Genomic DNA, 287017 nt, shown 5'->3' on the forward strand with positions numbered 1-287017 from the left:
CAGCCCCAGCTGGGGCATCAACCCTTCAATCCATTTGAGCTTCCCAAGACAACGAGGCTGGCAGTTCTCCGTGCAACACTGCGAATCCTAAAATGTCTGCAGCTGCATCCCCACGGGAAGCGGCTTTACCTGAACCTGCTCTGCCTGGCGTTCAGCCCGAGAGCAGCCGGTGGAGCTGGAGCAGAGACACCAGCCCCTGCCCACCTGCGGGAGCACGGGCAGCCGTGTGCCAGGGTGCTTTGCCCCTGCCCGTGGCGAGGGACAGGTCCGGGGAGCTGCGGTGCCGGGTAAGCAGCTCACCTGGGAGCAGCCCCGGTCACCGGGTTCCAGCAAAGCCTCCCACCACCCTGGGAGGGGACCCTGCGCGGGGGCAGCTGGGGCGGGAAGGAGCCCCGGGCACCGGAGACGGGCACGCTCTCCCTGCAAGACAGCTCCTCCAGTTGCTGAAACATTGAATAACTGAGGTGTGCCCGCTCATTGCTGGTCCCACTGCTGGTACCTCCAGTTTTCTGCACTCAAACATTTTCCTCTTAAATCTCGCAGGACTAGCCCAGCTCCCAGGTATCTCTGCCTTCAGGAAAGCTTTATAGCTCTCATATGTACAAAATAAAAACTCAACATCTAAAACGAATCAAGGCTCCAAGCCCAGACAACAAAGAAGCAAAACCACTTTTTTATTTTTAAATCCTGGGGAGGCTCATCAGTGCCTTGCAAATGTTTGAGGTTGGCGATCCTGACTCTTCTTAATGGCCTTTTTCTGCTTTAAAAAAAAAAACCAAACACCTAGTTTTTCCACAGTGGTCAAAGTTGGAACATTTTCTTCAGCGCAAAACTGTTTAACAAATGTTTTAATTAAGGAGATTCCTGTAGTTGTTTAGGCTAGGGTTAGGTTTTAAGAGACAAGGTTTATTTGCTTTTATTTTTAAGATACTTGAAGGAAATTAATTTTGTGCCTCTTTAAAACAGTGTAAGCTGCGAGCAGGGTTTGGTGATGTGGGTCTGAAAAAGCTGGTGCGACCGTACCCCGATGTCAGCTGTCTCCTCGGGAGCAAGGATGAGTGTCAGCCCCGCTGCGCCGGGGGCTTTGGCCACAGAGCAGCCCCCGGGCTGGGTACTGCAGGACCGAGCGGCCATGCGGCTGCGCAGGGGTGTGTGTCCCGTTAGCACTATGTTATATAAAACATAACTCAAAAAATTAATCATTTCAGAATAGATTAAGTCCATTCGGTATTCACTCCTACTGCTAGCAGCATGGCTAAATTTAAAAAGCCAAAGCTGGAAATACCTGGCAGCATCTCTCCCGTGCAGAGGAAAGCAAGTACAAACCTAAAGCACCGCACCATCACCTGGCGTTTCCCCTTTCCTTCTCTAAGTCAGCCCTGTTACCTCATTGACTCACCACGCGGCAGGAGGATTGGCAGATCTTTAAACTCAATTTCAGAGAAATCATTATAAATAATTTCCTGGTGACGTTCTTTTTTTTTTCCTGATCGGTTGGAAAAAAAAAAAAAAATGCTGGGACGGCCGTTTCCGCAGAGAGCCGACGGCTGCGGTTTGGGAGCTCCGGCCACGCAGGACCCACGGGTCGGCTCCTCGGGGCCCACGGCCGCATCCCATGGGAAGAGCCACATCTTGGCGGGAAGAGCCACATCTTGGCAGTCAGAGCGGTTTGTTCAGGGAGGAAGGGACCGGGAGGAGAGGGGTCAGGCTTTGGGAGGGAAGCAGCACGCTTCGCTGCAGTTAGGAAATTTCCATTATAGTTCAAGTAAACTGCATAGATGTAGCACTTGCTACGACAGCAATGAGCGGCATCACTGGTGCCTACGACAGTCATCTCCCACATTCGGGACATTTCTGGTCTCTGTGCTGTTTGCCCTGGGCGAGGCAGCGTTCAGCCGGGAAAGCCACTGCGGTAACCTGTGCACAGGTCCCCCATTCCCTGGCTGGCCTGAGGAGTGATTTCCATTTACTAGCTCCAGTTTCTCTCACCCCCCACGTCTTTCTCCTTTCAACTTTTTCTCCATCACCCTATCGCTGCACAGACGATTTTGTTTTGAGGCTGTTTGCCCCCACCTCACCAGCCGGTGCTGGCCACCACCTCCCGCAGCCGCCTCCATGTCCCTCCCTGCCCCGCTCCCTACATCGCTCCTCGGGCTCTTCTCTGTCCGTGAACTCGGCCAGTGTGACCGTGGAGATAAACCATGGAAAGTCGAGGAGCCTGCACGCAGCGGAGCTCACTGTGCTGTTGCTTCTGCGGGCAATTAGTCACCGTGTGCAGCAGCCACCGGAGCCCTCGCTCGTGTCCCGGCCCTGTGGCCATCCCCATGCCAGCCACCCTCAGAGGCACAAATGGCATCTCACAGTCTTACTCCCACTGAGAACTTAAAAAATAAAAGCACCTTGAATCACACCCAGAGCAGCAGGTAGGAATGAAAGTGCCACCCAAGCCTCTCCCATCACTAGTATTTAGGGCATCCGTAAAGCCAGGGCTCTGCATGCCACTCAGCTTCCACTCGTGAGGACCACACAGAAATCCCCACGGAAATGACCCACCGCACCCGGGCAGGGCTGACCCAGAACTACAAGAAGAGGAGAGGGCACACAAAGGCTTTACTAACATGATCAGCGTAGCGCCGGATTACATCCCTCCCACTTCTGGAATATCGGCTGTAAATATGCACAAGGTTATGCTGGCTGGTGTAATTAGGAGTTGATTGAGGAGTGATTTATTCCTACCATGAATAAATGAGGTCATTGCTTCGTAGAGAGCAACAGACAATTTCTTCTTCCTTTTCTGTGATCTTGGCTAACTGAATCACAGCTAGCAATCAGGCTGTCTGAGGGGTGAGGTCGTTAGATTAACTCGGCAGAGGAGATGAGGAGCTTAATTTGTCAGGTATCCTGCTGGGACCAATACTGGCCAAAGACACGGGCTCTCCCACAACAGCAGCTAAACGGGCACCCCATTAAAATCCCGGGTCCACAGCAGCTGGGGGGTTTGGTGCTCTGGGGCCCGGCCAGTCGATCCCCCGGCACTCGCAGGGTCTCCTGCATCGCCTGGGCTCGGTTTGCCCTTTCGCAGAAAGCTGTAGCTCCTGCAGCAAGGGGTTTGCCTCGGGGCACGGTGGCCGTGGCCTGCCGGAGGCGTCCCGCCGGGGCACTCGGCCCCTTGGCACATTGTAGGGTTTTGCTGTGAATACAGGCGTGGGACGACTCCCCACCTCCCCTGGAAGCCACACCGGGAGGCTTCCCGCTCCATCACGGATGGCACGGAGGATGCCTCGGAGCGTGTCGGCAAGGTACCGCCACCGAACGCCCCTGCGGCACAGGGGTGCTGACCCAGCACCGACGACAGCGGCGGGCAGGCTGGGCAGGAGCTCTGCCCACACCTCCCGAGCTCGGCTGGCGACAGGTCTTGGAGTCAGTGCTGCAAAGGAACCGGGAGCACGGCTGCAGGGCTTGGGGTGCCCGGGGGGCTTGGGGCGCTTTCATCCGCAGGCTTCGCTCTGCAGCACTGCCTGCGCTGCGAATCATAGCTGTACGTTGTTAAAGGTATGGAGGAACAGAACCCAAGCAATTTCTGGGTTTGGCCTCCATCTCTAATGGCTTTATGTTTATGCAAACTAGAAAAGCAAAGGCACCATCACCTGCCTCGTGAGCAAGGCAACTCTTCGCACGGCCGGCCTGGCTGACCCACCCATGGGAGGGTGAATTTCCATCGACTTCTGAAGGGCTCTTCTGAGAGGCTGGGCCTGAGAACTTGAAAGGTCGTCAGTATAATGCATCGATCTGCTGTTCTGCCTTCACGTCTGCTGTCTTTATTACGTAAGGAGCCTTGAACCTATTACAAATAGCTGCCCAATAAATATATATATATAATTATCAGCAGCTAAGGAACAACAAACCAGCGATAGTAGCATGGATCCTGGCCTGGGCTTGTATGTCAGACACAGCAAGGCGAAAGGCTCCCCATATCACACCGCTGTCACCCAGGCTGAGAAAAACACAGGGAAGATGCCTCCCGCCATCCCTGGGCTCCTGCATCTGCATTGCGTCAGGCACAGAAAAATCCATAAGCTCAATGAAAAGACAAAACAGAGCTTCTCCCCCGGCCGCACGCTGAATTTCGGTCCCACGGGGTCGGGAGCCGAACGTCGCCATGAAAAGCATGAACCCGGCCTCCTGCCAGCCTCTGCCCGAGGCCGCCGCGCGGTGCCACGTGCTGCCAGATCGCCTGCCGAGACCTGCCACCCTCCTCGTGCCGCTGCCTCCCACAACGCGCGAGCCAGGCTCCGCACTTGAGCAGCCCTAGGTGAGAACGGGAGCAGAGAGCACTTTTCTGTGGCGGCTTTGAGGACACCCCACTTTTTAGTCTCCTCCCCGCAGAAGCGCAGACTTTTTCCCTCGCCCTCCCCACCCCCTCCATCCCCCTTTTTCCTCCCCTTCGCCTGCCGGGATCTCCTCTCGGGATGCTCAGCACCCGCAGGGATGCACCGGGCAAAGCGACAACTGCTGCGAAGCCACCGGTCGTGCAAAGCCAGCCGGGCTGCTGCCGGCGCGGGGTCAGCTCTCGCTGCGCTCTTCCCCACAGCGGTGCCCAGGGGCACAGGTCTGATCTGCTCCTCCATCACCTCCCAAACCTCACCGCCATCAGACTTCTCGTGCTGAGGCTTCGGCAGCAAGCAAGCAAAGCCAGAAAAGGGCGGCTTTTCCTGGGCACAGTGAGACCGATTCCCGGTGTGTCGCCTGGGAAGGCGAGAGAGAACAGGGCACGTAGAAAAGCCCTGAGGGAAATCACCATGAGGCCAGCTCTGCCTTTGTGCTACAGGTGTCAAACTGAAAATGTCAAACCGAAAATGTCAAACGCCCCTGCAACACGGTGGTGCAGGGGCTTCCTCGGGGAGCGCCTGCCTGCAGCCCGGGGCTGTGCCGCCTCTGCAGCCAGACCCGGCTGGAGCGTTCGAGCCAGCCCTGTCTGGAATGCTCTGCCTCAGATAATGGCAAATAACAGCGATAAAGTTATTGCTGGTGCTTGCAATTAAGTTAGCAAGACCTAGTAAATGCAATTAAAAAGCCAAAACAAAATGCCTGAAATCCCAAATTTCTAGTAGATAAACAATCAATTTATCTCCTTTAAGTAGAAAATCTGAATTACTGGAATAACAGGCTCCCTATGTTTGTCTGGCTTTTAAGTTCTGCTGCAAAAAAATGTTTATTGGTGTAAGTGGCACTTTCTTCTTCTTTAAGCATTTCTGCAGCAGTGCATTAGTGATTTGATTACTCAGTGCTGTATTTTAAGTCAATTGAGTGAGATGAGTGGTAAGTTGCTACAGCAGACATTAATATAATTTTTGCAAGACTGCAGAATTGCTTTTGAATCTCACAGGGACAAGTAATTTCTTAAGAGACCCCTTACACAGTTTGGCAGCGCTTTGCCATAGGTGTGAGCACAACATAGCCCCGCCGAAGCTGCTTTGGACTCGCCGGTAACAGGAGCAGAGGCCTGGAGCCGAGCTCCCCAGCGCTCCCCGCAAGCGCCCTGCCAGCGCGGGCATGGAGGGCACGGCTGGGACCTTCGCTGGCACTGGAGACAACGCTCCTTCCAGCCCGCATAGCGGATGTGAGCATTAAGAACATATTTTCTAGACAGGAAAACAACACAATTGGACAGGAATGTGTTTCTTATTTTGTTGCCACTGCATGACCTCACTTCTCTTTATTTTCGGTTTCTCCAGACCATTCTGCACCTTCGGTTACCGTAGGTCAACAGCCCTTTCCTTTCTGGTACAGTTGGCTGCTTAACTTTTCAGCCCGTACTTTGTCCCTGCGAAGCTGCGTCCCTTCCTCGCTGGGCTCCCCTCCATCCATCAGCCATTACGGTTTTTCCCCAGAACACTGAATAGTGGGTGGCAGGGTTGGTAAGGTTTATCGGAGCTAGAGAAGGGGATATGGGCTTATGTCGACTGCCCTGGCAAGCCCTGCCCGGGAGCACTTCCCAGCAGCACCTTCCAGGTCCAGCTGCCATCGAGACCGTCAGGAACAGAAGTCTGGGTGACCTATTTCAGGGTGAAATGTGTCTGGATTTTTCTTCTGCAGCAGATGCAGAGTACTTCTAAAATGAATGACTATTGTACCCACAGATTCCCAAAGGATGGAAGTCCTGACTTCTGGCTGCGGCCACTCGTTCCCTCACGTAGAGAATTACAGGTCTCATTTTGCCGTGACAGATGATGTGTACGGGCAGCACTGGTAAACAACAATTTTGTTTGCTGACTTGTAGCAAAGGGAAAAACCCAAAGCCCTGCACAAAAAATGCTTTTCTAAACAGAATGCTTTTCCATGCTTCCCAGAGAGACATCAGTGGTTCATAATAAAGGAAACACTAGTGATACTACCCAAAAAAGAGCATCCATCACCGTTGTGCAAGCAACTGATCCTAACTGGCTGATCATAACTAATCCCCAGTATCTGTAACGGGAGGGGGGAAAAAACCCATTAATTACAGCTGATAATTAACATCTGTGACGGGAAGAACAGTTTAACCTTGAAATAAGCACAAATTAAATTTAGGCACAAAGCTGCCCCCAGTGAGAGCAGCAGCAGCAGCAGCAGGACCCCATCACAGACCCTTCCAAGAAGGTGGGGTTGGGACTGGGCATAGCAAACAGCAGAGAACAACATTATCGAACAGGTTTAATTAAGCCAAGCAAGCATTAGCTTTCCTCCAAAGCCTTCTGCAGTCTGTACAAAGGAGGAGATACCAATTTGCACGTCAGCGAGCTGCTGGTTTTCTCTGCTTTACGTGTTCAGCATCACGCGGGGCAGACGCCGTGCCACTAGTGCCGGCAGCTCCCGCAGCAGCTCTGCAGCCCGTGGCCCGAGCAGGCACGGACCTTGCACACGGCAGGACGGCTGTCCCCTCGCGGGGACTAGGGGCACGGGGGGGTTCCTGTGTCTCACTGCCCCTCTCTACTGTGCTACGCAGCCAAATTTAGCTCCTTTGGAAAATTCTGTGCTGATCCTGCCTGCCACAGCAGTCTGATGGAGAGTCAGCCGAAGTTTGCAGACAGAGCGGAGGAGGGTCTGAGTCAGGCCTTTCCCTCTGACAAACAGCCTTCTCTTGTGGGAAGCCGCGTTTTGTCAAGTCTCTGAACATAACAAAGCTTGTGCAGCCTGGCACCAAACCCAGACTTTTCCCGGCTGTGCGGTTCTCCCCCAGCGAGAGACCCCGTTCCCACCTGCGGCTCAGGTGGCCTGACGTTGGCTTGGCGTACCGCTCCCTTCCATCGCCCTTGGGGGACCGCACCCCCCTTCCTGCTCCCCAGGCTGTCAGGACACAAGCAGCTTCACCGCACAGCGCTCCACCCGATCGATAACCTGTTCTCCATCCCTTCCTGCATGCAAACGCCGCCCCCCCTTCTCCAGCCTCATCCAGCCCCCGAAGGCCAGTGGGCACAGCCCGCCCGCGGCTGTGCCATCACCCGCCAGCTCTAGATGTGCTCCCACACATCTGTGCATCCCACCGAAGCCCCATCTCACCGCCTCGGGGGGCTGCGGGAGCAGTCAGCACGCTCCCCCCATCACCTCCTGGCCGCCCCACGGCTGTGGCACCCGCACCCGGCAGGGACCACTCATGGGCCCAGCCAGATGTGGAGATGGACACGTCTCACACCATCGCAGCCACCGCTCTGAGGTGGCACCACCAAACAGGGGACAGTCAGTGGAGGGGCGATACCCGTGCCGGTCGCCGTCCATGCGGCGCTGCCGCAGGGTCTTCCCGCAGGCTGCCAACACGCCGACCGGCAGCGAGCAAACACCCTGCTTTTCCTGACAGCTTTTGTCCTGCCAGGATCATCCGCAACCAGACGTTTGCTGCAGAAGGGCTTTCACGTTAGTCTGGACCTCTGGGGCCACCCCAGCACCCGTCCTTGTCGTCCACAGCATCGCCCTGGTCTAAGGTGCAGAAGAGCCGCTGGCACATGGTGCTCGCCGCGTACCTCGACTTTGCTCGGCACGTGCCCGACCTGCAAACCCCCTCACACCCCCTGCAGCCGGTGCCCGGGGTACGTTACAGGGGGGACAAACCGAACCGGAGCGAAAGGCAACGTCAGAGAAGATGAAACTCGGAAAAACTGGTGTTACAAATTCGATTCTCTGTGAGGAGAGGCTTGCAGATGGAGGCTGTGGAGTTTTTTTCCCCACTGTGTATCATTTTGTAAGGGTGAAGTTGCATTAGTGTAGCTTTTACAGCCATTTGTAAGTCACTCCAGGGGCTGTATTATATTGAACAATCTTTTTTTTTTAATTTAAACGATTTTTTCAGAAAGAGGTCATAGATAGAAAGGTGAAACAGATGTTCCCAAAGGCAATTCCTGTCCAGACCCCTACTCCTATTTCTTGAAATTGCTGCAATTACCATACCAAGAAGTGTTTCATATGTCAGGGACAAACCACCGGAGCTGAGCCAGGCAGCATTTATTAGCAGCTGACAACGTCTAGCACCAGGAAGAAAAAATTACCTGTATATTACAATATACTTCATTAGTTCAAGACACAGTGGAAACTGCCGCTTGGGAAACCGCCGATACAATTTTTGGTGCACACGCAAGCTGTAGTAAAAAGAAAGATAAAAAGATAAAAAGCATTATACCAACAGGAACGCTTCTGCTCCCCCGGGAAATGCCTCCCACCCCCCAAAAAGCTCCCGCGGGGAGGAGACCCCGTGCCATGGCACAGCACCGGCTGCCGGTGGCCCTCGTCCCCCGCCGAGACAGCCGTGGGTCAGGACGGGGCCGTCGCCCTCCACGGCACGGCTGCTGCTGCTCCGGGCGCACGCGCAGGGAACCGGCAGGGCTGCAGGGGAGGGGGCGCGGGGGGAAACCCGGGAGGCCCCCGATACACCAGCGAAACCACGGACAAAGGAGGACCTGCCGACAGGATTTGTATGGCGGCAACAACAACTTACAAAGTCCCTCACATGAACCGATCGAGCAACAAAGATCAGAAACCAGCCAAGAGACAAGAAAGAATTAAAGAATTGTCCAATTTTGATGCAGAAAAAGGTTAATAATGGAAGTGCCATACTTATTTAAATACTGAAATCAGAGGAAACAAAGCCAATAAAACGATTCTCAAATCAGTTTAGTGTCATGGAACTCCAAATCACAAGGTATTATGTTGAAAAGTCCACTTTCAGAAAACAGAACAAACACTCCCATGGCTAAAACCAGCAATCATCACACAAAACACCTTACTGGTCCTTGCACTCCAGACTGTAAATCAGCCGTGAAGCGTTTGGGCAACCTCCTTGGTAGCCAAGGCCATCCTTAAGAACATTTTCTGCATTCTCCTTCAGCACCAGATGGATGCTGAGCCAAAAGCTCTTCAGTCCGACACGGGATGACTGTTGGCAGCACGGCCCCGGTAACGCGGTGTCCCGTGGCAGGGCACGCGGTGGCACGGCGCCTGGCGGGGCCCTTCACGGCGCGCTCCACGGGCGGCAGAGCACGAGGTCCTGCGGATCGGCAGCCGCCCAGAGGCATCGCCCCGTGGCAGCCGGAGCTGCGGCGATGGAACCCCGTTGGTGCTGCCGTGCTGCGCCGGGGACCCAGCAGGGACGCGTTCCGGGCCAGGGAGCTTTCAGGTGTTTGGGGCTCGCGATCCCTTCGCATCTTCCAGCGGGAACACAGACGTTTCACAGAGAACACGTGTGATCTCGCTTTCTCAGTCACCTTTTGAGGGAATTCAGAAGAAAACAACATCATCTGCGGAGTAAAAGCTGAAAACCACTGAATTCCCCAAAAAACCACTTTTGTGCTCCCCCATTAGACTTTAACACTTAATGTTGCTAATATAAACCCCGTTCCCCCCAACCCCCTCTCACTAGGGCCATTACCCCAATCACATAATCCATCTAATTCAATACATACTTACTTACACTGAGTTATTCCTGAATTTAAAAGCATCTTCACATAACTGACATTCACACGTGGATCTAACTCGAGAGAGTAGCACAGGCCCTTAAGTTTGTCTTTACATTTTAAGATACGCTCGGGAGAGCGGCACGCACCTACACAAGCGGCTCTGAACCCCCGCACGCTCGCACCCTCCTCTGCCAGGGAAGAGACCCAAATTCTAAAATTATCCACTCAAAATGAGCATTTTCTCAGCCCACTTTGTATCAGCAGTCACTGAGTAATTCACAGCAGTTCTAAGATTAGCTAATGAAGCGCAGTGACTCATCAGCCAAGCCTCTGCGCTGCTGGGAAAATTCAATTTTTCTTTAGCAACAGAGCTTCAGCTGTGGAAATTATAAATAAATACAGTTTGGAGAGGCTACAGTAACATGAGGGTTCTTATTTAAAACTCATTGATACAGATATTTGTGCCTATGATGCCCGTGTACTAACTGCATCACTGATCACTTGCAATAGTGCAGGATCGTGTCCGGGACTTTCTGCAGCAAAGCCGCGGCCCCAGAGCGGCAAACCCGCAGTGCCAAGTGGGAGAGGGTCTGGCCGAGCAGGAGCATGCGGTGACAACGCACCAACCAGCAAAGCCTGATTTCAAACCACTCATTAACTCACACCCATAAGCAAATTAAAACCATGCAGCATCATTACAGGCTTCTGCAAACGACGTTGTTGAGCAAAATGATGGGGTGGAGGAAAGTCATAAACAGAATCAAAGCAGAAACCATCCCCACCCCCACACCAGCAATAAGATGCAAAACAAGACCAAATTTCAATCCCGGATTGAAAAACATGTGCTCCGGACCCAGGTCCCGGGTGCTTGTGTGGGGCCGCAGGGCTGGGACCCCCACCACCCCTGGCTCCCCATGGGGCGGGCGTCCCCCTGCCCGGCCGCTCCGCTCTCCTCCCCACGAGCCTCCACTGCTGTCCAGCCCGAGCTTCTCCACCGGCACCAGAACCACCGTCACCTTCCTCGCAGCCCTTACACGTGGGCCGAGTGACCTGGTGTTACTGTCCCCACCCCGGGGTTTGCTGGCAACAGCTCGGCCCCATCCCACCCGTCACCCGTGGCGGGGGCCACCCGCACCACGTCCGTCGGTGCCCCGGGCAAGGCTGCTGCTGCCGGCGGCTGTGCCTGCTGCACCTCCCACACCGCTGGCCAGAGCCCCCGGCCCAGGGCACATCAGTGCCTTAGCGTCAATGAGCTCCCCCGCCTCGCCGGGGCCAGACTGCATCCGGCTCCTTACAACAGTTTGCTCTTACCAGCAGAACAGGGTGTACGGCTGCTTTCGGCGAGGGTGGCGGGAGCCCCTTGGGCACCCCCCCCCCGCCTCCACCGAATGGGTGGCATAAGCATGCAGGAAAGATGCTGCATTTCAGGGGATTTGGCCCCAAATTGTTTCCCCGCTCCAGGCTGGGCAGTGGGGAAACCTGCTGCCCGCAGCCCGGCACGGGGGGATCGGCGATGCGGGGCCGAGCCCCGAGCAGCAGCCCCAGCCCCCGGCACAGCAGGGCCCCGTGCCTCCTCCAAAACTGGACCCCCTGCACCCCTCGGGGCCAGCGCTTCATCCCCACGCACCTTTAGTAGTGCAACACCACTGACACCAAGGATTTTCAGCAAAGAAAAACAAACCCCCCTTTCCCTCCCCCCAAGCCCGTTAGTGGGGGTTGCTCCGTATTCAGTTCAGCTGCACTTAAGAGTCTCTATTTCAACTATATTCTGTTTCAAGCCACATTAGGCTTTGGTTATCAAAGCCAAATGCTTCAGGTTTTGGCGTCTAATGAAAAACAGCTTACAATTTATGTGTTTTTCCTGAGAAATTAGTTTTAAAAACAACTTGCCCAACTTTGTGTTTTGTAACATGCACTTCAAAAAAACAAAAAATTGAGTTTAGGGAAAAGAAAGTATGTTCCGTACAAGACAGACATTTGGTTGGATTAAAGCAAGCTTCCCTTTTAATCAGGCTTGCTGGAGCACTGCTGGAGATCCAGGCGCCCGTGTCTAATTCTCCGCGATGCCCGTCAGCTCGGACGATCCCCATTGCCTGCGCTCAGGCTGGTCCCTCCCGCACAAAGCGGAGCTCAGGTGGCAAGCACAGAAATTTGGAGTGACACCGAGCGAGGGCTGGGCCGCTCCCCGGCCGGGGATCGCGGCAGCCTTCGGTCACAACCTCCCTGCTGGGATGCAGGCAGGGACGGACATGCCGGGATACGAGGAGCGGTGGCACTCGGAGCGATGCTCCAGGCACCCCGGCCTCAGGGGTCCCTGCCAAGGGATGGGGCAGGAGTTGGGGGGTGGGAGCTCAGGTCTCACACAGCTACCGATGCTTGGGGTCTGCCCCCGGTCTCACAGCAGAGACATTAATCCCTAGACACAGAAAAAAACCACATCAAGGCTGCTTAGAAGTCCTCTGGTACAAGCAGTAATAAAAAATGGATAGCAGTAATAATCTTAGGATCTAGCAAAATAAGAAAATTACTACATACCAGAATAGCAGATACTTCTTTTGCCAGCATAAAGCTACTTTCATCTTTAAAAATTCAACTTCCCATTTTCTCCTACCTATTAAGGGATACTGTAGCCCCAGGAAGGATTACTGTTGTAAGGTTGCAGCCAAGCCAGGAGGATAGATCAACGTAAAACTATTGCTAAAACCCAGCACGTTCGGCTGAAAGGACGGTTTTTCCCAGAGGGGGTGATTGAAAACCCCGTGAAAACCAGACTGGTGCCAACAGTGACTCAAACGCATTAAGAGTGACAAACGGTGATGCTGCCGGCCTGGGCTACACCTGACTGGAGAAGGAGCTTTGATTGACTCTGGTTTTCTGGGACGACCCAACGGAGCTGTTCTGCCTTTTACTTCAGTCCCCCAGCACCGGGGCTGCCGTCCCGCCCAGCAAGGACTCGCTTTGCATCGTCCGTCCTTATACAACCAGTCCGTCCTTGCACCGGCAGCAAAGGATGCGCTTTGCGGTCCACAGTTTGAGGGTAGGTCCCTTCTCCCGGCTGAAGTCCTCTCGCGAAGCAGAGGCAGGGAACCCGCCGGCAAAGGCTGCAGCCCACGTGCCCACTCGTTGTGGGCTCCGAGCACAAGGGGACCAGTGGCCACGCTGGCCCAGCACAGCCCCTGCTGTGCCCACTGACTACTCCACAAGGCACGCACGTTCGCTGCAGCCCCTGAGGGATCCCACTTGGCTCCAAAGAATTGAGAGTCCAACAAAACACTCATTTCAAGGGGGGGGGGGGGGGGGGGAAGTAGCCGTGCTCCCTTTCATTAGGCTCTCAGCTTAATATTTCACCGACTTGTTCTGACACTGGGCAGCCAACACGCAGGGGCCGTAGGGCCCGGCTGGCTCTCCAGCCACTCGCTCCTGCACCTTCCATCTGGGCAAGCAGCTCTGCCGGTGCTTCGGGGCAGGTCTGGGTCCAGTTTTCTCCTCCCTCTGCATCCCCTGACAGCCATGCTTGCCAAGAGCTTGTTTATTCAGTCAGTGCTGCTGCTGCTCCAATTAACGTTATCACAGCCTCTAAAACGCACACCAGCATCAATATGGTTAAAAAGTTTTGAGATGTCAATATTCTTACTGGCCATAGCTTAATCAGGAAAGAAGTGAGGAGAAACAGTCAAAAATTATGAACTTAAAGACACTGCTACCAGTTGTTGAGAATCCTCTCCTTGAGTGCAGTCTCACCCGCCCATCACGAATGACAAAGGCAAAGTTGTTCGGGAAATGGATTTTTCATCCCATTCACTTTAAAATGCCTTTTCCCTTGTTCAACACTAGGTCAGGAAGAAAGCTGAAATTTCACGAAGTCAAATTATGAGAAACGTTTACTTCAGGTCCATGGAAAAGCTTGACACTACAAAAGCGAAGGTCAGCCGGAACTTTTCCTGCAGGCAGCTCTGCGCAGCCGGTGCCAGTCCCACCCGCAGTGCTGCCTGCACGGCTGGAGAACCAGAGCCCCTTCTTCCAAAGACCACTTTTCTTTAATTTTTAAGGCCGTTCTGCTGTATGAGGCGTTTTAGGGAGGCACAGGGACTTCCTGGGCTACAGCAAGAGGCACCTTGGTGGGTGAGAGGAGGGGTGTCGGGGCGCGGGCGGCCCCTCGCTGGGAGCTCCTCGGCAGAGCTCGGCTTTCCCTGCCCGGTCTGACAGCCCGGCAGAGAAGGGAGGACACCTGGGAAGTGCCCGAATGAAGAACGGAGTGCAGAAAAGCATGAAACTGGAAGAGAGACAAGAGGAGAAGCTTTAGGAAAACTTCACAGATGGTATTTAGACAGAAGCAGGTGCTGCGATGTTTTGCCACCATCATCCCAGGCTAGTCCCCTTTATCCCAGCTATCACCAGTACCAGCACAAGTGCTCAGCAGGGATTTGTGTTTACACAGGGCCACAGCAAGCGTGGCAGGACCCGCAGAGCACGGGTCCTGAGGTGAGTCCGGGCCGGGAGGGCAGCTCCACCACTCCTGCGCACCCAGGAAAAGTGGAAAAGAGAGTGGATGCATCCCTGCTCCCGCCATCCGCCGGCACGGCACAGCCCCGCGGGAGCAGCCTTCCCCGCTGCCCAGCGCGGGCAAAAGCCGTTCTGCTGCAGACGCCGCCAGAGCAGCCGGTACAACAGCTCCGGCAGCAATGCTAGCCCTTATCGGCGTGAAATAGGCAGTACGCTAACTATAAGCCACAATAAAGCAACTGGTAAAAATCTCATCTACGCCTTAGGAAGCCTGATGGAATCAAAACCATGTGGTTTTTTATTCTGTAAGTCACTTGGATGGCTTCATTAGCGTAGAACAAAAGGTTATTTAAATATAGTGCATCGTTAAGTGCCACAATTCCAACATTAGCTCAGCAAAATACCCTTCCCCTTAGCTAACCCAGCCTACAAGGGACCCTGCCCTTGGGGCAGCATGCTACGCACCACTGCTGCTCCGGAGCATGGCCGGGTCACATCTGTCTACGTGGTGCTTCTTGCAGGACGCCAGGCGCAGGGGCACCGGCCCCGACTGTACAGCTGTACCTACCAAAGGGGTTAGCGCAAACCAAGGCGATTAAGCACGCCAGCCACGGGGAGACTGCAGCTCGCTGCTCGCCCTCTCCCCGCTGCCGCCCGGCCCCCAGCCCCGAGGGAAACCACCGCTTTCAAAACGACGGCTGGGTCCCCAGATGGGCATTGTAGCACTGTCACCAGCCCTCACCGACAGCTCTTCTGAGCCAGCCTACAGCTCACGAAGCAACAGAAACTATTAAGTTAGGCCACCTACACAGCTAGCTCCTTTTAATAAATCTAGTAAATCAGAAAAGATAGGATACAAAAATTTGGTAAGAAATCATGTTTTCGAACAGAAATAACCAGACTCACTCTCCAGTTGCAGAAAATACTGTTTCCCTTGGGAGGGTATGAGTGCCAGCAGGCAGCGCCCACCCGGGGCAGGGGAGCCTGGGTGCAGCGGGGTGCTGAGGGGGCTTTCGGGACTTGAAAACCTGCTCAAGGCACGTCAGACATGAGGCCAAGTAAAAGGAATGTGGATTACGCACACAAAACTTAATCTATAGGTTCAGAATATTAGCAAAATGCCTTATTACAAAAAATACTGATAGGTTTAGTATCGGTTTGAATAATGTCAGACTAAAATTCTGACACCCCCGCCAAAAACCATACTCGGATTCTGCAGGGCTTGCATTTAGGAAATCAGCTGTGTGAGCTGAAGCACAGCTGTAGGGTTCAGGAGGAAACCTCCAAAACCACAGTGCGGAGCAGCGGAGACTGTAATAAGCCTTTAGTGTAGCAAGAATTGAAATGGACTGAAAAAGGCCCACCATTTCCTAAAGCCACGCATGAGTTTTAAGAGTATAAGGAGGGAAACCTTAAAAATTGAACAAAAAGTGAAATTTCACAGCCCATAGGAATCTGCTAACAACGTTCAATGGGCAGCACAGAACCTGTTACAGAGAATACTAAGACCACTTACTACTCCTGAACATTGCCATTTAGGTTTTAACCCAATGGAGCTTTTCCTCTGACAGAATAAAAGACTGAAGTAAGCCATTCAAACTTCACATTATTAAAAACGACATTTAGAAACTTCTACATTAGCTTTTCAAAATCAGTTAAGAAATGAAACATCACTGTGCTCTTGGTTTATGCTTTTGCATTTGCTGAGAAATTATTTTCATTTATCTGCATAATGGCCAAGGCAGAAAAAGCAATTTGCTACACAATTTTTGCTTTAAGCCTTGCCAAAACCAAAGAATCATCTTTTCACTGCGGTGAAGCAAGCCAGCTTCTTCAGCTCCCATATGCAGATCCAAAGTTGTGCTTTTTGTTGGGATAGTTTAAGGCTGGTGTTTAAACCCAACTCTGGCACTGAGCCACTGATTTAGAGGAGGACCCCAGTGTCAAATCCACTCACATGCCTCCTAAGCACTATTTTCTTCGTTACCATGTTTTTACTGAAACTCTCTGTAGCAGTTCTTAGCCAAGTCGCAAAAATCCGGTGACTCACCTGCAGTGTTTAAATTTCACTCGTCTGCTTCATTCTTTAAGCTGGTGTTAACACAGGCACACGCGTGTCAGGCCACCTGGCATCACAAGGGTAAAAGACCAAAAAAAAAAAAAAAAAAAGAGTCCCAGCACACACAACCTTCCAGTCCTCTTTGGAGGAGGGTCCCTCCCCAGCCCTCCCGGCAGAAAATGGCAGAAAACCAGTTCTTCTGACCTTCCCGCTGCTGACGCAGGACCTGGCGAGGGCGTAACACTGACATTTTTCCCTTCACCTCTGCCTTGGCAAGGAGTCTCAGGCAGCAGAAGCCCATTGTTTGCTTTCTAGAGGGCCCAGCAATGTCAGGAATGTCACACATCCAGGTGTAAGGACAGCAGGCGCTGCGCCCTCGGTGACAGGGGACTAGAAGGACACAGCAACCTGCAAGGGAAGACCGGGAAGGTTTCTCGCAGGGGATACCAGGTACTCCGCCGTCAGCACCGAGGAGCACAGCCGCTGCTCTGAGGGCACGAGACGACGGTGACCGTCAAGGCAGAAGCAGAAGGCAGACAGGTTTCCACTGTACGGTTAAGCATCTGGCAGAGCACGTTTATGCATACCAGGGGTTTTACTGCAGAGTGAAATTATCGTGGGAAACAACTCTTGGACATCCCCTCTTGAACAACTCCATCCTGGGGACCACATCCAGCGTTAGAGGACGGACGCTGGACTTGAGCTTACCTGCTCAATCCGTTTCATGTCCCAAGCCTAGAGAAAATCAGTGGCCCCAAGTGTGAGGTATCGTAATTCTCTCTCGCACCCAGCAGAGACTGAGCGCCTGGTCTTAAGGACGTTTCTGCCTGTTCACGGGACTTGAGTGACATCAGCTAGCCTTCGCAGGAAGGCGGCCAGGACTCACCTGTTGTTCTTGGCATCTCCTTCAACCACGGAGCAGCCTTTCCACGCGCAGGCAGGCGCAGCCCTTCACTAGAGATGGGAGTAGACAAGCGCTTTTCCTGAGAGCGTGGGGGAGTGGGGGTTTGGTTATTTTTGTTTTGCCTTTTTTTAATTTTTTAAATGAACAGAAGGCTGCTTGTAACCCCCTTCAGCTAACTGCTGTAATGCTACAGCCAAAAAGCTTGGCAACGCTTTTTGGCAGGGATTTTGTACAACAAAGAACTGTGTGAGCAGAAAACACAAAAACTACCTCACATAGCCATCAGCTCACCCTAGGCCTAGCTCGAGAAGATGCTAGAAAAAAAAAAACCACAAAGAAAGTCCTGAAGACAGACAGACAGGGGCTAAGAAAGGTAGAACTGTTTTCTCCATGAGTGGGAGTACTCACTGCACAAGAGCATCTTTGCCAGCCAAGTAGTCTGCTTTGGAGATGGGCAAAGCGGATGCCCAGGTAAACAACTGCTCCATAAAGGCTTTACACAAGGTGCAGGAACACATTCCTTCGCTATATACTGCTGTCCTTTCTACACTTATTTTTGGAAAACAGGAAGCTTATTGATTTGTTTGCAGAGGTGGCCAAAATCGGTCTTGGGAGACAGATGTCCTATTTCAGCACTGCATTTTAGTCTGCATGTTTTATACCACAGTCTTCCAACTGTTTTAAGGAAACTTATTTGACTCATTGTATGCTCTTACTGAGAGTCAGCAGAAGGGTTTTTTTGGTGTCAAACTCTTCTTGTTAAACTTTGTTGTTCTTAAACAGAAAAGGGAAGCTCTGACCTCTCTTGCTGACATTCAAAAGACCACAATATGAACGAGCATGAACCAGGAAAACACGAGCTTGTATGTTTTCTGATCCGCTCGTTCTTCTAATTCGACAATAGTTCATCACAGTGTTTGCTGCAACAGATTAAGAACAAACAGGAAGCAGAATCTGCGCAACAATCCTGTACCTCGAAGGCAATCTTCTACATGCAGACAACAATTTACCTAGCAGGGACAACGCTGAACTGTTTTCTCCAGCATCAGAAGGAACAGATTACCACAAATTAATGTTTCTAGACTGAGGGAATCCAAGAGAAAGCTAGACTAATGCAAAACCAAAAAAATTGACACAGTTTCAAAAGCTTGTCCATAGGTCACTTTAGTTTGTAAACCATTTGTACTCTAGATTTGGTACAAAAGCTGTAGGCTGTTTGTTTTCTGTTTTTTAAAAGACTGCTCATCATTTCTGGTCATGTGTAAGGATGAAGATCCTTTCTATCCAATAACATGTGTTCAAGGGGCCTTAAATTACACTCGCTGACTAGGTGCGAACACAAAAGTTAGTTCAAAATGTTAATTCACTCTCCAGTTGGAGCCATTAGGCTAACCACCCACCTCTACGCATGCAGCATGAGCAAGCCAAGGCTGGGCTGCCTGCTGTTTCAGGTGACTTAAGAAAGCACACACTTAGGACACAAACCCATGCAAGTTACCAGGTGACTGCTTGTTCACGTACCTGAAAACATTGATTCTCTCAGCTCTGCAGTAAATGACATGAAAAAGCTTTAACATATGCAATGACAGCCACATAGTTATGCGTTGCACATTTTCCAAGTTTTAATAGACACAAAAGTGAGTCCATTGTACTTAAGACACTACAATGACTTCATTCTATTGCATGTCCTGCTCCAATTACATTTCTCAGAGTACAGTATTGAGTAAAAGTTTGGTAGCTTTAAAATTAACAAGTGTGTGAAATCTGTAAGTAAAATAAGCAGCAGCAATAATTTTTGGGATTTTATCAAGAATAGCTAACTTTTAAGTAATAAATACATTCCAAGTTGTGGTTTTTGCTGTTCTCCTAGTTCATTGCCGTATGACTTGTCAAATTTTCATTCTAGGGTAAGATATCCTTAAGACTTTCCTGCCAGCCTCACACCAGAAGAGCCTCCTAACTCCAAGTCCCGGTGCCTGTCACCTGTCCCAGATGAAAAGCAGTGCAATCTGACAAGGAGACTTGTCCTCCTGCCACGCGCACGGCAACCTCCAGATTCTCCTGGGGAGCATGTCAGGATGTTTACAGACTTCGTGACCCTCTAGAAGAACAGCTGTGCTCTTATCTTCTGTTACCTTGAAGAAAGTGAAAGAGGGAGAGGTTACTGCAGGCGGCACAGACCGGACCGGCATTAGCGGCAAGGCACATGCTCCAGGTTTCCTCTAAATATAGCCAGGAATTCTCCTGCTCCCAGTTGGCCCGGCAGGCAAAAACAGCAGCAGCTACAGCTTTGGAAGAAACTCGTCAAATTAACAAACCCAAAGTAAGAGCGGGAATTTTCTCCAAGACAGACATGATATGAATTTCAGTGACAGTAATAAATCTTCAGTCTCTGGCTTAAAGACTTTTAAGTCCCCATTCAGGGTGGGTTACTGTAGGTTAATCTGCCACGAGTCCCTACAGAGAGTACCACGTGAAGAACATCTGCCTCCACTTTTCAAAAACGGTCTACAAAATAGGATTATTTTCCCCTTGACAGCAAGCCGTACAGAAGCTTTTCTAAGTACCTGCAACTACTCAAGACATGGACCGCTGCCGCAGCGCCCCAATCGCGTGTTAATGAAGAGGCAGAGCGACCATGACACCTTCTCACTCTGCCTCCGGAGGTAAAAGACATTCTGCTTCCCCTCGGACCCCCCACAGGCTCCCCTTCCCACCCTGGACCATTGCTCATTTCAGGCTGCAGAAGCAAGTGCATGCCACAGCAGCACTGCGGAGCCCTTGGCATGGCCAGTGTCTCTCGAAGGACCACACACTGCTCCCCTCCCACGCAGCCATCCGAAGACGGCTGCATCCGAGCGCGCCAGACAACGACTGACCAGCCTTCAGGCGAGAAGAGCACGCGAGATGCTCGTTCTGAATTCAGAAGTGCAAAACCACGTACTCCAAATCACAGCTACCAAAAGGTAATGAAGCTACCTGCGCTTGATGTGTTACGCTGCTGTCATCTGGCCTTCTCGCCAGATACCAGCCACCGAGACTAAGGGCAGATGACAGGCTTGAAAAGATACATCTACTGGAGAGGGATGTGCCCGTCAAAACAAAAAACTACAAAAGAGAGAAGTCCTCGTCTGTACCCCTGCATACAAGAGGTACTTGCACTGGCCCTGTAAGTCAGGTTACGGAGTGGCAGCCTTGAAAGAGTTCAAAGGGAGGATCCATTTGTCTTCAAGAGCAAGTGAAGAAACCAGAAGACACGTGAAACAACTCAGTGATACAGAAATGAATGAAAAAATGGCAAGGAGATCTACACTTACACTTTTCAACTGCAAAAGCATCACTGCACCACACTTCAAACGCAATTCACTTTGAGCCAGTTCAAAAGTCTGACCAGCCCTAACACACGTCTGTGCCAAATCAACTAACGTGGCCGAATCAGAACCACAGGACACGCAGGCTCAAATCCGTGTTCCTGACAAACAGGATTAATGCTATGAAGCAAAAGATCAAAGACTTTTAAAAACCCCTCACAGTTGAGGTTTGTGACTTAAAAATACAGAGCACAATAAACCAAGAACACCAACACCAAACACAGGAAGATAATCACATTCCCAACGCTGCTGAAAACGCAGCAGCACCTCTTCTGTGGGCATGGAACCAGAAGCGACACTGATTTGCCCAGACTCAGCATCCAGAATGATCTTCAGTATTGCCCACACAATTGAGACTTCAAAGCGCTGATTCATTACACCATGAACATCTGCCCTAAAACCTGTATTCCAGAGAAGGACTGCAATCAGGTTTCATAAACTCCTTCAGTATTTAGCAGAATCATCCCGCTCCTAAGAAACTGGGATGTCTCACAACAAGGCTCTACTACCTATAGCCGACAGAGTATAAATTTATACTTAATCTTGCAGGAGAATCTATTCATTTGCCTTCTGATGAATGGCGAGATTTTCAAGAGCACACAACAAACTCACTTGCAGGCTTATTATCTTACACCTACCAAAGCCTTAGTGAGGTCCACAGACTTGGCAGAATATCCCTCAAATGGTTTTTGCAAAAAGCTGACCCTACAGAGACAGATTACAGGTTGAGAATATTTGGCCTAAACAGGAAAAAATGCATTTCCTTGTTGAGGAGGTAACAGCAAGCCCTCAGACTGGTTTTATTCTTTGTGATTTTCACGCTTGGAGGAAGGAAGCATCACAACAGAAGCACAATGCCAAACAACCTCCCAGTGAAGGCTTCTGCCTACGCAAGGGCAGACGCTGCCCTGTTGTAGGGACAGGGAGGAGGCCAAACTGCAGCTGCTCGCTGAGATTACCTGGGGGCAAAGATCAGGGATTCTCTCCTCTGGGAGCAGAAAGTTGGTGCTACCGGCAAAACAGCAAACTGCTTTAAAACAGCTGATGCTCCACGTCTAGAAGTGTCGAAACCTCACCACCCTGCTCAGCTCTGCGTGCCTGCAGACGGACGGGCGCTTGTCCCCGGCCTGGAAACACAGAGCTCCGCAGCCCAGGCTCGGCAAGGGGGCAGAGGCCACCCCCTACAAGAGCTCAGGCGCCTGTTTTAAGCAACCTCCTGAGCAGACCCAGGAGCTTTCAACGTGCATTCAAGAGGAGCAATACAGCGACAGTCACTCACACGCTCTCACTTCATCGCTGGAAAACTTCAGAGATTTCTGTTTAAAAAAAAAAAAAACCTTCAAGATGGAACAGCAGCAGCTTAAACACTACATTCTGGACATTGCTGTAGCCTCGATACACGTATGAGTAATGAACACATAACAGACTGACTGACTCAGGACAATGGCATGATCTAGCAGCCTGTGTGCTAAGCTGTATGTCGAAAGGAAAGCCAAGAAAGTTCTCCTGAAGCCAAGTGCTTATTCATAATTTAAAAAAATGAAGTTTTGGATTAAATAAAGCCATTCACAAATTCAGATTTAACAGCTGCAGCAGAGTGCAGAAAGCTGATTTATCTTCCGAGATTACTGCATCCCGAGCGTGTTGATGGGTGGGGACCCTGCTCACCCCAGCTCTGCCCTGCTCAGGGGACTCGCACCTTCACCCTTCAGGTGAGACCTGAAGGTGCAGGACATCCCTAGCACCCCCTCCGCGGCACGGGGAGCACCTCGGGCCCCGCGACTTTTGCCTCTGTAAGAGTACCAAGTGCAGCACTGAAGGGGTTCCTGCGTGCACCGGTGTGCTGCCGGGCGTCCAGGGCTGCGCCGCCACCACCAGCAGATGCTCACAGACTAGCTCCAGGTGAAGACCAAGAGACATGCATGCTTGCCGGAGTTCAGAACCCATCTCCTTCAGATGGTTTCTCTGGAAAGCCCCGGAGGGCTGCAGTGCTGACACCCTCTCCCATTGTAGCCATGTGAGCGGCACAAGCCCCGGTTACCCTGCGCATCCTGGCAGGCTGGGAAGCAATGGCAGCAAGAAGTCTGCTCATTTTCTCCACCCAAGCAGCTTATTTGGAGGAGTATTTTCTAATCGTAACGCAATTAACAGCAGGCTGTAATTGAGCATCGCCAAATCAGTCTTCCTCCAGACATCTCCCCTTGGGAGGAGGGGAGCAAGGCAGTCCTGGCTCAAGCGGTCGTATCCGGGAAGGTCCTTCCTTCCCATGCTTTCCTCCTGCGGGAGGAGGGCTGGGGCGGGTGGGGGTTACTGGATCGCAGCCAGGACCCCCATCCCTGATGTGCTGGATGGGGTTTTGGAACCATCTCGAACTCCCAAGGCATCAGCATCCAGCTGACTTGAACAGGCTAGCAGCTATGTTCTCCAATACTAAACTCTATCATCCAAGCATCTCTATGAAAAATCCTATATCGGGTTTGAGGGTTTTCTGCTTTTAGAAAGGGTTGCTTTCTGCATGAAGAAAAGGCTCAAGTTATTGGCTCAAATCAAAATAGAGCAAGTCATCCTTCATAAGGGAAGTTAAACCAGTAATTTTGCTACAATTCATTTCTTCAACTGCAGAGAGCACACAGGAAATATGCTTTATAAAGAAAACAAGTCTGTCTGATCCTACAATAGCAAGAATCTAATACAGATTAAACAGGAACTGGTACGTCAGTTAAAAGCATTCACTCCTTCAGAAATTAATCAACTTAATGAAAAAAAGCCTTCATTAAAAAAATGCCCTGCTCCTCCCTTCCAGAGAGACATGCATACCCAGTGACCAAGAGACGACTATACGACTAAGGCAGAGCAGCTGACGGAGTCCATGTGGGAAAGGCTCAGGCACAAGATGCCGGAGAGCATTTGTGACCCTCTTGCTAAGGCGAGGTGAGCCATGTTCGCTTGCACAGGCGGAGGAGCCACACGTGGACCTTCGCTCCATGCTGCATCCATAGGAACAGGAGCACAAAGAGCCTTCTGCTACCCATGGGCACCGGGGCCAGCCCGGTGGCCTCGGGACCGGCAGGACACACAGCCCCGGCCCTCACGTACCAGACGGATGTCACCACCAGTGCGCACGGCAGGATCCCGCACCGCTCCTGCTCTGGGGCAGAGACGGCACCAGGAGAAGCGAGAGCACTTTCCAACTGATTGAAGAGCTGGAGATTTGGGGTGCAGGGACTGTAGGTATGAAGAGCACAAGCACTCCAGAAGTTGAGGTATTAAGCCCCATCTCTGTCATCGCTGCCGGACACAAGAAGCCTATTTCAGATGTACGTAATCTCAGGATGTGCGAGAGTTCATAAACTAGCTAATGCAAAGCCCATGTATTCTGTAAAGGTACATAGAGAGTAGAAAACAGATGCATCAAGCAGATTTAAAAAAAAAACAACAAAAAACAGGCACCAGCTCATCCTCATCTAGTTTGCAGGATACAGGCAAGCAGCTTCCTTAAGTCTTTTATTAGGCAGAAGTCAGAGTTTGTCACTCAGCCCACACACGCCCATTCACCTTGATCCCAGTGTCAGCAATGGGTACTTATGGAAAAAACAAAACGCATATCAAGGCTGAAAAACAAGCTTGCAAGTTCTTCTACATTTAAGAGTCTTCACATCGGTTTTTGGGTTCAAAGTCCTACCTTTCACACCTAAGCATCAAAATGGGAAATATCTGTGTCACCTCGTTGTGTCACCAGGCCTCACGAGCCAAGCAGCTTGCATGTGGCATTAACAACGCATAGCTATTGCATGAAGATCTTGTTCATTCCTCTCCTTCAGAGTAACAAGCACCCTTCTCTACACAGAGCTATCCCCAAGTTTCCAAAAATCCCCTATTCCTTGTTGGCCCAAAGTAGCCTTTCTGTACATGCAACTCAGAGGTGCTCAATACTTGGCAAATACCTGCTTAATCGCAACAGAAGTAGGATGAACTTTTGAGCCTTACCCAGAGAGGCAAGAGGACTCCCTCAGTAAGGGCTTTACCCCTTCGGCTGACCAGCACCGCTCACTCCAAACCGCACGCCAGCCAGCTCTCTGCCTGAGATCCCACCCTGCCAAACGTGCCATGCTCAGTGTGAAAAGGGGAATCGTAGCTGCAGTTTTGGACACCTCCATTTGAGTTTAAAAAACAAATGAGTCAATAAATCCAATTCAGGAAAAGCTACAGAAATTTCATTTTTACATTATTTGTAAAAGTTTCCAAAGAAACAAGTTTCCAGGCTCTTCGTCCAGATATCTCTCCTCACCACGCAGACGCAGCCCGTCTCTCCCACCCCGGTAAGCAGTGCTGCGGATGGGGCTGCTCTGCAGAGCCTGGCCCCCTGCACACTCCACTCAAAGCACCCACAGCCCCGAGCCCCCGGCACAGACCCTGCTCCTGCACAGATCCAACCAGCACCGAGCGCACACCAGGCGAGTGACACCGCAGAGGGACACCCACTCCCTCTGCTCAGCGCGGGCACGCTCGGCTAGCACAACTAGCAGATGCCTGCCTAAAGCTCCAGATGGGGCTTGGAGACCCTCAGTCCAGAGAGCAGCTTGCTGTGCTTCCAAGGGAGTTGTTAAGCCCTTCGGTTGATACAAATCTCCTTCGGCAGCTGAAGTTACAGCTCACGTAAGCAGATCGCATTCTTGGGCATCTGCGCAGCTCGTGTGCAGTTAGAAATAGCACAATGTATGGCCTGCTGGCATTTCCAAAAAATACGCTTGGGAGCGGAGAGCGGAGGGAAGGAAAGAGGGGCAACAGATGGCACAAACAGGGAGAAGCAGCACGGATCTAGATGTCTCCAAATGCAGTGGCAGTGGTCACAAGCCAAATGTGCAAGCGCTTTCGGGAACAGGGAAATCAGCAGGATGCCACCAGACGTGCAGCTCCAGACATCCAGTGCTGGGGCACACAAATATGCAATGCAGTCTATTTTAGACTTGTTCTCCTACTTTGTATTAGTATGCAGAGACGCTGACTCCAAGCTGTTTGGAGGAAGACTGAGAAACAGTAATTAAGTTGGAAGCTTGGTTTTAGTTGACTGAACCATCTAGAAACCAGGCCAAGAAAAATCTCAAGCATTCATCTTCTGGGCTGAAATATTGCACGTGACCAGGCAGGTGTTTTTAAAAATTTAGCTATCACAGCAATCACCGCCACAACTTTATATAAAGTTATATAACCTCTTTGTGCCACTGGTAGAGCAGAAGAGAAGAGGTAAAAGGAGAAAGAAGAGTGATTTATGTTGCTTCATAAACTGCTGGCAAGCAGGACTGGCTACATGCACATACAAAGCCCTGAACATCTTTGAAGGTGAAGTCATAACCCAATGTTCCAAATTTTACGTTAGAGCTTACTATATATAGCAAGTATGCAATAAGGTTTGATTTTGCTGTACATAGTAGCAGTGTGCTTTTTGTGATGAATGGCTAAATGTACTGATACTGAGGGTCTATTAAGCTAACAGCAGCAAAATTAAAGCCTTCAAAAGGCAGTATTTTCAAGTTTAATGGTTCCACAGCCACAGCTTGGGGGTAGAGGGGATAGAGAGGGAGGAAGAATAAAGGATTCTCCAGACTGAAAAAGCAAATGAATATACATCTTGTAAACTTGTTTCATGCACAGATGTGTATGAAAATCTACAAGCAGTTTTTTTATAAATTTTACTGCATTAAAGGGCTGTGGACAGGGAGGGGAGACCTGTCATAAGGAGCCATTCAGGAGGATCACAGAGCAGAACAAGAGCCTCGGCCTTGCGGCATGGCAGGATTTGCTCAGCTTGCCAAGGGCCCTGTACCTGCACGGACCAACACCCTCACCACGCAGCAGGGCCGGAGCAACGCACGCTCCTTGAAAAGCCCCTGATCCCACCACGCGATGCGTTCCCTGGAGCAGGGACAGGGTGGCCTTAGGGAACACGGGTCTCCTTCCCTCCTGCACCCCGGCCCATGGCAGAGCCGGAGCTGCGGTCCCATCCGCTGCTTGTCCCCAACACCACGTGTGTGACACCAGCCCCGAAGGGTCCGTCCCTGCCCTGTGCGGGGGTTCCCCTCCAGACCAGGAGGGTGCTCAGCACGCTGCATCGCACGCCCTTGGATCGCATCTCTCTGGTGGCTGAACACAATGCCCCGGGTATGCCGGCAAACCTGCTGTTATAAAACCAGAAATAAGCTGGGGTGCTCATCACTGTGAAAGACAACGGAAGAGCAGTTGTTTGGCTCAAGGAATTTGAAGTTTATGCAGCTGCAAGTTTAAATATGACGTTATCATGGAAGTGAACAGAAAGCAAAATGCAAAAGCACATGAGATTTTCTTATTCCCAAGAAAAAAGTCAAGGCCGGAGTACCAAAGCCCGCAGGTCCCGCACACAGGCCTACTGCCCCTGCCGAGACACACGTGCTTGGCACGCCACAGGCAACACCTCCATTTCTCAGAAGACTTTCTGACCGTCTGAAACTACTCTGGAGACAAGAGTCCTGCAGCCAAGATGGGTGACGGATGACGAGCATCCAACCAGGCCCGCAGCACAGCCTCGCAGGCAGTTACACCGGGAAGAGGGGCAGGAAGCCGCAGGGATGAGGGGGAAGCAAAGCCACCTCCATCAGCCTGGACTGGAAGGAGGGCTGCCCCTCGCACGTCAGGGGCTCAGCTGCGCGGGCAGCCAGCACTGCAGCCACTGCTTCCCACCGGGAGCTCGGTACCGCCCTGGGCAAACGGCTCGGAGATGTCCACCCCTGGTGACACCATCGTGACTCCCTGAACATCAGGCTCAGCTTCTTCTGGCCTTCTCCCGGCACGCGTGGCAGTGCGCCGAGCTGTGTCCCCTGCCCCTCCAGCCACGTCTTCGCGGCACCAGCACCCCCAGACGCCCCTCTTCAGCAGGCCGCCTCTTCAGCTCTCACGCCACGGGCAGCAGGGGAGGGAAGCGAGCAGCCGCAGCGATCCCAAGCAGCAGCAAACACAGCTAGCGTTGCCTGAGGTATCCCGCACCTGGAGGGGGAAGCGGCGCCACAAGGCCCAGGCCTTGCCAAGAGCAGCTGGGCCGCGGCCTCCCTCCGACTTCCCGGCCCTCGGACCGGCCTTCCTTAAGAGAAAGGCAAACATCCTTCGCTCTGGGCTAGGGGCAACCGCTTTCCTCGTGCTTTGTGCTCAAGGCAGCCGTGGCGAGGGATCAGGCCGCACCCCGGCTCCCACCCTGCGGGACAGGGCTGCTGACACGGTGCGGGGGCCCGGCACAGCAGCAGGTCAGGCTCGGCAGGGAAGTAACGCTGCCCATTATCCTGGCACTACCAGAGCCTTGGGTCTGGTCACAGCCACCTTCTGCTAACAACAGAGGCCTGCAGTCATGAAAGCATGACGAGCAGAGGTGAGCCAGTATCTGGTGCTTTAAAACCAGATAAGAATAACTCGCCAAGCATCCAGCTACAGCGCAGACATCTCTGCAGCACAGGCAGCGTGTACAGCGGCCATCTGTACGTAACACACAAGTAGAAGTGACAAAAGCGGCATGAGAAGATGCTGAGTGGGCATTTTTCTCCTGGCACTACTCTAAACCAAGAGTGTCTTACAAATCTGACTTCTACAGGTTGCTAGTCTGCCTGCCGTTTTTCCAGAAACCTTGTTTTACTAGTCAGTTAATGACAGGGTTTTAATAAAGTATTTTCTTTGCAAAAAAAGGATAAGGACAAAATAATAAAAACACAAAGTGATCATACCAGCTTTTCAAACCCAAACCAAGTTTAAAAAAAAAAATCCAATTGCTTCCAGTTTTATATGCATCCACAAATTATCCGAATTGTCTGTACGTTTTTTCCAGTAATTACCCTCCATGCTTTGCAGAACAGCATCACATGCCAGAAGACAGAAAGTTTCACAACAGAAAGTGTCAACAGTCACAAACTTCTGCTGTGCCCAGGATTAGCACAAGTGGCATTAGCAAAGTGCTGCCGCCGAAGGCACCTCCTGGACTCCTGTTCCTGTTCTGTGCTAACGATAACAAGCCCTCGTGCAGCTGCCAGTGAAGTCACAGCATGATGGATTTTTCAGCGGCAACGTGCAATATCACCAGTCAGATGTCTGCTCTTAGAAACTACTTTAACAGATGTAAGGCTGTACTGCCTTGAAAAGGCCTCAAAGCTTTTAGATATTTAACTGTAGCTCAAGTGTCATTGTGGTCCTAGGACTCAGGAATTGCAAACATTAGTGAAAACTTAAGTTACACCCCTCAGTAAAGAACAGTCGATGAGCAACTGATGGAAACATTTCAGTTCTACCTTAGGGAAATTCAAGGAAAGCAATAAAATTCAGTCCTCCTGAATGGAGAGAATTAGGTACAGGGCAAGTCTCTGAAGTAATAAGTTGTTTTATAAGTGATGTACCAAAACACGAGACATGCTGGTCTAATTTGGAACCTGAGTAAATGTGACATGTGGAACACAGGAAGTTGTTTTGTTCTGCTTTTCTGGTTTTGAGCAACTGGAGTTGTTTACCCAACTATCACATCATCTCCAGACAGGCAGACTGTGTTGGCAGCTCACCTTGGACACATGTAAGGCAGAAAATCATCTGTGGAAAGCCAGCTGAAGGAGGCCAATGAAATGGCGATATGTGTTAAATGTAGAGGTTTGGCCAAAGAGCACAGAGGGAAGGAAGGGTCTGGTCTAATCCAGGCCATCCCATCATTTTCTTCTTATCATTCTCAACATGTTCTTCTTTCCCCCAGTTTACAGACCCGCTTCACCCCTTCTACTCTGTACCTATAGCTCAGATACCCACTGTGCCTGCAATAACCCAGGTCTCCTCTGGAGCAAGTGCTTCTTTTCCTTCTTGAGTCCTTGCCCTACAGCCTTTCACCCCGCATCTCGTGGTCAGGTCTTACCATTAGCACCACATCTGCAGTGGTCCTACTGGTAAGAACAGGCAGCGTTTTCCTTAGGCTAACATGTGATTGGGCCAACATCCTCCCATTTTGACTTCCAGGTCTGGGCTTTGAGCTCCTCTTGGCCACACGCTTTCCTACTCCACATGGACCGACTGGCATGGCCAATCTGATCTGAAGCATCAGACGCTTCTTCACCCTGCCCCTTCTCCTGCCCAGAAGCCACCAGATGTGGCATACCAGCCCACCCAGAGCTCACAACAGCAAGGACAGCTGTCAGTAATGGTGACGACATCTGTTCGGTTAAAGCTGTCCCAAACGGCACATACAAACACAGTGAAGACAGTTCAGAAGAAGGATGAAGCTTTGCTGCTCCTTTAAATAGAGCACTGTTCGTACAGGAGTGATGGATTTTGACCATGATTCTTTCACTGGCGAGGACAGCGTATTCTGGGCATCAGGTTTATTTATACTCCAGATCTAGCTAATAGGAATTTGGGTCCAATCCAAACGCTCTTGATATAATAAAGTCTTTAGCCAGAGTTAAGCAGCATTTGAAGGCGCAAGATCAAGGATGAAGCTTAAATGCTGCTGCTGCAGTTATACATTTTTACTTGCTCGAGTGTCAAGTCGTCCAGACACCTTGAGTACAGAGGATGAATATGACATGCTCTGATTATTTACTCCAGCCAGGCTTGCTGAGATGGAATACCTCAAGCAAAGCAAGTCCTTCATCACACTCAAGCAAGTGGTGAAGTCCCATGACAGAGGGTACCAAAAAAAAAAAAAAAAAAAAAAGTCCTTTTTCCCCCTCAGGATTATATGAGCACTGACCATCGTAGTCCCACTGCATTACAATACCTCAGATAGAGAAGAACAGTCTACAGCAGGAGTAGTACCAGCTCATGTACACACAGCATGAAAAAGAGCAGAAAAGTTTAGGGGACAACATAATGAACCACACTGTATAAAGCAAGACCTTTGACAAGAAGACTCTTCCTAATGATTAGTTATGGTTTTCAGACAAAAAGTTAATGCCTCCCCTTGTTTAACAGTATCACAGATGAGGTCTTGTCTAGATAATGACGACTGGAAGGCTGTGAAATGATTCTAGACCTTATTCAAGTTGCTGGATTTTTCCCATGGACTTCACTGAGGGCAGTGTAGTAGGCAGCATCAACTGAAATTACAGAGCGTACTTCTATTCCCAGTCACACCACATCCTGTATTTTTAGGTACCAAATTTTCATCCTGGGCAAAGTTTTGACTGTTTGATGAGAAAGGGACCAGCCCCCTCCATGCTTGCAACCAGCAAAAGCAAAATGTGGAGGCATTACAAAGAACCAGCCCCCACATTTATGTTCCCACCTTATGTCCTCAAAGAGGTTGCAGGTGAAGCCCAAGAGAATTTGATTTGACGATCCAGGCCATTCCCCAGCAACGCACCGACATTTCAGACACAAGCCAAACCGCAAGTGCTGTGAGAAATACCGAAATACTGTTCCCCAGTTAAAGACAGTTTTTGGTACAATCTTTTTGAAGAGCCATAAAGAAAGTGCCTTCATAAGAAATCCATACCAGAGGGGTCAGAGAAACTGCAGGGGAGCAAAGGGCCTCCAGGGGCCCTTAACTGTTACGAGTAACTGCTGGGCAACAGTACCTAGATACGATAATCTCAATTCCAAGAAGAGTTGTAGTTTTTTGAACCAAAAGATATTTCAAAGAAACTTAAAGTCTAGGAGCTACTAGCCCTCCAGCCACACAGGATTTGTTTTGATGAAAATGAAGTATCCTCAGTACTCGCCACATCCTAGCTGTAAATGGCACCAATACATGACTACAATTTTACTAGCTCTTTGAACAAGCGATGCTTGCTTCCTCACGATGTCAGCTGCTTTGTACTCCCTTCTGGAAGTAGGGGCTCCAATTCCCATGGTCCCCCCAAAGGTTTGGAACTAAAGGTTCTTATCACCTCTGAAATTACCACCACCAACTAACAGCCAGGCATTTGCGTTTAACAATTGTCAACCTCAGTTTTTATGGAAAAACAAATGCAAACAAACAGTGGAACAGAGATTAAAAAACACAAGGTTTTTCATGGGAAGCATTCATCCAGCAAGCACTCACCTGATACTGGAGGCAAAGTTATGTCTCAAACTGTGTTAAGAGATCTCTTATTTCTGGAGTCAGATGCTCTACTGCCTTTGCAGCTTCTGTGATAGCTTTCCGATACATCCCTTTCTTCTTGCGATTAAATCTCAGTTTGAAAAATTCAGAGAAAGGAGAGAGTTTTGAAACAGATAAGAATGAAGTTGTTGGAGAACCAAACCATGATACTTTCGCTTCTCGCCACGAAGGCTCCCCGTTTTCCTTCTGGCTAAGGTTTATGTCAAGAACACGTGCTGGCCACCACGGAAAACCATGAATTTTACCCCAAACAATATCCCCCACTGAAACAGTTCTTCCATCTTCTGTGACACATTTAGACACACTTTGGGTATGCAGTCTAACTGTTAGTGGCGGCACAATTTTACGCTCATCTTTTGAAGATGAAGAGACGGATGCATCATCACCAGGCAAAAAGTCACACATTTCTGGTGATGTTACTTCTGAACTAGAAGACTTGGATTCGTCTAGACTGTCATTACTACACACCGATAAACTAGAAGAATCTGCTTTTCTTTTACGATAATTCATAAGGAAAGCCAAGTTATCATGTCCATCTTTACCTTGGGGAAATCTTTTAAAGTCATCATCTTCACCTGAACTCCCCGAAGATATCTCAGCTAAACTTCTGTCTGTGGATTCATCATTGTAAAATGTGCCAGGATTGGACTCCCTGCTGTTCTGAAGGACATTTATTTCGTCAATAAGTTCTGCCTTATAAATTGAAACACTCTGACCATCATTTATGCGATGGGGCTTCAGCCGTATCTTTGGGGGTGGGACATCAGCACTGGAATGCACCGGCCGCGTGAGCTTCAGTTTTGGAATGGAAGCAAGCTGGCTGCCTGCTGACTTGTCCAACAAACATTTGGTTTCTCGACACCGTTCAGAGTCTCCGGTCTCCTCTTGGTCCTCCCCTCCGTTCTGCAATATTCGCTCTGGACAAAACGGTTTGACTGAGCCGTGAACCCGGGAAGGGATTTTTACAACTTCGCCTTTGCCTTGTGGAGTACTGTAGGATATTTTTATAACTGGTGTTCGATGTACGAGTTCCCCAGAAAACTTGTCATCCTCTCTCTTTTCTCTTTTGTTCCTTTTCTCCATGTAGTCGGAGTCACTGTGCTTTTTCTGCTCTTTGTCCGGAATGCTCAGCTTCCTCCTGGTTTTAGCGTTCTGCCTAGATGTGTTCGCATCCTCGGGGTTCAGAGTGTTTTTACACTTCTCACAGAGCACCTGTCTTGGCCGTAGCCTGATAGTGCTCATGATAAGCCTTCCCGGGTCTCTGTTCCGCGACAAACGCCTCCTTGTCCTCTTTATAGTCCGTGGCGGCGGCTGAGGAACCCACTGGTTGTACGTGTGCCGTAGCCATAGCGGACGGGGAAAGGGAGCTCCCTCGAAGTAGGGGGGGTAAGGAGGAAGGCTGCCAGGCGGCGGGGGAGGCAGGAGGGGGGGTACTTGCTCATCGCCGTTTCCTTTGGGAGGCTTTTCACCAGCGGGCTGTGGCTCTGTCTCGCCCTGCACAGCATCTCTGCCGTCGGCAGCTCCGTTAGCGCAAGCGTCAGCAGGAGGGTCCTCGTGCTTGGGGAAGGAGGACGGGAGACAAAACAATCCGGACCTAAAATGGGACGAGAAGGACAGGGAGGGAAAGAGACAAAGAGTCAGGATGTTTGAAAGGTGCTTCTCTGGCAAGACTGCACTTAACAAACATGCTAGTTCCTTAAAAAAAAAAAAAACCAAACCCAAAACCAAACAAAAACCAAACAAAAAAACCCCTCCCACAAATTCAACATACTAAGAACGCAACATTTTCCCTTGACTTTTTAGACAAGGCAGCCAATTCTGCCACTGAAAAAAATAACGGCATTTCAAAATTTAGGAAAGGTGTCCTACTCCTCTGCCAGAAAAGGCATCGAGATCAAAATCTCTATTTCCATGAACTCTTTGCACAAAGTTTGGCTCTAAGAAGTTTTAAGTTTTATCACGCAAAGCAGTTTATGTTATCAGCAGGCTGGTAAATCCACGAGGAGGGCTGTGATACAGATTATGCAAGCCTTCTGGGAGCTATTAAACTTCCTTTCTTCACATTGTACTTGCACGGCTGATTTTTCAGCTTCTCATTCAAAATCTGAGCATCTTGACTTGGATGGATAACTTGCACTCTCAAGCCACAAGTTCACCAGTTCACATCTTTGCTCTTCTGCCCCCGGTCTCTCTATATATGACTTTTATTGGTTAAAATAAGGAATACACTACTACTTCAGAATAGCAAAATTAAGAACGATGATGTAGTATTGCTCAATGCCAAGTCTCACTACAGGCTACCAAAGTCTGGATACAGTACCTTGCACAGATATTGGCAAAAGCAAATCCTCTGAAACACCGAAACTCGCAACTGCGATTCATGCCTCTGGGTTTCTGCACCAGAATTTATGCCCTTGGCCTGACATTAGAAATATTATGCTAACACAGCACTTGGACAAATATTTGCCCTGAAACACTGACTCAGAATGGGCAATGCTCGCTGTCTCGGCTTTCCAGAGATACTTCTGTAGAGAGTACACCATCAGTGAAGCGTTTCAGCTTTTTTAATAACAACAAAAGGCTGTATAGGTGAGCCACAAAGAGATGGAGAACAATTACAGACCAAACACTAGTTTTAGTTTAGGATGCTACATTCCCATTCCCCTCCTCGCTAGCCATCGTCCTCCTTCCAAACACTAGCAAGGAGGGAGTTTCTTGGTGGCGTTACAGAGAGGACTTTGGCAACCGTTACGCAGAAGGGCACCGAAGAGAAGCTGAAGGCATCCACTCAGTCACACATCCCCTTATCAAGAGAAGCACAAAGTCACCGCCGTGCGTTCGCCGATGGAGAGGAGCCTCCTCCCTCCACCCACTCACCCGGGCTCCCAGCGCTTTCCCCAGCTCTGCCCTCAGGCTGCATTGCTTTGCTGCAGGGAGGACCCTCAAAACATCACGTCCCCTCCCCGGGCACAGGCGAGGAGGTGTCTCCTTCCCAGGAGCACCAGCAGAAAGCAGCGTTACTAAAGGTCACGAACCATCCGGGATCAGAGACGAAGAAGAGCAGGGCTTTTTAAGGAGATCACAGGCGAACGGGGAACATGGATCCCATTTAATATGGCTCTAATCCACGGGCTTCATTCTCCTTTTCTCACACAACTACAGACCGTACCTCTCCCACCTGATTTCCGTGAAGACTCCCACCAAGTTTAAAAATAAAGCTTGCATAAACTGAGCAAGCAGGAATTAGTCTGATTCTGGTACCAAGTCACTACCCTTCTCTGAAATAAAAAGAACCACTGAGTTATCTGGACTCTGAGAAGTCCTTTCCCGTTATTCAAAGAGTAAGAATGCAAGAACTTGCTGTTTAGATGACAGTTCAGTTTAACTGGGAAGCTCCTAGTTCGAACGCTAGTGAGTCAAGAGGAATAAGCTGTTGAAACCACATAATTTGGAACAAAATGTTTTTGCTCCAAGAGGTTTTTTTTTTTTAAACAGAGACAACGGAGAATGTAGGTGTCTTTCAAATGACAACCAAGAAAGCAAGTACAGTTTGTACAGCCAAAGAAAGATGTCAGCATCGTTCATAAAACAATTGAAAGTGATATCATTTCCGAAGCTCTGGCTATAAATTTTGGTTATTTTCTGCAATGAGATTGAATAATTCGGTCACACCAGAAAACTGTACAAGTCTTCTGTTCCTTGCATGGACGCAAGCCCAGATCCCTCTGCTCCTGCAGGCAAGCCTGGATCCTGTCTGCTCTCCACAGCCTGGCTCCGAGCAGGCGGGTCCATCAAATCCACTTCCTTCCCGAGGGTCCGGCGTGGCACGAAGCTTCTCGCTTGGCAGAAGCAAAGCACTCAAAGGTTAACTTCACGGGATGATTTACGCTTGTAAAGTTAACGTAGTAGCACGCTGTAACCCTGCTAGGTCTGAAACGGCCCACCCTGCCACAGGACCGCGCTCCCGCAGACCCCGGCCTCTCGGCAGTGTGCGGGTCAGTGCCCTCCCTAGGGAGCACAGCGGGGCAAGAAACGAGCGTGCCTGTGCTCAGGTACCTGTGCCCCGCTGCCATCGCACTGCCCCAGACTAAGGCTAACCTGAACTGCAGTGGGACTGGGAGCAGCCCTCCCGCTCTGCCTGGCGAGGGGCCGCAGGCCGGCGGGGACAGCAGGGTGCATGCCTGCACCATGCGGGCAGCTTGTGAGGAGTGCTTCGGGGAAGCGCAACGGCTGTTAAGCCGTTTTAACCAGAAGCCTTGTAGGCTGGGGTCCTGCCATTTTAGACTTGCTACAAAAATACAAGGAAAAAAAAACCCCAGATGACCAGGAAGAGCCTCCCGCAGCAGGGACTCCTCACCCAGACTCAATCGTCACCCTGTGCCAGGGCACCAGTTCAGCAGCTCTTCAGCCCAAAGATGCAGCAGCACCAGCGGTCTGAGAGAAAATACACCACCTGCCTTGTCCGAGGGATTACACAAACTGCCATGTTGAACAAAAAAGCAGCTTAAGATTCATTTTCGACGGCAGTGGCTTCCACACGGCCAGGTAGCAGCTCTGTCAGGGAGGGCCACGGCCGGGCAGGGGCAGGGACAGACGAGCTCCGCAAATCCTGCTGCGGCACAGTGCTGCGGCCGGACTGCTCCTATGCTGGCAGCCCACCACTGCATCCTGCCACGGCACCCAACAGCACTGGGGAGAGCCGTGCTCGGCACGGCCACAGCACAGGGTGCTGGGAATTGTAAGATATGCAGCCAGGCGTGCTGACTACGCGGTGAAGTCCTTCCTGCCCGGTTCTGGCCTTGGGAGCCCACGGCACAGAGGGGGTGCAGCGGGAGCTCACAGGCTCCCTCCTCTCCCTGCCAGCGCTCACAAGCGTCCCTGCCTCGGGGAGCTCCCAGTGGCCCCCCCCTCACCCAGCCTGAAGCCGCCTTCCACGCAGGCACAGCTCCTTGTAAGAGGATTTAGCTCCGGTGTCTTTCCACCCACTGCAGAACAAGAAATGTTTCATCTGACACACTTCGCTTTCCAGGAGAAGCTCACTTTTACCACAAGGAGAAATATCAATTTCACTAGCTTTCCCTACATCCCCCAGACTTTTTTGCACAAATCTGGATGTAGTTAATGTATTTCTTCTATCTACTTACTGTCACTATTGATTCTGCGTATCTAAATCCATCCAACTAAGATGAAGGTGTCTGAGTTTGTGGGTTAGGGGTGAGTGCATGCGCAGGTATTACAAGCAGCAGGAAATACTGCGGGATGTCATTTCACCCTGTTTGTAATCCCCCCTTCTGGGGCAGTTGTAGCCAAACGGACTGAGTTACCTCAATCCAACCTCTGCTTGGAACAGAGGATACCTTCCCCTGATTTATAATCATGCATAATTAAAAAAGAACTAATTAGAAGCTCAGTTGCAATAAAATTGCCAAATCTTGTTATCAAAAACACTGTAACTGCAGTCAAATCTCCTCATAAGCATGGATGCTATGTAGCTTACTGTCTAGAAGAGCGAATTTATTAGAAGCCAGTAACCGCCAGTCACGCGATAGTAAGTACTGGTGCTTGCTGCACACACTACCTAGGCTGCGGTCAAAAAGGGATGCCTGTTGGAAGGCAATAACCATTTTTTATTCAAATAATTCCACAGCTATTGGAAAAAAGTCAGGCACGCATTTTTACCTGCATCCCACTGTTCCTAAAGGCACAGGGGAGAAGGCAGGCTGGAGGCAGGCAGGCACACCGGTGCACGGGGGAGAAGGCAGGCTGCAGGCAGGCAGGAAGCAGGCAGGCTCCTGCCCGCAGCCACTCCTGCTTCCCACGCAAGCTGCCTGCAGGCCGAGCCCCCGCAAACCTGGGGCAGGCAGTTTCGGGTTCAAACCTGCGCCTGCTTCTTTGTGGCTAAAATAACGGGAGTCCGACAGCCGGGACCTGGACGGAAAGGGATTTCCTGGCTGCCTGGGCGCTTCGGGTCGCAGGCCTGCCTCCTGCTCAGCTCCCCATGTCACTTGCTACACTTTGGGAGAAATAAAACAGATTCATCCTCTATGTAATGCTAAAACCAGTTTAAAACACAAAAGAAAGCCGAACAGCCACCATACAGGCTTCCCCTCTCTTTTGGGGTTCTCCCCTCTTTTTGTACAGGTAAAACAACCCACTCTGGTTGCTCCTCTCCTGCCAGTCCCGTCCCACTGCCTGCACGGCCTCCCCTCTCCGGTGGGGCGGCACTGCCTGCACGGCATCGACTGCTGCCCAGGAGGTACAGGCAGAGCACGCGGTAACCCCTGCACAGGGCGCAGGCCACTGAGGGACACTGCTCCGTCAGCAGGGCAACGGGGAGGAGGAAGGAAAACATCTCTGCCACGTCTCCGTTTTGGACTAGTTTTGGGGCCTTCAAAGTTCAGCACCAAGCTGACAAATTCCTACTGCCTTTGGGACACATCTCGGCCTTTACCTTCCAACCACTAGCAGACCGACTCCTGTATTCTGCTGTTAATGTGATGAACAAGATCTCTTCTTCCCTCCACATCCCAAATTTAGGGTCGCCGCAGTGGAGAAGGTGCTTTCAGCCTGCTCCCCATGCTCACCTGAAGTCACTAAGGTCCGCCGGGAGCCAGGCACTTGCCTCACACACAACACTTCCTTCCTGTTGAGCAGCCATAACCAGAGGCCACGGCTCTCCAGCCACGTGTTGGCCACCACATGTCACACAGGCTTACTATGGTCGCCACAGGCCAGCCAGCACTCGGGACCACCACCGATGGGATGCAGCCCCAGCAGTTGCTCTCCTGTCAAGTTCTGCACAACACCCGAGGCGGGGAGTCCTCCCGGTGCACCGCCTGGCCCCACGGGGAGAGGCTCTCCTTCCCAGTGCTGCAAGAGACCCATGGAAGCTGAGAAGATCTCTACCCAGGGCTCCTGGAGAGACAGGCGGGATGTGCTCCTGCTCCATCGCAGCCCTAAAGCGATGATTAAAAAGCAGTGCCAGGCGGCACCCAGAAGCCGGACTGCTTTTCCTCCCATTTCTCCACCTGAAGCAGCACTACCGTACCAACGGGCCATGGAACTGGCCCGCTCAAAGATTTTAGCTTCTTTTAAGGCGACGAGAGGGAGCAGCAATCCCATCCCTGTGCAACCTCGGGGGCAGGTGGGCCCATCCAAAAGCTCACCTTTCGCCACACACAAGTCTGATCGTTAGAGATGATAATTACTGGGGCGGGTGGTAGGAGACGGGGGCAACTATCCTACTCGTGAGTTAAATCACATCAGCAAAACTCCTTCTTTCCGCCCTCCCCGTTCCACTTCAAGTCAGAAAGGAGGACGCTGCTCCAGCATCCCCACTGCAGGTCCAGGCAGCCCCCGGGTGAGCCGCAGGTCTCCCGGTCGGTGGGACGGCAGCAGAACGAGCACCAGCCCTCAGAGACAACTCCATTGCTCGGGGGACCACGGGCCATCTGCTGCCCTCCCACCCCAGCAGAGATCAGCGTCACCAGCGACAGGGCTGGGTCAGCGCCGGGCTCGGGAAGGGCCTTAAAACCTGGGAGGAAACACCCGTCTGGTCGTTTCTTGGATCCACCGGGGCGGGGGGGGAAGAAAGAAGGAAAAAAATAATGGAGAAAGGTTAGGGGGGAAAAGGCGCATGTTGTCACTAAGGAGGAAGACAACTGGAACGTGAAAAGATAGAAACAGCTAGCTTTTTGAACCGATTGAAGAGATGCCTGCTGCTCACTGTTCTGGCTGGAACTAGACACCAAGCAGGGTTTATAGACTCTTAATAGAGTTAGATGCCTGAATACTTTTGAAAAGCTGGCTCCAATTTTCCCGGATAGCCATGTGAAACTAAATAAACTATGAAAATTAAGTTCAGAAGTCTTGCTTCATACATCTTCTAAGAAGAATTACAGAGGTGAAGCTGGCTGTACTCCTACCCGGCTGTAACCTGACCATTCATTTATTGAGTGGACAGAAACCAAACCCCTCTTCCTAACTTCAACACAGCCCAGAGGAAAGCTGGCCAGCTTCGGTGCGTTAGTCCTTGGGAGAGCTGTACCTGCCACCAGCGCACTTGAAAATGCTTTAAAAGTTAGTATTGTTTTGGAATAAAGCACCCACTGCGTGAATGTTTCCCCATCCTTCAGAAGCACAGGCCTTTCGGGCCCCCCATTTAGAGGAATGCCCCTCTCTGTCCCAGAGGGGACCTCGACCTCTTCAGAGCCGGTGCCAACACATCCACGCGGCTGTGCCGCGGCAGAACACGGGGACATGGGGGTCTGCTGCTGCCACAGCACAACAAGAAACCGGAGGGAAGATACTCCCACGGGGAATTACTGCCAAGGCCGCCGGGTTACCGTGGCGCAGCTCTAACGGAGGGGACGAGGGGGGGGTCACAAGGCGACAGGGAGCTCCAGGGTGGGACGGACCCACGGTGCCGCTTCAGGGCCGCTGGCGACGTAGGGGAGAAAGGGGAAGGCAGCGACAAAAGCAGGCGGGCTGCAGCCCCCTCCAAGGGCGACCAGGCCCGGCGGGGGCTGTCGCAGCGCAAGGTCGGCGGGCTCTCGCAGCGGAGGGGAGCGGCAGCCCCGGTACCCGGCCGGGACGCGGCGCTGCAAGGGCGGCAGCGGGGCCGGGAGGGCGGCGTGGGGCAGGGACACGCTCGTCCAGGGCCGTGGGCGAGGGCAGCGGCCCGGATCCACCGCGTCCCCTCGAAGACCTGGCGGGGCGGGGCGGGGGGGGGGCTCCCGTAGCGAAGCGTCGCCGCTCACCACGGAAGGGCCCGCGGGCGGCCCAGCCTCCCACGCGGGGCGCCGGGCTCGGGGGCCGCCCGCACCGCGCCGTGCCGTCCCCGCCGTGGGCCCAGGCGGCAGCGGGACGGTACCGGTACCGCCACCCCCACCGGGCCGGGCTCCGCTCCCGCCCGCAGGCGGCCCCGGGCCGCTTTGTTCCCGCCGGGCCGGGCCGCCCCGGGCGAACAAAGGGCGAGCGCCGCCGGCGGCGGGGGCAGCGCGGGGCCTGCGACCCCGGCCGGGCAGCCGGGCCGGGCCGCGGCGCCCCGGGCCAGCCCCGCTCCCCCCTGCCGCGCTCCCCCCGGCCTGGCCCGGCGCAGGCCGCTCCGCGCCCCCCCCGCCGCGGTCCCAGTCCCGGTCCCCGTGCCCCCCCGTACTTCTTGGTGCAGTCGAGCAGGACGCCGGTGAAGCGGCGCTCCCCGCAGCTCAGCGTGACCACCAGCGTGTCGTTCACCATCTGCTCCACCAGCACCGGCAGCCACGCGCCCACCCGCGGCGACGGCGCCTCCGCCTCCGCCGCCTCGGCCATGCTGCCGCCGCCGCCGCCGCCGCCCCGCCGCCGCGCCCCTCCCCCGCCGGCGGCGGCCGCTGGGGCCGGGCCGGGCCGGGCCGCGCCGCGCGATGACCTCACGGTGCGGGCGCCCCGCGGCCGCCGCTGCCGTAGGTGCGTGACGTCAGGGCACCGCCCCCGCGGCTGCGGGCGGCCCAGCGCCCCCTGCTCCGCCGGACGGGCCCTGCCGCGCACGTGTGCCGGGCCGGGCGGGGCGGGGCGGGGCGGGGCCGGGCCGGGCCGGGGCGGGGCGGGCACGCCGGGCTGGCCCCGCCCGCCCCCTGGCGGCCGCGCCGCGCGCCGGCCCCAGCCTGGCGGGGAGGCAGAGGGAAGGCGGGGCGGGGCTACCCGGGGGCGGGGCCACCGGGGGGCGGGGCCTGTCCGCCCCCTCCCGCCCCCGCTCCCCCCGCCGGCCCCGGCGCGGAGCCCCGGCGGCGGCTCCCGGAGGAGCGGGGCTGTGGCCATACCCACCCCCCCCCCCCCCCGCCGGTGCTCCCGGCCGCCTTCACCCCCCCCCGCAGCCGCAGCAGCGCACGGCGGTCACCGCTCCCCGGTCCGGCACGCGGCGGGAAGGCACCTTGCCCTTTGGAGTCCGGCTGGGCTCGGTGCGGCGGGGGGGGGGGGCACCGGCGGGGGCTTTGCTGGCGGCGCGGAACGCGCAAGGGCACGTTTTTTGCCCTTGCCCGTTGCGTTCAGCCCCGGGTCTGCCCTTCGGTGGACCGGAGTCCCCTTGAGAAATAGATAACCCATGCTTTATCATCAGAGTGATGTAATCATGTACCGATGGGCTGCGTCATCACACAGGGCAGCGCGGGCTGGTGGGACCCGAAGCCGACGTGTCCTGGAGGGGACGAACGGAGGGCCGGGCTCAATAGGCCGGACCAAAGAGAAATTCGTTAATATTCAGCATCCGGAAAGCCACATTTGCAGCACGAAACAGCGCCGGGCCATGCAAAGTACACCTTGCGACCCGGCTGGTACGGCACCGCCGGCTGACGCCATGCATCATAAAGTAAAATTTCCGATGAAGGCGCAGCGATCGCCCCTGGAAGAGGGCCGCAGAGCACACGGCTGAAGAGGGGCGTTTTCAACCCAGGACGATCCTTAGCGGTGGTGTTTAAACTCCATCATAGCTTGTTTAGAATACACAAAATTGAGAAAATTTACTCGGGCTGTTAATATTTATACACATTAAGGATTATCAGTACAATTAGCAATAACTAAGAACACATACAAGCAAATACATTTTCCGAATATGGAGGATGACCCCAAACAGAGCATGGCAAAGAGACTTTGTGGGGAAGCAGAGGGGCTGAGATTTGGGGTCCGGAGGTGGCCTCCGCCATTCCCTTTGGAAACCTAAAATGGCTGGTCTGGATGACAAGGGTAGGTGTCACCAGCTGGGAAGGACAGGGTAATTCCAGGTGGGAGGGACCTCGGAAGGCCAGGAGCTCTGCCGCTTTTCACACCTCTAAGAAAACGCTTGTACGTGAATTTAAAAGCTTATACAAGTTTGAAAACTCTAAAATGTATGTATTGAGGCATCTCTTAGGTGGATTTTTATTGTTTTGTGGGTCTGACTGTAGGAGCCTTTTGCCGACGCTACAATTGGGAAAACAAGTGGCCTCTGTCAAAATGAAACGGACTGCGCGTCAAGCTACGTGCCATTGTATTTTCATGTTTGAGGAGAGTAATCAAAAAGCAATCACTCAAAATGCCCACTGTAACGACGTGTGTCTAGCAAAGCAAGCTACGGAAATCACGTTGGGTCTGAATCGGTTCCTGCTGCCCGCCGCTCCGGGGTCTCGCCGTCGCCACCCGCTCCGTGCAGGCCGTTCAGTCGTGGGCCTTACAGAGGCCAAAGGATCCCAGCGCTCAGCCACTGTTACCGATGGAAATCTGCCTCCTCTGCGGCCAGGCGTCCCAGAAGAGGAGCCTTCCTTCCCCAGCTCCCACGATCACCCCGTGGCTGGCTTCTCCTCAAAACGTCGGTTTATACGAGCACTAACCCAGTGCTGCACCAGAAGGGCCTCCTCTGCCAAACCCCTTCTAACACCAGATACATCCGAAACATCCTTTTTACTTTCTGAGTCATATTACAGTACGAACAAAAGCTGAAATCCTCGGGTCTGACTCAGCTGTGGTGCATTTGGGATCCAAATAATGTGGAGGCAACAACTGCTGTGAGCTACTTCCACGCTCTCATCTCGGAGATGGCTCAGAGTTGTTCCTCTGTCGGTATCTGCTCAGAGTTTCATCAGCAACAAACAGACCTCAGAAACTGGTCTGCAGACAGACTCACTGGAAATACCGTGCTGGCCTTTGTGTCAGCTGTGCCAGGAGTCCAAAGCCAGAAAGACGTGTATCACGAGTATGTCAGCAACATCCAAAATACTCTTTGGTGATCTTCCATGCCAACCCACGGTATTTTTCCCCATCTGCTTTGCACACATCAGAAACATAACAATGGCTCTAAGACACAATTACTCTGTGGAATATGGAAACATGGAGAGAAACTTTGGCCACTTAAAATCGTCGAGAAAACTTCAGGTGACTTCAGCAGAGTCAGATAACATCTGTAATATCACTTCTCCCAAGTTACTGAAACATACTTGAGATTTTAAGGTGAGATAGCAATTTAAATCTTGTTTACTTTACCTGTCTCCGATGTTTACTTCTGTCACTTCACCACTGTGAAGTAATACAATTAATTCCACTTTTGTTTCCGGGTGGATTTTCTGCTGCTTATTCACCGCAATGACCCTGCGACAAGCTTGCACATCCTCTGACAAATATTCAAAAGTCAAGCAGTGAAATGCCATTTCCATTGCTTTTGAAATGTGAGGGAGTTGAGAAAACATTTCTGCTAACACTTAAGTTCTGCATTTTTTTCCCCCCTTCATAAAGGAAATGTTATTAAGTGTGTTTCATGAGGCTGCATGGCAGGTTCAGATGATGTCTCTGTTCCTTTGTACACAAAATGTAGTAGCGTTTTCCTACCTTGTTTTGTGGCTTTGAAATCCTTGAAAATGAGGGTCAACCCAACACTTTCCGATGTAAGCCTTCTTGCTGTTAACTTTGCCAAACATAATGGTTTGCACTCAGTTTTTTTCTTTCCGGGTGTTTGCTTCAAGGACATTGGTCTTGGTTGCATTCGTTTGACATCCCCCAAAATAAACAATTTCTTTAGTTTTGGCTTAACCCCCTCTCTGCCTCAGTTAACCATTTGCCAAACGGGGATGATATTATCCCTTCCTAGCACAGACACATCTATCAAACCTCTCGATGATGTCTTGGTAGCACCACAGAAACTGGTTTCTTTGAAACCAAAACACCTGGTTTCCCGTGCGGACTTTGGAGAGTGAGCGTTAAATGAAAGCTTGAGCCGTTCACGGTATGGAAAAGACACAAAGAGCTCTGGACTAAGGGATCCAGAAGAAGTAACACTCCTGCGGGAGGTGCGGTGCAGTGAGGCTCGCTGTCCAGGGACGGTTTGTCTCGGTCGTAGATGAGCCGGGCCGGGGATGCAGCGTGGCGTGCCGGTGCAGGCGCGGTGCTGAGCCAGCCCTGCCGTGCTGCTTCCAGGCCCACGTCGTGTTTGGCAAGGGCCGAGCTCCTCGCGGGTGGCACGGAGCCCGAGCTGGAGCAGCCGCAAGCGTGTGCGCTGCGGTGCATGCACTGTGCTCCGGGGCTGCGTGCTCCCTGCGTTACCGACAGCGGGGGAGAAATGCCTCCCAGGGTGGGGGCTGCGCACCGCAGCCTGAACTCAGCCGGGCTGGTGCTGGGCTAACCAACGCGGGAGACCCCGGCTGTTCCCTGCCAGCCTGCCTGGGTACGTCTGCATTGCTCCCTGCAGAGCACGCGGTGCCAGGACCGCTCATCGGTGCGGCCGCAGCGCAGCAAAGGCAGGCGCAGCCAGCCACGACGCGGACCCGGGCACAGCCCCCCGGCACTCGCCCCTCTGTCAGCCCGCAGCCCCCGGAGCGACCAGCCAGGCCGGCTGTGCCCGGCCTCTGCCGCTCCTCGTGGGGCTCCGACGGAGCGACGGCAGCCAGGCCTCCCCCTGCCCCGGTGTCACCGCCACGCCAGGATCCTGGCGGCTGGCTGCACGCCACCCCCTCGCTGAAGGCAGCCACCACCCACGGTAAGCACACAAGAAGGCAGGGTAACTCTTAATTAGGAAAGCTTGACTTGGAAATTTTAACACTTTACACCTTTTCTTCTGCCCAGACACCCTGAGATTTTAACTGGTGAAAGCCCCAATAGCACCTGAGAACCGTGTAACAGTGACAGCGAGACCACAGAACCGAAACTGGTTGGGAAAAGCTCCAAGCCCTGAGCCTTAATAAACACCCAGGAGCAGCCGAATCACCTGCGGCCTCACAGTGACATTCAGTTGCCGATGTAGGTGTGATCTGGCCTGTTCAATACTCACCGATATCTGCACAAATTAGCCTTACTTCTGGAACTGAATCAAGAGCCAAAGGGGTTATTGGTGCAGTCATACTGCGCCGTGCTGGGCGCTGCCGCTGCCAGACCTGCTGTGCTCTGCCTGTAAAGCATGCCAAAAGAAAAGGATAAAGCAATCAATTTTTGTGTTTGGTGATCCTCCCTCTCTTCCTCTCCTCTCAGAGGTCTGGCATTCCTGAAAATGGAACAAACGAGCATGGATGAATTTCAGCCCTCCTGTTGGAGCAGAACTGTCCGTTCCCAATTTTCCATGAGCAAGTACTACTAAAACCAGCACAGAAATCAATCATCACATTTGTATTTGTATAAAATTAATTGAAATACTCTGTTCAGTCACTGCCTCTCATTAATCAGTTGTTGATCCAGACATATGCAAGACAAATCTCTCTGATCTATTTGCAAGGGTGTTCAGCGACACCTCACACAGAAAGCCAGAAAGGTGCTTTAGGAACGGCCACAAACCTACAAATGCAAGAAACAGATCCCCTGGGATCCACCAGCTCAGCCTGAACAGATGATTTCCACTTAGGACTTCAGAGACATGAAGGTCAAAGCCATGAAGAACGAAAGTCAAGTCCTTCTTAAATGTGACTTTTAGGAAAAAAAAAAGTAGAGAAAATCCTTTTTTTAACCTTGCACTTGCTAATTACTAAAACAACGTAGTTCTGTAACAACTGCTAGCAGTATTTCCTTCAGGGTTTCCTCAGGGTTTATACACAGGCTGAACAGGATTGCTGTACGTTAATCAATGCTTTTGCTGGTAACTACGGACAGCGTGAGCTAGAACCAAGAAGACGACAGGTTCTACACCCTCACCCTTACTGTTTCACGTGCCTGTGGACCCCCGCCTCTCCAGCTCTGCCCTTGGTGCAATTCTCAGAGAACTGTCACACTCATTTCCAGGTTTCTTTGAAATTCAACATTTTGGTAAGTTGCATCCACTAACTTATAACCATCCCTTACAAACAACATGTATATTTTTACTAATCTTTTATGGAAGGATCCCATTTTATCTGAATTGCTGAACACACCCAAGTACGCTAGATTCATATGGAATTAATAAACTGTCTCTGCTGTTGACTAAAGCCAAATTCTAATTGTACACAAAGGACCGAGACCCAAACGTGAACTGTTGAAGCTTGATGTAGGTTTCAAGTAGAGACTTGCCAAAAAGGGCTAATAAATGTTTACTCACATGAATAGTACTATGCATTATTTTCTCTGTTAATCCAAACAGCAAAATAAAAACAAAAAACCTCCACTGAATTGGTATTTGGTAGTATTATGGAAACTTTTTATTGTTGCAATTGCAGTATCTAGAGGACAGGACAAGCTGTAGTTCTGAGGCAGCCTTGACTTTCTGCAAAACCTTGAAAATACATTGAGAGCAACATGCAAGCATAGAGGAAAGTTCTAATGTCATCAAGGACAGAGATATCTGTAGTAATTTTCAGAAGGAAAGGGATTTTTTTGAAGCATCCTCCAAAACATGGTGATACACTTTTACAGAAAGTCTACCTCCAAAACTGCTCAGAAATTTTTAAGGCAGTTTCTGCCGTTCATATGCACTCATTAAATCCAGCGACTCTGAACCTGACTTGGGCCAGACATAGACCATTTTGGAATACACAGAATGAATCAACACACAATTACCAGTATGGCAACAGCGGACAGACTGCATCAACGCATGTATTACAGACATTCAAAGGAAACCTTGTCAAAAGTGGATCAAATTAACGTCACTAAATAGTATCCATTCAGACAGAGGAAGCGCACCAAACCTAAAGGAGCTGCTCTGCGCTTTCCATCTGTGTGGCAGCAGAACTGGCTGAGCGAGCCCCGTTAATAACCCGTATGAGACGAGGAAGCACAAAGACGTGTAATTCTGGGTGGCAGAGGCAGCGAGGTGGGCATGGAGCGGGGGAAGCCCTGGCACAGGTCCGGTGGCAGTGCCAGCCCGCCCTGCCAGCTCTGATGCAGCTTTACCATTAAGGAACCGCTGCTCCGCAGGATCAGGTGGGCTTGCTCCACGTTTTTCCTTAAGACACATCTCCCCCTTTTGTGCATTCACCTTTCCCTGCCAAACTCTGCCAGTTTTGTCCCCACAGAGCGGTTCGGTGGCGTTACTGTTTATTCCCGTGACTAAAATTTCCAACATTTTAAGGCATGTAGAGTTAGCGGAAAGTGGAGGCAAGACCCTCCTGAGGAGCCTCCGCTGTCCCAGGAGGACAAGCGACAGGACCATGGCAGGGGACGACAGAGACAGTGGGGACGGAGGGAGGACACAGAAAGTGCAGGAGGGAGGGAGGGAGGGAGGGAGGGAGGGAGGCAGGCCTCTGCTATTTGTGAACTTGAGTGACCCCCTTCCCGGGGCTCCTGCGGTACTGGAAGATCACTGGCACTGGTTCAGCCCCTGTAACGCTTTTCTGTAATAAAGCCCTCTCCAAAGTATTGCTGCTGTTTTGGGGCAGTGGAAGGTAAAAGCTCCTGATATCCCATCCTGGTAACTCCAGTCGTAGCGCTGCGTAGTTCCACATCTCTCAAGGGAGCGACTCTGCTGGGATTCGGGCTCGGCTGTTATCGCTTCTTGCTTGCCTGTGCTCTCCGATCCCCCGCTCTCCCTGCGGCCGGCATCCGAGGGGCCCCCCCAAAGGCTCCCAGGGGTCAGAGGGGCAGCTCTGCCGCTCCCAAACATCAGCAGGGCTCCCACCCAAAGTACAGGCACCCTGAGAAGGGCTCCCGCCTGCCTCCTCTTGTCCAGGAGAAGGACGCAGCCTCCATGACAGTAAAATGCAAATAAGGTTATTCTACATTTGAAGACTAGCTTTAAATCTAACGTTACAATTTAACATTAAACACTGCGTTTGTCACGAAAACCCAGACTGGTCTGATATGACTAGGACGTACAGTGCAAGGCCAGAGATGTGTTACTCATGAAATTAGTTAACTAAGAGTACACAATTCCTCATATTAGTAAAATTACAAACGGCTGCTCCAAACCTTAGGGATGATTTTTGAATTTTATTTTCATAGGATTCTCGTAGCCTATAGACGCGTGCTTGAGAAAATGTGCAGAGAGGCTGAAGAAAACACTTCACAACACTGTACCACAAATCTTCTAAAAGAGACAAATTTTACAGTCAGTTAAAGCAGATTGATCATCATTATAGGTTTAACATTGTCAAATGCAGTCGGGAAGACTAAGTGGGAAGAGGAGGCTTTTGTAATTCTCATTCTTATCAAATAAGCATTTCACGCTTTAACAATTCCAGGCAATCAAAATTTGCTACTGGAAAAGATCTTTTGAGTCTGCATCCTTGGTGAGTCAGGTGGGAACTCCCCCGTGAAGGCCGTGAGACGATACTCCCGGAGAAGGAGTCCTCTTTTTGTTTTTGCTAGCTTGGTCTGTAGATCTTCAACCTTGGATTTAAAACAAAATAAAAAAGAAAAAAAAGAGAATGGATATATATATAAGTATATATAATTAAGAACAGAAAGTAGTGCATATGCCTATTGGGCCAGATTTTTACCTGCTCCTTCTGCAGCCTCCATTTGTATACACGTGAAGCCGTGCACATACAATAACTAGAGTACACACTTAAATTGACTTGTCCATCTGTGTTAAAACTGTGCAAGCACAAGAATGTGCTGGGATTTACATCTCCAGTCCCATGCACATGCTAACATTTAAATACGTGCATGTTTTAAAATAGCTGAAATGAAAACAGGGGGGTTTCATCTCATTGGTGCAAATACATGCACAGGTCAGTTTGTAGGAATAAAGAAGCTATCGACTATAAAAGGGCTGGAAGCATTAAAGCTCAACACATTTTGAAAGTAATAAACAGTAACTACATGTGCTACTAAACTTATTACTAACAAACATATTTGTCAATAGTCTCAACTTAATATTGTTACGTAAATATACTTTTTACCAGAGTAAGGTTCATATTCATTCACTTAGATATTTCACAAAATTGTAACAAACTTGAAAGTTGATGGAAATGCAGTAAAGCTCTTGCAAGTCTTCATGGAAATATTCTGCTTTTTAGAAATACAACCAGAGATTTTAAAATATGATTTCTTTTGCTATTCAGTATGTTATGAATACTATGGAATACAATAGAGTCATATTAAAAATAGAATAACCTTGGGGGTGCCAAAATAACTTCAGATCATCATGCCAAGTTTACACACATTTCATACACAAAAGCTCACAGTGAAGTCCATGAGTAGATCTTTACAGGCTTTGGCTCCTGACAGTCCATTCCACGTATCTTTTTTAAAACAACTTTTAAAAAAATGAAGACAATGAAGCTAATAGAATTACATCTTTCCACTGTTTGAAGCGTGCGCTCTGCAAAATGCGCTCCTTTGTGCCAGCACGAGGCACCACGTATTAATGGCACATTGTGAACCTGGAGGTCACTCGGATTTGGTGAATGAACTCAAGCTCCTCAAATCCCACAGCTCCCCCATTGCCATCGTGATGCGTTCCTTTCTGGGTGGTAATTACCACTTTTAAAATACTAGCAGGCCATTACAGACAGAGCAGTTCCCCTGCTCTGCAAGGCTCGTAACTGAGTACGCAGCAGTTTGTGTAGACATACCTGACACCGCAGCTAACCAGAAGACGTTTCGCAAGCTGACCACCGCGCTACTGAGCGCCTGGGGATACGGATTAAGGAACGGGATCTCCTAAGTAGCACCAAGACTCTCAGATGTGTATTTGGGAAACCAAAGGGCAGATCGCTAATGGAAACAGTAAAGGCAGCCAAGCCCATCCTGAACTGCAGCCGCGTGCCGCCCCGTGAGAGCGGAGGGACCCCCCCGAGCGCCGGGAGCCCACGGCACGGGACACACGGAGCCCCTGCGGAGTCCGCTCCTAAACGCCAGGCTGATGTTGTCCTACGTGACTCTTATACCTGCCTCGAGGAACGAGTTCCGTTTTGGGAGCGTGCAGCTTGCGTGCGTGCGTGTGCTGTGCGTGACGTTGTGGAGCCTGAGGGTAATTTTAGCACAGTGTCACGATTTCCTGGCATAGGGACAGACGCTTCGCACTATGTATGACTTGTTTGCCCTGTTATGTATAGCAGGGAGGCTGTGCTTTCAGCGCATTAGATCACTTCGGGTTTGAGGCCAAAAGATGCTTTGAATAAAATCAGAATCTCTTTTTTCCAAAAGTACAGGTACTGTAAAGTGGTGCAAACACTGCAAAAATGAGGCTATGAAACCCATGGCCTTTACGTGAGCAGTTCACACAGCTACAGCCACGTGTGCATTTCCAGTATTTCTACTCAGCGACTGCTAGGACTCCCCAGGACCCCAGGATCTCCCCACTTTCACACGTAAGTGAAAGGTTCAAACGTAGGTGACTCCCAGCAGGCACAAGTTCTCACTACTGCGTGCGAAGGAGCTGCAATGGAGCGGTCTTTTGATGGACTGCTGCTCCTCTTTGGAGTAAGTAAACAGTTTTGGAGCAGTTTCATATTCCTTCTGCATTATAAAAGGGTTTTCTTTATTACTACAACGTAATTCTTTACTGGGAAAAGGCTTTGCCAAATTTAGTACCACCGATACTACCTCTACACATTAATGAAAGTGATTTCTTGCTTGATTAGAATGCACGATACGTACACAATGCGCCATGGCATTCAAAGAGCCATACAGAGCATTTGTATGTGCTCTGCCCTCAGGAAACGTATTTCTAAGACAGTTTGCTTTTTTGAATCTGACAAAATCATCAGTTGAGAGCATTACACAGAGGGAACGAGCCGGCAGGCAGAAGAGAAAGGAGACAGGACAGCGGAGTGAGAGGCCCCGCTGCCAGCTCGCTGGCCCCTGGGGAGAGTGCCCCGGCACGGCTGCCCAGCCATTGCCATCAGCCCTGCGGAAGCCAGTCACTATCAGTGGCAATCTCTTACCCCTGCGAATCAAAAATCAGTCCGGGGTCTTGAGGCAAAACTGATTTTGAGCTGAGTGTCTTGATTCTGCACAGCAAACAAACTAAATGCAAAGCACTGACTCATTTTATTGAAAGATATATAACTTCATTTTGACTAGCTATGCAGTTTGGAAAACTGAAGTAATACTTTCAGTCAAGACAAAACAGTTCCTAATAATGTTGCAATAAGCAAATAAATTTTACAGCTACACCAACTTTAAAGACAGCTCGCAATTTTCCCAATCAGGACACTTACTGATGTCTCTAGGTACAGATTTATGAGTCCTCTTCCCAATTGTAAATGGATAATTTTGAATTTCAACTTTTTGCTGTATTAACCACTTGCATTGAATGGCTTGTACAGCACGTGATAAAAATCAGCATTTTTGTCTGAGTTTTATAATAATCTTTGGCCATCTTTCATGCTTTTCTTGGTTTTTGTCTTTTATTTTATTCTTTTATCTCAGAATTTTGGCTTTGCTTTTGAAAGACTCAGAGCACTACAGATGTTTGTTACATTTGTGCATGTTGTGTCCATGTACACATACATACACACAATTTTAGCATGAGCAAAAATACAATGTTTGGTTTTTAGCAATTTTAATTTTAAAATATTTGGTACCTGAGATTTTTGTGAAATTAACTAAATGTCAGATTAACAACCATTCATCAGCACAGAGCACTGTGTTCACTGTACTTCCGGAAAGAGAGAAAATACTTACTGTCTCAATGTCTTGTTTTGCTTTCTTCATTTCTACTTGGGATGTTCCTTTTAATTTTTCTCCTCTTGCTTTCATCATTTGTGTGTGCTGTTTGACGCGCTGTTCCAGTTTCTTTTCTCTGAGGGATCTAAGTAGACATGGTAAAATTATTATTTCAGTTGCTTTATATTCATTGACCCTTCTGTTTCCAGTTTCAAGTACTTTAACACATTTCTGCCAAAAATATAAATACAGACTCAGGGAACAAAACGAGCAAATGCTGTGGCTTTGCCTTTGGTAATACACAGTTTGTGGTGCATGCACCATGTGGTGGTCTTGCATTGCTGTATCTGACATCGGCTCTTACACTTGCAGGGATCTAGTTAGTCAGTGAGTTGTGTAAATCAACGCCTTGCCTCGCTCAGCGCATAAGCTCGACGGTGCTCTGGGGATAGGTCAGAGTTTGGTGGTGCAACAGACTGGTTTTGGTGGGTCCTTTGCACGGCTGCTGTAGAAGCTGGAAGACTTTCAGTGAACAAGGCCGTGGAATGAAAAAGGAATGAAAAAGGAAAGAAGGAGAGGCATACGGTCAGGGAAGGTGAATGAGGTCCTGTAATTCAAGGGGGGGAAACACCAACGGGGAGTTCAGCACAAGCAGAAGGCAAAACTAAACGAAACGCTGCAGAAGGCACGCTAACAAAACAAGAATTTGAAGGGGTGCTGAGCTGTACCCAGTGCAAGCGGCTGAGCCATCTACAGCATATGCAAACGACTTTTTGACCGTCTTGCCTGTAAACTTAAAATCGTGTTGGGCAGCAGAAATACAAGAGAGTACTACGGAACAGCCCTTTCCAATGCACTAGGGGTATTCATGCAAGTATGAAAGCCAATACAAGAACAGGACTGAAATATCAATGACTGCTAAATAAACGTATTTACTGTACTTTACTTTTTGTGCTCATCAAACCTGTCTGGCCATAGCCGTGGTATCTGTAAATACCTCTCTTCCATATTACGAGATAGTATAATATAGTGTATTTTTCCCTAAAGCTGATTAAAATTTTCCTTGATTTACAGACATCTGTTTAGTAGTTACGTCCTGAGATTATCAACTAGAACATGCTTGTACAGTCAGTCAAGTTACAGCCTCATATAAAGATACGCTAATTTTTAGAAGTGCAAAATGGAGCAAACCAACAAATCTTGTAATCAGAAAAACAAACAGAACATTTCAAGCTTTCCCCGTATACGTTAAAACCAAATAGAACCCCCCCCTGAAAATTAATTTGAATACTTTCTAAAAAGAGCAAACATTTTACAGGCTCTTAAAAGTTTGGGACATCTTTATACTTCTCCCCTCTCTTTTTTTTTTTCTTAAACTCTCAAAAAGCAGAATGATTTCAAGTATTTTCCAGCCCAGCTGACAGACTAGAACTGAGACAAGTATGGAAATGTATACTCCAGGACCAGCCTGTCAAGGCGAGGCCATCAATCAGTTGAGATTTGTTTAGTTCATTTTGCAAAAAGGACCAGAGATACTGAATTTCTATTCAGCCCTCTGGCTCACACTCACTGTAGTAAGATGACATAGAGATACTATAAAATAGTTGGTTTATTATTAAAATAAATTATTACTATAATAAAATAAGAATTGGTTTAACAGCATGCTTCTTGTCTTGGTATTGCATTGTACATGAAGGAGCAAACGCATATAGCTCAGGTGCAAGTCTCGAAGCGCTAGTGATTACGTATTAAAATTTTTTTTTTTTTTTAAAGCGAGCCTAGAATTAACTTGATTTTTTATTTCTCTTTTAGTCACAATGTTTGTTGATTAGGGTGCAAGATTTTTTACTTCACAGGATAGCAAAAAAAAAAAAAAGAATACTTTCGTACTAACAACATTAAATGGAAGTCATCAATAGCATTACGTAGGAACAGTTTATAATCTTATCTTTTTAGCACTCACCTTGTAGCTTCATCTTTTACTTTCAACAACCTTTCTTCCGTTATTTCAGGTGTACGCTCCCGTTTCTCAGCTCCCTCTTCCACGGTGTAGTAACTGATGTTATCAGTAGCATGCGGTGCATTTTTTGGTATCTGCAGCAAAATACAGCGCTAACACATTATAGGGAAATGACAGCAATTAAAAACTGGTTCCATATTGAAATTAAAAATGTTACAACATTTTGTTGTTCTGCAGTTCTTTGAAGTCATGGTTAGTGCCCCGCGACTGCTGGGGAAACGCTGTGACTGGCGCTGGGTGACTGACCCTCCCAGCAGCTCAGGGCCGGGGGTCCGGGGCAGGCAGCAGCGACTCGCAGCGAGCACCACACGATGCTGTGAAACACTTCGGGGACACGCTCTTAGGAAGACCTTTCCCATGTGTTTTCCCACTTGTCACACGGCATGAACATGCTTCCATTTCTGTAAGAGGGCTTAAGACAGAGTCCAGTAAATCAAAAATCAAAGCTGCGAGAAGGCTTGGCTTGAACACATTTTTTCCCCCCCCCCTGTAAAATACTAATGACGCTGTGGAGGCCAATGGGAGTTGTATGGTGACTACGCTCATGAGTTCTGCTACGGCTACAACGGCTGAAGTCAGAGTCCTGTAACTGAATTCTGCATCTTGTACTCCTATGTTTTTATTGCCTTCAATTAAGTTGTAACATTCACAGATGAAATGCGATATTTATTTCATATTTACTTACCTATCGTAATGATACCTGAGCTTCAAGATCATGGCTCAGTGGCATAGAATTGTATCCTGAGTTATTAAAGAAGTTAAAAAGTAGCTTGCGGTGGTCAAGTTCATAAAACTGCCATCATCCCGTTTTGGGACTGCTAACCCAAAACCTTCACCAATGTGAAGCCCAGCCCTTGGGGATTACCTGAACTGGTAAGTAGAAACAACTGAAGATGTTGCGGCAATATTTTTTCCATTTAATTAAAATACGAGGTCAATTTTGTGGAAAAGTATCAGTCTTAAAAACGTGTTACTGAGAAAGCGTACTTAATGTATTTTCTCACGTACTGGCTGTGTACGCACAGTGGCAACACCCCGCAAGTCCAACCCTTGTCTGCAATGCAAGTAACACATCTCCAGAGCCTGGGAAAAGGGAGGCCAAGTGCGTGTTTTCTAATTACGTTAGCCAAATCTGGGGAGCAAAAGTAGGTAGGACAATAGGCCATTTGGCAAGAAAACAGTAGTTCCAGGAGAGAGGGTGGGAGGAGGCTCAGAAGAGCCGACACCTTGTATTCTGGTTACAGAAGAAGGGCAGCTCCCATGTCCTCCTCCGCCCCAGTGAAAAAGCAGCGGCACCCTGCCCTTACAGGCTTCTGCCAGATGTTCTGACCATGGGGCTGCAGTGTCTCTCTCTCTTTATATCAGAGGACATGCAGTTATTTATAGAAGACAGCTCTAATGGGAAATACTGACAGGTACTGACTCAGTAGCCTTGTGGAGTCACTTGTGGAACAGCTAAGCCAAAGCCCTACCTCCACATTCAACTTCTCACATTCCCAGACACCCGGTCCTTAGCACTTGGTTGTAAGGTTAGGCCCTCCCCTCCGCATTTTCCAAATAAAGCTACAAAAAAACTTTGGTTTTGTTCTGCCAGGTTGAACACCTTTAAAAACTCAAAACTATTCTGTGAAGCCAAGTTATTTTGCAGACAAACCACCTTACCTATACTTCAAGTTAATAAATTCCCAAGGTTTTGCACCGAGAGAAATTACTGCAGTAGATTTGAAGTATTTTATAGGCATTTCATTTTTCTCAGTGCAAAAGCTTACCTCCACACTGGCTTACAATAACACTGCCAATCATATTTTCATAGTATTGCCTATGACCATGCTTCTGTAATCACACTGCTGCAAAGAAAGTCAATCAACTAATAGAAGGAGAATGGTGTAGAAGAAATCCATTTCCAGAACTCTCCCTTAAGACATTATCAATTGAGGTGAAGTGACATGGCACGCTCACGTTGATCTGACACATACGCACAAAAAGAGTATTTACTTTTGGGAAAGTCAATGTATGCAATGGCAGCCACAAGCAACCATTACTCAGCTATGCATGCCTTTATCATAATTACTCAAAACTGGGATTCTAAATCCAAGACAATCCCATAATTTTAGAAGAAGTATTTTATTAAGTAAGCGTAGCTGCCTTGTGGTTTTTAACCCAATTCCAACAAGAACAATTTGAAAACTAAAATCTTTAAATAAAGGAATATGCTCTGTAACACTCAAGGAATAAAGAAAACTGCTTCTAACAAGATGATCAGAGAACAAAGAAATACACTAAACACGAGAGCAAAAATTAGAGATTGTTAATATAAAAATATGAGAACGTGTTGCAAAGCTCTTATTAATTTCAGTATTTATTAGGCATTAATGTAACCTATAGTAACAGAGGAGCGTACCAGCAGGTGCATCAGTTTATGTGTGGTCCTATGGTGCCATCCCGTGTTCAACACGTGCACACCCGGGTACCCACCTTCCGGAACACTTCAACTTGCAAAGCTGTACCGTTCATGCCATTTTAAACCATCGTTTGTTCTCACTGCGTATGTGTATCACACATATCATTGTAAGTACCTAAATAAGTTTGTTTTGGTTTTTTTTTTTGTTTTTTTGGGTTTTTTTTTTTTTTAAAGAAGAAAAAACTTTTACAGGAGAAATTCAAGAACTGTTTTCTGTGAGTGAACACATTATTCTCCCCATTTATTTATGTGGGAACATGGAAGAGAAAAATGAGGAATATTTAAATATATCACATAACAATATACTTATTCCTTCTCGTGTCATTCAAAATTCAATCCTATGCTAACTGAGTTTCTGTAGTCCTAAAAACAATCGTCAGGTTGGCCAAAACAAAGACCTTCGTACATAGAGAAAGCAGACCGCACGGCTTCAACAAGATATGCGGAACCCCCGGGAGCCGTTATCCATCAGGAAAGTTCTCAGGGCCTCAGCAGGAATTCAGCTAGTAAGTTTTCAGTACACAACGATCTGCGTGTTCAGATCTGACCCCTACTGTTCATAGCAGAAAGATGCATTTTCTCACACAACCTGCTTCTGGTCATGCTCCTGCTTTCAGTATTGTGAAATTACCCTTGATGTTGAATATTGCTACACAACAAACCAGTTTCCGGAACTGTCGCACTGACATCATCAGCTTACAGTGCAGAGAAAGCAGGAAATAAGTGACCCACGTTGGTTTGATCCATATTCACAAAAAAGGATAATTTTACACAGGAAAGTCTGTGTAAAATTACTTAAGCATAAGTAAATATTATTAATCCTACCCAGTAATCAGAATGAGCTACTGGTGCCAGTAAAGTTGTTGGTAAAGTACTGCTGTTTACATCATGACGACCCAGCTGCAAGCTGCCCCTTCAGAACATACGGCTGTACTTGCTCTGCAGCCCGCTTCGCCTGTGCGCCTCACAACTGTCCTGCAAACCTCTTCTGGCACCACAGCAAACCTGCTTGGCTTTTGCTTTATTTCTGTGGTAAGCCTGTCCAAAGACATTAGCATAGATAGAAGCATTACATTCACATATTTATTTAACTTCCAGGACAATAAAAGGCAGCAATGAATAATCACAGTCTAAGGAAATCGGGTTAAAAAGTCTGGTAACTGAAACTTAGGTAACAGCTCTGTTGAAGATGCATGAAGTGGAATAAAATCCTGCTCGTAACACTTTTCCAGCCATCGATTCCAAAATGTTTTAGTATTGTATTGTACACAGTATTGTATAGAAAAAAATCTGTTTAAATCAAAATTTCTATTTTGCTAAAGTAACCAAATACGATCTTTAGCACTGCCGCTTGGCATGAGAAGAGGGGACTGCCGGTACACCGCTGCCTTGCCAGCAGGTTGCCTCTGGTATATTCCCATGGCTCTGCAGGTTAAGCAAAGTTCTGCTGCCAGCATTAAGAAATAGTTTAATTGGTGGAAAACGTCACTCACACTATGGGTGAGCAGAAAGATGAAAAAGGGTTGTATTAACATGAATAAACTGCCCGAGTCAGAAGCCCAGGCTCCTGCATAGTCAGTGAAAATGGCAAGACGACTCAGATCGCTTGTGTTAGGTGCCTGCCTTCACCCATGCACTGGGCGCCGAGGCTCCTAACATGGGCACCTATGTTAGATGCCTGTTGTTAGATGGTAAACCTATGTAATCTCCTATTTGATAAAGTGCAGTTCAAAAAGACATTTCTCCAAGCACTGATGCATTTAGTGACATCATTTGGCTTAGCTTCAAAAATCTGAGTTTAAAAAAAAAAAACAAACAAAAACCAACAGTAAAAAACCTAGTAAGCTGGAAGTGTGGCTGCTTTGTTTTTACTTTTAAAGTATATACAAAAACTTGTCTGGTTGTGTCAGATGTTGAATTGCAAATTTTCCTACATTTCTAGAAAAGCTGTAATCTGTTATACAAGGGTCCTTTTTTATCATTTGAGTACCAGTTATTGCTAAGCAGGTATCAATAAAATGTAACACTAAACCTGTAAAAATCCCCTTTTTATCACTGAGGGATGTAATTCATTTTAATTTAAAACCTACTGACATTTCAAAGAAATTTGGGTATATTTCTACACTTCCAAGGTTAGAAGTAGTATGCCCAGCAATCATGAAACTGAGATGAAAGAATTCTTCACAGCAAGAGAAAAACTCTCACAGCATTTCAAGTTCCTTCAGTGATCATCTCTAACTGCCTTACTCAGTGTCTGTGTTACAGTTCATTTTCACACCAGAGCACTGGAAAAATCATGTGTATTCATTTTCAGCATCTCATCTTTTGCAATACTGTATTATAAGGAATGAGAATCTAATGGCAAAGCTAACGGGCTCATTTTTTTGAGATTTTTGTTTTAAAGTTTGTTACTTTGGGGAAGAAACTTCTCAGGCCTTTGATATACACTCAGAAAGAACCAGAAGTGAGGTCCCCTCCTTTCATACGCCAGCGTTTACAAATTCCTGGAGGAACCAGAAAATCCAGCCGACTTCAATTTCAGTTTGGCAGAGGCAACATCTCATATTGGAGGCGTTCAATAATTTAAAAAAAATCATATTTCAACATACGCACTTCTGTTTTAACGCCTCCAAGTAGCCTGATTATTGGAGCCACTACAGATTTTGAATAGCAGTTTGAAGGATCTGGCAACTCCTACACTGCACATGGGGCTGCAGCACTTCACGCAGGAGCCATAGTCCACATAGATATTTGACAAAGGGTCTGCAAAGCCATTGCCAAAGTGCTGGCATTTAAAGTCCTGGTTTTCTAAGCTTTAAATTTAAATATATGGGCTATAAAGAAAATAAATCAAAGGGTATCATTAATGGATTGTTTTTTTCCAGTGTCCTACCTTGCTATTTTCTGTTACATACCATATCTGCATTTATAGGTGAAAATCTAAACGTTTCTTTTTCTTCTTCCATCAACTTCACTTGGCTGTGCCATTCCTGAAGCATTTCTTTATTGCTGAAAAAGGTAATTTATATCAAACTCTTAAAGCCATAATTTAAGAGGTGAACATTACCACTCTTGTTCGCATGCTTAGCCATTTACAGCTGAACAATATATGATACTTATTAGACATACCGATTCCTAACAAAGGGAAACAAAGTACCAGGGGCCTCTTCATGAAACATTAACTTACCAAAGGAAGACGAGAACTGCAAAGACCCACCCTCACTTCCCACTTCAGTGGAGGAATATAGCAGCAAAGAGCAGGACACAGATTCAAACAAAAGCCAAGCAGAGTAGTGAAATTGCTCAGAGGACTGGTAACAAGCTACATGCTTCATCTCTGGACTACAGTTTAAACTTGGTAACTTTACATACTGAGTACATTTGAGTGAACATAAAGAAGAAGTAGACAGTTGTACCATAAAAAGTTCTACGGGCTAACATAATCTGACCCATCACATTTTTAAGGTTCATCAATAAAGGCCTCATTAATATGATATCTACTCTGGTTCCGAAAGTCCGCAGTGATTCTCCAGCTCTTCTTTGTTTCAGCCCTAAGTTTCAGGCTACTTCTCCTTGTACTGCCATTGTCTGGCACATAAACTGAGTAATCCTCTTCATTTCCACTGTCTCTTTAAAAATACTTGTCAACTATAATAATCCCTGATAAATTAATAGTTTAAAAAAGACAGCCACGATTCAAAGGTGGGGCAGGTCACGGCATGTGATAGCTCAGCCCTGTTCCCAGTGGTCGCTCTACCGCATTGCGCACAACTGGTTAAATAACTTGCAGTAGAAGCAGGCTCATTTTTACTAGCCCTGGCCCAAATGATTGCTCACTGCCCAGTCACGAGCACCTAGATACACGTTTCTTAGGAGCAGCGAATCCTGCTCAGCTGACAGCATTCCCTGCCTGATGGGAAGGGAAGGGGAGACAAGAATTCCCTGGCCCTGCTCCTCTCCTCCTGGTTTTTCCCTCTCTCCTGGTGCAGGGATGCCCAGGGAGCACCAAAGCACACCAGATGTTAACCCAAACCACTGGAACAGAGCTCCACCTTGTGCACCCCCAAATCCAGGGCACTGCCCTTTCATAACACAACCGTCTGGTGCTTCCAGGAGTGCCACGGAGATGCATTTGTTCTATAACAAGACTTTTGTAACTCCAGTTATAAAAGAAAAAAGGCATTAAGATGATACAAATCAGGACTAACGTTGTCTCATTTCTTGGGTCTAGTCTGCAATAAGTGGACTGAATTCTGAACAGCAGTCCAAATGTATGCATATAGTGGGAAAGTATGCTGAGATATAAACAAGTTCTTTTAGCAAAATTTGTTCAAACTTTTTATACCCTAGATATATCACATTTTTATGTCATACGCAGAGTTTGCCCTCTAGCTGTAGCCTTCTGTCAGCAAAGAAAGTTAAATTTAAGTTTACATGGAATGTAACATATGAATTAACTGAAATGGATTTATTTTCTGCTCAATTGGAATGGGAATTCCTGGAGTTCCATGGCCGAATTGGTAAGAAGCTTGGTAAATCACCTTTCTTGTTGCCTTGGAGCACCGTATTTTGTAAAGAAAAGCACTCTTTATATTTCCACTTGTAGTGCAAAACATTTGAAATTGCTTTTTTCCTTATAAATAGTCAACTAGGCAATCTATTAAGAAGCTAAGTAACAACTTTTAAAGACAATAACATTGTAATACTTGCTTTTTTGTTTGTTCAAATAAAGCTTGTTCCTCTTCCAGCTCCTTTTCTGCTACCGATCTGCACTTTTCAGCTCGCTTTGCCTGAACTGTCCTATCATAGGATAGAAACTCAATAAATTTATTTCTCTGCGTGGACATCCTCCTTTTAAAATGGACAGTTTGATATTGTTAATTAAATACTACACAGAAAACAAAGCACATTTAATGATGGTGATATACACACTCGAAATGCAGGTTTTTATCTACTAGTGAACCTGCATATGAGCAGTCTGTTTTATTTCAATATAACCATTAAAGTATTTAAAGTAAAAAATGTTTCAGTAATTTACCAAATGAGTTACTTGACAAAAACCACTGCAAGCCCAAGGTTGTATTGTGAGGGAAAAAAGTAAGCATAAACTGAATTCTGCAAGATTTTTTCCATGCTATTGATACCTCAAAAACAAAAACAACTCTGAAACGTGAGCGTATCAATATCAAACAGTATGTAAAATATACACCAGAAACCGCAGAGAATAGTGAGAAGCAGGGCAACGCAAGGTTTGAGAGCTGGCGTTGAGGCACACAGTAGGACAGACTGCCACCCCCGGGTTCTTGTCACGTAAGAAAAGCCGCAGGCCTAACAGCGAACACGGAATGCACGGGTAAGTCAGTGAATCTCCCAAATCAATAAATCGCCGATTACTGGAGATTTCCCCCTACCCCGTTCGTGCTCATTAAGCACACGGCTTTTTGCTACTGACTTACAGTATTTTATGTTTTCTGCGAGTGACATCAGAGAGACAGAGGGAGGCAAACGCGAAAGGGTGAGGAGTGAAAGAGAGAAGGCAAGAAAGAAAATTCACAGTAAATATAAAAACCCCTTTCCTATTTTTGTTTCAAATGTAAAACCTAATCAAATGGTCAGTATTTAAAAAAAAATCTGTCCGCTCTAGTTCATTAAAAACTAGTATTGAGAAATAATTTTTAAGTAATAATAAAAATGTTCATGAATATTGAGGGGAAAAAATCATTGATATCATGGTAAATATTGACCAAAAAAAAAAATTAAGGACATTTCCAGCGTGTCTATTCTCTCCTTTACACAAAAAGGTACTTCCCTCTTTCAGAAAGGATTCACCAACAAATTCTCCCAAATAGGGTTTGCATTATTTGCATATTGTGAAATATGACAAATAAAACATTTATTAAATGCTTTGTATGCGAATGTAAAGGAATTTAACGTATTATCTTGTATTTATACATAGTTATTTATCATATTGCATATACTAGAAATGAAAAATTAAGTTATCTGCAGGATTCTACAGTCCTTTGTTACTCTGTACTATAAAATTCTATTGTTTTTCAGTAGAATTAATCTGGACATTCAAGGGTACAATTATCAAAATAGGAATACAAAAGGAAGTAAATGAGAAAATATAAAAGATTGATAGTGTTTTTTAGTTTTGGAGAAAAAATATTTAAAATAATAGAAAATATAAAAGTTGTTTTGTATTTTATATACTTATGTCAGAAATACTATTTATTCATCAAATACATATTTGACAATGAGTATAATGATGCATATTAAACTGCTTTTATATTTTCCAGTAGACACGCAGAGTTTTCCAGGACTTGCAAGATCCTTATCATATACCATTGCGTGAAGCTTAGTCACCTGCAAAGGCTAGCTGACTCCAAGTAGAGCTGTTCTTTCTTTCTGTGGTTTTTCCCTGCTTCAATAAAATCATGGGTTGCACCTACACGTTCGTAAGTAAGAAATCCTTCTTTTTCATCTTTTATAATTTCTTCTTTCAGCTTCTGAAATCTTTGCTTTTCCTCTTCATTAGGCCACTCATCTGACAAATCCAAACTGGACTGTAACAGTTCACTTAAGTTCAGCTTTTCAACAGGTGGCATTTCTATTGGAATTAAAGGGAGATTATTGTAATCCTATGTATCAATTAAATTAATTGTTTTTTAAGCAAAACACAGCGTTTAGATAGTGTCAGTCAATCAATCTAGTAGAAGTGGGATTCATTGATCTTTTCTTCTTATAATACATATTATATTCTCAAAGATTTGTCACAAGTTTAAAGCAATCTGTATTCTGGAAGAAACCAACAGTCTATTGATGAATGGGAGCAGAATAGTGTCTTCCTTTTGATTGATAATTTACGTATCTCAATTTGGTAAACTCTTCGCCCAGCTTTTTATCAATTCCACCATGCAGGAGCTGACTAAACTTACAATCATTTTTGTTAAGTGCTTAATGCTTCTGACCTACACCAAGTTTAAGAGCCACGTGTCCTCGACACCCTGCAGAAATCAAGTTCTCAGAGTAGCATCCATAGTCTTACTCACTGGAGGTCCCTTGTTGCCTTTACCATGGACACGTGCGACCCACAGAGCATGGCTCCGTATCACCGCCGGAGCCCCTGCCTCCTTCAGGGCTGACCCAAGACCCGTGCAACTGAACGGAGAGCCTACCACAGATGTCAGCAAGGTTTAAATACGGCCGTGTCAAATACACTGTACAAACGACAGTGAATTCTGAAACAGAGTAGGACACGAAAGCGGAAAATCCCAGCTTTGTACTGGGATCTCTCCTTTGAGGAAAAAAATAGAGTTGGAAATTAAGACACACATAATGCATGTACATACAAGGATTGAGTTAAGGCTGTATATAACCCTAGCTTTTTCTCTCCCTTCATTTTTCTGCAGCATTTATAGCCTGCCAATGTAGATTTGGGTATAAATAAGTATTACATGAACTGTGTATGACTGAATTAGAGTTCTCTGCATGATGAAAAGAAGTTAAAAATATGTTCCATGTATCAGAGGAAGTAAAAAGGCAAAGCAAACAGACACAATAATCATTAACATACTACAAGTGCCCAAATGCAATCTGTGAGTCAAAACAGGAAAGATCTTTTAACATAATCAATTTAAATATGTAATGTAATGACGAAAACCAAAGTACTGATGAAAGATTTGGCACATCTTGCATTTTATCCCAGCTGGCATCTCAGGTTAAACAAATTTAGCAGTATCTCAAATTACACCTTTACAGGTATTAATCTTCACACACAACTGAACTTGCATATTTACATGACGATGATTAATTCTAGGGTATATCTACGCTGCACTCCAAAGTACACAAACCACAGTTACCAATAAGTTATTAGGGTACCCGCAGAAGTGCCAAGCTCAGCAACAGTTGACCACCACAGAATTTATCCACCTTTTTGGGTAGGTCTGTACCCTAGACCTTCTGCCACCCAAACAATAACCACAACAGCTAAAGATATCGCAGGCCACCTTTGACCGCAGTGTTGAGAGATCATAAGATACACAAAGGTTTGGCGCTGTATAGACTCAGGAGGTTCCCTGAATCCTACAGCAGAAACACGCTGGATTTTATCTCCCTCTTCTCACATTTTAGAGAAAAAGCATTATTCCAAGGTACATTCTGTTATCCTCTCTGCATGAAGTATGTATATACTACTTCTTACACACTGCTCTCATCCAACATGAACAGATGGGCCATGTGGGAGGGAGCAAAAAACTTGCATATTACAGAAGGTTCCCAAACTTCATGTGCATGCCCACAGATTCTAAATATTCAAGTCCATGCGATTATTTTCCTTTAAATATACCACTATCTAAACTAACACTAAACATAACATAATTAAGTTACAACACTGTTCCAGAGCATAATTTATAATTGTTTTGTCATTCTAATCTATTGTGTTTGAATTAAGTAAAACAGAATGCAATCCCACATTCTTATGCAGACAAAAAGCAGAAAAAATGCTTTTGATTTGCTATTTTGAAGAACACTACCCAAAATCCTCAAAATTTTCAAGATTATGTACCACTGAAGGGGAGTTAAAAACCAAAATAAATAACTAGTGTTTCAAGTATATTACATGTTTATTTTCAAAGGAAGCATACAACAAATGCGCAAGGAAACTTGGAAAAACAGCTGTAATAGTCCACTTTACAATACAAACAACACACGCTACTCTGCTAATTTCCAAACAAAACTCTCACTTCACATACTAACTTGAAGAGTGATCAGCTGTAATTATTTCTAAATTGCTACTGCTAAGTATAGAAAGTGGTCTCTGAAAAATACTGGTTCACCTCATACAGACAGATTAAAAATAAAAAGCGGACAGCCTATTTTCATAGTCTGCACATCTTTAAAAACAACATCAAGAAAACCTCTTTCAGCTCATGACTGAGCTCCTAACACTACACTAGTGTTAGGAGTACAGTACATAAATATACTTAGCCAGATGTCCCTAAGATGAATACTTTCTTCTGTTCAGGGGTTTTACTTCTTTAGTCTAACCTAAAAAAGACATGCTTTTGTGACTACCCTAAATTTTTTACTGCAGGTAACAATTAAAAATGCTCAAAGATAAATTAATTTCCTAATTGTAAAGGGGAGAATACATATCAATAAGTACAGTACAAATGTGTACTCTACTGCACAGAAGTTTTGCTTCAGTTTTGCATGATTTGCTTACTAAAACTCCACCTGAATGCTAGAGAAAGCTTAGTTTAATTGGACTGAAGCATTCCAATGTATTTCAACCATGATAAGGATTTGTTACCAAAACACTTTGAAAGTCTGTAAAAGGCATAATTTTGAATATCCAAGAGCCACATTAGTTGTCATTGAAAATTAATGGTAAACGTTTGGCATTTTATTCCCACTCCCAAGTGTTTTTCCTATTTTGATTCTAAACGTTATTCTGCTGTTGATGGAAATACCACGTAAACACCTACACTTGGCATTAGGCCCATGTCCAGAAAAACAAACATTAGCCTCAACGGCGTTAAGCACAAGTGAAACTAAGAGCTTTTTTCCCTTTCATTTTAGTACTCTTTGTAAACGAATGTAGCATGATGCACCAGTAAACATGACAGATTCTGCAGAAGGTACAGCAAAAATAAGTTAGATGACTAGTGTATGTTCCTATATTAAAATGCTAGTATTTAACAAAAAAACCCCAAAACACTTAATGAAGCTCACCTGCTTCACAGGCCACTAATTATCTTCCTAGGAAGGGGACAGCTCTGATTTTTTTTCATAATGTTTAGCAATGGCCTGTTCTGATTCCTGTAGCATGGGCAATTCAGTGAAATACAGAACTTTGGGGTTCTAGCTCTATCATTATGACTACATTAAAAATTAAACTAGGACTGGACTTCTGAAACAGTAAAATATATTTAAGAGACCAATCTTGCATCTTAGAAGGTCTATTTTAATATATCACCGGTTTCCTTCCTGGAAGACTCTGTAAATTTTTCCAGGTGATGAATTGACACTAATTCTGATATGATGTGGCTTGAGGCAGGTATCAGGAACCTTTCGTGCAGCCAGGTGCTGGGCTTGCTTCCTGGCGCACCTCTGCCAGTTACCTTCCTTCTTGACCGTCGTGGTTTAACCCCAGCCAGCAACTCAGCACCACGCAGCCGCTTCCCCCTCCCCTCTCCCAGTGGGGTGGGGAGGAGGATCGGGAAACAAAAAGTAAAACTCATGAGTTAAGAACAGTGTAATAAAGTAAAATAAAATATACTACTACTACTACTACAATAATAATTGCAATGAAAAGGAATATAACAACAAAAAAAAAAGAGAAATAACACCCAAGAAAAGGCAAGGGATGCACAATGCAGTTGCTCACCACCCGCTGACCGATGCCCCAGCAGCGATCCGCCCCTCCCGGCCAACTCCCCCCCATTTATATACTGGGCATGACGTTCCATGGTATGGAAGAGCCCTTTGGCTAGTTGGGGTCAGCTGCCCTGGCCATGCTCCCTCCCAGCTTCTTGCACACCTGCTTGCTGGCAGAGCATGGGAAACTGAAAAATCCTTGGTTTAAGATAAGCGCTACTTAGCAACAACTAAAACATCGGAGTGTTATCAACATTATTCTCACACTAAATCCAAAACACAGCACTGTACCAGCTACTAGGAAGAAAATTAACTCTGTCCCAGCCAAAACCAAGACATTGACCTATAATAGTTCTCATCTAGCATGATCCTTGCTTGAGGAGGTATCAAAATCAGTGGGAAGCTAACAGAATTTGTGGTCTGAAACAAACCTTGATTTAGGTCTTCTGAGAAAACAGTTTAACTTGCCAACCCACTGAGCTACTTAACTTCTCTAATATGTCATGGGAATCTGTCTGCAGATTGCACAGAAAGAAGTTCTCCTGCAAGTATAAAAGCCAAGCTAGGAGGATAACACAGATGGAATCTTAATCTGTAACTTCACTTGAGATCCTGACAACTTAAAATGTTAAGTAAGCAGATTTTTACATATTATGCATGCTAAAATAAATGTCCACTAATATGGTAAACACAATATAAACATTAAGCACTAGTAACGCAGATAAAACTTGTCTATATAAAAAAAATGCACTGCTCGCTCTCAAGTCATGCTAAAACATGGTGAAATTTGAAGATAAATAGGGGTAATTAAGCAACACTACTGGGATATAATTTGTCTCAAAACAAGAATTATAAACAAGGTCTTAAAACATGAAGACAATAATCATGTGAAGTTCTGGAAATGCACATGGTTCCCTTTATTGACACCATACATGGAATTTAGATTAATAAAAAAAATAGTCATTATCTTTACATCAGTATTTTGACTTCATTTTCAGTATCATGGTATTTTGAGCTGATATTTTTATATTTCACCATATTGCTTAGCATTTTAAGTGGCTCATTCATACTCTGAATTTACTGCGTTCCCTTTGAGGATATCACGTTTTAACACCCCTCAATCCAGTCTGATACTAATGGTATCCACAGTAATTAGACTTCATTACAGGAAAGCTTAAGTATGAGAAGAGGTCTTCTATGGGAATAAGCCCAGTATTTCTATTATTAATGACTTCTGGAATCTATCAGACCATAAATAATGCAAATTACGTTGCATCTTTTCCTCTCTGCTGACAACTTATAAATTTACATTAGGAGTGTAAAATTAAGAACTGCAATACTGTGGAAAAAAAAGAGAAAGTGTGATAAAGAGCAAATTGTTCTTGTCTTCAAAGAATGTGAGCTCAAACACAATATGAAAACACAGAAAACACTATCCGGCTTCTGGTATGTGGATGAACAATATCAAGCAGCTTGTAAAAATTAGTTACGGTGTACAGTGTATTTATAGTGCGCTAAATTTTTAAGAAGTAGGTCTGTGCTTCAGATTGTATACAAATTTGATAATTATGTCCCCACCTTCCTTATGACACACAGGCAGACAGAAGGAACTTCCTCCATACGTATTTTCATCTTCCTTTTGCCTTGTGCCCAAGGCCGAGCAGACTGGTGACAGAGTAAGCAGAACGCTGGTTCTGCAACCCGCCTGCAGCTGCCTGACCAGCCGTGCCTCGTCACCGCAGCCCTCCTTCCCGGAGGCTACGGGAGGACGCAGACTGGCACTGCACACGCTAAGAGGAGGCCATTATCCGCAGCCCTCGGCAGCCTCCAGCACCTGCACTGGCCCTCTGGGCCCCACTGCAGCAGCATCGCCTATTTCTCCTTTCCCACCAGGCCTCTGACCGTGTCACTGGAGGCACTTTGATTAGCATGACTTTTTGGGTTTGACATCCGTGGGAGGCTGTCACTCATCTCCTTAGTGTCTGCAGCAGTCTAAGTATCTGAACAAGACTTATGTCCTGAAATAGAAGCTACACTGATCCATCTGTAATTTTACTGGCTCCACCTTTTTTCTGTAAGCCAGGTACTATATTTCCATTTTTTCCCCACAGTCTTCTGCTAATTAAGTGTCCTCTTTCATTTCCCTAATATCTCAGTTTCCCCTATATCCCCTATAAAATGCCATCTACCTGTATGCTTATCCTCTACTCTTCTCATGAAGTGCCTAGCATGCACACTAGCCATTTTTCACCTTAATGAAACAGCCCAACCTTCTCTTCATGCTTCTTCTCTGCTGAAAACTTTGTCTTCTGTTTCTCTAACCACATCACACGTAATTAAGACTTCCTCTTATACAAATACAACCTCTTCTTCCCTTAGGGGTTTAAGGGTCACGGTTTGATTTCTTTATCACAATATTGAAGCATTTCTTTTTCCTCACTTATCCTAGCCGGCAATATCCCTTTCAGATGCAAAGCTGGATGACACCCATTAGTGAAACAGCCCACAAGGAAAGCATCCCTTGGTTCACATTTTTTTCAAAACAAATTACAGTAAATGCACACAAATACATCTCCAACATACCTGAAGCGGTTGGCTCCGTACAGAGCAGTTTTCCATTCCCAGAATCCCGGAGAAAGCACAGGATGGATTTTAATCCCTTTTGTATGACATCTTTAGGTGGAAATTCAAGGGGACAGTGTCTCAGATTCAAGGCTGTCAACGAAGTTAAGTTTCCTGTGAAAAAGATGTAATTTAGCAAACACAGAATCATAGAACAGCCCAGGCTAGGAGGGATCTTGAAAGATCATCGGGCTCAACCTTTCAACATCTTGAAAGATGGGCAAGTTTTCACATATATATAGCAGTTGAGTCAAAGTGTATTTACTATGTTTATGATTTCTATGATAATTACCATTATTACATATGCAGGTACTATATACTACCTTAAACTATTTATTTGGCCAAGTCCAGTGATTTTTAGTTTGCTGGTTTTAGAGCTACAAATAACTGATACTTTTACATATGCATAGTATCACTAATACTGTAATACCTAAGATTATTCCCGAATTCCTGATAGGCTATATTTCTCTTTCCACATCTCAGGCTATTCTGGACAGACTAGACTGAATTACATTGAAATGTTTGCTTTCTCCTTGAAGGTAACTCCTCAGAACGTTAAAGTTGTTGATTTGCTATGCTTAACTAAGGCCACCTTCAGACTGAGGCTTCTGTGAAAAAATAAGTCAGAGTTGAAACCCAGTTCCAGAGTTTGCACCAGATGTATACAGAACCAAACAAACATGTATTTTATCACTTCATATACTTTTTAATTGAAACTCAAAACTATCATCTCTTCTGTGAAGCACTTCTGCCTCTTCCCAGCATGGGAACACATCCCTGAGCTGAGCCAGGGATGCAGCATGCATGTACTCTGCCCCTCGATGACTTCAGACATTTTCTATTTTGGTTTCTGAGATGTTTCACATGAATTCGTATAAAAGAGACTCTGTCATTCTTGTTGTCATTGTTTGCATGCTCTTTCTTCTTTTATGTTTTTTTTCCCTTATATCCTCCTGTTGCTTAATAGCGTTGCAATATTTTCATGGTTTATTTGTTTTTTTAAATTTTTAACTATTTAATTTCTCTAAGCAAATTGTTCACCCCATTCAAAATTAGTCTAGACAAAATGAACTTTCTCACAACAGCTCAGCTAACCAGTACAATCCCCCAGCTGCTGTTCTTGTGCTTCTACTCATGAATGAATGGAATTTGGGGTGTTGATAAATCAGTTTTTTACCCTACATTAATTTTTTCATATGAAAGGAATTAAAGATTTTTAATTAAAAAGTTTTCCTTCTTTTCTTTCTAGTGCATTGTTCTGATTTTCTATTTCTGAAATCATTGGGTCTATATCACTTCTCACTCCCAGCCTCACCGTTAGCTATTCTTGCCCAAGAAAACAAAGGCCCACCATCTCTTGATGACAAACAAGAGAGGGACATAAATCTTTAGCCTCCCAAGGGCTAATGAGTTCATGCATCTCGCAGGCCTGCTGCAGCCTCCTACTCATCTCATAAGCAAAAGTACATGCAGCACAGGTTACACACGTAAAAAGATGACGACCAGCAGGGTAGAAGTCATCTGTCATGTTCTGCTTACTGTCTGGTGAAATGAGAACAAAGTGCAAAATATGCACAATCCATTTCAGAAATCAGATTTATACTGATTATTTATAAATATTTATAAATTATGTTTCATAGAAGTAAAATAAAATTAGCAATTTTCCCTTCCTAACTAGATTTGCAGAATTAAATAATACTTTTGGTCAGTTCTGATTCAAACAAAAGCACAACAGTTGAAATCTGTTAAATCTTTCAAAAAAAATAAATGTACCAAGTCTCTAAAAGAAAGGTAATACCGTATTTTGTCCTGACATTTATTTTATTTTGACATACGGTTTATAATAATGTATTTAGGAAGTGCAGCATTGAAAACCACATAGACAATCTCAATCTAGTCAATCAGAATATATTTTTCATATTGTATTACTGGAGTCACACTTTAAATCTCCATTCACAGCTTGACTGTACAGTCTAATCTGCCTCACTTTCTACAGGTTGACTGCTTAAAATTCTGACTGTGTCTATCTGCTTTACTCATTACAGTATAAAATAGTGTATTTGCTCTTTTAAAATGTTTTTGTAAAACCTTACTTGAAGAAATGACAAATACATTACTAATATCACAGCTATTTAACTTTAAATTACCAGTAATTAAAGCTGAAAGGAATGTTACAAAACAAATTTTACAATGTGATTAACAACTCCATTTGACATTACTTTTCTAGAAATGTCAACTACAGCAATATTGACAAAGAACGCTTAAAAAGAAAAAATAAAAACCAGTATGAGAGCAATGGAAGGCAATGAGCAGCTGAAGTACTAGGGTTCTCCGGGAAGCCGGGGAGTGCAAAGGAGTTTTTCCAAGCATCACGATGGGGACAACTGATGGATCCTTCTGGGTCCATTCTCTTGGAAGAGAGACTTGAGACCCAAGCGCAAATGGATTCTTCACATCAAGGAGATAGTACGTACAACCTGCTACATGTAAAACTATACCACAGCTACACCGAGAATTTACTGCGACATCCTATTACCGCCATGGAATGCAGATTTGTTCCAATTTCACTGAAATGGAGAAAAAATGCATCTAAAACTTATTCCTTTTCAATTACATTCTGATTTTTCATTTTTTATCTGGTTTTTTTTTTTTTGACCAGCCACAGGTCAGAGCTGTCTGATAACTTATCAGTAATTTAAGAAAAATTGAGTTTTGCCATCCCAACACTAACAAAGTTACTTAGTTGAGAGTTAAGGAAAATTCAGCTCAAATCTCAAAACCATTAAAAACTTATTTTTTTCTTCACAGACCATAGCTAGAACTCTCAAATTTTGATCAGAATTATTACTCTGAGGTCTGCTAAAGTTGAACTCAAACTGAGAACCAATGAAAACCAGAACTGTCTGAATCATTATTCTGAAATTGCACTCAAATTGCAACTGAGGTGATTTAGAGAAACTGAACAGGAACAGGACTGAAAAATTATTTGTTGAAATCCCTGGGGAAACATTTAGATGAAAATTTAACTGCACCGCATATGTACCACATGCTGGCTGCAAAACAGACATATTGTTGTTTTACTGTAAGTTAAGTTTATGAGGGAACAACGCGGAATCAGCCTGCCAGCGTCTCACAGAAGGACAAGAGTTCTGAGGAGAGTCAGAAAAGAGGAATTACCCGGTACCACAGATCAATGGAAATACCCCAGGCAGACAAACTGGGCCCCCCCCCAAGGCACAAAGGAAGAATTACTTGACTACAAACTAAAAATACAACAGACCAGCAGTGCTGTATACATAATTATGTTACAGAGTAACAGAAGTGCATAAAATTGGAAATCCATGTTTATTGCACAGAGACTAAATATGCTGTTGTGTCATTATTGCTGTTGGTTTTGTGAAGAAATATATCCACAGAGCTCCCACGCGACTATATCTGTCAAACAAGCAAGCATTCCCAATGCTCTAAACAATCATATTGATTGTTGTCAATATGGCATTGATGACAGGGAATGCTGACGTTTGGAGGTTTAGCAAATTGACTGTATTCTAACAATTTAAAACCAAAAGTTTGCTCAGTGAGCTACAGTTACCAGAATGCCTTTTTATACAGTCATGATTCATGAATTAGAAAATTACTTCAAATAATCATAAAATATAAATGCAGAAAGGAAGAGCTACATTATTAACAAGAAGAAATGGCTTTGAAAATGCACCTTGTAAAGAACTATTTGGGAATACAATTAGATTTTAAATAGTTTAGTATGAAGAAATTGAATCTATTTTTAAACAGAAATGATCAAAATGAATCACACAGATGACTTCAGTATTGGAAAAAATGAAATCTCTTTTTTTATCTTGCTGAAAACCACTCAGGTTTGAACATGATTTGAATGTAGTGGGGGAGTTACACAGGACATGCAGCTACAGCTCATGCTGCATGATGCGGCAGTGTGCACCGACTTCACTTGCACGCCTGGGAGGATGGCAAATTGGCACTTTACCTTTCAGCATCCTTTTCAAAATAATTTACTTAAATTCTAAACTGCATCACCTACTGAGATTCCTCATGTTTTAGAATTGCTCCTAAATGATTCTAAGGAACACTTAGGTAGATGCAGCAATAAAATTATCTAGCTCCTATGCAATGCTTTCTTCAGTAGGCTTGAAGCATTTTATAACAGTATTGTCATCCCCATTTTACAGCAGAGGAGACTGAGGCGTGGGCAGTCCAGTGACTTATCCGAAGCCAGGTATGTCTCCTGATTTCTCCAGCAAGCCACTGGCAGTCCTGGAAACAGAAGGCATATATCCCAAGTTCCCCACAACACAAGCATGCAGTACACTGGAGTTTGAGATCATTTTTTGAAACATGTTGGCTGGCAATGAATTTTTCATCTTTGATAATTAAATTCAGAACACATGATAATTCTACACAAATCACATGAACCAGTATAAACGCTCTAGGAACAGCCACAGGTGAATAACAAAACTGTTTTGTTACCATTCAGACTTCTACTCCCCTTCCAAAGATTTTTTATTCATTGAACAGGTAGCTTTAACAAAAACAAACAAACAAAAAAGTTCAATGAACGAAGGCAAACATGGCAAATTCATTCCAGACCTAGGTGAAAAACACCCCCAAGAAATGAAGACTAACAGCTGGGATAGAGTCATCATGGATCATCCTCCAAATTCATCTCAGTTTACATTACAAACTTTTTGTTGCTGTTGACAACACCAGCATCATACAACTGGTATTCTACATACTACAAAAAGAGAATACAAAGAATCACGGAACAGCCACTGCAGGACGGTAACTCAAATTTAAGTTAGTGCTGATGCTGTCAGCATTAGCTCCTACTCTGTTTCTTGATATCGGTGGTTATGACGGCAAGTGTACAGACAAGAGAGCAATAGGGAAGGGTAGGAGGAAGAGCGGGCTGGGAATTAGCTCATGAAACATGATTTTGTCAGAAAAAGCTGTCTTGTCAAAACATGAGTGTTTTGTAAAAATATACTAGATTTTGCGAACCCCACACAACGTCAAAGCACAATTCCCAGGTTTTCTCCCAGCTTACCAGCTGGACTGCCTGGTAATCTCCTCAGGTTCCCGTGACCAGAGAAGCCTGCGAAGCACGCTGCCTGGGACATGCAGGGGACTTGGAAGTCCTGACAAGCACAGCTCCACCGCAGGGAAATGAAAAGCCTTTAGTAACCCGGATTAAGGCAATCCTTACATTACATCTACCATCCTCTAGCTAAGGTTCAAATCACTGTGCCGGTCCAAGCCTCACATTGTCCACTACATAAGAAGTCAAGTCTGAAGCAGCTCAGCTGCTGTGGGGCAGAGGGAGGCACGGTTCTGCAAATCCTGTGTGTATATATATACACACATACACACACATATCTGTATTATTACACAGTGGCAACTGTGGTATATACGACTACTAGGTGGCAATGCCACGGACATACAGGCTCTGTCAAGGAAACAGGTCATCCAAAGTAAGGCATACAGTAGGACAGCATCACCCTAGCACAACAATCCTGCCAGCCTTATCCAGGATCCTTGCGACTGTTAAAAATACTGAAGCGGATGTGTGCAAGTGATTAAGGCAAACACTGCTGAAAGTCCTGCTAGCAGAGCTGGCAGAGCAGACCAGCCTGGCTTGGGCCACCCCTCCTCAGTCAGGGTATCACTGCACCACTCGCTAATGAGCACATACACGGCTTTGGGAAGCCTGGCCTCTACAAATGCCTCCAGCCATCTGTCATCACTGCGCTGCTGCCCAACAAAACCTGCCCTGAAAAGCCTGCAGCGCTCTTTACCAATTGCTGTGGCTTGAACAAAACCTCCAACACAGCAGGAATGCTGGCATTCTTTTTTTGGTACCTATCATCCACAGAGCCAGGAGGAATGGATAAATGTCACATATGGTAGGAATTCCCTCATCTCAATACCAATCTGGGAAACCTTTAACTATCAAAGTACTACAGTAGAAGAGAGTCCTGATCTAGGATCTGTCCAGAAAACGGCATCGCATGAAACAAGTTTTACTGCAGAAAGGCCAGCACACCAGTGTCCCATTCTACTTGAGAGACACAAGGATGTTTAAATCAGCAAATAGTACTTTTTTTACTCAGTCACTGCTCAGCTCAGGGTAGAAAGAGCAGAGTTATTCCAGGAACAGGCTGCCTCGAGTGAAGCAGGAATGGAACAACGGGTGCCCTCTGTCCTTCCCCTGCCTGGGCTACCAGCCATTCCTCTCCAGCAGCCGGACGGGCAACAGCAGGGCTGCAGAGGTCACCAAGTCCAGCTCCAGTTTGAGGCAACTTCCCTGTGCTCTTATATGCTTTGATCCCCTGTTCAAAACTGTCCCTCAAATAATTCTGTGGAGTCTAGATACGACTCCACAGGAATAAGCCCTGCTTCAGGATGCAGCTAAAAGCTAACTAGTACAGCAGAGTTGGGACCGCGTGTGAATTGTGTCTGAGTAAACAGCAGCTGATCTGCAGCGGTCAGTTGGTTTTTTCTTCCCTACGCAGGTATGAAGACACCATCAGGTCAACCGGCGCACAGCATGCCTGCACCCTCCGGCACGTTGGCTGGGAATGATTTCAGCACAGAGCCGAGAAAGGCCAGAGGGGATTCTGGCCTGACCGGGGAGGATGAGCTGGCCCGAAGCCCGTGGGTAGCAGGCCTGAAGAAAGCAGGGTCCTAGAGAGCTGAAGGGTGCCAGGTCTGCGTGGAAGACCCTGGTGCTGGAAGCCTCAAAAAGGGACCAGTTCAGACTGCCCCAGAATAACTGATAGGTGTAAAGCAAGAGGGTCAGTATCGCATGGTACAGGAATGCTGCGAGGTAAGGGCATTTACTGCTCTGCCTGGTTGCTTTCTTAGTGCACTGCCCAAGGAGCAGGAGGGACCACACTTGCACAGCATTAAGTATGAATAGCAAAGCTTTGTTAAAACAACAGAAAACGTAGTAGTGCTTAGGAACATTCTTGGGCCTTAGACTACAACTGCATCACTAAACAGTCGGCTCGGTCCTCGAGATGCACGTCTGCCTGTACCAGCCAGGCCTCTCCAGGGAATTCCTGCGCGTGGCCTGGAAACTACCACGCTCCAGATCCGCTCCCAGGGGAGTTCTGCATGCTACCACACCCTGCTTGGGACAAAAACAGTGTAATTGTACAGGAACGGGTCATTTTGTGCCAGCTGGCCTCAGCACCTGGGGACATTGCTGGGCACATTTTATTTGCTAGCAGAGACATCATCTCAGGGACAGAGACAGGTAAAATACTTTATATAGAGAGTACTGGAAGGCAAAAACGAATAAAATGGAGTCCAACGGAGCACGGTCCATCATAAGCAGCTGCAAAAATGCATACCAAAGTGCTGTCTGAACATCAGCTATGTAAGCAGAAGGAAGCTAGGCCTAACTGAAAATCTCCAACTGAAATATTCTATTCTATTCTAACTGTGTGGCCATCCCCAGGTCAAGCCATTTTCGGTGACACAAGTCCAGACTCTAGATGTAGCTTTGGAGGTTAGTCTCCCAGTACTACAGCAAGACACCTTACAGCTCAGACATCAAGTACGGATAAAAAACCCCCAACACTTATGCTGTGAGGACTCCGAGAGCCCAAGGAGTCCCGACTGGACCATCCCAGGAATCCATGCAACCTGTTCTGTTTTCCTTAGGAACACTGGATTTGGAAATATTTGGTATTCCAAAGTAGTAACTGCTACTGCAAAAACAGTCAGTAAAATGAAGTGACAAACTGCAAAGACATCCTTAAGTGTAAGAAACTGCTGTAGAAGTTCTCAGCTCTAATCACGTTTACTTATTTATGTCTTACTATGCAGATGCCTGAGATGTCTGACATCCGAGACATGTTTTTTACTTCAGCCTTACTCAGAGAAACAATATTGAACATTTCTGACCAGAACACTACAGACATTTTAATAAAATTTGCCCCTCTCATCAATTAAGGCAATCATTATAAATAACGCAAGTAATTTTTTCCTCTCTCATAGCAGATGTCTGTTGTAAATTAAAACCATTCTTTAGATAAATACCGAAGTATTTTAAAGTCTAACCTCAGAATTAAACATTAAGAGCCAAAAAATGTCTATGATATCTTCATAAAAGAAGTGAGTACTTACCAAGCTCTGTGGGTAGCTCTTTTATAGGATTCCTTTCTAAAAGCAGAGTTTTCAATTGCCTTTACAATAAAACAGAAAATAGTAGCAACTGTAAGAGCAAAGTTCATTTAATTAAATAGAAACACAAGAATATTTTTCCTTCTTAATTTTTTTCTTCCTTTTCTTTCCTACTACAGAAAGGACCCCACAAGGCAAATCCACACTTCTCCATTGCTAACATCAGTGCTGGAAAATAGCACACCCCAAAGCTTTCTGGTATGACAATCTGAAGTTCGCATTTATGCCCATTTATTATATACTACTTAAATATTTAGTATTTGATCTTTCTTTGCAAAGCCTGCTTGTCACTTTAAAGTCTGATACTGACTGTTCCAATTATAAACACATCATTTTCAGTTGTTGTTTATAATTTTGCTGAGCTTCAACTGTCTGGGTTAACTGCGTTCCTCAGGCTAAATTTGAGCCAAAACTGCTCAGCCATTTTTGATAATGAGATTAGAAAGAATTATGCCCTAATTGTATTTAATTTCGTCAACTTTTTTTGAAAAGCTCTAGTGTTCCTATTCTTGGAAGCAGCCTAGAAGCTTGGCATGGGTCACATATGACATTTACGGCATTTATGTCACATATAAGATAATATTTTTTTCATATATCAAAAAATCTGTTAATATTTAGACAAATCCTAAGCTTCTGAAAAAAATACCATTACGCCCATGCTCAGAAAACAATTGATATTGCTTAGCAAGTAAAATGCCCAGAGTTGCTGTATATACTGTTGTTTGGAGCATCTCTGATGGGAACCCGTGGGGTTTCTGTGCGTTTAGGATACAGGGACACTTCATCCAAATGCAGGGCGATTGTCTCTTTTTCCCCTTGTAACACACAGCCGGTGACCCCCAGGCAGCTGTGGAATGGAGACTATACAGAAACCATACTTTACCTATATCCTAATTTTTGACTGCTTCATTCTGCCATTTTAATAGCATTCTTTTAAATAGTTTTTAATATCCAGCAACATATCAGATCAAATGATATTCTATAGACAAGGTGCTGTCCATACCATAAATGAAAACTCATCCTAACGGAAGAGTTAATGGGCTTTTATTTACTAGCGTTGCAATTTGACTTGTTTACTGTTAAAATTCAACAAAACAAACAAGAAGAAAGCTTGGTAGTTTCTGTCATAATATTTCTTTACCTCCAGGAAAGAAAAACAAACCAAACATTTTGGCAGCTGCTCAACACCGGATTAACATTTGTGGCAATATTTTAAGACATTTCAATTTAGTCAAAAAATGAAAGCACCGTATTCAGGTTCGCATTTTTGAAGCTGAGTATTCAATTGCATTTAAAGCACAAAACTAAGTGAAAGCCACAGGAGATTCCAGACTCCGAAACCCCAATTCCCCTGCGGTTTGACGCACCACGGTATGCCGGGGCAACCCCACTGCCTCGGAACCCCTCGGCATTTATGGCCCTGCGCACGGAGAGCCGAGGCCCTGTGCCACGGCAAATGCTCGTTCTTGCCAGCTCTTGCCTGAATGCAAGCTTTGCAGCACCGATGATGTGGAACATGCCCTTGGGCTGATCCCTGCCCAGCCATACATCCAGATCTCGCAGAGATTTCTAGAGAGAGAAGTGTCAGAGTGGTACTTTCCCTCCCTGCACACCAGGCTAGACACCGTTTCCACAACTGAGGCGATGTTTTTGTTTGACGTGGAGAAACTCTAATCTTGACTTGACCTGGAGAAACTCTAATCAGAATATCTATTGAAATCAGTGAAAAGATTCATGAACAACTTGAATGGTCAATGGATCGGGCCCCAAACTAACACAATGTTTCAATGAGTCTCTGCTTTTGATGAAAACTATACTTTCGGCTGTTTCCAGAAAAGGATACCCAAAGAATTTCCAAACATCTCAAAATACAGCTTACGCTCCAACATGTAATAAGGATAAAATGAAACTAAGTAATATTCAGTGAATATTTCTGATGGGCATTTTCTAAAAGCTGAGCTGCTGTTTGAAGTCAGTGGAAAAATACAAACAAGATAAAGCACAACTGCCACAGTATTTTTGAGGAAAATGCACAAAGAGAATGTCTTAATCTCAAAGGATTTCAACCAGTCATACAATAACAATCACATAATTCACAAACCATATTAAAATACTATCAGTCCTGTCCAATTTAAAAATAATTTATGAAAGCTGTATTTAAAAGATTTGAAAACATCATTAAACTTGACAGCTTTCAGCTATTTTTAGAGGCATAACCTTCATTTACTGTATTTTTCTAATCACAATTTGAATATATAATGATTCACAAACAAGTGATCTTAATATACCTTTAAGCACCTTATTTCAATCACAAGATGCCACAAAGTTGGGTTTTTTTGGTTGGGTTTTTTTTTTTTTTAAATTCTGTAGCATTTATCATTCAAGGGTTGCCTCCTTTTCCTCCTTACTCACTCTTCACAGAAAGGCTTCTTTTAGAACCACAACAGCAAGCAAACTGCCCTGTGTTGGTCTTTTTTTTCTTTGCAGTAACAAAATAATTTCTTTGTTCCTGTTTATTACCATATATTGTCATTTGTGGTCTTCCGCTTCTAGAGGGAGAAGTGAGGAATTGTCCAAGGACAATGAAAAAACTGGTGAGAAGTTAAGTTTTGGCGATCACGGCAACGTGACAGCAAGCGCACTTTTCAGGGTCACAGCAACATGGCGTACTTTCTTCCTCGCACACTCCATCTGAATCAGTGACAGCCAATTAATCCTTCCAACAGTTAATACTGTGTCAGACAACCATCAAAACCAGATTAATGGGTAACATTCTTTGACTAAACCGTCCTTGATTGTCACTCAGGAGTGACACAAGGTTTGTAACTGCGGGTCCCTGTTTTCACCTCACCTACCACACTGTAAGAATAGTTACCTACAGTCAGTAAAATGGAAATGGTGCAGAACTTAGATGAAAAGACTAACAGGTCTTACATTTCTAAAGTTTAAAGAGTTTAGAAATTCACTATGTAACATTAATTGGACCTTTCAGTTCATCTGAGTTTTAGTAAACAAAATTAAGCTTATTTACCGCTCTCCTGCACTGAGGTCAACGCCAAACAAAAGCATATAAAAGTCTGACTGGTACAATGAAATTACAGAAAGGCAAATAGAAGACAAATACAATTGTTATTAAATTATCTGTATGACCAATGATCTTACCTGTGGTAACCGATTCCAGGGGGAAGAGCTTTAATCTTGTTATACCGGAGATCCAGCCAAACAAGATGTGGCAGCTTTTGAAATAAATCCTCAGGAATCATTGATATGACATTTCCTTCCAGATGAAAGTACTACCAGAGAAAAACATAAACATGTTTTAAATCCAGAAAGAGAGGGGCTGTTCCTTAGCATGCAAAATGTCGAATGTGAAAACTGTAAACTGCTCTACGCTTTTATGGAAAGAACACTGTTAAAGAGGATTAAAGGATACACAACTCTATAAATTATACAGGGAAGTGATTTATTTAAGGACTTTTTCCTTAAAAAATCCAGGGATTAAAGATCATACCTAAGAATCTGTAGCTTTCCCACTCATCTGACAAAGCAACGAGCCCTTACCTGCTCTGTGCTATACTCAAGCCAAAGGTATCAGAACTACTCATAACAAAGTTACTCACCTTTATGCTGGGCAGTCTATGTATTTCCTTAGTAAGATGCTTAATATTTTTTCTGCTGATATCAAGAGTACTTGAAGATGACGACAGACACTGTTCAACAGCTCTCCTGATCTCTTTTGATGAATTAGAACCAGACAAATTTCTCTTTTTGAGATGTTCAGCTCCAAAATTATCGCCGCTGCCATTAAACTCTTTAGAGTCGCTGTCATCCATTTGTCAGCGAGCCTGGAATACCGACTGAGTAACTCAAACCAATGGGCTGAAGGCAAGTCATGAGCTGATAAAAACAACAATGTATTTTGGAAAGAGAACATACACAAAGCAAGTTTCTTTTTTATATTATTAATTTGCAGATTATCCCCAGTGCTATGTATTCTTTGTACGCTACAAAACAGTCAAATTGTTCTTTATATAGCTTATAACTTATAACAATGATACAATTTATCATAACACGTATTTGAAGGCATAGAAAACAAGAAAAATTGCTGGTTGGCCCTTGTGGGTACGTTGCCTGCTGCACGATGTCATTTGTAGGCTTGCCAGAAACACTGACATACATATATGCATTAAATAATCTCCCTTCTGACAGCGTAGTGTCCTGCCAACTCTCCTGGCTGCCCCCTTGGACTCGTCCCATCAATATCTCCTTCCCCCCTTTCTACTAGCTCTTATACGGGCACTCGCACCTCACCGCGGTACCCCGTTGGACGTATGGCGCGTAGCGAGGCCTTGGGCGGCTTTCCCAGCTCATCCCGAAGGACGCGGGTGCCGTAAGGGCCTCGGCTGCTTCGCCCGCTCTGGAGCGCAGGCCTCCCCGGCGCCGCGGCGTTCCCTGCCCTCCTCTCCCCGGAGCTGGGCGCGGGGCCGCGGTACGGCACTTGCTCGTGGGGAACGAGGGCTGCCCTGTTCTCCAGCGAACAGCAAACCCACAGCTCCTCGACCCGCACCCTCCGCTGCTCCCGGCAGGGCCTCCCTGGCCCTCGCGACCCGACAGCCGGCGTTTGGCTCTGCCCGCGCTACGAACCAACGCAAAGAAAAAACCCGTTCTTCGTTGCGGTCTTTCCAATTTCTACTGATTTTAGCGGGTGCTAGGGTCCTAACAAGGTGCTTAGCTGCACGCCTTTTTACCTCCAGGCCCGGGATCCCCGTACTTCGGGTCTCCAGACGGGAGGCGGGAGCGGCCGCGGGCCCGCGCCCCGAACGCTGGGGTGCCCCGGCGGCGGCTCCGGCTCCAGCTCCTCCTCCTCCTCCTCCTCCAGGCGAGGGCGGCCGCCGCGCTGCCTCCGGGTTTCCCACGTCCCCGCGATGCCCCGTACCGCAGGCAGGCCCGGCCCCGGCCCCCCGCCGCCGCCCACCTCCAGAAGGGCCGCGATCGGCTCCTCAGGCCGGGCCGGGCCGGGCCGCCGCGGGCGGTTGGAGGCGCCGCTCGGCCGCCGTCTCGCCGGGCCCGCGTCTCCGCGGCAACGGGCAGGGCCGCCGCCGCCCGCCCCGGCAAGGCCGCCTGCCCGCGGCCGCCCCCCGCTCCCGGTGTCTGTGGAGAGTGAGCGGGGCAGGGACGGGCTGTGCGGGGCCGGCGCGCCTGCGGCCGCTGAACATGGAGGAACGCAGGGCAGCTGCTGGTCTGGAGAGGGCCTTCGCTTCCACTCCCTCGAGTGGAAGCTCTCACAGTACCTGAAAGGGCAGCGAAGTATCTCTGGCCCAAACGATTAAATACACGCTCGGTCATTTTTCAGTCGCTGAACAGAAATACCTGCATTCTTCAAGCATCTGCTCAAGCCTTCCAGGGTCCTCGCACCGCGCTCCCCAGCTCCCGTGCACGTCGTTAGCTGGGCTTGGTGTTGGGGCTCATCTCCTCGCTGCTAGAAAGTGCCTGTGCCTGGGTCTGCCTCACAAGTACGGCATTCCTCTGCTTCTCTCATGGACTGCTTCTAAAACACTTTTTTCCTCTGTTTCCCATTATTACTATTTTACTTGTTTGTCTTCCAGGGCCCATGTCCACCATATCCCTGTCGTGGTTTAACCCCAGCTGGCAACTAGGCACCACGCAGCCGCTCGCTCGCTTCCCCCACCCAGTGGGATGGGGGAAAGAATCCGAAACAGGTAAAACTTGTGGGTTCAGATAAAGACAGTTTAATAGGACAGAAAGGAAGGAAAATAATGATGATAATAATGACAATAATAATACTAATAGAATTAGACTACACAAGGTAAGTGATGCACAATGCAATTGCTCACCACTCACCCACCGATGCCCAGTCAGTTCCTGAGCAGCGATCCGCCCCTCTTGGCCAACTCCCCCCAGTCGGTATACTGGGCATGACGTCATATGGTATGGAATATTCCTTTGGCCAGTTAGGGTCAGCTGTCCTGGCTGTGTCCCCTCCCAGCTTCTTGTGCCCCTCCAGCCTTCTCGCTGGCTGGGCATGAGAGGCTGAAAAATCCTTGACTTAGTATAAACACTACTTAGCAACAACTAAAAACATCAGCATGTTACCAACATTATTTTCCTACTAAATCCAAAACACACCACTGCACCAGCTGCTAGGAAGAAAATTAACTCTATCCCAGCCAAAACCAGGACATCCCTCACCCCAATTCAGCAGTTTGCCCTGCTTGGGGAAGTCACAGGGTGGGTGCATCCAGAGTAAAAGGCATGAGCCTTGGAAAGACCCCCAGCCCCCCCAGGAAAACCTTCCTGGCAGCGCAGCCCCGTCAGGGGTGGTCACTGGCTGCTGTCGAAGTGGTAGTATCCCCGCAGAGCCTCTGCACAGTGGGGCGAATAACATCAAGATTAGCCAGGGGTTGTATTGGTCTGAAATAAAGTACGTTCTTAATCAGCATGATGGTAGAAATCCATTACTGGGACATGAAGAGTACTTAATCTTACAAATCCAGATAATTATGTTCCCAGTGACTTAACCAAGTTTGATCAGTAGCACTAGTAGGGTTTAAAATACATGAAATTAATTTCAGAGTTTAGATACATGATTTTTTTTTTCTGATTTATACCATGCTAATTAAACTAAATGAGAAAGCAAAGCTATTTTAATGGGATTCCTTTAGAAGCTATTTCCTCACAGAAGCTTTTTTTTTTTTAATTTGTAGAAGAGAAAAATGACACATTTTATTACAGTCTGTAACCTCAAATGCATATTGCACTCCATAGGAAAGAGTATCTCACTAACTGTAGGAACTATCACATGGCAAAATACACAGCCTTGGCAAGAACATTTTGAGGCAAACAGGTAAACTTCTTGTTAGATCCCATGCATACACAGTGTCTTTTGTAGCGAGTACAGCTGCAGACTGGAATGCCTCGAACTGCCAGAGACACTGCATTAGTGCAAAGCTTTGATTCCATTACATTTAGAATTGTCTTACTTGGCTCACTTGAACAATCCCCTCGTTTAGGAACTTCTGACCTCCAAAGACTACCTGGACAGGAGCCTGTTTTGTAGTAGAGCATGCTGAACCCTGAAAACTTCCATTTTATAGGAAATCTCCAAATTCTGAAAAAAAACCCCTGTTGTCCTGCAGTGACCCGCAATACTGCTGTGTCCATGGGCACAGTTGGCTTAAATGCATAACTAAATAGGCCTAAATCTTCGTGTTTGTTTTGTTACAGGGCCACAAGCTTCTGAAAAATACACCATCACCAGGGCTGAATAAGACAAAGCACCTATTCCTCAGCTTGAATGCATCCCCACTTTGAAAATACAGATTCTACTAATTAGGCTCTTACTGCTGATTTTAAGAAAAAGCAAATATGACTAGTAATTTTATTATGCTTTTCCGGGAACAGATTTTCTTTGAGGCTACTTAGGTGATTAAATCCTAATTATGAGTGATATTTATAAACCAGAAGGCAAAATCTATGAAAATTAAAAATGGATCAATGGCAAAGCTGTACTGAAAGAAGTGTCGCTTTGCATTTGTTTCTGCAAAACCAAAAATATTTTAAGATAATTTTATTAAAGGTTACAGAAGAAAATACAGTAGGATTGAGACCAATGACATCATTCCACTAATTAAAGAGGGGATTATTTCAGCTAATTTTGATCTCAGCATTCTGTTTAGAGTTCTGTAACACAATAGTAATGGAGAAACATTTTCATGGGCAGTTCAGGGAGAGAAAGTGAATCTGGAAAGATACCAACTTAGGTAAATCATCTTAAAACAGGACTTTCAATGTTCCTTTTTCAAATCTAGTTATCCAGTTCGGCCTCCTCACTGAAGCTTGAGCTCTCTGTGCAGCATCAGCACAGTAACATAGTACCATTCCTTTAACATGACAGTATCTAGGAAGATTTTATCCTAATGAGAAGGCAAAAAGAAACAATAGATCAAAAGTCAATAAATATATCCCTCAATAGGTTCATTTTACTTTTAGCAAGCCAGAGTTACAAGCTTCAGTCACAAAGCAACAGCCAGTATGCATATTTCACTGCACAAATCACTGTCAGGTTGGTCACCGCATTTTCAGGTTGCTGCGCTGCTTGCAAGTTTTACATTAAAGGCTTACCCTCCCAAGTCTTTGAGCTCTTTGGGCCATCTGGTTTCAATACCCAAAGAACTCCTTTACAAATACAATCACAACAACAAAAGTATGGCAAATGAGCAATACTCTGTACAGATTATTTCTGATCTTGGGGGATAACTGAGGGCTTCAGCTTTTTGTATTGGGAGTTCCCTCCTAGAAGCAAAATCCGCACAGGGACTGAACGTACAGAGGGAAAACCACGCCATTGCTGTGCAGACAGAAATATCCCAAGGGCCGGCTGCAGTAACTGCCTTCTCCAGACCTGGGGGCATCTTGACCCAGCATGTTGAAATGCAGTCAGGCCTCCATCTGAAACAGTCATCCTAGCGATGGCATTTCACAGAGAAGGGAGGTCAGAACAAGGAGGAACAGTGGCGGCCAAGAGCTTGCATGGGTTTGCTGAAGGCTTGCATTTGTATCTTTCGACAAACATAGAACCTGTCTGGACACTGAAAGAAGAATCTCCCATAGGTGTTAGGGGGTGTTTTTTAATCCTTCAGCTGCAGTGACACTAACGTAATTTATGATGGACCAAAGTGATTGCCAGATTATCTCCAAAGATGTATCCGTCTCTACTTTTCGACTCAGATGTTTTGCTGGGCGAGAAAGGAAGCACCACGTGTTTCATTTGACTGAATGACAAGATTTTTTTTTTCTTCTTTTAAAGGATGCCAATCTCTGAGAAGACCAAGCTTGGGCACTGATCTCTTGTCAGGACCTAAGCTGTTGAGCCTTCATACAGAGGGCTCAGAACCAAATATTCCAGGGTGGATACTGAACCACAGCCCTCCTTCCTCCCTAGTCCTGGTTTCAAAGATGCTGCACTTCAAATGCACCAGTACACATGGAACAGAGGGAAGCTGCCCCAGCACATCATCGTGCATTACCCTGGCACTAAAGCATAGCAGCCAGTTGTCTCCTACGACTCAGCGATGGCCTGAGTGGGCTCCTCTTCACGTGTGTTAGAGCCTCCCCAGCGCACCGTGAAGCAAAACTGAGGTCTTTACAGTGCTGTTGCGTATGTCAATACCACCAACACTTCTCTACAGAATCGTAGATTGATGTGGGTGACAACGAACAGTACCAGAGAGACCCTCATGCAGAGAAGCTGTTTGGCTATGGACTTCAAGGGTACTGCATCACCTTACAAAGTTGGAAGTGATAACCAAGCTTCAGAGAGAAGCGGTCAGCTTTTCTGCCCAGCTACGTCTTCAGATTGGCAGACACCTATGTTACACAAGTTTTACTTGCATTTGACTTCAGATAAGTTAGGAAGCAAAGTTTTTTTCTCATGTTTCTAAAGTAAGGGACATTGAATAATACAAGAAAAGCCATTGCTTTCTATATAAAACTACTCTCTATAGCTTTATATAGATTTTTTTTTAATACTCCCATTAGTGAAAGAACTAGATGGGTGAATTCTAAGAACAAGTCTTATTAAAATACAGTAACATATGTTCTTGATTTCTTAGTGAAACATTTGGTTAACCTAAATAAATAGATAACATAAGCAGAAAAGTGAACAGACACACAAGTGAAAGGAAACACAAGAAAACGACAGGAGGCAAAAGTCACTGAAAATTTAAAGGGCTGAATTGCTCAAATAGTACCAGAAATAAAATCACTCTTTCACAGGAGTAAGCAAGAGAAAGCATTACAGCATACAGAAAATTAAGCAGGATCTATATTTTACACTGTAAAAGGCTAAACCAAAACAAGCAACTGAACTAACATACACTTACCTCAACAGCTTGAGAGGAAGAAGTTTGGCAGGGAGGGAGGCAGGCACTTTTATCACTCTATGGGTTCGAGCACCGGCTGGTGAAAGGCGTCTAATCCCTCTGCGCTGCAGCTGGCACCTGTGGAGTCAGCGGGAGCTGAGCTGAGCTGAGCTGAGCTGAGCCCTGCCCTGCCCTGCCCTGCCCTGCCCTGCCCTGCCCTGCCCTGCCCTGCCCCGCCCCGCCCCGCCCCGCCCTGCCCTGCAATGAAAGGTGTAACCCTTTTTCTACCAGCCTAGACAAGCTTTGAGTTTTAAGGTTGCATGGCAGCTGTTGCCTGCTCACGCTTACCGCGGGCCGCTGCAGGCGATCCTAACAGGAGAAGGTTATGAGTTAACTGTGGTGGTCGTGGCGTTAAAAGACTTTGAAACAGCCGGATCAGAGTGATTACTATTAGCATCTTTAAAAATAGAATTGGCGCTATTTGCAGAAACACTAATGATAGGAAAATATGTGAAATTTCCCCCTTATGTAATGTTTATTGAAAGAATTATGTGTTCTTTTAGAGGAACTTTGTAAAATAAACATAGGCTTTTCTCTGTAGGCTTTCTTCGTGATGAAGAAGGCATGTGAATTTTAAGAATCACAGTAATATTCCTTTCACCATCTCAAACATGTTGCAATTATAGCCGTTATATTCAGTAAAGGGCTTTTAGCAGGAATGTAATATCATGGTATATTGCCCCCCTTGTTTCTATGCCTAAATTAGGAATGTCTTACAATATTTGCCTCCTTCGCAGTTTAATGATAATTGGTAGCATTTTTGTTTAGAAACCATTTTCATCAGCTCACTGAGAACAGATAACCATAAAGAACGTAATGCTACTTCTGTTTTTATTTACACTGGTTTTACTCAGGATAACTTCACTGATACCATGGAACTTGATCCTGATTTACAGTGATGAAAAAAGAAAATGATCACCACTCCATGCAACCAGTAAAAAGACAGGAAGGGAACCGTAAGTAATAGCTACCAGTAGAGTAAAGCATAAAGAGGTAAACTGCAGGATCCATACTGCTTAATTGAAGTGTGAGATTAACAAACAAAAGCTGAAATATTATCTTCAGTTTCCCTCATACTAATTTTGACACGATATAAAATATACAGCTCATGATGCTTGGGAATGAGAATGATCAGTCATTCCTCGAAGGATACTCATTCACGTGCAGAACTGAGGTGTTGGAGAACAATTGGATGAAATAATCCCTGATACAAATCTTTTGATTAAAAGAATAATCCTGGAATTTCATAAAGAATTTGTTTGGCCTGTCCTAGATTGGAACAGGTATCACCTCTCCCAGTTAAATGAATGTTGGCTTTGCCTGTTGAATGTCAGTGAGATTTTGATGAGACACAACATAGGTGGTACTGACTATACGAAAACCTGATGAGTTTGGTTCAGCATATGTAATTCTGTAAAGTTAGAGATGATTTCACGGCTGGTGAAATGAAAGAAAACTCCAAGCTCTTGGAATCAGTGAGAAAAGAGAGAATATGCAAAAGTAAACACAGATGGGAAAAGACAAACTCTTCCAAACATGAGTGGTTGCTCTGCCTTTTGCAAGTCTCCCCTTGCCTTTCGCAAGTCTCTGCTTACACCCAGGTGAAACATAGTCATGCAAGCCTCATCTTTCCAAGGCTACAATAGGGCTATTACATAGCATCTTCTCTATAGTCTAGTCAGTAGTCACATATGCTTTGATCAGCTGATTTTCCGCCATCATATGCCTTGAAGTGCAATATATATGGATGTGCTTCAGGTTTGAATCCATTTCCACAATAAGAGAGCAGGATGACGCCCAGTTTGGAGTGCAGATTACTGTACCTCTGCCTACTTTGCAGGTGTTGTACCATCCCCTCCCCGCAATACCTGGCATTAGCTAGCTATCATCAGGCAGGATGGTGGACTAGATGGACTTGGTACACACTACTGACCACAACAGTTCTAGTTTGCCTAAGGTTTTTCTCCTGCTTTCCCTAGAAAGAATAGAACCTTCTTGCAGCTTTTCTTTCTTTTCTGATTTAAGAAAATCATCGGATCTGTTGTATAGTAACAGTTTCCAGGACAAACAGACATGCACATAGTATGCCCAAGACTTTCACTAGTAAAATGCCTAATGGTCTCTTGGTAAAACATAAAACACAAAAAGAAGAATGGAAAATGGAAGAGGAAAAAATGAAAAAAGGATTAATGAATTCTTAGTGGTTTCAAGAACGGTCTGTTCCTAAAAACCCCTTTGGTCACCCAGCTTGCAGATTTCCCCCTTAGAGGTGTAGTTAGAGTTGCATCCAAAGATGTCTTGAAGAAATTACCGTAAAAGTCAACTTTTAATTAAACTTCCTCATTTGAAAAACCAAGTGGATCTCTGTTTCCCTGGAGAGCAGGATATGTAAGAAGGCAGAATTTTCTCTCCATTTCCCTTTCCGTTATTGGACCACTACAGAGCAGTTTTTGTATTTTACTTTTTTCCTCCTGCAGGATTAGTATCCATTACTGAATGGACATTTTCATAAGATGACTGTCACTGTGTCACTATGGTGGGTAATCTGCGTTGATACTCTTGACGTGCAGTTCTGCACTGAGGGGACTGACATCTTTCACTGCACGTTACGACACTGGTTTTGGATAGTGGTATCGGACACGAGTGCCCACTGAACAGAAAGGAACCCTGTTTCAAGTTTTAGAAGTAGAAAACGAATACGATTCTGCTACAGAAATAACGAAGACGTGTCTGAACCTCCAGCACACTTGCACTGGGGTGAGAGCAAATACTGTTCTCTGAGAGAAAACAGGAGGGCTACGTTTAGCATTCTTGGCACTGATTTTGCACCATTGTAAATGACTGTGCACGGGCAATTGTGACCCAGCATTCTCTGGTTCCCAAACTGATCTAAGACGGTGAGCATTTCATCCTTCTCTCAATTTCTGTTGGTATAGAGGAGGAGACAACAACAGAGCTCCGTCTGAATTACTCGAGAGTAGACAGAGAGTTAGAATTCTAAATAAATCGGAATTTATTTGCAATGGTGTTAAAATATTGAAAATGAAAAAGCTTATCGAACACCATTTGTGCTAAATATTTGCAAATTAAATACAAACTTCACTTTTCCTAATGAAGTGAGCAGCTGTGGCAGTTTTGCCCAAAGGAAAGACCACCACTACATGATTTAGAGCCTGTATAACAAACACCATGTTTAATGACAGTGTTGTTTTTCTCCCCTTTTCCTTCCATGCATCCTCCAAAGTCAATGTTCATAAGTCTCTCATTTCCCCTCCAACATACTCTCCTTTTCATCATTCAGATGTTGTCAGATCAGATATGACTTAAGATCACAAGCAAAAATACTGACTGGAACATCACGAACAATTTAGGTAATAAAAAAATAATTTCCGAGGAGAAAATCCAGCCAAACACCGTTGTTAGTGGCCCAGATTCTTTGCAGTGCCACAGAAGTCTGGAGGAACTTTTCTAAACTCTTTTTCTCTTATCTCTTGGGTCTATCATCTTTGTTGGTGGCAGTTCAAAAGGCGCCAGCACGGCACAACAGTCTCCAAATACCAGGTTTGGTATTTTGAGTAAGAATATTCTCTCCCAAATCAAAGCAGAGGGCAAAAATCAGATGAATTTACACCTGACAAGAACTGTCCGATTCAATTAATGATAAACCTCACCCAGTTCGAGGTAACATTCTCCCTGACAATTTCAGTATTATAATTTAGATCGAAACGGGGCTTAGGTTTCAAACATGGGCACCTTCTTCCCGTAGAACCCCAAGGAGAAGTTGGTGGCTCTGATGTTGACTAACGAGCACAGGACCAAACTCCTGGTAGCAGTCAGGGCAGCTCCTGCTGTTTCATTCCGAGTAGAGAAAAGCCTCTGTAATTATGGATGGGTTTAGATACCTGATAGTTCTTCCCTTAAAAAACAAGACTAAAATTCTGATTGTTTTGGCTATGCAATAGATGGGCCTCATGAACGGGCAGACCTTATCATGAGGATGACAGCAAGATGGTAATTTTCTTGGGATTTGTTAGATGTTTGTTAGGACATGTATGTATGCCTAAGGTTGACTTCCTAGAAAGCAGGAGTAAACGAGAGGACCTAGTTTTACTTAGCCTGTGTTACTGTCAAGAATTTTGAGCAGCACTTACTCAGTAGTGCTCTGAATAGCACTAAAAAACCCCCCAAACCAACTTACAAGGTCTTTTATTTATCTCCTGTTCAACTCACCTTTGTGAAGGTGAACCTACCTACTACATTTCTAATGAAGCAAAAATTAAACAAAGCCCCATGCTGCCCCTTCTTCCATTTCGCAGGTAAAGGAATCAAGAAATGTGGTGGAATGAAACCCTCCTCTGGTATTAGGACAATCACATCCTTATTTCCCACTCTTTTTTCCTACACTACATCTTGCAGACTTCTCGGAAGAAGACTATGATTCTGTGATATGGATTTGATTGTCCAAATATTAGTGGAGAATGAGAGAGAAATGACAACTGAATGGCAGACAGACTGAAGCCGTTTAATGGTGTCTTTCATACTTTTCCTACAGAATGTAAAGGCAAGGGAAAGGAAGGAGTGAAAGCTGATAGCTCTGAGATTTGCAGTACATTTAAAAACAAACCTATCCCTAAACAAAGCAAAAATTACTGTCTTGTATGAAAGTGTTCTATCTTTTTATTTGAGAACGATTCTTTCTGATTTCTCAAAGAAATACTCTTGAAGAGCTATTCTTTGCCTTTGGAAAACTGTTCTTAAATTACACCCTTCAACTGTAATCCTTTTACAACTTTCAGGCTCTTTTAAATAATGACTAACTCCTAGCAAATTTTCTGTAAAGAGTACAATAACTAACATATCCATTTCAAAACATGCTATGAAAGAAAACAGCATAAATTTTAAATTAAAACTTAGGAAGCAGCATCTCAGAAATTATGAAAGTACTTACTGACGGTGTAACAGATACAATCGAATGGCTAAAGAGCTGTCACTCGCCTTGACATTTCTGATGTGGTCTGCTAACGTTATTTCTGAGAAATGCATTTAGTTAGACATTCCATGAGACATTTCAATTCAACAATCCATAAAAAACAGCGTCACAAGCATGTTACAGCTCAGCATCCTGCAAAGTCTGTAGCGACTTGGGATGAATTCTTTTACTGAGGAGCTCTGCAGCAATCCTGGGTTTTATCACCGACCAAAGAGCAGGAACTCTCTAGAGCTAGTGAGATACAAACACTGATTATTTAGGCAATGCGGCTTTTCCATTACGTAGTGCCGCACAGAACAAAAATGCAGCATAAGGCTCCTCATCAGAGCTCGCCCTCCGTGTGCGTTAACAGTTCATGCAGCAGAACGGAACAGTTGCATGCTTTGCTGCTTGTGTGTTGGCAGACTGCTTGCTATAGTGGCTGTGGGACACGCTTTTCTCCTGACTCCTTGAAAGTAAAGTCACAGGCCCAGTAGTTTATGGAGGAAAATAGAGATCTTCTGGACATGCTTCTGGGAAGATGAGACATTTGAGTTACTGTCAGTTTTAAAGCCCTGAAGCAAGTCTTGGAGGCTTCACCCAGTCGAGCGAGGGACTCGGCAGCGCGGCAGGGAGGTGCAGTTTTTGAGAGGCGGTGGAAGGCCTGGTTCTGGGCCTCTGCTCCTCCTCGGGGCGCACGTTCTGCCTGGGGAGAAGTTGGAGGTTCGGGCACTAATGAGTTTTTTAACTTTTGTTTGGTTCCCTGTATTGTACCCGTTGTGGTGATCAGTGAGAACCATCATTTCAGGCCTAAACTACCAACCTCGGGGCTCTTCTTCTCTGTATCGAAACTTCCCGTATAACATCTTCAGACACAGTGCAGTAAAGATCTCCACAGCGAGGAAGCTTCTGAAACGCTGTGGAATCTCTAGACAAGGAAAACATTGACTTTCCAAGCTACCCACTAATTTAAATCAAGTCCTTATTTTGTTACAATAGTTGAATAAAAATCAATGCGGCTGTCTTCACATTAATAAGGTTAAAAATCAGTAGCGAGTACTAGTGACTAATTTAAGATGAGCTATTTGCGCTTCAATGCTGGTAAAAGGCTTGGCCATAATATAATCTGATTGCCTTTCATATCGGTTGTGATGTTTATGTATGAGTTTAAAAATAACTCAACCGTGTGAGATGATAGCTGCTGGCGGGGAAGATGCCCCTGAGGGAGCGGGAGCGGGAGCAGCAGGTGCCGGGGCAGGACCGGTCCCCCCGGGGCCGGGCTGGGCGGCGGCGCTCGCTGCGGGGCCGGGCCGGCCGCAGGCAACCGGGCAGCTCGGGAGGAGCTGCCGTGCCGTGATCGCACCCCGCGGCCCCGTCCTGGGGCACCGTCGCCGGCACGGCCCCTGCGAGAGACCCGTGCCCGGTGAGCGGAGCGGAGGGGAGCCGGGGCCGGCCCTCTCCCGGGGGAACGCCCCGCTCCGCAGCCCCTCCGCCGGGCGTCAGGGCGGGCTGGGCAGGGGGGGAGCATGGGGAGCAGGAAGAGCCGGGCCCCGAGCCCCGGGCCCCGGGCCGGCCGCACCTGCGGGCGGCGCCGCTGCCCTCCCGCCGCCGCCGGGGGCGCTGCGCTGGGGGCGGCGCGGCCCGGCCCGCCCCGCCGCCGCTCCCGCTCCCGCCTCCCGGCGCTGCGGCCGCCCGGCTCCCCGCCGCTCCGCCCGGATCGGATCGGATCGGATCGGATCGGATCGGATCGCCTCAGCTCCGCTCCGCTCCCCTCCGCCCCGCTCCGCCCCGCCGCGCTGCGGCAGCCGCCGCGGGCAGGAGGACGGGAGGCGGCGGCGCCGGGCGCTGCCATGCGGGCGGGCGGCGCCGGGGCGCGGGGCGGGTGAGGGCGGCGGCGGCGGCGGCGGCGGCGGCGGGGGCTGGCGGCGGCTCGTAGCGCCTGGTCCCGCCCGCGGGTAGCCGGCGCGCCGGCGGGGAGCGGCGCGCAGGGCATGCCATCCGCCTCGCCCCGATGTTTCACTGGGGCAAGTGGAAGAAGAGGATGGGAGCGAGCGCCTCCTCCTCCAAGAGACCCGTCTTCGACGAGCGGGAGGACGGTGAGTGCGGGCCGGGATGCCCTGCCCTGCCCCGGGATGCCCTGCCCCGGGATGCCCTGCCCCGGGATGCCCGGCCCCGGGATGCCCTGCCCCGCACCTGTTGAGCCCCGCTCCGCCCGGCCCGCCGGGTCCCGTCCCGTCGCGTCCCGCCCCGGCGGGGCTGCCCACCCGATGGCTGCGCGATGCGAAGCCCGGGGGAGCGGGCGGCGGCTGGGGCGCGCTGCGGGAAGCGGAACCGTGCCCCGGGTGCGGGTTTGCCGGCCGGGTCTTGCCTCCCCGGGGGGAGCAGGGAGCGCGGAGCCCCCGGCAGCGCGCTGCGCGGCAGGCAGCCCCGCAGAAACGGGGCGGCCGTCGTTAAAATAGCGGGTGATTGAGAAGCGGGCAGTGAGGGGACGGTTTAGCAATGAAGTTTCAATCTGTGCAAGGAAATCTCTGGCTTTAGCAAGGAGAGATGAAGTGCAGCTGGCCGTCAAACTTCTAAAAACTACTTGCCATTGGAAAATGCTGCTTTGGGTTTTTTATCCCAAAATACGAGTTTTTTGTAGAAATACGCCGTGAAATACCCCAGTTGCATTAGACTTCTCAGATGCAGGGTGAAATTTCAGAGGACCAAAGGAAGGAAACTTTGACTGTGGGTGGGGAAAGACTCGGGAGAGGCGTCAGGCCAGCAGACGGGGTGCTGGATGCCTGGGAGCAATCCCGATGTACAAAGAACGTTGTGTTGGCCCTGGGACACCAACCGAGCACTGGCAGAAATCCCCGGGTGCTCGGGGTGCTGGAATTTTGCACTAGATAAACTTGGAGTTAGATATATATGTTAATTTGGGTCTTCAAGGCATGGTGATGTTCTAGTTTATGTGAGCACTGGGTCTGCTGGCATCCCCTCAGCGAGGATGATCAAACCTGAGACTGACTGTGCTGCTTCTGACAGCTGAAGGGGTGTTAAATCGGATAAACTTTTACTGGAGAAGTAGCTAGTTGATATCACCAACAAGTATTTATTAGCAATTCAGAGTATAACATTGAATTGTTAACCCTTGCATCTCTTATTACAGAAGTGTGGAGAAAACATCTCTGCCCATCACAACCTCACTGCCCAAGGGGTGTGCTGTGGTGTGATTGAAATGCACAACAAAATTGCTGTTGGAAGGAACTGCAAAATCCGTCCAAACCCCCCCTGTCCCTTTATCCTAACGGTGTGCGTGAGATTGGGTCGATGTGGCTGCTAGGTGTGTGCAGCTCCAGTGGGCTTTACCAGAATTTTGTGCTCAAAGTGGAAAATGTGTTTCATCTTGGATGTGGTGGGTCAGCAGGAACAGTAAGCGAGCCAAGTAAAAACGCTTAAATTGGAGGCATTGGTACATAATTCAGAAAGCGTTTCATTCTGAACTGAGCCTGTATACAGCCAATACAGGGAAATTGAGCTTTGCGGGTGAATGAGCATTGACAAAAACCTGATAACATCTCCTAAGGTATTTTCAAGCAGCGCTTTTGCAATAGCAGAGACTCATTAGGACATTACTTTCTTAATATTGCCTGCTTTTTCATCATTACTTGTTAGTGTGTGCTCAGAGCAATTACAGTGTTGTTCTGGTGAACTCATATTTACTGGCACGGCATGGTTGCTATGGAGATCTCTTAAGACATTGCAATAACTTCCTTACATGAAGAAGCCAGTTAATACTTTGGTTTTGTGTGTGACATAATGTGGAAGAATTACTAGTGATGACAGTTAAAAGTGAAATAAATTTAAAAAAAAAAGGAAAAAGATAGGTCAGTACATGAAATTTTACCCATAGGTGGTTCCCAGTGATGGATATAGAAGAATGAGCCTGACTGTCTAAATCCAGTGGTTACTCCCTTTTAATTATGACAGGGTGTATGTAAATAGAAGGTTAACATTTATTCTAGTGAGTAGTAACACAAGGCCCAGTATTTACCCTCAGATAAATCAAACTCCAAATGTGTATATTTTTGAGGCAAGAAAACCCTTACAGTCCTCTTGCCTGACTTCCTTGGGACCGGTTTCAAGACTTTACTGAATTACTGCCTCAAGTCAAACCCGTGTGGCTAAGCCAGAGCGTGCTGGAGTTTCCTGGGGGTGGGCAGTAATGTGTTTGCTCTCGGTGTGAAAACGCCTGTCCCTGGAGGATTATCCGCTGTTAACCTCACAGCTAGAAATCGTCCTTTCTCTCCAGTCTGCGTCTGTCCACCCCCACCTTCCTGCTGTTGGATCTCACCTTGATAAACCGGAGGAGTTTCTGTTGTCATGCCCCTGTCTCGGTGTAGCGGCAGGCTGGGACTGCGGCCGCCCGGCATCCTCGTCGGTGGGGTGCATGGATCGAGCTCTCTGAGTCCATGACTCCGAGGGTAAACTTCATATTCCTGAGTCTGTCCTGTGGATCTTCTCTCCACCCTCTCTGTTTTTTTCAGCATCGTTTTTGTTAATGCTGGGACTGAACTCGCTGCTTCGGCAGGGATCGAGCCCAGGGCAGGTCGGTGCTGATGCGCTGGCTCGTCGTCCATCCAGGGACAGGGCGGTGCGGAGCTGTGCTATGGAGAGTCGCGCCCAAACGGCAACTACCCTGCTCCCTCCTCGCTTCCCTTCCTGGGTGCTGTGTTGTCCCCTGCCCCCCAGTTTTCTCCCGATTCAGGTAACTTCTCTTGACTGTGAAGCCGGGCACAGGCCAAGTGTGACCGGTCCTTTGCGTTTCATCTGAGCTGCGGTGGGGGGGACAGTGCATCTTTCTGACACCTTTTTGGTACTGTGCGTGGCTGCAGCGTGCCCATCGTGCTGTTTCATGTTTGTGCATACAACCTTTGAAATATTTCTGAGCATTTCAGAGTTGGGATTCAACTAATAGAAAAGCTGACTTTGAAAGGAAGGAGAGTGTCTGCGTCTTTTGTGTGTGCTTCCAGAAAGCACTGGTACGTGAGAGATCGGTTCCCCTCGCTTTGTGAGCATCAGCTTCAGCTGGTTGCATTTACACAGAAAGCTTGGCATGTTCAGTAGCTGCTGCATACACATCGGTTGGGTGCAAGCTCCAGCCTGTCCAACTAGAGATGCTGCCTAGTGATGCCTTTTTGACAGCTAGTTTTTGGCGAGGTACGTTGCACCCTGTTTCTGAACAGAGAAAGTTAATGAATGAGGAGGGGGAAGAAAAAAAGAAAAAGGGAAAAAGGATATAAAAAGGATGGGAAGAAGAATATAAGGCAAAAGAATAGAAGGGCTGCAAGGTTGAGCACGCTCAGAGTTATGGCGTACTGGAGTAAGGTGGCCTCAGTAAGCTGAAGTGAATCGTAGTGGGCTTGTAGATTTATCGTTATCTCCATGTGCTGTTTTCCATGAGGAAAAATAGGCTTTTTAGGGTTTCTCATTTCTACCTGTGAGAACCTTTTAAAAGCTGCTTACTTGGTCAGTGAATTTGTCCGCTGGAACCGAAGCAGGCCCGGTCCAGGTGCCAGCTGCCCCTCTGCCTGTTGTGAACCATCGGCTCGCTGCGGCAGGGCGCGGGGCACTGGGATGTCTCAGCACGGCAGTCGCAAGGCTTGGTTGTCCTGTGGGCAGAAAGTGTTTTCTGTTGTCATTCTGGGAAATCGCCAAGCAAGTTTTATTGACATCCCCCCCCCCTTTTTTTTTAATTTTATTTTTTATACTAAGTGGGGAAAACCCGTCATTGTGAAGCCAACGGGAATGTTGCAGCCCAAATATTTAAAAAAAATGTTTAGCGGAGTTGCTAGGACTTGGGAAACAGGGCTGAGTAATAGGAAATACAAGGCACGCTTACGCTTAGTGCTATTAGCGTTGCCCACAGTTGTGTTATGTGAGAGAGGGGGAAAAACACAGCATGATGTATCTTTATATGCAGTTATATCTAAAGAGGCATTTCAAGAGAGCGTTTTGGTTGTAGCTTCTCCTGAATCAAAGTGGCTTACTAAAAAAGTGTATGTAAATATACATGAGAATATGTAAAGCCATCTGCTGCTTTCTGCTGAGCTGTTCCTTCCTTCGCTTACGCCGAGGTGAGTGGTCGGAGGGCTTCCTGCCTGTTTCCTGACAGTGAATTAGATTTCCAGCTGATTTCCAAGTTTTTAACGCTGCAGCCGAGTTATTTTCATCGTGATTTTGTCTCGATCACTTCTTTACCCATCCCTTATTGACTCTCTCTGCCAGAGTGCAGATGGCTTTTTGAAAGGGGGTCAAGTGCGGTCTCCTGGGTGTATCCTACTTGTGTCAAAATCAACTTTTTAAAATAAGTTCCCAGTTTTACAGCCCACAGGTACAGCTCTTCCAGTAAACCGGTGTGACTCAAAGAAGTGTGTCCTTGGGGTTAGTCTTTGGGTCAGGTGAAATGACTGTGGGTGGTTTTGTTTCCCCTCTCAGGGAACAATCTCTGTTTGAAATTCTCTGGCTCAGGTAATACCGGGAGGAGGCACCAGACTGGAGTGTGGGGGAGCAAAAAAAACCCAATGGCGAGGGCAGCCGGCAGCGTTCAGGAGGACGTGCAGGGCGAGGGGCTCCGGGGAGGAGGGGAAGCCCTGTCCTGGGAGGGCGTGGGGTTCTGGGGCCGTGGAGTGGGTGCATGCCCCCTCCTCGCGTGGGGCCGGGCTGCCTCGGCAGCTCTGGCTTGGCTCTGTCGGCCGTGGGGCACCATCCTGGGCGCAGGCCAGCGACGCCCCGCGTCTGTGGTGGCTGTCTCCCCCGTGGCCTGCGCGTGTTGCTAGGCGTGGGCCTAAAACTTATAAAAGAGCCGCTCTGCGAATGCCCGCTGCGAGCTTCCAAGCTGAGAAATACTATTCTGTAAAAACGCATTTCTGTGGTAGACCAAGAAAGCTGTTACATGTCTTGATGATGCTTTCCTAGCCGTGCGGTTTGCTGAAGTGCTCCTGCTTTAGGGACGGGCTGGGCCCAGGGGGCTTCTGAAGCCTGAGCAGCGCTGGAGGGACGGTCCCCGCTCTGCCTCCCCACCGGCCTCATCCTCACAGGGACAGCGGGAGGCTGGAGAGCCTCGGCAGCTGCGTGGCACGGCGCCTGTCCCCATGGAAACGGGCGAGAAGCTGCAAAACCTGGGGGAACGTGCTTAAAATAATCCCCATTTTAATTTCAAACCATGTGTTGGCAGGCTGTAGGGTTGCACACACACCAGAGTATGCATCCCTCCTGCCTCACCCGGGTCATCTGGTGAGCGAAAACTGGAGTGCTTCATTCGTGGAGCTGTTTGGTGTACAGAGAATGAACTGTGCATGCTGGTGCCAAACCTGCCTCTTGCTCCGACCTGTCGTCCTGCAGCCACCTTCTGCTGAGCCTGCACCGGCTGGGTGCTGGGTGCTGGCTGCTGCTGGGTGCTGGGTGCCTCCAGCTGTAGCTTCGGGGAGGACTCTCAGACCCACATGTCATCGTCAACTTACATCACTTTGAAGTCAAGAGTTCAGTCGTTGCAGATCGGCAAGCTGTTCACATTCCTCCTTTTACTTGCTATTTTCCGATCCAATGGGAGCAAGATGTCCAGCATTCTCCACAGCACTAGGCGTTAGTTTTTCAGATCGGGATTCTCCCCCATAATTGTTTGTTCCAGGGGTTGGGACCTTCAGGGAAACAAGGGCATGCCGCCAGACTGTCGGAGGTGTCGGAGCGACAGAGACGTGAAGAGGACGGGGAGCAAAGCCTGACCTCGTCACGCGTCCCTTACCTCTGTGGCAACCCAAACCCCTCCCGCCAGGTTTGCCCCAGGTCTGGGGGCATCCCACTGTGCTGCCAGGAGAGGGACCCTGGGAGAGGGGACAGTCCCGGCCCTGACCCAGGGACCAGGAAAACTTTCTCTCCCTCTCCTAAGGTGATAAGTGTCATAAACCACGTGCTGCTCTTTCGCGGGGTGGCCAGCATGGCCTGGCTGGGTCCCCTGGTCCCTGGGGGCTGGGGCTGCCCTGCAGCATCGTCCCTGCTCCGACTGCTGCTGACCGCGCTCCTCCTGCCATGGCTGGCTCCTCGCACGGCTGGGCGCCCGGCACCGGTTCTCCCGCCCGGCTTCATCATCTCAGCTGGGCAGGGATTTCAAGCCCTGGGGCAGGAAGCATTGCCCTTCTGATTGGAAAACTATGGACTAATGCCCAGTAAGGTGGCTATAAAATCCCAAATCCTATTTAGTTAGGGTCAGATACAGATATGTTAAGCTTCCATGCTCTGCAAATTACTTACTAAAGTAATTACTGATCAGATTGCAAGGCAAACTTTTTTCATAGCCTGACTCTTATGTGGCTGTGGGTTGGGAGCACAGATGCCTTTCCCTGTTATTTAAAAACAAGAGAAAAAAGCCTTTATGTATTATCAAAGTGGTAGCTAAGTAAGTAAGTGGGGGGAGGAGGGAGTGGGAATTACAAGGAGGTGTCAGAAAAGCTGTGTTTAGTATTGTCAGCGGTGCTTTGTTTTTGCTTTAAGTCTTGCCTCCCCCGGATCTGTGGCTTTTTGTGTGTGCTTTGCCCAGAGACAAGCTCTTGCCACACACTCGCTGTCCCCCAGCCTCCCCAGCAGAGCCGATGCTCCTTGTTCAGTCTGAGGATTGAAAACTTTTCCACACGTGAAGCTTTTCAGTGTGTCGTGTAACGCAGAAATAGGTTGAATCCAGAGAACTCAGCAATTGCAAGTCATGAAAGCATGTGGTAATATGTACAACATTTGGGTTACTGGCTCTCTTTCTCCTTCAGAAATAATTAATAACTTTGCTGTCACTCTCCACACCGAAGGCCGTGGTCCGTTCTCAATAGTGCTGAAAGAAATCTGAAGGAAAACCATTCTGCATTGTGCTGATGAAGGAGGACAAAATGTCTCCCTTTGAATGCTGAAAATTGCAGTTACGGAAAACTGTTGCTATTGCTCACCTAAGACCATGCTTTATCTTTCACTTGTGTTGGCTTGAGAACATATATTTAAATCTTCTCGTTTACAACTATTTACAAAACTAAACTGCCTTTCACGGAGAGAATACAGTATGCACAAATACTGGAAATTTCATGTTTCCATCATTTTGTTATGTATTGTGTTCTTTCAAGTCCTTGCGGTGTTTTCACGTTTCCTTTGCTGTTTCCCGTTTTACAAGTTCACCGCTAACAGCGGTGCAGATGGGGTCTGTGGCTGAATCGCCGCCTGGGCAATTCTCTTCCCGCCCGAGGAAGCTCCCGTGCCTTTGCCCGGTGTGCACGTTGAGGTGGTGCCTGCTGGCCAGCGCAGCGATAGGGTAAGCAAGGTGCAAAATTTTCCTACTTTTGCATTTTGTGGAGATCCAGCACACACGACAGACCTGGCCAAGACAGCCGCAAGCGTCGTTCCTCTGAATCCGAGTGCAGCATCTACGCGGGTGTTCCGCTTTGGGGAGCGGGGCTGCGGTGTCCTCTGGCGCAGCAGGCGCTGGCGACGGTGATGCTCTCAGGTGGGGGGTTCCCAAGGGGTGGGTGTTTGAGCACCATTGGTGTCACTGCACCCTTCAGGTGGTGCCCGTGAGGGACCGATCCACGCAGTGTGCCTGTGCTGAGCTTGCCAGCTTTCTGCCGGCTCTCTGCCTGCAGAGGTACCGGCTCTCAGCCTACCCACCCCAGTCCTGGCAGCGTGCGGCAGCGCTGCCGGGAGGCAGAAGGGAGGCAAGGGCCACGGCAGCTCAGCGCCGAGCCGGCTCCCTTTGGGTGCTCGTTTGCTCTCAGGCAAACGCAGGCTCTCAACACCAGGTCGGTGGGACCCTCCTCCTCCTCCCCGGCTGCCAGACTCTGAACGCTTGAGCCTGGCTCACCTGGCATGCAGCCGGAGAGGGACACCCCGTCCCGCAGGACCCGCACAGCACGGCCTGCCCCTCGGTGCCGAGCAGCGCTGGATGGGGATTTCACGTCCTTCCTGCTGTCCCATCATCCCAGGCATCTTCTGGAGGTGAGGGAGGACAGATCCTGCGAGGCCTTGAGGGGCTCATGCACCTATGGGAGATCTAAAGGGAAGATCGGGGCAAAACAAACCCTGAGGCTGTTTGCGTGAAGCTAAGTAAGAAAAAATTAACAAACCCAACTGCAATTCATGGGACACTTGACTGATAGGGAGGGAAACAGGCAATCAAGAAAAACTTATCGGAAGTACAGTTAAAGTAAAATGTTAGACCAAATTAGCACTTGGCCTGTTCTGTAAAGGCCACAGTCCTCACAGTCGGCTTGAAATGGGCTTCCTATGAATTCAGAATAACATGCAGGAGCACGCTGCTAGGGATCTAAACACCTTACTGACCATGTTCCTGGTGCTGGCGTGGTGACCTTCCCAGCTCTGCTGGCATTGCCACCGATGCCAGCCCCTGTGCAGGGGTGCAAGTCCAAGGAAATGGAGGTGATGGTGCCAGGTCACTCGTAGACACCAGCACCGGCAGCTGCCGGCCAGGAGAGCCTGCACCGTCAGTGCCCGGCTGCGAAGGCACTCACAAGATCATCTCATGCTGTGGCTGGCAGAACGTCAGCGTGTGTCACTTGACAAGTAAAACCTTCCTGGAAATGAAAAAAGTTGCTCTTTTTGCCATTTGGTACTTTTATCGTATGAAACTCAGGTTCCGAAGTGGTAAGCAGGTTAAAATGCCTGCGGCTGGTTCAGTGCTCGCCTGATGGGGGGCCACGTGTAGTGCCTCGGCGGGAGGAGAGCTGCGTAGCGTGGTGCATGCTCACGAGTCCACGCAGGTAGGGGGATAACGTGTGTTTCCTTTTAAATATCACTTTATTTCTGGTGGGAATGCCTGAAATTGAGAGTGGTGGGTAACATTTGCACAGAACAAAGATGCTCGCTTGCAGCGGTGTTCCTCTGCCCCCGCGTCAGGACTTGGGCTTTCCGCTCACCGTGGAGACTCACACTGAGTCTCCGTGAGCGTGGCCCGTCTGGACGTACTCGGGCAGGGGACGTTGCTGAGCCTGTCGTTCACGGTCAGCCTGAGAGACGTAAAAGCAGGTACTTTTCCCATTCTTTTCCGTGGACCTGCTCTCCAGCTGCGGTTTCAAACGCTTTGTCATTCAGCAGTCTGTGAAGCGTTTCATAGCTGCGGTTGTTATTAATGTGCGGTTTCTGCCACCTTGTCCTAGGATCCTGTAACGAGGCACCTACATTAATCATGAATAATAACTTCCTGTTGTGTGACGTGGCTACAAGTTACAGAGAAGTAAGGCAGGGTGCGGTGGCAGTGACAGTGGGACGGCGGGTGCTGTGTAAATCCGAGATGCTGTGTGTGCCAGGGTATAGATAGGTGTGCAGCAGGGAGAAGAACAACGATGGCTAATCTCTGGTCTGGCATTTATCTGCCGAAGTAAAGAGAGGCGGGATAGCTCGCGAGCGGCTTAGCTTCTCCTAACAAGAGAAGATAAATGTCAGTGTCCTCTTTCCCTCTCCCACTGTTCTTCAGGAATTAAATTGCTTTAGGTGACGGTTACGGAAAATTAAAAGTGCTTAGGATGTGTGGGAACAGACGGCTCTGAACACTGCTAAGCACTATGACAGTGTGTGAATGTTGATGTGCTAATTTACATCTAGTCTGTTGTTCAGGGTCTTTTCCAATACCTGGGACTAGTAAAGAGAGGCAGGCACTGAATGGTGCTCTGAATTCGGTGGCTTGCTGATTTGACTGTGTACACCGAATCCTTATAGGCTGATGGTTAGCCATGCTGTGTAATTAAATTAAACAGCAATGTAATGTATTTACAGCTCAGCTGACAGTTCTGGAAGCTGATAATTTTCATTTATTATTCCAAAAAATACACTTAATTGGTTCTAGTGGCACCAGTAGAGAGCTGGTGGGCTTCTGAGGCTGACGGTGCTCCAAGTAGGTTTCAGGTTAACCTGCAAAAGGCTGTTCCAACATAGAAAGTTACCTTGTTGTCCAAGGTTTTTGTTTCGTTACAGTCTAGCTGTCTAAAGATATAAGTGATCTTTTATATTTATATGGGTAATATGCTGGTTACAGCGTATTGGAGCACTGGAGAAAGTGCACTGAGTGGCTCTGAAGCAAAGCGGTGAGGATAAGAGTAAAAATGTAAAAGCATGACACTGTAGATACTGGCGCGTTGCTTTGGGTCTCCCATTTCTGCATGGTCCGTACAAGGGAAAATACAGCTGTCTTTGCTCAGAAAAGAATATTTCTTTCTTCCTTTCTTCATTTCAGGTTAACTCCCTGACCAAAAAACCACCCCCCACCCTCCAACAAACAAACAAACAACCCAAGCAAAATCCACAACTAAACAAAAGTTGGCGTCACTGGTTAAAATACTGGTGTATGATTTATGTCCTGTGAATTTAGAGGGATTACCTGATGGCAACAAAAGGCCATCATATATATATTTCAGATACCCGGGGGGGAAAGAGGAAGGGAACAGGGAAACTCAGTAGTAACTGGGAAGAAACTTATACTGAAAGGAAACTATTGCAGTATTTAGGAACTTAACAGCCAAGACACTTCCTAGCATTGGCATTTAATGTTATTGGTGTATAGGCAGGATATTCAGTATAAGGGCATGTGGAGAAATTCTTACTTAGGTCCCCTTTTATGGTCACTTGAAGAATTCCCATGTGTTTTTAATTCTAGTGCCTGAGTATACTGACAGAGGTCACAAGGACGGGCCTTGGAAGGGCTTGGACTGAAGCTCGGGTTCCTCCTCTGAGCAAGCAGTTCTCCATGAGGATTAGGTAAAACACTTACGGAGGTGCGGGCTGCAATGAATGCTAATTACAATTATCCAAAAAATGGAGTAAATTACATAGTTGGAAAGTCCCCTGCATTAGATGGCAGTTAATCATCCAGGACCATCAGGGTCAGTCAAGATCCTTCCAAATCTGTTTTCCACCGACCGCACGAGTAGCGCGGTACATGTACACAGCTCAGGAGTCTCTGGATGTTGGGTGAAGCACGTTTTTCTTTTCCTCTCAAATAGCTTTTTATTGCTCCTACCATTTCTGCGCTAGTTCAGGTATAGAAAAAACACTTTCGAAGCACTGGATGGCAAGCGTGCTGCCGAGGTGTGACGCTCCCCGTCAGTGCATGCTGCAGACACCCGCAAGCCACTGCCATGAGAAATTAAACCTGCCCGAGTGCACCCGTGGCTGCGGTGCGGCTGGGCTGTGCCGGCTGTGGCGTGGCTGGGCTGTGCACCCGTGGCTGCGGTGCGGCTGGGCTGTGCCGGCTGTGGCGTGGCTGGGCTGTGCCGACTGCGGCGTGGCTGGGCTGTGCACCCGTGGCTGCGGTGCGGCTGGGCTGTGCCGGCTGTAGCCCTCCCTCCTACTAGGAGTGGAGGCACAGCCACCTCCCAAGTCACACCGTCGGCAGGTAAATCTCCTCTTGCCGTCACTGCCACTGATGTTGGCTGGACACAACGTTACCTCTATGACTCAGTGCGTTTTTGCTGTCAGAAGGATATTACATCTCTTCTGAAAGACCTTTTCTTAATCTGTGGTATGTAGCATGCTAAACTACCTTGTAAAACAAATGTCATATAATCCACTAGAAAGCTATATACTGCACATTTGCTTTATATTTTACTGGTTTCCCAGTCTTAATGGAAACTGGCAGGCAAGACCAGAAAGTAGGAAACACAGAAAATGATATACATTAGACTCGAATTGTTTGCACTGTAGGAAAACGTGCTTTATGTTTTATAGAAAATAAGGCTAAAGCCTGGTCCCAAATAATTTGCACTTTAAAGGCTTGATGCCGTATGTTGTAATCACATGAATAATTCATACACATTCAAGCAGTCCCCATAATTTCATATTCAAGCCTGGTTCTAGATTTGCTCAAAACTCTGGAGTGCCATCGATTAGCGGCTCCTCCAGCACAGAAAATGGCTTGGCAGGACCTTCAGCGCAGGGATGAAACAGTAACCTCTCCAGCTGGTGCCGGTCGCGCGTCTCCGTAAGGGCTGGGAGCCTTCCCCATCGTCCCCGCTCGGGTGGACTGGCCACTCGCTCTGACAGCGTCCGGAGCTCGGCAACTCGAGTACCTCCTGGGTCTGACCTTGACATGTTTTAATTTCCTTTCATAGATTGTTGCACCTTTAACCAGTAATAAACACTACCAGGAAAGTCAGCGTGGGTTTGAGTGGTTGCTATGAGCTCAGCACAATGCTTTGAGTTCCCCAAATGGCAAATGATGCCTGTTCAAGAAATGAACCCTTGTTGTGGGAAGAGATGCAGATAAAGCAGCACGCGGTGGGCACTAGCAGAGGGCTGGTGAGCAGGCGTTGACTTGGGTTTTCTCCCCCAGTGTGCGGGTGTGCATGGCTTGGCTTACCCCTCCAACACAAGTCCTGCCTGTCAGCTTAATACTGGCATTTTTGGAGTAACTCAGGAGTCCTGAGGTTTAGGCACAGCTCCGCAGGTGACACAGGCAGCCGTTCGGGGTGGAGCTGATGGGCAAAGAGATGCTCACGTCGGGGTGCTGACGGCGGTGCCGCGCTGCTCTGCTCAGACATCCCGCCTGGCCACAGCTCTCCATCTTCTGCCTGCGGCTAATTCATGAGTTAGACCCGCTGGCAATCTGGAAGCTGCCCTAAGTTGTCGGTTAGTGCTAGGACACCAACATAGCGGGGATTTGGGATAGTCCCTCGGTAACTCCTTAAAAACCAGTGACAGCAAAAAAGCTCTGTCGTCAGCCCTGCGATGGCATGTGCAGTACGGGGCGAGTGCAGGGTGCTGGGGGCACCTGCAATCACTGTTCATTTTGTTCAGCTGGTTTTTATTGCACGTTAAATGCCACAGCAGGAAAATTGCAAGCAGGTGTCAAAGCAAGCACAGTTGTGACAAGGTGAACCTAGGGATTGATTAATGAATATTTTCAGTGTGTTGTATATTTTTCTACATGGCTTTCTGATATAAAGATCAATGCATGAAATTATTTAAAAAATAACAGGTTTCCTTTAACTAGAACAAATTGCTTCTGTTTATCAAAATGTTGACTAACATCAACAAACGATTCAATTGCTGATTGCCCCTCAGTAATACTTTGGAAATAATTTTAGTTAGTGTTTCCTCTGGCCTTGGTTTGGATTTTTCTATGCGCTTAGTTCGGCATCTCCAAAGGTACCCCCGCCTCACCCCCTCCTCTCCCCAGGAGGCCTCTGTCCTCCTCCTCCCTGCAGTGAAGTGGGAATTTTCCATCGCCGGCTCTGCTCTTACTCTCTCACCGAGGCTGCATGGGGGTTTATTCCCAGGGGTGAACCAGCGCGGGTGGAAAGCAGGCAGATGGGCAGCCCCGGCACCCGGTGGTGTCGGGCGTTGGCGGTAGGGATGCTGAGCGAATGCTGAGCCCTGGGGGCTGTGCTCAGGCCCCGCAAGCCGTCCGTGCTTGGGTACCAGCGCCCTGAGCTGCCGTGCCGTGCTGTGCCGTGCCGTGCCGTGCCGTGCCATGTGAGGAGGGGGGCTCTCCCGAGGCTCGTCTCTGCTCCCCACGCATGCACCCCTGCAGTTTGTAACGGGGTGAGGGCTGCACCCCACAGTGGTACCTGCTGCAGCCGGAGGGGAGGGCGATGCCCTCCGCTCTGCGTGCCGCTGCAAGAGACAAGGCTTCCCTCTTTCTTGTGTTTAAAGTCTTTTTCAGGAGATGTTGTCTTTCCAGGGTGAGTTGGTACATAACTGTGTTCAAGAGAATTTCGTATCACAGAAATAGGATGGCTGCTTTCCCCAGAGAAGTTAAACTTAGTGAATGATTCTGTTTGACATCCCCACTGTCTGTGAATTTGGATCTGCTCTCTTGTTGTTGAGTTGAAATGAATCCTGAGCGGTTATGGTCATCCATCCTGAGCTCCCACAGGTACCGGGTGGGCAGGCTCAGTCCCTGCGACGTTCGGCACGCTCGGATGCGTCAGTGTGGTCTGTCCACTGAGTAAATCTGTTCTGACACCTCCAAAATAAAGAACAGATTTGTTGTTGACTTCAGGGAGCACCGAAGGGGATCACTGCTCCGGGGTCAAGCCTACCCCGGCAAAAATATCTTCAAGTATTCATGAATCTCTTGTGGCTCTTTTTTTCATTTCCAGATTTATCTACATCGCAAGCATGTATGACTACCAGCCACTCATTTATACTGTCTTGGTCCTAATTTTTCCTTCTTTGCAAAAAAGAGCCCCTTCCATCGCCAGACCTCTGTGAAATGCCTTGCCCAACTTGGTGTGTGGCAGAACATGGAATGTGTGCGGGAACACCGGCAGTCGCAGGGAGGCTGACCCTCCCCAGCCTCAGGAGTGTGCTTTGTCCTGCCCCGGTGTTGGTGTTCGCCAGCCCCGGAGCTGACGGCTCCCGGTGCCACGTGCTGCTGCCGGGCTCATCGCGGCGTTGGTGCAGCAGCCTGCTCGGGATGGTTTGGTTTCCTTCCAAAGCCTGGGTGAGCCACCGGCGCTGCTGGCCCAGGGGTGCGTATCCCCTCTTCAGCTGTATTTGTCAAAAAAAGTGCGGGTCAGTTGAGTAGCAGTGTTTTCCACAGGCATTAAAATGCGTCGGCAGCTCTGTCGAGCAGCACGTCCATTGATCCCCGTGGAAGGTATTTCGGGAGCGCGTCTGCTGCTCACGAGGCTCCGGGACAAAGATAGGACCGTGCGCCTAAAATAGCGCCCTGGAGCCACGTGCGCGGTGCAAACCCCACCGGTGGCTACTCTTGGGAGGAAAATCCAGAGTTTGTTTTCAAGTCATCATCGCTGTGTTGACAGGGCTGTCGCGGGGAAAGCTATCTCAACTGGGAATGTATAAATTAACTCCAAGTACGATGTACACACATGCAGATATCGCACACTGCTCACATCGCGATGTAAGTAAATAAAGGACTTGCTAGCTTTTAAAATATAGATGTTATTGCCTGCCTGCTGAAGAAGAAAAGACTTTCTGTTGTTGTAGTTCAGTGCATACTCTCTTTTACAGCTGTCTGTTGAGGGAGCTCCTTTGGACCCTCATGCCCTGAGGGCATCGTACCTGCGTGTGCTGGGAACGGCAGCAGGCATCGCTCAGGGCTGCGCTGCGCCCACTGCTGCGGCAGCGAGTGGTGCCGTGCCGAGTTGACCCTTCCTGCGAAGCAGAGCACCACTGGTCTGCTCCTGAGCCGTGGAGAAATTCATGGTTGATGCCAGTGCATTCATTAATATGCATATGTTAAAAAAAAAAAAAGCACAACCCCAAACCAGACATCAACTGTATTTCCATGGTGCTAATCCATCCAGTTGCCAAGAAATGAATATAGCTGACAACTCCAGCCCTTTTTCATGAGATTTTTTTTTTTTCCTTTTCAATTTTCGTTGTGGTGCTCAAGTGGAATGAAGTGCTGTAGCAGAGACCACCCTTAAATGCTGTAATTGTGGTATATGCAGCAGTACCAGAGTTACAGTATATATGTGTTAAAAAGCAAGAAAGCTGCACTTCATTTTTAAGTGTATCCTCCGTTGCAGCTCTTGCAGATGAAATGCTTCTTAGACACCCACAGATGATAAGCAATGATAGAAGTGTATCTGTTAACTGAGCTACTGCTGAGTTAGTGTCTGCTTACCTTCATGTAAAAGCCAAATGGTTTGTGCTCTTAACCCTGTAGATTCACTACTGTGATAGAAAAGTAGACAGACTGATCTGGCCGGTGCATAAACAACTCTTTTTCGTTTATTTTCACAGTGTTCTGATAGTCGTTACCAGCCACAGTGAAATAGCAGGAGGAACAAGACTGTCTTTCATCTCCCACAATGAATTTGCTGGTGTGGCAAGTAGTAAAAGCCTCTTTTGATTAAAAACCAGAAGCAGCTGATTGTAGAAAAGACTCTTGGAGACTCGTTGTTACAAAGAGTTCTTGTCTCAGGGCTGTTACACAGGAAACTCTAACGTTTCTGGATTTATTTGGAAAAAGCAATGATAATCAGGAAACATAAAATAAATGATAGAATGTATGCTACTGAATAGAATAATGAATTGTTCCCCCAAAGACCTATTTTTTCAGTCTCAGACCTCTTAAAGGCTCTCTTGTAATTAAAAAAAAAATGGTAATGCCAAATTCTGTCTTGTTCTCAGCCGTTTTTAAGTTCTCGCTTGAAACCCGAATGCTCCGTGCCCTCATCAGGAGTGTAATAAAGGATGGGAAAATGAGGGAGTGTTGGATGAAAGACCCGAAGGGTGACTGAAGAGTCACCAATACAACTTTACTAATGTAGTTGTGTTATGCCATGGAAGCCTACAGTGAAATTGGAGAGAATTGTGCAAAGCGAGACAGTTGCTGCAGGAAAGAAGTTACTAGGTGAGTTAAATACAGTTAATAGTGAGGGAGCAGAAGAAATAGATGCTGTCTTGGTGAAGTTGGTGGAAAGAAAGCATGCCAACAGGGGAGTGGAGAGAGCGCCCTTGGGCTCGTGGTCTGCGGTGCTCCGGTGTCGCTGCGGCCCAGCAGCACGGGGAAGGCTCGGCAGGCACTGGCCGGGGGCACGGGAGGCGAGCAGAGACTCCTGGCCGGCTAGCAGCTGGGGAGCAGGGGCTAACCGCCTGTTTGGTGGGAGGGCGGACGCCAGCTGGGGGAGCACGGGATGCTCCATGCGGAGCGGGATGCTCCGAGAGCGGTGCTCGAGCCGCCAGGCCGGGGTGCAGATCCGTGTGCCCGAGCGCGGGGCCGGAGGCTTGGCCAGCACTCGGTTGGAGTGTGAAGCCCTGGGGTGCTCTGCGGGGAGCCGGAGATTTTTCGCCTCTTTGCCTGGCCCTGTGTGCGCGTAGCACAGGACCTTCAGGGAGGATCAACTCCCACGGTACAAACAGCTGTAGGGCTATTTACCCTAAAAATACAGGGGACTTTTCCTGCTCGCGTATGATCAATCACACACCAGTTGCTGCTGTGAGCCTAATAATTTTTTCACAATACCTCAGCGTTTGTTTCTGCATAAAACATGAAGTTAAACAAGAAGTAGGTAGCTCCTTTTCTTTTCTGCTTTGAGCAGCCTTTGTTGCTTTCTTTAGGTACACAGAAAAAATATGCCGAGTCTGAGGACTTCAATTACCTACGGTTACGGGATTTAATGTGGCTCGCTCTTTCTTGGAAAAGCATTGCTAATTATTAATATTGCTAATTTTCCCATTAATTAATGTTTAAAATCTTCCAAATACAGTGTCAGGGCCTTTCCAAGTGATACGGTACTAAGATTAGCGATGGTCTGTCTACTTTGAATATTCTTGTAAGCCATTTCCCTGATCTTTTGATACAAAGCATTGGGTTTTTTTCCTTCTCCAAAATGGCTCCATCTCTCTAAGATGCATTTGTGCGATTGCACATCGGGAGTTGGGATATTGTTGCAGCATGAGAAAGTGCATTGGATTTCACGTGAGCAGCTGGTGCGTCTCTACAATTACTCTTGCTGCTCATTGTCATCTGCATTTCCATAGCAACTCGAAGGTCTGGTCATGGACCCACCGCCGCTCTGCCTGGTGCTGGAGAAGCGCAGGAGCTGAAGGCAGGATCCCCTGTGCCCTTTCAGCCCGTGCTCCTCGCTGGTCGCGTGTCGGCGCCGCTCAGCGCTGTAAGCAGGGCTTTGTCTCTCCATTCAGCAGAGCTCCATCAGAACTCTTCCCACCTTGTAAAAAGCTACTGAAACATTTTTTTCTCCTTTGTCTTAACCAGATAGCAGCACTCCTTAACTTTCCGTACTGTTCCTACTCGGAATCAGACCTCTGAGCCGTCCAAACCCCCCGTCTCCGCACGTGGTCGTACCAGCAGCTAACGAGGGGAGCCAGGCAGCCCGATGTGGCTGGGCAGGAATATCTTCTGCCCTTGAGTGTACACCTTGACAAAGAAGTGTTAGCGTCCCTATTGCTCTCTTAGCTTGTCAGCCTGTTAGTGGTAATACGACCTGACAACCCTTAAAAAAAATACGACTGGAGAATCTGTTCTCCTGCAGTCTCAGGGCACTGCCTTCCACAGGTTGGCTGTTGCTATATAAAGAAGTAGTCTGTTGTTTCTAAATTTACTCTGGTAATGTCACAGAGCATAAAGAAAAATAGCAAGAATAAATTGACATTTACGGCAGGGAGTGATCCAAGGAACAGGCCAGTTGCGGCCGTACCCGTCTGGCTGGGCGCTCTTTGGATGTTTGTACCTCTTTCTGTTCAATTACTCAAGCCTGGAAAGTCATCTGCATGTGTGGCTTTCTGCACTTCAGACATTACTCCTCTGTGCGCTGTGCAGTTGACTCTGATTTTAAGCGAAATCCAGACATTGTCAAAATTTTTAAAGAAACCAAAAGGGGAGCGAAGCGGCACACTCGAGTTTGCAGTCGGTTACGGGACGGCCGTCGGGCTGTTGCCTTTCCACGGGCAGAAGGGAGCAGAGCCGCACGCCCACGGCAGTGCCGGCACGTTCCGAGGGGAGGGCGTGCGGGGGACGGGAGCCAGGGTGGGAGCTGAAAGCACCTTCCAGGCTTTGGGGAGGCCACCCCAGGGGTTTCATTAGCGTCCAGGCCGTTGTCAATCTCATGTAAGCGGTTTGCAAGCCTCAGCAGTATCTGGATACAGGCGTCGTACCGCCCGGAGTCGTCTGTCTGACCAGCACTGTCAGGGTGCTCTTGCCTCTTCTGTGCCGCCAGCAATAACCTTCTCATTGGACAGGGAAAAGGTCAGATCTGTAACTGCAGTCAAGAATAATCATTAAACGTAAGAAATTACTTATGTTGCCATAAATAGAGCACATTTGGAAAAAAAAAGTAATTCTTCTCACTAGGATATGGATGTAACCTATCTGGACATCTCCTTCTGGCCCTCAGACATCCCTCAGCTTGTCTTACTCTGGTGTTCCTCATACGGACCTGCCGTCGGGAATGCAGTTGGGGTTGTTCCGATAGAGCCAAGATCAGATTTCCCATGTCTAACATAAGTGGCAGCTCCATTCCCCAAGTTTGTTTTTTAAGCCTTTTTGGGAAGCCCTGGTGCTTGCAAGTTCTTTGTGTACTAACACACAATGTTGCAAATTTTGCATAAGGTTTATTGCAAAAGTAGGTCTTGATACAACAGCATTCAGTAGGCTTTGAGCTCAAGTAGAGCCTTTACAGTAATGTCAGATACATGTCCCACATACATAAATTCCTTCCTACAAGTGCTTCAGAGGCTGGTGTTTGGTACATCAGGATGTGGGGATGCCCCTACCTGCAGATGAACTCTCCATTATTTTTGTTGGCTCTGACCACACAGAAATGTTTGCCCAGGTGGTACCAGGACCAGGACAGCGATGCTCTGCAGGATGAGCCCCTTGGTTAGCCCGTGTGGGTTTGTCCTTGGCCGTGAGTGCCCCTTTGGGTCACAAAGTTTCCCTCTCCATAGGTGTGCGAGTGTCTGGGTGTCACAGTCGGCCAGTTTGACTGATGAGATGGGGTCCAAGAAGAAACGACCCGTTAGACCACGCAGGAAGCGCCTGCTGAATTGGGCTTGGACCTCCCAGGCCGGGCTTTGCCCCCGTGTTGGACTTGTGCTCTTGGCACCGGGAACACGAAGGGGCGTCATCGTGGACGCACAGCAGGACCGTGCAGCCAGTGTACCGGGAAATAAACGGGGGAAGAAATAGATGGAACGGGAAAATGATACCTAATTCTTCTGCTGTCTGGAGCTCCTGTTTCTTTTAGACTTATCACTTAATGTTATTTTAAACTCATTCCTCTCTGTTAGTCCCTCTGACACCGAGGCTCCTTCCCCAGTGCAGTGCGGTGGCTGTCCACCAGACATCAAACCCGCAGCCGGTTTGTGCCCAGCCTTTGTGGTTTGAGTTGCCTTCAGTGGCATTTCAGGGATCGGTGTGCCCCGAGCAGGGCGACACACACACAAATCCTCCTTTTTTTGCCTTTCTGGGTGTGTCCGGTGGGTGCCGTGTCTCACCAGCGGGTCAGCGCCGTGGAGCTGGGTTTGGCGGCGGGGACGCGCAGATCTGCCGGCCTGGCCAGGATCAGCCTGTAATTAAAACACACTGCATTTGGAGGGTAGCGAGAAACCATTAAGAGGCACTCTGCTGAGGGTGCTTGGGTGATGCTAATTACTGGCAGTTAATTAAAAAGCAAGTAAGAGGAAAGCTCTTTCAGGGACTGGAGCGAGGGCATGGGGTGGCTCGCTCTGTTGTTCTCCCTGCGTTTTCTGGTTGTAACCGCACATGGCTCCGTGCCGGGGCTCTTCCATCTCAGCCGTAACTCGTCTCTTGCAAGAGGCGCTTCCTTCGGCGAGTGGGCAGCCCGCTCCCCTGCCCACACCACTGCCGACGGCTGCCTGCATCCCGACGTCCGGCTGTCGCTCATCGCCCAACCTCGCCGCCCCCGGCCACGATTCTCCCATTCACTTCCATCCACCACCCAACACGTTCGTTTTTCTGTTTCCGCTGCGGATCTATATCAGCAAATGAGCAAAATAAATGTTGCTTGTTTGTTTTGACAATTACAGTACAGATTTAATTACGATCCTTCTTCCTCTTATACTGCTGAATGTTATGTGGTATGTTTGGCGTAAACAAAGATGTTCTGCTAATGTGAGATACGGTTATTAAAGATACACTGTCACGCTGAAGCCTAGTCACTGCAACCAGAGTCAGCTGGAGCCGAACTTCCAGCGTGTATATTTTCGTGTTCATTTTTTGCAGCCTGTGTGCAAGGAAGAAGCAGATGCTGTGCAGAGACGTCACTGAGAGCGACTGGGTGAACCTTTGGGAAGTGAGCTAAGGAAACTGAAAAATAAGAAAAGAAAGAGAGAAAACCACTTCTGTGTCTTCATTTATTTTGAGTTGGTCTTGGAGTGAGTTCTCTGTTCAAAACAGTGGGTATCTTCAGTTGTCACTTACCATGAAAAGAGCCCGATTTTCCTGCTAATCACTTACTGCCTTTGAAGGATCTGTTTTAAAGTCTGAGCCTATTGTGTCGATATGCAAGCAGCTGTAACATTGTCTTGCGATGGTAAATTGGCAATGACTTTGCATTTCATAATTAGTTAACAAGGAATCGCTTACAATGTACACGTCTTTCAAAATATCATTGAAATGTGCAGCACACGTTTGACACACTACTAATTAAGAATAGGATTTTCAAAAGCTCTCGGGTGACAGTTTCCATTTCTCCTCGCTTGGTCGGGCCATTGACAGAGATGAGGATGAATTAAGCCAAGGGTTTGCATTTCTTTCTGAAAAATGCTTTGGGACTCCAGGGTGATTAAGGGGGGCTTAATAGCCCACCGACCGCATTTCAGATACGCCCCGGGTGGCACCGAGGTGAGCAGCCCTTATCCCCTGGGGCTCCTGGCTGGGGCTCTGCGAACTCCCCCCGTTCCCAGTGAAGGTCGCTCTCTCAATTACATCTTGTCAGAAAAGCTCTCAAGGAGGTAATTCGAGGGAGAAATTATTTCTAGAGATTCTTGTCAAAGTACAGAGAGTCTTTAATTAAATGAGTGTCCATTACTTAATGGCAATTATGGAGAGAAAAGCCTTACTTCTGAAAGAGGCAAATCTCCAGTTTCCTAACAAAAATTTGCTTTTTAAAATAATAAGATAAAAATAGCTTATTCTGCTCCAGAACTGAAGCCTAAAAGAAATTAATGTCTATCCTTGGAGGGATTTAATTTGGAAAGTGAAAAACATCTGCGTTTTAGCTTTCTGCACACATTTGCTGAGGAAGAAGTCACAGCCGCAGAGCGAGCCGTAGCGGCTCGTTCCCAGCTTGGTACGAAGCTGATTAATCGGTCTGTGCTCTCTGGGGGTACCAGCGCACCGGACCTTCCCCTGAGTTTGCTGTTCTTCCCCTGCCATTCACAAAATTTCCCAACGTTTTCCAGTCAGCCCTGGAACAAGCTGTGTCACCGAAGGTGTGAGAGGAGGGTGATGGTGGGAGGATGCAGAGCCGAAGAAACGCCGTGGTGCCGTCCCTTCGTCCTCCCGCGGTGTTGCGGCTGTCCCTCGCGTGGGGGGGGCTGACACGAAGAGCCCCCCCTGAGCTTGGGGAGCTGTGCAGGTTTGTGTCCCTGCCAGCCGCTCCACGGCTCGCCCCGACCTTATTCATGTCTCGCTGCAGAGTGTGGTTAGGCAACAAGCGAGAAAAAATGGCCCAGCCTTGCTGGTTTAGAACCAAATGGGTGTTTTTAAGATTTGCCTTACGTCTTTTGGGTATTTTTATCGTCTGCCTCATTCTAACGGTCTTGTCTGAGTCATCTCATCCCTAGTTTAGATTTATACTCCTTTCTGCGCCTACTCCCAACAGGACCTGAATCCACTAAGTACAGCCTGCTGCTGACCTCGCTGAAGTCATGCAAGACTGTTATTAAATGATGTGGGCATTGGACTTACGAATATTGATATATTTTATGTAGCAGCCTTCTGAATTTAATGAGTGTCTGTAATACAGTAATTAATAATTTATCATAAATAAAGACAACAGATTAGGTTGCAATTTAATTATTGCTTATTTTGGTAGCTGTTGTGGGGTTTATGTAGCAAAATACATACAGAAAAAAACAACCTTTCCTAAATTACGGCCTTTTGTTTGAGCAGTGAATTAGGTGAACAGTCTTACTTCTTCCAGTGGCACTGCTCCCAGGAGAAAATATCTTTGCTCTGGAGGGTTTGCAGGACCGTGTTTTGATTTCCATGTGCATGAATGGCGTGAGGCCCTTGCAGAGCTGTTATCAGAGTTGCCCCGTTGTTGAAGATGATGTGCTGTCATCTTCTGCTCTCCTTCCACAGCCACTTGGTTTCTGCTTGTTTAATGGACAAAAAACCCCTCCAAGTGGGGACAATGGACAGCTGCACTGCTCGTTTTATTCCCAATGGTAAATATTATATTTATTATAGAGAGATCCAAATATGGCCCATCTGTTATGTGTTATTAAGCTGTTCACTTCATAGAGAAGAGAACGTTTCCGTATCTCTCCTGTGATGTTCACATGAAGAGCTGAGTTTTTTAAAGCTGTTTAGTGTTTTTCTTTACGGAGTGGATGCTAGCTCATGAGAAATTCCACGAAGTCACGCACTTCGTGTTCCCAAAACACCAGGGCTGCCAAGGCATGTCGGTGGTAACGAGGTCTGGCCTGGTCTCACGCGTAGCTGCGTGTGCCGTCCGTTCTGCGCATCGTCGCGGCGCACGGTGACCTCTCCGGCGTGCTCGCGGATCAGCCGGCTCTGGCGGGAGTCACCAGCTCTACACCGCTCTGCTCCAGGTGCCGCTGCTGTTGTGCGAAGTTGCCAGCTGCGTTGGAATCGGGCGAAATCGGGCAGAGCCGTCCTGTTGCGAGGGCGCCTGGGCTCAGGGCGGGTGTTGCGGGAGGCAGCTGCTCATGGGTGCCGGCTCTGCTCCCAGCGGCCGCCCGGGAAGGCGATGGCTGATCCCAGCGGGTGTCGGGGAAACGGGCGCTTGTTTGCCCTGGCGTCTCCTCGGCTGACCATGCCGCGCTCTGAACCGCCTTCCAGCTGCTGTCGGCTGGGCTGAAGTTCGGATGCTGCACGGAGGTTTCTGGCTTGCGACACGGTTAGAGAGATGGATGGTACAAAAAGCTTTAAGAAGTGGAGGAGGAGTTTGTTGCCAGAGGACTTTAATTTTGCATTGAGCGTAAGGGGAGCGGAGTCGGATGTAATCAAGAGAAAGCTAGAGACAGTCCAGAGATAACGTCCCGTCTTTTCTTTTGAAAGTATTAAGGGTTTTATGATTGATTTCAGGGGAAGCAGCACTGGAGACTAAAATGCAAGTGAGTTGTGGAAGATGGAATAGGTCAAAGATGATTTAAAGGATCAGTGAGCTGTGAGTTGCTAAGAATAGAGCACGCCAGAGACAAAGTGAGGTGTCAGGTAGTCTGATGGGATGCTCATGCAGATGTGGTGTCTCCGGTGATGACAGCAGTGGCAGAGTGATGAGTGATTTGGAAGAAATTGGTTAGAGAGCAGCTCTGCAAGAAAAGAAGTTGTGCCTGGAACTGAAGGGGGCTTGATCAATAGTGAAGCCTTGACATTGCGGCTGCTTGGGGAGGGACTGGAGGGGACCGCTGCCAGTGACCAGGACCTCCAGCCCATGAAGATGGGGTGAGGGACTTGGCCTTTGGTCTAGGATGGGAGGCCAGTGCCAGAGGGAGGGAGGGGATGCCTTTTTCTCCATCTCCATCGGCAGCAGAACAAGTGATAGCTGATTTAATAAACAGGAAGGAAATAGTGGTTGGACATTGTGGAAGACTTCCCAATGGCATGGACAGCCGGCTCCGTGGGCCAGGCTTCCCGGGACGCTGTGGTTTCTGTGGGTGTAGGGAGCAGTGGTGCCGAGGGCGCTTCAGGCCCAGCACCGCTCCGGGAGCCTGGGACAGCAGCTGGCTTCTGGACAATGTTCTGTTGTCCTAGGAAATCTCCTGTGTGGAAAACTCGTCCATGCAGCTGGAAACCTGCTCAAAGCCCGGCTTCTCCTTCTGTAGAGCTTCCCAGGATCACCAGCTAAGAAAGTGGATTTCTTGGTGGCATTAATTAATCTCACAGTACTCCGGTAAAGTCTCGTTTTTCATCTGGGGGACTAGGGTGGTCTCTCTGGAGAGCGCGGTGCCGACCCGCCGGAGCGGGGAAGCGGCGCAGCACTGTGCCAGGCCTGCCGAGCCGAGGAAGATGTGGTGGAACGGCTGCTCCAGTGTTGGGTCCGGACTTGTTCCGTAGCCTTGGCCGCTTTCATCTCCGTTTCACTTTGTCTTGACTTGGCATGTTTTTCTACCCTGCCTAACCAGAAACCCAGCTATTTCACTGCGAGGGTCGTCCCTTACTGTATTTGCAAAACTCTTAGCTTAGTAGAAACCTTGTCTGAGTTTGAAACTCCAATAATCATTATTTTGATAGGCCGGTAATAGAGTCGGTGACTCACTGACACAGATCTATGGCATTTTTTGTGCTTGCATTGACTGGTAATCCATTAATATTTTTTCAATTATTTAGTGGTTAATGCATACCACATTCTTTCCATACAAACATTATTTTTCTTTACTGTTTTTGAGGTGATGCTGGCCAAAGCCGTTGGATTAAGTTGATGGTGAGACGTATGTTGCTTCACGTCTCCAGGTCTTCTGTAGTGTTGGATTACAGACTCACCGTGTCAGCGTGTTTCCCTTCAGGCTCGGGAGGCCGCGTGACCAGCAGCCCCTAACGACTCCTGCTTTGCAATTAATAGTGTTGCTGGACATGGTCCCCCCTCCCTACAGGGTCTCCTGGTGGCAGGCGTGCCCAGGTGGGAAAACAAACCACTCTACAAGTATATCTGCCAACTTAATGCTTTTCCCTGAAATAATTATTATTGTGTTTTAGAAACTAATTTTCACTGAAAATTGTTTCTTAAGAATTCTTGATCACCTCAGTTAAAAAAAAGAAAAATAATTCCAGCACGCTTCAGAAATGCATTGGCACAATTATTAATTTAGCAAAGCCTTTGATTTCCTCCACGTGTAATGCAGGCTGCCTGGCAGTCAGGGTGTTCTGTGAGCAACTTCTGCATTTTCCATTTTCATAACACACACATTACATTAGATTTTGATTCACATCTCTGACATCTAGAAAATTGCTCCTTAAAAGGAGCGTAATAGTTGTGCTATGAAATTTAGGCATGGTCTGGCCACATTTTGGATAACTCTACCCTATGCTTTAGAAAATTGGTTTTATTACTGGTAATTGGGCTAAAAGGAAGACTATTTAATCCTGGCCAACCCAACTTTCTGGGACATTAAGTTCTAATAGGCAGATATAAACTGGTCTTAGTAGATGAGACTGACATCATCTGGCTGCTTATTAACTATTAAACCTTGCTTCAGCAATTCTCTTGGCAACTGTGTGTGTGTTGCCATAGTTTCTTGGTTAATAGAGCTAGACATTAATGCATTTTGACTACTTCTTGCCCAAAAGATGTGAAAAAACACCTTATGTTTAAAGATACAAACTTGAACCCGTTACAAGAAGTAGGCAGAGCTAGCTTGCCATCTGCGGACAACATCACATCCCCACGGCTCTGCGTTTGTGAGCAGGCAGGACGTAGGTTTGCACAGCTAGAGAAGTGTTGAAAGTCCCCCGATGTAGTCTACGCTTTGCAAACCTTGTTGGACAGTAATCTTGAAAAATGTATATGGCATATTTAGACAGACGTTGACTGGACCACCAAAGCGGAGATTCCCCAACACGGTAAGGCGTGTGTGGCTGAGGACCCTGGAGGACCCTGGAGGACCCTGGAGGACAGGCTCCCCAGGGGCTGGGCAGGAGGGGGCTCCACGGGCGTCCCGGGGGGCTTGGGCAGGAGGGGGCCGGGCAGCGCTGGGGGCTCGTGCCTGGCTCGGGTACCATTCCCCATTTTTCACTGCTCTGCAGGGAGAAGAGCCCAAATGAGCCGTACCCTTTCCATGCCCTCCTCCTTCGTTAGCCTCCGGCATCTCCTCCAGAGTGTGTTGCTGGAGGGGACCGCACATGTCGGTGAGGCATCGGTGAGCAGCATGGAGCTGAGACCTGCACAGCCACGCAGAGTCTTGTTGTGAACTTTTTGAGGACTTTGAGTAAGCATAAGTAGTGTATATTTCTTTTCTTCTCCTCATCCTTGGGATAGATCAAACTGGAGGGATAAATAGGTTGAAATAAATTCACGTCTTCTCAGATGACAGTCTTCAGATTCAGCCTGAACTTACTTAGGGAGAAATCTGTGGGAGATCTGTACAGTAGTAAAAGGCTTTTGTAAGTAATTACAGGCTTAAGGGAAGTTGTAGCATTGGATAGTGACAAGTGGTATTTATTCCATATTTTGTTCAATATTGTGAATTACATACTTATTAAAAAAAATAAAATGGGCAGATACAGAGCTGCGTGAAGCTTTTAAACCTCAGTCCCTGGGAACTTGGAGAGCGCTTGGGTCTTTGGATGCACAGGTGGGTACAGAGTCTGCCGAGAACCCTTCTCTAAGGGGAAGTTCAAAGTGAGCAGGTCTGCACTGGATCCGCGGACGGGGCACGCCGAGGACAGTCGGCCGGTGGGTGTTAGCTGGGTGCTGCCCCCGCCCCGGGGCACCGGCCGGACCCCACCGCCTCCTCCCGTCTGAGGAGGAGCTGCGTCTCAGCTCCCCCCTCTTACCGGAGCTCAGTGAAGTCAGCCAGCAATTAACAGGGCAGTTTTAAAAAGAAAAAAAAAAAAATGCCTACATACATGCAAAGTTAGCCTTCGTTTACTTGACGTGCCTGGGAGCTGCCTTTTTGGGGAGAGTTTCCTGTCTGGAGATGATTCAGTGTCAGCACTTGGTTCTGTTACCCTTAGAGATGCGTTATATAAATTCCAAGCAGGTAGCTAAGACATCCCTATTGTTTAAATAAAAGGCTTAAATGTTGCTTTGCTTTGCTGGGATGGTGGACGACATTTGTACTTCTCTGGTCTGGATGGGACAGGCTCTTTTTCTGGGCAGATGTGCATTCAAGAGCAAACGCCTCCTGTTTCAACCAAATAGGCTGCACATTTATACGCAGTGTTTTGTCTTATCGTAAAAGGGGAGAAAACATTCACGGCAATAACTTTCTCTTATGTTCGGAGGAGTGCTGAGACCAAAATCGGATTTAATATAATGTTCCTGTTTCTTTTAGAATTTCTTCTCACTTTTTTGGAATTTTTAATTATGCAGATGGATCGTGAATGGTAAAGCGTAGTGAGTGATGAAGAGAAGGGGAAAAGCACGATTCATTCAGACTTCCGTGGTTTGTTGTGATTACCAGTGCAAGTCGCATGACAGGTTTCATTCTGTGCTTGGATAAGTGCAGTACTAGCTCTACATCTTAAAATACCTCATGGAAAAGCAGCACACTAAGAGGAGGTAAAAGGCAAGAAAAAATATGGGATTTTTGGAAATGCAGAACTTTTTTTTCCCCCACTTTTTTTTTCCCCATGGCCCCACGGGTCTCTTTTGTCCTGAGTGAGGCTGTGTTAAGACGATTTTAAAGCTGGAAGGGACAAACCAGGTTGTGTTCTCGCAGCCTTTGCAGTAAGGGTATATATATGTGGGCTCTGTCAGACAGTGACACTCCATTCATACCATGAGCAGGAGACTTGGCCCCTCCTCTGGCAACGAATTCTTTTCTCCCAGTGATCAATTACAGTGTGAATATATATATTCTCCATTGTATGGATATATATATCTCCATTATAATGGCTTTTTGAATATTTCTGGATACTATTAAGCTAATTTAGGAAACATTTAGTCTTTCTCTCTCTCTTTCTTCATTGAAAGGAAGCAGATTTTGAGCAGTCTTTTTCCCCAGGAGGTAGGAAAGTAGTATTTGCCTTTAGGGAATAAGGAGAGAACACTTTCTGTTCATTAAATGTAACTGGAAAGTGCTCAAGATGTCAGGTATGAAAACGGAGGCTGAGAGAAGGGAAAGATTTTGATTTTATTCAATTGACTGTATCGTTTATCAGAATTTTTTTGAATTTGATAATTAAGGAAAAATCTAAATAATCTATTCTCAATGCTGTTCGTAGTGCAGTGGTTGCATGAGATGCACAACAGAAGACATGGTCCAGCCATAGGGAAACAAGGTGGAGTACAAGGAGATGGAGGAGGGATTTGTGGCAGCGTTACAAGCAGGTGAGAGGACTAGACAGTGCGTCACCTTCCCTCGGTGGAGAAGATTTTAATGGTAGAAGTTGCCCCCACCTGCTTGTTCAGATTGTCTTTTTTAGGGATGAAACCCACCCCCTTTTTCTTGGGGGGAGTTTGCACTAGTTTGAGTGAAGGCAGGACTTCATTGGCACTTTGACTGTATATTTCAAGGTTATATTTGTGACACTTCATAGGGGACTATTCCTTCATATATTTACTTGGGTGCTTTTGGCATCAGTTGGATGCTGGGTTTGGGTTTTTTTTATATTTTCGGGTGTGAGTCTCGGCGTGGCTGTGCTGTGCGCTCTCCTGGCAGGCGAGCAGGGTTCCTGCCCCCCGTGACAAGGGCTAAAGAGGCTGCTGGGGTGGCGGTGAAAATCCGTGAATTTACAGTGGTGTTGTGTTTAATCAGTCTGACTTGCTTATAATGAGAGTCGGACAGCCTGCTCCAGCACAGGGACTTCAGCCACTGAAGCACAGCCCTGAGCAATCTGCAGTTGTAAGGCTTACCTTTCCCATGCTTGCTTGTTTTTTGTGAATGTTGTTAAATTAAAACGTACAGGTTGTTAGTGTGTAGCTGCTACACAGGGACATCGTAATTTAAGGAGCTGCTTTAAATTGAGTGCAGCAGCAGATAGATTATCTGGAAGATAAGTCGCGGTGCCATAGAACCGGGAAGCCCATCAGCTCCAGACGGCACGATTCCCTCGTGTGTCATCGTTACGCTGATCGTGGTTTTCTCCTAATAGGTCTTCATTTCAGCTTGCTGTTCCCTCTCTGCCGTGCGGGCTCCCAGGGCTCTGCGGGAGGGCTGGGCTGAGGCGGGGGAGCGGGGGTCCCGGTGGGCGACAGCCTCCCCGCCGCGCTCTGCCGGCACCGAGCCCCACGGTGCTGGGGCGGCTCCTCGTCCCCGTGGACACAGCGGCCGGCGGCAGCGCTCCCACCCGGCCGTGGCGATCCTGGGCATCTCCTCCTTCACACGCAGCCCCGGGGCTGTTGAGGCAGCGTACGTGGCTTTGCGGTTGGCAGTGTTCTGCTGCGCTCCGGGATGCCGACAGCCACAATCTCCGCGTTACTTGTCCCCTCATCCGGCACCCTGGTAGATAAGCATCCCCTCTGCCGCCCCAGCCCCAGCCCGCTGCACGGGGGTCATCGCGGGTTTCACCACCTGGGGAAGGAGCTTGTTTTCAGCTCCTGAACAGAGAGGTGTGCTCCCCTTTTGTTGGCCTCCTGTTGCTGGTGGTGGTCTCTCATGAGCAGGGGTCTTACCTCTGCCTGGCACACGGGGCAGCATTTTTCTGGACACTGAGGATTTTTCGGTTTCCCCCTGCCGTGGATGGTAAGGAGACCCGCTGGTTTGAGTCGCGTTCTGAATGGGGAGCGGAGAGGGTTGGCTGAAAATCTCTCAGTTAAGTGGAGAAAATGTGAGGAGAGGGCAGGGAGGGGATGGGAACATCTCGATGTGAGTGCATTTCTGTCGAGGAGCTGCTGAAGTAAAGTGCAGGCAGCGAGGACAGGAGTGGGATGTCTTGTCTGAACTGTCCTGCGCAGGACAGCACTTCCCAAGGGCTGAAAATGACCTGACGAGACCCCGTCTGTGCTTCCATCTTCCATTTAGAGATGCTCCTGGGACCAGGGGCTGTGGGTACCTGGAGATCAGGACTCGGCCGTCCCCGTACAGGCCGTGCAGGGGACAGACACGTCCCAGTTCCCATTCCCAGCCTCACAGGAAGGCAGAGCCGTTGCAGAGGCACAGGGGCACTCCGTGACACTTTGCGTTAATGATGTCTTCCACCTCTAAGCAATTGTGCTGCCATATTGAAGAGTGAAAGTAGAGAAAAATCGTCAAATGCTAGCCATGTGGTGGAGAATTAATTACACTTGGAAGAGTCTTTCTGGTGTTCTCCAATTATTAAGAGTTCATATGAAACGTATGAGTGAGATGGCCTCTCCTGGAAACTTGCAGCCAGAAACCCTGTCGATACCATCTGAAAGAAGTGTGTTGTTGCAGGGCGTCATCTGTATGGGCAGAGCCCTCCTTACTGTGCCCTCAAAGACGAGCGTGAAGTGGCCCAGGAACCCTCTGCAGTTCATGATCTCTCCTGTGTAAGGCCGTCGTTAGACAGAAGAGTTACAAAGCTGTTGCCTTTCTGCACTCATACACAAAGCTGCAGTATGTACACCTCGTGTTCTTTACTAAAAGGTCACTTTGGTCTGCAATAGAAGTAGTTCCTTTTTTTTTTTCCCCTGGAAATTTTTTTTTTTTCCCCCTGGAAAAAAAATTGCAAAACTCTGTTTACTTTATTTTGTTGGATCAGTTTTAATTAAGAATATACAGATGTCCACTGGTGGGCCAGTACGTTTCCTTAGACCTCAGAAATGGTCCAGCATTATTGCGCCAGTATTTATTTGGCTGAAAAGCTGTATTGAATACTGGGATTTTTTGTTCTGCTATGTGAGGTATGTCAGATATAGAATCTATAGAATATAGTGGGTATCCTTATGTTTACTGGAGTCACAGTTTCAGAATAGCCAATGATACTTTAATGTTAATATTCGTATCTGTATTAAGTAATACTATATATTCACATATGCATTGTGAGCATTAAGAGCATCCTTATTTTCCAGTTGATTGGTATTCACAGGACATTTCATTATACCAGACTTGTTCCGAGATGCTCGAACACCCCCGACTTGGTTTTGTCTGTCACAGAGAGCGGTGGTGGCTCTGCTGCTCTCGCTAGCAGGCGCTGCACGGGGGAGCAGACATGCCATGGCCTTTGTGTCTGCCCGAGTCTGGCCCAGAGGGAGAGTCGAGGCTGGTCAGCACTGCTGTAGCTCTGCACTGCTCTGGTAGGTGTAAAATGTGTGGGCTGGCTCCTGGGTCGGTGTGCTGTAATGAGATGGAGTAGTACCTGCCCTGCGGAGCAGGTCTCCGTCGTGAAGTGCCCACGCCGAGACTTTGTTCTCCAGGAAGAAGATGTTCTTCCACTGTCCGAGGTCTGCTTTTGTCTCCTGCAACTCACCGAGCTTTGCTCGCGGCAGCTCTGGCCGTGTTCAGTACCAGACCGGCCATCGCTAGCAGCGCGAATACCTTTGTGGTAAGCAGGAGTGAGTCTTAAATAATTATTAGACAAGAAAGGGGCTAATTTAATAATGAATAGTTTGACCAGTTCTCTTTGCAGTAATGTTGGAAATAAGTGTCACCTACTGTGACAGAGAGACATTTCTGTAAGAACACCATAGTTGCTTATCTCAAACTTCAAAATGATCTTTTCCAACTTTTTCTTGCTGGTGTGGAAAGGTGGAGAGGATTTTACATGAATTAATACATCTTGATCAGTGTGTTTCCAGCAGGAGCTGAGTACCAGTTTGTTACAGTATTTGAGTGGGAGGAAAGAAATGTGCATTTGTAAGTGAAATAAAACAGGAGAGGGGGAATAAAGTACAGGGAGGGGGATGGGGAAAGCGAGAGAGCACAGTTTAACGTCGGGATCTGGCTAAACCTGTATCTTCCTTTTGTGTATGATTCTGTGGTCACGTCATCTGATGATTTCACGACGCGAATTCTCTGCTTCAAGAAATGACAGAAACACAGAATTTAGGTTTTCTTAACAGGCATGAATTTTTGCAGTCTGAAGTCATGTTCTGGGCAATACCTAATGAGACTGACCTGGAGGATTTTCAGTCAGACCTTTAACAATAATGTAGAAATCATTACAAATGAGTCGCTTGTTAAAAGGATTTGGTTTTGAAGCTCTTTTTGTGCCTGCGTGGGAGATGATGGAACTGCCTCTGTACTGGCAGGAGGCACCATCTTTTGGGGAACCTGATTCACGTTTGCCACTCGCTGGCAGGCTCGCCGTTGTCCCGGCAGCAAAGGCTTTAGCTGGAGCAGAAGGCAGCCAGGAGACTCGGGGCCGGTGGCAGGGCAGAAGAAGGTCTGTAGTGACCTACTTCTGGGGAGATGCCGGGTGTCCCCGGCACTCATCCCGGGCACCGGGGCTTGCGGAGCCTCTGCGCAAGTTAAAACCATGCCATTAGCAGTCTGCTAGCTGAGTGCTGCAGTGAGTAAGCACAATTTCCTTCCCAGCTGCCCAGAACACTCGATGCGTGCGAGGGAAAGAGTGGATGTATTTTTGAGATGTGGATTTGCTGACATGTGAAGTGGGAGTCTGGAGATCCAAAAATAGCGGCTGTGTTTTCTGAACGGAGAGGAACCTCCATTGGACGTGAGCGGGGTAGTGCTGTCGTCCCTCCCGGGGTTTCCAACCCCACAGGTCCCCATCTTTCCTGCAGTGTTGGGGCCATGGGGATGCTCGTGCCCTGCCATGGGGAGGGAGAGGCGTGCGAAGGGAAGGAGGTGGCCAGGCTGGTGGGCAGCACCACGCTTTCTGCTGGTGGGAGCTTTCTGCCGTTCCTATCTGCCTGCTCTTTCGGAAATAGCTCTGTGGTGGGGAGGAGCAGGAGAGAACCTGACAGACCGATTCAGAAGGTACAGGACCTCTGCAAGAGCGTTCCTCTGTGCTGGGCAGAGCTGCCAGCTGGAGCTGTTCTGTTGTGTTTCCAAAATGATACCCGTCCACAATTCCTGAACCTTTCCTGAAGAAATGACCAGCCAAGATCTTAAAAAATTGGAATTTCCATGAGGACGGGCATGCATACATGCATGCGCACATGCGTGTGCGCGCGTGCACACACACACACATCTGCGCTTGGGGAGGTAGACTCTATGGGCACCCTGGCGTTGAACAGCTATGTGTGATCTCACCAAGGTCTGGGCATCACATAGGATGGCACTGCTGAGATGTTCAAATCAGCTGTGAGGAGGGCTTCTGGGATTTATACTTCAGGGTTAGAGGCCATGTTAACAGGACATTTTTTTTTTCTTAAGTGCTATGAAAAGAGATTTTTTCGTAGGCGATAAGATTTTGGGGAAAAAAATCAAATCCTGTTGGCACAAGTGCTAGAAAGCAGGTCAGCTGCCAGGAGGAGAAGCAGGCATGGCTGGCTGAAGAACGGCACAGAAGTCTGCTGCTGCTCTTCTCACCCCCCGCACAAGAAGGAGGGCGTTGGAGCCGTGGCCGGGATCACGCTGACACTGTGCAGCCGCTGGAGCGGTCCCTGCGCGCTCCGCTGCCTGTGCCGAAGCTCTCATCCCCTTCAGTGGGAGCAGGGCAGGAGAGGGGTCCCTCCTCTGCTCCTCCTCTGCATCCGTCTCATCGCGCCCTCGATTCGGCAGCGCTGCTCAACCCGCGCAGGCGTCCCCGCGGGCTCCTCGGGCCGTGCAGCTGCCGCCGGAGCCTCCTCGCCTGCGCCATTTGCCCGCGAGTCGTCGCTGGGCTTTGTCCCGGTGGTGGGTCAGTCCATGCACGTCCACCTGCGCTGCGTGCAGCAAAGCTCATTAGAAACAGAGCTGCAGTTTCCTGCTGGAAAATGCGTTTCTGGTTCTGCCCCCCGCTCCCCGTCACCGTTGTGCTGCAGCGATGGGCCTTACACACAACATCGCTCACGGTGTGCGTGCAGCAGTTCTTCTGTAAACGGTGGGCCCTCTCCCCCAGAGCTGCCCGGGTGCCAGCTTTCGTAAGGCTTGCAGTTGTTTATACAAGCTTGGAAAATGGCACTCTAATTCAGGACCAGATGACTGGTCCGTGTATGGCTCTTTACCAAGCCTCTCTGAGTGGATGATAGTAGTTTAAAAACGTTACTCTCTTCAAAGAAAAATACTCTGAAACTTGGGCTTTTCTGATACTAGCAATTCTCTTCCAGTTTCTTTTTTGCTCTGACAAGTCAGATAGTACTAAAATACCAGTAATGAGCAGACTGAACAAAGATGTTGTTAAATGAGTTGATGTGATTTAAAAAAACATTATAGAAAAGCATTTGTAATGTATTGCTGAATATTGTCACTCTTTTTGGAAATGACAGAAGGAAACCATGAGTTTGGATTCATACCTTTAATCAGTAATATCTTGATACAAATTTGATGGTTCGAAGCATTTCTTTTTGCAGACTCTTAAAACAGGTCAGCAGTTTCTCAGAAAGCAGGATTTCCTAACATCGTTCCCAAACGTGTGTTTTTAGTACCGTAATCGTGCAGCCCAATGTTGTAACAAACCTTCATCAGCTCTTGAGAATATGCAAATTCCGCCTTGCTTTTCTTAGTGGCTTCAGTCTTGCAGAGGTTTGTTCACATGAGCTGTAGTTCCTTGGTCAGGCCCATCAGCTTCTGCAGAAGCGGCTGGTGAGCTTTCAGGAGTAACGTCGGCTCTGCAGCTCCTGCCCGCAGGCAGCACGGCCAGCGTGTGCGTGCCCTCTGCTCATCTGCTGTCCCGCTGCCTGGGTGGGACCACGCCGTCAGTGCATCAGCAGCGTGTCCCTGCAGACCTGCGCAGGGTGCTCGGGGCACCAGAGCTGCTGCCTGCTGGTACCTGCAGGCGGGTCCCAGCCCTGCCTGCTCCGGAGGGCAGCTGCTGGCGGTGCTCCCGCAGCCGCTGGGTGGGCAGAAGAGCCCAGAGAAGGTCTAGGAGCACCCATGGAAACACTGCGTGGAGCATTAACATCAGTATAGAGATGAGCAGCACTTTTCTGGATGGGGGTCTTAAGCAGTTGGTACAGGAGCGTGCTGGGACACCGGGGAGTAATTGCCTAGGGACGTGGTGGAAGCAGGAGCTGGTCAGTCATTTCAGTCTCTGTTTCCTTAAACCCAGAGGCCACATCCAATGACTTCATCTGTGTGGTGATTCCCACTGTACTTTCCCGTTAGCTTTCTGTGTTGGTGACCACAGAATCACAGACTGGTTGAGGTTGGAAGGGACCTCCAGAGGTCATCTGGTCCAACCCCCTGCTCAAGCAAGGTCGCCTAGAGCCAGTTGCCCAGGATGTGTCCAGATGACTTTTGAATATCCCCAAGGATGGAGACTTCACCTCCCTGGGCAAGCTGTGATATCTGTGGGAAAGCTGTCTGAACTGGTTCAGGGAACTGATCTGGGTTAAAAATATCTGCCTGCAAAGAAGTGGAGGGAAAAAAGCAGGCAGCAACTTGACACCCACGGTGCCGCTGAGAAAAGGGTATGTAGGACCACAGCCTCCAGAGTGAGATGTGGTCCAGCCTTTCCCCCGTGTCCCCTCTCCCACCTTGAGGGCACGGACAGGAGTGGGACAGAAGTTTCATCCCTGTCATCCCACCTCTGTGCCAGCAAAGGCACAAACTGGAGTTTTCCCTTCCACGTGTCAGTGCACGGACCAGCATCGCGGAGCTTGCCCCAGGTCAGCAGCCCGACAGCACCGTCTGGGAGAAGATGATTAAATCCTCCTGCCTTCCTGACAGGCAGTTCCCCGGCTGTGGCCAGGAGCCAGCGTGGCTGCTGGCCACCCTGTACGTGGGGCTGCTGGTAGATGCCGTGGATGGATGGCCCTGGAGAGATCACAGGCAAATGGCTGAGATGAGCAGGCACGCCTCGGCAAGGTCCTTATCTTTGGTGCTGGCCTGACGTTCTTCCTTGGCTCTCTTCTGTTCCCTTGGCTTATATTAGAAATCTTACACCATAGCACGGCCAGCTAACATGCACCAAAATTTGCCTTCTTGGGTTTAAACAGCGTGATAAGATATGGTACGATTAGGTTAATGCTAGATCAGCTAACGTTTAACCTGATTGAGCAGTGTGCCCTTCTCACGTTCGATACCAAGTCATGGATGGAGGAATTAATTTTGTTTATTTCTTGTATTTTTAAATTAAGCTTTTATTTTATTTACCCTTTGGCATAATCCATTTAAAGTGTACAGGCGAGGTTTCGATTTGGTTCCCGGTTTGATCCTCTTGAAACTGGAGTCAATGGTGAAACACTTTGAAAGCCCAGGAAATGGAGTGTTCAGTATTTATCTTTTGACATATTTTCATTTTTCCCAGCAAACATCGTTGGGTTGTTGTACATTCACAGGAGCAAGTTGTCTGCACGGAGTCTGTGCTGCGCAGTATGGCTTCTAGAACATTTTGTTTTCAGTTTAGACAACACTGAAAAAGTTGAGCTCAGCCCTACAGGAGTCCTAATTAGCTCCGTCAGCGTATGTGCACCGAAATCATTAAACGTGTGTTGTTGGGTTTAGCTAAGGAAGGAGGAATATCAAGTGGCACCTGACTGCACATAATTAAGTATAAAGCATGAAGAGTTAATCCTGCTGTGTATTAGAAATTTGTGCCATTTCTCAATATACGAGTATTAAAAGTTAGTAGGAATGAGTGTAAGCTGTTTGCTATTGAGCTGAACAATTGGTTTGAATTGAATGCTGGAATAAGTTTGTGAGCAATACTATTATTAGCACTCATTTTCCTGAGTTGGTAATGATCGCTTCGACCTGCTACGGGAACAAAATGATGCGGTAATTAATCCACTGCGTAGGGCAGGGCAGGTTTTATTCCGTGATCAGCATCTCTTTTACTTGGTGTGAATCACAAAGAGGATCCCATTACAAAGTGTTGCGCCTGAAGGACCTGGTTTTGCCGTGGATTCTCTGCCAGCCGTGCGTCTGTGGACCCTGCTGGAAGCAGCCAATGTTGAGTTGTGGAACTGTGAGTCTGGCTTAAGGCAGATCCCTGGTGCTTAACAAAACTGAACACACGGCTTGTGCTTTTTGATGCAGTGAGATGGGCACCTTCCAGAGCTTTACCAGGAAAATCATTGTCTCATTAAAGTCAGTCGGAAAGCCTCCTGTTGATTCTGCTGGGCCAAAATATCCCAGAGCTCTGCCACTGCCGTTGTGAATAGAGTTGAATTTGGACCTTAGAATTCCCCAACAACGGTTCATGGACCTCTTCTCATTATTTCTGCTCTTTATCCACCTGGGAGCTGCAAGCACTGACCTGCAGGCAGCAAGCTGTCCAGTCTGTGTATAATTCTGCTCCGACATCTTTGCACAATTTCTGCTGAGAATAAGACCCCACTGCGCTAGCTCCTGCGTGTATGACACACAGTGCAAGGCATGCTTTGCACTGCAGAATAGGCTTTTCAACAAGCAACACAAAGAGAGAGTCAGTTCAATTCACTTTGGATCAGAGACGGAGCCAGGAATAGAGCACAGGGCTGGTGGCTGTCCATGTCCTCAGTAACATCTCCATGGTGCTGTGGCCCCCCTCCATCCTTCTTTGCACCTCCCAAACTAGGCTTCCTTCACTCCCCTGGCTGCACGCTGCGCTTAGATCTCGATTTTGCTCTTTATCATCAATTCCAGTGATGGTATGTTGAAGATTCCTTGCTTTGTACTTTGGTTTCATGTGCCGTTTGTTTCCTCTTAGTTGAATCCCGTTTCCTGGAGGCTGGAGATACCAGTATGATTTCCATGTAATCAAATGCTGGCAAGTGCCACCTCCGCCTGTGCAAAGCATAGCAGGAACAGAAAGCTTGAACAGGGCCCTTGTTCTGTGGTTCCCAGCGAGGAAAAATTGATGTGGGCCCAATAGACGGCAGCCTGGGCATATTATGGCTAACAGCTTGCTGGGGAACAGTCCTTAGCAAATTGCATTTAATTTGGAAATGTGTAAAAACAGAAAATTAAATGTGCCAGAAAAAAAATTCTTTTTTTTTTTTTTAAATGTCATGTTAAAATCTGTTTATTTTGGAGGTATGTAGGTAAAGAAAAAGAAAAGAAAGAAGACCACAACCTGCTCCCCCTCCATGGCAGATGAAAAAACCTCGTGGCCGAGGGTGGTGATGGATCCTGGGCTCCAGGCGGGAGGGAGTTTTCTCAAGCTGAGGTAGCGGCTTTGGAAGACTCGGGTCATATCCTTTGCAATGATCATTAAAGCTTTGCTCACAGTCTGTGGGAATACCAGGCAAAAGTTGGTCTATTAATTTGGTTGCTGAGTGCGGTTTATTAAAAATGTAAAGTCAGGGCACATTGTGAAGACTGTGGGTTTAGTGTGATGGAGTAGCATGAAAAATGCAGACGGTTTAAATTTGGCCCATCCTCACGTGGAGCAGAGCTTAAAAATGGAAACTGGGGGGGGGGGGGGAAGCATATGAAGTGTATGTTAATTCTTCTATGGGATGAGGATGACCTATTTCTGTAAGTCATTCTCAATTGCCAACTCTAGGCAATGAAAATGTATTTTCTGAACGGTGAATAATTTAGCAACTTTAAAGTGATTAACATAGAGAAGAAGCTATAACGTGAAAGGTAGCGTGGTTTCGGAGCAAAATACGTTCCTGTGCAGGAGGGCAGCATGAATCCTTTGCATCCTTTAAATTCTGCGAATTCACTCAAAGAAGGTTCCTGTTGAAAGAGGGTACGAGGTTTAGGCTTGTGCTTATCCTCGGGACAAAGGTGAATTAAAGACCTGAGGATCTGAAGCAGTTTGTAGTATCAGACCCTCAAAGGTGGCTTTGTCGCTGTTCAACGTTTGTTTAAATTGTGGATTGAAATGATTTAAAGAATTAGCTTCTCATTTCATGGTTTCCCTTGCACAGTCAGAACCACAGGGTGAGCTAAGTTCATGAAAATAAGCAGACTTTATTTCTGATATAAAACATGTATTTATTACACTGCAAGTTCGGGACACTAAATGAACTATTACTGTGGCATAAATGTGAAAAAAATCTATCCTTGTTATATTAGACAGGACTGAAAAATGGTTGATGCTTTAAAAACTGTGTCAGAAAGCCACAGCTCATCCTGCTCTTAATCCATTTAATGTATGTTTTATTGGCATATACAGTGCAAAGCTTTAACTGCACTCATGCAACACTGAGCCTAACAGTTCAGTGCAGACGAAGGGGCCTGCACCGCTGTCTTTGATTGCCGTGCTTGCTAGAAATTTCAAATAAAGCAATTAAGTTTGGTTGACAGAATTGCTTCCCCACAGAGCAGTAAAAACTGGCATTAATTATTTTCCCAGTTGTCTTTGTAAGAGAACCCCAGAAAAGCTTCCTGCTATATATACCCAGGAGTAAGGTAAAACACACTAGCTTGCAGGTCCCTATGGTAGTTTTTGCCCATGGGCCTCGAGCTACGTGACGTTGGTCTTTCCCCTTCTCTCTTGGAGCCTTATCCATCCCAAGTCATGCTGGAGTTGCTGCTCAGCAAAAAAACCAAAACAAGAACGTTGCTGTCGAAGAGGCTGCCGTAAGAACAACTGGTTCTGTGATCCTCCTGGTTGGCAGGACCTCTCGCGTGTCAGCAGGAGACAGGCATCGGTGGTGTGCTCAGGACAGAAATCACAGAAGCGCCTGCTCTCTGGCAGGTCTTAAGACACATCCTCCTTCCACTTGAGTATGGTTTTGCATAAGCTCAGCTGCAAACCCTACTGGCATGCCCATGTCTTCGGAATTCATCAAGCATCGCTGGATGGGCTTAAATATTTTACAGTTCAGATACAGCTCGAGGGTGCAGTGCAGGTTTTCTTCACAAGCATGGAGGCTGAGGAATGCTGCAATATCCATTTTTTATGAAGTGGCAGCTCCGATGAGGAAGGTTGTAATGAAGCAGCAAGCCACTGTGCTGTTTCAACATCTGCAGCGGGTAACAGGTTCTGTGGAGCATGGCCAGCCCCGCTGCACCGCTGCTGCCTCCTGCGGAGAGCCGGCCCTCCTCTGCCTGGCTCAGCACCCCGTCCCTTTCGGGGAGGGACAAGGCTGAGGACTTGGGCATTTTTCATTTCCACGTGTCACGTGTTCCTGGTGTTATGGCTAATATTAAAATACAAAGATGTCCTTGCATAACAAAACTTGGATTAGTGTATTTTTGATTCTTAGTTTCCTTTCTCTAATAATCGTAACGAGGACTCTGTACCCGAGAGAGAAGTTCAGGTAAATTGCCGCGCGTGCGATGCTTTGTACGGAGCGCTGCGGCCAGGCTCTGGGGGCTGCCCTCGCCCCGGGTGCATGCCTGCTGCGGCCAGCAGCGCTCCCGGCAGCGGGGAGCCCCGGCTCGCGGCCCCAGCCCCCGGGGGTTTAATTTTCTGTTGGTGGCGGCCAGTCTGAGAGCAGAGAGATGGTGTCCCGGGCAGCAGCATCCTGGCACGCTGGTATAAAATTTAAGATGGGCGGCTGGCGTGGCTGCCGGACTAAGGTGACAGGATTTCTCTGAACAGGCTGCGGTAACATAAAAACTCTCTTGCTGGCTGCGTAAAAAGCATTTATCTGGAGTTATGTTTAAGGACATGAAATGATGAACTGGGGTCCCATGAGGCTAGGCACGCAACCCCATAAAGGGGTAAAAAAATCCTGCATCAAAGGAATTCCTAATTAAATTACTTTCTTAGACTTTTAAAAGATCCATCTCTTTCATACATCTTTTAATTTAATTTTGGAGATCTTGAACTTCTACATCCCCGATTTTATTACAAACTTTTAAAATATTTCCTTCTTTTCTTCTTCCTCGTGCTATCATCTGCTTCATCACAAGAGTCCCTCGTTGACTTCTGGTTCATCTGAAGTTAGTAGCTGCCTTCTCATAAAACTTGGAGGATTGGAGCTGGCTTACTATAGCAGTAATAAGTTTCTTCCTGGAAAGAGTGTATTTCTTTACTGACTGGATTTTATTTCTGATTACTAAAGGTTTCTGCATCCTCCTATGAGAATTCCTTAATTGTATTTAAACTGGCATTGCTCAGCAAACCTTACCACTGCAGAGCCAAAACATATGGTACGTACATAAAACATTAACGTTCTTCCCGTGGATGGAAGTGAACTGAGGCTCACAAACCCCTAACTTTTCTGTTGTGCTGAGCAAAATAGATCATCAGCTTTCAGTTTGAAATGGAAATGGCAAAGATGCCCCAAACTTTGTTTTCAGCCTAGTTTTCGAGAAAACTTGAAACATTTTTTAAGATTTTTTTTTTTTTTCTGAGAGTGTGTTCTATCAAAACCAGTTTCGACAGAAGGCTGTCTCTGAGCCGTAGTGAAAAGCAAAGCGTTGCCTCTGCAGCGCTGCGAGGGCTCTGGCATGGCTCGCTTTGCTGATAGACCCAGTAAAGCACGCATCAAATACGCCTTCGTTGTAAGCAGGGTTGGAGAAGTGCTGAGAAGGAGTCGTCGTCCAGTCTGAAGTACCGAAGGAGAAACCGCCAGGCCGCCTGGCGGAGGTGGCTGTGGTTTGGGGTGGGTTGTGTCCCGGCGACTGACGGCAGATCCGCTTCGCACGGGCGGTCGCTGAGGCTGGGTGCTCTGGCACTCGGAGGGGTTGCAGGCCGGCGTGCCGCGCTGAGCGGGGCCGAGGGTTCCAGCTCTCGGGCGGTCGGTGCGCGGAGCTGTGCGAGGAGTGGAGGCAGCGGGGCTGGAGCTTCAGCAGCGTTTCGGAGAAGTTGTGAAAAATACCTGTTTTGGGTATTTTACCTGAAATTCAGATTTTTTCAGAGGAGAAATGAAAACTTCATTTTGGGTCAAACATTTCATTTTGTGTAACTATTTATTCTTTTTACCTTTTAAAATTAAGATGCAAAGGAGGTCTGATGGTACAGAAAAGTACTGTCAAGGTCAGTTTTGAAAACATTCCAGAAGAAGAGAGACTTTCCCACCTCCCTACGCACTGTGAAAAAATGAAATTAAACGGAGGAAATGAATTCAATGTTTTGGCACAGCCAGCTTTACAATTTTTGTTGGAATAAATTTGTCTAAAACTGTTTAGCTTTACTAAGGTGCTTTCTGTTCACTTCAGGGTTTTTAGCAGTCGCAGCCTAGCTCTGAACACAATACAACCTCAATATTTTATACGGCACCTAACGTCATCCATTTATCATATGTAATGTATGTTGCAAAAACATTAAGTAACATTTAGCAGATGTTCATTGCTAATGTTATGCTACTATAAACATGTGCTATAAAGATGTTATTTTTTTTTGGTAAATCAATTTTAGTTACTTGAAATAAAATTTTCTAAGCTGTAGAAGTGGGGGGAAAAAAGCAGCAAAACAGCTAGAGGCTAGAGTACACATCCAATCTGTCAGCTTGATAAAAGATGAAAGCTGAATTTGGTATTTAATTAGATTTATTTTCTAATGCAAAATGCCATGCCTTCAAGGAAGGAACGTCGTAGTACATTTTACTGGTAATTTTTGCCATCTGGCTAATATGTTTACCTGCTTGGCCCATTAGAAACTGGTTGTCTGGTTTTGGATTCCTCGAGAAGAGGACTGACACTGAAAAGCAGGATGCCTTACCTGGGCTTTCTGCCTGTGCCGCTGGCACCTCGGCTGTCCCTGGGGCCACCCACACCTCGGCCACACTTGCCGGCCAGCCCCACTTTCCTTCTGGTGGCTTGAACCTGGGCTCTGCCGTCTCCTCCTCTCCCCGGTGCACCATGCGTGGAAGCCCTTGGCCTGGTGCTGGGACGGTGGTGTGGGGAAGGAGAGCGTGGTCCGTGGGCGCTCCTCAGGGACGAAGCGTGGGGCTGCCTGCGGCACGGTCCGTTGGCATCGCTCACCCCCCAGTGCTGTGCGTGGCGTGTGCTGCTGCAGAGCCCTGGGTTTCCTTCAGAGCAGCATCTCCTCCTCCAGCACCGGCTTATTTTGCAGGTCGCTTGTGCCCCTAGACGTGGCCCTGCCTGTGTTCAGTGGCGAGCTCACGCTCCGTTCTCAGTTAAACAGAAGAAAGGGGAAAGATGAACTGTGAGGAGTCTTTCTGTCTACTGCCTGATCAGTCCTTTCACGTCCACACATGTGTATGTGGGGTGTGTGTATTTATATGTATATACACACTTCTATAGAAGCCTTTTCTGCAAGCATTTTATGTTGAAAATATAAAGCCCATCAGTTAATGCGAGCGAGCATGGCAGTGGCTGCACCGTTCTGAAGGCGTGATCTTGCTCTGATCTGGACTACAACCGAAAAGCGCTCTGTCCTTGATTTTTACCAACTGAGTGGATGTCCCCAGCTCCTGGCATTGAAAGCCCACTGGGTAAGCCCAGCTTGGCAGCTAGCCTGGGCTCAGGAGGAAGGCTGGCGGCGGGCGGTCCAGAGGGGATCTGGCCTTGAGAAGCAAGGAGGTGACTGGGGGGAGGTTTGGTTCCCTCTTTTTTCCCCCGTGCCACTGGAAAAATCAAACTTTGTAATTATGATGGAACTGTCCCAGAATTAAATGGCTCAAATGACCTTCTTGATCCTCTTGTTCTATTCTGGGATAAAGAGCAGAGAGAGATGAAGAAAAATAATTACTAGTGCTGCGGCGGGAGAAGTGGTGATTATCCTGTAAAGCCAGCCGGGCAGCCGCGCGCCTGAGCTGGCAGAGGCGATGAAGGAAGAAGTGCTGCAGAGCTGCAGCTCGGACTGGTCTAGTCCAGTCCTCCTCCTGTTTTTCCTCTTTCACCACCAGCATGCCTTCTGTTTATTTCCATGGCGTGCAGTGGCGCTGGTGGGGGGCCCCAGTGGGATGCCTCCGAGCGGGGTCCTGTCCCTGCAAATCCTGTTTGCTCCATCCCGCGTATCCCCAGAGACTGGGCAAGTCGGGGGGCATGTCATAGAAGAGCTTACCTTTGTGTAGCACTGGCGCGTGTGATCACAGGGACTTTAGGCTAAGCTTAAATTATTTGGCATGGAAAATTAGCTCAGGGCCTTTTGCTGTGCCCGTGAAGCCTTCTCTGCCGGTACCTGGAGAGGTGGAGCTGGGAGTCAGGCTGGCCCGGGAGACTGGGCTGGGGTGAAGTTGGGGGGTGCTGGGGAGGTGGCTGAGGACACCCTGCTGCTCCTGTCCAGAGGGGCAGTGCTCGGATCATCATGGCCTCATGGATTTAATGTCATATTTAGCACTCAATTACTTTATATGCCGTTCCTGAAGAGTTTGTATATCAGCTTTACTCTTCCTCCACCCAAGGTTGCTTTTTTCCTCATTTTTTTTTCTATCCATAGTTGAAAATACTAAGAGAAGATATGAAAATTGGAACAATCCTGGCTTGCCTTCACTATATAATCAGCAAAGCTAATCTAGACTCTCAGTAATGCTCCAATACCTACCAGAGCTCTCAGCTGTCTGCTTCTAGGGCCTCGGTCCGAGGCCGGGCAGCGAGGAGTCCCTCGAAGAGCACCAGTCCTTCCTCACTCTTCCTCACAGGAGGAATTTTTTGCCTGGTAGGTGGGAGAGGCACCGGGATTGCTGCTGTGAGGGCACAGACTTATTTTCTCTGCCACATCAGCCTTTCCTTGCAGGGTCCTCCTGCGCAAAACCTGCACCTCAGCGTTAGCTTCTGAAATGTGGGTCTGCCCCAGGAAACAGGTCTCGAGTTCGTATGACAACAGATCCAAGGAACCGGGATAAAAATGGTGTGTTCCTGTCATTCCTGGTCGTGCTCTAATTAGCATTCCTTTCAGCCCAGATAAGATGATACTGTGATCAAACGGCTTCAGCTCTGCTCTACTTTAGACCCGGTGCGCTGGAAGAGTTTGATTATTTGCCAAGGATATTTTATTCCAGCTGCATATAAAGTTTTCTACTGCAAATCTAACGTGATGGTTCTGCCCTGGAAAGCCTGCAATTGCTGTTCACAGGAACAGATGAACTTGTGTCCAAGGTGGAGTATGGCTGCTTGTATTCCGGGCAGTGGCTCCTCGAGCTTTTCTGCAGGCAGAGCCTCCTGGTGCAGGAAGGTTTGCTTTTGGTGGGTGTCTCTGCCACCTGCCAGCATGGCACCCGCCTCCTCCCCTCGTCCGAGCGGCTGTGGGAGGGGGACGTGGTGGTCCATGAGCTTTGGCCTCGGCAGAACCGCACGGCCACCTCCCGCAGAGACCCCGCGCTGGGCTGTTGGCGCCCACCCCCAGCCTTGCTGGCGTTCGGTGGCCGAGGTTCCCAGACCTGGGAGCCATGAGATGCTCTGTCTGCCGTGGGCTGATGAACGATGAGCCTTGGCTTTGCTGCCGAGGAACGAAACCTTTACCTCAGCATGCAGCCTCCCCACGCTGCCGAGCGGATTGCTTGGGAATGCTGTGGGAAGGCCTCGGGCTGGGGAGCAGTGACCCCGCTGGGGCCCAGCAAGCCCCCGGGGACGAGGGAGCGAGCCGCTGCCAGCCCGGAGCCTCCCGCTCCCGTGCTGCCCCACGTGGGGACGGCTCCGAGGCTGGCCGAGCCCCAGTGCTCTGCCTGAAGCGTTTACGTGGGTAGCGGGGTGAATCCCTATGTAACGTTTGCTTTTTCAATACCACCACTCTGTAATTTGCTTGGAAGCTGTTTAACAAGCGATACCACCATAAAACGGACCATTTACCAGAGAGTTTTGCTGAGAGGCAGTACCCTTCTAGAAATACTAGCCGGACATGTGGGAGCACGGAGAAGCAAAACCGTCTTTGGTATTGGCCTCCGGCATCAGTTACTCGTTTCGGGTGGTTAGAGGGGCTCTGGCGAGCGTTACATGTGGGCTGCCCTCCTGCAGCCAGCCTCCGAAAGCACGTCCCACCCCGGAGCTAAGGGAGGCTAATTGCAGTGAAAGCTGTGTGGCCTGTGTAAACAGCCTTATTTGCCCATCAGCCTGCGTACGTAAAGCACATTCTTGTCTCCTGTGCTTTTGGCCAAGACCACCGTGAACTCATTTAGTGCTCGCTAATCTGCACCAACAGAGAGCTCAGCTGGGTGGTTAATGAATAACCCGTTTGCCTCCCTGGGTTGTTATTGTGAAGGAGCATAGTTTTTTTCTAACAGAAATAGCATTTGTAAAGCATACAGAACACAAGGGAACAAGGTGCTGTGTTTTTCTCTGCGATCTCTTGTGCCTCCTGAGCTCGTTGATGGAGAAGCAGATGAATGTAGTAGCTTGCACTTGTTTGGAAGGGTTCCTGGCCAATGCAAGCAGTATTTTTGCACTAATTAGGAATGATTTCTGGCCAATGCAAACATTTTTGTACCCAATGTCAATAACCCAGTCTTCCTAAAATGACTTTGCAGTTGCTTTGTATGGTATATTTGATTCCTCAGGGAGTCACAGAGATTAATTTTTAATCATATAGTAACTTACTGTTTTTACACGACTTCAGAGTTGCTTCCTAATAGCATGTTTGAATCCTTAGTTTCTAAAGAGGTTCATTTATAGCATTGGGCTTATATTATACCTTTAATTTCTTTCATTAATTACCAGCACTCCCTGAATTCCTGGGTAGTTAATGCTGACTTGAGTTTCCTGTCAGTCATATTATACTGTATTTCTATTTTTCTCACCCATGTAATCTTCTCTGTGGATATGAATAGGCAAAACAGATCAGCCTGAGATGTTGGCGACCGAACATATTGCTTGTGCTTTTTCCAGGGATAGAAAGGAAAGCAGTGGTTTCTTGCGCCGTATGGAGCCTTCCAGTTAGAGGAAAATGGATGCCTTGTGTTCAAAGGGTTTCAGGCTTGGGGAGGACTGCTGATATCGTTCCCCATTGCGCTTTGCTCCCTCTCTCCATCAAATACCTCTGCATTTCCCCCCAGGTTGCTTTACCTCATCTCTAATCACAAATCTCGCTTTCAATCTCCCCAATCTTCCCGATCTTCCCAATTTACTCAGGTTCATCCTCCAGTTTGAAAGCTTTTCATGCCGAGCCCTCCCTGTCCCTCCTGTTGTCCTGCCTCTCTCTCCCCCCCGCTGTTTTTAGCAGGCTCACTGCTTCTCTGGAAGTTTCCTGAGGTTTCCGTTTGCAGCGATGCCTGTGCTTCCCTTACAGGCTCTCTGCAGTGCTTCCCTGGTCTGCCCGATCCCCTTGCTCAGGCCCTCCCCGTCGCTCTAAAAGCTGCTCCTAATCCCGACCTCTGTTAATCCTGCTGCGGTTCCTTTTCGTCGTCCTCTGACTTTCTCCACCATTTTCCCCCGTTGCAGTGCCCCGTGCCCCGTGTTCCCCGCCGGCTGTCTGCCCCCCGGCACGGCCTGGCTGGCTGCCCGCTCTGTCCACCCACTGCCTCGTGGTTTGCAGAAGCGGCCTTTCCTTTCTGGCTGGAATCGATGTGTGCGATGACTTTTAAGTCTAAGCTGTAACTCTCTGTTCTGTGAGATGAAACTCTTGGCATTTTGTGGCAGCAAACTTGTGGTTACTGTGGGCACGTATTAATGTTTCTACATCAATTACCGTGGTGCTTTCTTCCAAAGCTAGATTGCAGTAATATAATAGGTAGACAAATGCTATTAATTATGCCGACATATAGAAATACATTGATAGAAAGAGCAAGTTGATCATGCCATACTAGCCCTACAAATTTGCTGTTACAAGACTCAAAAAAGAATTTCTTAGGTCTTTATTGTTGTAGAGAGTCACTCTTGGAGTTAAAACTTCCCTGTTTTTATTGATGAAGCTGGCAAACATGCAGATAAATAGTGAAAGGCTGACTCGATCTTTCAAATGTGATTTTTAATTTTCTGTTTTCCCCAGATTTGAGGATATTGGATATGGGGTTTACTAACTGCATCCGTTGTTTTACTACTATTGGACATTAATACCAGGTCCTGATGTTGAGCCATCACTGGGTGTCCACTGTGTATCTGAAGTTTTATGGTAGTTTTATCTTGCCATACTTTTAGATATCTTGTAAATAAATGCAGAATAAACAGCAAAAATAATGAAAACATTCATAATTTTAACATAGTAAAGACAAAAACCTCATTTTTTTGCATCTCACATTGAGGCATACTCATCCTTCTGTATAAAGAATTTTTGCAGAGAGACATATTCTTCATTCTCTTCATTTCAGTGGAAAATAGAAGCTGTGCATCCAGTCTGCTGTATCACACAGTACATTTTGTGACTACAATGAGATCTTAATTATAGAGATGTCAGTGCAGCACCTGGCACTCTCTTGCAAAGTGGGCTGGACTGGGCTGCGTGAGGTTTGGTGAGGTCCAACAGGCACGTGAAACCCTGCCATCCTGCTTTTCATGCGTTCCTGGGGATGGAGAACAAAAACACGCCGAACTAAGCAAATCCAGGTCACAGTATTTATCTTTATTTGTGATTCATGGTTTGTCACTTGGTGCCAGGGAGAGTCAGGAAGAGGCACGTCTCTCTCGTAGCAAATACCAGCGTCTTAAAGTCCAGCAGTTCCACTTACCTGCGAAGGTGCTACATTGATAACGAGCTGTCAGAGGAGTCAATAGGAATAATTAGCGTAGTTTTTTCACGAGGAGCTAACGAAACACCCATTGGGGCATTTCAGCGCAGCAGATGGCATTGGGTTGCGGCGCGACCAACAAGTCAGGGTCCTTGCGCCGCGGTGCCGCGCTCCCTTGCGTTTGTACATTGCAGACGGTTTTCAGGTCCCTCTCCCCCTCTCGCGGGTTCCTCCGGTCCAACCTCAAGCCGAAACCGTTTCTGTACTTACAGATTGTGACTGTCAAAACTGTGCCGCGCTGAAGTCACAGCGGTGGGGGAGTGTGGTCCTGTGAATCGGCAACAGCTGTCATCTCCCGCTCGCTGGGAGCGTGTGTCATGAAATCCTCCACTGGCGTCTATGACTCAGGCTCGTACCAGTCACCCCCAAATAATCAGCTCTTCTAGTTGTGGGTGAAAGACAGCTTTCTCTTGTCAGCTCACAGAAAGTGGAGCCTCTGGAGCATACGTAATTGTTCCAGGCAGGTTCAGGATTTCTATTTTAGGGATAATCACATATTCTGTAGTGATACGTTGTCATTTTTAGAAATCCAGTGTGTTGTGCACAAAAAGCAACATGCTGCTACTATGATTTTCTTCCTCAGATGTTGAGATTTGCTTTTTCTTTAACGGGATTGCTTACTAATTCCTGAAGAAAATAATGAAACTGAAATAAACAGCCAGTGCCTGTTCATGTAACATCATCTGAACTTCAAACCAGCAGAACTGTGTATTTAATTTATTACAAGTGACATCTTTGCTGATAGGTTCAAGGGCCTGGTGAATATTCACATCTAGATTTGTTTCTTGAGTGCTGACTAGAGCATGCTTCCTAGATCAGTTGTAGTCATGGATACATGGAAATGACACTTTTGGTTTTGTTTTCTCAGTGGCAATGCTTTTTTACACACTATTCCAAACATTATAATAAAGAATTGTCAAAAACTGCCCTCCTGGAGTGATCGCAGATCATGAGCACTTGCACGTGGTTTAATTGCCAAGAAAATGCTGTGCTTTAAAAGTGCTCGCTATAGCTGGGTTTCCTCTTTGAGTATTTCTTAGTGACAGAAGTTCAATTAATAGATTTGCTTGCATGTCAAAAAAACTGGATCTGTTGCCCCAAATGCTTCAGCATTGTGTGTGCTAACATTTTGGATTTCAGAAAGAATATTTGTGAACAAGATGTAGCTGCGGTTACACATTGCTCACCACAGTCTCTCTAATAGACGTGGTAGGAAAAACCTCAATAAAATGCTGCCTGTGGCTGCAGATTGCTCCTTCCAGGGCTGGGTTTTGTCAGATGGGAGGGAGCAGGCGACCAGTTTGCAGCTCCTACAGCATCTCGGATGAGCCGGCCACTGGCTCCAGGTGTTACCTGCGTCCTTGCCGGCATCTTATGGCTTCTTAGCCCAAGACCCATCAAGTCCTGCTGAAAGCAAGCTGTTCACCCATGGAGAAGGGGAGCGATGAGGAGATGACATACCACTCGTGTAGCTGAGGCTCGAGAGGCTGTCAGAAGGACGGGGCAGCACTGGTTTCCGCACGTGGTCTTTCATGGAGTCTCCTGGAGCATCCAGGGGGAGGAGACGGTGCATCCGCCGTTCAGCGTCGCTTACGGAGTGGACTGGGAGTGCGGGGAGATACGTGGTAGGAGCTGGCCCAGACTCTGTTTTCAATTTCATTTGGCAAAGTTTTCCGAGTTCTCCTGCAGAAAATGTCCCACAGAAGTGACAATAACAATATTTTGGATATAAGCCTAGCACAAAAGGGTAATAGGAACTCCATGGGCATGCGTGGGCTTTTGATTCATCCTCAGAGATGACAGATGTGCATTTATTTAAGATCTGGGAGTGGGACTCAATATTTATAGTGAATTCTTTGCTCCCACTCTTCCTGTGTGATTTTGGTCTCCACTGTCAGTCAAACGCGGGTTCAGTGCTCTCTGCTGACCATCTCATGCATCATTCACGCTGCAAATCCCCAAGCCCGTGCCAAGCATTCCTCTTCGCCCAACCTTCAGAGCTTTCTGCGGGGGGAAATGCTGAGGGTCCCCTTGCACGGTCAGGGTCTCATGGTAGAAATGTCAAGGGCTGACAGTGGAGCTGAGCAGGGTGCAGCTCAGTCCACCAGCGAGCTCCTCTGACACACATCTGGCCACTTCGAGAGCACACTGGGCTTAGAGTAGAATAGAATAGTTCAGTTGGAAGGGACCTACAAAGATCATCTAGTCCAGCTGCCTGACCACTTCGGGGCTGACCAAAAGTTACAGCATGTGCTTGTGCAGCAGCCAGCACTGATGTGCAGCGTGTGCGTGCACCATGGGCTTCGTTTGCAGCTGTGCAGCTTACTGAGCTGTGAGGACATTAAGGAACTGGGGTATAAAGAGGCAATTTGTGAAATGGGAGTAATGCTGTGTCCTTTACATTGGCTTTTGTGACAGTATTTATTTGTTTGTCTGTGAGGCACTCCAACTATATGGCAACGGGGATTATCTCATTATTGGTATAAATAGACCTATCTTTTTTATTTATCTAAGACTGATATTAGATTAGATCACAGCAATGGTTTGGTAAAAATAGTTCTGTTAGCAGTGGTTGCTGATCAAGGCAGTAGCTGAAGTGTTACAGCTGCACTGTCCTTTCCTGTCATTACTCCTCACCGTGGCTCTGGAAAAAATAACAGATCTGGTACAGATGGGTTTGCACACGAGGAGAGTGGAAGTCAGTCCCCGTCCTCTAAATGTTGTCCTTTGGAAAGCACAAATACCAGACCACCTGGCTGTTGAATGTGCACAAGCCGTACGGAGCCAGGCGCGTGGAGAGCAGCGGCCGTCCGCGGCGCGGGGCGTGCAGCTTGCCGGCGTTCTCCGCTCTGCCGCGCTCTGAGTTTGCTCACACGCTTACGGCGTCTCTGTGAGACTCCTCCTGTATCGACACAGGTCGAAGCTGTATTTTAACTTGTGCTAAACCACTTATTTAGTAACCTAATTCAACCTGTTTGCTAGCTACTTCAGGCAGGTAAAAAGAGACTGTTGTAAGAAAAACAACTGCTGTCCTGCATCTTCCCCGGGAGGCGGTGACTTCTAATAAAAGCTTGGCCAATGCTGTTTAGTTGTCTCCTTATCTTCTTTTTAAATATAAGATCTTTGCAATAAAACATTTATAAATTTCAATTCTTTTTTTTTACCTTGTAGTGAACTTTGACCACTTCCAGATTCTCCGGGCGATTGGGAAGGGAAGCTTTGGCAAGGTAGGCTTGAACGCTCGGTCTTGATTTTGCTTGTATGTTTTATCAGGTGCCTGCTGTTATGTACTTACGGTTTATTGAAACAGTAACGGTGCTGAAATAGGCTATTTTTATTGTCGGATGATGGCTGCTAAGTAAACACAGGAAAAATGTGTTCAGGAAAATACCTTGTTGCCATTTGGCATTGCTTTAATTCTTGGCATCTTGGTGAAACAGGTGTATTTTACCAGCACAACTGTGACCATTTCATGGCAAATATTCATTATGTTTTCTGTTTCCTGAGAGGGTTTATAGGTTGTGAGGGGGGACAGTAAGTCAGGGTGTTGGAAGTTGTTCTGGGTGATTGACTGAGCTGGCACGATGTGGTCAAGAGGGTTCTCTGAAGCCCTGGGCTGTTTTCTCACTCAGAAATGAGTTATGCTGAAGAGTTTTTGTTGTTTATTTTTAACAATTTTTTTTTGCCAAGCATGTGGGAGAAGGTGGGAGGTGATGATCAAAAAGCTGGATAGCTCTGGAAATCTGGTTGATTTCCTAGTTTTATTCCTTTTTCATTCCCTTTTTCACTGACTCTCACTCAATCCCTGCGTAGATAACTATTTGCTGCTTCTGTCATGGTGTTTTACGCCATTTGTTTGCACTGCAAGCATGAAGTTCGGTGTGTATGTGTGTGTGCGCGTGTGTATGTCCTTGCATGCACGTGAGACTTCATTGCATTGGTACTGTTCTGTAGTCATTTTGTCACCTGCATTTTACTGTGCCCCAACAGTAGTTGTGCCCCTCTGTTTAGCCGAGACGTCTGCGCCCGATGGACAGGAGCTGTAGGAGCGATAACCCTGGTGATGCTTCATGAGAACTGCTGAATTTGGTTGTCGTAATCTTCTCACGTGATGGTTGTGTGGTGTGGGGCTTTGTGCCAGGGCTGGGTTTTAGGTCGGGCAGGGAAATGGCCTTTGAAATGGTGCAAAACATGCGATATCGAATTTGTGAAATAGCGCAGACCAGTTCAGGGGACAGCGCAAGTGCCTCCGTGTCTCCACACGCTGCTAAGATAAACTGAAGACAAGCGATCAGAGGAAAGCCGTATCCTGTCTCGTTTCTTTCTGGTCTGGTCATCTTGGCTGGTTTCTGTTCATCTTGCTTTGATTGGCAGCTCATACCATGAGGGTAAGAAAATCTGAATCTGGCCCAGGAGATGAACCGTACTGTCCTTTGCTTTTTCACTCTGCCCCTTACAGCCCTAACGAGGCAGTGTCACACTGGGCAACGGCCACGTGAGCAGCATGACCTGCTGCATTCAATGATCAGAAACTTTGTGCAGATGCTTGGAAACTTTGCAAAAGTAGAAATTTCTCAGGAGATCTGAGACCTGTTTGGCCAGAAAAGCCCACATTTTTGCCGATTAATGAAAATCTCTTTTTAAGTACTTAAAATGTATTAAGTAGCTTCAGTCTTGAGAAACAGCAGTACAAAATCCAGCCGCAGTCTCGATGAGGTAGAGTCCAGCTCTTCTTACAGTCAAGAGAATGGACACTATTAGTCATAGTGCTGTCATTAGCACTGCTTGCTAACGAAGATGTTTCGTCGCAGCCTCAGTTAACTAATGAACACCGAGGTATCTATTACACTGTTCTGGTGTGCTCGGGGCACAATCTACCCACATGAATTCCCTCCTGGCTTTGTTGTAAGTCCGCATGGGATCAGGGCTAATGAAAATGTAATGCCGAGTAGTGTGCAAGTCAGAGAGAGGATGGTTTTAAATAGTAACCCATATTTGCAGCCGTGTCTCTTGAGCAAGAAGAGGCAAAAGCTGGCAGCAGAGCTCTGTCAGATTTCTGAGGTTATGTTAGATGATGGAGAATGATTAAATACAAGCTCAGGTCCTTCCTTAGGGTAGCGCTGTAAAGATAAGGCAAACAGCAGAGGAAAGTATCCCCAGACACTCCTGGCGAGAATGGGAACTCTCAGGGTCTTGTGACTTCTGCTCATCATCAAAGACCAAAACCTAACTCGAAATCTTACTAAAAAATAGCAGCTAACATTTTTTTCAAGCTCATATGAGAAGACTTATACTTCCAAATGTAAACTTTGGAAGAAAAGAGGTTTTATTCTGTTGAGCAGCAGCACTTGGTGCTGGAAAATTAATTCTGCTCAGAACATGAAAAGGAGAAAAAAAAAATTCTTGTCCCAGGGCAAGACCTTTTTGGCTTTGAAGACAGCTGCTTCTCATGGCTGCTTCCTTTTCTGTTTATGTTAAAGAAAGGTTAAGTCTAGCACGTAGCAGTCTATCAGGCATCAGAATTGTATATACACTTTCAACAAAATGCTGAAATGATTCATCTGTCATCTTTCTGGATAATTATGTCAATATGCTAAATTTCCTTTGATACTGAGAAAAGCTTTTTACATTTACAAAGTCATTTACAGCTTGCATTTAATTACAGAAAATGTAGAACTACGTACCTGAAAACTGTTATTTGAAATTTATGAGTAATTTAGTTGCTTTGGTTGATTTAAGCACTATCTGCCCACATTCAGAAAAGTATTTAGAAGCCAGTGTCCCGTCTACCTCAAAATGGGGCTATAGACCCTCAGTGTGCAATGCGTGACCTGTGAAATCTGTGACGCCGTGTGATCCCCTAGTGACAGGACCTAGGAGACGGCAACCCGCTGGGTAGCTTTGGGCAAGGCATTTGCTGTCCACTCTCGTTTTGTGCACCTCTCAGGACAGACTGTGTCGTTCGTGGTACAGGAACCGTACCAAATGAAGGAAAAAGGAACTCAGAAATCACTTTTGAAGAGACTGGAGAGCCCCTGAGCTGTGGCTCTGGCATATCTACAAAACCCAGCCAATTTCTGTTTCCTAGAGATGGGTTTAATCATCTTTAAGATACTGTTAATCAAATGAAGGTCACGCTCAAGTCCATGTTTACTCAAATTAGCAAATGTGTAATATTTTCCATACGTGTTAGAGGTAATATTATTTGATTTTCAGTATTTTAGTAGGAGCGTTGTGTTTCTCCTGTAGCACAGGCTCCTTTCTCAAGCAGCAGCAGTTGCTCAGGTTTTAGCTCGACCGTTGCCATTACCCAAGGAGCCATAGCCAGCAGAGGATTTCCAGAATGTGATGCAATTTGTGACCCCCCTGTTTTAATGGGAAACACGCTGCGAGTTTCATTATGCTTCATGAGACATGATGAGACCTGGAAATCTCAGAAGGCATTGGTTGCATTGCAGGTATCCTGACATCTCCCTTCTTAAAAATTGACCTCTCCTGGTTTAAGTCTTTGTCCATTTGAACCAGGAGGCAGCCGAGGGAGTGTTCGCCCCCGTATTCCTCCTCCCACCTGGGCTTCCTTCTCGATTCTCCCTCAAATCAGCCGCCGCCGCCTTTTCCACAGGATAAGGAACTGGATAGGGTTATGGGAAGTCATTATTTTCACTTCACTGCTGTGAAGAAATAAAAACATATCTGAAGTTCTTCAGCACGGATCTATGTCTTTGTCTGCTGTTGGAAATAGGGGCTGTTGGAAAATTAACTGCTGTTGGAAATTAAACCAGGGGATGGGGGCTGGAATGAGCAGCAACGTGAAATGAAATTTTCCAGAGAGAACAAATATGTCTCGGGGCAGGTGGGCCCGTGCAGGCAGCCCGTAGGGGCCTGGGGGGTGTTGCTGTCATTCTTCTTTTTCTTTTTCTTCTTTATTTTGAGTAACTTGTGAAGTTTTAATGGGACCTGGCTGCGCAGTGAGGGCCTGGAGAACAGGGAACCCAGGCAATCCCCCGGCCTACCGGTGCCCGCGGCGTGGAGGCGGGAGGCCTGCGCGGCTGCGGGTGGGCATCGGGCAGGAACCCCGGAGGGAGACGGGGTGAGAGGCAGCCGTGAGGGACGGCCGTCCTCAGCACGGCGGGGCAGGTGTGGAGCACGGCGGCCGTGGGCGGAGGTGTCCGCCTCCGCGGCTGGCCGCCTCCTCGGGCCGGGGCGCGGGCGGCCCTCCCTGCTCGGGAGGGTGCTGGGGAGGCCCTGCTCCCTGAGGGCGGCTTCTCAGTGACCCTTCCAAAGCAAGCTCGCTTGCAACGTGGTTCGCTTTGCTGAAGTCCTTTAGCTTCATGATTTTGTTCCTTTAATAATTCACACAGCCTGAAGCTGGGTATAGAAAAGATTTAGTCCATTTTCTAAAGGTCATAAATGCCCACCCAGTAGATACACCGTAAATAAAATTCCCTTAAAGTCTATTCTCAACTGAATCCCTCTTTGATATCAAGACAAGCTTAATCCTTTGTCTTTTTTTCCAGCTTTATAAATGTTGGATTTTTCCCCTAAAAGAAAGGCTAGAAACGTAACCCTTTGATATTAAAATACCACGGATATTTTTTGCCCTTGTTTTTTCCTTTGCTGTGCTGGAGCTCATGTGAGGCCAAGGGTTTGTCAGAGCTGCAGACAGGGTCTCAAGACGCATGTCCCTGCCGGACATTGACCCTGTCACTCGTTCGCACACTGGTGATGGCCCCGACCCTGGCATCGGAGGGCAGCAGGAGGACCTGCCGTGTTGTCAGGAGGCTCCGGAGGTGAAAATGTGTTTGCTTTTTAAAAGGGCAGTGTGGTTAGCTGAGAGGGGACAGCCAGGCGAGGGGTGTCCATGAGTCCCGGGGTGCCAAGAGCCTCTGGTGTTTAACCACCCAGCCCTGCCTGGGTGAGGTTTCACTGGGCGGCCCCAGCCCTGGAGGAGGGAGAGGCCTTGCTTGCTGCACTGGTGCTGTTCAGGCACTGTCCTGCTTGGCCCCCAAAGGTACACAGGGTGTCGGGCGGGATGTAGGAGGTCCTCCAGGCAGGAGATAGGCAATTGCAGGAGTAGTGATGTGAAGGACGTGCTTCACCATAGCGCCCAGCACAGGAGCGGCTCCCCTGGCTGCGAGGGGCACATCTGCCCAAATCCCTTGCCTGGCAGTGACCACAAGTGGGTGCGTGAGAAAGCACGGGGCACACGGAGGGTTATCCTCCCTCTGATCCAATGTCCTAGGTAGTATTTAGTGATTTTTTTTTCTTTCTTGGGTGTTGCTAAGCTGTAAGTGTGTCATCGGTAAAAGCCACGGGAGAGGGAATGGCAAAGAATGAAAAGCTGAAGTCACGATGTGGTCCAGCACTACCTTACTGTCCAGATATCGGGTTGTGGGGGCAGCAGCAGTAAAATTACAGAGCAGAAAATGCTGCTGAATGATCTCGAGTGACCGAGTGAGCGGTGACTTCAGCTGGAAGGAGGCCTGGGACATGATACTGCGCGTCCCCGCCGGGGACCTGCTTGGGGTTTCTGAAGGATGAGACTTCATAAGACAGTGATTTATAGTAAAAGCTGCTCACTTTTGTTATTATTATTATATACCCAGTGCCTTAGTAACATTTGCATTAGAAACTGCCTGGGGTTTATTTCAGCCCCTGTAATTCCCTGTGGATGAGTCATGCCAGCGTGGGACGGGAGGTGGGACCGACACTCGCACCAGCAGCCGGGAGGCTGTGGACAGGAAAGCAGCGTAAGAGAGTGGAGGGTGGAAGCACCCTCCTCCACCCAAAAACCCACTGATGGCCCCTGGGCCACCCCTGCAGGTTTCCACGCGCGGGTGGGGACTTGCCCCAGAGCAGAGCGCCGTGGTGGGCCGGCATCGTCTGCCCTGGGGCTGCATGGCTGCTGCATCGCCCTTCTTGGGCAGTCCCTTTGCACGAGTGTGCAGGGAGGGGTACAGTCCACTGCAGAGGGGCACGCACGAGCGGCAGCTCCCGGTAGCTGGCTGTTGAGCGGGATGGCTTCGCTTTGTGTGCCAGGCTCGCCCCTCACTCATACAGTTTCTCATTGTACGGCTCAGATGGCCTCTGTCCCTCCCGAGTCCTGAAACCAGCTGGTTCCTTGTCATCAGGAGGCTTGGAGGAAAACAGGATGCTGGTTGCAAATCGCGGCATTTCAATGTGACACTCTCAAACAGGCACTAACCCTGAGCTCGCTGTAGTCTGTCCACTGATTCATTGCATCTTGTGTCAGGGGAAGTCTCCTGTGTATTTTGCTGAAGGCTCTTCACGGGGTAAGGATGGCTTTTCTGGTGCAGTATGTGACACTCCCTCTTGAGTCACAAACACACGTCCCTGCTCATACAGCTCCTTCCTCTTACGCTTCCCTTCCTGGGCTGTGGGGGACAGGCAGAGCACGCGAGCTGTGCTAGCTGCACGTTGGGAGTTGAGAAATGCACTGCAGGTCTTATCCACAACCAAGAATAAAATTTGTGTGTGAGCCAATCTCTCTCGTTTATCCACTACAAAACAACCCAGAAGATGTTTTCATTTGGTTTGCTCCCCCACACTTTGTAGACGTGCTCCACCTCGTGCTTGCGGAGCTGTTGGGAAAAGTGCCTCAAGTTTTGTCATTTTCTCTTGTCGTCTTTTGCTATCCAAGTGCACCAACACCGAGAGGATCTAGTGCCTTGTTGCCAGAACAAAGCTTGTCTCTACTAACTCATGCGTAGCAGCGAAGCCTGATTTGGTGTGATGAATTCATGAGTATTCCCTCGTGTCTAATAATACAGTTTAATTAATGATGGAGCCTTTCCCTCCTTCTGGATCTCTGTCTTTTGTGTTGTCTGATTGGTTTTCACAAAGCTGAGAGGAACTTTTACACCCTTGAGACGTCCATCCATCTGTAAAATCTGGCTGAAACTGGCTAACAGTCCTAGAAGTCAGTAGGGGTGAGTGTGAAAAAAATAATCCCATAACCTCATTTTCTTAGGAAAGCAGACACACATGTTTAATTCATGAAGCCGTAAGCAAGTCCAGCAGACTGGATCCCTCCTGGCGTGAGCCTGCATTATAATGCAGCGGAGCTCCTCTTCGGGAAAACCAGAGCCCTGGGCTGCCAGGAGGAGCGGGTCCGGGTGTAATGCCACGGTGGCGTCCCCCTTCCACCCCCACTGGGGCTGGCACCGTGTGCGGACGTGGCGCTCGGGGCAGGCTGCTGCCGCCGGGAGCACCGGTCCCGACTTCCCCATAGGATGCGCTGATTCAAAATGTCACAGCGCTAGTGGTGATGCCTTGGGATGTGCCAGCACTATTTGTGTGTCATATGTTGGCGGCGTGATAAACTGTCACTAGCGATTGTAAGGGTGGTGAGTGATGGAAAAGAGAAGAACACAGGGTGCTGAATGGTCCTGTCCCCCGTTTCCTCATTCTTGCCTCGCTCTCATTCTTTAATGTTGTTGGCCCCAGGGACGTCACTAGTGCCTGCCTCTGGTATCCACCTCCAAGCTGGTTCCGCCTCCCCCCCCACCCCCCCGCTGTGTTTTGTCCTTCCCCTACCGCCTCTGAACTGTACAAAATGAAGAAAAAAGGAAACATGAAATATAAAATGTTTTTAAGTTTTATATAATGTTATATAAATGGTTTTTGTAATTTTTAAAAAAGCTAGCATGAAATGAAAATGAAAAAGGATGTTTGTGTTTGTAAGTAAGTGCAACATTAAACCCGACCTCTGCAGACTAGAAGGTGGCAGCCAGGCAGTCCTGGTGAGGCGTGGTGCGGCGATGGCCGGCTGGGTTTCATGGGCCCGGTGGACGTGGCCCTGCACCGCTGGCCACGTGCACCCCTCTGCCCACCGACGCCTGCTCCGCGCCAGCGTCGTCCCTCTCCAAAAAAGTGTGTAACCCCGGGCGATGCATCCATATGGCGAGAGCCTCCCCACAGCAACAAACGCCGTTCCCTGGCACAAACCAGCCTATTTAATTGGGATGTAGTTAATCGAGTCTGTAAGGCACAGGGGGGTGGGAAGGCGGCACAACTGTGTCCGGGGCAGCCCTGCGATGCAGCAGGGCGGGTGTACGCACCCGCAGCTTGCACGCCTGCCTGAGCGCAGCGAGATAAACCACCCTCATTTCCATGGCAGCGGGGTTATACAATCTCCGATGGCGGAGCCGGCTGGATGGCCCTGCGGTGACATCCCAGCTCCACGCGCCGCTCTGGCTGGGGCAGCAGAGGTGCAAAGAGGCGCAGCTAGCGAGGGGAGGCTGCAGCCGCCACGGGCTCTGCCGGCTGCGTGGCCGTGCCACCGCGCGCCTGGGGACGTGCCTGCTGGCAGCTGTGGCTGGTGCCTTTGTAGACTTCAGGGTTGCCTTGTGCCAGAGGAGGTGCGTTGCACTCGTAATCGCATTGCCATTTGAAGAATCTACTTTTCACTTGCTCTGCTCTGCAAAGCAAGGATCTGTGGATCAGGTAATTCCCAAAAATAGTAAAGGAGATGAAGAAGCTGCTGCTTCTGAAGCAGCCCAGCCTTCCTCAGGCCCTGTACCCTTTCTCAGGGCTTTCACAGCCCTGAAGTCACCCAGCAATAGGCATATATTCTGCTTTCCTACTGCAGTTTGAAAAAAGGTCATTAGTGGGAGGAAGCCGAGACAGCAAATCCATATTACATCTTCCACATGACATGTTTGTGTAAAGACTATGAAGTTCTTGTTTGCTATAAAGAGTAAAATGCTGCAGTGCTGTTACAGTGTAGGCAAAAGAAACAACTCCCAAGAGGGTACAGCTCAGTCCTGTAAGCTGGAGGCACGAAGCCAAGCTTTCTTAGGGGCATTTTCTCTTTCCACCGCAAAATCCCCTATCAGAGTTCCACAGTTGTCTCCAGCCACCCAAAACGAGAGTGGCAGTGAAGTCCCTATGGACGGGGATGTCCAGCATGTTCTCATGTGCCCTTTTAAAAACAAGGTGTTTTTCCAATTACTTGTGACTATTGCAAACGTATGTTTAGTTATTGTTGTTATTAACCCAAGCTAGCTCTCTGACAATTGAGGTCTGCAGGCTGGGCCCTCTAGGACATCTCTCTGCCATATTCCTCGCCTGGTTTTCCTTTACCACATTATCTGGGGCTGGACTTGGTTGGACCTTTAGCTCTTGTTTGTGGTCTCCTTCTGCCAGACAAGACCCTTGCTGTGTGTCCTGGGTCTGAAGGTAGCGCAGCTTTCGTTTTTCATTCCCTGCTATCACTGCTGTTTCACTGTTTGTACAACAACTTGTAAATACCAGAGGAGGCATTGCAAGGGGTGCTGCACGAGAAGCCTCGGAGGCTGACAAATCCTCTGTTAGTGCTCGGAGCACTCAGAACGGAGAAGCAGGTGGTGCCTGTGGCAGATGTGATCGATAGACGCGCGGTGGCTGGCTTTGCAGGGCGCGTGTTCTCAGCATCGCTGCAGGGGCTCCTCTTAGTCTGGAAGCAGAAGCAACGTCCCGAGGTGAACCACAAGACTGCTTCTGCCCATCGATGCAATGAAAGCTTGCTGTGGCTTGTGTCACCAGAAATTTTTTCTCACATATATTACTGTGTATACATCGAGGCTAAATAGCTGTTTCCTGCTCAAATTCTTCCTAGCTCTTACAGGTGAGTTTTTTCAATACTAAATTCTAACAACGAAATCTGCACACACCACCCCCACCCCCCCACCCTCCTGCCTCAGCCACAAATGCAATCTCATTTCTAGGTCTTTGATTGAGGAGACCTTTGTATGGATTAACATATGCTGTCTGTTGAGTGGCCGATGTCTCTGAATCAAACACTGACACTTGTGTTCAGAAGGGCCAACCTAATTATGGGGTGAGGAGACGGACAGCTAGAGGTCTTTGAGGGGAGGAGGAGATGTTGCAGCATGGCAGATCTCCAGATTCTGCAGGAGTCTCACAGATTCTCACAAGAAAAACAGTGGGAGTAGGAGAGGGCAGAGCTGGGTTAGGTGGCATGGCTACGAAAAAGCCCGACCTAAATGCATTACTGAATTTCATAAACTATCATCCATCTGTGAGGACCAAGACCAGAATATTTTGGCACTTGATCAGTCTAGTAATTGGAAATCTGATTATTGTTCTTCTAGCATTACCCGTAAGAGACTTAACTCCAGTTCAGCTGTGCTCAGCTGTGAGCTACCCAAGAGGCTGCGCCTTGTCTTTGGCAGCGGCCGTGTCTTTACCTGCCCTCTGTGCCAGCCGTGCAGCCAACACCAGGCTGCTGGTCTAACATGGCCGACATAAAAAAGGCTTATTTTTAAAGTAAAAAAAAAATGTGCCCTGCTTTGCTAATGTTAATTATAAATTTCTCAGTGGCTTAAATATGACCAGCATTTGGATCTTCTTTTTGTTCTGACAAGCCATCATACGGCACACCCCCACAAGCTAGTTAATTGAATCAAGAGCATGGGGTGTTTCAGCATCAGATGCAGGATTTGGCAACAATAAAATTGAAGCTACATTGGACATCAAAGTCATCTACAGGTCCTTAGAGGCTGCAGCTTATGAGTTTGGGATGTTCTGTTAATGCTCATGGCTGGACAATCCAATTTGAAACCACTTAATGTCATAAATGATAAGGAACAATGTCCTCTGTTCTTATGAATATATCAGCATGATACAGCAAATATTCCCTAAGCGCTTTTATAATAGTTTATTAAAGTAAATATTGTCTGGGTTTACCCAGAGCATTATGGGGTGTACCCGTCTTGTTAGTCTAGGCAGCACCATAATTCAGTGATGTTTGCAGAAGCAGACTTTCTCCTTTTCTTCACATGATGTATTTCTTCTTGTGGGTTGGATCAGCATTCAAAGAAGTCTGAAGTTCATGACTTCCTATTGAAGTGTCTGTGCACTGCTTAAAAACAAATCTGAATCTCACGGTAATTGTACAGACACAAATCCATAAAGCTGTACTGGGTACAGTTCTGCTCTGGTTTTTCTGTGGTGAATACAGGAGCTGCCCACAAGCCAGTAAAAGGCAATTGAGATTTGCTGTGTCTCAGCAATGAAGAAAAAATGGAACATGAGAGATATAAACAGAAACTGATGCAACTGGTATACAATTAACAATAGAAACTATTGTTGTAATGATAGACTTGACATAATTCTGCCACAGTCAGAGAGACTCGCTGCCTGTGTTGTGCACCAGAAGTCAGCTAGGTTAGGTTGAATCTAGCCAGGTTAGCCTCAGTCATGGTTATTTATGGTGTTGCTTAAAATCGTTATGTCTGACCATATTCCTTACAAAATCTAGGGATCCTGGAGTCATTTGGTGTAAGTACAGGTAAAAGCATTTCTGATACACCTTTCCTTTTTATGCTGATGTCCGAGCGTGCTACCGCGTCCTTTAGTGGGCACGGTGCTGCTGTTTGTTCAGCTGGACAGTGCCTGAACACCGTGACATCTGAGGCCCACGCGCTGTGGTCAGAAAATAGCCAGAATTGTCAAAGAAGTGCAACATATTGGATATTTTCATGAGTATTTTCATTCTCTGCCTGGAAAAAGCTTCCTGAAAAATTGACCTACATTGTATAGAATACCTCCTTCATTAGGAGACATGTAAGGAAACCAACAATGCGTATTTGTTGCACAAAGAGTGACATTTTGCCCATAACGAGTGGCCAAGAGCTGCTGCTCTCTCCAGTTTCTCAGAAGCTTGATGTTTGTCTGGCTGCTCTCCGACAATTGATTAATTCAGCCAAGTGTGGTACAAATGTTTGTACAGACACAGGAAACCTCACTCCGTTGCAGCGGATGAGCTGGCCGAGTCCCTCGCACGGAGCACCCAGCGTGCACGACTGTGGGGCTCGGCCACGCGTGTGAACGTGCCTTGTTTCGGAGCGGAGCAGGGCATGTGCTGCCCAGCGTCCTGGAGACCCCGCTGCTCTACTGAAACAGAAAAACTTCTTCCTAACATGTCCAAGCACACTATCAGAAGTTGTGCACTGGGACTTCTCCGCTTCTCATTTCATTCTCTGCCCAAGATTGATGGATTTAGGGGGGAAGAGACAGAAATGACTAATGCTCGTGCCTCAGCTGTATTCTGTTCTGTCATTTAAGTACCTGCTCTTTTTTTCCTCTCTATTGCTGTATCTTTCTGCTAAATACTGCTGTCGGCATTGGGGAAACAGGGAAGCGAAGAACGGGCAGAGGGAAAGGTCAAGCTGCTCAGCCTGTCACGAGCGAAGAGCTTCTGAGAAAATGGCCATGAAATAAAGAAGTTTTGTGAGCTGCATAAGTAATAGGATGTGATTTTTGGTGGATTTGAGTCTCTGAATGGCGTTTTCCTCTGTCTGTCTTTCCATTAATAACACTGTTGGCCAGCCCCAGGGTGCGATATGACCGCTCTGCGGCAGTGCAGGTGCTGCCGGGGCAGCGAGGGGCCGTGAGATACAACCCAGCAAGGGTCACCTGCTGAAAAGTTCTAGACATGTTTCTATAATGTGGATAGCAAAAATACTAGCTGTTTCAGTAGTCTCATAAAATTAAAAATTAGGAATGAAAACACTGATGAATTCTAAATTTAGTGCTTTCCATTTTCATACAAACTGGAGATTTTGTTCTCTGAAATAAAACCTTAACTATAGTATCGCTTTGACAATGCAAATATGCTTTTCTAATGTTTTATACTTTTTTTATTCTTATTGACCCGTCACAGTTGCGATAAACTGTATTTTTTCTGTATGATCAGGAATTCTGCCTCCCTCAGGAAAACACTCTGGACTGTAAACACATGAGATTTTTTTAAAGAAAGAAAAGAAAGAAAAGAAAGGACAGTAACAGTATTTATTGAACAGAAGTCTTTTGTGTCTCTGCTTTTCACTCTCACCTCCCGTTTAGTTACTATTTATGTACAAAATCCATCAAGAATCCTTCTGTTAATGTTGTTCACTCGCAGAGTTGCAGTAAGATTGTTGTGCTATATTATTACTTTTGATCTAAAAATTCTTTTTAAAAGTAAGTGCTAAAAATTCCTCTAAATAAAGGGCAATGCAGTATAAAATAAGTATCTGTTCATATTCAGCAAATGGTGCCGTTAAACCAAACCATACTGAAGATTAAATAACAACCAACCCATTCTTCACAGCTGCCATTTTGACAAGTGCCATTTAGCAAGGATGTAGGAGCTTTGTTTGGCCGCCACTCATCTTGTTATGAAATAATGCCCTACGTGTGCTCGTTGCAGAGGTCCATGCGTCGTGCTGCATCCCGAGGCTCTCAGCTCTGCTCTGCTCTGCCTTATTTCCTCAGCAGGGAAATACATTCAAATGCAAACTTAAAGGAGAACACTTGCATAAGATGAGAAAACTAGATTTTAGCCCCCTTCTATTATCTTTTGGCTTATCAGAGAGAATAAGATACGCAGGGTTGTTGCTGGGCAGAGTACTCCAATTGGAGACCTTTCTTGGCAGCAGCTCCTCTTCTGGGCGATGATGCCTCCAGGATCGAGGCAGAATTTAAGCTGTGGTCAAGCACTGCTGCTCGGTGGCAGCGATGAGCTCAGGTATTGACCTGCCCCTTCCTGATGCCCCGTGCCATTAATCCAGCGAGCGCCGTTTGCTATGAGATCGATCTGCTTGCCATTGGTCACGCAGGGCTGGGCTGGGCTGGGTAGCTGCTGGCTCCTCTGGGCGGCCAGGCTGAAGTCACAGCGATGACTCAGCTCAGTAAGTGCTGTCTGATGTTCATGGAGACATGCATGATGATGGGCCACTTGAGGGATGGTGAATAACGTAGCAGCATTAATCAGTGGAAGCGTAAAAGCTCCGTAGATGCCTAATAGGAGCGGCGCAGTAGGAAGATCCTCTTCTCTGCTGTTGAATGCTTGAAGCATGTTTCTATATTTTGGTAATACGATATAATTAAGTACTGTTTGGTAGGTTTGACAGAAGGACTTGTGAAGCAATGCTGTGGCTCCTTGGGAACAGGGTGGAGGCAGCCCCTTGTCTGCTGGTGACCCATCTGCTCGGGCTCAGCCGGTGGGGTGGCCGCAGTGACGGAGGAAGGAGACCAGCCAGGAGGAGCAGGGGGTTTGTCCGCGCCCAGGCTCGTGCACAGCCCCTGTGCCCCCGATCTGGAAGGGACCTCCATCTCCCCAGCCTCTACAGCTGTCTCTTCCAGGAGACACGGCTCTCTCCAGCCAGCCGTGACAGAAATCGATCATTAGAATTGCAAGATTCCTTGTGGAGGAGGGACTTGGTATGTTTTGTATATTGAGTTCCTGCATGTGTCGAAGTCGATGCTGGAGTTGGAGGAGACATCTCCGTGAGGAACTGCCGTAACCTTCACTTTCTTGCTTTTTCTAAAGGAAGGGTCAACAACGGTCACAATGAAATTCATCAGTAGTTAATAGAGTTGTGCTGGGCATGCTAAGTTGGTCTTAACCGCAAATTATCATGAATCCTCTCCCTTCCAAGATGATATTTTCTCACTGACTTTTGCTATTTATATACTGTGATAGTTCCTTAGTATGGTCTCTGTTGGTGGCCTTCCAAATGCTTTGTGTTGAGTGTTGGGTGTGTAGGACAAAGGGAAAATAAAGCTGTTTGGTCAGGTCCTACAAGGTCTAGGTTTGAACTGTCCTTTTTCCCAAGGGAAAGATACTAGGGATTTTATTGCAATATTGAAAACCAAATGTGAACAGATGCGACTATGATCTGGCCAAACTTCCATCCAGCCAAGTTACTGGCTTTAAACCTGCAGAGTGGTGCTGCGGTTGATGGAGAAGTTAATGCTGTGTGCAACATGCACAGTATGTGCACAAAGGTATTTGCTGTCAAGTAACAATTGTTTGTAGTTATTCTGATTTCTGACTGCCAGCTGGCAGACCCAACAGCTGATATTAAAGTCTGGGAGGTTTTCATAGCTCTGGCATATTTTATGATGTTTTTAATGAACTGAAGTGAGCTTTGCTCACCTTTATGCTGGGAGTCACTTTACAGTTTGCTGGCATCTTAGGCGCAGGTGTCTGCGGTGTGATAGCTCTTACGGTTTCTTTGCAATACCTTGGGCCTGGTGCTGAAAAACAAGGTCTTTCAGTACAGAGGACCTTCACTAGAGGAGATGCCTACCAGGGCAGATCCCTTTGTAGCAATTTGGTGGTAAACACATCAGCGCAATGAAGCAAGCTTCTGTCAATGAAAAATGAAGCATTCGGCCGCAAGTGGCATTAATTCCTCCTGAAGGTTTTGCACTGTGAAACATGAATATCCCCTTCGTTCTTAGTTGAAAAGTTATACCTATATTTATTTACTTCAGCACGGAATGGAAACTTTGGTGCCTGGGAGGCACGTTGCGGCAGCAGCACAAATGAAGACGTTAGGCCACATCGCTCTCAATGCCATTGCCTGGCAGCGCCGTTTCAAGATGAGTGATGAGGTTTTTTGAAATAGCACAGTGAGTGTTCTTGCCTTGGGATCAGGAAAAGCTTCAACATTAATTTACGTTCAGAGATTAAATAAAGCCCTCCATTCTTCATTGGAAATAATTAGATTTCTCTCTGTTCCCCAGTTTTATCAAATATGTAACTAAAAAAATGATTTTGTCTGCCTCTTCGACCAGCGTATAAAACATCACAGGATGTAATCATGGCCGTAAGGAAAGATAACTCCAAATACAAGACTTAACTCAAAATATATGTCAGCCATAGGAAGATGTACTTTCCACATTTTATTCAGAAAAGACTTGTTAACTGTAGTTGTATACAGGAGTCCAGATCCTCATGTAAATCTGTGGAGTGCTGCTGAGCTGGAGTAAATGGTGGATCCAGGTTTGGATCCATCCAAAAGGCAGAAAGAAGATGATGGGTCATGGTGTCTTCGGGGATTTCTGCAGGTTGGTCTGATCTTTCATCATTCTTCTTTAAATGATATTAAAGCCAGAAAAGCCCAGGAGAGATGTGAGCATGTGATTAGAGCTACACAAAAATTTAGATGCCTAACAGCCTTTCCGTAGGAAGCGTGACAGCTCCAGAACATATCTCCCTGTTTGTCCTCCTCCCCGCTCTCGGCAGAGCCGTCCGTACAGTGGGAAACACAGTTCCTGTCCACTTTGAAACCTCCCCAGTGAGGGTCTGCTACTCTGTGTCCTTCAGGTCAGCAAATCTGGGCCATGCCACATTGAAGACATGTGCTCAAGACTATGACCAAAGGGTGATCCAAAATGCCTACCTTTTTTTGTTTTAAAATTTAGTAAAGACATCAGATTTTGAGGTATCTGACTGACTATAATGTCTATCAAACGATGAAACTATATAGCTGGCATGCAAGAGGGGAGAGGGTGGAGAACAAGGACAAACAAAAGTAAAGAAAAATGCTCCTTTTTCTTTTTTGTTTCTTAGGTTTGTATGCTGTCACTTCTTCAGTTTTTCCTTGTTTATTTCGATTAATGTCTCTCATGAGGTAAAGAGGTCTACACGTTTTTTGGGGCTGCAAGTCAAATAATCACCCATATCCAAAACTCGATTATAGAAACATCTGCTTAATGTCTGACAAGACGTTATTTTCTCAGCGTGACATTAAAAGGAAGTGCTTAATCTGAACCACCTAAAATTGCTTTAAATCATAGGATTCAGAGCATGTAGATAACATTCTGCATCCCCCTCTCATGAATTCTTGCAGGAAAATTGGGAAATATTCCATGATAGACACCAACTAGAAGAACTCGGCTCCCCGTTTGGTGTGTACAGGTGCCAATAAGGAGAGCTTTTCCTGACATAGTTTCAGTATGCTGCTTGTGTGCCGTTTATGTCAACAGCAAGACAGAAACAATGTTCATTCTGGGGAAAAAAAAATAAAAATGAGCAAGCCTAGTTTTGCATGTGTTTTGAGCATGCTCCCAGCTATACCTATGAGATGTGTTTTACTTTCGCGGTACACAGAGGGCTGGCCACGTTCGTAGATGATGTAAATCCATATGGGTCTGTTGAGCTTCAAGGAGGTCTGCAGATTTGCACAAGATGAGAACATGAACACGTTCTTAAGACTACGGAGTTGAAGTTACTGATGTATGGCACGCTGAGGTGTGATCTTGAACAGCAGGTTTTATTTTGGGTCAGAAGAGGTTTTTGTCTCTAGCATAAGCAACTGAGAAAGGGATTTTTAATGGAAGTGTTGACACGACCTGAAAACACCAACAGGCTTGCTATGAATAAAAGTTTTATCAGCTAGTCTTATAACTTGGCTGTAGCAAACAGAAGTACTGAATTAAAGAGATTTTAATGATTTATGGTGTTCTGACAAACCAGTCCTTCATCAATCTTGTGATAAAACACAACTTTTCAGCAGGGAAAAAGTAAAGTCATAAGACTCCATGAAAAATATCTTAAGGAGTGAAACGTGGCAAGGTGTTTGGAATAGAAAACAAAATCAGCTCTTGAATATGTGAAGGCAGACTTTTTGAGCTGGTAGCCTTGTACTTAGAGCATGGCTCCTGAGGAGCGCATTTTCCATTCACTGCAACTTTACACCTTTTAATTTGCTTTATACCTGAGTAGGTAGGGTCTGGTTTTGACCTTTGCGTCTGAAGGGGAGACTGCGTTATTAAAATACTTGTTGTCATTCTTAGAGGTGTAGCTATGAAGTGGTCCCAACTGGCTGAAACCGTTAATTGCGGAAAAGCTGCTACGGCACCAGGCGTCTCTGGGGGCCAGGTGCCCGTGCCTGGGTGCAGCCCTGCAGATGCGCACAGCACGGAGCCCTCCGTGAAGGCTGGAGATCGGCCGTACGGGGTTGGTGTGCCCGCTGCTGTGCCCGTCAGGAGCCCAGAGATGTGGGGGTATTTGCAGAGAAGAGCAGAGTAGCAGCAGTAGGTGCCTGTTTGCACCATGTGCCCCCAGCCAGTCTGTGGGCATTGGCATCTCACCTGGGCCGGTTGTGGAAGCAGGTAGGAGCAGTGATGTGAGCGTTACACCTGGAAGTGTCCGTTGTTTTGAGGACCGCAACTGCATAGGTGAGCATCCAAACGCAGGGAGGCTCCACCGCGCAGGCCTGGACCCGAGCAGTGCCTTCGGCCCGATCCAGTCCAGAGGCACGTCCGAAAGCGGGAGAGATGTGGAAAGGCAGAGGAGCACTGTTGTCATGGCCAGCAGCCGCCTGCATGTTTGTGTCACCGAGCCTGGTTCGTCAACATGGCATAATACGGAAGATTGCTGTGCAGATTGGCGCTGGGACCAGAGCTGCAGATGTCCCATTCTTTTAAATGGGTCTTTGTGTGCTGGAGATAATAGTTGGGAAAAACACTGCCAGAGACACTGCTGTCAAAACTGTTCCCAGGACAAAGTTCTGGTTAAATAAGCTGCATAATCAAGCAATGAAGGTTTTTGATTGTTTCAAAGTATGTTTTTATTCAGGATCAGACAGTATTATAATAATGTGTCCCCGCTCGGTGTGGGGTAAGCATAACGGGTAAGTTGTGTGCAACTGCAGTCCTGCTCCCAGGACTTTGCCTCCAGCCATGGTGGTGCAGCCTCCCCGGGGCGACTCGGCTGCTGGGGCTGCGGGGCTCTCACCCCAGCCGCGGGCTCACAGCAAGATGCTGCGAGGTCTCTCTGAATTGCACCAGACCCATTGCCCACTGGGCAACGACATCGTCAGAGGAGCTCTTCTAGGAACAGGTCTGAAATTTTCCATCTTGCCCAGAGCGCCCTCCACCAGGAGCAGCCCTGAAGGGATGGTGAGGGGCTGCACAGGCTCCTGCGGTGCCAGCTGCCTTTAGCATTTCCAGCCTCTTGCACTCATTGAGCCAAGCTCTGGGTCAGCAGCTGCGGAGCGGGAACACTTTCAAGGGACCAGCATCCTTGAGATGTTGGGTGCCTCTTCTGGGCCTGTTCTTGTAGGGGAGCTGCTCCTGGGTGGGGATACCTGTGGTCTTCAGCCCCAGCCCTTTCCCCTTAGATCAGCTGATGTTACTGTCCTGTGTATCAGGTAATTATCAATTTACTTTTTGTTCATGATTCATCCTGCCCAAGGCACACAGCTTCATGCTGCCTGTAGCTGCACTTCCAGCCGTGCTCGAGAGAGCACATCTGTCTGTCTGTCTGTCCTTCCTGGTTTGCTCATTTCTGGGTGTTGGGAGAGGAGAACGTCTGCAGAGCTGGGCAGTGTTGTCAGATGCCCAGGACCCAGCTGTGAGGTCATTGCTTTTGTCAGAGTCAACACGACTGTTGCCTTTTTGAGAATGCTTTTGATTAGATAAATCTGATTTGATAAATGTGAGGTGATTTTCAGTGGAGGTTGTCAGCAGTTCACACCTGATACTGCCCGTAACTCACGTGCTTTTGTGGCTTTGGAGGAGGTGCTGTTTTCTGTGGGTTGTCACAAGGCAGTAGCTGGGAACCAGCACGGTAATTACAGGGATCAAAGGAGTTTTTGACCAAGGGAGTGTCCCCAAGGGAAGGCAGGGAATGCTTTTGGCACAGGCCACTTCCAGTCGTTGGTGGCCCTCAGGGGACCATGCCCCTGGCTGGACAGGGAGGACTTGGGAACAGACCCTTCCTGGTTCCAGGTGGAGCCCATCGTTTGCAGACCGAGTCGGGCCCCCTTCACCACGCTGGCGGCTGGCAGCCGGTACCCGCCAGCAACGGATGCGCAGCTGGGGCGGCCCGAGCCAGGGAGCGTCGGGCCGTGCTGGTGGTTCACGGCCATGGCCCTGGCAGAGTCGCCATCCCCTTCGTGTCCACCCACGCCTGGGCTTGTGTGGAGTGCTGCAGGGGATGACCTTGGTCCTGGGGTCTGTCCCGGTCGGACACGGAAGTCATGGACAGTCCCATGGAAGGCAGGTAGATGCTTCCAGCAGAGCTTCATCCAGCTGCTCACCATAGTTCCTGTGCTTAATGAATCCCTGATGTTTTAATTATATCCCTGCACCTAGGAGGCAGCTTTAAGCTTTGCTGTCTTGGCTATGCATAAAAAAAAAAAATTGATTAGCTGGTTTTATCCTTGATGTTTATAAGAACTGTAGAACAAGTTAATATTATATTTTTAATTACAAGTGTTACACAGATGTTAATTACCAGGCAAAGATTGTATTTCAATTACCATCAGTGCCATCATAATACAAAATGGATACGAAGATTGCTTTTAAATGACAGGGTAACTGATACTGCGTCCTGTGCAACTGTGATACCATGGCCGTGTCAAATGCCTTCGGTTTCTCTTCAGAATAGCACGTTCCCTGTTTGTTACTTTCCTGACAGCAGCTGAGAATTGGTTTTAATTTTTTTTATAGAATTGGCAAGGTTCTGTCTGCAGCTCTTGGTACAGAACCGCTTTCAAACGGCGAAGCAGAGGGGTCCTGGAGGCCCCGGGGCAGCCCCGTGGGGGCCGTGGGAGCACAGCCCTTTCTTACCTGCTTTACTGTCTCTATTTGCTCAACAAACTCACCCTGGTTTGCAAGAAACCAGTAATCACAATCTTCTTGCTCTTCTCTGCAAGGAAGAACTGACTGTCCCTGGTTTTGCAGTCTGTCTTCAAAGTCTCAAACCCTCACTGAGCACCTGCAGGTGGTTTCCAGCCATACTGGAGTGACTGGTATTTAACCCAGATGTTCCCTGTGAGCCCAGCGGTCGGGGTGGTCTCAGCGGAGGTGCAGTAAGCACGTGCTCACATGGCTCTATCACAAATTACCAGTTAGTTCTCTTTTCTCCCCGTTTCTGCTGTAACATTTAGTGATCAAATCTGAACTCCATTCTCCAAAAAAGCTCGAGCTGTTTATACATCATGTTAAGTGCCTCGTTACTGCTTCTGGTCCTTCAGAATGGTTGGTTCTTCCTGCTCCAGAGGCTGCAAATCTCCCATTTCCTTGACATCCTTCCTGAGGCTACTGCCATGCTGTCCCCGGTGGCGGAGACTCTTTTCCCCAGGCAGTCCCAAAGCCTACTGATGCTTTTGGGTGCCACGGGCAATTTTATGTTTATGCTGCACATTTCAAGTTTCAACCTTGCAAGTAAAATGGCAGCTATATAGATATTGGGGAAAATGGGGAGGGATTTGGCCCCAGCAGCCCGAGAGGGGAGAATGAGCCCTGCCGGTGGTCCAGCCAGGGTCCTCCCCTGCTCCAGCCTGCGTCTTGGTGGGAGCTGGTGCTGGGACATCGTGCTGGTGGCCCTGGCAGGCCTGGCGACTGCTAGGTCTCGCTGAGCTTGCACAGCAGAAGCGCTGCAGGTTGGACCGGGTTTTTGCCCAGTACTTCGTGTCTTCCGCGCTGCCGTTCTCAGGCAGAGGCAGTGCCTGGTCCTAGGCCACCGGTGCGAGAGATGGTTGGTGTCGGAGGTGACTGATATTTCCTTTGCTGGGTAAAAGCTTAGGGCCAGATTCTGGTTCTGCTTTTGCTCGTGATGATTCCTCATGACTTCATCGGGGTTGGCTTCTTTTTTAGAGCTGAAAACTGCTGCTCTGGGTGATTAACGGTTGGAGAGCGCTGCTAGGATCCAATAAGGTCTGCCAGAGGGATCGATGCATCATCCCAGAGTCACAGCCATTTCCAGAAGGACCATTTACAACTGCAGTGCTTTTCTTCTCTGGAGAAAGGGAAATATGGAGACTTTTTTTAACCATTTCAGTATCTAACTGGAGTTTTGCAGGTTTTCCACATTGGGAGTCCAGACATAAATACCCAAGGGAAGTCAGCAGAAGCTGGAGGAGAAATGAACATATGTGGGCAAGGTGCAACCACTCCAAATAAGCATTTTTATAAGCTAGAACAGTGTTCAGCTGTGGTTCACTATCGTGTAGGATTAAGGTGTTTGATGTTGGTGCGTAGTGCTTGCTAATGCTAAGCCTTGACTCTACTCGAACACCAAAATAAGCAAAATCTAGCTTTGTACGCTGAAACTTCCTGATGGCTCTCAGCCAAAGTCAATGAAGTGTCTATGTATGTAAGGATTACGGCACATTTGTCTCGTCTTTCAAAGGCAGAAGCCACGGAGAGATCCAAGAAGAAAACCTACTGCTCACGGTTCGGAAGCAAAAGGAAGATCTCTTGAACCCAGCTGTGGGTATTTGTGTCAGATGTGATGGTAACGTCCTGCAGAGGACAGGATCGCGGGTGCCTTAATTTCAGATGACATCTGCATTTGCAGAAGGAAAAAATAATCTTTGTGCAGCCGAGATCAAGCAATCTCAAGTATTTATCAGCTCCACAGATCCTGCCCAGAATGCAAACTACTTGCTTTTGTTGGAGCCCAGACAAATTGTGCTGCCCCTTTATAATTAGTTTGAGATAAGTCAGGACATGCTATTAAATGATTAGATGACCTTTCATCTGAGTGGGGATTTCAGCCCGTTGGATTCCTTCAGAATCAGCAGGAAAAAAGTTACTGGATTTCTAAAGGAGAAAAGGCAAAGCCTGCCTAAGAGAGATCAAGTTGGACTGAAAAATGTACAGAGCAGCAAAAATTCAGGCGATTGGGGAAAGTATCCTAAATTAACAAGAACAAAAAAAACTTCCAAAAAGGACATAATGGCTGAGTCCCCTGAACACCAGAAAACACCCAAATCCCAGCTCTCTATTTCCATGCCAGTTTACACCACGGTTGGGTGGAAAATAGAAATAACTCTTATAAGCAACAGCTCAGTGAGTGATGCAGGGGAGTAAGAACCCAAATAATCCCTAGCAGGTTATGGACTTTGTTTCTGCTTTTGGTGCTTAGTCCATGGTGTGACGGAGAGTGCTTTGATCCTACAGAATAAGGTTTATCCTGAGGCTTTATCGTAAAGTCGGGTTGGTGTGAGAGTGTAAATGGTGCGTATGCTTCCTACTGAAAGAGCAAGCTTCATCCCTGCAAATTACAGTCGTGGCGTGGGTGGTAGTAGAAGACAAACTGGCTAGAAGTGTAAGTCAGTCCCTCAGATATATTCTACTTATTTAGTCCCAGTATTAATTTTTTTGTTTGTTTTGGTCTCTAAACCTTAAATTGTAGTCTGATATTTGAAATTGTTAATGTTTTCCCTGGATCAGTTGGAAGCTGGTGAAAACAGCCACCAAGCTGACTCCAGGCCAGCGGTTCAGAGCCGTGCCAGCTGTTCCCGCTCCAGAGGCTGCTGTGTGTTTGTTCTTCTCAGATTAAAGCTGGTCCCCTTGTCCCCCTCTTTGATTTTCAGACACTACGGGAAAATCAGGTGAGCTTTGGGTGCTGTGCCGTGTTTCCGTGCGGTGTCCGTTTGCCCCGTGGGAGCATTGCTGGAGCTCGGCACGGCTCGGCACGGCACGGAGGGGTCCTCCAGGCGCCCGGCGCTGCCGCGGCGGAGGGATGCAGCCCTGCCGCCCTGTGCCCAGAGCCCCGTGGGGTGCCCGGCTCCTGCCGCGGGGGTTCCTCTTGGCTTCCCATCGCTTGACTTTTTGGCTGTTCTCACACCTCTCTCTCTCATCGATTATTGGGACAGTTGAAACAGACTGATTTACTGTCAGCTCAACAGAGGGTGAAATGTTTTGGCAATGGGAAGCCGCAGGGATGGCTTTGTAGCAAACGAGGTTGGGGACATTTCTCCGGGCGGTGCGGCCTGACAGCAGGGGTGGCAGGGAGCAGCACCGCGCGTCTGCCCTTGGGAGAGGCAGCGACGAACATCTGGGTGCTCATGAAGTCGAACAAAGTCGGGCTAACTCCTTGACTGCTTTTGCTGATAAAAACAAACTTTGTGCACAAAGCGGAGAGGCAGCTCTGAACACTTCTGTTCGTGTACTGCATTTTTTAATGATAGCTCTTACCTTAAAGAAAGGTGAGTATTTCAAAACCAAGAGTCAGTTTTCCCCGCCTGTTACCTTTTTGATATCACCTAGGTCAATGGTCCTCGTTAGTCGCCTCTAAATTAATGAGATAGCCGGGGCTGTTGAGTGAAGACCGAGATTGTCCCACATTCAGGTGAGAAGAAGCTGCCAGCTATGGTGACAGTACAGGCGTTGTCATTGTCTGGGGCCCCATAAAGTGAGATCGAACTAGGAGATGTTAAATGCACATCTCATGTCCTGAATCACAAATGCAAGCTCCAAACCCTTTATGCCTTTAATGCAATAAAAGCAAAGGCAGCTGTATACAAACCATTTGGCAGCAGCTGAATGTTCAGGGTATCTGGGACTCTATTAAATCTTTTATGTGCCATGTCTTGAGCAATATACTACCAGCTGATGCCTGCCTTCTGCTTCACAAATCTGGCAGCATTACATACAATTTTTTCTAATGGCTGTATTTAACCACTGAAAATTTCCTTTGTGCAGCGAGGGACCACATTATGCAGAATGAGGACAAAGTAGTCTCTTCTTTCTGCTTTCTTGCCTTGCTTCGCATTGTAGATCTGCTTGAAAATGGATTGAGATTAATTTAAAAAACCACTCTGACTTGTTACCAAGTAGATGTTATTCCTTCCCCAGGAACAGATGCACGAATGGAGAAGCACAAAAAAGAAAAGATACGTGTTGGGGCACTGACATTTCAGGGAGGGGCTGCATTTCTGTAACCAGGGGCATTTTGCGACGGGTTCCTGCCTGTGGCAGAGGGCCTAAGTGGCCGAGCCTGGCCGGAGCAGCACCGACACCGGTCCTGACGTTGGATCCCCGCCAAGAGCTGTAGTAACGTGATCATTAACTATTAACGGCTGCGGTAACTATAGCGCTACAAACAGAGCATAGCTGGGGCACCGGAGAAGTACCCCCCTCGCCCCGGCTGTCCATCGGCCGCGGGGTGCGCTGCCCCGGGAGCCGTGCCGTCGGGCAGCACCGCAGCGGGAACCGCGCACCACCCGCGGGCACGCGCCCCGGGCGGCCCTGCACGGGTCAGCCACCTCCCGCACGTCCCGCGTGGCTGCCCCCGCCACCCCGGCGTTTTGGGAGGCTCGGCTGGAAGAAGGACGTTTCCATCGATGCCCACGTTGGTGTTCTTCTCCAGAAAACAGAGAACAAAAATTTCCGGAGCGCCTGAAACTGGCATTGCTTTGTGTGTAGGTGATGCTGTTCCATTTCGGAAAACTATTTATTATGATTACAGAGTACAAGAAGTTTTCATCATTTTCTCATTTATTGTACTAGGTTTCCATTTTCCCTGCAGAGAAAAAAGAAGCAAATGACATAAATACAAAACACAATGCCTGTTAAGATATTGCAAGTCACAATCTAAAAAAAAAAAAAATTTTTTTTAGAAATTAATGAGCTTCTAGCCATAATGTGAAATAAACGGAAATCAGGAAAGAATGTTGTTCCGTGCCTGGATGGCTGTTATTCAGAGGTTTGTTTTTAGAGAAGTTATATAGCAATGACCATGTTTTAAAGGGATATTGTTAGGTCTTTTCTGCTTGAAGAATTTATGAAACGTGAAGTTATTTTTGCCTAGTTTATTAAATGTACAACCAGTTTAGTCTGCTTTAGGCAGGGGTTGGATCCTGCTGGTGCTTTGCGTTGCGCTAGGCACTTCATTATTATTATTAAGTTTGCACAAAGCAGGGGGTTTTACCTTACGTTTTTGTATTGTGAACAGTCCCTGGCAGCTGTAGCCGATGAGCTGTCGCACGCCCACAGGCGCCGGAGGGGACCGTGCCAGCCGGGGGACGGGGCTGGGGACGCCCGTTCTCGCCCGGTAGCCCCGAGGCGTGCGGGGTCCGGGCTGCCCTGCCTCGGCCTGGCTGCCCGCGCAGGGCACGGCTCTCAGGAGTGAGCACCGCTGGCGGGCGTCGGGCTTGCTGGTGCCGCCGCAGGCAAGCCTGAGTTCGACCCGGGGAAAATTGCTCGGGTCAAGCCGCCCGAGAAGTGAGCCTTTAATGTGAGGTCTGAGGTGTGCGTGGAGTTACTTCAATACATAATTTTCCGTTCTTACCGTAATTGTAATGACGACTGCAAAATAATCCCTGTAATTTCAGTGTGCATCGCTAATTGGGATGGTTTTATCAGGCTAACGATAACCACCTATTATTTTGTCACCTTCTTGCTGCAGTGTGTCCTTGATGATATTATATTGTGCGCCATTAGCACTTGCAAATGGTTATTAATGGCAGTATTTTAGAAGTGCAGAAGAGTTCGGCGGCTCCCGTCTGTCTGCAATGTTTTCTGCCGTCCACAGAAAGTCCCTGTACTTGCTCCCATGCTGTGTAAATGTGACCTGCTCTCTAACGCGCTGCCTGAAGCCACCCCCAGGTCAGCCTCCCTGCCCGCTCCAGATGAAGGCTGTATGACCAAAATGCCAAATTACTTATTTTTCAAAGAAAATATACCCAGCACGTTGTAATCATGAGCATGTCTGATGATAATTAAAAGAAGACAGATGTAATTATACCAGATGTAGCAATTTCATTAGTTCATTTAAAAACAGTTACCTGGATAACTAATTAGCTCTTTTAAAAATAGTTACCTTGGTAATTAAGGTGTCGTTAGTATCAGAAGAACCGAGGGAGGCACGCCAAAGGCAGTGCTGGCTGGGAAACCCGTGCCAGCCCGGCGGGCTTTGTGTCTGTCGGCAGAGCGGGTGCCGGGGCCGGGTGCCGGGTTCTCCCTCTGGGCCAGGGGCTGCCGGGCGGCCTGGCTCTGTGTGCCGGGAGCGGGATGGCTGCGAGCAGCCGGCGGGAAGCTGACATTTCGCGGTGGGGACCCACCGTGGCCTCCTGCTTGCCCGGCCGTGAGAACAGGCCGTCCCGTGCGACGGGGAGCAGACCGGGCAGGGGTGGGAGGCGGGAGGGACCCGGCCAGCGGCAAGCAGCTTGGTCCATGGCGTGGCCCGTGCTGGGGGAAGGACATGTCCCCGTTCACGATGGCTTGGTACTCCCGGAGGCTGGGAGCCTGGGCTGGGTGTGCAGGAGGGGCTCTGGGGTTACAAAACCCCGTGCAGGGAGGGTCTGTGTCTTGCAAGGACAGAGTACCGCTGCATTTCTAGGGGCACGGTGTTTGGTGGTGTTGTTAGCAAATTTACATTTTAATTGCTTTCTGCTAAAACAAACGGGATTATTTTGACCTTTCAGAGCGCAGCTATGTACGCAATAGATTAAAACCAATCTGCTGGAGGTTGGCAGCCAGCGGATGTGAGCAGAATGGAATCAAGGCTGGGAGAGAAGCCCTGCGATTGCCTGAAACTGGTCTCCATTCGGAGGCAGCGAGCACAAAGCTCTCTCCCACAGCTCCCAGACACCACTCCCTGCTGGAAAGCTCTCCACAGAGCCGGCCGTCGCATCCTAGAGGAAGCTCTTGTGTGGCTGCGCAGTTACAGACAGCCCGGGTGGGGTGGTGCAGTGCCCAAACCGGGAGTGCATGGGCACTGCACTTGGAGCAGGGATGCTTATATCTGTAGATCCCAAGTCACAGCCCGGGGATCAGGAATATTTGATAGCGGGGTGGGCCCGGCAAAGCAGCAAATGAGGATATGGAACACTTTACTAAACCTCTTTTTTCCTTCCCGTTCTGCGGTACTTTAGGTGTGTATTGTGCAGAAGAGAGACACTGAGAAGATGTATGCCATGAAGTACATGAACAAACAGCAGTGCATCGAAAGAGATGAGGTTCGCAATGTGTTCAGAGAGCTGGAAATCCTGCAGGAGATCGAGCATGTGTTCCTGGTGAATCTCTGGTGAGCAGCTCCTTTCCCTCTGCCTTCTGGGGCCGCCTGCCCTCGGGTGCTCGCAGAGCCGCATTCTCCCCGTCCTCCTGGGGTCATGGACGTCCGTGGGAGCATCCCAGTGAGCTGCTACAATGGAAGTCCGTGATAACATGAAATGTGTTCAGGAAACATAGCAGGGAAGATATCCAAATGTTATGGCATCAAACATTTTAAAACAGCTTAACTTCTCTTTTTCGATCAAAAACCTTTGTGTGTTTGTTGGGAGTTTTTCACAGCCTTGTTGCAAGTACCACTATCAGGTCCCTCCTAAGGGACCCCCTGCCAATTCAACCGTAACATATTTTTGTAGGGTGGTGTGTTGGTGTGCAGTTTGACTAAGGTGTCTTGGGGCAGTACGATGCTCCCGGTGATTGCTGTTAAAGAAATAGTCCATCTCATGTGCATGGAGATACTGAGAACTGTGACAGTCTGTGGTGAATCGGATACTGCGTGGGGCCAATTTTTGTAGAAAATAACAGCTTGAAAAGTCAAAGAAACTAGCGTTTTTAGAGATGATGATTTGTAACTTTTATTAATACAAAAATTATACAAAATATATAGTGTTTTACACAGTATTTGGTCCCTCTAAAGGACTCGATCTTGCAGAGATTTGCTAATAGTTTAAATAAACAGAACGGCTCTCAGCCGTAGCCAGCGTGTTCAGTAAAGTGTTACTGAGATAGGTCCTAACTCAAGAGGTTTTAGCGGGTGATTTAAAGCTGTCCTGGCCGTGTTTGAGTCTGTGCAGGCACTGCAAAGGCGACTCCATAGATACACATGGAGGGGTGCTGGTGGGGTGGGGGGATTAACATGGTTGTAGGGAAGCCAAGCATGTCATTTTTTACTGTGACTCTCTAGGCAGGATGCGTTTCAAAAGCATTACCAACTAAAGCTATTGGTTACATTTCAGCCTGATTTGAGGAGTTTTTTTAAAATTAGACCCTAAAATGTTACTCAGTAATGAGGATAGTTGTTGCCAGTGCACACGCAATCAAGTTAGTATTGAGCAATTTGAAATGTAACTATTTTTAGTGATCTGTTGCTGAAAAAAAGTTATGAGATCTCTTCAAACTATCAGGTGCATGGTCTTTTGCTGGAGAGCGAGTAAGGGCAAAAAGTGCTTTGCAACACATTCACTGGCCAAATAAAATATATTCCTTTAGAGCTCAGATATATCATTATCAAATTTTGCACAAAAAATTAATTGACAAGTTTTAGAATATAGTGCATTACAGCCTAAGGTCGTTGGTTAGTTTGGGATGAGTCCTTAGCAGTCAGCCTTGTGACCCTCTCCTGGATGCTGCTGCCGGCTGGTCCGTCCCCTCTCTGCCTTCCCTGCCCTGTGAAGGAGCGCCCGACGTGGGGCAGGGATCAGAAAATCCATCGTCTTCACCCACAGTCAACCAGCACGCCACAGGCTGATCCTGCGCCCACAGGCATCTCTGGTCACTGCTGGGATGGAGCTGGTGCAAGAGCAAACACAGGACGTGTTGCAGGGTGATAGAAATAAGGAGTTCACGGCTTGTATTCCCAGAGCGCAGGAAAAGTGACATTTATGAGAGGTGATGGAAAGCCTTTGATATCCCATTGAGTGGAGGATCACAGACTGAGAAGGGGAAAGAAGAGTCGTCCCTTCTCGTACTGTATATGTGACCTGGGTTGCTCAAAATTTTGACTAGGATTTGTTCCGCAAGTGTCTTGCACACCCTTGGCATGGTTTGAAATGCATTCTTTCAGGTGATGGCATGGCTTTTGGTAAAGGCCGGCTTCTGCAGCTGTGGCTTAGAGAGTGCCATCAAGGCAGGTAGGCACTATTTCCAACCTAGTGGGTTTTGAGATTGCCTAAAAATTTGTGCAGCCACAACCACAAGGAGAAGACAGTAAATGTAAAATAAAGGCCATGCTTGCTTACTTGGAAAATAATGGGTAAGCAAAAATGATGTATTATGTGAAAAATGCAAGGAAGTGCATCTGCAATGCACGGTGCACAGTAATCTCCTTCAGCGATTGCAAGGCTTATGTTACTATTGAAATGTGTTTTTAAGGCTAGAATCAGTGCCTCGTGAACGGCTCCCTGATTTCACAGAGACAGAAGAGGGGCAGAAGCAGCAGTTTTTCCTGGGGAAGCTGCGTACCTCAGGTGGCTGGACAGGCTGAGCCTTGGGCAGCCAGCTGGCCACGGGCATCCCCTCCCTCTCCGGTGATGTCGGATGCGCGGCAGGCTGGTGGGCGGGAAGATTTTCAAAAATTCAGAAAGTTTTATACCCAAAGTGATGCCAGTTGATAATACTTCACATTCTTTTTGTTGATCCATTACTCCAGAATAGCCAAATAAGTTAATATTTATTTTTTTTCAGCATTTTAGCAATTGCAAACATTTTTTTCCAACAAGGAATGAAATTCTTGAGAAAACTTGCTCTCTTAGCAAATTTTTCCCTTTCAACTCGTACTTTTAGAATAAACCTACGTTTAAGATGAGAGCAGAAGTGTGTGATTCATAAGCATTATACAATCCCACATACTCTTTCCTTAGAAATACTGTCGCCAAATATAACAATTGAACTTTGTTTTGTAGTGTATCCTCACTGCTGTCAGTCTCCTGTGGGATCCACTGCAGATTTAGAGAGGCGTTTTACTCTACAGTAAATATAAATCTCTTTTTCTGGTTTTTATGGTTAAATTAGCAGTTGTGTTTTCCAATTCATTTTCAGGATAGGCAGAGATATTTTAAGTGGGTTTATCAGATTGTTCACAATTGAAAATGCGAAGTCTCTCTGAAGTGACTGGCTAGCAAAGCCCCGAGCTCTGCCTGCAACTCTGCCTGCAGCTCTGCCTGCTGCTGGGGTTACACGGCAGCGCTTGGGAGGTGGCGGTGGCAGGGCGAGCAGGGGGAAGTTAATTGGGATACTTACCTCTTCAAAGGAAGCGTTGCTTAGTGTAGCAATGGGTTAAAAAACAAGACAGCAGCTTGAGTTGCGCTTGCTTAATTAGAAAGGTGTAAACACCGAAGCTGGCATATGCTCGTAGTGGGACTGTCTGCAGTTTTCACAGGAGCTGTGTAATTAGGAGAGGGACGAAGCCTGACCTGGTTTTGACAAAAGCCTTGTGACTCCTGTGAGACTCACTGCTCGCTCACACACCGCCGGTCCCGCAGGTACTCCTTCCAGGACGAGGAAGACATGTTCATGGTGGTGGACTTGCTTCTCGGTGGCGACCTGCGCTATCATCTGCAGCAAAACGTTCAGTTTACGGAAGAAACGGTCAAACTCTACATCTGTGAGATGGCGCTGGCTCTCGACTACCTGCGAAGTCAGCATATTATCCACAGGTAACCACGCAGTCTCTTACTCGCAGTCGGTAGCTGGCGGGAGCTGCCCGTGCACCGCGCTGCCCGTGGCTGGTTTGAGGTGGGTGATGCTGTCTTTGCTTAATGCTGCTGGTGCCCCGGAGTCAGGGAACGGCTGGCACTAAGCCGCACTGGCAGTGCCGGTCCTGGGCACCCTCCGGCTGCTGGTCCTGCTCCCCCATCACTCGGAGGAAGCCTGGCACTTTGCTGGGGGCTGAAGGCACCTTCCAGGGCGAGTTTCAAAGCCATCAAGGGCTTCACAGAAATAGGCCCGGTATGGTGTTATTAATTTTCCTTGGAAATGATGCCTGGAGAAGTCTGATGCTCCCACTTTTTTGCCCAGTTGCCCGGGAAAAGCAATATTTCTAGTCCATCATAAAGGGACTTGTCTCATGTTAGGGTATTTTTGTTTTGTTTGTTCCTAATTTTTGATAGATAAAAAAGTTGCAGGTTTTTTTTGTTGACTTGCATCCTTGATCTGACTGAGATTTCATCTTGCTGTAACCTTGCTTCTTTTCCCAGAGACGTAAAACCAGACAACATCCTCCTCGATGAGCAAGGTAGGATCTCTCTGCCTCGCTTTGCCTGTCTGCTTCATTCGAGGGACACATTCTTTACAGTCTTGAATACTGTGCGTCTTTTTATTTGGGAAGAGTGTGGAAAAAGCATCGCTCCTTCTAATTGACCGGTGTTTGGTTGAACGTACCTGTGCATTGTAATGCCAGGGAAGATCCACCCAGGGCAGCCCCTCTCCTCATTACCCCCACCTCGTTTGCCCACACACTCTGCCTCCTTTCGCTAGTGCCCCCGTGCACAGGTCACCCATGCCAGAACTGCGGGACCTGGCATCGTGGGGGGCACAAAGCACAAGAACTGACTTTGCTGAGGTTTAGAGCGAGTGATCTGCGCATATACTTTCAGGACAGTTTTGATGTCTTCCTGGGGGGATGGATCTGGGCTGAGCCAGGTGGAGTGAGTTGAGGAACCTTTATGAGAGCATCCGTTGGTAATACTGTCTCAGTGGCCTACATAGGAGACCATAGGAATTCTATAACGACCTCTGTTCCAGTAGTAGATCTTACAAAAAGAAGACACAATCTCTCAGGACAGCAGGCTCCAAACCATCCGAGTTTTACCATAAAACCTCATCAAAACCAAAGCTTGCACTTGCATGGAAGTTAATTAGAAAATAGCGCAAGGTATAAAGCCCAAACATAAATGGGAGAAAGGAGATGTAAGGGAAGGCCTTCACAGGAGAAGGCAGTCTGTGATTTACACACTGCTTTCATAACTGCCTTCTAGATAGAGAGCAGAAAGTAGCCTCCAGAAGGACAAGTGGGTGGGTTTTCTGTATACCAGGCTGGCTTGAAAATAATGACCTATTCTGAATTTTAACTTTCAGTCCTGATGACAGAGAAATTAGAAACAGAGAGAATGTGTTCCAGCACTTTTTGAAATATCTTAATGATTTCTTCATACAGCCTTAGGGTTTGGGAAATACTGTTATGGTTTCATTCAGCTGGCATGTCCAAATTTGCTGTGGTCTGTACAGAGTGCAGCACTGTTTTAGCTCTGGGACTTTGGGGTAGTCGTGGTTCAATGGCTTTCATCAAAAACAGTTCTAGGGTTTTAATCAATGCGACCAAGGCAATATCTTAGTATAGTGTTTCCCTGTTGTCATCTTCACTGACTGTAGGTTCTGGCTAGAGCAATTTGACCAAGTGCTGGAGCTGGTGTAGGTTACTAGTTTGCTCCGAGTGTGATTTAAAATCAAGACCCAAAGCTAGCTACCATTTAATCCCCTAGCCAGCCTGAGATCCTGGGAAAGCTTCAGGATCTGTTAATGGCCATTCGGTGGGGTCTGACCCTGACCTGCCTGTGCCCATGCTACACTGTCCGAGGGCAGAAGCTTATGAAACAAATGTATTCTGATTCTGCCTTGCCACTGTTCTGCGCTGCGATTAATTCCTTCTTAAAATGTGTCTTTATTTAAGGTCATGCACATTTAACAGATTTTAATATTGCAACAATAATTAGGGACGGTGAAAGAGCAACTGCGTTAGCTGGAACAAAGCCATACATGGGTAAGAAATAATAGTTGTTCCTTACGTCTGTATTTTACATTTCAAGAGCGCTCACCGCATGCCGCCTGACAGTCCCTGTCTGTGACAAAGGCATGGAATTAATTTAGCACATTAATGCACGCACCCAAGTCATTCAGCGGAGCCTGATCATTTGAAAAGTGAAACTCCCAGAGTGAATGAGTCGCTGTCAGCACACCCTCCCCATCCCACCCTGCCCTCCCCCCTGGCCCCGGGCTGGGACTTGGTGCGTCCCGGCAGGCGCCGGGTTTCTGCCATCCCTTGCTCGCTCGGTTGGGAGAGCTCTCCCCGCATGTGCCCGATAACCCGGCTGCCCAGTGAGGGCAGGCATACTGCTGCTGCTGCTGCCGCTGCTGCTGCTGCCGCTGCTGCTGCTGCTGCTGCTCCTGCTCGGCCTGGCTTGCAAAGCCTCCCCTCGGGCAGTAGTGCATAAAAATAACCATAAGGTTTACATACTGACTTACATGAAATACTGAAATAATAGAAACAATATGAAGTCAACGGATAACCTGTTGCATTTTGCCCTTTCTGTTCAGCCCCGGAGATTTTCCATTCCTTCCTGAACGGCGGGACGGGCTACTCCTTCGAGGTTGATTGGTGGTCGCTGGGAATCATGGCTTACGAACTGCTGCGGGGCTGGGTAGGCTCCTGGACGGTCCGAGGCCTAAGAACATGCTTTCTGATTGACTCCAGAGAGGAGAGGGAATTTCTTCTCATCTTTCTGCTTTTTTCCCCCAGAGACCGTATGACATCCACTCCAACAACCCCGTGGAGTCTTTAATTCAGCTCTTCAGTACTGTGAGCATTCAGTACTCGTCTGCGTGGTCAAAAGAAATGGTTGCTCTATTAAGAAAGGTAAATAGTCCTGCTGGCGTGGTTTACATTGTACATTAGCCGCAGTGTGTGCGGGACTAGCTGCAAAATTTGCAGCATATTAATAACTAATGTAAAATTGAAATAGGACTAATTTTTATGACTTTGTTCAGGCTTAAGCACAGATTAGTCTTGTGTTTTGTTTGTTTATTATCCCTGTAATAAGATGCATTATGTTTGATAGCAAGGGAAGGAAAAAGGCTGGTTTTGGTGTGACAATCAAATTCCTACCTGGGCTAGACCTGTGCCCTTCCAGCATCCCCCTCTGTGATCGTCGTAACCTAGAACGGCAGCAACTGTGCCTGAGAGCGCCGTGTGAGCTGGAAGAGCCTGTGCTGCCCCTGCTGCGTTAGCCGCTCCCTCTCGCCAGTTCTGCCGGGCCGAAGGGTCTGGTTCGGTGTGTTCGGTTGTGAGAACTGTCGGGGGGGGTGTCCATATCTGTCGGACGGTCTGCTGCTTTCCTTGTACTGCTGCACGAGAAAGTTGTTGATTTGGTGTGGAGGCTGCGTTTTAGCTTCTGCTTACTTGAGAACTCAGAAAAGTAGCTGATGAGTGTGCTATAAAAAAGATATACACCGTGCTGACAGCAAATAAGTGACTCTGATGTAAGTTAATGTTGGGTGGACAATTTACATAATTAGATCTTATTTTAATGAGAAGCAGCGCTGTTAGTTCTGACTGCCGCGGAGCACTCAGCAGGTTCACATTGCCATCTGCCGGCAGTCGGGCTTCTAGAGACCGGGCGGGAATTAAAGGTCTCACCAGGAAAATGCCAGCAGCCACCCCAGCCTGGAAGGACCCCCCATGTCCCCCCAAAGCGCTGGGGTTTCTGTGCTCGGGGTGCCCCAGCCCTGCACCCTGCCCGCTGGGGCAGCCCGGGGGGCTCTGCTAGTGCCCACCCGCCCGCCGGGGCCAGCTCCCTGCTCCCCGCTCCCCGCTCCGGCACTGCGGCTGGGCCGGCATCAACGCCCCGTGTCTCCTTGGGAATTGGGAATTACTCCCTTTTCGTTTTAAAGATGAAGATAATTTTATGCCGTGAACAAGTGCCTGAAAAGTTCGCCAGGCGGCAGTTGCTGGTCGAGGTGGTCTTTTACCCCACGCCCTTCACAAGCATCCCTGTGCTGGGGCGCTTGGCGGGCTGTAAGCACAGTCACCATTACCTGCTTCTTGCATAGTTACCTTTGGCATTGGAAAAATACTCAGTGCTGACTTTATTTTCTGCAAAAAGGTTGTAACCACCTATAATTAGCGTGCCTAGAATTATGCCACAGTTTTTTAAAGAAAACAGTCCTAGATGGGCATTTTGTGGAGGTCCTGCCGTAGGTGTCCATCAGTCGGGAGACCGTACACACTCAGTTTGTGGATGCCCAACAACCGAGCTGGGGCAGCCAGAGGTCAGGACTCCAGTTCTAGGTGCTCTGGAAAAATGGCAAGAACTGGTCCAGAGGTGGGGTGCGGCGCCGGCACCGGTGGCAGCGGCACGGGCAGGCAGGGGGGCCGGCTCCTGGAGAGGGGCAAGGGCACGCGCAAATCGCCCACCGCAAGCATCCCGCACTTGGGAGAGGAGGGACATGCACGGGGCTCTGAGGATGCGCTGCAAAGGTGGCATCAACCGAGCTTCAGTGAAGATTTTCACAGGGGAAGACTAGGCACAGAATTTTCTGCAAGTCCTACCCAGACCCTGTGTTAGACATGCATACCTCCACGTTAGGCATACCTCCACGTTAGGCGTACCTCCACGTTAGGTGTACCTCCACATTAGGCATACCTCCACGTTAGGCATACCTCCACGTTAGGCGTACCTCCACGTTAGGCATACCTCCAGCAGTCCTGGAAGCTGTAACTCAAGTCAGCTGAGCGTACAGCGTGGTACACGGTGCTGAATTCTTTGAAAAATCAGGTCTGCCCTCAGACTGGTGTCTCAGTGGATCAAGTGATCATTTTGAATTTTTTTCTCTGTGCTTAGTAATCCATGTGTGTGATAAACGGAGTAGTGTCCCCTGGTGTCACACAAGTGGTGTGAAAGTAGGACTTGTGGAGGTTGAAACTGAAATGGTGAGCCTCTGGAGGAATCAACGTCTTTACAAGGGAGCAAGGTCTGTCCCGGCATGGGGAGGAGTGCGCTGGGGCAGCAGCACCTGGGTGCTGCGGTGAAGGGTCGTGCATCGTAGGTAGGCATGGGAGAAGCAAACCCACGCTGGTCCAAGAGCTCACGGTACCGGGTTTTTGGCCGTCTGATTTCACAACCTCCAGAACATTTTTCTAATGTTTTTTTCCCCTGTAGTAAGTTACGTATTTCCCATGACAGAAAGCTTGCTGCATGGCTGAACCATCTGAGTCGTCCTAAAGGCAGGGTGCTGCTGGGCTCCTTTTCTTTCTCCGCTGATGGAAATGCTTTTCTCTCCCCAGCTGCTGACGGTGAACCCCGAGCATCGCTTTTCCTGCCTGGCCGATGTTCAGGCCTCGGCGTACTTGTCCGGTGTGGTCTGGAGCGACGTCTGTGAGAAGCGAGTGGAGCCGGGCTTCGTCCCCAATGTGAGTAGGAGCGATCTGTGTCCCGGCCCCGAGCAGGGGCCGCTTCTCGTCGTTAGAGGAACCGCTGCGTTCAGCAAAGGCTTTCTGACGGAGAAGTGGTTTCTGAGTGTATTTGCTGCAAGAGAGAGTCTCTGCTGTGCCTAACGCGCACGGTGTCGTGTCGTGTGTCCTGGCAGAAGGGCCGCCTGCACTGCGACCCCACCTTCGAGCTGGAGGAGATGATTCTGGAGTCGAGGCCCTTGCACAAGAAGAAGAAGAGGCTTGCGAAGAACAAGTCGAGGGATAACAGCAAAGACAGCTCACAGTCTGTAAGTGCTTTCTGGCGTGACGGAAAAAAGGCTGAGCTGCTGAATTTGGGGGTGTATAGCAGTAGTTACTACGACAATGAAGTAACTGCAGATTTATTGTGATAAAAACATTTGCCCAGTGGAGTATTCCTGACAACCAAATGTTCCCCTTACGTTAAGTTTGATAAAACTCTTTCACAGTAATCTGTACTTTGGAAAACAAAATCAGAAACAGAGGTCTGGGCACACCAGTCAGGAGAAAAACTGAAAAAAAATACACATCCATTATGATCTTCATCTTTCCGAGAGGCGCTGCCCAGTGTCTGCGACAGATGTCAGTGGGGTTACATGGTAGCAGTTTATCCAAGCACTGATGATGTCCACGCAGAAACATCCAGCCAGTCAGTCCCGGTTTTGGGTAATTGTCCCGTGTTTTCTGTCACCGCGTGAGCTGTGCAGCTGGGTAAGCCCCGCGGCTCTGCCATACTCCCGCGCTGGGATGAGCTCTGGCTGCGCTCGCTGGGGAGGCCGGCACATGAGCATGGGAGAAGTGTGCCCGCGAGCACTTTCTGCAGAGAGGGATCCATTAGCTGGGAAATTAAGCTAGAGATGAGATGCATTTGTTTCTTCTTTTCACTGTGGGAGTCATGGTGCTTTTATATCACTGGGGTGATAAATACAAGAATCTCGGTTTTACAGAGCAGTCACGTCCCAGGAGTAAAACCATCTCCTTACGCAGCAGAGCAGGTCCTCGGTGCTGCAGAAAACAGGGTTTTGTAAGGGGTGTTTGCAGGTAGGGTGGTGTGCCGGGGAGGCCTGTGAGAGCAAACGCGCGTTACCCAGCGTCCCTGCTTCCCCTGTGCAGTGCCTCTGAGCTGCGCAAATCCCAGACTAAGGGAACACACATTGTTCCCCCACAGCGAGGTCAGGACCATCCCCTGTCTGAGAGCAGCAGGGAACGCCGGGCAGGATTTCGCCTGTCTCGTTGTCTGCGCCAATTAATTGCAATGGATCCTTTCCCTCTTCGGCGGGAGTTAATGCTGCGATCAATGAGACTTACTGTAAAAGGACGAAGAATAAATCGGGAAGCGAGGGAGGAAAAAAACAGCGTAAGCAAATTTGCAAATACCTCTCCGAGGTTTTGCTGCCAGGAGAGTTAAGGGCACTTTGCCTGCCAGGACCCACGGCTGATTGCCAGCCGCCTGCGCAGGCGCCAGGCAGGAGCCCGTCCCTCGCCGTGGCCGTGGCTGTGGCCCGTGGCTGGGGGTGCACGGGTGGGCGGTGTGAGGGCTGGGCGAGACTGCCTGGGCAGGAGACGGGCATCCTTGCTTTGGTTGGAGGTGGAGTGCAGCGGCAGCAGCAGCGTCTGGCTTCAGAGGAGGTCTCTGCACCTCGACAGAGGTGATGCAGGAGGTAAAATAAAGGCAGGAATTGGGAAGCGTGGGCTGTCCACACACCCGTGCTTCCCTCCTGCCCCACGGGTGCTGCCAGCTTCCCCGGTGTGCGTGCAGCCAGCGTGCCTGCACAGCCCTGGGCACCGCGCGCAGCCGTCCGTGGGACAAGGCAGCAGCTTTGTGCCTTGCTCTTGCAAGGACTCACGCGGGCTTTGTGCTGGTCTCTCCCTCGTGCTGGCTTTCCTTCCCGTGGGCAGATAGCACTCCCAAGAGCAGACTACACAGATAAATGTGTTGCGTTTATCTGGAAAACGGTGTGCTATCTGTGTTCTATGGAAAACTGCTCGCTGCAGATGAAACAAGCCGCTGGTGAAAGCCATGAAGGCAATGAGCTGTGCTGTTTCCGTCATCTGTTTCTGCTGAAGTTTCTGGTGGCTGGGAGGCTCTGTGCATACAGCTGGAAGCGCTGTGATGCTGTAGGCAGCAATGATGAGATGCAAATGGAACTGCTTATACTTGTATTGTTTTTCTTCAACAGGAAAACGACTATCTCCAAGAATGCCTTGAAGCTATCCAGCAAGACTTTGTCATCTTTAACAGAGAGAAGTGAGTGTGCGGGGTATTTTTTTTTAAGGAAAAAATTCTCTTTTTCCTGACTTCCCTTAGAAATCAGTGTGCCAGTGCCTGATGGCCGGGAGCATCTCGCTGCTGGCTTAGCCCTGGGTAACTGATGTTAGCCGAGGAGCTCAGGTGCTGCCTCTGTATGAAAAGCAGTTCTCACCAAAAAGGGAGACAAGATCAGGGATTATTAATTACTGCCACTAAATAAACTATGCTGCAGAGAGACTTCTGGGATTTAACGTACACGTATGTGACACTGCTTCAGTTCCCCCATTGCATCTTCTCACCCATCCTGCTTTTAGAGTATGATATTTTGGAAAATGAAGGCAAGGAACGTGCTAAAATCTCTGCAGGGCATGAGCGGGCAGTGAAAGCGCTGGAGTTAAAGCCGCTGCTTTCCCCCGTGTTTGAGCTCGCTGCCGTGGGAATGTTTGGTTCGTAAGTAAAGCAGGAGACAGCCTCGGTGGAGGAGGTGGTGCGTGGCCGGGAGCCTGCTGCCCTGGCTGTGGCACAGGGCGCCTGTGGCTGAGGTCTGGGTGGGCAGCGCTCCTGAAAGCTGAAGCCTTGCGGGTCATTGCGGAGTATTTCAGAGCGTTTCAGTGTGTTTTGCTGGTACGTCGGTCCCTGTTGTGACCTTTTTCTGTGCTGTGTGTGTGCTCTGGAAAGACTCCTCTTGTTCACCGTGGGTCTGCTGTAGGCACCTCTCAAGGAGTGGTACGTGGGCAGCCCGGGGCACGCTCGCCACTGCAGACCGCCTTCACACCACTCCTTCTGTGGGGCGTTTGATCTGGGGATGACTGTGTAACGCCTGGTTCCTCTGCTCCGCACAGGCTAAAGAAGAGCCAAGAGCAGATGAGCGAGTCTGTGTCCCCGCCCGAGACCACCGATGAAGCCGAGACAGAGGCCGAGTCTGAGACCTCCAACTTGAACATGTGCAGCTCTGTCTGCTCCTCCGCGGGCAGCAGCTAGGCTGCAGCCGCCGGGCGAGGGTCGCCGGCCCGCGCCGCGCCGATAACCCGTTCTCAGGTTGCGCTGAGCACCACAGGCTGTCCTCCGATACCACTGGAGAGCACCGACAACTAGTCTTGCAAAGCTGTAGCAAAAGAGATAGTTCTTAAAGAACTGCATTCCTGGATTTAACGGATCACCAGTTTGGCACACTGGTTGCCTGTCGTGGGTAAAGATACTTGCTATGCAACTTGTCGGAGGAGGTAGATCAACTTCTTTACTTGTTCTTTTTTTAGTGTCAGACTGCCGATCTGCACATGGTTTTAATACAGTAAGATGACAAGAAAAGAAGTTACGTCCTTGGGTACAAGGGGAGACACCGAGCAGGTGTGGCGAGGGAGGAAGGCTGAATAGGTGGTTTAAATTTTACTTTGGCGTTCCCTGTTCGTAAAGGCTGCCGTAGGGACAAGCAATCCCCCATGTAAATTGGAGCAGCCCTGGGGCCTCTCCGGGCTGTGGCGGGCAGCACCAGCCTCCTGGGAGCCTCGAGCTGTTTGGGTCCTGCAGCATAAGGACATCCCAGGCACGTCCTTGTCCTCTCTGTCAGAGTTTCTTTCCCGACTCGGGGCAAATAAATGTTTTTTGTGCACTCCATGAATTCTTCTGGGGCTGGGTGATGATTAAACATGTAATTGAGATGCAGAATGTATTTAAAATATTTGCTTTCTTCACATAGCTGCTGCAAGTGGTGAGGAGCTGTGCGAATGGACCGGAGGGTTTGGTTCTCTTTGTCCGGGTTTGGAGGATGCTGTTTATCACAGGTTCAGATTTTATTGGAGGTAAAGTGGGTGGCCTTGCAATGCTGCTCGGTTATGAAAGAGGGGAATATCTTATTTCACCCTTTGATTTACTTTTTTTTCAGTGTAAAGTAAAAGTACTGTATATAATTTACCAATACCTGTTTTAACTTCTTAATAAGGCGGGAGACGTCTTTAACTTGTTCCAGCTGTGGCTATTGCCTTTCTTCTTGTTTCAGAAGCCGTCACTATCTTAGTTGCTTAATCTGCTGTAGAGTGGCTTTTGGTTACTGCTGCTAAAAATGAGCCATGGGTTCTGCTGCAGCGTGCGGCTGTTGTGGTACACAGGGGTTTCGTTAGGACTGCATTCACTTTCAAACTAAAAACATCTGTTTGCTGCCAGACATTAGGAGGATGCAATGTTTGCATCCTTACTATATATTCGTAATGCAAAAGTGGATAGAAAATGTTTTTAACAGAGGCAGACTCTTTCAGGACAAATTTTGTTGCGTTTTTCGTTTCTGTGAGTAAAATAGAAAGGCGTAACTGGTACAAAACAATTTTATATGAAACATGACACAACACATTTATTTTCCACAGTTTTATGTGGAAATTAGTACGTGGCTAAAATTGTGCAGAACCACATTTTCATAGAAGTCTTTAAAGGAAGTGTTCAGGCGTGCAGGCACAACTTGTACGGGGGAGGGAAGCTAAAGCTCTGATACCAGTTGCACAGTTATTTCCAGGACAGAGCCAGGTAAACGCCATCAGACACGGCAGCTCTCGCCGGGGTGGTGAGCATCCAGCCCCTCGGCCATGCCCGGCGAGGGAGCAGGGTCGCACCGCGGGCCCTTGCACAGGCACGCCCCACGCCTCGTTAGGCGCCGCGTTAATGACGGGCTGAAGGGGGGCTGCAGCCGTTCGGTGGGCGAGGGCTGGAATAAATGCTTTCCCCTGCTCCTTTTCCCCAGCTACAGGAGGGCACCTACCCCTGGCTCTGATCCCGGGCTGCGCTGGGGGGGACCTGCCCTCTCTGCCCCGAGTAACTTCCAGTCTGATTACTGGGTACCAGGGTAACCTGATTACCCTGATCACCTAATTACCCTGATCACCTAATTACCTCCTCCCGCACATCGGAGCACACCTGTGTGCATGCGGATGGGCCGCGTGCTCCGGCCCCGTTTGCTGCCGGTGAGCAGCCCCTGCTCTCTGCGCGGGCAGCCTGGTCCTCGCCCCTGTGCTCTCTGTGCACGCCTCACGTCCCCCGGCCCCCAGCCCGAGCACCCGGGTCTGTCCCGGCACAGCGCGGTGCGCCTTGGCTGCCGGCTCCGCCGCCTGCTGCGTGCCTCGGTGGGCTTGGCTCGCACCGCGCGGGAACGGTGCCTGTCGGCAACGACCGCTATTGATGGCCAGGGTACTTTGCAACGTAGTAGTAACACTTTAAATCTCAAGTCACAAAACCGCATCGAGACTGGCTCCGATTTGCTTCTGCTCAGAGCAGTCTGATAACCCTGCTGCCGCGAGGGGCCAGAGCCCCGCTGCTTGGCCTGCCAGGACTCAGGTGGGGCAAGAGAAGCAGAATGAGGGTCAAACCCATGTATTTATTCAGGAATTATAAATTACAGATGATTTGCTCCACCGGTATGGATAGGTTTTTTCAGTAAACTCCACTGCACTATTTATCATCTTTCTGTAAATAATGACAAAAGTTTGGACTACCAGAGCAACACGGAGTGTAACTTATTTTTTGACCAAACCGTCCCATATATGAGAGATGCAGATAGATCCTATTCAACCAGAAGCTCTTGGGCCAGGAGAGTTGTTGGCAGTTTGGTAGGATGCTTCTAATCAGCCGTTTTCATTGCTTTCTTTAGGACAAGTGACAAACGGCCCTTGAGGTCGAGGTTTGTGCGTGTAGGGAGGAGCTGGCTCACTTCTGAAATGGATGTTTCTCACCCCAAACCCTCTCCGTGTCAGTCATTTACGTTCCCTTTTCAGTGCTGCTCTTTCTGGGTAAATTGTGCAAAATATCCTCAGCAGCACTCGGCAGAAACCGGGAAAGCTTCTGGGGAGACACCAGGTAACTGCTCCTTCCCGGGTGAAATAATTCGGGGCAGATTCTGGCTGCCCGGGAAGCACCACTGAAATCCAGCGGTGCATCTCCCAGGGACGCGCCAGGGGAAACTCTGCTTTCTGCCTCAATCTATTTCTAAAGCTTAATCACTGAGAAAAGTGACAGGACACAGACCTCTAGGATCATTGCGCTGAGTAGTAGAGACACCGTGAGTACAATATTACTGAAGTGCTCATTTTAGATCTTCAATAATGCATGGGTGTAACTTCACTAGTGCCCATTGGGGACCAGGTTTTATTGACGCCAGTTTATGCCTAGTCCCTGGAGAAGAAATTAGAACAAAAGAGTAATTGGAAAACGAAAAAATGATAGGAAACAGATATGTGTTTGCTTCATTGTCAGAATCTCCATGATGACTTTCAATACCCTGGGCTCTTCCGTCCCCGCTGTGCCGCTGCTCTCTGGGCCCCTTTTGTGTCGTGCCCCCATCGCTGTGTCCCCGTGACGAGGCTGTGCTCATTGAGCCGGCCGAGGAGCCCGGCCCTGTCACCGCACGTCCCCGCGGCTCCTTCCAGGGACGTCCCCTGTAAAGCTAACCCCAACCACGCTGAACTGCTGCGGGGGACGGGAGCCTCTTTCCTCCCCGCGCCGCTCCATCGGTGACGTGCTGTCACCGCTGGCTGGCACAGACCGGGGTGGGGATGGGGCGTCACGTCTGGGGGTGCGGCGGGGTTACCCACCAACGCCGCCCTCCGGTGCCGGTGTCCTCTGTAGCCGTCGGTGTTGAACGAGTCCTGTGCTGCTGCCGTCCGTGTGACCGTGTGTGGGATCATCTGCCCGAGTCCTTGGCGGGGCAGCGCACGCAGCCTTGGGGGGCAGCTCACCGGGGCCGGCAGATGAACAGGCAGCTGCCAGCACTGCCTCCTGCCTCCCACCGCGGGAGCCGAGCTAGCGATGCTCGGCGTGATGCGTGCCCTGAGGACGCCGGGCTGGTGCGAAGGGTTATTCTCTGTGAAAGGGCTGGTTCCTGTGAAAAACGCGTGGCTTCTTTGAAATTCTCTGCACCGCTCCTCTCCTGTTATTCCCTCCGTTGCGTTAGAACCTGAGGCAGCTCCAGATGTGCGCAAAACTCGCAGTGAAGTCGTGAAATACTCCTGGTACCAAACCCCATCATGCAGAGCCTGAACGAAGTCAATAGCAGCTCTGGTTTACATCTCCACTACAACCAGAATACAATAATTTTCTGTATATAAATATTTAAATACATGTATTTTTTGTATGACAGATTTATACAGGGTGTGCCATTATTCGCTGTGAAATGTCTACATCGCCTATAAATTATTCTCCTTAAATTCCTTGCCATAAGATTGTTTTCTTATCTCTGTTGTATTATGAAGTTTTGCCAAGTTGCGTATTTTTAAGTGTTTCCATTGAATTCCACAGACTTCACTGGGAATTTTGTGTAGAAAACAAATGCCAGATCAGGTCCTGATGTTTCTTCTGTTGCCAATTCTTTATTACTCTATACCTTGCCAAAAAGAGAATAAGAGTAATGAAATAATAGCAAAAAGGCCAATAATATGAACTTGACATTGGACAGTGCTGAAATCCTGATGCCTTGGTAGGGTATTTTTTAAGATTATTTCAGTGGAAATATATGTAAAGTGTATCTTTGTATTTTATGTTAATACATTTCTGTAATTTTATTGCATGAAAATTTTACCATGTCACAGAATATTTAAGTTATGACAGGTTTGTGTTTTTGCAGATACTGCGAGAAGCCATTGCATATGTGGAGTAATAAATGTGTATTTTTAACATTGCCAAGTATTTGTTGTCATTTCTAGGTTATTGATCTGTAGAAAAAACCACTGATTCTTATAAAAGGTGGATGTTACAATTACATTTCTTGTTTACACATCACAGGCTGGAGCTGTTCAGCATCCCCGTTACACCGGTTGGTGTCAGAGCCAGAACACACCACCGGCCTGCTGCGGGTGCCCTGCCTGCTGCTGACGGCAGCTCCCTGCCCAGCAGCACCAGTACTTCACAGCCGCGGGGTGAGCGGGTCAATACGCCAAGTATTGTTTAATTTGCTGCAAACTGCGTGGTGCGGCGCCGTGCCTGGCAAAGCCGGGCGGTTGCAGCTGATGGTTATGAGGCTGTGTGAAGGCATGAACCACGAAAGCATCAAAATGCTGAAAGCTTTCTGAAGCCCAGCCGGACCCCCGGAGCCAGTGGGATGCTCCCTGCTAGCGCAGAGCCAGGGGTGGGACGGGAGCTGCAGGAACGCGGCCGTGAGGCTCCTTAAAAACTGCAAAACGGGCGTTAAAAGGGGAACAGCTGAATCCAGACATTTTACAGTGTCCCACTTTCCGCTGTCGGTTAGAAGGTATTTCTAATTCCCTAGGGAGAGTTTATCTTTGCAGCGGTGGGGCTGAGGGCCCTTGCGATGGTGGGTTTGGGGGGTCGGTGAGGATGAGGAGCGCCCTGGGCATGGCCACCGGCCTGGGTCACCTCTGCCTACACCGGCCCCTGCCTGGGGGTCCCAGCACTGCACGGCGCTGAGTCGCTCGGTTCACAGCGGGCTTGTGCTGGGCTGGTGCCTGGCAGCGAGATGGGAGAGCGGGGAGATGCGTGCCAGGTTGCACCCGCGCAGGGGCCGGGGCAGGGTCCCACTGCTCAGCACCCACGGTCGAGGCACCAACAACTACGGCTCGCTGCGTTTTAGTATTTCACTGCACAGCCCCGGATTTTGTATCTTAAAGTCGATAAAAACGGCCCCGGGGAACTTCAGGAGGTCTCTGTTTCTTCTCTTTCATCCCTCATCAGTACTTGGAATTATTTATTATGCTTGTTGGCACAATGTACTGACTTGCTTTATCTCAGCGTAGGAAGCATCTACAAAGGCTCGTCCTGACTTCAAAAGAAGTGGTAAAGGAACGAGAGAAATCAGTGTATGAGCCTTAACTTGGCACTCTCTGCAGAGCCCTTCGCTGGCAGCTGGCAGCCCCATGCCCCGGCCTCGGCAGCCCCATGCCCACCCGCCGATTTGATGCCTCTGCCGTGACCCCTCACAGCGTCCCCGGGTGTCCCCGAAGGGCCAAGGGCACGCGGGGCACCCAGCAAGCTGGGTCGCTCACCCCTTGCACAGCAGAGAGAAGGTGAAGGTAACAGGGTGAGGGCAGCCCCCCCCCAGCCCTTAAATTACAAGGGGTGAGAAAGCTGATAGACTTAAACCGCCACGGCAGCCACAAAAGCAGGCGGCTCTGTAGCCAGCTGCCTGCTCTCTGCCTGTTATCGCTGTGCCTAAACCACTGCAACCACCGTTTGCCAGGGCTCACCCTCAGGGTGGGACGAGCAAGGAACGGCCCTCCCCAGGCTCATCACCGGACTTTGCCTTTCTTACCTGCTGAGATTGATCACGCCGCTGTTTTGGACGGCTGGACCCGATGGAAAGGCGGGTGCCAGCTGCTGATGCCAGCGCGGGCTGGGCCGGGGGGAGCTCGGTTACCCGGCAGAGTAGGTCAAGGCAAGGTTTGCCGCAAGGTTTGCCACAAGCTGGGAAAAAAAGCAGCAAAGAGCATGGAAATGCAGTGATAATTTTGTGTCTGTCTGCCAGCTGATTTGCACTTTTAGGGAAGTGTCGGGAGGGTTTTCACGCAGCAAGCGTGAGCCCTGCGGCATTCCTCTGCCCCTGCTTTCCTCCGCTGCGGCTGGTGAGACAACGCTGCCAGGGCAGCCGTGTCCCTGCAGCCCTTGGGCACCTTTGGCCGGGCACCTCCCGGCAGCCCTCGGCCAGGCTGCCTGGCTGCGGGGTGCCCTCACGCCCCATTTTGGCACCACGCGATTTTCTGCTGCCTGTAAATGTGCATGCATTTAAGACCAATATGCTGCATTGCATATTCTGCTTTGGTTTGGGCTGGGCAATTGTTCTCTTGGAATTATTTCTGTTTTTTTTAAATAGTACTGCCATTCTGCTAGGCAACAAGGGGTTCATCCCCACTCCAAAGGCGGGCGTGGGGGCTCGGGGCTCCTCCAGTGCGGCTGCGGTGCCTCACTGCCGCTGCCGCCGAGCCAGGCACAGGCCCTCGGTCAAGGGCACGAAGCATCTCGCCGGTCCCCTTTGCCTGCGTGTGCCTGACCCAGAGCCTGCAGGAAAGCTGTCCGAAGAAATTAGGGCCAAACAGAGACCGTGTTTGTGCCCCGGGTGGTTTCGTTTCCCAGAGGCTCTGGCTGCGTTAGCAGGCGGCTGGCTCTGCCAGGACTCTGCTCAGCATCTCCTGGCACCGGGAGAGCTGCAGAAATGCTCTCAGCCCCGGTTCCACGCGTTAAGAGGCTGGGGCAACGGCGCAGCAGTGCCGGCTGTGTGCCTGACGGCTCCCCGACGGAAGAAATAAATGCAAAGCCCCCCTTCAAAGGGGAAGGGGCAGTGGGATTTCAGCCCTCAGCTGGCGAGGTGGATGGAGGGACCAAAGCCGCTTCTGCAGGGCGATGCTGGGAGAGGGGACAGTGTCTCTGGCTCCTGCCGGGGTCCCCAGTGCCCCGGGGTACCTTTCACTAACGAACCTGACTGTTGGAAGAGGGATATTTCCAGCACAGGGATCACAGAACTTCCCTTGCCAAGTGCTACCGAGCTGGGGGTGCTGGGGGTATCCCTGTCACCCCGTGGATGTCTGGGCAGCTGGGAGAGGTCACTGCCAGCAGACTGTAACTTTTCTCTTTCCCATTCCTTATGTAGCTTCCACTGCCATCACTTTAAAACTCTATTTAGAAAGAAAATAAATAGATGTTCAATAGTCTTGGTGCAATTGCAGGAAAAACCAGAAAACCAACAAATGAAATTAAATAATTTAGAATTAAATATAAAATATATGAACAAATGCATTCCCATATATGTTTGATGCAGAAATTACTACAGGTCATTGCATTAAGCTCTGAGATGTATGTCAGATCAGATAATCAAAGAAACCCCACCAAAAAAACCAAAAAAAATCCCTTCCTGGTTTAAATTTGTGAATTCAGGTAGTAATACATTCTTTCATATTTAACTCATGGGTTAGTGCATCCAGAGCTGCCAAACGGTATGATTTCAGCTTCCACCCATGGAGCAGATGCTTGCTCACGTTTCCACGACACTCTTGTTCCCTTTCTTGTTCCCTGCTTTCAGACAGAGCTGGAAACCAAAGCACGACATTGCCCGAGGAAAATCTGTGTCTCGCAGACACGTCACAGCATGTCTTGCTGCATCTGCGTCTCACAGGCATCGCGAGTGGTGTTGACCCAGTGGGAAAAATCAGACCGCCCTCACGGTATTTTAGCTTTATTTGCAAACCGAAGGCTTTCGGCAGGCAGGCCGGCTGGGTGACACCGCATCTGATCGAGCAGCCCTTGGCAAGCATGCCAGGTCTAAGCAGAAGGGTGGGATTCTGCGTTATTCCTACACAGCTAATAATAAGCCTCTCTTCATTGTCGAAGGGGAGTACAGTAACCTCCAAGTCATGAACTGGTTTTACAAACGCTCATGCATAAAACCACAAAGGAAGAAAACACAAAAATTGACTCAGATGGATCAACCACTTCTACCATTTTATGATTCCCAACAAACTTTATTCAAAGCAAGGAACAGAAAACGAATGGCGAGCCATTCTGTTAGAGGTACATGCATAGCTTTGTGGCATAGAGGTTCACCTTTACTGTACATACCTTTAAATATAATAAATGGGCTATAATAACCTTTATAAAAGAGTTTGTCATATGCAACTGGCCGTCAAATGAGCCGTGTTATTGGTTATAAGACTTACACTTGGTTCTTGAAAAACTGTATAAATAATCTTTAAAAAAACAACCCTAACAGAAAGACTGCAGCCCACCGGCACGTCTGCCGCAGCTCAGGGTCCCAGGAACAGCCAGCACCCGCCCTGCTCCGGGACGTGGGGCGCCTGCACCCGCCCCACTGCGGCTGTGACCACGGCCGGGACAGACGGACGCGCTGCCGTCCCGCACAGCCGCGCTGGCTCACGGGCGCGGTGACGGTGACGCCCGGAGCACGGCCAGGGCTGCGCAGTGAGAAGGTGTAGAGATCTGCTCGGTGGTGCTGCAAACAGACGAGATGCAACTCGCCGTATTAAAACCATACAGATTCGGCAGTGTTTATCAGCTAAAAGTCCTTTGACTAGAAAGGGCAGTCGATGCCACTAGAAAGGAGCGTATTCCAGCCAAAATGTACCTTCATTTTCGTCCTGGCCACAAGCCAGCCAGCAGCACGGCTGAGCACGCTGCCAAGTGTACGTCTAGGTGCCCGCATGCACAAGGTAAGGGCTTTCCGAGTAGCTAGTGAAGAAATACAGACCGGGAGAAATCGAGATGGGAGCGCTACCTGTTGCGGGGGGGTGGGGGGTGTTACTCTATTTTCTACCTACAAGAAGAAGGGGCTGGGGCAGCTGAGGAACGCTCGATTTTCATCCTGAGCTTGAGGGCAACCCACCGTCCCCTTCCCAGCTGGCCCCGGCCCCGGCAGGACCCGAGCACGCCGCGGTGGTGGCTGCGGCGGGGACAGCCACGCCGTCGGCGCCGGGGGAGAGCGCAGCCCCCAGGCTGCCCCGCCGGCGCGGGGGCCGTCAGGAGAGCGAGGTGATGTTGGACCGTCCGCCCGGCGGGGCGATGATTTTCTGAGCCGTGCGTCTGGCAACGTGGTCATCCGCCTGCGACCCTGGGGAAGAGGACAGGCATGGGGCGTGCTGTCGGCACGGTGTGGGAGTCCCGCTGCCTTAAATGCACAGATCATAAACCATCTCCTTTGTGGGAAATACTAATATTTTTGTTACATATCATTTTGGATGCTATATTATCATAGTATGGTTTGGAATGGCTTTATTTGCCTGAATGTCTTTATTTTTTATTTCTTCTTTCTGGAAAACATTATAAATGGCTTTCCTGTAAATAAACAGTTTCTATATAATAAAATGTGGGACCTCGTACATTTATTAAACAGTATGTGATCATTCTGATTTCAACCAGCTAAGAAAACATTACGAAAGTCATTTTATGGCAGAGCATTGGCTTTCCAAGGTCCCTAAAGCTGCCGGGCAGATTTCTGCAGGATGCTGAGCTGAACGATGCTGAATCGCTGCCTGCTTACACAGAAAGACCGAAGGAATTATCTTTCTGGTTCCTGAAAATGGAGTTATTTGGCTAATCTCTACAAACCCGACCACTTCCAACCCCCGACTCACGGGGGGCGCAGCCAGGGCTGAAGTCCCGACCCCCCGACAGTGTCCCCACTGACCCGGGCAGGGCCGCGGTGACACCCTCACCTTCAGCCTCATCCTCCTGCTCCCCATCGTTGCAGCCTCCACCCTCCGTGGAGCCTGTACTCACAGCCGCCTCGCAGCCCCCCGCCAGGCTTTGCGATACACGTTCGTCAGTGCATTTACATAGATACTGTAAAATGTTCTAGAGATTTCTGTGCTGCATTTAGTCCCTAGGCTGCTGCAACAGTCAGAATTGCTTTTTACTGAGCAAAAATTAAGTCTCTCTTCCTCCGCTTTGCCCCGCTGCTCACGCAAGCCTGGGACTTCGTGATACCCACGCAAACCAGCCCCCCGCCGCCTGCAGCCCCCCCCGACTTCCAGGGGACCCCCGCCCTACCAGACAAGCTGAACCCCGACTGATGGAGGTTGCGCACGGGAGGAGCCTGGGCTTTGCCCGCGCAGGGCGCGATCCTGGACGCCGCGGTGGGGGCCACGGCTTTGGCGCTCGCGAGGACGTCGTGGACCGGTCCGTCATACAGCCCTCTGGGGACGCCGTGGACTTCGGCCAGCTACGAGGTGGGGAGTGAGCAGAGGTGCAAGGCACGTGTTTAAGCTCAGGCGAGCAAGAACCAGGCCCAACACATGGGTAATGACTTCTTGTCCTTCTGTCTGTGCTGAACCCCTCACTGAGGGTTTTTGGGGAGACTGTACCCCCGAACAGACCAGACCAGACCAGACCCCAACCCATGTCACCCGGTGTGACCGCCACGTCCTCCTGCAGCGAGGATGAGCTCAGCCCTGGGCGCTCACGGCTGCCAGGGGAGCCAAAGCCGTAATGACTTCGTTACCAGCGTTTCATCACGGATTTGCTAAAGGCTGCTTCTCCTCCCAGGCGAAGTGGTGACAGCCCTTTGACAACCACAGGGTCAGAAGGGACGTGTTTTGAAGCTGAAAAGTGCTGGGTTTCAAATTAAAAAGGCATGGACTGATAGGTTATCGAGACGTATATAGCATTTTCTGTAGAAATTTTTCTCTTACATGACCTTTGTCTTCATCGCACTGTATATTTTGCGAAGCAAATACCCTGCTCAATGTTTTCCAGCGCTCCTTTTGACCGTAGCTTTTGTCAAAAGCTCCGGTTAAATCAAGGATGGCGAGCTGGCATGGGCAGGCTGCCGGGTTGTTCGCAAAGTGCCATACGTGCCTGCCCGAACACGTTAACTGAACAAACCAACCCCTCACCGCCTGGGCTGACGCCTGCTTATCATCCCACAGAGCAGGGACTTCAGCTCACTCTGCATCACGGTTTGTGTTTAGCAAACTCCAGCCTTTACGATAAAAAATACAGCACAGGGTGTCTGCTTCCACAGCGGACAGAGATGCAGCCTGACGGCGAACAAGGAGCCCGGGGACCCTCTGCCCCAGCTGACAGGACTGGCCAGCCCGCCCCGCCGCTTCCCTGCACATGAAAGGGGATGCGGGACGTGCCAGGGAACTGGCGGCCACCAACAGCACCGCCAGAGCCAGCGCCGGGCCAGAGGTGAACCGACGGCTGCTGCCAGATGGAGTGGAGATGGCTGCCTGCCGCCGGGCACTGCCGCGGGGGAGACCCGGCCTCCCGCAGGGAGCTGGCAGGCCCCCATCCATCCCCATCCCGCAGGGACCTGCCAGGGTCCCATCCCCATCCCCATCCCGCAGGGAGCTGGCAGGCCCCCATCCATCCCCATCCCACAGGGACCTGCCAGGGCCCCATCCCCATCCCGCAGGGACCTGCCAGGGTCCCATCCCCATCCCGCAGGGAGCTGGCAGGCCCCCATCCATCCCCATCCCGCCCTGACTCCGGACACACTCCCTGCCGCAGCTGCCAGCGCCCAAACGACCTCTGCGGCTAATTTGGGGTTAATGGTTTCTGCTCTACCTTCATCTACAATGCATAATGAAAATGTCTAAAATAACACATGGAAAAGGGGAGGAGGGCAGAGCTGTTAAGAAGCTTTTTATATATTTGCACCTCTTCATATCTCCTTAAAAAGCTGTGCTGGCACACTGGAGGATTTATCTTATTGTATTTCCAGGAACTACCGAACGCTACAGCCATTACCCTCTGACAGATGCAGAGCAGATACTGGTAATACAATAACACAAAATTTTCCAGTAGAGGTAGGAGAGGAATTCCTCCCTTCTACCTCAATGCAAAACAAGCAAAACCGGATTTGCTAGAAGTCATATTTTTGCTTTATAACTTCATAATAGGCAAATAATACTAATAATACTAGTATTATTAGCTGTACTACTAAAATAGGCATTATTGATTAATGTGCCAAGCCACACCCCAAAGCAGTTACATAACAACATCCTAAATTTCCAAGGCCTAGGAAGAAATAACATTAATAATATTCTTGTTTCTGTTGCCTACTCCATCAGCAGGCTAGCCATAACAGCAACTGCAATACAATAACGCAGAGAGATTGCAATGAAAATATGGGATTATGGCAAATAAAATTCTCCTTACCCTGTTTCTTGCCTTTATCCTTTTATAAACAAAATCAGGGAACGTCTTTCTAGGAATGAAGCGACCTGACCCCTGGGTGACAAACAGGTTTCCATCCTCAAGAACAACTTTTCCTTGACTTATGACCACGGTAGGAACCCCATGGCACTCTGTGCCTTCAAATATGTTGTACTCCACGTTCTGGAAAAAACAAACCAAGATGTTCAGTGTCTTTAAGATTTAAGAAGAGAAGGTGACAGTCTAGCCAACTACGCACACGCTCCCGTTTTTGTACATTGCTCCTCGTGCACCACAAGTTGTAGTTAACTAACCCTTTACATTTCAAATAATAAGGTTCTTCTAATCGGATGAACTAAAGCAAACTGGAATGGAGAAAGTAAATCCTCAGCACACCCAGTCCTTGCCCAGAAGACAGGCAGCAATGCAGCACTCCTGCAGCAAACCAGACTTTTACTGTACGCGACCAATTAATTCTCCCTAAGCCCCAGAAGAGCCCTGCTTAAGGTCTCCATTCGGGGACAGAAGTTGTCATTTCTTCCAAGTCACTGCAAGTCTTCTACCAAAATAGGTATGGAAAGTCGGGTCCGTGCTGTGAGAAATGCAAAATCCTGCCATTTTCGTCAAATGCTCCCATTACAATCACTAACAAACTCTCCAAAACCCAAAGTTTACAGTGAAAAAATGCGGCATTAGAAAAAAGCAAAAGTGAATTTTCTGGACCGAAAAATAGCTTGTTCCTCTTAGAAAAGACCTGAGTATTTCAATCATAATGATAATTTTCTTCAATAAAAAACATTTTGGTGAAAAAAAATCACACGGGTCAAGACGTTTCTACATTAACTTCAATCAGCCCCGTCGCCACCATTCCTCACAACACCTCACCCTCCCCTCTCTTTCAAAACTGCAGCTTTCTGTCTGAGGCTCATGCTGGAAATTAGTTTGGGGACGTCCACAGCCTGGAAAACCACGGCTAAAATGCCATAAGATGCACCCGCATCTCTCCCGACTGAGTGATCCCTACGGACAGGCAGCGCCCGTGGAGCCCGCGCAGGAATGGGTCTGGCTCTTCAGGAAGGATGCTGATATGTTAAACTATATTAATAGTTTAATACTTAAAACAAGTTCTGCACTTACATTTTTCTAGTCCACGGCGAATACATTGATCTTAAAATTTCTGTACCGGATGCAGAGGGTCTCAGAGTAGTCACTGCCACTCAGTTACAATCCCACCCTTTACAGTACCCAAGGGGTATTTTCATTTGCTTGCGTTTTTAAAAGCAAATGCAAGGTCCTTCATCACTTCATCCACATAAACAGCTCCTCCCTTGCTGAATGATCTGATCCTTCTGATCTGAAGAAATATACTGCTTTACTGCTCTCTTCTGACTCTAAAACCAGCTCAAGAAAATAATTTAAAAAATATTTTACCAGATTGTGGGTTTTTGCTGAGATGATTTTAGTAGCCTTGGGGTTCCACAAAACCAAGTCTGCGTCAGCGCCCACGGCGACGCGCCCCTTCCTGGGGTAGCAGTTGAAGATCTTGGCAGCATTGGTACTGGTCACTGCTACAAAATCGTTCTCGTCCATCTTCCCAGAGACCTGGGAAAGAGAAGGGAAGAAGGACCATCACCGGAGACGTGCCCTGCTCCCAGCGGCGGGCAGCAGCCCCGTCCCCGTGGCCGGACCCGCGCTGTCCCAGCAGCAGGAGTCAGGCTCCAGAAGAAACCACAGGATCCGACCGCGCGACCATGCGGTGTGAGGATCCACACCGCAACAGGGCTGCAGTTACGGGGGAAAAAGGGAGATGTGGGGGGCTGAGCCTTGTCCCTGGGGGCTAAATAATACAATAGATGGGTTTTGTTTTCCCTGGACTCTGAAATTTAAGGTCTCTGAAAAACATCACCTTCACAGGTAGGCTCCAACTCTCTGTACAGGCGTCTCATGTTCACTAAAGATGGTTAAGGATATTTCAGTGAAGAAAGACTGGAAGTGAACCTAAATGGTGCTATTTATCATCTTTATTTATTATCTCAAGATAAATTCTATTTATCTTTGAACAAAGCCTACCTAAGACGGAGGCTTCAGGGTGGCTTGGTTCCCAAGCTCCTGGAAGTCCGCACACAGATGCCTGCTCCGTGGGATGCAGGCTAGAGCCTCCCAGGGATGCTCCTTGGGCAGGCAGGGTGCAGGGGTGTGCAGGGACACGGGACTCGATCCCACCGGCCAGACGCTCGTGTACCGCAGCTCCCCCTCGGCAGCAGAGCTCCGCCGCCCGGCAGATACGGAGGTGCCGCGGGAACCCGTCCCCAGCGGTGGGGCCTGGGGTGACCAGGCAGCTGGCACGCACGGCCATGGCCATGGCCACCCACGGAGAGATGCCCTGTCCCCATCCACCTCCCCAGGCCTCCTGCAAGCAGCAGGGAAGAGGAATGTCGCGTCTTACCCTTAGGGAAATGTGTTGGAGAGACTTTCTCTTGTGACTGCGAGTGAGAGCGGGGTGGATGATCCCCGTACCGAAGCCTTTGAAGACACTCCGAAGGCATTCGAGTGTCACATTTTCTCTCATTAGCAAGCTCCTCTGAAGTAGCAGTCTAGACAATGTCACACCTCCTGGCTCGTTTGAATTAACGAGGACGCTGACATCACCTAGCACAAGCACTGCTCACACGCACTTGCACCCACAGCTTCGCAAGGGACCGGCGTCATTTTAGTACCTACCACACACTTCTCCCAAATTATCGCCATCCGCTCTTCGATGCCGTTGGTTCCCTCGGGGATGAGGGTGAAGTTGTCTTTCCCCACCGCCTTCTGCGCCGTGGTGAAGGTGCAGTGAGCGCTGCCCGCGACCTGCAGGTCCCCGCTAGGCAAAGCACAGCAGAGGGGGGGTCAGAGGAGGCACCCGACGGCGCGAACAGCCTCCTCGGCACTACCACCACCTCCCCGGCCCCGCGGCACCGCTCCTCTCGGCGGGCGAGAGCCGCCCCTCGCCTGGGAGACTGCGTGCGGCACTGACGGCTTGTGGGCTTCGTGCTCCGTCTGTTTGGCACACACCGGTTTCACCAACCTGGACGGTAAGGGCAGGCGACTTTCGAGCCGTAAATGCCAACGGAGGTCAAGTCAAAAGGCAATTTTTACAGGTACGCAGAGGCATCTCACTCTACTAATTTATACAGGAGTTAAGCACTGGAATCATCTAAGAGATGTAAACAGCAGCCTCATAAGCACTATTTATATTCTCTCCTAAACTGGCCATTATTTTTACTATTTAAGCCAACATTTTAATCTTTGTACCTTCCTTTTGATCCTCAGATTACTTTTAGGACATGGTTCTCCAAGCAAGGCTGCTTTTAAAGCAAGGATATGGTTAAATAAAACAAGACCCTGGATAAACACAAACGCTATGTACTATCACATACTACAGGTGAAGGAACTGGACCCATGCTGGCAGGCAGGGCACGGCAGGGCAAGAAGAGAACTGAGCGTGTGTAGCTTGACGAGCCTGAGAGCATGCCTCCAGATTTATGTCAAAGCTGTGCTAGGCTGACCTATGCTTGTATTTTATTGCCTCTTTTAAGAAAACATTAAATGTATTGAGATATCTTTATATTCTACGTAAGATATGCTAACATGAAACGCTTTTGTTAACAACTGTTCATCCTTCTAGGAAAAAAATCACATTTCAGGGAATTCTAAGAAATGTTTATTTCTTCATTAAAATGTAAATTGAATGCAATTTTTTTACAATTATCTGGATCCATAAACATCTCTCATCCCATTTCAAAAATTCTTCAGGCATTCCTTCTGGACCTGATTTTTCTAACTCTGCCCACACTGAACTGCAGTTAACGCAGAGAGCTTTACTGACTGGTGCCACTCCGCGGGCTGCGTGGCTACGAACGGAGAAGGTGCCGGGGCCGAGCCGCAGGCACCCGAATGCAAACCCTCTGCTGTAAATGAATCCCCACTTCTATGGGTTGCTTTCTGCAAGGCGGCCGTGACAGATTTGGTGCGTATTTGCCGTGAGATGTGAAACCTCGGCCCGTGGCAAAGCTCCAGACGTGATCAACAGCTTGGTGGCTGCGTCCCTGGATACAGCCCCAGCACATGGGTGTTTGTGTGTCCCTGCCCGGTCTGGGCTGCCAGCGCCCGCCTGGTCCCTGCACGGCTCCAGGGATGCTCCGGCCGGCCCCTGGGGCTTTGCCGCGTAGCTCAATACACCGAAACAACTCCGCGCGGTGACGTGCCCCAAAAGCTTACGTTTCACACATCTTAAAATCTTGCAAGTGCCCAGCACTGCTTCCGATAAAAATCCTTCTTTTTGCTTTAATGCTAAAGCAGCGCAGGAGGCTTTCCCCAGGACACAGCGAGGCAGAGCGGCAGTGGCCACCGTCCCTCCTGGGCTGGGATGTCCTGGCCATCCCGCGGAAGGCTGTGCCTCCCCCCCTCTGGTTCTGAAGGAGGAACCGGTCAGTGTGAGCCTGTTTTTTACACAGAAAATCTGGTAACTATGACCTGGCTTCATCAAAGCACAATTTAGACTCTTTTTGAAAGAGTCACCTGGCTCCTTGCTCAAAAACCCTAAGATTTATTCTTTTGATATGAAGGAGTGCAAAAACTGATAGCTTGTTTTTCCTACTCTGATTATAATACCAAGGGGAAAGCTGAATTGTGTGCAAGCCTTTGCTGTGCTGCTGCACCCTACGATGCCCAGGTCTGGGAGGAGACTGGGGGAGCCCCCGGGAAGACGGAGGCTGTTACCCATGGGCGAAAGGTGGGGGGCCAAGCCAGGTCAGGGGCTGCGACCCCCGGGCCAGCCCCAGCTCTGCAGGCGATGCCGTTACCGTAAACGGCATTCGAATGAATGCAGGCGGGATGCAAACACAGGAGATGCGCTCAGGCATCCGTGCTGACACGGAACTCACCAGGACAAGAGAGAGGTGAGATGATCCGGCGTGGTGGGGTCCGGGCTGATGGGGGGAGATGTGACAAAGGCTGCGGCTTTGGCCCAGTTTTTACTCCAGTAGTGCGACCCGTCGGTGCCCAGGCTGGCGGTAATGGGCTCCCCATACACAACCGTGCCTATGGAGCAATCGATTAACGAGTGCAAACGTGCCGCATGTCCTGCAGCCTCTTTTCACACACCGCAGACAAATACTGCGGTTAACGATACAAGATGGTTTCACTTATCTTCAGTGTTCCCAGCATTTCAGCTTTTTAAATTCACGTTAATCCCTCAGATTATCTCACACAACTGGGAAATGCTGTCAAAACAAGTTTTCAATCCATCTGTTTTCCCCTTAGACCAAACATACATTCCTAGCTACAAACCATCATGCCTTCCTCTAAATCAAACCAGTGTCTCTCTGGCAGAGTCACTGAGGTGGGGGCAGAGGTGGCTGTGGACCCCCGCCTGTCCCTGGCACAGCCTTCCGCCCTGCTCCCCGCGGGATTGCTTCCAGCTCTTCCCACTCTACCCCCAGTTTGAATTTGGAGCTTGCTCCAGATCCATTTTTCATTTAGTTCATGACAAGTGATTGCAACTGAATTATTTCCTTTTTTTCAGCTGTGTCTAACTGAGATTCAGGTGTCAACGTTTCAAGCACATCTCCTGAAATCCTTCCAGTTCAGAGCAATTCGCTCTGGCACACTTTGCGAAGAAAAGCCAACACCAAGTTTTAGCACCCTTAAAATGCGAGAGAGCTTGGGTGATAACGAGTTCTTAAACCTTGCAGCTAGAATGATATTCCTGGACATATTTAAATAGGCTCAATTAGCATGCAAATACAAAACAATGCTTTACCTTTTCTCTTTGCTTGAGCTAAGACATCTGCTGCACCTCTGCTCATTATTTTGGTGATGTACAAGGGGCAGTTGGCTTGTTTCGCGATGGTAATTGCACGGTACACGGCCTCCGCCTCCACCTGCAGGCACCAGAACACAGGCAGAAAACGTCTCAGGGCACCTCTGCTACAGCCGCGGCGGCTGTTCTAAAGCCCTGGGGAGCTCTGCTGAAGGGCTGGAGACGTTACCTCCTCAGGGCGGCTGAGGACATGCCCTTCTGGCCCAGTAATCCCGAGTTCCAGCAGCCTCTTTTGCTCCTAGGCGGATGAAGATGAAGGAAAGAGCAGTCAGTGATAGGAACAGCCTGTCCGAAGCAATGCGGGACACAGAACACCTTGTTCAGAAGAACCTGAAGGTTGACGTAAACTCATGAGTCCGACTAGGCAATACCATTCATACCTGCGACGCTCCACAAACCACTGCAGCTACTTCCTAGGAGACCCACCTTGTGCTGTGGAAACATTCCTGGACTGGGAACTGCTGGGTCCCAACAGCACCTTTGGACCTTCCCCACTCTTCACACCCAGCTACAGTTCTGGAGCATGCGGGATTTTGAACCCATTGCTGCTTAACCTTAAGGCTGCGCTAGGTATGCTGCATGGCTGCAGGAAAGGAGCAGACGTTTCCCCCGGACCCGAGGCTGCCTGAAGCCGCCCAGAGGAGCCCGCGGAGGAAGCGGAGATGGGTGCACGGCACGCGAGACTGACAGCGGGGCGCAGCAAGGGCCACCTCTCCAGAGCTTGGCCCCACAAGTCACACAGCCACGGCCACGCGCATTCCCCATCCCCAGTGCACTTCGCCATGCAGCAGCGGGGATGTGGCTCAGACGAAAGGCTGCTGCTTCTTGCCCCCCCTCCCCTCCCCAGTTCTGGGGGGAGGCAGCAGCGGGGGGGCTGTTCTGCACAGCCCTAGCCCAGCGGCGTGCCCCAGCACAGGGGCTGAAGCCGAGCAGCCCTGCTTGCCTGTGCCCACGTCCTCTCCCACCCGGCTCCGCCGCTCCGGCAGCACCAGCTCCCCTGAAGAGCGACGCACCCAGTCCCCACTGCCGCAGCCTCACGTCACGATGCGCATGCATCAAGTCGCCGCAGGGACCCCACGTTAGCTGGGAACCCACGGTGACAGAAGCTGGAATGAACTCTGGGTTGCACCCAGGTTACTCCTGTTGTCTTTGAAAGCAGCTCTCCAGCACACACCTCATCCCGTTTCCTTTCTGCGATGTTTTGTACCATGTAACGCTCCCACTCAGCTGGCATTAGATGCAAGGATATTATTCAACACTATGGACCAGATCCTGCAGGCTTTAAAGGATCCTGCTTTTAGAGGATGTTTATTTATCTGTATTCCCGTTGCAGATATCCTCCGAGTTTGTCCCCAGGGCTCGAACGTCATCACACTGACAGCTTAAAGAAATACTTCTGAAGATATTGAACTGCTTGGGATCACATTATGTGTCACAGCCAGCTGAAGAAAAGGTTTCTCAGATAAAATCCCGGGGAGGTGGGAATTAGCCTCTATCCTGTCTGTTCAAATAAGCCCATTTGAAGGATTGGGATCCTGCTTTTAATTTTAAACTCTCCTCCCACACCAGACTGAACACTCGCGTGACCACAAGCTAAAAGGAACTGCAAGTCTAATTCTACCTCGTGTCATCTGATTGCAGTATGCATCTGAGATTTTCTTTTCTAAAGGTAAAAAGGAAAAACAATGAACATGAGCCAAGGCTGCAATACCAAATAAGTTCCTGAGTGCCGTTTGTGGAGATAAATATTGGCAAACGTAACGTACATTATTTCAAAAGATGCAAGCCTCCTTATTTTCTCAAGTACTGAAGACTTCTAAAGAAGATAGATAATGTGATAAAGTATCACTTAAGGTAGTCAGTCATCCTTTAAGAAGCCCCAAAACGTACTTGGTGGGATCCACTGAACAGTCCCTGTAAAGGTTTCTGCGATGAAACCCAAGTGTGTGCGAGGAGCTGGGAGGATGCTGCTGGTTTTAGCAGAAGCCCCCGATCCCCCTGCACGTTCTCGTGCCTGCACACGCTGCCACCACAGGGTCTCCCGTCAGCCCTCGCCCTCCAAGGCCTGGGCAACCAGCTCACACCGCAGAGCGGGTCCCCCCCGGCGCGTGGCTGGAGGCGCAGTGGCAGGATGCAGGAGCACCGCTGCTGCGGTCCCCCGTCTGCTGCAAGGCTCGGTGCCCGCACGCACACGCTGACCAAGGCTGCTCTGCCGCCCGGCCACGAAAAGTGCTCGCTGGTCCTCTCCCCAAAGCAACCAGGCGTCGCAGCAGGCTGCTCCTCCTTCTCTCATCGGGGCCGATCCCTACTGAATTTGCAGCACCAACTGAAGGCTAAAAGCGTGCTGGCACTGCTCCACCTTCCACGAGACACTACAGCCCATCTGTTAAAGTCAGCGCTTTGCCTTAAACCAAAATACTCCGGTCAACCTTTAATTTAAACGAATATCAAGACTGTACCTCATCGATGATGTCTCCGTTTTCAGCGTGCACTTGGGCAATGGCCCCCAGGTCTCGAATAATGCAGAATATTTCATACATCTGCCAAGAGACAGTGGGTTGCTCAGCATCGGATAAATGACAGTTCACGCTCAGAGCGTGGGTGATGACTTTCACTGGATGCTGGCTGGCTGCATTACCTGGGCATCGGTGCACTGAAGTTTGTCTTTGTAGGCCATAAAAACCAGGAAGGAGTTCACACCTTAAGAAAAGAAAATGCCACGTGTGTTTGTTGCCCCAGCTGAGAACTCGGCGACCCGGCACGGGCTGAGCAGGGGGCGTTCGAACCGGGGGGCGTTTGTGCCGGCGAGGGTTAGACTGAAAGCAAAGCAAGGCTAAGGGCTGAAATGGGAAACGTGCCCGCAAGAGCTGAACCCCAAAGCCTGGGAGCCATGAAAGACAATACACCCCTACCTTTGGACGCACCTCAACCAAAAAAAGAAAACCTCACAGCCCGTTTCTGATTTTAGGTACTCTCTGTAACTTCCTCCGAACGCACAGAATCAAATGCATTGCTCCCAAGCTGAGTTTTCCCTCCAGAGGTGGTTTCAATTCATGGTTTATCCCCAGCCTCTGAAAACTGTCTTTGAACTAGTGTATTAGCGCTGACTAAATTACAGCAAAAGCTGAGACTCTCCAATATTAGAGCACTGTTATCTAGCGCACCGCGGTTCAGCTGGAGAAATAGACGGGCAGTACTTTGCCTACAGCGTTGCAGGCAATCCTAATTTCTATCATTTCTATCTAACATAAAGGATGATTCGTGAACCACCGAGTCAAAGCCGGAGAATTGCTACTGTATTTTATATGGATAGATGCAACAACTAATCCCAAACTACAATCAAATTACAAATAAACTGTATTTCATGCAAATGTACATATGAAAAATAGCCGATATAAGCTTGGAATAGCTACATTACTTCAGCCACTCCGCATTTTAATGGGAAATTCACTGCAAATTTCTATGTTAATTGACCCATTAAGCCCTTGCTTGCAAGACTGCAAATTACACTGAAGTCATTTAGCTCTACATTAGCATATCTGAAAGCAAAATGTAGTTCCAAACACGGAAATAAGTATTAATGAAATGCATGCATTCCCGCCGCACGGCCTGCTTTCCAGTAAGCCGTGTCCAGTGGATGCTTCAGGAGGTGCAGGAATCATAGGCACAAACAAAATCTCTATGGAAAGCCTAAAGCTTAGTTTTATTCTATAAGCCCCGTCTTGAACGTTTTTATTTCAATACTGTTCTGTACGTCAGGCAGCCTGAAGCAGGGCGCCCGATACCCTTCCTTGAGCTTCCACAATCGGTTTTCATGACTGGGCTGGGCATTGCCCACAGGGGAGAGCACATGAACAAGATGTTACGGTATGAATCCGGCGCCAACACCCCCGTCCACACCTTTCTTTCTCCTAGACACAAAGGACGGGTAGTTCACACCTCAATAGCGGAGCAGCACGGTCCCCTCCACGTACCCCATTTATCACTGGGTAAGAGTACGGCAGAGCAGCAGCAGCTGTCGCAGCTTACCCTACAGCGACTTGCTTATGTGCCTGTACCGCAATAATTCTGGTCTGGGTGGGTTTTCGTGGGGTTATTGCCAGAACACCGCTCTTCCTGCCCTTACCCTTGTCCTTCACGAGCGCTTCCAGCTCCTCCTTCAGGCTTTCGTGCCAGCGAGGGATGTCGACGTGCAGCGAGTAATCGCAGCAGGCCTGGCTGTCGGCAATCCCGCGCCACTGCTCGTAGGCAGCCAGGAGGCTGGTCCCAGCGTCCGGGCAGACGTGGTCAACTGAGGAAACACTGCACAGTGTTAACGCGCGTGCCAGGGAAAGGGCTAGAGAAAATACCTGGAGGGTGCAGCAGCCACCAATATCCTTGTGCAAGACTTTACTGCTGTGAAAAGGAGACATTTTAATACTAATTCACTTTTATAGCATTGATTAAAGATGAAGGATAACAAATTTCCCGCATAAAGTGCAACAAACGGAACAAACGAACTCCAAGTTACGGCTATGGTTATGCCTTTTGTTCCACACAGCCTACCTAGCACAGCATTGAGAGACGCCGGTGACCAAGCACATGCTTGCGCACTTTTGCACAGCTCCCTCGGGCATTTTCCACGTGCAGTCACCCACAGCCCATCACTACCTGCACCTCCCCTTATCTTTGTTCCTGTTCCCTACAGTATTGGCTATGAGATCGGTACTGAGCTACGCCGGGACTTGTTGAGACTGCTCCTTCAGTCACATACTCCAGTGGGCCTTGGGACCAGAACAAGAACAAAATAGAAATCAAAATTACTTCACATTAACACAAAAACAGAACCCATGCTCACAGAGCTGAAAAACTCTTATAAAAACACACTCACAAAGCTATTAAAAATACATTAAAAGGTGTTTAAAGTTTTCTTCTATTTTATTCTCTTATGAGGTGAAGCAGGAGCAGCTATATATTTTTAATATACGTGTGTAGGAACGGAAGGAGGTTCTGAAAGGTACATAATGCGTTTCAATTAGCTTTGTAATGCTTGGATTTCTACAGCAAAAATTAACATTTCTCTGCTATGAGGGTAAATAATCTCTGCAATGATGAAAGGCCCAATGTGTTTTGCTAAACAATGTTCTACTTAGAAGCCTGTTCGAATGCTGCTCCATCTTACTGATCATTGTGGTTCCTCCTGCCAGGGCTGCTTTCGTGCCTTGGTAGAAGTCATCAGCAGAGGTCATCCCCATGACGGGCATCTGCAGTCTGGTATGGACGTCTATCCCCCCGGGCATCACGATCTGGCTGTAGGCATCAATTGTCTTTACACCGCCCGGAACAATCAGGTTTTCTCCAATTTGTCTGGAAATGGCATTAGGATCTCCTGTTAATTGGCAACAACTTTTAAGTGAAGATGCAAAAACCGCTTCTAAGCGCTGCTCGTGGCACGCACGCGTGCACCGCCCAGGGCTCCTCGCACGGCGGGGCCGGGCTCTCCCCGGGGAGGAGAAGCAGCAGCTGCACGCAGCGAGCGCCTCGTGCTCGGTCGGGTGCGGGAGCGGAGCCGGGGTCTGCTGGAGAACCCCACGGGTCCCACTGCGCCGGCCCGACAGCACCCATCCCACCCCTCCCGGCTCCAGCGCTCGTTAGCAGCGTTGGGACACACGAGGCCATCGCGCGAGGGACCCCGCTCAGAACTGAGGAGCTGCCATCACGCGAGGGACCCCGCTCAGAACTGAGGAGCTGCCATCACGCCAGGGACCCTGCTCAGAACTGAGGAGCTGCTGAGGTCTCGGTGCCGGACTCTGTACGCGACCTCTCACGTGCCTTGGCAGCGCTTCACCCGGCTCCTCACTCGCCTCCCGCACAGCTGACAACAGAGCACGAACTGTCAGCACTTTGTATGTCTTTCCAGCTGCACACGTGCACTCGTGTAGCTCTTTCCTGACACTATTCTAAAAAGCTGCCCTTGTTTTTCAAACAGGGAACATATTTCCAAGAGAAAAATGACGGAAAGGAACCTTGTTCAAATTCCACGGCAGTGTATCATGCTTGGACATTACATTACCAAATATAAATTTTTAACTTACTTTATTAAACCATCTTCCACATAAATGTCTGCATAAAATGACTGATCATCGTTGACAATTTTTCCTCCTTTGATTAGAAGCCGGTCACTCTAACGGAAAAAAACCACACTTTTTTAAAGATCAACTTTATTTAGGTGCTACTTTACTCATTCTGAGCTTTCATTGAGTGTAGGACTTAATATTTTGCCCTTCAATCGTACAAGTTTAGTGATTATCCAAACTATTCTACACCAAAGCCCAACTGTATTTTGCAAAGGAAACCGTATAAAATCGTCATTTGAGAGGAACACGGATGTCCTGCGAAACGCGGTACAAGCCTGGGGTGTGCAGGCAGCACAGCCGAGCCCGACAGCTCTGGGTACCAGCACAGCCCCCATTTCCGAGGTCTGAGCCGCGCATCCCTGAGCGGAGCCGGCCGAAGGGAGCGTGCTCCAGCCTTCGCTGCTCCTGCCCTGCCTTGCAGGAAGCACACCCGCCCCCCCAAAGCCCCCCCAAGAGCTCCTTCAGAGCAGCTTCAGAGACTGACCGAAGTTCTCAGCAGTTTTAAAAGGTTTGCAAGACAACATCCTGCAGCTCAGCCATCTACCTGCCTCCTCCATCGGCTCCGCTTACGGAGACTTTTCAGTGCATCTTATTAACCTGGTAATTTATTGACATTCGCTAGTTTTCAGTCTTGTCGGAGGCAGGTAATGCCTCAAGGACTTTTCTCACTTCAAAGCAAGACACTGGTACAGTTGTCAGATTTGCAGAATCTTTAACCAGAAGAATTAGAAAGCAGTGGCATTTACATAAATGTGGAACTGCAGCCTAATTTAAGAGGATTCCCTTCCTGCTCTCTGGTGTTGCTAGAAAAATTATTACCAAGGCTAAAACGGGCAACACAAAGAGCATGGCCGTAGCACAAAAACAACTGACGGATGCAAGAGCACGTGGAGATGATTTACAACACAGCAATGTATGCCAATGCTAAACAGCCTGGAAAACATTTTGGGGTCTTGTTTTAAAGAGCATCACTGGCATATTAAAAAAACTATTAAAGAATTACATTGTGTTTTTAAAAGTATCGAGGCTTCCGTTGCATCTCTATTGTTTTCCCTTGTTCCATAAAATCAATCAAAAGAAGCTTCTGTGTTGGCTGCCCCATGGGAGAGCCCTACGGCCCCTTCCCTTGCGGGGCCCATCCTCACCCCTTCCCCATCCTCACTCCATCCTCATCCTCACCCCATCCCCATCCTCACTCCATCCCCTTCCCCATCCTCACCCCATCCCCATCCTCACCCCATCCCCTTCCCCATCCTCACCCCATTCCCATCCTCACCCCTTCCCCTTCCCCATCCTCACCCCATTCCCCTCCCCACCCCAGCTGTGCCACACCAGCGCCAGCCCCGCACGCCCAGAGATCTGCTCCCGCAGCACAGTAACGCAGCTCGCCACTGGCTCACGCAGCGCCAGGCAGCCACCGGGATGTTTTCGAGGGAACTCAGCCGTGAGCCAGCAAAACGAGGGGGGAAAAAAAACCATCGCTATTGGGAGATTTTTCCTTACTCCTGCTGAGAAGCCCTGGCACCCGGAGAAGGGAATCCCCTCCTACCCCAGCCCGGCCGGGGGAGCGCAGGCTGCTCCCCATCGCAGCAGCAACACCGGGGGAAGCAGAGCAGCTGCCGCCAGCTCTGCCAGCAAAACACCGCGCAAAGGCGGACCCGGGCGGTGCGATCGGCAACGAGCCGGGCGCGGAGGCGACCAGATGCCGGGCAGGGAACAAGGCGGGCAGGCGCTTCCCCCGCCCCCGCCCAGCCCGTTCCGCGAACACAGCCCTTCCGACACGCGTTTTCCGCCCCGGCGCCCGAACGAAAGTTAGGGAGGCGGCGGGGCAGCCCCGCAGCCGCGGTGAGGGTCGCGCCTGCCTTTGTCCCCCGGCAGCCGGGCGGGCTTTGTCGGCGGCACCCCGGCTGCGCCCCAGCCCGCGGCAGACAAAGCGCCGGGGCCGCCGGGCTCAGGCCGGGCCGCGGCCAACAAAGGGAGCGGCGGAGCCGGCGGGGCGGGGGGCTGCACCGCCCGCACCCCCCCTGCTCGGCAGGGACGGCTGCTTCGGCAGCGCTGACCGCCGGGCTCCCGGCCCCCCTTAGCGGATAAAAGCCCACCGGCGCTCCCCGGGTGTCCGGCCCCACGGGCGGCGGGGGCCGCCCCGCTCCATCACCGCCGGCTGCGAGGGACCCGGCCCCGCCGGACCGGCACCGGGTCCGGGCCGGACCCGCAGCCCCCGGGGGTCCCGCCCGCCCGCGCCGCGCAGGGGAGCCCCTCACCGTGATGCGGGGGATGCTCTTCTTGCCCTGGTGCGACATCTTCCCGCCGCGCTCCGTCTGGGTGTGCGTGTGTGTGCGTGCTCGTGTGTGTGCGCTTGTGTGTGCGCGTGTGTCTGTGTGTGCACGTCCCTGCGTGCGTGCGCGCCCCCCGCCGCTGCCGCCGGCTCCCCCCGCCCGACGCCGGCCCGGGGCCGCGCTCCCGGCGCTGCAGACAAAGCCGGCCCGGCGGGGAAAGGAGCGGAGGGGAGCGGAGCCGCCCGGGTCGGTCCCGCAGCCCCGACCGCCCCGCGGGCCCGGCGGCGGGACGGGGCGCGCAGCCCCTGCCCGGTCCCGCTTCCGCCCGGAGGGGCCCTGCAGCCGCGGCAGGGGCCGGGGGTCGCGGGGGCCGGTGAAAGTTGTGTCCCCCGACGGAGAAGTGGCCGCTCACCGCCCCTCGCACCCTCCCCTGCAAGCAGCCGGTCCGCCGGCCTGTTCCCGGACCCCTTGCCGGGCGCGGGGCTCCCGCGGGCCGGCGGGGTGGGACGGGACGGGACGGGGCCTCCGTCCGCCCTCCCGGAGGGGTCACGGCCAGCGCGGCTCCGCGCTCCGCCCGGGGCTCCGCAACCCGCGGGCGCAGAAGGGGCGGGCGCCGCCGCTACCCCACCGGGGGGGGCTCAGGGCGCCGGGCCGGGGCTGGCGGCTCCCCCCGCCTGCCTCCATGCCTGCCCCGGGGCCAGGCCGGCGGGAGGGGAGGCGGCCCCGGCCCCTGCCCCGGCGCAGCCGCCCCTTACCTGCGGGCAGCCGTCGGGCAGCTCTGCCGGGGCGGCGGTCCCCGCGGGCGGCGCGGCGGGGCCGGGGCCGGGGTCGCGGCGGTGCCCGCCGGAGGGGGTCCCGGGGCCGGGGGCGCCGAGGGAGGCGAAGTCGAGCGTTTTGTTGTCGAAGGCGTCCTCCACGCTGCAGAACATGCCGCCGCGCTTCTGCCGCGGCCGCGGGCTGCCCGCGCCCAGCCCCGCGAAGCAGGCGGGCAGCGCCTCCTCCCGCCGCCCCGACATGGGCTCCGGCCGACGGCCCCGCCGCTCACTCCCCGCTGCCGGTGCGCGGCCGCTGCGCTGCTGCAGCCGGCTGGCCCCGGGGAGAAGAGCGAAGCGCGTTAAAAGCAGCCCGGGGACCGAGCGCCGGCCCCCCCGCCCCGCCCGGTGGCCGTCACCACCCGCCGCGGTTCGCGGACGGGCTCCCCGGGCGGGAGCGCGGCCCGCGCCGGTGCGGGCTCCACCTCCCGGCCCCGGTGACGGCCCCGGCAGCGGCGGGGGGCTCCGGCCCCGGGCTGGCCCGAGGCGAAGCGTCAGAGCCCGGGGCTGCCACGTCCCGCTGCGGACACCGGCGTCCCGTTCGCCTCGGGGGGTGCTAGACGGGCTTGGTCCCACCGGCAGTTAAGCGGGGAGAAGACGAGCGAAGTTATTGATTTAAATAACAATAGAGTTGTTGTTATAAATGTTCAGCGCAGCAGGAGGGAGGTTACACTGCTGTGGGCTTGCAAGAATGTTTTTTTATTCACGAATTAATCAATTTTTTCAGGTAGAACTTAAAAAATGGTTAAAAAATCACTGCATTATTTAAAAAAAAAAAAGCCAGCAAAGTTACCGTAACTAATCCAAGGCTTCCTTTTTGCAACCTGGGAAAAGAACCAAAACAATTTATCTCATCTGAAGGTTTAAAACAGATCTTTTTATTAAAAGTTTACAATAATTTATGTATTTTACAAATGAATAGAAAGTCTCTTGATATAGATCATATGAATCACAATACAAAAATATGTGTAAAATTCTGTAATTGATCAACCCAGCCCCATTTTAGGCCCGTCAATTACTGTTTCAGCACTGAACCAAACATTACGTATTTAGGATATGGTTGTTAGGGTTATATTAGAGAAGACAAGTCACGGCACACTGGCCATTGGAAAAAAAAAACAAAACATTTTCTCTGGTTTACGTTTTGCATAAGTTTACAATAGTTCCTTTTTATAAAATGTACAATACACCAGTACAGGGTTTAGTACACATACTCACAATACGATTTCCTGAGTCTAAACTAAATCCGTTCCTGTGCTAACGCACGCTGCCCATCGCGAGCCGGCGGCGGCGGCAGTCGGGGCGCCAAGGGCGCTGGCATGGGTCCCCCCCGAGGGACTCTCGGGTGCATTTTCTCTTCACGGTCAGGAGTTTTGTTCACAAGCTGTGTAAGGCACTCGAGGATACACTGAAGGCTACAGATAGTACTGGAGCAGAATACTTTAAATAATAGCCACAGTCCTCCGACAGCTTGACCAAGAAGTACAGGCCTGAAGTACACAACGCGCGGTGGCTGACCAAGCAAGCTGCAGTCCCAATGGGTTTCGGTTTGGACGTGCGGCTCCGCGCAGGCGGCAGCCGGCCCGCACCACGGCGGCGGGACGCGGGCAGGGACCGTCCTGTCCGCTTCGGTGCTCCTGCAGACACTCTGCCTCTCTGAGCTAACGCGGCGACACGCGCTGCTCACGTTCTTGGAGGCGAAACGGAGCGACCGTGCTGGACCAGTAACGCACCTAGTGATACGCTCGGTTTACCTGGCCCCCCGTCGTGTCCTTACTTGAAGGACATCTGGGGAATTTATAAAAGATGCTTGTAGGTGAGAAACTAGACTGGCTGGCAGCCCCCGACTTACGGCTGCCTGCCTGAGGAGCAGGCGCTCGCCAGCCTGCGAATGGCTGGGGGTCCCTCCCCGGGCTGCAAACCCCACCTTGCCTGCACCGAGGGACGGAGGGTCTGCAGGAAAAAGCCCCGGATTATGGTGATGCCCCCCCGCCGCGGTCCTGTGGCTTTGAGACCATGTTTTTAAAAGATGCGCAAGACCGAGAGGTGAGAAGACAGCAAACGAGATCTGACACAGCTCGTCTCACGGACGAAGGGTGGCACCGTCTGCAGAACGGCTCCGTGCCACGGCCAAGGACTCATCGTACAAACTCATCGTACAAAAGCCCAGCAGGATCAAACGCAAAGCGACTGAAAATGGAGCGGAGACCCTTATGTTGAAATGAAGGAGCACACTTACGTGAATTTCCTGTCTGCGCATTTGTAAGAAAGAAACAGGTTTGAAAACATTCTTTGAGCCACTTTTTTCTTTCCTATGTACATATCTTTTTACATATAAATACTAACATATACATAAGCGTAACCCCTTATTTACACAAGTACCTGTCCTGTACAGTTAGCTTTTTAATTAAAAAAAAAAGTGATTAAGGAAGTCTGATCCATGGGAGAATGGAACTGAAATGCTAGACCCATACCCACAGCGTGCAAAAGCACGGCCTGAGTAAACAGCGATGAAATGGATCCAAGCCACTTCCAAACGCACTCGTCGTCACCATTCCCGGGCCCCAGCACCGCACCAGGTACGGCGTGCATTCACACCCCCAGCAGCTCCCGAATTCCCGGGCTGCCCCGGGAGAGCCGGGCTGCACCTTCAGGCCTTTCAGTTAAGGCTTTTTCAGAGATGCCAGCGTAGCACATTCCGGCAGATTTGCAGCGAGAGGAGAGTTCCGTCACGCCTCAGACCGCAGGCAGCTACCTCAACTGTTGTTCGCAGTTCTTCCAAGTAAATAAAATATTTTAAGACATTAAGTATTTAGGCAGAACTCACAATGGACACGTTTTAAGCATGAAATGAAGAAGTAAAAACGTAGCTCATCAACGTAATCCCAGTATCGGTATTTGTATCTGGTAGAATTGGAATTTGTTAAATTACTTTTATAATATAATCATATGCTGATATCAAAATCCATAACCTTTGACTTAAAATGTCATATTACTTTGGTACAAATATAACACTTTTCTGAACAATTAATTTTCTTACATTTTTGTAATTTAGCTCCCTTTGCTGTTTACACTGTCCGGTTTAAAACATGATCGATGTACAAGTATCTGGAGAGTTTTTAGAATTTCAGTATCAAGGAGATTTTCTTCGTAGCTTTATAAACTCAACACAAGTTTTGGAAGCGGTGCAGGTACCTACAGAATAAAAGAAATGTAAGGATTAACTACAACTGGGCTTCTCTCTCCAACATGTGATTTTTAGTCCCAAGCACTACAACATTTCCGTTTCACGGAGTTTGCTAGATTGTGTTAAGTAGCTCTCAATTAAGTCTACAGTTGGAGTAGGCTTATCCAATTGCTGTTTTTTCTCTGAAAAAAGAAGATAATTTGTTAAATGTTAAATGTACTATTTTCTATAGGCTGTACCATACATTATATTATTCATTTTTCTTAGGCAATACTCCCCTAATAGTTTCCAGGTAACACTCAGAACATAATGATGATAATGATGAATGTAAAATTTGCCCCATCTAGCTTCACGCAGCTTCTGAGGCCACCTTTCCTGAACACCACCTCCCACAGCGCCCACATCCCTCCCACTCGGAGCATCCCACCGATGCAAGGGAATTCCCGGGACGTGGGAAGTGCTGCGGATCGGGACCCCGAAAGAGAGTGAGTGCATGAGCAGCGACCTGCAACATGCTGAGACACTGCCACTTCTGCATCACAGGCAGTAAGTAGCAATCGGATGATTTGTTTGATAATTATCATTTACAAGGAGGGCTACAGATTATTCTCCTATCAGAAACGAACGGAAAGAAAGGCTAAGACAAGTCTGGCTAAATTTCTGAGCTGGCAAAGAGCTGGTAAAGAGAGAAGGCTCCCTAACTCGGTGGCAGAACATGCTCTCCAAGCAGAAATGAATCCCCCCACTCCATTTCCACACCCGGGATTCAGCGGCCATCCTGTATGGATATACATCCCCGTATGTTGCCAGGATGGTGATAGATGCTAAATTCTACTGCCAGGCACAGGGGACATCAAAGCGACGACGCAGCAGTATAAGCTACTTCAGAGACAGTTGATCCCTGCTGATAGTTTGACGTCAGTATAATGGCCAGAGAAAGGAGTTGTGCCATGGAGAGGACAAGTTAATAACCTGCGGAGCCAAATCCCACCTCCTCAAGTGAGGAGAGATGGCACAAAAGGACATCACGCCCTTCGGTGGGAAGGGTGGCTGCCTTCGAGCTCGTCCATCCCTTTGCGTGCTCCGTTCTTGGACCATTGTTCATGGGTTTTTCCATTTCGCTGTGAGAGCACTGTCGGGCAGAAGGGGAATTTCTAGGGCAAACACATGGGAAGCAGAATAGTTCAGCCAATGACTAGAAAGGAAGAGAAGCCCCCGTTCCCTGTCCCTTCTGCCCCAAACCTCACCGGTAGGTACACTGAATCCCCCCTCCCCAGCACGGCCCTCCCGTGCTGTGCGGGGGAATGAATTAACCCTTCCCAGCCCGCCCGGCTGCCCAGCCTGCAGGTCCTGCGGGTTGGGTTGGGTGGCTCTTCCTTCCCTCCGCAGCGGGCGCTTCCCTGGCGGCCTCGAGACAGGGGCCACACTGCTCACACGTGGAAAATAAAAGCTCAAGGATTTTAATAAGCGATTCCAAAAAAGACATGGAACTTAGAGAAATCAAGAACAAATAACACTGAATTTTCAAGACGCCACTTTGTTTTATGCATGAGTATGTCGCTCCCAACAGCAACCAGGTAGGCAGTGCCGGGGCAGGGTAAGAAGTCACAACGACTTTACGTGACGGCAAACAACGGTGCCGTGTGCTCACTGAAGATCACATCCGCTGCCATTTCAAATGTCACTTAAATGCTGTCTGGGGCACTGTCTGGAGGGCTGTCGTTCGCTTATTTTAAAAGGAACACAGTTATCATTCTCTCACCATGCAATCTTCTGCCAAAGGGATTTTTTTCAGAAAGCTGTAAAAATGGGACAAAATAAGCATTTCAAAAATGGTAATGGATGGAGCTCTAGTATTTGTGCACCTGAGCGTTCAGTGCTTGTGAAAAACTGCAGCTTCACTGAAATAGAGCAATCCAGAAATGCAATTCATCAAAGATTATGGATAAAATTTCCTATGGAAAAGGAATGATTGCCTTCATTAGCCTGTTATTATTAGGCACAGCCTCTTACCAAGGCTGCAACGGAAGGAGAGAGATGTCTATGTTTCTGTATTTGTAGATGGTACTGAGGGGATTTGCTGGGAGTTTCTTTAAACACACCACCCTGAGCTGCAAATCCCATTTCGCATGCTCTTGCCTGTCGTATGCCCCTGGTAGGACGCGAGGAGGCTGGCGGTTACGGATGAGACCATCCCCAGTGACGCTCAGCAGATGGGCCATCTGCCCTCGCAGCCAACCCTGACCCGCGCATTAGCAGCGCCAGCGACCATATGGCTGAGAGAGGCAGACACCGTTGGCGTTGGACGTGCATTTCCTACAATTGCTGGGGAAAATACGAGAAATACTCAGGGAATAACAAAAAGGTAACTAAAAGACATAGGCAGTAATTCAACTCACTAAGTTAATAGTTTTTGATATATCACTCTGCTTACGTTAAGCAGAGCTGATAATCAGTTGAAACATGGGTGCAAATTTAAATTGGCTGAAAATGTGAAATAATATTTGCTTGAGCACCCTCACAACGTGCAGCCAATGTCACCGGGAGGTGTGCTTCATGGTGTGCCTAGCGTCACAGCCGGTAACCTCGGCGGCTGTCTTGCTGAAAAGGCCAAAGACACAGTGAATTTGGGGACTGAAATAGTCCTTCCTAGCCCGGAGGCGTTCTGCTTAGGGCCGAATTGCCAGGAATTAGAAGAACGAACCTGAGTCGGTGGCTTCAGTCCCCAGCACCCGTCAGCTGAATGCCTTTCGTGAGCCTGGGCTCGTACCGGTGCTTGTCCCAGCCTGGTGCTGCGTGGTGGCATTGCTGGCCGGTCCTTCGGGCACCCTGGGCACTGCAGGGAGGGCAAGAGATGCTGGAGGCGTTTCTAAAGCAGATCACCCCTCTCTCCTGACGGAGAGCCCGTGGGTATGAGCCCGATGCTCTTTATTGTCTGTGAAACTTGAACATGCCTGGAACCCAGCTGCCCTCTGCGAGATGTGGGGGGGCCAATAAATCAGCCTCCTGGGACCCTTATCACACGCTACGGGAAGCCACGGCTTCAGAGAGCCCTCGCACAAACACTGCGGGCATCGGGGCTGGATCCCACCCTCACCTGGGAAACCACAAGCTTTGTCACTCATCCGTGTGAACGCAAATTCTCTCCTGTCTTCCTGCTTATCATCCATGCTGAGAATAAAAAGGTGGAATTTCATTCTCATGTCAAGAAAAAATGGGCTAGGCTTGGCTTCCTCTTTATTTTCCCCTTCCTCTCCCACTAGATCCACATGCAGTATCACTAAGAACAAAGTAATATGAGTAAATTTATGGCATATTCAATCCCTGTCCTTATAAATGCAGATAACCCATCGGCATCTACTGCATGGGAGGGAGGAAGTCATAGAAGACAGGAAGATGAGAAATCATGAGCAGAATGAAATATTGAGGGGGCTTATTTAACCATTTCAAAGAGGAAAAAAAAGTGGCCATTTAGTTCAAAGAAGTTCCACACAATGGTGAACATTTTATGCCAGGGAAGATGACGGGACAGGTCCCTGGTGAGGAAGAGGGGACAACCTCTCTTTTTTCTTTTCTTTTTTTTTTGTTTTGGTTTTGTTTTGTTTTTTTTGTTTTTTCTGGGGAGAAAGAGGAAACTCTCTGCTAGTTGCAATGAAGTTATGGTGATTTACAGTAGCTAAAGATCAGGCTAATAATAGTTATGGATCTTTCATTACTTACACAAATTACAGCTGCAACCACAGCTTGCAAAAAGCGCACCTTATTTTTTAAGACGTTATTTTTTTGCTAATATCTGACTGCGCGAGCCAGATGAGTGGCTGAAGACCACTCATGCAATTTCTCTAGCTTAATTCTCTACTGAGCGAAACTGAGTCTCTGCAAAAATTCAGAACCTTCCACAGGAACATCACCCTGCCTGAAGCTAACAGAAAGTTGTAAGTGCTGTGGGCAAAGCTAGGTGGCTATAAAAACTTCATTGTACCTTTTGCCCGCGGCGTTCATCTGCGAGCGCAGCAGCAGCTGTGAGCACCCAGTGCTCGCAGTCTCCCCTCAGCAGAAAGCGTGATCTGCTGCTGCCCGATTCCTGCGGTGCACGAGCGAGCCTGATCCTCACCTCCTGCGACCTGCCCCGCTCGCCCACCACGACGCCCCGGCAGCCCCGGCTCCCCGCAGTCCCTGCCCTGCCTTTCCCTGCCCGCAGTCCCTGCCCTGCCTTTCCCTGCCCATTCGCTCACCCTGCCAGCCGCCAGCCCAGCAGTAAGCACCAGGCAGCAGGACCGACTACCTTTAAGGCCACATTCAAATGGCTTTTGTGACATGAGCATCAGTTACCAGCTCCAAGAACCTCAGTAATCGGCAATTAACAATCTTTTACTGTCCACTTAATTTGTTGCTAAATTCTTAATTTTTATTTTGATTTTGGCATTTAAGTATTAAGAGCAATTTTTGGAAGATAACCTAGTGAATATGTTTATGGTGTATTTTGTTCCTGACCATACCGATTTGGAAAGTTCTGTTTTTTTCCCCCTTAAAATAGTCAAATATACCAACTGAAGGAAAATTACCCAACATTAGCCATTTATCTTGATAAACCTTGTGAACATATGCTAAGCAAAAGAACTATTCATGAGCATAAAAGCGTTGCAATTCATAAATATTTATAGGACTGGAATCTGAAACGCTGTTCCTGGGGCCCTGGGCCCCCCTGAAGCTTCTCAGCATCTTCACGGGAGCGGGGCGAGCCTGGAGCCACGCTGCGTCAGGGCGGGTTGGGGATTTCAGGCATCGCCTCTCTAATGCGAGCTGCCCGCACCAAGGCCTGACCTAGATCGGAGCGCCGAGCCTCTGCCCTTCACCTCCCATCACTGGCCCTCTGCTGAGATCCTGACTGACGAGGGTAACAACCGGCACATCTGATTTTTAACCATTTCTGTTCACTTTTCATCACAATTTTATGCCGTGAAGAGACCCACATGTAGGGCAAAGCTGGGTTTCTGGCGTCAGCGTCACACTCGGGAAGTGTAAGCGCAGAGTGCCAGGGGCTCTTGCAGCACAACTAGGCTTACCCATCTTTCTTTAATGGAAATAGGAGGAAATCTGACACAGGCACGCTATAAACTACTTCTGCTACAGGACAAAATAGTGTTGATCCTTTGATGCTTAATAGCAGGGCTTTTAAAAGCTGTTTCCTTCCATTACAAATGATTTATTTGTGATAAAATCTTTTGGAAATAAACTGGACACTATTCATTTTACACACACACAGATATACATATATATACATACACACATGTGCATAGAAGAAGTCTATAGCATTTTCTTTTCATGTTGGATTTTGAAGCAGTGTGTAACAGAGAATGAGAAGAATATTTATAATTAAAACTATTTGGTGACTCCTATACCATCCAAAAAGCAGCACGTGACAGCATGGCCTTGGTTCTCGTACTCCCACCAGAACAGGTTAAATTTATCTATTTTAATCATGCATTGTTGTTAGAATATCAGTTGATTCTGCACTGAAAACTATTTGTTTTGCCCTTTAGAAACCTGGTTTACATTAATTGCTGGAATCATCCCCTAATTATTGGGGGTATTTCATTTGGGTAAATGGTGCTTATGAGTGAATTTTATATATACTTTTCATGTAATTGGTAAATGATGTTAGAATGCTTTTTAAAAAGACAAATCTATTAGAAGACAGTCATGGTATTGGAAAATATGGTATGATAGCTATAAAATATTTACATGTTGTGTTATATATAAAATATTAGATAATATCCCTATTTGTTATATACCCAGAAAACATAAATAGCATCAATTTGTTCTCCAACTAAAGAAAAGAATTTAAAATATTTGTCTTCTATATTTGCAATAATGTGGATTTAAAAAAACTTTATTAGCACTTAACCCTTACAGACATCTCTATTTGTGATGTATAAGCAGGAAGTTTATGGCTGGAATCCCTTATGTAGCATATGCATCCATCTGCTGCCACAGCTGGAAGGGCTGAAGACGCCCATGAGGAAATAAAGCCTTTAGCTGGGAGCGTCTCCATGGGCAGCTGGGGATCCGGAATTTTGTATCTGGGGGACTCCTGTGAAAACTGCAGACAAAGAAGCCATTCAGCTCCACTCAGCCTAGTCAAATAGTTGGTAATGGATTTTTTGTACTTTCAAAATTAATCTGCAGAAAATGGAGCCTTTTGACGGCAGCAACAGGCAATGCCAGAGCGAAGTGCGCCCGCCTTGGCAGCCGGGGCAGGCAGGCTGGCACCCGCCACTGCCCACGCCTGGGGCTCGGCTCGAGCATCCATCCCTGTCCAGGTCCGTTCACAAGCAGGTATTGCAATGGTCCCTTCCGCTGCGTTAGGAGAACATGTGCTCCGCTGCTAAATTCATGGCCAAGTCTTCCGTACTGTTTGAAAATCATAATTACACAACATAGCAGGGAATAAAAACATCCCCCTGGTTCACCTATTCTGTACTACATCGGCTCTGAAGGGCAATGGAAACAAATCATTGAAACAGCTCTGAAAGATAGAAAAATAATAAAAACATGACAATCTGTCTAGAACCTGGCTGCTCACAAGCATTATTTCTCATTATAGATCACCAAGTCACAGATACGAGATCAGCTGCGGCATTAATACATGACATTTAGAAAGGAAAGGTTTCAAAGCGGCGGGGAACCTAGTCAAGCCGTAAATGCAGAGCTAATGCAGAAAATGCAGGCTGACACCCCGACTGTAACTCAGGCTGCTCCTGGGGGAAAGGCAGCCCAAGGGCGAGAGTTCAGGGCAAGACGTCAGCCCCGATCTCAGCCCTGATGAGGAACCCCTGGGTCCTCTCAGTTGAAGGCAGCTCCTTAATCTTGCTGAAACATCCATCGTTCTCTTTCCTAGATGACCTTTTCACAGCAGGTTTTAGGAAACATGGCTACAATTAACACTCTCAGAAATCTGTTAAATTATAAATTTACAGCCTCTAGGATTCTACAGTCACTCTCTTGGTACAGTTACAATAGGTTGAAAAGGTTGCTTTGATTTGACAATGTGTGAATATTTTACAGTCCTCTTTTACCTTCATGACCATCACAGTATTGCTAACGCATGCTGGTATCTCCTTGACAGCCATTCTGACACTCATTTCATCAATTTGTTGTATCCCTAGGGTGCGTTCTTGTTTATAACAAGAAGGAAACTGGCCACTGGGGCAATCTGTCTTCAGAAAAAGCCATTGACAGAACAAAATTTCCTACATCTGCCTCTACAGATCTGCATAAGGCCATTACAGGTCTTAGTTACTTGGACACGCTCTCCTTTCCTGGGGGAGCTTTATCTGGGATTTCTAATGACCTAGAAGTGCAGACACATCCGCTGTGCATACCAACCCCACTGCCTACATGTGCTGAAGACCATCTGCATACATGCAGCAAATGTGGCGGGCTTGGGATGCGCAGGACTGGAGGCACGCTCGTAGGTACTCTGCGCGGGGATTAGGGGCTGGCCTCGCAGGCTGGACATGACACGCGTATGAAGGAAGCCCTCACGTTTGTGCCACTGTGGAGCAGAGGAGAGGTGCAAGGAGACATCCTGCTCCCCTGGATCCAGCAGAAAAATTCTCTTTGATTTTAGTGGAGCACAGTAAGACCCAAACCCTATAAACAGCACAGGTTTGTGGAAGATACAGAGCACCATCCCACGTACATGCGGCCACCCTTACATTAACCTCTCCAGCACAGTCTGGAGCTGTCCTGCACCCGATCTGCCCCTGGCCAGGCTGTCCCCTCTCTGCCATCAGGCCAGCACCCCAAGAACCCCAAATCCGCATGCAGCGGGGTTAGCTGCTGCAAGGTTTTCCACCCAGGAGTCAGTCTGACCTACCAAATTTGTCCTACACTTGTATTACATTTGCACAGTGTCTCCAAAAGAACAAATAAGTACCTGCAGCTCAATTAACAAAGCCAGTTGTCCAGCACGCCTTTCCATGTGTGTTCTCTTGTGTCTGCTAGCATCGCTGACCTCCCGCTGCAACCTGTCCAGCAGCGGTGAAGCTCTGTCTCTCTCAGCCACCTGCCTTCCTTTCCCATCATCTGCAGGAATTACTAACTTAAGGGGAATTATTTGACACAATTACTTGGTTTGGGGCTGGGCAGGCAGGCAGACTGTGTTTCTCTGTCTTTATGAAACCAGACTAAAACCAGAAAACTAGACATTTAAGACTTGTTAACACAACACCCTAATAGCTAATAATGCTAAATAGTAAGTCAAGTGTTCATTATTCTCACCTAATTATCTAACCAAAAATCTTCAGAATGGTGACTCTTCCCAATACATCTCAAAAAAAAAATCTTCACAATACATTTTTGTGCTTCTATATATGCATATTATAATAGCATTGGGAAGGATACATAATGTCCATGATATCATAGAATCACAGAATATCTCAAGTTGGAAGGGACCCATAAGGATCATCGAGACCATGATGATACATATGATACTATCAAACAGTTGCACCACTTTTTCAGGCCTATTATGTGAAATCTTTATGAATAAAGAGCATGAATTCACAAAAAGTTGTGCCTATCAGCACTGTGAACTAGTCATAGAAAATTAAGTCTAATCTAGCTAATTTGCATTTATGCTCAAAATTTGATTCTCCAGATAATATTTAAGTGTTTTGTTGTGCATCTTGGCTCTCTATCAGAACTGAAAGGATGAGGTCCCTGACAGGAACCAAGAGAAAGTTCCTGCTAATTTATGCTAGAGTATGCTCAAAAATATTTTTTTTTCTTCCTTTGCTATTACGTATCAGTATAACAACTTCCCCAAAGGTTTTGACTGCTGCAAGCCTTGCAAATTAATGCTATGCATATAAAAATGTATTTGTATATATATGTCGGGGGTGTGTACACAAACATATTAACTTACAAATATAATGCGTTTTTTAAAAAAAGTTCACTTTATAATAGATTTTCCAGCTAATTAATTCTTCAGGCTAATACTGACTTTGGTACGTTATAAAAATGTGTCATTATTTACAAGAACTCAGCAAGAATAAAATTAAGGCGAAGAACACTTCAGACTTAATGACAACTGAATCTGCTATGCCCGGGAGTACTTTGGAAAATGAACGATTAAATGGATGATTATCTTTAAAAACAGCTCTGTAGACCAGACTTTTACAATGCCAATCTCAGTTCTGTACTGAGTTATGCTAGATGTGTATTTTGATTATAATTACCGATTTGTTGTTTTTACCTAAGAAAAACCCTACATTGCTGATAAGATACAGACGTGGAACAGATCGTCACTGCGGAGCGTGTCTAGTCCGTGAGGCACGCCGGGAAATGGTCAGTTTATGTAGAAAGGTCTCGGTGGGGATTTGTTCCAAATTCTGGGCTCTGCCGGGAGCGCGCCTCCAGTTTTCTTTCTGAGAGAAAGACATGGGATGGAAGCTCCTGAGGTCTTCAGGGGGAAGCAGACATGACACAGAATTGCTGCTGCTGTGCACAAATTTACAGGATATTTACACTCTGAGAAAGCTCTTCACTACTTCTCACAGATACAAGAACACCCGTGTGAATTATACTGTATATCAGATACCCCTACAACAAAGTAGGAATGTAGGCTTCTTGATTGTAGAGAGGATAAAATAAAGGATTGTCCCAGGTACTGCCCTTTCTTCACCTGTCCAGGAAGCACAACGAAAAATTACTGCCATAATAAAACAGATGCTCTACTTAGACGGAAAAATCTCAGCAGGTCTGCTTCAAATTGTTTTCCTGTGGGAGTCAGCAAAACAGTAAATAGCAGCCTCTTAATACACTGAGACGCCTCCATGATGAAAGAGCTTTCCCAGATGGGCCTCAAATCTGCACTCTGCTGAAGCTATACTTCAGCACCAGCGATGTCGTTATTCCTGCCCGAGGACCTCCATCTCATCTCATCTATAAATTCAGACCGACGTTGTCATTTCTATGCATTTCAGTTTGTAACAACCCCTGAAACATTAAAGCAGAAATACTGTGCAACCAGACACCCTACACTTTTATATAAATGGACAATTATTAATCTGCCAGAAATCACTTTGTTATTACTGAGCCAAATTCTGCTCTTTACTGAGATCCAGAAAGTTACACAAGATCTACAGCGCAGTAAAAATGAGCAGCCTTTGAGCCATTTCCTCTGCATCTTCCCAGGAATGCCATTTGTTTAACTGGAGTCCTCTTGATGGCTTGAATTTCCCCTACACAGTTCACTCTAAACAAAGATGTTTTGGGTCAGCTTGCACAGCAGAGACTTGCCAATTAGTATTCTAATAATGTAGCTCATTAGCCTTATCTCCGTACCCCTGTGAAGAAAGCCATTTACAACGCCTTTCAAAATGCATGAATATATATATACAGAAGGCAGCCGACAGAACATTACAGGAAAATTCAAGCTCCAGTAGCTCATCATCTCCCCTGTGGATCATTTCTGGAAAAATGTGCTGCTGACCTTAAAAAAACCCAGCCTCTTCTGGCAACTAAAGCACACCAATAACAAAGAACAATTTGATTATGGAATCAACATACAAAGTAATTTAAAGAAAAGTAATTATCTACAAAACAAACAGGTTCACATGGACAGATCAAGCACTGGTGTAGAAGAAGGTGACCCCACCGGGCGCTCTGTAGGCATTCGTTGGGGGAAATGCCACCCGCCCTACTGCAGTACACACTCACACGTACTATCCACAGTTAAATAAAAAGATCAAATTCTGAACATTTGAAATTGGTATTTCTAATTGCTGCCTACAGGGGGAAATATGTTGTATATTCTTAATTAAAAATGTTAAGGCTACTTCTAAAAAGAATTTATACTGATGTAAGAAATACAAGGGCTAGAGGATCCGAAAATAGATGGGTTACTGTCTGAGCTCGTTGTCCACGACAAGCCTAAAGCTGGTTTACTGCTGGTCAACATCACTGACAGTTTTGGGGGGAGAGGCATCTCCCCACGCTCCTGGAGCACGTGCTGCTCCACAGGCACCAGTTAAACATCACAACCCTCTTTTAGACAGAGGTCTTCTGTCCATCCTTCTATCAATGAAAAAATGTAATTAATCTTCTTTTAATATTAGTATGTTCAATGTTTTAATTAAGATTGACATAATTAAGATTGTAGTTACAGTACTATCTTCTATGACCAATAGGAAACCTTTACAGTCATGAGTCAAACTGGATCACCACCCAGATGTGATCCTTCTTCATGGAGGGAATATTTCTTTGTAAGGGTGAGCACAGGACCTATTTTGGTCATTCCAATTTTATCTGTGTCAGTCTTCAGTCCAGGGTAACATGAGGTAACACCTCATGTGTAATTATCAGAAGGAATTTAGTTACAAAAGATATTGTGTGGTAGTGATGGGCAACTACTCCTTTTCCTCAGACGCACGCGTGTACGGACTCCTTCAAGGAGCAGTCTCAAAGCTCTCCATTTTACGTATGTGTACACACACACACAAAGTGTACCATATTTGGTAAAACTTTTTAGCTATAAAGGGAATAATTGCATCGATACACTGGAAACCACAACCTAACAGCCTACTCCGTGCTTGGGACAATTTTTCATACTAGAACAGCTGTTGCCAGCAAGAGCAGAGGGATTATTGCCCACACTGTACAAATCCCCATAATTTCTGCTACAAAGCGCTGCCCACCCCGACCACGGAGAAATTCGGTCTGTGAGCACCCCTTGCTTGGCAGAGCTGGCTGTGGGCAACAGCGTCGCGTTGGAGCTCTTCCTTCGTGTTTATTTAAGCCCCAGGCAGGGTCTGGGGGTGAATGGGACTTCGGGTGTGTTTGTCTCTCTGTCCCCCCAAAGCAAAGGCAACGTGGGAGGGGTGGGGAAGGACCCAACCTCCCTCTTTCAGGAGCATGGCTCCCTGCCGGGTTGGGGAAGCAGGACACATCCTCATTGACCTCCCACGCTGCGGTCCCCTGTCCCGCTGCACCAGTGGCCCCAGGAGCCTTTGGGACCATGGGGGGTTCCCCCGAGAGACTGGGGGAATGGCACGGTCAGTAGCCACCTCCTGTGGGGTGGTGGATGGGATGGGGCCACAGACCGGAGGGGTGTACACACCTCATGGGGGCGAGGGGAGCAGGACAGGAAGCTTGTAGACAGCAAAAAAATAGGGAACAGAGAAAATTATCTTCTGAAACCCAACAGCATCATGTCCTGAGCAATTCCAACACGAGGGACAGGTTTCCTTCTGATGACATGCAGGGTCTTAGGGGTGTGCACCTGAAGCCAGAAAGCCTTTTGGCCAGACATATGAAATGTGAGTCTAATGCTGGGATGTAACTCCCAACGTTCATTTAGGATTTGACTGAATATATGCTTAGACATGTGCCGCTGAATTCCTAAAGTATGTGCATTGAAGTACAAGCTTGTGCACCGAGTACAGATTTTCCTTATGCAAACCTGGGCTTCGGCATGTTTCAGATGTTATTTCTTCTGAATAAACAAATATCAAATAGAGTTATAATAATTTTTTTTTTTAATTAAACTAAGATAATTAGGAAAAAAATAAAAATTTTGGTTGCTCAAGCCCCTTCTATAAATGTAAAAGTTAATATCAAGAAAAATTTCTCTTAGTTTAACTGACAACTTATGTATTTGGAGTGCTACCTATCCCTGGGACTCTCCAACCTCCAGTATGACTTGAACACACACTAAAAAATAACTAAGGTTAACTGCCTACAGCAACTTCCTAAAACTGCTTGAAACGACAGAATAGCCGATAAAGCAGCCGTTTATTACCCTGCAGCACACACTATTTCCAGTTTCTTTTTGCCTGCAGCACCCTCCAGTGACTGATCCCGCTGATCGGTTTCTCTACAATTGGGCACCCCTGGGCTCCCCCGGCTCCCCCGAGCCGCGCTGCCCCACCACCCGGTACCGCTGGGTGCGGGTGAGCCGCGCTCCAGCTGCGGTTAGCTTCGACCCAACAGGAGCACTTAATCTTGTAGTGAAATTTAAATTTGGTGCATAATTAATGCATACATTTGGTGCATAAATAATACTTTTATAAAATACTTGAAACCGCAACTTTCCCTGTGCTGACAACACATGTATGTGTTTATACACACACACACTTATATCAAAATGTTATTAAAAGTATGCTGAGAAGTTAAGCAGTCTTAAACTAAGAAAAGCCAGAAAAAGGCACTCGTTGGACCTTGAGTGGCCTCCTGTGCCGGTGTCGCCTCTGACACCGCTGTCCTACGCTGCCCCCAGCACCCTGTGTCGCTCACAGCCTGTGATCCCTATTGAGTACTTCTCCCTTCCTTTCCCATTTCTCCGGAGCACGTTCCAGCACATCCTGGGCTGCACCGAGCACCCCGCTGGGAAAGGCTGGGGCGCAGCCCCCCACAGCCTCCTCTGCACCATCTCCCACCCACCGCTTCAGCCCTTCGCCGTAGCTGGGAGATTGTGCCGTGGTGTGATTCCCACTGCAGGAGCGCTGCTGAAGCACGGATGTGTAGGTGTGTTAAGGGTATAACAACAGTATTGTCCTGAACACCTCTAATAATAAGCACACATTAAGATATATCAGCTGTATCCTGGGCTGCATCAAAAGAAGCGTGGCCAGCAGGTCGAGGGAGGTGATTCTCCCCCTCTAGTCCACTCTCATGAGACCCCACCTGCAGTACTGCGTCCAGCTCTGGGGGCCCCAACATAAGAAGGACATGGACCTGTTGGAGCGAGTCCAGAGGAGGCCACGAAGATGATCACAGGGCTGGAGCACCTCTCCTATGAGGACAGGCTGAGAGAGTTGGGGTTCTTCAGCCTGGAGAAGAGAAGGCTCAGGGGAGACCTTACAGCAGCCTGCCAGTACCTAAAGGGGGCTATAGGAAAGCTGGAGAGGGACTTTTTACAAGGGCATGTGGTGATAGGACAAGGGATAATGGCTCTAAACTGCAAGAGGGTAGATTTAGATGAGATGTAAGGAAGAAGTTCTTCACTGTGAGGGTGGTGAGGCACTGGCACAGGTTGCCCAGAGAAGTTGTGGATGCCCCCTCCCTGGCAGTGTTCAAGGCCAGGCTGGATGGGGCTTTGAGCAGCCTGCTCTAGTGGAAGGTTTCCCTGCCCGCGGCAGGGGGCTTGGAACTGGGTGATCTTTTAGGTCCTTTCCAACCCAAACCATTCTATGATTCTATGAACTCAGAGTCTGTAGGTTTGCCAACCCCATGCATGAACACTTAATTTTGGCTTTAGCAAGTGTCTGAAATGCCTCCACATAGCAAGGCGGAGCAGTCTGAGACCCAGATGTTAACCACGCTCCTACCAACGCTCCCAGAAAGCCTCACACCATGTTTCACGCGAAGCACGGCCATGCGGGTGAGCCATGCCCTGAGCAGAGCTGCCGGCTGGCCTCACCGAGCTGGGGGTTGTATCTGTGCTCTGTACCGAGATCGCGCTGCCTGTGGCACCGGGAGCTCTCCCACCCACCATCTGCAAAACCATGAAGCTGGTGTGTGCGGGGCTCCGGCTAAAGGCAAAACTCCATGTAGGGAGGTGTTGGTGCTTGATCTGCTCAGGAACAGGCTGGGGTGCCTGAGGAAACTGGCAATGGTGTCATGGCCCAGCAGGCCAAACGATTTTCTAGTTTTTCACTTAAGGGAGATCAATATTTCTTGTTAAAAACACACATTCTAAATGAAAAAAACAGCATTTACTTGAAATCTAACTTTCTGTTGAGAAGTTGTTTCAACAGACATTTCAGAAAGCCCTAATTACAATCCAAGGCATTTTTATTTCCCTGCTTTGACTGCATTAAGGTTCTTTTTGGGTTACTAAACACATAGATCTCATTGATCTTACTGCCCATGAAACGCCAGCCCCTTGGGGACTGGTGTGACACTGACAGGCACGAAGGATTTGGACCACTCTCTAAAAACTAGCAGGGCTGAGATGTACAACTGCAAGTTTTGAGGAAGAGCATACGTCATCGTATCTAACCCTGGGCACAGATTACCTCAGCGAGCACCACCTAAGACAAATAATTTCTAAGACTTCCTGTGTGCATCCCTCTGTATGTAGACATCCTGTGTCTGATTGCTTTTAAAAGCAGTAATCTTATCTAGAGCAGCAAATCAATAACCTGCAGTCAAATACCTTAAGATCTGAGAGATGTTCAAACTCAGATTTGATAGACATTCTGATTAGAAAAAGTATTTGGGGGGAAAAAAAAAAGAAAAAAAGACAACTGATGGGATGAAGTACAAAGAGACAATTCCTCCTTCAAAGCAGAAACAAGTCCTGTGAGAAGTATTAGCTGTAAGAGGTATAACAAGCTATAGACAAGCTAACAAGTACGGGGACAGCCCCAAGAAAACCAAAAAAAGAAATGGCCTCCAAGTAATGTTATACGTGCTCCGATTTGCCTGTTGGTTTGCCTGTTGACTGAGTTATCCTGAGCATTATCCACAGGAGTGACTGAATTCTATTCCAGGTTGTTATTTTTTGGAGATTTGAGTATTTTCCCTCCTTTTGGGAGAGATACCAGAGTCCAGCAAGTACTGGTCTTTCTGGGCATGACAGACTCCCCCAGGCTGTGGTAGCAGCGATTTCTCACCAGCTGTCTAGCCGGGTTCTGGTTCCCCATCTAACATTCCTGTATTCTTAAAAAAGGCAGCTTCAGACAGTGCTAGGGTGACCGCTGCTACTGTCCCCATCATTTTTGCCAGCTCAGTAACTCATTACCAGCATAAATTAGAAAAAAAGTAAGTGAAATTGTGAATTAAAATACTTTTCTGAATACTATGTCTTTTCAATCCAAAATGAAAAATATTTTCATCTACTGCATTTAAAATATATATTTTTTAAAAGTAGCATGATTGCTTGCTGTTCATACAAATTTGACAGTGTATTTCATTACCTCCCTAGTAATTATTTAAGTGACTGCTGATCTAAAACCAGTTAGCATTTGTGATTATATCGTACTGAAATTCAATACCTAAATTACTAATGTAAAACAGATAAATAAATAATGTTCACCTAAAGACTTTGGTAACTTCAAAGTTTTCTCTGTGTTACCATCAGAAGCATTTTAACCTGAGCAAGAGAGACTAACAGCCACGTAAAGGAAGTTACATAGTATATATAATCGTATAATAAATGGGTTTCCAGTTGATCAGTCCATCTTACCTGACAGGAGCTCTGGTTTTGCTTTGTGCCTGATGCTTCCAAGGGATGGGCAGTCCCTCCACCGCATCCTGCGCCTCGGGGACCTTCACTGCACTGCAGCCGTGGAAAGCTGCGGACAGGAGCTTGTTCTTGGCCTTCCCCAACAGCCCCAGGTTTGTGCGCTCGGCTGCAGTTCCCGTATGGTGAATCACACTGTGGGATTTCTTCTGGATTTTCCCTCCTTCACCTGTTTTTCTAGAGGATCCATTTTCCTTCCCAGCTCCTGCGCCAGCCTCCTGGGCTCGGGCTCTGTGGTACTTGTGCTCCCTTGCCTCAAAGTGATAAAATCTTCTGTTCCCTCTTGCTGCCTCTCCCAGCCCAGAGCATGCGGATCAAGTATAATGTGTTTTACGTTCACTCTTTTCCAGGTCGAACTTTTTGCTGGGACAATGTTAAGCGTTTTGTCATCATTCAGGGACAGCAAATTGTAAGTTATTGTGCCATTTTTCTCATCGTGCTGCAGGCCATGGTCTACTGTAAACTCCAAAAAAAAAGTTACAACTTGATTTCCTGAACATAGCTTCACGTTTTTCCCTAAAACTGGGCTTGTGGGATATTCAACAAACCATCGGACATATCCTGTGTTATGAAGAAATACCTTGGAACAAAACACTTCATTTACATTTATCTTTTCATGAGTTACTCCTCTGGAACTCTTCCTAAAATCTTCTTGAAAGACAGATTTTTAAATAACTATGAATAACAAATACAAATGCGTGACATATAAAACAGGACACGGTCACTTCTACAGAGAAGCAATTTACTACCTGCTTAGCAGGGAACCAAAATATATTCAGTTTATCTGAATTAGTATACTGCTCCTTATGTAAAGCTGAGAGCTATTTCAAGCAGCAGAGCCAGGACTTCCACTGAAAGTTAGTTCAAGCAGCAGAGCCAGGACTCCGGGAAGGAGTCTGTGGCTGTAGGAGAGGGAGGGGGTTTTTGGCTTTCTTCTTTGTCGGCTTAGTTCTACCTTTTCAAAATGCTGTCAGAGATTTCAGTGGTGCAGACATCACCTGTGCAGAGATTTCCACATACTCTAGTTCAGCTTCAGTCTGAAAGGGTCGGAAAGATTGCATCTTCCATCGCCAGTAGCAAAATATGAGAGATATTTGGGGTTTTTGAAATGGCAATGTCTCTTTTTCTGTCTTGGTAATCAATGCTGTCTTCCCGTTAATAATGGCAGAAGCAGTTGTAGCTTCCTCAGTAGGCTGAAACAAGAAAAGATACAAAAACATGGATCAAAGAAAAGTATATCTGGGCAAAAATAACATGCATTAAATGTCTGTAAGGGTTATATTTATAATTATCTGTTTGAATTGTACAACTGATAAAAAAGGATTTGTCTTATATTCTGTTGATGTCGATGACTAGTAGGGAATGTTCCCCTCAATGCCATCCATGATGCGGTAATTTCTGCCATCTCTGGAAGCACAAACAGATTGGCGATTTATCTCCTGGGATGAATTATGGGAAAAAAGAGGGATTTAGGCAGTATCTAGGGTCCTATGGCATGATGCTTGGAGAAACACACATTTATAAATGACATGTTCCCCCCCAAACCATTGTGGTTGCCTAGCCTGAAGGCAGGACAAGCTAATGCAAGAGGTTCAGCCCGGCTGTGAGCGTGTCAGAGACCCCAGCCGTGCAGGGAGAAGGGGCAGTGGGTTTCCATGGATTTCCAGCAAGGATCAGCTGGAGCAACCCCCTGATGTAGTCAGAGGAGTAAGCACAGACTGGGCGTTTACCCTGGTTTGCTGGAAGTTTCCTTGCTTTTAAGCCTGCTGTGTTTTTCTCTTTCCTTGTCCTTCCCTCTGAAGAAGGAAATTCTGTTTGACAAGTTTTTAGCCTGCTGGTGCCTAGGTTTCACATTTTTTTAAAGGCTTTAGAGATTTCCATTTTCGGGTTATCTGGGGCGCCCAGGAGACCCCCCCAATACTGCAGAAGCAGCCTAAGTAGCAAGGGGAAGGCTCTGATTCCATACAAGAAGAGGGGAGAGCAGAGGTGATCTGAGGGCTTACCTTTTGCATGTGGCCTGAAGGACTATGACCAAAGAATGAAAGCTAAAGAGAAAAATAAAAACAAAAATAAAAACTGAAAAGGGGAGGGAAGAGAGGAAAAAATGGAAGAGAAGAAAGAGAATAAGAGTTTACAGTGTGTTTAGTTGAGAAATAAGCTGTGGTTACAGACAGAGTGCAACAAAACTCTCAGTTGAAACGACATAGAAAGTGTGAAGTAAGCTCCGAGGGCTCGGGGCTCGGCTCGGCTCAGCCAGAGCCCCCGTGTCCCTCAGATCGATGAGAGTCATCTCCTGCCCCAGTGGAGCCCAGCCCAGTCGCAGCCAAGGGCTCAGGAAAAACGGGGAGGAAAAAAAATTAGCTGAATTCTTCTGATACCTCAAAAAACCCCCCAAAACCAACACTGCTAAGGTTTGGGTTTAGTTTCAGCTGAAAGTCCAGCTCAGCCCCTGCTGTACCTGAACAAGTTCTCCCATGGCAATTTCACTAGAAATAGATGGTTTCAGATGAGGGTAATTTTAAGGTAAAATTCAACAGTTATGGCTTGACTGGAGAAAGCTCGATGACATTAACCACGGTGTCTGCTGTGGCTGCAGGTGAGGAGAGGAGAGAGAGCCTCCTCATTCCCTCTGGGGAAGGCAGGTCAGTGCAGCTGCACGTGCAAATGCTGGAGATGGGAGGGAGGGAGAAAAGATCCCTGGCTCCTTCCCCAGAGCATGTGTTGACCTCATCCCTCTGCTGTCCGGCGGCTCTCCATCACTCCCTTCCCAGGGCAGGTGGACCCCCCACATCCCTGCCGAGTCCTGTGTTTCAGACTTTACTGCAGGATAACAGAAGGAAAGACTCAATTTAAGCTGGTATCCTTTCCTTCTCAGAGGGACTAATGCAAATGCAAAATGGTTTCCTGGAGTGCGCTCACATTAGCTCACTGCGCTAACAAACACAAACTTTTTATGAGATTGTTTTCTTAGCCAAGGTGAAATGAATATATGGTCATGTGCACATACAATAACTGTTTCATCTGCATTACCTTACCTTTTCCTCTAACTCTTTTATTTGTCTTTTTTGGCCTTCAATTCTTTCTTCTAGCTCTTTAATTCTCTGTCAGATTTCAAATAAAAAAATATTTATTAACCAACCAAATACAGATGTACCCAGAAGATGCATTATTTTTGGAGATATAAAGTGTATGTGCTGTGATTCTAAAAAAAATAAATCGGGTTTTAAGCTGTAGATGAGTCCTCCGTGAATGTCACTATGCGTGACAAATTCATGAAAATCAAAATGCCCTGTTTGCAGGAATTATCCAAGGCAAATCAAAACCTGACCCCAGGACCAGCCATTTCTGGTACAGCTCTAGGAGGAGAGGCTGGTGCTCACAAGTTCATTACGGTTCCATCTGAGGCACCGTCCCACCCCGAATCTCGCCATGCCCGTGCACCGGTGCCTACCTGCTGTGCGTGTTGAATGAGCTCCATCCTTTCTCGCAGGATTTGGGCGTCCCTCTCCCGGAGCTCGCTCATGACCTGCCGCTTCCATTGCTCTACGGCGCTCTTCAGTTTCTCTTTCTCCTCTTCTGAAAGAAGTTCGGAAATTTTGGCTCCAGCTTCTTGCTGCAGGGCATCATAGAGCATGGCTTCTAATTCCAGAATTTGCTAATCAAAAACAATATAAGGCTGTCAGCTTGACCTTGTCTCTGGTCAGATGAGGATTTTGTGAGGAACTGAAAATCCTACCCTGGTAAGGCAAGGGGAGCAGTAGAGGGGTTGTGTTCTGAGCCTCCCACACAGGGCAGTGCGGAAAATGCAATCCAAGGGGAAAATACTTCAGGCTGCTTTTATGCTGTGGGGCTCTGAGCAGCACTGGAACTGGGACGGCCCCTTGCTCAGCCTAATCTGCCTCTCAAAAAGTATATGGATGTCAACTTCTCCTTTCTGGGGACGGGGAGATGGCCGTGGGGAGAACAGGCAAAAAGAAAAAAAAAAGGGGGGGAAAAGAAAAAAAAAAGGGGGGAAAGAAAAAAAAAAGGGAAAAGGGGCTCATAAAAGACTCATTTTGTGAGTTACAGATATTTTTCAAATTCAATGTTCAGTCTCTCAGTTCACCTTTCCCAGCTATTGTCAGCAGCAGCAGAGGATATGGCATCAGTTCGTACTCCCGCCAGAAAGGAATGACTGACTCCCTGTTGTGTGCTCACAGCACTTTGTACCAGCTAGCTTAAAATGCCTTGTGTGAAGGCATTTCCAGCGCTTCCTCTGGCAGAGCTGCCAGCTCCAAGAGGCTTTATGCTCAAGAAAAATATATCTGGTAGCTGGGCTCTGTTCCTGCAAGTCTCAGGCTGCAGAGCCTTTACTTTACTGCATCAGAAAATGTCTCTCGCACACAGACAGATGCACCGCCCAGATTTACTGAGATATGGAAGTGTGTAGGAAATGGACTGGCAACGTTTCCCCAGGGTCACCAAGCTCGGCACCCTCCTAGGGCAGGTGACCTTGCCAGACAACGTCTTCTGCTTCAAAGTCCAAGATAAATGCTATTCCTTCATGCAAGCCAAAAGCAAGCCAAAATCTTTTTTGGCAAGTTTGATACAGAGCAAGAGACAAAGCAGCAATTGATGGCACCTTTGCACACCCTCTTCAAAGCTGGTGGCATCTTGCAGAGCTCTCCACGGCTTCAGGAGAACACGACTGCAACAGTGCAGCTTGAAGCTCTAGAGGGGCTCTTGAAAATGCCATAGATGTCTGTTGTGATAATTCAGCTCAATTCGACAAGTTTTTTCACCTGAGGTTGCTGGTGGTGTTTTCTTACTATGGTTTAGCAGAGTCAGGACAGAAGAATACAAGCATTTACAAGAATAATAACATCATGGCAGGAGTTACGGATACTGATGATAACTGAAAGACAATAACCATGGTGTCTCTGCAGGGAAGATCAGATCGGATCTCAGAAGAAGATTCTGCTTTCACTTTTATAAATAACACCAACATCCTTCCTAACTGTAACTGTCTGAACAAAACACTGATATTTGAAACATGGATTTCTGTTGGGCCCCAAACTTCAATTATATTAGCTGTTATCCCTCTCTGATTATATTGACTTGTGAAGAAAGAATAGCGTGGGGAAACTCACGGTCTCCAGAGCAGCAGCAGTGTCAGGAGTCTCTGTGTGAGCCAAGTGCTTCTTGGAGCAAAATCCCCCACCAGCAACCAGAGAGTGAAAACCGTGCAAAAAGCTTAGCGGTTACAGCTGGTAATCTTGTTGGCTGCAGTTAGTGGGGGAAGATTAGCAGCTCCTCATCTCAAGGGGGACAAAGGAAACATGGAAGTGAAACAAATTATACAAATCAAAAGAGCTTTTGCCACTCGAATTTCGGGGCAGAACAAAGCTTTCTTGCTGTTTTCAGGTTGCATTTGTGCCCGGGAGTAAAGCCCATTGCTTTGCCTGGGGACACTTGTGTGATGCCTTTAAAGAATACAGGAAAATGCAAATAACCCTTGGCTATGTCTGCATGGGCTGCAACACAGTTTGTGACGCTCGTTCCCTCTCCGCGAGCGGCAGAGCCAAGGAGCGGCGAGTTGTTGCTGGATCCTTCAGTACATCTGGGACCCTGGAACCGACGGAGAGCGAGCGGCTGGCCATGAGACGCAGGGGTGCCAAGTAAACCGTAGTTGATAGCCACAGCTCCATGTCTGAGCTCTCCTGCAGACGCCATGACGTTACCAGGAGTTTCAAGCGATGTCATATGATTTTTCCCACTCTGCTGCTGTTGCAAGTTTCTGCATACTCGGATTTATGGATCCGTTTCAGAACTTGCCCAAGACACAGGGGATCACCTCACTCAGGACTTATCTTTGAAGACGAATCCTACAGGCTCAGCCTTCGGCTGCACCAAACTGCTTCTCAGAACAGCTCAAGGCTGCAGGAGGTAATCTGGCGTTAGGGCTGAGACCGCAGGTAAGGGGGCCTGTGTACTTTCCAGGGTTTCCACTGTGCATAGACATTGGTTCCAGATACAGCTCAGCATTTGGCAAAATCAGTCTTAAAAGTCACCCTTATAGGAACAGAAAGTGTACTGAGTAAAAGCTCCCCCAAATGGTTTGAGATACAAATAGATAATAGGTATCCAGAAAAAGAGCATAAATACTCATTGCTTCTCAGAAAGTGTAACTGTGCTCAAGATTTAAATGGAACTGAAAGAATGAGATAAATTGATATGAAAATCTATGCATTTATGTCTTTCATGAGTATATATTGAACTTTTCTCTAACTGAAGGAAACAAGACAGCTGATGACTGAAGAGATGGTTGAAATGGGTTAGGATCAGCTAATGATGAACCTGACCTAAAATCAGTTTCATTTCAAATTTACAGAATCACATAGTATCTCCAGCTATTTTAGTTACAGAGACTGTAATCTAAGATCTAAGGAAATGTCTAGGACAAAATCTCTATTTTGGAAGGAAAAGAGAAATTACTGAAAGCATCATTTTCGTATCAGTCATTTATCAAAACCTCTGCTGAATTACAATTTGTGTTTAATAAATCAATATTTAGGTCCTAACCCTGCAAGGACCACGCCAACACAAGGAACTCTGTCCATAAGGAACTCACTATTAGCTCAAGGTATACAGGATTTGTTTAAAATTCAGCCTATTTAGTCCTCGGGCCACTCCACGAGCAGTACTGTCTAAAGCGAAGAGTTTTTCTATAGAGAACTGACTACACATACGACACAAGGTAAGTTAATCAAGATGTCATAATTCAGTCAAGACTGGTTTTCGTCACCTTGTGAGCCTGGTCCAAGGACTGTTTCCTGAAGTCGAGCTCATCATCCAGGTAGCCCTTTTGCTTGCTGAACAGCTCCTGGGGACACAAGGAAGAGGCAGTCAGTGCAACGGCCGTGGCCCTAATACGACGGCCCTTCCTGCTGCCTCTGCCGCCGGCTCGTTCCCCTCGTCCCTCGGTACCTTTTCATTCTCAAGGTCCAGCATCTTCTGCTGCAGTGCAGACTCCGTCACTTCTATCTGCTGTAGCCACTGTGCACAAAACAGAGAGCAGGTGCTTAAGCCTGAAGAGCAGAGGCAGCACGCCTGCGCATTCAGCTTTCCCTGTGACTTTAGGGTGTGTCAGCACATGCTGCAAGTACTTATTTAAATTCACTAAATAAAAGAGGAAAAATTAACTATATGGTTACATTTTTTCTTTTATATATATTGGTGATGGAAAAAAGCATTATTTCAAAGCCTAGCCATTTACCTTCTAACATCATTTTGCTAATTAAGTAACATTTTAAAATAAGCAATGTCTGTCTGTATTGCCTGAATGTTACCTTTATTTTGCTGAAAACTAGTGTAAGTGTAATTCCACATAAAGAATCATGGCATTTTGTGATGAAACTATCATTTACATCACCAGTGTCTTCAAGTGAGCTATTCTGAGAGGGTCAGATGCTTTCATGACACGTGTTTACTGACGAATGATGCAGTTGTTATTACCTTTTCAGCCAATGTGAGAACTGTCCTTGCTTGTATGACAACTACTTGCTCTTCGTTGGTCAGATTCTGCGCCAAAAGCAGAATATAATTACAACAAATCCCAGTGTCTTGCTATTAATCCACTACTTGGGCCACTGCTGTATTAAATAAATATGAAATTAAATATGTTCGAGGAACAATAAACTAAGGCAAAGAAAATTAGTATTGTAATGCAACATTGTTGTAAAAACAATTGTAACTAGTCATGCTGAATTCTTATCATACATATAGTTAATTCTTCTAAAATTCTCACATTTACCAAAAAAAAAGTGACACTGGATCTATTTTCACCCAACAGGGAATAAGCACACAGTTACACAAGACAAGATCAAGCTTAGCACAATGTGCCATTGAGAAAAGAGATGCAGTCTTAAGTCCTTGAGTTCATTATATGCACAGTAGGTTAATACACAATCCTTATTTTGCGTGGCCAAGTCATGATTTTTGGAAAACATTTGTTAAGATGTTAGCTATTCAATCCATGTTTTGTTGCTTTTTTTAAAAAATTGAAGTACTGAAACTATGTTTTGCATTTCATCCCACACTTCAGTCTTACTCTGACCACATCTACAGTAGGAGAAGCGAATCCTTCTAGTTTGGGACGCGCATTTGTTCAGATCCAGGGAGCCATTAGCTATCGTTCCCACAGGGTAATCTGGAAGTTGGTAAGAAGGGTGACTATAATGAACTTCAATTTAACGCACAAGGCTGGGACAGTGAACGTGCTATCCGGCAGGGATGGGAGGAGACTTTTCCTGAGGACCCTTGAAAATTGTCTCTTCCATAAATGTAAGTAATTTTTTTTAAAACAAGTTATGTTACATTAAAAATGAAACCATCCACACAGCATATTAACGGTGTTCTTTCCTGTTCCGTGAGTTATCCCCTGACCTGACTCCCCTGTCTGTGGGGAAGAGGAGGGCACCTGTGTTCCTCAGCCCCCTTCTCTGTGCCTGTCCCCAGTGACCCGCAGCCTGCAGGGGACGTATTGCACCCCTCTGACCTTTGCTTCTGCTCTACTCCTAGAGCTACCCTCTCAAGGGTTTGCCTTACTCAAAGCGGTGTTTAACTCGTGACAGTTCAGTGGGAAGCAGCTAGAGGCTGCCAGGGGGGCTTTACAGAAACACAAGTGAGAAAATGCATGGAAAAGGACGGAATCACTTGCGCACAGGCGGGACACGGGTTCGCTTTCCCAGATTCCCTAACAGCCAGACATGACAACGTGCAGCCACGGGGCAGAGTCTGCCATCGGTGGCTGAGTCTGTGATGTTAAACATGTGAAAACAAGAAAAAAAACAAGTGATAACAACGGTCTACAGTTAGCTTAAAGCTATCTGAGTTGAGAACTGGGAATTTCCCCTTGTGTTGCTTCTGGAAGTTACTTGTTGTATGTAATAGGGAAAAAAAATAAATCAGGAGGAAATAACATTATAGACCAGAGATCATTAATATAAATAAAGAAGCCAAGAGGAAACGAAAGGGAATAGAAAACGTGAGAAAAACTATCACTTTTCCTGTTCCTGTTTGTCTCTAAGTTGCCTGTTTGGGACGCTGTTCGAAAACACTCTGCACAGGAATAACCTGACATTAATAATTCCACTGAAGACAACATTACTACAGGGATTAATAGATTAATGGGTATTATCTTTCTACACAGCAGGGTCAGTCTTAGCTCACTGGTGATTAAACTTATATGTATCTTTTTTTTATTCTTTGCACACAAAAGATTTTAGGATTCTTCATATTTCTGCCAGTGTGAATATCATTAACTGCGGCAGCGGTGAAGATTATGAATTGCTTCAATGTGTTTCAGGTCCTCCACTAACTCCTGGCTTGATTTTGTGGGGCAGAGCATGTCGATATCAGAGACTGGGGACAGTGGAGACATGATGACCCAACTGGTCTAACTGGAGAGGCGGACAAGAAGTACTTCCAGGCTGCCCCCATAGCCCTGGGGACGGTGCTTTTGCTGGTATCCAAACAGTACAGAGGCACGGGGCAGAGCTGGGGCAGCTCAGGTGAGGAGCTGTGAGAATGGTGGGGACCTTTCTGCAGACCCGCTGTCGGTGGTGGGGTCTCCCAGGGAGGAGCCCTGCAGCAGCCGAGGGCTCTGCCAGACCCTGGGCTACAGAGGGGCTCTGCTCTCCTCTGCCTCTCACAGCCACGGGGGCTCTGTGGCTCTGCTGACAGATGAGAGTACAGGAAAGAATATACAAGGGCATATATATCTTCTATATACATAGCTATATGTGTAATTATTCACTTCCATTTGCTAAAGAAGAAACCCTTTCAAATTTCTTATTATTTGCTTCTTCTTTTCACGCTGCTGTTGTAACTTTTTGTTTAGTATCCTGGTTACTATCAAAGGTTTATGGGTTATTAGACAAAATTAAACCACACAGCTGCTAAAATGCAAAAGCAAAGCAAATGAAGAGTAAGCAAATAAAGAAACCATGTGTGAACAATGGCCAGAAAAAAAACAAACACCAAAGTTTCAAAATATTTTCCAAATCATTGAAAAATTAAAAGCAATATTGTGACACCAAGGTCCTGCATGGCACTCATCAGAAGGCTGTTAACAAAATCTTAAAAAGCCAGAAAATGCTTAGCTCACAGCCCAGTACTTTGACCACAGGGAGGACAGGCTGTGCTGTAGCAAACCAAGAAGGCTTTGCTAACTTAACATGAGGACAAATATTTACCAAAGCATGCACAATTTATTAAAGGAACATACACTTACGGCGTTATCCCCTAAAATGTCCAATTTTTTCATCAGCTCTGCTACTACTATGTCCTAACAAGAGAGAAATGGAAAACCAGGAGTCAGAACAGAGTGTCTGATTTTATTTAGGGAAAGGAAAATACGAAACAAGAATCCCTTACTGTTACACCTTCTGCCTCGCAGTAGACTTGGAGAGGGCTTTTCCCCTCTGTAAAAGGACCGTGATGGAAGTTGATGGCAGGCGATCGTCTTTCTCTCTCCTGAAATGACAATAATTGCTTGGTTACCCACTATGGTATGTCACAAATGACAGCTTCACCCAGAACTTGATACATACGGTTTGAAAAAGGCCCTCTAACTGAACACATTGCAAAGCAATGCTATCGCGGAGTAGCTTTATTTCAGGTGCAGAGAGCACAGAAACCCTGCCTCCTGCACCCTGTGGCTATTTACACTAACAGCCAGGAGCAAGAGTTGTTTCTCTGGCCAGACCATGTGCTTTTGTTGATGGCACTTAGGGCTGACAGGGAAGACCTCCACCTATCTGCAAAGCAGGGCAGACATACAGCGCTAATATTTTCCCACCATGCTTCTTCATTGGGCACCCATCATGACCACTTACCTACTATTTTGACTACATAATATATTTGAACAAAACTATACCCTTATACCTAGCATAATATAGAAGAAAAATGTAAATGCTATCTAAGTGGCTGCTTTGTTAATCTCTCTTTGGAGAATTTAAAAAATGGTTTCCAAGAGCTTATAGATTCTGTTTATACAGGTAATGATACAGGAAACAGAAGGCTCAGTGGAGTAACTACAGTGGTCTAGGCTACAGGATTCCTTCTCTGCAGGTTTAGCAAGAGGTGAAACACAGTGATGATTTTTGGCAATGAAAAAAAGCTCCTTTTTCTTTTTCTTTCCCATGTATGATCCGTTCTGGTTTTATCTCTTTGCATTTTCAGAACAGATGGAGTATAGTAAAATGTATATCTACATCATGAGCCAATCCTCTGGATCTTAAAATTACTGAAGTAGTAAGACTGCCAGAACAACCTATCAAGAATACTGGTGTTAATCCCTGGGTGCTTGGGTTTTTTTTCTCTTTTATTAGCACTTTGTACCAAACCCTTTGGTCTTGTTCAGTGCAATGCAGCTCTTTACAGTAAACGTGGGCGAGTTCCCAAAGCCGCGGTGCCCCTTGGCCATGGCTCGCACAGCCCAGGGCGGGCGGGCAGGACTGTGGCTGCAATACGTGCTCACTTCAAGCTCCAAGATCCTGAACTCCAGGAGCTCGTTTTGATCCTTCACGTCCTGGACATCATGTTTTAAGCGAGCCTCCTCGGCTTCCATTTGTTTTATCTGCAAAATAAAGCAACACATTGTTAGCACTGTTTGCAGTGTCGCTTGAGACCCGCTGCGCATTGACCGTGCCGGGGAAACGCCGGGGTCATCGCGAGCGCCGAGGGTCCGAGCCCACCCCCTGGGGTCAGCGTGAGCAGGGACATGCGGCACCAGCAACGGGGGAACGCGGGGCTTTTCCCCAGAGCCACTGTCCTCACACGACCTCGCACCAGGACATTGTATGCGGCAATAGGGAACGCCAGAAAACCACTTTTCCTGTCAGGTTTATAAGGATCTTGATATTATATGTGAATTATTTCCAGTTGAGCTGTGTGATACAGATTAAAATATTGCATCTTCTGCGTTCCTTAAGCTACAAATATTATTTGAATAATACAAATAGAAACATTGAACACCTTTTCTACCAGTTCTTGATTTCTTCTATACAATGCTTGCTTCTCCTCAATCCACTTCATGTCCTTGAAAAAGAAATGACCAACATTGTAGGTGAAGCTGGCAATGTTTAGCACAATTGTTTAGCACAATGTTTAGCAACTATTTCATAGAATCACGCATATGGAGAAGAGGGACAGAATAATATTGCACATGAAACTGTAATGCCATTATTTCCTAAAATAATTTCCTAAGCTAAACTTTTCCATCTTATTTTAACAGAGTCTGTAGTCTACAAATGGAATAGAAACACTCCAATGATTAAAAAACTTTCACATAAAAAATTGGTTTGCATTAAAAGGGATATTTCTAGCTATGTATCCTATTATTAAATTTCTATTACACTGAATTACATATTTCTGAACAGTAGGCAAAATAAAACTTATTTTGTAACTAATTTCTTAGTTTGATGAATATATAAAAACCACAAAACCCAGAACATTATTTATCAGTAAGGTTAACAATAATAAGAGGTTAAGATGGAAAGGTAAGGATCAAATGATTTAGTATTATTTTAAAGTTCTCAAAAAACATTTTCTGTTTCTTTTTTCCTATTTTTTTTTTCTGTCTGGAAAAGTAAGACACAAGCTAGAAACAGCCTGGGAACATTTCTTGTATTTCCCTCATATGTCTGCTTTGTACGAAATGAATCAGCTGTTGGAAAGTCGCCTCGGGATTATTCTATACCTGCATAAACACTCACTAGCATCTGCAGCATTCTGTGGTAACGTGACCAGGCACGTCTCTAGAGCCCCCTCCCGCCCCCAGCGCCAAGGCTGGAGCAAGGGCCGGTGTTCGGCCGCATGCATTACCTGCCCCTGCTCAGCGAGGGCCTTCTCCAGGTCTTCTATCTGAGCCTGAGATCGGTGTATTTCTGCTTGGAGCTGCTCACGTGTCTGTAGGATATGAGGGGGAAAAAAAAAATTAAAAAATCAAACTTCCTCTAACAGACAAAAGCTAACACAGGTGCAGACAATACTTAAAACACCAAATACTTTTAACAAATAATTTTTGAAGTTCTTTGGCAGAATAAATTTGCAGCTAAGCACACAGCATTAGTCATTAATCATAAAAAGAAGTCTGTAAGACAGGATAATAATTTTGAGACTTAAGTCAAGATTAACATAAATAGTTAAACCGACACCAGTCTAATGCAAAGATTTCATTTCTTCATGAAAACAAATGAAAATTATTATGCCACAATTCTGGGCACACCTGTTTCCTTTAAATTTTTGGTAAGTTAAAAAGCTCAGAACAGACCCTACATATGTAACGTTACAAACTGGCAAATTGCGTTGCTCTTTACGCATTCAGTACCCTATCTTATGGTCTTACTGTATAGTGTGTAATTTTTTACTATACTTGTAGCTTCATGCTTATTTAAATATATACCACCTTCCTACATGTGTTTTCTGGAGAATAAATGTAATTATTACTAGCTGTTTTATTTGTTAAATATTGTTTTATAGAACATTTTCTTTCCTCAAACCATTTGTCTGCTATTTATCTTGTTATTTACAATGAAAACAATCTTATTTGTTTGCATTACCTGCATCGTCTCTCTTTTTGTCTCACTACGGAACAAGTAAAATCAAGTCACTTTTCAAGTTGGGCATGTCTTGTTTCATTACCATTTTCTTCACAGGTCCAATCCCTAACACTTCAGAGCAGAGCGCATGCTTCTGGGAACATTAGTTTTAATGCATTTGGGGCATTCAGAGAGAGTGAGATGATCTATGATTGCCAAACAGGGAGGTCACTGGGAGACAAGGGATGCTGCTAAATCTGGGTGGCTGAGAGGTACTCACCAGCGGAGACAGTGGCGAAATTAGAAGTTAATTCTTTGAATTATTCAGTGGAAGAAAACCAGACTAGTTATACAGCTAGGAAAGCCAAAATATTACTGTAATGATGGACTTCAGCTAGAGGAATTTGGCCGTTTGTTTTATGTCTAATTGGGGCCAGGGAATTGCCCGCGGCTGGGACAGTCACAGCTCGGTGGTACGTGGTGCTGTGCCGCAGCTGCCGCAGGCGTCCCCACCGGAGGCACCAGGTTGGATGACATGGGTATCTCCCAGCATTGTCATCCTCACCTTCAACTACTGTAAGTGTTCCTGGATAACAGGTTCACACAACAGATACAGAGCCAAATTAAGACTTTGCAATTACATTTCTCCTACTAAACTTCAAACTGTTAGCTCAGAACAGAATTTGTCCCTTTATTTACTGTATTCACCCTTGCATTCTGTGCATGATAAGTCCTGCCAACTCTTTGTAATATACAACATACTCATAATAAATGTAACATTTTATGCCAGATGTTTGAAGCCACATGGGCTGTGTGAGGCATATAGGCAGGCAGAATAGCATAGGACACTTTGCAATTTAATTAAGAAAAAGAATCTCAGCTATAAGCCTTCTAAACATTTTATGAAGAATCATGTAATCTCACAGAATCCAGAAGGAATTAAATACCAAGCATTATATATGTAACGCTATCTGTCCTAGATTTTTATAGAAAAAGAGCTTAATTTTAAGGACTTCCCATAAAAATTCTCTCTGAATTTCTCTTAAACTGATCAGAGGTGAAAAGACTAAACCGTAGTAACGGTGGTTCCTCCAGCCAACCAGCACTTCACGGGGGATGCCGGAGAAGCTGGCTGGAGTTAGAGAGCCCGGAGCCCGCCTTGGCAGCCAGCCCAGCCGAGCCCCCTGCCCTGCACCCCCAGCTGGCAGCGTGCTGGAGGGGCCGGCTGACCCCAGTTTGGCTTGAAAACAACCTGAGCAAGTACAATTGGAAACCCCCATACAATTACAATCCTTTATTTGCATGTAATATAAGCCATTTAGACCTTAACTTCTCGTTCTGCATCCAATGTTCCTCCGACCTGTTCTTGCAATAGGGCGTATGCTCGTTGCAGAGCCTGGTACTCCATCGTCAGCTGCCGAAACCGCAGTTCTGTCTCTTCCTTGGCCATGCCCTGGAATTAAAAACAAATATGCATTGCACCAGTTGCTTTTTTTCTGCAATGAAAGTAAAAAAATATTATAAGAGTGGATTATGTTTGCTTTCTCTAAAAAGTGCCAAAATTATTACTTTCAAAATGCAATTTGGGAAGCACAGTACTAAGGATCTTGTTTATGTGCCCTCAGACTATTTCTCTTTTGTCCCCTAAACATCTCCTGCATACACTTACTTCAAGAAAATGCGATATAGGAAAAAAAAAAAAAAGATAATTCCCCCCACCTTGGAAAGATAAAAACTTGCCATCCATATAACATACTAACAACTGAATCGCCCTTTATTACTGTAACAGGCAAAGTCATCACATTTAAAGGTGAAAATACAACTTTCTTGAAACAACAAAAGGTTTCCAATCTGGAGAATAAGCCAAGCCTGACAGTCTCACTCAATTATTAAAACACTAATCTAGAGTTAATACTTGTAGAAATGGTGACATCAACATGAAAAGAGCCCTTCATCTTCTTCACTCTCCTTACAATATCCAGCATTGAATGCTTTCCTGTCAGGTTGACCGGAATATTTCATTTGACATGAAATGAAATTATACTGCTGGGTGCATGCATAAACTTCATACTATCTGAACAAGGAAAAAAAAAGTCAATACAGGAATGAAAAATAAATAGGCTTATACATATAAAAATACATTCAGATTCCCTGCAGTGCAGCACACACCTGGTAACCAGTTATCTATCTTTTACGATGGAGATAAGAATTCTTTAGGTTCCCTTTTAACAGATCTAATTACAACCCATGAAACAGGTGAAACAGCAGATGAAAAATTGCAGCCAACATACCATAAAAAGGCTGCAAGCCACTATTAGCAATTTTTTGTTTATTATAAGATTATTGTTAAACCCAGAAACATGTAATGGTACGGTGATCTGACACACACTCAGGAATGCATTTGTAGGGAAGCCCTGCAAAACACCAGGAATAATCACTTTTATTTGTATTTCCAGCTACCTTTGTGTACTCTGCATTCAGAGCCTCCAGAAAAGTCACGACCTCACTATACCGGTGAGGAGACAGCCTTTCCTCTGGAGACTGGTGCTTTATGTGACTGCCTACTTCTCCTTCCAGAAACACAAGCCTTATCGCTTAAGGCTGCGCTCTGTGCCGAGGTCAAAATGACAAGAAGAAGGACCTGAACCAAACTACACGTGCACAAACCTGCAGTAAATCTCAGCGTGAACAGGTCTTCCTAGGGTCCTCCAACTTCTCAGTCTCTTTAGACCTCCAACCTATAAACTCATTATATATCTAATATTCTTAGGATACAGTATTTCCAGCTTGGCTAAAAGTTGTGAAGTTACTGAAGACTTGAGATCTAGAGATATTAACCAACGTGCACAGTATTAAATTTAATGTCAATTTTTAATTTTCTGGTCAGAGGTGACAGATGAATGCTATAACAGACCAGGAATTTCATTAAAAATTCGTAGCGAGGTTTCAAAACAAAACAACACATATTTTTGATGAATACCTCTTCCAAGTCATCTTCAGGAGTGCAAGGGGTTTGATCTGTCCGGTCCGTTTGATACGAGATAGAGGAACCATCAGACTCCAAGGAAGCTTCTTCATCGTAGCCGAAAAACGTCTCCACAACCGGCTTCTGGCAGAGACAAGGCGTCAGCGAGTGCAGCCGTGCCGCGCAGCAGCGGTGCTGCCGGCTGTGCCAGCCCGACGGCGTCGGGAGGACAGCGGTGGCTTCGGACACAGGGCTAAACTCTGCGCCGTTGTAGGATTTGAACATATACACCTTCAGAGGCACCTCAGATTATTGGTAATTCTCGCTCTATTGCTTTTTGAAAAACTGGTCCAGTTCTTTACATGTATGTACATACGAAGTTTTTTCACCCCATGATAGTGCTCTAACGATAGCTAAAACTATTCAAATTGCTGAGTTGCCGTATTTGTTATTAAGTATCACAGTGTGCAACCTCAAAGCCCCTGCCTTTTTAAAATGTATTTTCCTCCCGATTCCTCTAGCTAAGCACAGCGCCCTTTTTACTTCTTTGTGTGTTCGTCTCAGCGTGAGGGGGGAGTCGCGCATTGAAATGTCTTTGTTAATCCATTGTCATCACCACGACGTCCCTCCTGTCACTACCATAACTTTCATATGAAAAGTTAGATTTGCAAGAAATGTTCTACTTGAAAATTTTAAGTTAATCACCACAGCAATGTTTTTACAGTTTGAAGAAATCCATTTTTCCACTCAAAGCTGCTTTCTGTTTAAAAGAATGAGGGTAGTGGTGGTAAAGATTTACTGTTAAATGCTTGAAAGCCAAAGACGACATTTCAAACAGTTCTAAAGTATTTTTAGTTGTTGATTTACAAAAACATTTCCAGATTTTGGCTCTTTGTTTTAATTTGCAGTAGATAACTTTCGAAGGAGACAAAACGAAACTCTCTTTCAAAGGCCCGGTTGCCATTTGCAGGACAACAGGAGTTATCTCACATCAACTGCAATTTGTTATTTATAGATTCCTTAGCTCCAGTGCCACCTTAATTCTTCATATGTGGAACACAGCTTGCTCTCAGGTCCCTGACATTATACCTTACGATGTCGATACAGTGTTAATATTTATATTAACATCCTGCCAAGTATTCATTAACTAACATTTTCTTTTTCCCTGAGCTCTAACCATTGCTTCTTGTAACTAGCAATTTTTGCATGTTACTAAACTCCATAATGAATTATTTACAACCTGCATAGGTTTTCAGGCAGTGCCATTAAAAGATCATTTTGAGATGTGTTAATTCATAAAATCTGTCTCATCTTAAGACAAACACATACCACTGAAGTCTCACCAGATTGCTTGGGGTAAACACAGAGCGTGCAAATGCTCGGAATGCGCAATGCAAACGGTTCCCCTACCCTGACCAGATCTTTTCTGAATATCCCAATACAGTCTGTGAACGTCCTTGAACTACGTGACCCAAATTTAAGATTAGGAGCCGTTTGCAGACCCTCGAGGAGAACGTTCCCCCGCGTGGCTCTGAGGCGCTCAGAGCACCCTGGGAAGCCAGCATGCCCATCAGCATGTCATGGTACAAGCTTTTTTTTTTTACCTTAGGAATTCTTGTCATTTTTTTCCTTTGCTTCCTATACCTTAACAGCTTATCACGTTCCTGAAAGAATCAGATACATGTTAGCTGTTTTCAGAGAGCTGTTACTTAAATTAACTATGTCAGTACTACTAGTCATTGGGCAATCAAGAAACAGTAATGTCAATGCTGGCCACTGCCTCAAAATGAAATAACCATGCTTTCATCGGTCAGATGTTAGTTTTACTCCAACATCTTCCAAGTTTGCCATATACAAGTAGCAATTGCTCTTGATATTCATGAAAATCAAAATAGCAAAGGAAAGCTGGTTATAAGCAATACAACACACTGACAGCTTAGGGGTCATTCCAGAGCCGCTCCGCGAGCAAGCATGCGCGTTCAAGGCCATGCTATGGCTCGTCTCTGGCAGATGGGCTCTCTGTCCAGGGGTGAGAAGCAAAGACCAACTCCTGCCCTCGGCTCTCGGTGCCGTGGCTGTTAGTGCCCTCTGGAAGGCGCACACATGTAACAGCCCAACTACACAAAATTCAGAGACTGTTTGAACTCAGCACTTTCAGTCTCAGCTGACTTCCTTAAGGATCCGCAGGTTCCCAGTGCCTCTGAAAAAAGGTTTGAGCATTTATTGCTGCCAGCAAATTTTTCTGTTCAGTGGAAATTATGACACTCTTCATAGAGTCATATCAATTTTTTATAGTACTGAAAAAAAATTCTTTATTCTGGATTGCAAATACAGGCAAAGTCCAGGATTGCAGAGAGTAAAGTTCTAAAGGGAAAACCCCTACAATCTTTCATTTTAACCATTCGGTAAAAGGATGCGATGACATTGTGGGACATCGACAATGTGCCACTACCATCAGCCCAATGGCAAATCCTCACATCAGCAGCAGTGACAGATGAAAATCGAATACTTGTTTTGCTTGGCAACACAAGCTTTGCTGCACACTTGGCAATGAAGAACAAAACAGTACACATTTTATCAATACATATTAGTGGCTTAACTTCACAAAATCTTTACCAATAACAACAAAGGGATGAGTAGGGCAAGGGCAGTGACTGAGAACATGCCAGTACGGGTGAGACAAAGCTACTAGTAATCAGACTCTTTAAAAAAAAAAAAAAAAAGGCAATTCCAACGTGGCAGAGCTGTCCCGGAGATGGAGGACACTCGCTGTCAGCCGTCAGGACAGGGTGACCACGCTGACTTTTGCCTCTGAGGTCATCCTAGTGGTGGGGAAAAAAGCTTTCCTCTCTCACCAGAGCTTTCCTCTCCACTACCACTACATTTTTCTCTGGTGAACAACTTCTGCTGATACGGCCTTTGACAACATCTACGCTGAGAAAAACACTGTGTTAGCTTGCTGCCTGAATGGAGATGTAAGTGATAATAAATATTATTATATCCTGCCCGCTTTTCATGAACAGCAATTTAAAGCATAGAAAGATAAGGATGAAGTTAACGGCATTCTTACCATGACACTCTTCACATAGCCAGCAGTTTCTAGTGTCTAGTGAAAAAGAATGAAATAATGTCAGTAAGTGTACAGACTTTAAAAAAAAAAAAGGTATTTTCTTGAGGAGTATTATGATTTCAGTATTTTGTTTCCAAAGACTGAGAACATGTTAACAAAGAAGCAAAAACCCAAACACAACATTGCAGAACACCCTCCTTGTACACAGCAATCTTTAGCCCTGACGCTGTCTCCAGCTAAAGGAGCTCTGACATTTTCTCTCGCAGGTGCAGGATCCGGCCATCGGCATACGTACTGGATGCGCTGCAATGGTTCTGTCATGCAAGTGCAATGTAGATTGAAAGGATTTTTCCAAATACCATACCACAGATAACTTATATTCAGTTCAATTACTAGTAATCATAGAAATGCCTACCATGTCCCACCGATGCAAGCTATGCCCGTTAGCTCACAGAACCCCAAGCAGCCCTTGCTTAGGCTTCCTGTTCTTCTGCTATGGCCTTCGTCGACCTCACATGAGAGCGGCAGTATTACATCTTACCTTGGAGAGTTCATCAATGATATTTTGCTGTTCAATAACTTGTAGTCTCAGGAAATCAACTTCTCTTTCTTCCTGGCTGTGGTCAAGGTCATTTAAAGAGCTCGGTCTCCTTATTGTGCCAGCTCTTTGCCTCTAAAAGAAACCCACACAGCAGAAGAGGAAATGATCAGAAGGCTTTGCCAAAGTACAGTACACAACCCTTCCCTTTACAGCTCTGATGCATCTAATCTAATGGCTGTTCTGGCAGCTATCCTGCTGCGCTTTTGCTGAGCAGTACGTCCAGACTGCAAACACGTTGGGCGTTCCTGCTCCTCAGACTGCCACGTGAAGCTCGTGGACACCGGAGGACAGCGGGCATGGGGGGGCCATCGCACCAAAGACGGGGGCTAGCAGCAGCTCAGCTGCACCTGCTCTTTAGTTCTGCCAAGAGCTGTGTGGCTTTCTCCTGCAGGAGAAGGAATTCAGAGAGCTGGGACCAATGTCGCTTCTCTCTGGGTTGCTCTCATTCATTTTGATCTGCAGCAGTCCCGGAGCTGCAGCACCCACGGGGATGACCTCAGCCCTCCTACTTTCATGCAATGCCACAGGTACTTGCTACCAGCTATTGCCCACTAGCAACATTCAACTGAAAAAAAAGGGAAGAGTCACAAGTGCACATTTCCTAGGGATTACGAGGTGATTCTGGTGCAAAAGTCCAAGGTGAAGTGGGGTGATTGGTGCTCATGTCGAAGCTGAGCAGCCAGTGACTGAACAGTCTCCCGATCAAAATGTGCAAAGATCATGCACTCTCTTTTCTTCAGAACTATTTGTTTTTAAAGCTAAAATAAAACATTTTATGTAAAACTAAACATGTTCTAGCCACAAACCTCTCAGTAGCGCACTGCAGAACATCTCAGTGAGCACCAGAAAGGGGAAAGTTTCCTACGAAGCTTGCAACTTTGCGATGATGCCTGACTTCATCAGCCCTGTCAGACCTAAATTACACGTTCTCTCTGGAGCATACAGAGACTTACCATTGCTATATTTTCTTGCGTTACAAATTTTAATTTATTTTCCATTCGACGTAAGGCATGTGACAATTCTTCATTCTTCCTACTAAGGCGTTTATTTTTGTCCAAAATGGGCTTATACTGACTTTCAGCTTCTCTAAGACGTTTTAACTGAAAGATTAAGAGAGAATGAACACCTCCAGAGCTGTTATTTTTTATCAAATGTATTAATCATTTTCTTTAACTATCACACTATCAGTATTTTCTCCTAACGCAAAGCAGAATTAATCAAAAACTCTTCGTATTTTCCATTGGGAAGCAGATTGTTCCTCCTTCATCAGGTATTCAATCTGTGGAACAAATGTACCATGTGGGGAATGTATTTATTTTTAAAAATAAATAAAAATAATTCCAGCTAATGCCATCTTAAAAATTCATTGTTATATAAGCAAAGATGAGTGTGATGTGGCATACCACCAAATACAGTGCGTAAGGAGGAGGCAGCTACTGCTGCAATGATTTCCAAATAGCACAGGAGAAAATATCTCGATATTCTGGGGGCAAGGCACGGCCACGGCAGCATGTTCACAAGCAGTCATCGCCACGCTTCGCTGCTGCGCTCACCAGCTCATTTCTCTCCTCCGACAGCAGAGCGTTCCGGTCCTCCAGCTTCCTGATGATGGCACTCAGCTCAGCGATTTTAAGTTGGAAACGCCGGGCATCCTTTTCATCCAACTGCTGTTCCTAAAACAAAGATCAACTGCAAATAACTGTTCATAAGTGTACACGCAATATCAATATTTTTCAAACTCAAACTTTTTCTTATCCCAAATCCAAACATTTCAAAACATTATACGGCAGAGTGTAACCTATGTAACCTAACTGACCACTGAAAGCTGCAGGATGAGACCAACAGAAAGTTAGGAGTAAAAATGTAACAAAGTATGCAAATGCAGAAGTATGTATATGCAAATACAAAGTCACAAATTGTAAACTTGGAAACAGAAAAGCAAATATCAAAAATTAAGGCAATGTTTCCAATGTATGCCACTGTTGAACTGAGTGCTTCAGACACATCGCCCACTCTGAGGACTTTGTTATAAGAAAATGATATTAAAAATACTGAAGTACAAATGGGGAAAATCCATGCAATTATACCATTGCATAAGCTCTTCTTCCATAAAGCTGTGGCCCTTGTTGGGTTCTAAAGGGTCACTCGTAAAGCCAAAGGGGTAGCACTTTATCTGAGTGAGAATGCTTCAATCAAATTATAAATGAATAGAAATATAGGTAGACACGTTCTCGTTCAGAATCAGAGAGAAGTTACATCTATTTACAAATGTGACAGTTTTTCCCCTTCTCTAGGACTTGTTCTGATGTTTGGCAGAAGTTGAGTACAAATCGAAACAAGCAAATTAGTGTCCATAGTGCTGGTGGCACTTTTGGGAGGTCTAGGGTTCCTCATTCAACAGGTGCAGGAGAGGCTTGGGACAAAGAATAAAATAGATTGGTTTGCTCATGTATAAGTATTTACACTTCTACAGAGAAAATTAAGGCTGTTGCAAAAGAAATCTTGATGAGAATCAGCAATGAAGAAAATTTGCGTACGTCAGATATATGAGGTCAGTTAACTGAGGTTTTTTTAATATTAGCAAATTAAGGCAAAAGCAGAAAGGTGCCATCGTTATATTAAAAAAGCCACTGTGAAAGGGTGACTAAAATTTAATGTTCTGGGTATTGCATTGTAGAAAAGAAATAGGAGAGAATAGGTTAGCAGGTATTTAATTCACTTTCTGGTCCACTGAAAGCGAGAGCACTTAGCAGCATGAAAACCTGAGCTAGCAGCGGCGTTCCAGGAGGACTGCGGGATTTCCCGCGCTTTCATGCACCGATTACCTTCCCCCATTTCCCTTTGTAAACTGGCCTTGTACATCTGCTCACAAAATACGTTGTTAGCAGTTCCAAAAGCTAGCACACATACATTACTTGGTTAGAAATGCATTTGCATCATTTGTTGGCAAAATTGTGTCGAACTGTCAAATTAAGGCAGGTGGCAGAAGTATGGTACAGTGAGGAAAAGGAAGAGAAAAAGAACAGAAAAATTTCACCCTGCTAACAAAACCAACCAAACAAACCAGAAAACAAAACGACAAAAAAGCAAAAGCTCTCCCATAGCAGGGTTTGATTTTAAATCTTAAAGGTTCGTCTAACGAATGAGAGCAAGAAATCGGTGCCTCGGGGTTTCCCCTTGCACAGCTATGGGAAAGCTGTTGCTCGAGGGTGCACTCATCAAGATTCTGTCACTTTGTGCCATTTTGTCACTCTGTCTGCTCGTTCGTTTAGGTGAAACCACGTGAAAGTGCTTACGGGGCTTCCCGAATGATCTGAAGCGTCTCCTGCACCACTTGCATAAGGAAGTTCCCGCTTGGGGCTGCTCAGATGCCGATCAGACTCTTTGATCTGGGAAAGTTGTTCATCTAAAGCCTCCTTTTGGAGCTGCAGTCTCTGAGCATGCCCGGCTTGAACCCCTAACTCTCTCTCCAGCACGTAGACTGCTCTGTCTTTAAACTTAATCTCCTCCATCTACAAGGAGAACAGAACACAATCACACAGGCAGGCAGCGGCTTGACAACAACAGAGCATCTTATGACCCCAAACGCGGCCAGAGAACAGTCGCACAGAGCCGACACCCCTCAACATGGCAAATACAACAACGCTCTCTTGGAAATAGAACAGCAACGAATATTTGACAGTGAACATATGAACTGAATCACTTCACCAGCGCAGGAATATTACTCTTCTGGGGGCCACCCAGAATAAAATCTCTCTTTTCAGCAGGAATTTTTTCATTCAAATGACTGAGAAATAACCCATATTCTTAGTACCATTTCAGAATATCTTAAAAAAAATTAAAACCTAATATTCATATCACAATTTGGATTAGTTGACTCAAACATTTTAATGATTTCGTAGCATTTTGCTTGGACATCACTTTTTGAAAATTTGGATTCATAATTCTAAAAGAAAAATATTAAAACCTGAATATTAAAAATCCTTTTAATTTTCAAAATATAGAAGGAATGTGAATTTTTAAAATTCTTTTTCCAAAAGTCTCCCATGTGAGCAATTTGTTTAATTACCCCCTTTCCATGAAAGGTTTTGCTTATGCATAATAAACATTATGCAAAATCATTAAGTGCTTAAATGACAAATGTCCGGCTATCTCTAATTATCTTCTTTCCTGTTTGCCTGCACTGTTCTTGCTGAGTTCAGAGAGCTGTGCTCATTGCCATTGGATCAGGCACGTTGAATTTGCAGGTGCTCCAGGAATATTTTCCAAGGGACAGCGTACTCGGATTTTTTCCCGACTGCTAATGTGGAACGAAAGCCTCCCTCTCTACGGAGCCGAGCCACATTCACCGGTGTGGAGCGCTGCGCTCGGAGGTGTGCCGGGGCCAGCGCGGTGGCTCGCACTGCAGGCTGGGTGCACGTGCCATGGCTTATGCCAGGCTCAGACCCTTAGAGTCTGTTTAGAGAGTTCAGACAAGGATGGCCTGTGCCCTGCCTAATAACGAAAAAGTACTGAGCACAGCCCGAAATCTTCTTCTGTGCCTGCGATGATGTACAACACTGCAACCGAATCTCAGGCTCTTCCCAGCTGGATTGCATACATATACATTATACACGAATATAAAGTATTAATTACACTCACACGCCACAGGGCTGCCAAATGTGCTTACACATAATGATTCTATGGAAAGAAAGAAATCAGATACATCCCCTAAAATGTCTGTTGATCTGGTTTCAGACACCATACGTGCTTAAGATTTTTGGCATAAGCTTTTGAGACTTTACACATTTAATTTAAATGATCAGCTTTTTAAATGTGGCCTGCTTGAAATAAGAACATTTTGCCTTGTGAGAACTGCGTTTGATACTTTTATCTTTGACAGCTTTGTTTGTAAACCTGGAAAAAAATGACATTGTGAATTAACAGATCACTCAAAGTACTTTGTTGCCAATAACTGCAAAAATGGCCCACCCAGGGAAAAAGCAAGTGATGGCAGTTTACACACACCCAGCAACGGTATTGGGAAATTACTTCCATGAGGTGTGTTTGAGTGGAGGGGCTGATTACAGCTTACAGCTGTGAAATAAATTCCGCAGGAGAGGACACAGCAGGTTGGGGCACGATGTCCATCCCTTGCACAGTGTGGAGGCTGCATCCGGACCCAGGCCAGGCGAGGTTCACAGTCACCCCATCACCCTCACGTGGGGGGAAGCTCCGTGGTTCCAGCTCCAGCCATAGGCAAGAGGCAAGGTGCTCCCCGAGGGGCCGCACTGCCCGGGGCGGCCCTGCCCTTCGGTAGCCGATGGAAGGAAGAACCAAGCTACAAACCCAGAGAGATCCCGCATCGTCCCCGGGGGAAGAGGCAGCCTTTGCCAAAAGACAACGTAGGACAACTCATAAATACCTGCATGGAACTGTGTTTCAAGGTTATGCAAAATTTAGATTCTTTTAGTAAAATGGAGCAAATCAAATGTACTTTGGGTGCCATTTCACTAAAGGTGCTTTTAACAATTTCCATTAAGGCAACGGTCTACTAACTTTGAATGAAACAAAGAGATGCCCACTGAGGTCCTTCTGCTAAATACCTAATCAGGGAGAAATCTAAATGGATGTATAAATGAAAAGGTAACACATCATCAAATGATTATTTGTTTAAAATAAGCAGAATATTGGGTAGTTGATCCCTATTTGTATGAAAACAAAGACATGGTACAAACACAGACACTTTAAATTAGGAGGAACAAAGAAACTGGAGAAAACACAAAACATTTCACAGTATTTCACTAATGGTTTGTTTTCCAGAAAAAACCCTAAACATAATCTTCATAAACAACAAGGAAACATCAGTATTCACATTTCCCCTCATAGGATTAAATTCACATTCATGAAATATGCATAACAGATTGATGTTTGCAGCCCATTATTAAATAGCAATGTTGTAGAAATAGTACAAATTGAAGGAAGAATCTCACTGAAAAATATTATTGAGCACATTTCTTCCTAGCGTTAGTAACATTAAGAAAACGTAAAGACAAGAAACAACTTGCAACTCACTGGAAGAGGCGCCGGTCCCCAGGCGCGCACCCCACCAGGCTGTCGCACACGCTGGCCTCATTCTGCAGTGGGTGCAGGACCGGTGGGTGCGGGACCGGTGGGACTCCTCCTCCCCACCCGTGTGTCTGACGGCTTCAGACACCAGCAGCGCTTGGGAAAGGGCGTCAGCGCGTAGGAGCGCAGCATCCAACCACCTGAGAGGATGCCCTGCGCCGCGCTGTGGATATTCCCACTTTAGCTCTAGCAGGCTGCCTCGGCATGGGATGAATATTTATGTGGGAGTGCTAATTAATAACCAGCCCGTGAGCACAGCTGATGCCAGTTACGCAAACATAATCCCATGCAAAGTTAAATTCGTTATTCCCTCCTTGGGCTACCCAGTGCAATGCCTGTCGCGGTCTGACATGCAGCTGGTTTTAAGCTGTGTGATTCTTTTAAAATGTATTATTTCCATCATGATTGTAAAATCAACGTGTAGGTTCCCTGGTTGGGAAATTTATCCTTGCAATGTTTCCGGGGCCTTTGCAGCTCTGCAATTTCACAGACATCATCAGGAGCATGGCCGCACGCCCCAGAAATCCGCCTTTGAAGCTACCAGCGCCTGGCAGATAAAAGCCAGTCATTCGTAGGCAGCGGTTTTAAATGCAAACGAGAAGCCTCTGTCCAGCCGGAGCTGTTACACGACAAATGCAGCTCCCCATGGGCATGGTGTCAGAGCCAGCAATTAGGACATGCGAGGAGTCCTGCCCCGGGCCTTGGTCCTCAGGAGCAGAGGGGACTGAACTGCCAGGCCCCCATCACCCAGGCTGACAACAGAAGGCCCAGATGAAAGGAGACGGGGTCACCCTCCGGCATGACCACCCCCCCAAGAGACGGGGTTCACGTACACAGGCTGGCAGAAGGGGATGTCTGCCCCGCGTTCACCTTCCCTCTCCATTTGCCTATCGTTTCCTTAAGGCTCTCAAAGAAATAAATGCAATTGCCCCTTTGTCCTGGTGATATATGTCGCTCCCGAGCAACAGCCAGCTAGATTAAGTTAACTGTTTTTTGCCAAATACTCTACAAGAATAACTCAAGCTGGTGTTCTGATACCACACATTTATATCAAGTGCTATGATTTATGTTTTACAGATAGCTTGGGGGGGTGGCGGTAGCGTACCTGCAGAGTGATATTGCTGACTTGTTAATGTTCCTAACTCAAGGCGTTTAAACTCCGCTAACACGCTTACACACCTAAGTCAGGCTGTCATACAATGCTGCAGCACCAAATCCGCATTGATTCCCACCACTGCAGATGATGGGAACACAGCCGATACAATACAGGAGCAAACTGAGATTTCTTTTTTTTTTTGACAAAAGAAAATTCCCCCAATTTCAGTACAGATGAAAAAGAAAATGCAAAGTGTAATCACCTCTCATGCTATTGTAACATCTTGTTACAATATACATTACAAAATATATTGCAATAATAAGCTGCACATTGCAAAGTACATGATGTATTTTTAGAAAAGCAAAACGCTCCTTACAGCCACTTGTGTCATTCCCATACCCACGCTGTGGCTCCCAGGAACACCCCAGCCCATTTTACTGATCCTCTTGGCAGAGCAGGGCCAGGAACTGATGCATCTCCCTTATCCTTGAGGGAGGAGATGAAAGCTGAGAGCGTTTCATGCTGACATTGCTGCTAGAGGCATTGCAACGAGCGGCAGCGCCCCAAGAGGATAATTCCTCCCTGCAGTTAAGCGGTGATACAAGAGCAACCCCCCCACCACAAGAGGTGGCCCCACACCCTGCCTCTCCCTCCCAAATCCTATGCCAGTGCTAGGTAGCAGAAGTTGGCTCATCATATTGATCCGTGGGAAAACTGTTCTTTTTCACGTTCATGGTAATTTTCTGCCAAGGCAGCTCACTGGACTGGCTCACTCTGTGCGTCCATGGCCCAGCGCAGGAGAGGTGGAGTGGGCACGACACTGGGGGGAGCACGGCGGGGGGCTCTGGTAGCCTCGTGTGCTCAGCTTGGCTCGGCTGTAAGGTGAAATGATACTCTCTAGCCTCTGAATTTCCTGAGGCAAACCGCTCCTCTAGCAGAGAGGCCCATGGCGCGGGATGGGATCTCCCCTGGGATCGCACCGGCTCCCGACGCTTTCCTGGGAATGGGCTCTCGGACCTGAGCACCGTGGCTGCCTCGCCGGCAGCTTCACTGGCTGAAATGACTGACACTGATGGGCAGGGTTTGGACCCTTATTACCATCCTACAAATCACCATAATTCCACTAAAATCACTGGAACGACGTTGAGAGAGATGCAGTGTTAAGCTGTAGAGCACAGAAAGGTTCAGTGGTGCGGGTGAAATTGTAATTTGCTGCCCCACTCAGGCTATAAATAACCAAACATTTTCCTTTGCTAGGTGACTAAAGGCTTTTGTTTCTGAAAACTAGTTCCTTTTGGAGCGTGAGGTGTGAATTGCAGTACACAGAATTGGTAGCCTTATATGTAAAGCTACTCATATCAAATTGCTAGATACTTCTGGATTAAGGTATATTGAAAAAATTACTAATCAGAGTAGATTTTGCAATGAATAATAACTTGCACAGTTTGTAAGAAAAATTCTAACAGAATTAAATGTAATAAACAGAATTAAATGTAATACTGTATTTGAAGAGTAAAGTACATTGGATGGGAGAAATAATTGTGCATAAAGAAAGGTTCAAAGATTTTTCCCACACTTGTCCTATTTTGTATTCCCCTCTTTTACTCTATCTTCAAATATACATCACACTTTCCTCACACTCAGGACACGCTCAGGACAGCATAACTATTCAGTGCCACTGCTAAATGCCATAAAATGAAGTGTGTGGTGTCTCAGACCTACACTGCTGAAAGCAGAAACCTCACATCCAGTGCCAACAGTTTCAAAGCGCTTCCAGATGTACAGGAGCCCCAAGCCCTGTATTAGGTGTGTTGCAGCACAACAACAATGCGGTTACAGCACAGAAGAGAGTAGACTTCTTGTTTAGGACTCTAAAGAAAAACATTTTTAAAAACTGGACTGTAAGACGCAAAAGGAACAACTCAGAACTAGGAGGTTTATTGACCCTCCAAAATGTAGGAGGAATGTTGTATAGCTTTTAATATACAACAAAATCCTTCAGTAGTCCAGGCTCAGTTGGAATAAATATGGTTGTAAATGAGGTTCAAACCACAAATGATGAAAAAAATCCACATTTGCAAGAAGCAATTATTCACCTTGAATAATTTGTCTACCTTTCAGTATAGGATGACTGCTGAGATACCTCTATAATACCAAATATGGTAATTTTTCACCACATATGGGAATGAAAAGGAGAAAACAAAGACTAAATCAATCACCAATAAAATTAATATTTAAAAAGTCAGCTTCCTACACTTTTCATCTGATACCGTCCTTTAAATCAGACATCTTTACTAATTTACCACTGCCTAACAGAGAAATCTCAGGGAAGTGCCTGTAAACATAGAGGCTGAGAGTAATACTGAAAAGACTGATCTCCTCTTTGTCGGTGGTGTTGCATTACCATAAAGAAGCCATGAAGGTCTCAACGTACAATGGTCTTACGTGAGGTATTAGAGCAGGTTATTAAACCCTTTGGTAGTCTTCATCAACTAAAGTTTATCTTAAATTGAAAATAAACACTTTCCAGTCTCTAACAAATCTCATTTCTTCAGTTTTTCTGATTTCTCTTTTAGTCCCCTTATAAACGAGACAGGAGGAAGGGAGGCTGCAGTGGTTGTTGCTGTTCAGCACTTCTCCTTTCCGACCAATCTACGTTTAAGTAAAATTTAAATACTCTTTACCACATTGAATTTTAGTCCCTATTAAGCAAAATTCGAGGCCAATTAATCTCAGCGAATTCTCCTGACTGAAGGGCTATTTTCCCTGGATGTGCACACACTAACACAGGGTGTGTTATTATTAGTGGGAGACGATACGAATGTAATTAAATACATCCGTGTAGTATTTTAAGCTGTTTTAAAATGCACAAATTAAAATTTAAAAAAAGTTTACTAAAATTAGAAATTCTTTAGAAAGGAAGGCAACAAGTAAGTATGGCAATGACATCTGCAATGGACTTTCATCTTTTACATTAACATTTCTTAAGCTTCTGAGGCAGGGATAGGTTAACTGGGTTGGTTGTACTTCTCTGGGGAGCATCACACTCAGACTTTACAGACACAAACAGCACAAGCCATACGTGCAAACAGAAAACATGAGGCCAGAATAATTTGAACATACACTTTCGCAGAACACGTTACTTCCTTTCCTATGCTGTTCACAGAACTGAAAGACACTCAGCCCTGCTGTATGGGATTAGTCCAAAGCCATTGGCATCAACGAGTAATAGTTACCCTGGCATCTGAAAAATAGCTAGAATAAATAGCTAGAATTTTTATTTAGTAAATACCAAGCGGGAACTGTTTCTAAAGAGAGATTACACCTTGTTAGCTGTTACAATCTGCGAGCCTCTGCGTGCCTGTAGTGCAAAACTACCAAAATTACCACCTGCAACTACTACCCCTCTACTAACAGCCTGTTTGCTGTATGTAGGGTCTGCTGAAAACATGTCCTGGCACGAAAGTGCAAGCTGGGGAGGACCTAGCTTGCAGTTGCGTTTGGAAGTCTCCTTTTGACCACAGTTATATTTTGGATTTAGTTTTGCTGCTGGAGATGAGCACAGTGCACAGGCAGGCACAGCTGGTTTGACAGGCTGCAGTGCAGCTGTGCCCTCGCCATGAACTCTTCTGGAAGAGGGCAAAAATGCACGGATTCCCCTTAGAAACCACCCGAGGACAAAGTTCCTTCACTGGCACTGGGGCTGGCTTGATGCGACAATTTAACTTCATTCAAAGTTGCAGTAAGTCAACAAAACGGAAAGGTTCACAGTAGAGCTGGTTACTTTGCAAGCCTGAGCATATATACCCTGCATCTCCCTTGGCAAAATCTGACAAAAGAGGATGATGCTGAAGACCATTACACGGTCATGAATGAGTACAACTTGTCTTTCTCTATTCTGACTAAACAAAAAAAGCAGTATTTTTCTAGGCGTGAAATTATAATTTGCTCGAAGGTTACTTCCCCCCTTGATTAAAATGACTGAATAATGCATCGTACATGAATCACGGAGCTTTTAAAATCCTAATGTGAATCCATTAACAATTCAGGGCTGGATGTCTGCCACAGCCGTTACACGAAGGTGCAATCCCATCGCTTTGCTGGATGGACGGACCCGCTCACGTCAGGCTATTCTGCATTTCTTTCTCTCATTGCAACCCCAGTACGGCTCAATGACTGTACTTTATTGATGGCGCCTAGCTTAAAAAGGGAAAAAAGCACTGGTTTTCAGTAATAGTTTAAGTGTTTTGAGAATTGCCTCATTTTCATAGAGAGGAGAGCTTTTATCATATGATGTGGCATCAGACTTTCCCCCCAAAATGGCAGGGCCCTCCCCTGCAAGGTGCCAGGAGCCAACAGCTCCCATTGAAATCAATTACGGTCGAGTCAATGGAGCTGAGAGTACTTAAAGTCATTCAGGAAGCACTCAGGGCTTGGTAAAACGATGGCATCATGTAATTTAATTAGTACAGTTAGATAATCTGATTCTTTCAAGCAGGAATTAAAAAAAGTTTGCTTTTCAAAGGCAATTTAGAAAACTTAACATCAAACCACTCTATTCCTTATAACTAAGAACATATTTATTTTATAGCTTCTACATTAGAGGCCATTAGCGTGGACTTTTCATGTAATGCAGCAAGTTTATTTAGGATGTACATTAGCCATCCTTTCATTCTGATGTATTAAATCAATGCATCTAGTAACGTATGTTTAGAGAAGAAAGTACTTACACTGCAGGATATTTGAACAGTATCAGTAGATCAGTTGGTTATAAATTATTTTAATATCCTCTTCATAAAAATAAAATAATCTATGAGGGGAAAAAAACCTTAACAACCTAAAGCCTGAGAGAACGGGTGGCTAAATAAAGGGTACGTAACACTCCACTGACTAATGGAGCAGCGCCCGGCGTGTCAGTCGCTGTCAGTCACGTTGGTTCGCTAGGACACAGACGATGCTGTACCAGCCCTGTGGTAGGTAGGCTCTGCAGGGCGTTCACTGAAGCATGGCTACGCTGCCATGTGTTGACTTAGGGACAGGCTGCAAGCTGATTGTGCATTTTTAAAGTTTTTTTAGGATTTGGATAATAGTCAAGGGATAATGACTTAGAAGAGACATGGATGAGTTTATACCGAGACACCGAATGCTATAAAAAAGCATGGCAAACACAAAAAGATGGTAACTTCAAATAAATACTGAGACAAGACCCAAAATATGCATCACGAGAGTATGGGTGTTACATTTGTTCCCATGTCCTTGGGAAAGGCAGCAACAGCTAAGGGATACAGTCCTGCAAATCAGCTGTGCACTCACAAGACTCTGTGAATCGCAAGGCAAGTGTCAGAGATGGCGGTGGAGAAGAAATCATCCTAAAGCCCAGGAAGTGTTGGTGGCCTGCCAAGCTCTCATGCAAAGACTTCCCTCTTGAAGGGCGCTCCCTCCCACAGGGAGCTCTCCCCTTTTCCAAGCAATGAGATCCAATTTAATCTCTCCAACAAGTTTCCAAACACACTGAAGGAATACTCCGAAGCCATAATAAGCATGTAGCTATTGCTTTTGAGACTCAAAGTGTTGCACCTGAGACTCAAATGGTTCGATTAGGTGCTTGAAGGCTGATCAGCACACACAAAGACCCAGTGAGGATCAGACGAGCAATGATGGGTGAGGAACCGCAGTAACCTACTGAGGTGGGGAGCCTGCCGAGTCGCTCCTCGCAGGGCTGCCAAAGGAGGAGCACCAGCGCCTGTCCTGGGGGAAAACCACCGAGGTGGGTCACAGAGAGGAACCCCTTCCTGAACGCCTTGCAGAGTGAAGGGGGTCATTGCCTACAGGGTATAGGACTCACTATGGGACGCAGAAGAGAGAGCATTTTGGGCTTGTGTAAAGCTCATTATGGGATGTTTACAGGAACCAGAAAAGGCAGGGAAAGGGAGGGACCAAGGTGGATCAGCAAGGAACAAATGGTGGGGAAATAGAGGCATGGGCCAAGAAACATAACTGTTTTGTAGAATTCCCCTAACCAGCTAGAAACCCAAGGCCTCTTCCTGATATCTGAAATGTGAACAGTATTAATAGGCACTGACACAGATAAAAAAGTTCCTTACAAAACATCCTAATAGTTTTTAAAAACCATTTTGACATCTCTACTAGTAAATGTAAAACAGATTTGAAGTAAGCTCCAGAAGTTTGAATGCCCACCCTTATCCATTCATCTGAGTCCAGCACTGAACTTTCATTTACTTACTACCAATAACACAAGCGTTAGTAAAAACATAGATGCAGATAGCAACACGTACCAGTCTACGAATTTCTCTCTCACACTCCCTCTTAATTCTGCTGATTTCCTCTTGATGCAGGTGATACACACTCCTTATCTCTGCTGCTTTAATTTTGTCAGCTTGGATGACCATAGTTAAAGCCTCTTCCACTTGTTTCTTAGCCCCCTTCAGCTCTGAAATTTCTTGCTGCATTTTTATTTTCTCAACTTCAAACCCCTTCTTGGCCTCCTCCTTCGCCTCCGTGAGCAGCACCGTTTTCACCTTGTCAGGAGCCCCATCGCGTACAGCATTGAGAAGGGTCTGTAGTCTCTGGATTTCATTATCTTTAATTTTTATTACTCTAAGTAGTTCAGCTTCATGCTGTCTCAAAAGTGCTTCTCGAACAGCTTGGAGCTCCTTCATTTTCTCTTCATGAAGTTTGACTTTGAGCTCCGTTACCACCACTGTACTTTTATGCTGTTCGTGCTCTTTGATCTGCTTAACTTCCTGATTTTTCTCTCTTTCCAACTTGCTGACCTACAAGGAAAATCAAAAAAGTATTTTTAATCAACAGAATGATTAATACAAATTATGATATTATCTAAAAATGGTACGGATCACTTTACAACATTAAAGTTGTATGTCTGTGCCTTAGAGCGAAAGCCCAGTCAATTCGTATTACCTCATGCAGAACTACATATTTGGCATTTTGTTCATTCTTTATGATCAAATACTGTATTACATATTAAACACCACTTTTTTAAAGAGGTCCCAGGTAAAACTAAGGTCACTGAGCTCTGCCACACAGCCTTCATGCTGTAGACTTACAAAAGAGAAATTTCCTCTCTTGAAGCATTTTTTGTGAAGAAAATACAAGTTACAAACCCCCGTAAAACATTTTCACAGGGAAAAGGTTTTTTACAATTTATGGCAAATACTTTCAAGGCACTGTCACAGCTGTCATTGGACTTGAGGTTTGGCAGGTACCTGTGGGGATCTTTAGTGACCCAGCTAATCTAGCAACGCAGTCAGGAGTATTCAGGATTGTAAAAGTGATTCTAAATCTACCACAAATACTCCTGAAACAACTCTGCCTTAGCCCCAACAGACCCATCCTCTCTCCAGAAGCACTAGCGAGTGTTCACCTTGTCATTGATATAGCCACTGTAGCTCCACATAATCAAAATCAACAGTGGCAATGACTAAAACCCTTCAGGTACACCCTGTCCTCTGGATGGCTATGGCTGTGAACCACTGCGCTTAGTTAGGCACTAACGTACAGCTCCCTGTCTGTGACGCTGTCCCTCGCAGTAGTGACTGTACAGCCCTGCCTGGGAGGTCACGCGTGTGCATACACACCAGAAGAGCCGGCAGAGTTGCCAGGCGGTCATCAGTGATTTTCCGGGCTACAAATGAGAATCACGCGTCTTAGGGGAAAATAGGACCCACCCACCTCAGCTTTTTATTGAAGTGGTTGCTGCAGGTATTGCACTGGAAGGTATTCCCAGCATGTACTTGCAGTAGCATTTGCAGTGTTTGCATGCCTGACCCTCTCCTTTGGGCAGGTTTATTCAGAGGCAGGGAGTGCATGTCTGTTTGCTCTGTCTTTTCTGCCCTATAATGTTTCTCAGAACAGCCTGTGCACATATTTAAAGGTTAAAATTAAGAAGTGGATATTGACTACATTGTATTTAATTACTGAAGTGTTTATTGGGAAAAATGTTGCGGTCGATTCTGTTCAGTAAAGATGCATTTTTCTTCCTCAGTTGACACAATACGGTTTCCTTGCTAAGAATATGCCTAAGCCTGCCTTACAAATGAGAACATTGCAGAACCAAACCATGCAGGTGTAAAGAAAAAACTGTGACATTACGGAGACCTTTGAGAATTCTCCTAAGGAAAAAGTAATTTGTGAAAATAAGAAAAAGAATCCTGACAAATTTATAGAAAAGTCCTTTCTTTCACTGGAAACCAGCATAAGCGGAAATCTGCATATTTAGAAAAAGAGAAACAAAACCATATCATTATCATTTTGCAAATTATTGATATTGAGGATAAAAGTCTAGGCACCAATGCCGATTTTAGCATCATATTCTATTTTTATAATTAAATAATAATCCCTTGCAATCTTTTGGGCTCTCTAATTTGCCCAATTCAGTGCCCTAAAAAGCATGAGTTAACACAATATAAATAAGTATCATAAATCAATGCAAGAAGCACAAAATGCAGGTGAACTAACCATCCATATCCAAACACTACAGGAAGTGTACGCTCAGAAACTAGGCTAAGGTGTGTGTAATAGGTGCCAGAAACAGACTAATGTTTAAGGTAATAGACATTCAGGAATTAGCCAGGACCTTGTGGAGTAAGTCTGAGTCCTTACTTTATTTTTCAGCTGGATATCTGCAGAAGCTCTCACACCACATCCCCAAAAGAGTATGTGAGAAATCAGATGCTAAGCCATTATTTTGGCATGCTTAGGCACACAGATCCAAACTGTACTGTGCGTACATGCATATGCAAGACATAAAAAGCTCCCTGCAAGCAACTGTGAAGCCCCAAACAATTGCATTTTGTCAGATGTTTTTTAAGCAATGAATTACTCAGTACAAATAACTAACTGTATCTGACCACAGTAGGATCAAATGACATTTCAATTTAAAACCATACCATAAACTCAAAAGAAGCCATGATGAGAAGTGACTGGGGAGGACAGGGAGAAGGAAAACAGGGTCCTCAGTCCTAAAACTGCAAATACTGCTTCACAACAAAAGGATTAATAGATGTTCTTTTTTTTTTTATATATATATATATATATACACACCCACCCACCCCCACCCCCTTAGAAGCTTCCTTAAAAATTGGATTCATAGTCTACAATGCCTAATAATGATGCAAATTAATGGAAAAATGCAGAATATAATTCTGTCCCTGCATGGTAATGGATGTCTCTATTAACATTCTGGAACCAAAAAACCCCCAAAGTTTATCAGTAGAAACTAATTTGGGGGATTAGGGAAAAGCAAATCAATTTTTCATGCCCTCACTGAGAAGTGGTCTGAAGTCTATAGCTGAAAGCTTTTAAAGCTGAGGCTCAAGCTGCATCAGCCGCTGCTCTCTCAAAGGCTCAGGGTGAAACTGTGGCTCCTTAAACTCTGGCACTCAGAGCAGAAGGCAGAGCTGAGGCCTATTACCATACATCTGGAAATTGTAAGCAGCCAATCTGAAGGATTCTGAGCATAAAATCCAAATGAAATTAGCGTAAATGTGAAAGAGAAGAATCAGCAAAGAGAATTTCTGAATAACACAAAATTGCATTCAAAACCCTCAATGTAGCCATGCTCATAAATAAGTAAATATTTACTAGAAAAAGTTGCAGCAAGAGAAACAAAGGACATGGACAGCTTTCAGCCCACCACTACGATTATGCCATCTGTTTTGAGCAGGTGTTTGTTTTTCCAGATCTTTTGCTGGCATTTAGCTACGTGATTTTTCAACTTCATTTCTTCCTGGATGGCGGGAGCAAGCATGCTGCCTGCGGCTGAGTCCTGCCTGCCCAGGGACTGGCCTTCCTCACTGCTCGGCTTTCCCACCGAGAGCCGTACCACCAAAGCACCCTCGCTTTCAGAGTTCTTTTGTACCATACGCATGTTATAAATACAAGGAGAACAATTTAAAAATCTGCAATAAAGGGGTTGCCCCTTGTTTCCCACAGCAGGCTACCTCCAGGTGCATGCACTCTGACTTATTGTCGAAGTCGTGTACAAGTCAGCTATGAGTAGGGCAAAGAGTGGTTAGCGGTCAGAAACAACAGACTGTATTTTAATTAATGGGGGAAGGAAAGGAAAAGATGCACACCTTACTCTTTTCTTGCTGGAGCTCTATCTGGATGTCAGTGAGCTTGGCCCTGAGCTCTTCATTGGCAGCCTGCAAGGCGGCCAAGGCGTCCGGCTTCTCCCCTCTAGCTCGGCTGCTGGCACCCTTCTTGGACATGGTGAGGCCGCGCGGCAGGGAGGGGAGTCCCGCCCGGAGGCCCTCGTCCCAGCGCTCGCTCGGGGCTTCTCGTCCTTGCCTCCGTCCCACTACATTTTCTTACTTGCCTGGAAGGAGGGAAATCACATAACCACTGTCAGAGTGCCGGAGGTGGGTAGGCGATGCGATACCCACCAAGCGCACAGTGAGACACAAGACATTTCTAGAAAGCATGAGGTACACATCAGCCAGCTAAAGTGGCTCTTCCCTGGATTAAGTAAGGGCTGGACAGAGCTCAGGTGTAATAGTATTACACCTGTATAGAGGTGTAATATATGTCTAGAGCAAAACATTTAAATCACAAACTATAAATGTTTTCTGTCACTTCATTTGCACTGGCATTCACACAGTGCAGAGGATGTGGATGTTCGGGAGGGATGTCCAAGCACCATCCCCTGGCACCGTCACGGCTTGGAGACAGCAACAGCTGGGAAAACTATTTTCAGCATAGGCAGAATACTTTTATGTTCTTTAAAAAAAAGTCTTAAGAAAAAAAAGTTTTGCTTCCTATAAATACTTTTCAGATATTCATAATGAAAATAATAAAAGTAATAAAAATAGGAAGAAGCTACAGAAGCAAACACAGATTACCCAAAGGCAACAGAAGCTTTCCATACAGGACTGTGTGGTGCATCATCAAAACAGCAATTAAGATCTATATAGGTTTACCTAAGTCTGGTAACGATGTAGCAGTTTTATTCACACTAAGAGGTTTTGAGTCAAATCTAAGCAAACAAAACTGAGTCAAGCAAATTCATTCTATCAAACAGTGGAGAACTGGGCAAAAGGGGACCCAACTTCACAGAAGCCATATGTTAACATAGTTTGTACTCTATGCCTACCCATTAATCCCAACACATTCATAAACTGTACAACATACACAATTTATAGTGATAACTTCAGATTTGTCAACAAAACATACAGTATTAAGTACAGTGCTAAAAGCTACGTGCATTTGTTGATTTTTACTTCAAAATTCTCCAACAGAGACTTTGCCCAGGAATAAACAGCAGCATTCTGGAATGGGTAAGCATTATTAAAGTCTGTAGAGACTGTGCCAAACTTAGAATGTCATATTATCAATGAAACTCAAAGGTCCTTTATAATCAACACAATTAAGGAAAGAGTATAAGAGTTATTGAAAATTCCTGTCCTTGCAAAAACCATATTCTAGCTTAGTACAACTGTCAGGCATAGGGAGCCTAAGAGCAAGACACAAACTCACTCCAAAGAATTTGCAAGCTGAGACAAAGACAGATAAAGGTAGGGAGAAAGATGGTATTTTTTATCTGTTAATGCCATTTTTATGCTACAGCCATCCCATGGTTCAGAAAACTCTATCAGAGTTCTACGTAAAAATAAATAATTAACCTATTCATCAAATCACATTAAATCCCTGTGATCTGCGAGTTGTCTGCACAGAGGTGAACTTGACTGACGGTATCACAGTTTGTCCTTACTTCATTTGATTCATTTCTTATAGCTGTTGATGCAGACAGACAGTCCATTAATATTATGCACTTGATCACTCTGTGCTGAATAAGTCAGTAGGAGGGTGTGCAGGTTGCTGTCAATTCTTCCTTGAACAGTATTTAACTCAGTGCTCATCAATAGCATGAACAGATTTAATTTAACAGAAACCTGGGGATAGCAGGAAATTCTGGGCAAAACGCTGTGTCCTGGAGGCTTTGTTTATCTCTGGAGCAGTGGAACATAGGCACTGTCTGCTCTATTCCCAAAACATGGGCGTTTCTCCAGTGTTTCTTTCACACTTTGTATACTTTCTGAAGGACCTTCTCTTATAACAACATGACTTTGTCAAAGCACTATGCAAGGAGAATCCCCACGCTGCTGCACAAGCTCCTTGATAATTATCCTGTGCAATTTTTCAATCTGTGGATATAGACTACGGCTGTGAAAACCCAGTTCATTCCTATTTAAACAATAAACAGCAACACAGGCAAAGAAACAGTTGCCTCTGCTTCCCTGGGCAAAGCTGACTCTGTATCAAAGTTTATTTTTAAATTGTCTGTGAAAAAAATTAGTGGGAGTGAAATCATGAATGAAACGCCTAGAGGACCAGCTAACAAGCTCACACAAAAGATACACGTTCATGGTAATGCAAAATGGGGAAACACCATCAGCAAAGAGAAGGATCAAAATAATATTCAGAGAACTGGATGATCCTAAAAACTGTAGTAACAGAGGAGGTATGAAATCCAGTGGTATAAAGGCTCTGTCTTTCAACAGAGTTCTCAGACAAGACTTGGGCCAACTTCTGACCCAAGGACGAGGACAACATGGTTTCGTTGTTTTGGAGCAAACAGCAGAACGGATTGGGAATTTTACAACAACATGTAAATTTACAGAAGAATGTAAAATCTAATGAAAAAACATTTCACTGGAAAACTTTGACTTGTTTAGATATAACTATATCCTGAACAGATTACATTAATTTCTCCATTCAAAAACTTACTGGGATTCATTTTTAACTGTCACCACATTTTTAGTTTGAAGTAAATCCTTGTTTTAAAGATCTGTTTAAGTTATACTATAAAAATACACAAAAAAGCTCAAATTTGGGAAAATATTTCCAACCTTGTTAATACTAACCTTATTAATGTGGATAACAATCTTTTTGGACGATGACCTTCAATGCATTGGTTTATTCATCATGACTCATAGTCAAAACCACAACAGAGCAGCACTATTCCCTGTCCAAGCACAAGTAAAGAGGTTTAACAGTTCAGGGCAGCTGTAATAATAAAATAACAATAAATAATAATAGTAAAATAACAATATAATAATAATAGTAAAATAAAAGTGTAATAATAATAATAATAGAACAGCCTGATTTGAATTCTAAGAGCAAAAACCTGCATCCATTAGGGAGAAAAGAGCAGAGGGAGGCAGCTGCCTCAGGGGATATATGAATGGGATATGAAGCTAGGAGATGGCTGAGAGCATCCGGGAGAAGTGGCTGGAGTTTGGGAGTAACCGGGCAAAGCTGCTGAGAGCTGGGGAAATCAAGTAGGACAAGCAGTCACTATAAATCTACACTGGGTCAGAGTAAGAGTGGGGAGGCTGAGACTTAGAGAAAAAAGTGTGTGTATGTGGGGGGAATTCCTGATATTAGTTGACCAAACCAAGGTAGTACAAACAGTCTTAATTCTGTTGTTTCTCAGCCTGATGAGAAAGCTTGACAAAGCTTGACTTTGTAGCCCTCAGGTTTCTATAAAAAGAAATGTGTTTGGTTGGACAAAGAAATAGAAATAAATAAAATTTTACAGATATTGCCTGAAAAAAACCTACAAACAGGAGTAGATGTTCTTCGCATTTAAGATTCTTGCTTCTTTGTGTAAGACGACACAATACATCAGGGATCTACAGTGGAGGTCTTAAAAAACCCTCTTTCTTTATAGATAAAAAAATGGGGCAGTCTATAGCCACAGGCACTGAATTCTACCTACTGCGATGAATGAAGCATTTGTGCGTATTACAATTATTTTCTCAAACGATATGTTATAATGATACATGCAGTAGGTGGAGCCAGGTTATTTCACAACCCGAGGAAATGAGAAGCAGCATAATACAAGCTTTTAACTGCTTACATTTGAATGTCATACAAATAATTTGAATGATACAGGGATTTGTGAGAATAATTTCAATCAGAAGGATTATTTTTGACAGACAAGGGCTACAAGAATTTTTGTTTGTTTGCTTACAGAAAATAAAACTAAGGAACTGATACAAGTAAACCGAAAGGCAAAAATGTTATTAGAGGCATGCTAGGAGAAGCGCAAGCCCAGCAGCTGATTTTCTGGGAGACAGTGCATGGTAACAGCGCAGAGCAGTCAGATACCCTGTGCACACACTCCCCAGGCATCCCTGTGAATCCAAGTAGCAGATGATCAACCATTTCGCTATTATGTGCTGGTACTGTCTCAGAGAGTCCTCGGGGCACCGTGCAGAGGAGCACACCATCCTGGCACCTCCCCTGCCGAGCTGGGGACCTCATGGTTGCTAAGCACAGTTCACTTGGTGGGAATTCTGTCTGAGGTCTATTGGTAGCACCATGTGTCCTGGTACTTTCAGTGTTTAAGCTTTTAAATTTTGTTTAAAATGTTACCAAGGTTTAATTGTATAAGTTGATACATTTCATGCCAAGCATCTGCCTAAATCTGATTTTTCTCTACTAAAAAATAAAACTTAAAATTGGTTAGCTTATTTCAAGAAAGGCAGGCTTGTATTGCAACGTTTGCTCTGAGCGGGTCCACAAAACCTTTAAAGAAGACCTGAAATGTTATCAAGCAAGGTGTTCCCTGTCATCCCATAAAAGCAACCCAAGCGCGGTAAGCTGAACGCCTGCCAGAGGCTGCAGTTGCCCACCCTCAGCCAAGCTTTGCTAAGGCTTCACTAGCCAAAGTCACTGCCTGTATCTGGCATCCATCCCCCCAGACATCAATGCCACGAGACCTTCTCCTCTGCAAGCTCAGCTGTGGCTCATGTCTACATGTCCCATGGTAAGTTTGAGGTGACAAAGGAAAGGGGACAGCCCTGACTTTCAGATCCTACAGGCTCCCAGCGGCGCAGAGTGGGCGAAGGGGCCGATGTTGGAAACATCTTCCAGACTGGAATGCTGAAGCCTTAATGAGATTTTCCCAGAGAAAAATCAGCTCCCTTGCCAGTACTTAAAGTAATAAGCCTGCTTCAAAAAGAACTACACAGAAATTAGCTGAGGACTCTTTCAATTAAAGATTTAAGGATGAAAACAGACATAATGATAAAACTTGAATGTAGCCAAGAATAACATCCAAGGATTAAGACATCCAGATAATAGGAATTTGATCAGCCTTGGTAATGGTCTGTCTGCACAAATGAACTAGGAGCAGTGAGACCTGCAGGACAATGGAAAACTGCACACCATGCCTCCCAGCACAAAAACCTGTGGGGGAGGCAGGGAAGGTTTCTCAGAGGAAGACGTGCAAGAAAGGAGGACGTTTCCCCTTTCTCATGGTAAAAAAGGGCTACGTTCATTGTAGATTTGCTCATATGGAGTGGGAAGGTGCCTGCAGAGGTGGTGGTTGTGGTAGCCTTTCCACATGCATTTAGAAACCAGCGGGGATGGAAGCACTGGTCAAGAAGTGGCAGTGCCCATCAGTGATGCTACAGCTGGGTTTGTTCCTGGGTACCTCACAGCTCAGGCCCTGCTGGCAGCTGCCCCAGCTAGCAGAGATGCCCTGCACATCCCTCCTGAACTGGAAAAGGCACACGCTCGAGAATGACAGAAAAGGAGGTGCCCCTGCCCTCGCTGGGGTCCCTGCGGAGGCCCAGGAGGCTCCCGCTTCCCCTCCCGGCAAGAGCGGGACCAAACGCCTCTCGGTGCTTACAGACCCGGCCCTGTCCTTCCCGGGGCAGGAAAGGAAAGTCAGCCTAGGACTGAGGAGCTTGAGTGTTACCCAAATGCTCACCTCAATGGTTTAACTGTAATTTTACTTCATTCTATGCAAATTAATGAATGATTAGTAACAATACAAAGATCTTTAGATAATTTACATTCATGAAACTCCATTGCTTTCAAAGACATTATGAAAACTTAAACTAATGAAGCCCACAGGCTCTTGAACTTCTAAGTATGGAAAGATTAAAATGCAGTGTGAGCAGTATATATCATTATTGAGCACGTTGATTTATCTCTGGTAAACCACGAAATATAATCAGACTTGCTGTTCACCTGCAAGGACATTGATTTTGAAGGCAAAACCAGCAAAAAGCAACCGTTATTGGTATTCACAAAAGCAACTTCATGTCAGAGAAAAAAAGCTTCAATAAACACGTTACATGCACCATTCACTTATCACTGTTTTTCCCACGCTGAAGAAAGCTGCAGGAAGGATAAACAAAAGAAAAGCAGGTAGCAGACAGGTACTCACTCACTTGCGGTCTGACACACGACCCGTGATTTACTCCCCGGGAGCAGACCGTTTCTGGTGAGATAATTTCTCTGCTGCTCTGCCTTTCCTCAGGAGGTCTCAGCCCTCTGCACCGAGCACTTTGCCTCCTGTCCAGCTCCTACCAGGCAGCACCAGTTTCTGGTTCAGGGGTAGGACACTGGTGCAGGAAGCAGTGGGACGGGTGCAAGGGGACATGAGGGCGCAGTACCCCTTTCTCCCCTGGCATTCCTGCACGACCCAGAGGGCTGTGGCTTCCTCATCCTTAAATGGCACCTCTCTCTCAGAGCTGGGCATCACAGAGAATGAAAATACTGCCAAGAATGGGCACAAACCAAAGAGAAGGGGATCCCAGCTCCCTTCTCCCACCCACAGATGTGCCTCTGGCTGCAGGTATACATCGCACAGATGTGGGCTGCAGCAGACCGCATGGGGAAGTAACTGCACAATCATTTTGGGCCAGGGCTCCTGACCAAAATTTCTCAAACAGCCAGGTCGCTGTACAGATTGAAGGGGAAAACCTAAAAGCAATGGCTTTATTTTCAAGAACTGGTGATACACACAGAGGCCCCCTCACGTATTCATTGTCGTGCAGACCATAAAGAGATTTACAGTTTGGAGTCATCGGTCCATTTGGTGTATGCTGGGTTGTTATCCCCAGGGATAATAATGGGAAATCAGACTGGACAGAGTAAGGCAGCTTTCTAGTGACAACCAGGAGCTTCTGTGTATGCAATGGGACAAGCCCCATTGTTGGGAACTATGAAAGTAGTTATTTGTATTAATAAAAGTGCCGGTCTTGTAATACAGAAACAGCAGTGTCTGCTGGTGCATGCCTGTGCACAGAAAAGCCATCTGGGGACTGGTGGACAAATGCCAGTCTTAAAAGAATATTTCTCCCAAATACCGGGAGAAAAACTTTCCACAAAAATGTTTCCAAGCCAACACCATTGTGCTGATACAGAATGCAGCAAAGAGATGGTTCATCATGCTGGCGAGGGAATGCAAACCTGCCATTCCCAGGTTGCTCAGCGCTCTGCTCTGACAGCTGGCTAACGTGCGGTAAGCCCAGGAGGCTAATGCTGAGGTGCCAAAACTGAGCATAGACCCTCAAAAAGCCCAGTCCCTACAGCTAACAGACCAGCTCAGTGGGACACCACCACCGTAGTGCTGGGCAGTAATGGGCAGAGAAGCCATTTCCTATAAAACCAGTTACGTTGCCTTTGTATTTTTACTTTTTTTTTTTTTTTTTTTTTTTCAATGAGTTATGCAGAGGGGGGCATCTATAAGACACATCATCTTAATAGAACAGAAAGGTCTTCATATTTTTGATTCTGGGAGAATATATTATGCATATGATTCCTGGCATGTTTGATATTGAAAATAGCATTAATAATGCATCATAAGCTGCTGTTAGCCGGGCTCATCATTCTTTTTGCCTCCTGACTTGCAATTCAGACATCAAGGCTAATTGGAAAATGTGTTTTCTAGATAGCAGTTTCTGAAATCAATGTTTCACTGCATTTAAAAATAAATTAATAAATCCCTACCCAGAGTACCAATATTTTAAGCAAAACATAGCTTAAGCAAAACACTATTTTTACAAATACTGAAAATTTCAAACATATGATACAGCCTTGTGAATACTGTTGTTTTCTATTTTTGACAAATTGTTATAATTAATTAGTTTAGACAAACCTTCTTGAGCCTCTGGTACATCTCAAAATATTTTAATAGAAAGAAAATGTAATATTGACTATGGCTGAGTTCCCACTTCCTCATATGGGGAAGCTCTTCTTGAGTAATCTCAATTTTTCATTTAGGGGTTCAACAGTCTACAGATCTGAATGCAAGAAAATGAGTTTTCCTCTGAAAAGGTGTTTCATGCTAAGCCGAAGTGCTCTGCCAATGTAATCACATCACATGCTGGTTTTGTGGTTTTGGTTTTTCTGTACAAACATTTGTCACAAATAGTATATTATTCACTCAGCTCTAATGTGAGAAGAAAATCTGTTGGAAATTACATGGAAAAATACAGTAAGCAAGTAGCAAGTCTTGACAGCGCTGAGATCAAGAAATAATTGCCAAGACATGCATTGTCATGTACATATGGTTATGTTGCATATTGCCTGTATACATCCCATGAGGATTTTTTTCTCTGTGCTGTTTAGATAATTATTACATTGAGACTAGTTTGATAAAACACCTTTTTTTTTTTTTTTTTAAACACAACCAAATGTGGATAAAATTTGTGTAACAAATACAACCCAAACATCCAAAGGAGCATTATCTGTCTTGACCACACTTTTGCTGAGAAAGTTTCAGGTTCAGAACAAAACTTCTCATCAAAACTAGAAGACACCGGCGTAAGCAAATCCCGGGTACGCAGGACACTCATTCAGGATGTGAGACTTGCATTCAGGGCCCTGCTTGTAATCAAGTGCCCTGCTCTCTGGGAAATAGTGTCTTGTCTTGAAGATTTCCACTCTAAATAGAACTACCGTGCACTACCATATGCTAGCACATCCCTCGTCGGCTACCCATATTGCAAAGTTAATGTACTCCTTTACCAACAGTTGGCTGGTTCAGAGCAAATCTCAGTTTCCATAAGGGAAAAAAACAACCAACCAATGTTTCCCAGTGTGAAATAGGTTCTGAAACTTATCTTTGATGAAATAATATCTGATTTAAATTAAAAATAATAAATACCCCCTCCCCCCCAAACCCCAACGTACAGTAATGAGTCTCTGCAGATGGAAGTCTAGCCAAAGTTTTGCTTAGGATTAGATCAATTCCAACAACAGCTTTAACAGACACATGTCAAATCCTGACTGACCTGAATTTTTCCTCAAAGATTAATCCTTCAACCGTAGTTAGCTTTAACTCATTGATGGGTGGGCCCTGTTTACAAAACCCAAGCAAAATCCTGCACCTTATAAGCTATACATATGTATTTTACGTAGATTCCTATCTGCAGACTTACCGTGTGTGTGTATAGTTACCTGTTTGCATCAGACACATACATATCTAAATCCCATCCACTGATTTTTCATCATAAGTTTTACACAGTTTGTTGGGTTTTTTAAAACGCAAAACATAGCTGGGTGTCAGTTATGTGACTAGTTAATGGTTTATAGTAAAATAGAGATTCATAGAATTTCAGTACTGGAAGACATAATTGCTGCTAAATCTCAACATGTATATTTTAATGCACATCACCTGTTTAACTTTTACATCTCATGGCTAAATTGCAGAAAATGAAATAATTAGAAACAGTGGCTATTATGTAGGAAGCTAATTTTTCTTTTTTCTCAGATACTTGACAACACTTAAGGCACAAAAATCCATTGGAGTTATTGCAATAATATTACAATAGTACACCTATCCAAATTCTCAGTTAAACTGGAGCAACTCAGAATAATTCCACTGATTTGTGGAGGATTATTAGCGAGGAATGCATTTCAGACTTAATTCCATCAGTTTAATATTGTGTCATTCCATTATCTTGATCACAAACAAACTGTTTGAGTAATGCCATCCATTTTCCCAAGGAATTCATGCCTGTATAATTAACTACAATCAACTGTAACACAGATGGCATCGTATGATCCAAAAGCACTTTATAGAAACATTTTAAGCATGTTATTAACATCCCTAAATAACTATTTAACACTACCTCTCCAACCCTCTTCTGCATGAACACGCAACACAGCTGGATTTGAGAGTGGAAAAGGCAGTATTTAACTGCAACACTGTTATAAAAGATTTTCAGTTCTTGGATTTATTCAATTTATAAATGAGCTTGAAAATAACAGACTCTACTGTGGCAACAAAAACACTGCATTTTAGATTTCAGAATTAAGACTGATTTCCAGAATGACTCATCCTCATCAAACTCAGCTTTGAGGAACTGGGCAGAGTGGAAGGACACTGGTGGGAGGAGGAACCTTTCTTTAGGCTGACCATGGTTATCCAAAAAAGGTATTCCTATTCGACAGTTTGTTTTATTTCTCAGTAAATGTGTGCCCAGTTCTAAACCAAGATAAAACTTTACATTTAACAGCAACAGACAAGAATTTGAATGGAAAGTCGATTAATCTCCCAAATGAAAACAGTTGCAAGTTGTTAGATGTCCATCAAGCTCTAATGAAAAGCTCCTCCTTCAGCCTGAAAAAACTGAGGATCAGATTATTTCAAATCTGATTTTTCATTACTGAATATCCTAGTTTAAATAACCTTTTCTTGACAGTCACTGAGACTTCCCTCCCTAATTTCAGCCCGTCTCTGCCCATTTATTTAATAGCAAGCATGTCCCTTGGCCCATAAACTGATTTAGAAAGAAAGCAAAAATATGATCAAACTAACAGACTTGTTGGAGGTTTATTGTGATGATGCTTTAGGGGGACAGGCTGCAGTACCCACCGACGGCGACAGCGCTGGGGATTAACACCATTCCTCTCCCACAAACATCTGCTTGATGAGGGCAGTCCTGGGGGGGGGCTGGAGGTCCAAAATCTCATGGAATCAAGTGTGAGCCCTCCAGCATGATCTCAGATGGGAAGATGGCCCCTGGGAAAGATCAAGAGAGCTTTAGGTAAATTCTGGTGAAAGGGAGATCTTTTGCATTATAGTAACCAAAGAGACAACGTGCTGCTTTTCACACTGGTCAAGCTTCTGGCAAGAACATTGCTAGAGAAGATAAAGCTGACAGAGATATCCAATTTAGAGATGACAAACGAGTTCAGAAAAGAGAAGCTGTTCAAATATTACATTACCATCCCTTAAGATTTAGTGCTCAGTATCACACAATGGGGCTTCTTAACATTTGAAGTGGGCAGCACTAAATGAATACTCGGTGTGAGAACTGGAACTAGGGTGGGAAAACTGTAATGAACATAATGGTCATTTATCTGTATTGTCACACAATTAGCTGGAATTATTTTAGGTACATGGATTTCTATCACATGATAACATCATAGCATGTGGAAGGGAAATAAAAAACAGTTCTGGAAATTATTATGTGCTCTGGAGGTTATTAACTCAGCCTTATACTCCTTCCTGAAGGAAGCTGGCAATTCAACATATCAGAGCTCTGCAGGATTCAGCGAGAGCAGTGCTTTTTAATTATTGGTGTTCATCCATGTACTTGTACAATCTCTCATAACAAACTGGGAGACAAGGCAACAGCGTAAGATTTTGTCTTCTTAAAGGCAAGAGCTGCAGAGACACACACATAAGAGGTCTAAGTTATACACAGACACAAAAGACAAAACAAGAGTGTTACTGTCAGTTGTTGTTAAAAAGCCAAGGTTTTCACAAGTCAGAAGAGCAGTTCTAAGCTGGAGTAGCACCAACTTCAGCAACAGCAAGTCATCACTGTTCTCCCGTAGAACTGGGGCTTCCCACTGCTGTGTGGCAGCTACAGCAGGCGAATTTACTGAGTGTAAAGTTATACAAATAGCTTGGGTCCCACTGAAAATAATCTTAGGCATGGGACGGGCCAGGCGTCACCCCTGAAGTCAGGCAGAGGTTTGATGACAGCTAGAAACACCTCCTGAGCATCCCAGCTATAGGTCAGCAGCCGAACCAGGCAAGGCTTCTCTCCACAGCACCTCTGTGTCTCACCCATGTGTTCTGGACAAATTCGCTGTCAAAAATTACTAATAGAGACACTAACAAAAAGAAACAAACCAAACCTTTGCTTATTTGTAAATCTTGCTCAGGAGATCAGAACTGCCGTATTTAGCTTATACACTTGGCTACAAAATAACAGATTTTTTTTTTTTTTAAAACATCAGAAAAGCTATTGAATTTACCACTAGTACCCTTTGAGACACCAGATCACTGTTTAATATGGACTACTGCATATCTAATTATTTTGGAAGTTTTCAGATTTCACAATTCACCCAATAATTGGCATGTGAGCAGTGTCTTTTCACAGCTAATAAATATTATGAAGAAACAAGAAGTCAAAATACCCAGCTCATTGATACTGCACATTTTAAGTTATGCACTGAATAAAATACATGTTAAGAGAAAATACAGAAATATTTAGCAAGCAGAAAAGGATTTGAAAAAAAGGAAAAAATATTGTTAGCCAACTTCACACAAGAGCTCCAATACATCTTTAGAAAGAATGCATCTCTGCGAGGAAGAAGGATGCTAGAGAAGAACGATGCAGTTGGGAACAGCCGTATTCCCTTGCAGCCTCACCCATGGCCCACTGAAACCAGGCTCTTTCCATCTGTTCCACTGGGTTACGAATGAGGCACCTGAGCCAAGTTCCACTTAAGTCAGCAGGAAACTTTCCATCCACCGTAATGATCCAGTCATTAATATACGCCAAAGTCAAAAATAAGTGCCTAAAAGCCACTTCTCCAGAGCTTCAATTTAAAAGCGAAAGATTCTCTCTTCAGAGATGGACCAAACCCTCGATAGTCTAAAACGCTGGAGAGGAGGAGGTGCCAGCGAGGCACAGGAGAGCGGGAGGCGATGTGCTGCCGTGCTGATCCTGGCGCAGGAGCGGGACCGTCCCTGGCAGCTCTCCTCTGGGCAGGGAAGGGCGGCAGCAGACCCTTGGCCAGGCCAGGCAAGAAGTGGTCTTGCCCGGAGGCTGGGCAGCCCGCCCCGCTGACAGCACATGGCCGGCTCCCGGGAACACTTGCTGGTCCTCCTTTATACCTGTGCCCAACTTGTGCCACGGAGAGGGAAAGGAACGAGAGACAGTTGTGTCAGGATAAACGCTAGAAAATAAACAAGTTGTTATTTATCCTCAGAGCTGGAAATAGGATGATTCACTGGAGCCAGCCATCCCGAGGTCGCTGCTCTTTTCCTAGGAATCTCTTCCAGTTTCTAGGGGCAGAGGGATGACACCCCTAAGCCGCACACGTACACAAGTCAGAGGGGCCTCCCCTTGCCCGCTCATCTCCAGGGCAAGTGCAGCTGAAATGTTAGGAAAAAACAGAAAAGTAGTCAAGGAGATTGAGGACAGCAGAGTAGATTGAGTGCTTTGACAAAAAGCACTATATAAGGTTTTCAGCATAATACTCAATCCTTATTACACCAAATAAGATGAGTTTTTTCCCAGATGACCATGAAAAATATTGCCACCTTGAAAGAATTTTACATGTGAAAGCAAATTCATAATTAGCCATGGCTGTACCAAACACGAGTAAGTTAACCTCCCTTTGATAATATTTTTTGTATTTGCTGTTGGTACATACAGGGCCCATTCTGATTAATCATTTTTTGGCAAATAAACTGTCAGCTTGGAGAGCAGAACTCAGACACACTCCTGTAAATCACAGCCTGACCCAGGCACTGAGGTGCATACAGAAGGACCCTATCGACACTTGTGCTATGAAGCAAACTCTAAAGCAAGACCCGACAGATCCTATAATCCATGACAAGTATCAAAGTACTCACTATTTACATAGAAAGGGAGAAGTACTCCAATTTTTTCTGGATAAGTACATATTTCCAACTATAAAGAAAACATCCACTTTTAAAAAGGTTTTAAAAACAAGACAAACAAGCAAACAAAACAACCCAGCCCATGGAAGATGACTGAATAAAACCCTAAGGGCAAAATGCCCTCCCAGATAACAAAACAGAAATGCTAAAAAACCTTGCAGTACAAAGCTCATGTTTCTCAAAGGAGAGGAAAAGCAACAAGTAGGAAGGAAAACGCTGAAGGCATGTAGGAAAGAACACACTGAAGAGCGAGAAATGCTGCGTGTGACATGAAACAAACCCTCTTGTCTGTGAGGCTGATAACCAAGTCACTGCCGTGCTGAGCATATGCAGATGTGGTGGTGTTTCACTGCTGCTGACCTTGGCAAGGTGATTTCTGTTCGGAGGTGCCTATGCATTAACCAGATGTACGTGGCTGAGAATTTTTAAGCTATAATCTGATTTTTTTAAAGCTGATTTGATTTGAGATGCTGCATCGACCTTTCTAGTCAATTTGCTTGGCATGCAGATATCCATTTCTCTGTAGTTTCACAGAACAGATCAGTAAGCGGGTTTTAAGACTTCCTTTCAGCATGGCAAAACCAGATCTGTTCTGAAATATTTCAGGCTTTTGAGGGGGATAAAAGGGTAAGGGTTGTTTCAACCTAACTTTAACATTTGAAGTCAAAGGATCCATTCCTCTGGGAAAACCTTATTTTCAACACAAGAGCTCTGTAATTTTTTTTTAAGCAAGACTAACAACCAGAAGACAGGCTGACTTTCACAGAAAACCACAATTCGTATACATTATCATACTCAAAATATAATTTCAGCTAGTAACAAGCATAACATAAATTGATCCCTCTAATGCTACACTAAATGTAATAAGCATTACATTGAATATAATTGGAATTTTTTTAAAAATGTAAAAATAATTGGAATGAGCAACTCAGAAGGTGGACCATCCAAACCAAGCATGTGTGTGTATGCGATGAGAAAGTTAATGGAAGTTATACCATGTTACAGACCCTCCTGCTACCAGGACCAAGAATGACAAACATATACAGAGGATTAAATCTCCAGTAGCACCATGTGGCTCATGTGGCCTCTACCTGCCTACAAAAGACATCCAGGGACCAATATACAAATTATTTTTAAAAAACCACAAAAACCCCTACCACAACAGCAACTGTATAACTGCTGTCATAAGAGTTTCATGTGACTAAGACTGAACAGCAACTTTGAAAGCTCTCCCGATCTTTGCCGCTCACCAGCTGTGAGATTATAAAGGACAAGACACTCCTGGGCAGCACGCTGGCACCAGTATCAGCTGGCACCTGCAGAGCCGAAGTTTGGGTCAGTTTGCTGCTTCTACTAAGGGACAAAACTGGGGCAATCTCAGGATACGTAAGCGTATGAAGAAGTCTCTCATTTCTCTGTCACAGCGGGGAAAAAAACCAAAAGGAAAAGAAAGAAAGGGAAAAAGGGGAACCTCAGCAGCTGCTTCTGCTCGTGCTCTCTATGGTGTCACTAAAATTTACTTGCTGGAGTTCACTTCTGCGGCCAAGTCACTCATTCCCAAGTGGCACCTTCTGGCAGCAGTGCCTGCTGATGTCTTATCTCAGGAGAACTTCCTCCCATGCAGATATCTCCCTCTCAGACTTGTTCAGATGATTTGGAAAGGTGCTAGCCTTGCTTTTCATTGTGGAAAGTGCTATATAAAAGAACTGGGAAAACATTCCCACAAACATCTCCATTTACAGATGGGAAACAGCTACAGAGGAGCTCTTTCCTAGCTATTTGTTTAGTGTGGCATCTGGGTAATCTGGGATTTGAATTCAGGATTTTCCAATCTTTTAGCCTTCTGCACTTACCCCTTCAGAGAACGTTGCTTCTCGCATGGGTTGTGCTACACTGATCTTTAGCTAAGAGGATGCATCCATCTGGCTTCTGACTTTCTAGCTGATCATTGCTCGAAACAGCGGGGAGCAGCCGGCACTGGGAGTGGAGGCACCGGATTCTGCCTGCAAGAAGCTAGTTGGGGTGCCCGAGGGCACAAGAAATGCTGCCTGCTGGGGTCTGTGTCCCTACCAACTGCTGGCATCGCAGCCGGGCAAGTTCTCCAGCAGTGGCAGAGGGTGGAACTACGCGTCTGCAAAGCTCTGGGAGACTGGAGATGTGCAACATAACATACAGCAATAGCTGTGTCTGCTCCGCTCCAGGGTAACCTGAGTTTGTTAAAGTTTTGACAAAAAAATATGTAAGAACTGTGCAAATACACATAGAACATTAAAGCCATAAGAGAAGTCCATGCCCAAGCAGACACGCTGATGCAAAAGGGTTTCACAGCCTGAAATGTGAGCTGCATTTGGGCTAGCAGACATGACCTCAATGAAACCTTGCACGTAAATGTGTAA

The 287017-nt window shown here is 47.3% G+C and overlaps 5 protein-coding genes across 23 annotated transcripts; 1 reads left to right on the plus strand and 4 right to left on the minus strand.

Moving 5' to 3' along the window:
- Positions 1-18996: 18996 nt before the first annotated feature.
- Positions 18997-41161, minus strand: PWWP2B (PWWP domain containing 2B). Its single transcript, XM_050899073.1, has 3 exons — positions 41010-41161; positions 31793-33446; positions 18997-19524 (listed from the first exon to the last, which is right to left on the minus strand). The coding sequence occupies exons 1-2, from the start codon at positions 41159-41161 to the stop codon at positions 31811-31813; spliced, it is 1788 nt and encodes a 595-aa protein (XP_050755030.1). The 3' UTR covers positions 18997-19524; positions 31793-31810.
- A 6809-nt stretch (positions 41162-47970) lies between these two features.
- LRRC27 (leucine rich repeat containing 27) lies at positions 47971-82787 on the minus strand. Its single transcript, XM_050899433.1, has 11 exons — positions 82755-82787; positions 81627-81903; positions 81169-81299; positions 77950-78008; positions 69745-69897; positions 63148-63391; positions 61492-61581; positions 59697-59790; positions 54264-54394; positions 52319-52445; positions 47971-49072 (listed from the first exon to the last, which is right to left on the minus strand). Exons 2-11 carry the CDS (start codon positions 81837-81839, stop codon positions 48929-48931), a joined length of 1386 nt encoding a protein of 461 aa, XP_050755390.1. The 5' UTR covers positions 81840-81903; positions 82755-82787; the 3' UTR covers positions 47971-48928.
- Positions 82788-94974: 12187 nt separating this feature from the next.
- STK32C (serine/threonine kinase 32C) lies at positions 94975-186480 on the plus strand. The gene is made up of 12 exons (XM_050899074.1): positions 94975-95012; positions 146817-146872; positions 174059-174210; positions 177395-177568; positions 178109-178146; positions 179581-179670; positions 180225-180328; positions 180427-180543; positions 182971-183096; positions 183273-183404; positions 185316-185383; positions 186229-186480. The coding sequence occupies exons 3-12, from the start codon at positions 174092-174094 to the stop codon at positions 186365-186367; spliced, it is 1107 nt and encodes a 368-aa protein (XP_050755031.1). The 5' UTR covers positions 94975-95012; positions 146817-146872; positions 174059-174091; the 3' UTR covers positions 186368-186480.
- A 9130-nt stretch (positions 186481-195610) lies between these two features.
- DPYSL4 (dihydropyrimidinase like 4) lies at positions 195611-214250 on the minus strand. Of its 2 annotated transcripts, none has more exons than XM_050898689.1 (14): positions 213990-214250; positions 210917-211005; positions 210004-210188; positions 208969-209133; positions 207481-207542; positions 207302-207382; positions 205012-205080; positions 204783-204903; positions 203905-204061; positions 201701-201842; positions 200411-200581; positions 198983-199162; positions 196868-197039; positions 195611-195929 (listed from the first exon to the last, which is right to left on the minus strand). In XM_050898689.1, the coding sequence occupies exons 1-14, from the start codon at positions 214248-214250 to the stop codon at positions 195838-195840; spliced, it is 1947 nt and encodes a 648-aa protein (XP_050754646.1). In that variant the 3' UTR covers positions 195611-195837. The 2 variants fall into 2 exon arrangements, with proteins under 2 accessions (XP_050754646.1, XP_050754647.1); XM_050898690.1 differs by lacking the exon at positions 213990-214250 and adding an exon at positions 213220-213258.
- A 21260-nt stretch (positions 214251-235510) lies between these two features.
- JAKMIP3 (Janus kinase and microtubule interacting protein 3) lies at positions 235511-271158 on the minus strand. 18 transcript variants are annotated; one of them, XM_050898768.1, is made up of 21 exons: positions 271024-271158; positions 267205-267702; positions 257001-257216; positions 255258-255368; positions 254658-254804; positions 253645-253776; positions 253104-253139; positions 251638-251697; positions 250049-250177; positions 248393-248521; positions 246353-246436; positions 245504-245566; positions 245007-245105; positions 243902-244000; positions 243759-243812; positions 240980-241045; positions 240452-240520; positions 240270-240347; positions 236937-237140; positions 236521-236586; positions 235511-235561 (listed from the first exon to the last, which is right to left on the minus strand). In XM_050898768.1, exons 1-21 carry the CDS (start codon positions 271156-271158, stop codon positions 235511-235513), a joined length of 2526 nt encoding a protein of 841 aa, XP_050754725.1. The 18 variants fall into 18 exon arrangements, with proteins under 18 accessions (XP_050754725.1, XP_050754728.1, XP_050754721.1 ...); XM_050898771.1 differs by having other exon boundaries at positions 243753-243812; positions 248399-248521; positions 255258-255371; XM_050898764.1 differs by having other exon boundaries at positions 240452-240552; positions 240955-241045; positions 255258-255371.
- Positions 271159-287017: the final 15859 nt, after the last annotated feature.

Source organism: Gymnogyps californianus, chromosome 6, assembly GCF_018139145.2.
Source record: "Gymnogyps californianus isolate 813 chromosome 6, ASM1813914v2, whole genome shotgun sequence".
Taxonomy (NCBI): Eukaryota; Metazoa; Chordata; class Aves; order Accipitriformes; family Cathartidae; genus Gymnogyps; species Gymnogyps californianus.

What these genes read in the sequence shown, in the direction of transcription:
- LRRC27 (XM_050899433.1), bottom strand. Translation starts at nt 81,839, where the DNA reads ATGGATGACAGCGACTCTAAAGAGTTTAATGGCAGCGGCGATAATTTT. An exon ending in AGAGCTACCCACAGAGCTTG is followed by an intron (nt 69,898 to 77,949) that starts GTAAGTACTCAC and finishes TCTTTTTCACAG; the next exon opens with GAAACTTAACTTCGTTGACA. An exon ending in GAGTCAGCTAGCCTTTGCAG is followed by an intron (nt 61,582 to 63,147) that starts GTGACTAAGCTT and finishes ATCCTATGATAG; the next exon opens with GACAGTTCAGGCAAAGCGAG.
- PWWP2B (XM_050899073.1), bottom strand. Translation starts at nt 41,161, where the DNA reads ATGGCCGAGGCGGCGGAGGCGGAGGCGCCGTCGCCGCGGGTGGGCGCG. An exon ending in CTGCTCGACTGCACCAAGAA is followed by an intron (nt 33,447 to 41,009) that starts GTACGGGGGGGC and finishes GTCCCATTTTAG; the next exon opens with GTCCGGATTGTTTTGTCTCC.
- JAKMIP3 (XM_050898764.1), bottom strand. Translation starts at nt 271,158, where the DNA reads ATGTCCAAGAAGGGTGCCAGCAGCCGAGCTAGAGGGGAGAAGCCGGAC. An exon ending in GCTATGTGAAGAGTGTCATG is followed by an intron (nt 251,698 to 253,103) that starts GTAAGAATGCCG and finishes TGATTCTTTCAG; the next exon opens with GAACGTGATAAGCTGTTAAG. An exon ending in TAAAAGAGTTAGAGGAAAAG is followed by an intron (nt 235,562 to 236,520) that starts GTAAGGTAATGC and finishes TCCCCTTTTCAG; the next exon opens with TTTTTATTTTTGTTTTTATT.
- STK32C (XM_050899074.1), top strand. Translation starts at nt 174,092, where the DNA reads ATGTATGCCATGAAGTACATGAACAAACAGCAGTGCATCGAAAGAGAT. An exon ending in AGTCAGCATATTATCCACAG is followed by an intron (nt 177,569 to 178,108) that starts GTAACCACGCAG and finishes TTCTTTTCCCAG; the next exon opens with AGACGTAAAACCAGACAACA. An exon ending in TGGAACAAAGCCATACATGG is followed by an intron (nt 179,671 to 180,224) that starts GTAAGAAATAAT and finishes CTTTCTGTTCAG; the next exon opens with CCCCGGAGATTTTCCATTCC.
- DPYSL4 (XM_050898689.1), bottom strand. Translation starts at nt 214,250, where the DNA reads ATGTCGGGGCGGCGGGAGGAGGCGCTGCCCGCCTGCTTCGCGGGGCTG. An exon ending in TTCAGTGCACCGATGCCCAG is followed by an intron (nt 207,383 to 207,480) that starts GTAATGCAGCCA and finishes GTCTCTTGGCAG; the next exon opens with ATGTATGAAATATTCTGCAT. An exon ending in CAGCAAAAACCCACAATCTG is followed by an intron (nt 199,163 to 200,410) that starts GTAAAATATTTT and finishes TGTTTTTTCCAG; the next exon opens with AACGTGGAGTACAACATATT.